Source organism: Tiliqua scincoides, chromosome 8 (assembly GCF_035046505.1).
Source record: "Tiliqua scincoides isolate rTilSci1 chromosome 8, rTilSci1.hap2, whole genome shotgun sequence".
NCBI lineage: Eukaryota > Metazoa > Chordata > Lepidosauria > Squamata > Scincidae > Tiliqua > Tiliqua scincoides.
Genome location: NC_089828.1, coordinates 45,512,651 through 45,736,520, shown reverse-complemented (window position 1 = coordinate 45,736,520; position 223,870 = coordinate 45,512,651). Strand labels below are relative to the sequence as shown.

Here is a 223,870-nt window from a genome sequence, read left to right as displayed (position 1 = left end):
CACCCCCTTAGCTACACCACTGGCTCTGAGGCTGCAATCCTATGCATGCTTACCTGGGAGTTAGCCCCATTGACTATAATGGGACTTACTTCTGAGTAGACATTCATAGGATTGGGCTCCAGGACACCTGGGTTATTTTTCCAGTTTTTTTCCAGAAAGGGAGAGAGAGGAGATGTGGATTTGGGAAGGCAAAGTAGATGGCCTGAGCAGATATCTCTTCCTGGAAAGGCACTCTGTGCATGCTCAAGCACACCCTTGTCGCTGACATTCCATGCTTTTCCCCGGGCTGCATTCTGTCACTAAAAAATAAGATCAAGGCAGGGGCATAGCTAGAGGGGGTGTAAAGGGTATGTTTTGCAGGGAGGCCTCACCACGGCTTGCAAAGCACCCTTCTCCATCCCCTTCCAGCCATTCCAGCTAAACCCAGCATTTGCCTCCATTTTGCTCCTCCCACCTGGAATGGCTCCAAAGGAGATGGTGAGAGGCCCCTTGTGCACCATGGTGAGACTCCCTGCAGACCTTACTGCTTTGCACCCCTTCTAGCTTTGCCACTGGATCAAGTGGAGCTGGGCCTTGACTTAGACTCTTGGCACAAGCCTTGCATGTCTCCAGAAATAAGGCTCATTGTGTTAAATGTACTTCACTTCTGGGCGAGTGTGCAAGATAGATTGCAACTCGCATCCTCCTGCAAACCCAAGAACTGCCTGACCTCATCAGGCTAAAGTCGCACTTTCCTTTACCAGCAGTGCCCAACTGGATGATAGTCAGCAGGACAGGGAGAAAATGGTCATCTCTTGCTGCTTGTTCCAAACATTCAGCACAAGATAGACTACCCTGGAATGTGGAGGCTTTATTTAGCTAACAAAATGATGAGCTTTAAAGCTTTTCATCCTAGGAAGCTGCCTTCTGCTGAATCTGCTCATCTTGCCCAGTAGTGACTACACCACCTGGCAGCAGCTGCCTGGAGTTTCAGGCAGAGAAGGGTCTTTCCCAGGCCTGGGGATGCTGCCAGGGACTGAACTGGGGACCTTCTGCGCACAAAGCTGGCACTTCTGTACTGTGTTTCTGCCCCATCTCCCCAGGAGACTCCAACTCGAGACCTTGAGCATACCAGCCAAGGTCACCAGCCAGCAGCTCTGCATTTCATATAGTGAATTAATTGTGTGTCACATGAAGAGATGCTTTCTTTTGTCACTCTTGAACCCACTGCCAATAAACCTCCGCAGTTTCTAATATTACAAGAGGGGGAGGGAAACATCCGCATAGCATTCATGATTGCAGAAATCTCTATGACAGTCCCTTCCTTTGGTTGTTGCTGGGGGTTTGAGACCCCAAAGCTCCAACACATTAGTCATGCTTCAGCAGGAAGGTGCTCCAGTTCCTTGATAATTTTGATTGCTCTTTCTGTGCCTTCTACATGGTTTCTTTCAGAGATGGGCCAACCGCAACTGTGCACAATGTTTCATATGTGGCCACGCCATAGATTTGCATGACACTAGGAGCCATGTTGTTTTCAATCTCTTCCCCTTTCCTAACATCCTGCTTTCTCAGATCTCATGTCCAGATTTTCCCCTGCTGCTGTTATGTAGCTGGAGACCAAACATTCACTTGAATAGTACAGGCAGGCTTGCCCATCTATGAAACCAATGGACAGGGTTTCCTCACAGCGTTGAGCAAGGATGTCAAACATAAGGCCCAGGGGCTAGATGCTGCCCATGGGAGCTTTTTATCCGGCCCTCAGGCTCTCAGCTGCAGAGCTATGCTGAGGTGTTACCAGTGGTGTTGCTAGGGGGTGCGGGGGTTGCGGGCCACTCCGGGTGACATGCACGGGGGTGACGCGCACTGGGGGGGTGGCACGCTAAAATTGCAGTGGTTAGGAGTAACCCCATCATATTATATACTGTTGGATGTGGAATTTTGAGCAGAATGCAATGCAAAAATCCAGAGTGAAATATCCCCTTTCTATCAAACGTTATGGCCAAAAAACCAGAGAACAAAAAATGCATGGATCCCTATGGAAAGTGAAAGTGAGCCATATCACACATTTACTCACGCATAGGCAAACTTGCCTTAGTCAGTCGGAAAGGGCAGGCTGAGAGGGCTCCAACAACACCAGAATGGTCCTGATCCAATGAATGCAGCCCCCAAAAAACACCTGAGAAGGAAGTCCCTCCCTTCAAGCAGATGAATGTATTGAGCCCTATGGAAAGTGAAACTGAGCCTCATGGTCACATTTACTCGCAAGTAAGCAAACGTACCTTGGCTGGTGTGGAAGATCAGGTGAAGGAGAGTGCAAGGCTACCAGAATGGTCCTGATGCTATGCACCTGGAGCTAAACAAATGCTCCAGAAGGCAGCTTCCCCCCCCTAAAAAGGATCAGGAACAGAGACTTCAGCTGATAATGGAAACCTTTTTGAGACTTGTAAAGCCGGGTGGATCCTGACAGTAATCTCAAGTCTCAAAAAGGTTTCCATTATCAGCTGAAGAAGTTAAACAGAAGTTCTTAAATTGAACTGGGCACTGGGTAGGGCTGAAAACCTTACTGGTTTTGGAGGGGGAGTGTTATTGCAGGCAGGCAACAGAAGAAATTCACTTGGTGGAACAGGGCTGGCTTCTGCTTATTTATTTGTTTTACTTTAATTATCTATACTTATTTATTTTAATTTGCCTGATGATGTCACTTCCACCATGACATCACTTCTGGTGGGTCTTGGACAGATTGTCATTCTAAAAAGTGGGTTTCAGTGCTAAAAGTTTGATTGCTGCAATAAAGTGTTAGTAAGTTGACACCCTGGGGGTGTGTGTGTGTGTGTGACACCACTAGTGACCAAAATAAAATCATAATTTGGAAGTATAATACCATCATGTTATATATCAATCAATGCGTAATTTCATGCAGAATGTGTTCTATCTTTGTTCTATCGAAAGGTACAGCCAAAAAACCAGTGGGGGTGGAATGATGGTACATCACCACGCCCACCACCTGGGGTATTGCCCCGCCCACTGCATGGGGGTGACGCACTGGCATCCTGCACCTGGTGACGCGAACCCTAGTGACGCCACTGGGTGTTACTGCTGAAAGGGCAGCCCACTTGAAAATTGAGCTCTCCCATATCTTGAATATGATCAAGATATGTATATTTTTCTCTTCTGTCGTTTGCAGCTAATGAGTTCCCAAGTGAGAAAAAGTGCTTATTTTTGGTCATGACCTGTTTCATGACATCACTTCCTGCTTAATGACATCACTTTCAGCCCTCAGCAGGCATCGTGAATGCTATTCAGCCCTCTGTATGAAATGAGTTTGACACCCCTGGCGTAGAGTGCCTGTCTCTGCCCGCCCACCTCCACTGTTGCTCCTCCTCCTTCCTGGATTCAGAAAGGAAGAAGAAAGCAGAAAAGGAAGTGTGGAGGAATGGAGAGTGGTGGGCTGGAGAATCCCAGTGGGTCAGTGTCGCAAACTTAGGGGGGTTTGGGGTGCTCAGAGTTCTTGCTTCTCGAACCCTAAAGCCCTCAAGGCCCCTCTGCTCAGTAGTACTGCCACCACCCTGTATGTGCCAGTGCCTCAGTCCAGGGACACTGAGACCCTCTAGGCTTAATTCTATCCCTTGCAGGCACTGAGCACTTTCTTCAATTAAAGCTTCAGTCCTCAAGTTACTAGACCTCAATGAGCACTTGGTAGCTTGCTGACCTGCTAGGCAGGATTCTGAACCTTTGTCCCCAACAGACAATGAAACAACTTAGTAAAAGATATTTTAGTTTATTAAGTACATAAGGTTACATAAGGTTACAGTAAGGCAGCAAATGCTAGAGGCATAAACATCTAGGAAACATATCAGCAATAAAATAATAAAGCTAGCTGGCTATCTCTATTAGTCCCTATCTCTCACCTGGGTCAGTTACTCTTGTAGATCTTTTAGCTGCAGGGCTACCTATGAGGCCAGGTGCCCATGGTGGACAATGGAGCTCACCGCATACAGGATGTTACACCCAAAACCTCTGTCCAAGAAGGAACACCCCCACACCCCCTGGGCACTCATTCTTATACTTCTTATGCTAATAGTACTGAGGTGACTTCATACTATTTAGACTGTTCAATCAGAAACTTTTGAGGACAGAACCTTCTTAAAGTTGACCTGGTTGCTAGCCCCTCATAGTTCTTTATCCCTCCCAACTGGAGAGCCACAGCTGCATTCCATCACGCTTGATCAGGCGCCACTCTGTCTACTAAGGTGCTAAACATTCCAATGGGTTGTAATTCTTGTTGTCTGTCCTTTCTGGCCAGCAAAGGAGAGACAACAATCTTTTTATTTATTTACTCACATTCTTGCAGCTAGGAACTGCTAGCAACTTCTCAGTGACACTGTCTTAGTGTGGTTCAGGCTTCTACTGCCAACCTAGGCCTAACATGTACATATTCATGACAGTCAACCCTGAGCACAATCCTATGTATGTTTACTGAGAAGTGAGTCCCATAGTGTTCAGTGGAGCTTTTTCTGGAGCAAGTGGTACAAGAACATAAGAATGTAAGATCAGGCCATAGGCCCATCTAGTCAGCTTCCTATATCTCACAGTGGCTCACCAAATGCCTCAGGGAGCACACAATACAACTTTTCCTTCAGAACCCTATGCATGTCTACATAGAAGTAAGTCCCATTGAATTCAATGGGACTTGCTCCCAAGTATGTGCATATAGGATTACAGTCTGAGGGTGCAATCCTAACTCCTTATGTCAGTATTTTCCACCACTGGCATAACGGTGCCAATGGGACGTGTGCTGCATCCTGCAGTTCGGTGTCACTCACAGAGGCCTCCTCAAAGTAAGGGAATGTTTGTTCCATTACCTCAGAGCTGCATTGCCGGAAAGCACTGACATAAGGGGTTAGGATAGCACCCTGAGTTTATTATTACTGCCTGAGGCTATAATCCTATTCATGCTTTCCTGGGGGTAAGTCCCACTGACTATAATGGGACTTACTTTTGAGTAGACATGCATAGGATTGGGCTCTAAGAGAACTGAAAACTTTGATTTGCTTTGAAGGAGGCACTGGTTTCAGTATATTTTTATCCTACAACACCCTGATATCTTTCTGATGAAGGGCATTATTTACATTTGTGCCCAAGATTCTGACAGCTGAGGCAGCAAGCCAAATGCTGTCCCCCTTACCAGATGACTTGCCAGCCTCTGGTCCTCCCACTCTCCAATGTTCTAGTTCAGCACTTTCCTCCCTTTTGCACATCTTTCGTCTCTGTCCCCTTCTGCCTTTCCAATCTAGGAAGTGGAAAGAGGAGGAGCAGCAGCAATGGAGGCAAGCAGAGATGGACTCTACCAGTCTCCTGCCTGAGGCAACTGTTTCAGTTGACCTCATGGATGGGCCGGCCCCGCATCTGTGAAATAAAAATAAATGAACTTCCCTGGTTCTGCCGCACAGATTTTTGTCCTCAAGTCGAACAGATTGTGCAGGTTTTGGAAATGATGCAGAATGTCTGAGGGCACAGGCCTAACCCTTAATGTCAGTGCTTTCCAGCACTGACATAAGGGCAATGCAGCTCTGAGGTAAGGAAACAAACATTCCCTTACTTTGAGGAGGCTTCTGTGAGTGACACCCAACTGCAGGATGCAGCACATGTCCCATTGGCGCCACTATGCTAGTGCTGGAAAGCACTGACATAAGGGGTTAGGATTGCGCCCTCATTTGTTTACCAGAAGAAGTGGCATCACTAGGGGGTGCAGACTACACCAGGTGACACTCTTGGGGGTGATAGTGACACCACTAGTGGCAAAAATTGTGAAAACCTTGGTATTTATGAATAATACCATCATGTTATATTTGATTTATCTGAAAAATTTATATCCTGCCTTTCCCATGCTGAAGCAAACGGCCAACACGACTTACAAAGCTCTGTAATAAATGTACAATGCAACATAACAAGGAGGAAAAGCATTATGACAAGGCACTAAAACATTAATTTTATCAGTTAAACACTATGTTGTTGGCAACCTTCAGTCTCAAAAGACTATGATATCACACTCTGAATGGTGGTTCTGGAACCGCGTCTAGTGTGGCCGAAAAGGCCAATTCTGTCTCCCTGGCTATGGGCCTTCCTTCTTTGCCTCTTTGCCTCAGACTGTTGGGCAAGTGTCTCTTCAAACTGGGAAAGGCCATGCCGCACAGCCTGCCTCCAAGCGGGCCGCTCAGAGGCCAGGGTTTCCCACCTGTTGAGGTCCACTCCTAAGGCCTTCAGATCCCTCTTGCAGATGTCCTTGTATCGCAGCTGTGGTCTACCTGTAGGGCGCTTTCCTTGCACGAGTTCTCCATAGAGGAGATCCTTTGGGATCCGGCCATCATCCATTCTCACGACATGACCGAGCCAACGCAGGCGTCTCTGTTTCAGCAGTGCATACATGCTAGGGATTCCAGCACGTTCCAGGACTGTGTTGTTTGGAATTTTGTCCTGCCAGGAGAATGCGTCGGAGGCAGCGCATGTGGAAAGCGTTCAGTTTCCTCTCCTGTTGTGAGCGAAGAGTCCATGACTCGCTGCAGTACAGAAGTGTACTCAGGACGCAAGCTCTGTAAACCTGGATCTTGGTATGTTCCATCAGCTTCTTGTTGGACCAGACTCTCTTTGTGCGTTAAACACTAAACATTAATACAGTGGTGCCTCGCAAGACGAATGCCTCGTGCAACGAAAAACTCGCAAGACGAAAGCGTTTGCGATTTTTTTGGTGACTCGCAAGACAAATTTTTCTATGGCCGTGCTTCGCAAGACAAATTTTTTTGCATATTTTTTGTTTGTTTGTTTTGGTTTGTTTTAAATCGCACAACCGTTAATACCCAGGATGCATTGTGCATGTTTAAAAAGTTGAAGTTTTGTGCTTGAAATTTTTGAAATCCTCTGTACAGTATGTATGCCTTTAAAGAGCACTTAATAAACACTTTGTAAACCAAATTTGACTTTGTTCTGACTTTTTTTGCCCATAGGAACGCATTAATTAAATTTCAATGCATTCCTATGGGAAACCGCGCTTCGCAAGACGAAATTTTCACAATACGAAACGACTTGTGGAACGAATTAATTTCGTCTTGTGAGGCACCACTGTATATATAATTGAATAGGTAATGTAATGCAGAATGCGATGAAACAAACCACATTGAATTGTCTGAATTATCTGTATTCTATCAAAAGTTGTGGCCAATTAACCAGAAAAAGAAAACACAAATGCCCTATGTAACAAAAAGTGGATTTCTATAACTCAAAACCGACCGGTGAGACTGATTGTTCCAAGAGCCAATGAGGTGTTGTTATGACACAGCAGGGAACCAATAAGGTGTTCCTATGAGTCAGCTCTCATTTCCATGTAACAGAGATAACCTATTTCTGCCCAGCCCACAGGTGTACACATTTTACCCCTGTTGCGTATATGCAACACTGGGCAGAAATGGCTTAATATTAGAACTCTTATTCATTGTGTGAGTGTCATCAAGTTTGCCACTGTTTTTTTGTCGGTTACTGATTTGTTGGGTGACCTGTACTGTTATATATTGAAATAAATAAAGTTAATGAGGGTTACACCAACCCTAGTAATGCCACTGCATTTAGGTTGTGCATTTAATATTGTATTTTATTCTGTATGGTCTGGTATGTGAGGAGGTCATCATGGGGGTGACACAATGAATTCTCGCACCGAGTGATGCAAACCTAGTGACGCCTCTGATGACCAGAGGTAAATATCAGACAAATGTTCCATATGTGTCACAAACAGTGGTTCCTGTTTCAAATTATCTTCAGCTCTGGCCCTCTTCAGAAATTATAAAGCATGAGCAGTGTCCACATGATGAGAGAAAAGCATGAGTGGCTAACAAGCCCCACTTCCTGCACCAACAGGCTCCCCAAGCCTGGCTCCTTCTCCTGTGGAAGCTCCCCTTTGAAGAAGGAACAGGGGTGTGAAGTCGCCAGCACCTCCTCTGTAACTAGGGAGGAGCCTAACAGATAGTCATGCACCCCTTGTGGTGTAGCACATGGCACAGGTGCCCCTCAGGCTGCACCCTAGTTACCCCTCTGACCAGGGGTGACCAGGCCAGCAGCTCTTTATGTGGTACAATTCAATGGTTCTGGCAAGGAACTTGAGCCTAGAGAGGGCTTATGCTCTTTGGACAGCCTCATATTCAATTGCTTTCTCCTGCTAAGAGGACACTACTTTAAAAATCCCGCACGGGCCTTCTCTGAGGATTCAGCAGGCATTGCCCAAACTGCTTTCCTGTCCATCGTCTGAGCAATAAGGCCTAGCTTAGCAACTTGCTTTTCAAACTGAGATTCTCCGAGGCTGACGTTTGCACACACAATACCAAATTCCACTTGTGCGCAATGTAATCAGAGAATGCACAAAGCCCTTGCTGTGGAGCGTGGGAGGAGCAGACACACATGGAAAGGACTGGGGGTGAAAGGGAGAGTTGTGAACTCCATCTGCCTCCTGATCAATCCCACTGCAGGACTCTCAAAAAGCTCACCCTGTCCCAATTCCCTGCCTTTCTTGGAGGCCCAATCCTATCCATCCTGTCCCTGATGGCATCCACCCTAGAGTTATTAAGGAATTGAAGTTGCTGATCTCTTGACTAAAATATGCAACTTGTCCCTCAAAACGGCCACGGTGCCAGAAGATTGGAGGATAGCAAATGTCACGCCTACCTTTAAAAAGGGAAAGAGAGGGGACCTGGGAAACTATAAGCCGGTCAGCCTAACGTCTATACTGGGTAAGATGGTGGAATGCCTCATCAAAGATAGAATCTCAAAACACATAGACGAACAGGCCTTGCTGAGGGAGAAGCAGCATGGCTTCTGTAAGGGTAAGTCTTGCCTCACAAACCTTTAAAAAGGTCAACAGGCATGTGGATACGGGAGAACCCGTAGACATTATATATCTGGACTTTCAGAAGGCGTTCGACACAGTCCCTCACCAAAGGCTACTGAAAAAACTCCACAGTCAGGCAGGTAGAGGGCAAGTCCTCTCATGGATTGAGAACTGGTTGAAGACCAGGAAACAGAGAGTGGGTGTCAATGGGCAATTTTCACAATGGAGAGAGGTGAAAAGCAGTGTGCCACAAGAATCTGTACTGGGACCGGTGCTTTTCTACCTCTTCATAAATGACCTGGAGACAGGGTTGAGCAGTGAGGTGGCTAAGTTTGCAGACGACACCAAACTTTTCCGAATGGTAAAGACCATAAGTGATTGTGAGAAGCTCCGGAAGGATCTCTCCAGACTGGCAGAATGGGCAGCAAAATGGCAGATGTGCTTCAATGTCAGTAAGTGTAAGGTCATGCACATTGGGGCAAAAAATCAAAACTTTACATATAGGCTGATGGGTTATGAGCTGTCTGTGACAGAACAGGAGAGAGATCTTGGGGTGGTGGTGGACAGGTCGATGAAAGTGTCGACCCAGTGTGTGGTGGCAGTGAAGAAGGCCAATTCTATGCTTGGGATCATTAGAAAAGGTATTGAGAACAAAACGGCTAATATTATAATGCCATTGTACAAATCGATGGTAAGGGCACACCCGGAGTATTGTGTCCAGTTCTGGTCACCACATCTCAAAAAAGTCATACTGTACTAGAAATGGAAAAGGTGCAAAAGAGAGCGACTAATATGATTACTGAGCTGGGGCACCTTCCTTATGAGGAAAAGCTACAGCGTTTGGGACTCTTCAGCCTAGAAAAGAGGCGCCTGAGGGGGAACATGATTGAGACATACAAAATTATGCAGGGGATGGACAGAGTGGATAGAGAGATGCTCTTTACACTCTCACAAAACACCAGAACCAGGGGACATCCACAAAAATTGAGTGTTGGGAGAGTTAGAACAGACAAAAGAAAATATTTCTTTACTCAGCATGTGGTTGGTCTGTGGAACTCCTTGTCACAGGATGTGGTGATGGCGTCTGGCCTGGACGCCTTTAAAAGGGGATTGGACACGTTTCTGGAGGAAAAATCCATTATGGGGTACAAGCCATGATGTGTATGCGCAACCTCCTGATTTTAGAAATGGGCTATGTCAGAATGCCAGATGCAAGGGAGGGCACCAGGATGAGGTCTCTTGTTATCTGGTGTGCTCCTTGGGGCATTTTGTGGGCCGCTGTGAGATACAGGAAGCTGGACTAGATGGGCCTATGGCCTGATCCAGTGGGGCTGTTCTTATGTATGTTAACTTTTCAGTACCAAAGCAGCTGCAATGCAGTCCCAAAATGTTCCCTTATCTTGAAGATGCCTCCCTGACTGCCCCTGCCGCCCCGCAAAATGCAGTGCATACACCATTAGTATGGCTGCGTTGGCACTGGAAAGTTGGACAGGATTGGGCCCTAAATATAGTTCAGAAGAGAACAGTTGATGTTTCCGAAAGATAAGAGATGCGAAGTCAATAAAGCAGTATTTTATTAAATCAAGCCATTTAATTTGCTATAGAAGTTTGCAGGCATTCAGGTTTCAGTGAATTCTCAATCAGGCAGACAAAGATTTATCTGAAAAGCTCCAAGAAACTCTTCCCGGTGTACATATTCTGGAGTGTTTCATTACCATAATAATAATAATAATAATAATAATAATAATAATAATAATAATAATAGATTTTGCATTGTTTTTGATGATGAGATTTCACACTTTAGCTTTCCTAGAATGTTCACCATGGTCTCAGAGACCAACCCCTGGCCTCTCGCCCTGTGGCTTTCTCATCCTTCACCCTGCAACTGTTGTGTATCTTGGACCCCCACCCCCATCTCATCCCAGCTGTGCTCTGATCCTGGAAAAATGGCCTGCAAATTTTTTCCTTCTTTCCGGAGATGATCAGCTTGCTGGCCTGCATGACTAAGCATGCTGACTACAGCTATTCTCTGATGACCTGGACAGGAGTTCAGAATGGAGAGAGGTGGGGACAGCTTATCCTAAAATGGGTGAGAAGGACAACCACAGTTCCCCTCTGAATGTATAACCTACAAGTTATATTGCCTGCTCCAGCAGATCCTAATTTGGGAGCCTTTGCTTCAAAGCTTCAGGTATTTATAACTGACCTGATAGCAGCCCAGAAAATTTGGGGGTGGGGGTGGGGTGAAGAAGGTGGGGGTGGGGGGAAGTTGGTCCATCCTGGAGAGCTGAAACATGCCTTGCCTCTGACACAGGTGTGCCTAGGAGTAGTCTCACCCAGGCTTGTCTACCCCAGTGGTGATCATTTTACTGGCTGGTTGGAGAAACTGAGTAATAAAGGCACATCACTTCAGAGGAAGGTGATTTTCTGTATGGAAATGATACGGGGGAAAACTTAAACTGCCCCCCCTGCCAAACTTCCAGGTGAGATCAGGTCACCTGCAGTTAATTTTTACAGATGAAAGTACTGCTTCTCATCTACTTCTGCACTACTTAAGCTGTCTTCTAACAAAGGGTTTAATGTCATGTTGTTTGGCTCTAAAAATTGGCTCTTAGGTTTAGATCAGGGGTGCTCACACATTTTTGGCTCGAGAGCTACTTTGAAACCCAGCAAGGCCCGGAGATCTACCAGAGTTTTTTTTACAATGTTCGCACCATCATAACATATAACATTTATGTGTACAATGTATGTTGGTGTACCTTGAGCCCCACTGAGTATAACAGGACTTACTCCTGAGTAGACATGCCTAGGATTAGGCTGTGAGGCTGCACTCCTAGCCACACTTACCTGGGAGTAAGCCCCATTGAGTACAATGGGCCTTACTCCCGGCGTTTCCTCCCAGAGGCACCTGAAGGGGGGGGGGTCGGCACTCCGCGATCTACTCATTTTGCCTCGCGATCTACCTGTAGATCGCAATCCACCTATTGAGCACCCCTGGTTTAGATGTATGACGCTACCTTATACCAAGTTTGTCCACTGAGATCAGGAGCACCTCCCCAGGTCACAGCAGTTCTCCATTGTATCAAGGAGTCATTTCCCAGCCCTACCTGTAGGTGCCAAGGATTGAATCTAGGACTTCCTGTATGCCAAGCAGGGGCTCCACTGCTTTGCTACAACCCATTCCCCCAAAAATAAAATAGGGTCTCCAAGATAAGCAGATTGAGCACTACAACCCGCTGGTGTACCCTGAGTAGTTAATGGCTGCCATCCATTCCTATGGATGACCATTCCTATGGATCACCATTCTTTGGTGATGGAACTGTAGCTCAATAATAGGATACACATGCCGCATTGAAAATGTTCCGGGTTCAGTTCCTGGTAAGATCTATAGAGAGGGCTAGGAAAGACCCTTCTGTTGTTGAAACCTTGGAGATACATTTTCCATCTTTGTAGATGGTGCTGAGCTAGATAGCCCAATGGGATCCGATTCAGTGGAAATCAACTGTCTCACATACAGAATCAGGTTGGGGGGGGGGAGAAGCAATCTGTTTCCAGCAGGTGCCCCCTAAAAATGTGTCATTTATTCCTTTGTTGTGTTTAGAAGTCATGCATGAGCAGTGTAGGTGTATGGAAATGAGTGTGCATGTGTGTAGCAGAGGAAGTGCTAACAAAGTGACAGATCTGGGATAAGCCCAAGCAAAGAAGGGCAAGGATGAAATGGATACTCCTCAACTCCCTGCCCCCAGCTGGAATGGTCCTGTTGGCCAGCTTGGGCTCTGAAGAAACTCCATGTTTACATCTTTTGTCTTCCACAAGCTCAGCCATGGACCAGACACAAAGCCTCTCTTGGTTAGCATTTGTGCTCTGCCAAAACACAATTTTACCCTTAGGCAATTGTTTGCACATCAGTCCCAAAGGAAACCAAATATTTCTTACTGAAACCATGCACATTGGTTTGGTGTAGGGCAGTGGGTCTCAAAATTTTCTGCCCCACAACCCACCTTCAGCACAGAGCTCAGCAACCTGGAAGTGTTGGTGGGCATCATTCCACAACGCACCAGAAACAGGGTGTTTGTTTGAAAGATTTATACCCCGCCTTTCCCATGCCAAAGTAAATGCCCTTTGTGGCTTACAAAGCTTCATGAAAAGAGTACAATGTATCACAAAAATAAGTTTAAAATAGCCATTAAAACAGAGCATTAAAACATTAATATTAACATTAAACACTAAAACAAAAACATTTCAAACAAGGCAAGAAAAAGCAGAACCCAGAACATATCATTGAATGATGGGAGGAGCAAATTAGTCTGGGGAAGCAGTCAAGCCTCAGCACTGTTCCACAGAGGGCAAACATCCATCCATCAGCCAAATGCCAGACAAAACAGGCATGATTTGAGCCCTCGCTGAAAAGACATGAGGGAGGAAATAGTTCTTAAATCTCCTGGAAGGGAATTCCGTAACTGTGGTGCCACTACAGAGAAGGTTCGCCCCCGAGCTCACTTGGGATAGAGATGGCACTTGAAGACGAGTCCCTTCAGATGACCTAAGAGGGCACTTGTGGGTTGCGACCCATAGTTTGAAAATTGCTGGTATGGGGGTTGGCCTGCATGATATGGTGACCCTCCAAACTGGATACAACCCTGCCCAGCCTGCCTGGGATGGCAGAAAACAAGGTGGTGGAGGTGGAATTATAAGGCCAGCCCTTCCTAGAGCATCACTCTCCTCCACACTTCCTCTTCCACTCCAAACCAAGTATGGGCTGAGGCCAGCTTTTGAGCTTCACCAACATCTCCAGGACAAGGCAGAATAGGAAGGGACCAGCACAAGTTATTGAAAAGCAGCAAATAGATCAGAATTTGCTGCCTCAGATGGACATTGCGTCACATGGCAAAATGATGTTTTCAGTCATCTTTGCCAAGCCAATTTGTTCTGTGTATGTAGGAAAGACAGAAAGGCCTTTGGGCACTGAAATAACTGTTAAATCATAGTGATAGATAGCATCATTTAGCCTAGGGCTACCCAAATACTCTTGAACTGAAGCTGAAAGATGGCTGGGCAGTGACTTGGCTCTAAAAGAAGTGGGGCTGGAGCTCACGCAACCCTCTCTGGCTTGGATGCCTGTCCTTCTAGCCTCCAGTATGTGGGTGTGTCTATACCAGTTGGAGGGTGGTCTGACTAGTATGGTGAAGGGGAAAGCACATTACTCAAGCTCAATGGCATTCTTTCCCCTCTTCAGGGTGAGCTGTCTAGGAGGCCAATTGAGGCAGTCACTTTAGGTTGGTGATTGGCAACCTTCAGTCTCGAAAGACTATGGTATAAGCCTACAGCACCAAGTATTCCCAGGCGGTCTCCCATCCAAGTACTAACCAGGCCTGAACCTGCTTAGCTTCCAAGATTGGCAAAGGCTTCCACTGCCAGGCCTTTTCTTCATCCCATTCCATGGATGCAAAAAGGAAGACAGGAAAGGAGTGGAAGAGGAAGTGTGAAGGAAAGTGATGGACTAAGGAATCAGGGGCACTCTAGTCCAGTCGTCTTCAACCTTTTTAGGGCCATGACCCAGACAGAAAGAGACACACCACCAATCCCTCTCCCTTTCAGGACCCAATCTGCCCAGCCCCTGCCCCCGCACAAGCTGTTTCCCTCTTGGAAGGTAGCAGCTTGAGCATGGCCAGCCTTAGGAGCTAAGGGGCAAGACAACAAGGGGAGGCTGTGCAGAATTATATCAAGAACTCAGTTTTGATAAGGCTGTGCCACTATTGGATTGGATCAAAGCCCCTCTCCCACAACAGGCTTTGAACGGTTGCCATGAGTCCCCAAATCAGACTTGGGGTCGCAACCCACAGGTTGAAGAACACTGCTCTACTCTACTACTCTCTTCTCCTCCACACGTCTCCTTTCACCCTGCTAGCCCCTCTTCCTTTCCAACATCTGGGATTGGGAGGAGGGGTGGTGCAGGACCTTGGGTGGTCTTCCCCCTCTTGTTTGAGTTGTTCAGGGTTGTGGTAGTAAAATAGATGCTGATCCTGGTTGTGTTGGGCACCCCCCCATGCCCTGACCCCTGACTTACCCTGGAGCAGGCACCCAATGCCCAGGGTGGGGAGGCTTCCCTGCCCTTGAGGGGGGCAAAGGAGGGTGGCTCACCCCAGCCAGACAGGGGAGGCTGACAAGGCAAACAGGTAATGCTGAAGGAAACAAGCCAGGAACAGGAAAAGCCTTTTCTGCCCCACCTGGAGGCAGGGGAGGGGCCAAAGGGCTTGCTCCATAAAACAGGGAAGCCAGGAATGAGAGGCAGGGTTTGGCAGCCCTGCTAGGGAGGAAGACAAGGGTACTAGAACCTCCTCCTCCAGCCAATCTGAGGCCTCCCTGGGGCTGGAACAAGCCTGCTCCAGGCCCCTCCAGGAGTGGGACCCTACAGGTTGTAACAAAAGATCCACCCTGAATGGAAAAAAGAAGGAAGAGAAGTGAAAAGGGATGAGCCTGAGGTTCACAAATGCATTATTACTGCAACATCAAATGATGTACCTGTGTGAAAGGGCCACCACAGACTGAACAGTACAGAATCCACCTTATAAGCAGTACTTCTTGGTGAGGTCTGTTCACAAGTTCAGCAGCCAGTTCACACATATATCACTTGATTTTTCTACATTTGATCGCAGGCACCTCCCGAACCTGTGCGCTGAGTTGTAAAGTGGTGGGAGAGAACCAGTCTGCGATGGTCCTGCTCCATCATGGGCCTGTTCACACGTGCTGTTCATCATCAGTGGAGGGCACAATCATCACAAATGAGCCCTATGAAATGGACATGAATGAATCCACAATACATAGAAGTCATCGGATGCATGTGCATGTGTGGACCTGCCCCACGATCAGAGGGAATGAAGGAAGGTGGGGAGAGCTGCAGACAGGCCAGGGAAAGGGAGGAAGTGAGCGGATGGCTGGGGAGTGCGCCTGAGTGGGAACTAGGGAAGGAAGGCTGCAATCCTATCCACACTTTCTTGGGAGTAAGTCCCATTGACTATAATGGGACTTCTGAGTAGACATGCATACTGGGTTGTAATCCTATCCACACTTTCTTTGGAGTAAGCCCCGTTGACTGTCATGGGACTTCTCAGCAGAAAGGCATTCATTCATTCATTTAATCATGTTTTTTAAGTTATACTTCTGTATCTTTATGCCAATAATGAATGAATGAATGAATGAATGAATGAGTAGAAAGCCATAGGACTGGGCTCTGAGGCTGCAATCCTATCCAGACTGTCCTGGGAGTAAGCCCCATTGACTGTTCTGAGACTTACTTCTGAGTAGACATGCATAGGATCGGGCTCTTAGGCTGCCACCCTATCCACACTTACCTGGGAGTAAGCCCCGTTGACTGTCATGGCACTTACTTCTGAGTAGACATGCACAGGCTTCCCAATTGTTCTGGTTTCCAGCCTGGGGGGACTACAAATCCCATAGTGCCCTGGCTTACTCCCCCCACCCCAAGGCGGGCGAGGCAGGAGCCCCCTCCTCTGCTCTCCAGCTGCGGGGTGGGGTGGGGATCGCCCACTCCCCCCGCCCAGGCTGCCATCCCGCCTCCTCCCGTGCGCCCTGGGAGCAGAGCGCACGGCTGGCTGGCTGGCTGGCTCGCCTCCGCCTTCCCCCTTCCTCCTCCTCCTCCCCCGGCAGGCCCGCATCGCCGGCGATCCCCTCCCTGGCTGCCTTCTGCCCTGCCTCCCGCCCGGCCCGGAGGCGCACATGCGGCTGCAGCCCCCCCGACGGCCTCCCCCGCCCGGTGCCAAAAGGATGCTGGCCGCCTCCTCCTGTGCCAGGAAAGGCGCCGAGGCCAAGTACCCGCTGCACAGGCTGGTCTGGCACAACCAGCCCCGCGAGCTGGAGAGGGAGCTCGGCTCCAAGCAGGTGGGTCGCGGTGGGGGGGGGGGCCTCCCAGCCGGACAATGGAGCGGGGCCGGGCGGGGCTGATGCAATCGGAGCATCCCTGCCAAGGCGCCTCCATCGGCGGGGCTTCCCCGCTCCAAGCCCTCTGCAGGCAACAGCCACCTGGCTGGCGCCACCCAAGGAGGGCTGGGGAGCGGCAGGGATCTGGGGCAGGGCGGGGGGGGGGCTCTGATGAGGAGATCCACTCCTAATAGGGAGATGGGAAAGTCTGGGGGGGCTTCATCCCAAGGCAAGCACAGGCTGTGGGGAGTTCCACTGTGTTTGGGGGCTGGTGGGGGGACGGGAAGGGAGGGGTTCCCCTTGGGCTGCAAGAAGGGGTTGCTATGCCCCCCACTTGGGGTTGGATCTGCTTTGGGGTCCCCATAAGGGTGCTCTTCCCCAGGACCCAAGAGGCTTGCAGGAGGTTCCCCCCCAATTTCCATTGCATGGCTACCTTGGAGGACTTGGTGTGTTGGGGCGCACATGATGTGGGCTCTAGTACAGGGAAGCAGGCTCTGCTACAGGGGGACGGCGGCATCGACTTTGTGGGTTCAGCGGCTGCTAAGGAACGGAGGACGCTTTTGCTTTCTTGGCACTGGAAGCTCTCCTTCCAGGGTTTGGCATCGGAAGCCGGAGCCCTTGCGTTGGTTTGGCACAACCACAGGTTCACACCACACATGCATCCTCTTTGGCCGCAAGCAGGGTGGGAATGAGAGCTGAGCCACAACATTGAGCCTTAACAATGTGGAAGCAAAATGAGTGCGCTTGAGCATCTGCAGAGTGTCCTTTATTCCCATTGCTGCATCACCCCAAGAAGTTCCAGTGCTTTGGGGGTTAGGATAACGTCTTTCAGTCCCAAAGTAGAAAGTGCAGGGTGCATTGGCATTTCATTTTCAGAACTAAGCACAGTGTGAGAGCTCACAGAATCGCTGACCGCCACTATGCAGGGACTTACCTGGGCCCACAACTCATATCTTTAATGCAACTCAAACTTCAGGAAAGATGCCTGGGTTTTCATCCAGGATTTGTTGACGCTTTCTTTCATTTGATGGTATTTTTATTATTAATTGCTTTTAATTACATGCTTTCTTCTACCCTACACTTGTTTGGGTCGACTTGGGGATTTACCACCTCTAATTTGCTCAGGGGTCTGGCCATCACTCTACTGCCACTGGGCACTTTGAGAGTTAGTGTAACATAAGGGCAAAAAGACTGCAGGGAGCCCCCAGTTCAAATCCCACCTCGGATAAGAACTCATGTACAGCACAATCCTGTTCATGCCTACTCAGAACTAAGTCCCATTGTAGTCAATGGGGCTTACTCCCAGGTAAGTGTGGATAGGATTGCACCCTTAGGCAAGCCCCTGATCCTCAATTACAGCCTCCCCATCTGCAGTATGAAGTTACATTCCACGCTAACAACAGGATCGGGTATGGAAGGCCCTTTGAACACTTGAAAACCCTATACAGATCAGAGTATTGTCAGTGCACACTGTCTGTTTGCTGTGGCTGCAGATGCCTCAGTCCTATGCGTTTTCAGATGTACCCTGCCTTGGGAGAAAAGCAGCAGCTCATGGGCTAGGGCACCCTTGTTGCTGCAACAAGAAAGCAGTGGTGGGTGCAACTCATAATGGGAGAGGAGGGGAAGTGCCTGAGGCTTGGTGGTTCTAATGTGGAATGGGATGAAGCTAGTATGCTCTCGGGGATTTGCCTTAAGAGAAAAGGCGCTGCAAACTTCCTAGAGTAGACCGTCCTCATGCCTGGAATCCTGTTAATGTCTGCCGAGAAACCATGGTGGACAACACAATGGTGGTGGATAAGTCTATCAATGGCTTTTGGATTTAATAGCAAAAATGGAACTTCCTAATTTATATTCATCTAAACAAGGAAGTTTCACCTCTGGAGACCATATTCAGAGGGTGACAGCCTTAATGCTCTGCTGATGAACTTCCCAGAGTGTTCTGGCTGATGTTGAAAATGAAATACTGGACAGGTGGACCTTTGGTGTGGATCCAGAAAGACCATTCTTATATTCTCATAGAGAATAGGTCTGCTGGCAGCTATGGTGGCCAAGGATGGAACCTCCATATTCAGAGACAGCATATCTCTTGACATTAGATACAGACAACAGAGATAGGCTATTGCCTCTGGAAGCTTATAAGCAGGGCAATGAAGGCATGTGGCTGGCCACTGGTGGACACAGGTTGCTGGACCTTGGTCAGATAAAGAAAAATCCCATCCCATCCCCACATTTACAGACAAGTGGTGTTGCTTTTATCCAGTTGGGTTAAAAATGCATGCGTTTAAGAAAAATATTTCAGATATTTTGAGATAGTTTCCAGAAAATTCAGTCTTCAAGTCCCAAGCAGGCAGAGGCATAGCTAAGGTGGGGCGGGGGGGGTACAGCCTCCAGTACCATGCCTTGAGGGGGTGTCAAGCCAGGGGTAACTTTTTGTTTTGCACCCCCCTTCATGGGCATTTGGAGTGGTTGTGCACCACTCTGAGTGACCAGCAGCTTTTTCCCACGCTTTTTCCTTTAAAAAGCAGAGGGAAATGAAAAAAGCAGTTGGCCGCTCAGAGCAGCTCACAACTGTCTCACAACAGAGCAGCTCACAACAAGCAGTCCATGAGGGGAGTGCAGGAGAGGGTATGGTAAGTGACAAGAAGGTACTGTGAGGCCTCCTTGCCACCGCAGTACCTTCTCCTGCACACCCCCCCTTGTGGGCTCTCTGAGGGGTTGCAAGCTGCTCTGAGCTACTGATTTTGCCCTCTTCTTTGTACTTTATGAGAAAAACAACTAAACAAACCATCAGCGCACAACCATGCAACCAGTGTGCCATAACCCAGAGATAATTGGCCGTGACATCATCATGTCAACAGAATTACTTTCTAGGTCGGGCCCTTCCAGTAGTGGAGCTCCCTAGCCCCACACCCTAGGGCAAAGGTCTGCAATGGCACCCCCCTGCGCAAATCCACCCCCCCCCCTCCACTCACTTGAGGCTCACGGAGCCTTGCACAACCTGAACCCGTGTCGGGGAACCCTCTCTAAGGTTCCCCGATGCTGTAAATTTTGCTTCTGGAAGACCAGAAGCACAGTTTCTGACCCCTTTGGGAGCCTCAGAAAGGCCTCTGTGGGGTCCTAGAGGCTCACGGCTGGGGCATTTCTGGGGGTGATTGTGCAAGTCACTGCCCTGGTGCCAGAGGGGCCAACTATGCCACAGCAAGCAGGCACAGTTTGGATGGAGGGAACCTGGTTTGGCTCTGAAAGGTGGGGGGGGGGGGCTTGTTTTCAGTCCAAATCGACACCTGACCAACTCACTTTGTTTGCAAAATGTCTTGCTTCCTTATTCTGGGTGGGATGTATTTGACCTAGCTGTGTGTGTTTATGTGTATTTTTCCCTGTCTTAGTGCCTATCACACCTGCCTTCCTTGCAGTGAGGAGCCCTGCGGGTTGGCTTGTGATTTGCATGTAAACAGGGCAGATCATGCGTGAGCTTCCGGGGTTCTGATATTTACCAAGGGGAGGGTAGCCAGGATGTGTGTGTGTGTGTGTGTGTGTGTGTGTGTGTGTGTGTGTGGGGAGAGAGAGCTTGTGCTAACATCTTGACTCCACTTTTTGATTTCAAAGAGGCCCAGATTGCAGCTATGACTAAACCGTGTTGTTGTCCTGGATGAAACCAAGAGAAGCTTCATTGTGTTCATAATTTAGGGCACAATCCTAACCTGCACTGGAACAGGCAGGCCAACTGTGTTATATTCAGGCCTGCGTTATATCCAGCACGAGTTGGGTGCAGGCTGGTGCACAACTGGAGTAAGGGGATTTCCTATGGGCTACTCAGGTCTGTGCCTGCAATTTTGTGAATGCAAATCTGAGCGGCCTGACTAACACTACTTGGGCCAGTGACAGGGGTTGGGATCTGGCCTGCACCTTCACGTCCGGTTCCACCCACCTCTTGGGCCCAATCCATTCCCTGGGCTCCCCTTGCCAGAAATGCCCTTCCGTGCGGCTGCCCTCTCCCACCCCCTGCTGGCACAAACCTACCTCCTCCAGGCGTGGGGACGGTTTCTGGAGGCTATCCTCCCAAGATGGCTGGGAGCCAGTACAAGGGACTTGGGTCAGCTCCGGGGGGGGGGGGGGCGTTGTTAGGATTGCTCTGTTAGCAGATATATCACATTGTGTCCCATCTTTGAAATGGACTTAAAAGAAACCCAACATTGGATAAGGCTGGAAAAATCCAAACCACCTATGGCAGGGGTCAGGGAACTTTTTTACCTCTTACCCCCCAAAAAATTTATAAACGCAGACGTTACCCCCTTGATTTGCATACAACAGAATCCCCCATACAGAGGTGTAGCTGCCCCAGTATAGGTAGCCAGTAGCCAAGTGATGCCTCAGTATAGGTAGTCAGTAGCCAGATGACCCCCCAGTATAGGTAGTCAGTAGCCAGATGACCCCCCAGTATAGGTAGTTAGTAGCCCGGTGATCCCCCCAGTATAGGTAGTCAGTAGCCAGATGACCCCCCAGTATAGGTAGTTAGTAGCCCGGTGATCCCCCCAGTATAGGTAGCCCAACGATGCCCCCAATAAAAATAAATAAACAATACTCACCTTACCTCGATCCCACGTCGGTTGGCGCGGCTTTTCTTCTTCCTCCCGCTCTGTCCGCTCGGCGGGAGACACTGACGGCCCGGCGCTGTGTGATGACATCATCACTACAGCGCCGGGCAGCTCCAGTCTCCCGCACAGAGTGGAGAGAGCGGGCGGCTGCGATACACGCAGGCTGTGGATACAGCCTGAGTGTATCGCCTGCTCCCTTCCGCTCACCGCATCTGAAGGTGAGCGGAAGGGAGCAGGGCAGCGGGCGGTGTGCACACAGCGCACCAGCCCGCTGCTGGCCCCCTGGAGCGGGTGGAGAGCGGGTGCGCTGACTCCCTCCGCTACCTCCTCATTACCCCCAGATTTTCACTTTTACCCCATTTGGGGTAATTTACCCCTGTTCCCCGACCACTGACCTATGGCCAGGGCATCAAAACATTTTATGTCGGTCACTAAAATGTGAAATGTTTCTTGAGCTATTTTTCAGTCCTGTGGAGAGAAAGAAATCAATCTAAGACGTTTTCCATTGAATAGTTAACATCTTGACATCCCAGGAAAATCGCTTTGCTTGATCTGACCAAGGTTCACCTTCATCCTGGTTCCCACAGCGATGAGCAGGATGCCGCTAGGGTGCTTGCAAGCAGAACAGGAAGGCAGTAGTCTTTCTGCGATTTCCCCAGAGCTAAACTGCCCCTGGACATGGAGGCTCTATTTCACTGCCATAACCAATCACAATTTTGTCTAATCCTTTTAATAAAAAAAAATCTCAGTACTATATCCTGTGAATTTTCTACATTGAAATTGCATTGCTTGCAGCCTCTTATTTCGTCTGTCCTTAACTTAATGTCAACTTTATTGGATGCCCTCCCTGTACATTCTAGTATTATGAGAAGATCCCAAATCTATGGGAGCGGAGGGTAGCCAGTTACTCAGTGCTGGGGAAAAGGGGGAATATATTCTGCACATGTTCAAAGGCTCATCATTACATCACATGATTCATAACTGTTTAAACTGTGGTTCCTTTGGTTTTTTTAGTTTAGTTTTTTTTTAATTTTTGCCCCATAAGGTTTGCCTCAAATGCTTGCAATTTCCCTGGGAAGTTTATATTAAACATTCAGCAGAGACTGGATCCGATTTGCACTCTGGTTTTTAAGACGAGCTTTTCAGTGTATTTACTGAAGTTTCTGCATTATTATTTTTAACTCTTGTGTATGCGTACTTTGTTATTTTAAGCCCAGTGTCAGTGGTGAGGCAATAGATGATTTCTGATTTGCATAAATGCAAATGAGCCAAAGCATGCACTTTAAGCAAGAATGTTTCTGAGCTGTCTGACTTCTGCTTTCTCTGGGACTGTTCTCCAGACAGTGGCCTGGATCTAGAAGTGTGTTTTACCATGCAAAACGGCGCACATGTAAACATACTCCCCAGATGGCCTGGCTCCATAATGGGCACCCTCTGGCTGTCAGAACTTATTTCAGTAGCATTATGTTGAAGAGCTATGTATAGCAGGGGTGTCAAACAAAAGGCCTGTGGGTTCTTTATTCTGCTCCTGTGATAATTGGGCTCTCCTAGCACCACTGCTTCTGCCAAGGCTCTGGGAAGGAGAGATGGAAGGAGGTCTCTGAAGTCAAGGAACACTGCAGTGGAAGGAACAGACCAGCAGCAAGGCATTGGAAGAGCCCAGTTATCATGTGGGCCACCCTTTCAGAAGCATTACTTCTACTAAGATGTCACTTCTCAAAGCATCTCTCTGCTGCTGAGCTATAAAGTGATGCCTCAGCTGAGGTGGCACTGCTGAAAGGGTAGTCTGCATAAGTACTCTCCATCCATGTGCAAGTCATAAGTATAAGCCATAGGATAGGAAGCCCCTGCCCTGAGGGCTTACAATATACATAGTCACAAGAGAAACATTAGTCAAAAAGGAAGGAAATGAAGGCATGAGTAAGTTGAAGAACATGTGATTGTTTATGATACCGATACTTAAGGTACTGACACAGATACTTTTAAGGTACTCTCCTGTACCTTGAACATATGATCAAGATTTGCATATTTTCTCTTTTGTCATTTGTAGTTAATGAGTTCCTATGTGAGAATAGAGTGCTTATTTCTGGTCATCATCTGCTTAATGACATGACTTCCTGCTTAATGATGTGACTTCCTGTCATTAGCAGGCACTATACATGATATCTGACCCATTGTCTGAAACAAATTTGACACCCCTGATGTATAGTTACCCAATGTTAAGCATAGAGAGGTATTTCCTCTATTGTGAAATACCTCTATTTCTTACAACTGTTTTTCTTTCCTGTGTATCTCTCCTGTATCTTTGTACCACACCTTGATTAACATTTCATAGTGCCACCCAGGAGGCAGACAAAAGTGCCCTGGGGGCCAGATGCTGCCAACCAGGTTAAGCTACCAATTGTACTTAAGAGAAAATGTTGCTTTTAGCCTGAAAATACAGAGAAAGTCTTCTGTCTTGTCTCCCTGAGGAGCCCTTGCTCATCTGAAACTCTGTGGTCTGTTTCAAAGCAGGTTTCCAACTGCTGAACCCTTTTTATATGTGAAGTGAGGTGGGCGTTTTGCTGGAGAAGTGCAATGATCTCCAATCACACTCCCCTGAAGCCTTTAGATTCCCTCCCTGTTGCCATCTGGTCATGGGGGGGGTGGCTTTAAGAAACCACTCATCCACTCATCTGTCTCAACCCAAGTAAAGGCAATTCTTGAATTGTGAGGAAAATAAGTAGGAGGTCCTTAATGACATGCATGTGGCTAACTACTTTTGTGTGTGTGTGTGTGTGTGTGTGTGTGTGTCATCCTCCTGGTAGCCAAGGGGTTGAAATAGTTATTGTTATGCCATCTATGTACCTGGCACTTTGCATAGAATGATAGGTCCCTGCCCTGAGGGGCTTTCAATATACATAGTCCCAAGAGAAACAATAGTCTAAAAGAAAGGAAATGGAGGCAGGAGTAAGCTGAGGAAGAACATGTGATTGTTTTCAATACAGATGCTTAAAGTTAGTTACAGTAAAGTAACAAAATGTAAGGGGGGCAGCCCCCCCCCCCCCGCTGTAATTTGAGCATGGGATGGGGGAGGTGGATGGGCCTGAGGCCTCACCCTTGAACCAACAATCTAGCAGAGGGTATAATTCTGAGCACCCATCTGTCTTCACTGAGTGGGTTCTGGGAACCTCAGAAAAAAATATTTAGGCCATCCAGTCCACCCCCTGAAAAGACAGCCGCTCCAGAAGGGGAAAGCCACATGTGCCTCACCCAGAGGCACTAATCTTGCCTTCAGAGTGAAGAGCTATGGATAAGAGCATGTTTAGTGTAGTGCAGTCCTGCCCCTGAAGCTGCCTGAGACGGGAGGGCCATCCACCTCCATCTGCCCACCCACCTTCACCACTCCTCCTCTTCCCAGTTCCTGGATTCAAGAAGGAATAGGGGAATGGAATGGAAGAGGAAGTGCAGAGGAAAAGAGAGTGGTGGGCAAGATCATCTAAGCACCCACACTTCTGCTCTGTTTCCATCTTTTCAAATCCAGGGAGAAGTGGAGAAGCGGTGGCAGTTGTCGCACCCCTGAGTAAAAGAGGGCAGCATTTGATGTGCCACCTCAGGTGCCAGGAGGTCTTTTGCCTGCCTTAGGCTGCAATCTTATCCACTCTTATCTGGGAGTAAGTGCCACTGACTACAGTGGGACATACCTATGAGTAGACATGCATAGGATCATACTTTTAGTGTTGTGACTAAGCATTTGAGCCACAGGCTGGGGGAGTTGTCAGTTCAGCCACCAAAGTCCAGGCTGCTATTTTCTCTGCTTCACCGTCCACCACCCCCATCTTCGGTCCAGAGAGGATGAGGCTGGCCTGCCTCCTGTGATCATTGTCAAGATTACTGAGATCATGTACATCAAATTCTTTGAACTGTCAGCTGTGGTCTATCAGTGCCAAGTATGATTATTCTGACAAGCCAGTGAGACAAGCCATGTGCCCAGGAGGGTCTGACTAGTTCCAACATGAATGTTTTCAGACACCAGGCTTGGCTTTTCAGAGAGGCCTTTCTTGTAACATCGGTGGTTTTATTTTATGGTGTTTTCTCCTTTTGATCAACTGTTGCCGTATAACAGCCATCCTGCCTGCCCATTTCCCCCCCCCCGATTCTGTGACTATGCGCCTGCCCCCCCCCTCAGAATACCCATGTTCCCACTGTCTTCCTGGGTTCAGACTGATCGGGGCTTTAGGCTTGTTGATGATGTGATGGTTTCCACTGTGTAATTATTATTATTATCATCATCAGTATTTATATACCGCTTTTCAACAGAAAATGATGCTCTTTGTTATTTTGATCACATAGGCCAACACACGTTTTGCTGTCTTAGACCTATTCCCAGGTATAGTTGTGATGCTGATTCCAAAAATGGCATCCGTTTTGCCCTATCACATCTAGTTTCAGATATATGGCATAGCCTTATTAGTGAACGGTTCAAGCAGCTTCCTTATAAGGAAGCTTACGCCATGGCTTCCTCACAAGGAAGCTGTTCGAATAATTCACTTACAAGGCTAGGCCTTATCTCTAGAACTAGGAGTAATAGGGCAAAACGGATGACATTTTTGGAATCAGCGCCCCAAATTTCTATAAAACTACCATAAATTTAGAAAAAAAAATTTGGGGGCCTTGAGATTCTCAGGTCTGTATTATCTGACGTATTTTCATTGTTAATTGTGTTTTGGGGGGCAGAAATCGTAAGCCGTGTCACTTTCTTCCGAAGAAGGGCAGGACATGAATTTTTTTTTTTTTTACAATCAATCCTAAATAAAGCATTGAGAAGGAAGGGCAAATGTTCAGACAGAGCTGGGCTAGTCTCGTGGGGGGGGGGGGAGGAATTACTTTCTGATTCCTGATAGATAAGGGTTCAGTTCTGACCCCTCTGTCCTAAGGGATCACTTCAGCATTGGTCCCATTTCCAGGGCTGACTCCAGATGTGAAGGGATGCTTGGCATGATGCCTTCTGGTGGGCCATCCTGGTCTGGGTGCTTCTTATACATTTTGGAGAGGGGGCTTAACCTGGACTTTTCTTTTGCTGCGGTGGCAGTAGCAAGATTGAGATGGCCATGCTCCCCTCTCTTTATTATTATTGTCATTGCTCACACAGTTATTAACTGGTTTGTTTTATTCAAACATCGTCTTTCCCAAGGACCTGGGATGTTTGACGCTTGCCATATTTTTGATGTTTTATCATCGCAAAATATAAACTGTTCCCAGTAAAGCTGCTTTTTTGCAGTTGGTCGATGGTAATTTCTGTGTCCCCTATAACGTTAAGGTGCTCTTCAGCCTGTTCTGGAGTTGCACCAAAGGGCTCCAATCACCACTGGGATTACTTTCTTTTTCCATGACTTTTCAATTTCTAAGTCCTTGTATTTAGTTACTTTTTCCGACTCTGCTGTCACCTGCTATTGCTATATCATTGATTTTGACTTGTTTTTCTTTCTTATTGACTACAGTTATATCTGGTACTTTTTCTTACTTTTCTATTATTGTTGTTGTTATGGCTGTTACGGTCTACTGCTGTAATATCACTGTCATGGAAGCTAAAAGATAAACAGCCTAGTTCTTCTGAGGGAGTCCTGAAGCCCAGTGACAGTGGTGAGCTCTACCAGAGTGCTGGACCCAAGGATGTTGCATGGGAATCTGGATTTGCTCATCATGAAGAATACATATTGAAAATTACAAGACATGCCTTCCGCATTTCACTTCCCCTGGCCTAACAGCTGTTCCAAGCTCTGGCACCACCTGACTCCCCCAGTCGCTGTGGGAAGATCAGTTGTTTTTCTTTAATTATAAACCTTTTCATTAAAGCAATTAAAGAGAGAGGGAGAGAGTAACTCTGTCTGTTGAGTTTTAATTAACACTCCCAGCTCTGTGTACAAAATGAAATTTTGCATCATATTGATGTTTGCTTCTAGAGTTGTACCAGGGCTGTTTTGTAGTGGGGGACAGGCACTCTGTTTATGCTCAGAAGCACTCTCTTGTATTGCTGCCTTCCAAAGCCTCAGACTGAACCCCAGCAGTGACACTTGATCCTTGGATATAGCTTGATCTCAGGCTAAACTTTGCAAGAGAACGAAGCAGCATCTTTTAGGTGTCATGAACTATTCGTCTGAAGGAACTATTGCCCCATTTGACCAGGGAGAGATCCTTCCCAGCCTCAGTTAAGGATATCTGTGAGCACGGGAGACAACTTGTCCACCAAAATCTCTCCATCATCCAGAATCCTTTCCCTAAATAGTAGCCTTTCCCAGTGTCACTGTGTTTTATTGCCAGTCAAGGAATGAAGTGTGCTAAAAGTAAGTCTGACGGGGGGGATTTGGTATGCAAAGCTCAGCATTTGTCATTAATATTGGGAAATAACAGATGGGGGAATATAGATATTTTATTTATATTACCATTCTACGTAATGTCATCAGCATTGGGGCAAGCAGGTCAAGAAGGAAAATTACTTGAGCAGTTACACTTTAAAAGTTAAATAGACCCACAAGCGGGGACGGCTCATCCATGAGGCCCTGAGGTGCACTTTGTGTGCTTTTGTCCGCCCATCTATCTTTGCCACCTCCTCCCACTTTCTTGATTCCACAAGGAAGAGCATAACAGAGCAGAAGAGGGAGGAGAGGACAATGATGGACTAAAGCAGGGGTGTCCAAAGTTTTTGGCAGGAGGGCCACATCATCTCTCTGACACTGGAAGGGAAAGAAAGGCCAGGGAAAGAAAGAATTAATTTACATTTAAAATTTGAATAAATTTACATAAGTTTACATAAATGAATATATTAAAGATGAACTTATATGAATGAATGAAGGTCTTGCAATAGCTCAAGGCCTATAAAAGGCCTTGCACAAAGCAAGGCTGGCCTTTCCTTGCTGCCACTACTGCATCACAGACATGAAACAGCAAGTAGTGGAGGAAGCCCTCATCCCACAACTCACGCAAAAAAGTCAAACAGTTGCCTTCACGCTGAGATCAGTTGTGTCGGGCCAGTGAGGGCTGCAACAGATCTCCGGAGGGCCAGAGGCTCATTGGAGACTGGGGGCTCCCTGAGGGCCGCATTGAGAGTCCTCGAGGGCCACATGTGGCCCCAGGGCCGGGGTTTGGGCACCCCTGGACTAAAGTGATGCTCTAGCCCACCCCTCTTCTCTACACTTCTGCTTGGTTCCCCTTTTCCCTTTCAAATCTATGGAATAGCAGTATTAGGGCCCAGTCCTAAACAACTTTCCAGAATCAGTGCAGCCACCATGCAGCCCCGAGGTAAGGAACAAATGTTCCCATATCTTGAGGAGGCCTCTGGGACTGCCCCCTCAGCACAGAATGCAGCACATGTCCCATTCGCATAGTTGCCCCGGCACTGAGAAATTGGATAGGATTGGGCCCTTAGCCTCCACTTGTGTGCTGCTGGTATCAGGAGACTGCATTTGGTGCAACCAGATACCATATGGGTGGCATTTAGTGTGCTGCCTGAAGCACTGGGAGGTCTTGGGCTGAAACTGCACATCAAGTACTTTTGACTTCACCAGATATTCTTATTTTGTAATAAACTAAGGACCAACTGAGATGCAACCAGAGCAGCGACGTTTGTTTGTACCAACAACATTTGTTTGTACGTTTGTTTGTCTGCCCTGTTGGCATAATAAAGCTGGACAATGGGTGTGTGGGTGACATGAGCTAAACCATTCCCCTCTCTTCTGCCTTTCCTCCCCATGCTCCATGCGCTTTTCTCACAGTCTGTCTCACTTTTGGTGTTGGATCCAGACTGGGAAAAAAGAGCTTACAGTGATAGGGCTTGGAGGAAATAAATTGAGCGAGACGGTTCAGCTCCTTTCACCTTTGTGTGCCTTTTGATGTTAAAATTAGACAGTGTTTTTATTTTTATTTTCAGACAAATTAAAGACACACAATTGAAAATGAACATTTTCATTTGCTACAGAACACCTCTGTGGCATACAGGAATGCCACAGAGGTATGCATAAACAAACATGGCTTCCCGTTAAGTGACTTGGTTGTGGTGATGATGTGGCAGTGAGATGTCCTAAGTAATATTGTGGTGGTGCAGGCAGGAGGGGCTCAGATTGCCATTGGCTGAGCTGTGTGGACCCTACAGAGGGGCAGGGCAGGCAGAAGGACCATGGGAAAAGGTGGGTAAAGGAAGGCCAAGGCCAAGGGTAGCTGGAGGATCTTAGGACTGGTGGTCCAAAGGAATAAATGCCAAAACTGGATTCTGAGCAAAGGATTTTGGGAGAAGGCAAATGGGCAGTGAGGAGAGGTCCACCTGGCCAAGAGCTTGTAGGGCTTGGGAAGGCCAAAGTTCACACACACTGATCTGTAGTAACAAGGCAAATCTTAACATCTGGTTTTTAGTTTATGCATATGTGTGGCTGTCTTTTCTACTTAGTTATATCTAAAAGAAACGGTTTGAAACTTACCTATTGGTGGAACGTTCTGCACCTTTCAAAGAGGTAAACAAACTGTTCCCAGGGCTGCATGGGGAAGTGCTGTTCTCTGTTCAAAAAAAAATTGGTTCATTTAATTAACTTACCTCTAGAGAGGAACAAATGGAGCATAATGTTTATAACACTCATTTGCTCCAGCAGTCCAGAGACAGTCTCTGTCGTCTGATACTGTTGCAAGGCTGAAGAGAGCAACTCAGAATGGCTCGGTACTCAAGGGTGAAGGTTCACAGACTTTTATTTGAATTGTATACAATTGGCCCACGGGACTCATGTCACAAAGCATGGAGCCCCGTCTGAATGCTGGTCCTTAACCTTTATACTTCTCACAGCCCTTTGTCCTCAATTCTAGGCTTCTCATTCGCTGAAGATTTGACATCATAGATGGGGCTAACTTTTAATAGGCTAGAGATAACCTTAGAGACACCTCATAGGTGAGTTTCAAGTTACATGTTTCCAAAAAAGGTGAAATTAAACAATTAAACTTATTGAATTACAAAGTTTTCAAGAACCAGCAGGGGGTGCTATAATATCATTTTATCCAGTACTGACCCTTACTTGCATCCATCAATCCAATTAGGGACTTCCTTGACAGGTCTCCGTACCATCCTCATTAGAGAGATGACACAATGCACTTCAACTCTCTCTCTGCATGCCTTTCTCCTATGCTAATGTCAACATAGAAACACATGTGAAGGCTTCCTGCAATGTTAAAGCTTTTGTCTGTTCTTAAGACTTTTCTAAAATCAAGCAGCAAAGGTTGCTTAAGACTTACTTCTAATGACTACTATGTCCCCATATATGTTGGTTTATAGGGCACTTTAGGGCAAAGACTATTTTACCTACATGTGTCTTTTCCTTTGAAAGCATGGAAGAATAACAATTTAAAACTATAAACGAACACAGGCAGACTGTCCTTGCTAAGACTGCCAAGTTGGGGCCTATCTGCTAGCAATTAAATTAAAATTAAATTAAAATTACCTAGCAATTTTCTCTATTTGCATTTCAAGGTGTTTACGCCTAAGCAGCTCTGTGAGAATACAATTTTTCCTTTAAATTAAGTCAAACAGCCTCTTCTATTCTGTGTTTTTTCTATAATTTTGCAGTATGGCTTTTGCTTTTACTCAAATGCTGTGTCATCCTGGTCATCCTGCCTGCCACCTTCCATTAATACCAGCCTCTGATAAATAATTGTTTCTGTTTTGCCTTTTAGGGGGAGAAATTTTGGAGGAACCATTGTAGCAATTTTGTTAGTGCACACTACTGTATCCTCTGATTCCTTTCCTGCCCACTAGAACTGCATAATTATTCATCCATCCATGGATTTTTACCCTGCCCTTTAACATCCAAAGAGGCTCCCATGGCAGCTTGTGCTACATTGAAAATAATAATACAATAACATGTAAAAATACAGAGAAATAAATTTCAGTCAACCTAACTAAAAGCCAATAAAAGAGACTGATAAGGAGAGCAGAGAAAAAATTTAATGACAGTGATATTTAATTAAACACAAACAAAAAAGTTTTTGTTAAGGCACTGAGAAGTTGCCAATGAGGGAGTGCAATAGGCTTCCATGGGAGGGCAGTTCCAGAGCTGGGGGCTATGACTGAGAAGGCCCTGTCACATGCCTTCCACTGAGCCAGGCCGTTTGTCCATCAGGCTCAGTAGTGTCTACTCAGGTTGGGCCCTCCAATGCTTCCAGTCAGAGACTGTTTCCTAGCCCAGTGATCTGAGGTCCTTCTTAACAGGAGATACCAGAAATAAAATCTGGGGCTTTCTGTGCGCATCGTACCACTGATCTATGATAAGGTATGGTATGGTTACCGCTGAAGTGAAATGTACCTGTCCCTGACAAGCCAAGGGCTCTTTAATCCCCCCTCTTCCAGTCTAAACTGCAACAGAAGCTTTGGCAGAACCTTCGCTGTAGGGATCTGGTACTTGAGCTCAACAGTGCACAGCACTTAAGGCAGTGTGCCAAATATCATGCACCTTACCCAGGGGTGTGCCAGCCTCCACTGCTGCTGCCTGCTCCCTGAATTCAAAAAGGAAGAAGGAAATGAAGAGGAAGTATCTCTTTTGCCTTTTCTAATCCAGAGAGTGAGAGAAGGAGCAACAATGCAGACTGATGAATGCATCTGTTTGAGGCGACCACATCAGACAGATGAATGAATTTGCCTGAGGCGACCACCTCAGTTGGCTTCCTGGATGGCCCTGACCTTGATCCTCAGTACTCACCAGGTCTTGCCAATGTTTTGATGTATGCAAGAAGGAGTGGCTGAATTAGACTGGCCTCCATCCTCCAGGCCTCACCTAGGTGTTGCTGAGATACTTAAGGGAAGAGCCCTCAGAGAGCCAGTGTTCACACCCTGGGGAAGAAGGGGCTAAAAAACCTTGTTGCCTACTGTGGAAGAAAGGAGCCAGGGAACAAAATAGGGTGCCAGTGTACTTATGTATATTTATTACAACTATTTATATCCCACCTTTCAGCCCACGGAAGCAACTTTCTCCAGCCAATGGATTGGCAGGGAGCACGCCGTGCTGTCCGACTCCACCATTTCTCCTGCTGCCTGTCAGTATTGCTGGGAGGTCTTGGGCCACCCTTGCCCAAGGTGGTTTGCAACAGCAAAGCGATAAAAAAGAAATAAAGTGGCAGTAAATCAAAACAAAGAATGGTGGTCCTTGAGTTCAACCCTAAATGTGAGCATTTTATTGCTTTATACCACTGAAAAGGGTAATTCTGGTAAGTGGGAAGGGGGAAAGGGTATCCTTTTCCTTCTTCTTGAAACATAGAGCAGGGAGGAGGGATTTCTTTCAAGTTCACAGCATGCATCCCTCCAACCCTGATCCCACGTCCCTCCATGATATTTATTAAGAACCATTTGAGCTGAACAATTCCAACCCCCATCTCTCCTCATGCCTCCATCTCCCCCCCCCCCCAATGCTTTTTTAGCAACCTATTAACACTGGCTCAAGAGCTGTCAAGATTCTACAGAAGCTGACAAAACCTTAACAAAATTATTTTTGTTTGCATACTTATGTACTTCTGTGCACTTAGGGAGTCCCCCAAATACGCAGAAATGGCTATTTTATTTTTAGGTCACTCTGTTATCCTTCCAAACTGTTAGGCACTCAGCCACTTGAGTTTCCCATTAAAAGGGATGATTTCTACCACAAGTCAAAATACCACATACCTAAAATTAACTTAAAAATGTAAATCACTTTGAGTTTCTTTCTGAAGCAGGGAAGTGCAGGGTTTGCTCTGTGACTATTTGAGAAAATAAATTTTGTTCCTCCCCTCACTGTATAATGAGAGCATCTGGTTCTGGCATGGGCCAAGTCTAGGCTGGGTGAACTGATCAGTGCAAGTCGAGACAGGACAGGCCTCCTGGCAGCAAGGGAACGGGACAAGATAGCTTTCTGATCTCTTTAATCTAAATATTTTATATGGCTCCAAGGCAGGAAGGAGTTAGGAGGACACTCCAGGTCTGTCTCTCCATGGCACTCTCTATCCCGGTGATTTTCAATGATGTCATAGCACATGGACACACTAACCTTTATGGCCTTTGCCTTTTGTGATGTTACTTCCTGCTTCTGGGAGACTCTTTCCGGTTCCATGTCTCTGTTTTTAGGGTAACAAATTGTCCCTCTTCCTTCATCGGCTGTGCAATTTATCACTACAATTTGTCAGACAATTTGCTACTACAGATAGTTGCCCTAGAAACAGAGATGTGGAACTTGAAAAAGTTTTTCAGTTCATTTCAACCACTGTGTTCCAAACTCTCATGGTACACCAGTGTGTTGGGGCACATCAATTAAAAATCACTTCTGTATCCCGTGGCCCTGGCATAGCATTAAATGGCTCTCTTCCTCACTTCCCACAGGTGGATCTTGAACAACTGGACCCACGAGGCCGGACCCCCTTGCACCTAGCCACCACACTGGGACACCTGGAGTGTGCCCGGATTCTGCTGAGGCACGGTGCTGACGTGGCCAAGGAAAACCGGAGCGGGTGGACAGGTCTGTCCCATTTGGGCAATAATGTGTTTGGTTCTCATTCCGTTTTGTAAGCCACCTTGGTGGTGGTTGTAATTCTGGAAAGGTGGGATGTAAATCTTTTCAATAAATGAATGAAGATATTATTAAGGGACATGAGGTCTGCCTTCCCCCCCTCATGGCTGTAGTGGGCATTGCTTGCTGCCCATTTCCCCACTGGAGCCAGCCTACCTTGTACCCATCCCAGATCTAAATTGCACCCCTGAAATTTGCTCTCCCTCCAACAGTACTGCAGGAGGCGGTCAGCACCCGTGACCTGGAACTTGTCCAACTGGTTTTGCGTTATCGTGACTACCAGCGGGCCATCAAACGCCTAGCTGGCATCCCCATTCTGTTGGAGAAACTGCACAAGGTAATGTGTATGTGCAAGAAACCACCCCCACATGCATCCCTTCATGGGATACCTACAAACAAAGCAAGTGTGTTTTTCTTTGCCCCCCCCCCCATCTGCACAGCAAGGGAGCCTGAGGGGCAGCACTTGCTGGTGACTCATGTATATGAAAGTTGCTTCCCCCCTTATTTTGCCAAGTTTGGGCATCATTAAGGAGTGAATGAGTGGGGCAGGGAAGATGAGATTAAACCAGCTTTACCTAAATTAAGTTTTGAGGGCTGGGATTCATCTAGCAAAGATATGAGCCCTGGAGGGGAAGCTAAAGCAGTACAGGGATGTGCAGTGCAGGGGCGGTAGGTGAGGCAGAACTGGCCGTCGTTGTCCATGGAGAAGCACCGCAGCTGCCCCACCTGCTTACACCCAAAGGGGCTCTTCTTATACCTGAGAAAGTTCTCCTTACACCCACTTTCTCAGGTGTAAGGAGAGCCACCTCAGGGGTAAGCAGGCGAGGTGGCTATGGTGCTTTTCCACGGACTATGGTGGAGCGGTTCTGCCACGCCTGCCGCCCCCACACCACGCGTCCCTGAAGAAGTGTGTCACTCAGGATAATTTCAGGCTGTCATCCAAATGGACACAGGGCTAACCCATCAATGAGCCAGACTGTGGTGGTCACCTTGGACAGCAACCTGGGGGAGGCTTACCTGCTTCTGTGCCACTCCTCCTCTACCCGTTTCCTGGATTCAAAAAGGAAGAGGGGTACCTTTTCCACACAGTAGAAGTGTGGAGAGGAGGGCTAGGCTGGGGTATCTCCTTGATCTCCATTCTGTTTCTTTTTGAATTCAGGGAACAGGGGAGCAGTGGGGGTGGGAGACAAGCTGGTGCATCACCAGATATAGCAGAGCAGAATTAGGTGTGACAAAGTCCTGCATTGGAAGGGGGGGCCATTTGGCGCACTACCTCATGTGCCAGAAGGTCTTGGACCAGTCGTACATGCACATTATATTCCCCCCCTTCCTCTGGCAGGGCTCCTTTGCTTCTAATAACTACAAAATAGACTAAAATTCAACAGGTAAGGCTTTTCCCAGCATGGCAGTACAGTGATGAGTTTTTTTTAATTCTTTCTGCCTGCCATGTTAAGGGAAGTTTGGCAGCCAAAAAGCAAACCAAAATAATACGGTTAGGTTTTTAAGTTCTTTGATTTTTATGCACCTTTAATTAACTGTTTCAATGTAGCAATAGTCAGAATTGGACATAATGTGCATAAGGTTTCCAGCTGTCCGGATAAATGGACATGACTGCTCGTGTGCCTTTGACGGCAGCTTGATCTTAGGAAAGAGCAGGTGATGCTTGTACAGCAAAAGCATTTTTTACCAATTAACATCTGCAAATCAAATTGCTCTTAAAGGCGCAGGAATAGGAGGAGTCGAAATAAGTTGGCAACCCTAGTTATTTACTGAAGTAAAGGGTCCAATTCTCCCCCTTCGCAACTGAGCATCGGATTCAGGCTGTGGTATCATTTAGGTTAATCCCTCTGTCCTTACTCCAGTTTTAAGAAAAACCCTTATGTCTAGGATGGGGCAACAGGCAAGGCCCAGTTCAAAAGTAGGACGCAGGCATCCAGCTCTCCTTTGACCTCTGGCTTCTGTTCTCTTTGCCCCAGGCTCAAGATTTCTATGTGGAGATGAAATGGGAATTCACTAGTTGGGGTATGTTTGCATGCAAATAACGCAACTTTGCGTTACGTGTTCGTTAGGGGCTGGGGTTGTAGGCTCTATTTCCGGAGGCACCCCATTGTGAAGTGGGTGGGTTTCTCTTTTACCCTTCTGTGCGCTGATTAATGCTAGAGAGAAAGTTTAGTAACAGATTATAATTTCTAAAAACAGGACAGCAGTCAATATTGATTCTTAGCCCCTTTAGCCCTTTTTGTCTTTGTCTCTATAGCCCGACATGCTAGCATCTAGAGCAGTGAATTTCAGTTTTTTTCTTTTCATGGCACACTGACCTCTCTGGTTTGCTCTGTGGTCCTCACCTCTTGTGATGTCACTTCTGGCTTCTGGGAGACTCTTCTGGGTTCCAGAGAGGCAGATGAATCATTATTACAGACAGTTGCCCTGAAAACAGAGCCACAGAATCCAGAAGAGTTTTTCAACAATTTTCAACCACTGTGCTCAAAACTCCCGCAGCACACCTGCGGATCTCTCATGGCACACCAGTTGAAATAAATCTATTTATATCCTACCATACTTGTTCTTGGATTGTTAGAAACTACAGTCATTGAGACTCTGCCACCCTGTCCAGTTTTTCTCTTCCATACCCTCTTTGTTTGTTGGTGTTTTTTTCCCCTTTGCCCAACATCCAGTCTGAAGAGGAGTTCTGGAGAAATTGAAAGCTTGCTGATTTTTGTGTGAGTTTTAAAGTTATTTGAACTGTTAAAAATCCTGATTAAGTGTTGCTTCTGATTCTGTAAGTGTGGATTAATGATTATCTTTTTATTGGACGTGGCTGGCCATAGTCTCTAGCTGGAGGGGGGGTGAGAAACTATTAGTTCTCCCCTCCCTACACCTGAGATTCCATCCATCCATTCATCTTATAACCCACCCCTAAAATGAAGCCCCTGGTTGTTTAATATCAGATTTCACTGTGAGTCAAGATCCAGTCCAACAGTGTTGTGTTCAATGTCTTTCTGGTGAACCCTGGACTAATTACAGCAGTGGTTCTCAAACCGGTGGGTTGCAACCCACCAGCTCGTGTAATGCTCCCCTGGTCCCTTTAAGGGGTAAGGGGGGGGGCGAGGACAGCAACGCGATCCCAATGATCGTGTCACTAAAGGGGGTGAAAGGGGTGTGCTTTTACTTACTGCAGGCTGCAGGAGTTGCAGGGAGCCCTGCGCAGCCCTCTGTAGGGCTCCCCTAGGCTTGGAACGTTGAAAAGAAGAGTTTGCAAAACACTCCCTAGTTGTGTTTGCAAACAGGAGGTGCTTTGCAAACGCTTCTTTTCAGTGTTCCAAGCCTCGGGGAGCCCTGCGGAGGGCTGTGCAGGATTCCCTGCAACTCACGTAGCCTGCAGCATGCCTGTCGTACACCCCTTTCACCCCCGTTAGTGACGCGATCCTGAGCATCGTTTCACTGCCCTTGCCCCCGCAAAGACTTATCTCAGGAGTAAAACTCCTGAAAAGTTTGAAAACCACTGAATTAGAGGGTGTCTCTGAACATCTACAGAGTGCTTTCTCTTCTTAGGGTTTCTAGTTGCTATGGTTGATGGTTTACAGGCCATCATTAAGCCCTGGTATGGCTCTTTTTAGAAATTATTGGCAGCTGATTTGTTTGGATATCCTTGTTAGCAGCTGACTGTTTTGGGGGGACTACTTGTAGGGAGGTTGAGGGTCCAAAGTTTTTAGCAAACAGTCCCCGGTGCCGGCAATCCCTTTTCTCTCCCTCCTCTATCAACAGCAGTGGGGCCCGTTCATCACCCCGTTCTCTAAACATCATTTCAGTAAACTCTTCCCCATTCCACTCCTGCCACCTCACATCATCAGCGGCAGTGCCCAAAAGGAGATGGGAGGTGCTCTTCTCTGCAGGAAGAGAGTCCCGTCATGTCACACTGCCTCTCTTTCTCTTTGTTTCTTTGGCAGTCCCCCTGGTCTCCAAAATCTGTCCTAGCGATACCTACAAGGTGTGGAAGTGTGGCCAGAATTTGAGGGTGGACACGACACTGCTGGGCTTTGACCATATGACGTGGCAGCGTGGAAACCGCAGTTTCATCTTCAGGGGACAAGGTTGGTTGGATGTGCTCCCAGTGGTGGACCCCCTTCCAGCTGAGGTTGCAGCGGGGGATTTTTCTGCGTTCTTTTCTCATACCTGCCTCTCTCCAATTGGATCTTGATCCACAGCTGCGATTCACTAAAGAAAAATGTCACATACAGGTGGGCATGTTCATAAACATTCCAGAACCCCCCACGGATACTGAATCTGCAGACACTGGGGTCTGATTTTTAAATGGCTTTAAGCACACAAAAAGCACCAAAATAAAGTTTCTGGGGTGAGGCTAGGAGGAGAAAGGAACCTCTGTATGACCTGGAAGTGAGTCTTTCAGCTCTAAAAATAGCTGTAGAGGGTTGGAAACGGCACGGTTTGGCCACGAAATGGTATGAAACCCAATTTTGGTGTTTTTTCTGTTTGTTTAAAGCCATTTAAAAGCGGGCCCCCGTATCCGCTGGCATCCAAGGACGGTGTCTGCTGGCGTCCATGGATACTAGGGTCCAACAGTATAGCTTGGCTGTCAGGACCCACAAATAGTGAAACTTGGATTGGCAGCCACATTTTCATGTTTGTGGAGAAATGATGAAGATAGCCCTCATGGGTGCCATAGAAGAAAACCAGTATCAAGTGACAGGTGTCAGTGTAATTCTGGGTTGGATTGCTTGGCAGACCCTGTGGTTCTGTCAAATGGCAGAGCATGAAAAAAGTGCAGCTTTAAGTTTTCTGATAATTTAGTTTTTTGTTTTTTAAAAGACAAGTTTCAACCTGGCAGTGGGCTAGTGCTGAGGTGTTCAATCTGTGCCTCCCTAGGGAGGCGTGGCTAGCCTCCAGGGGCGTCACCTGGCATCTCGGGGAGAGAGGCTGCTCTGCTGTGCTGCACGTGCTGCCTGCTGACTTGCTGCTTTTCTGCAGCTGTGAACAAGGTGGGTGGGGCAGCATGAGGCTGGGAGGGCGTGTGAAACATGGTGGGGAAGGTGGGAGAGAAGCCTGGCTGGGCAGGCAGGCAGAGGTGCCGCATCTCATCATGGAGCTCTCTCCATGTGCAACCTCACCCCAAGGACTACATTTCCCAGTGTGCCCCTCGCCCTGGGCATCCTGGGATTAGTCAAGGCTGGAGGAGAGAAGAGTGTGGAGGTGCTGCATCTCATCAGCACTGGGCGCGCTCCTGGCAGGCTTTAAAGTAAGTACAGGCAGTGCCGCACTTTCCTCTGCTTGGGAAGGAAGGAACCAGCCTGCTCCTAGTGGAGGGGTGTCCAAGTGCCCCAGCCTGCATCCCTCTGTCTTGCCTGGGGGAAACAGGGGTGGCATCTGCATGTTGGGTGTGTGTGTGTGAGCAGCCCCCATCTACTTTGGGGTGAGTTGTAATCTTGCTGGGTGTGGCTGCAAGCCTTTCCTCACTTTCCTGGGAGTAAGCCCCATTGACTCAAATGGGGCTTACTTCTGAGTAGACCTAGGCTTGGGGTCTGTGTCAGCTTAACCAAGGATCTTCACCTTTCTCTTTTTCTTCCCCCTTCAAAAAAGAAAAAAAACCCACTCTTGATGACTTTGTTTCCAAAAATTGATTAAAAATAAAAATCACTATTCCTTTTTAGCCATTCCCCCTTTTCCTCCTTTTGGGCGGGCGGGGGGGGGGGTACTCTGTTGCCTGCTATTGTAAGACAAAAGGCACAATCCTAACTAGGTCTACTCAGAAGTAAGTCCTATTGTGTTCAATGGGATTTACTCCCAGGAAAGTGGGGTTAGGATTCCACCCAAACAGTCTCTAGGTCTCAGTTTGCAGCAGTTTGCAATTAGCAGATACACACAAATCAAAGTCTTCCCCTCCCCCAGCAAATTCATCACTTCCCCCTCCCTTTCCAAAACCCTCCAGGTGTGCTGCTAACAAACTCAGGGCACAATCCTAACCAGGTCTACTCAGAAATAAGTCCTATTTTGTTCAGTGGGGCTTACTCTCAGGTAAGTGTGGTAAGGATTGCAGCTTCAGAGTGCTGGCAGGCTTTGTTTCTAGTGTATAATTATAACACCTTCACCCCCATTTTGGGGGTGACTGAGGTGAGGTGTTGTAATGGGGAGCCATGGCCAATGGCTACAAGGGTCAGGGGAGGCGCGAGCCGGAAAAGTTCGAGAACCACTGGGATAGTGTATACTGAACAGAGAAGGCACCCCACAGATGCAGATACACAAATATATCACTCACCTACACACATTTTGCTTTCTTAAAAGTCAGAGCTATTCATGAGTATATCTGGGGCGCTGAATCCAAAAATGGCATCTTTTTTGCCGGATTGGCTCTACTTTTGGGTGTATGGCGTAGTCACTACATATGCTAATTCAAGCAGCTTCCTCTTGAGGAAGCCATGGTGTTGGCTTCCTCACGAGGAAGCTGCTTAAATCGGCATATATGGTGGCTATGCAATACCCCCCAAACTAGAACAAATTGGGCAAAACTGATGCCATTCTTGGATTCAGCACCCCAAAAATATTTTAAATTCGTTCAAATATTCTTGGTAACTAAGAAAAGGTCTTTTGTAGACCTGTGTCTTAAATCACAGACAAGAACTTCAGGTAACGTGTATTAAATGTTTTATAACGGGAGTTTTGCCTCCCACAGAGGCATTCAGGTGGCTTACAACAATTTTGTGAAATTGTTTTCATTCCAAGGAGAATCAAAATTTATGGATGTGGGAAGAAGGAGAGCTTTACCCCTAAGAAAGCAGACCCAGTAAAGATTAGGCTAAGGAGTCTGGGAAACGGAGGACAGCTGGGATGGGTAGGCTGTAGCACATTGGAGTTTACAGATGACTGTCACTCAATTAGAAGGCCTCTTTGCAGTGTCTACATTGCAAACTTCATACTTTCTTTGAAACTGGCTTAATGTCCCTGGGTGTCCCTGGGTTAGAAATCTGGGAATGATGGAATTGATGAAAAGTCTTTGTTAGGGATGGTTGGAACAATAGTTCCTTGGATGGGAGCCAAACAGTGAAATGAGTTTTAATGAGTTGGGCAGCCATCATTTGTCTATAGTTAGGAGGGGTAATAAATAGCCTACAGGCTGGCCAATGGATTGAGGCTCCTGCTGTTTTCTGATCCTGCTGTAGAAGTGATCCTAGCCCCAGATGTGATTTGGGGGTGATGGTGTGGCTTTGGCAAGCAACATTGTCTGGTTACACCTGCTCAGAGGCTACTCTTTTCCTCTCCCCATTCAGATACCAGTGCAGTTGTGATGGAGATTGACCATGACCGGCGAGTGGTTTACTCGGAGACACTTGCTCTGGCCACCCATGACCGAGAGGGTCTTCTGGCTGCAGTGCAACCCACAGAAGAGCAGGTCATGGGGCGCCTCACAGCTCCGGTGGTCACCACGCAGCTGGACACACGCAACATTGCATTTGAGAGGTGTGTGTGGCGGGGTCCATGAAGATCACATCACATTCCAGGAGGCAGAGAGTGGCAGTTGGTGGTGATGTTGAAAGGGGAATTTGTCACAGCAGTTTCTTCTCCAGGAGGCATTCTCGGTACTTAAGTATGTGCTTAAGATTGCAGAATCTTTTGAGGCAATAACTTTAAGAGTGTTCAGACATTACACTGAGACATAAGAACAGCCCAGCTGGCTTGGGTCCAAGGCCCACCTATTCCTGCATCCTGGTCCTCACAACCAGAGAAGCCCACAATCAAGAGGTGAAAGTGCGCTTCTCTCTCACCATTGCACCCCTTCAGCTGGTATTCAGAGGCACTCTTGCCTCTGGAGGTAGCATACAGCCATCAGGACTAACAGACTTGCTTCTATAAATTAGTCTAATCATTGGTCCATCCATCTGGGACAGCCCAACTGGGGGCCCAATCCTAACCAATTTTCCAGCACCAGTGCAGCCCCAAGGTAAGGCAACAAATGTTCCCATTCCTTAAGGAGGCCTCTGTGACTGCCTCCCCACCACAGGATGCAGTGCATGCCCCATTGGCACAGCTGCACTAGCACTGGAAAATTGGATAGGATTGGGCCTTAAGTCTGCTACCCTTGATCCACTGGTGCTTCCGCCTCTGTGGTGTAGACACAAGTGCAAACACACACACACCCCAAAAGAAAAAGCCCCTTACCTCCTCACTTCACTCATTCCTCATGCAGTTCTTTTCCAAAAATAGGCAGTGTGGGACTTCCTGTTTTAATTATAGGAACTGCATGAGGAAGGGGCAAAGTGAGTGGATAAAGAAGTGGATTCCTGCTGTCTGCGTAATTCCCCCCCCCCCCCCGCAAGTGTGGGCAGGCAGTAGTCTGCATACTTATCCACTCACCTCACTTCTTCCTTGCGCGGTCCCTCCAAACAGAACAGGAAGTCCTGCGCTTCCTGTTCTGAAAAAGAACCGCCTGAAGAAGGAGCAAGGTGAAGAAGCAGATCGAAGTGACTCTGTCTGCAGCAATCTGGAAGGAGGTGGCTGCGTTGGGCAGAACCCTGAATCTGCCACGCCTCACTGCCACTCACTGCTTGATGCGCACCATGTCATCACCATGTCATCAAGGGTGGCTTCAGGGATGGGCTGGTCCTGCATCCAGCTCTCAAGGGACTGGCAGCTGTACTCCAGGGTTCAGACAGAGATCTTTTGCAGCCCTACCCACAGATGCCAGGGATTGAACCTGGGACCTTCTGCTTACTATGAGCTATGGCCCCAGTATAGCTACTGAGATATGGCCCCATCTCAGTAAAAACCTCATTGAAAAATGGGGTTTCTGTTCAGCCTGCCAGTGTAAACCACTTGAGGTCAATGAGAAAGGTGGTGTATAAATACTGTAATAAACAAATAAATAAATTGTTATGAATGGGAAATAAGGTAGGATGGGAAATAAGGGTAATAGGGGTATTGAGTGAACAATGCTTAAGAGGTAAGAAAAAGGAATTTGTTCCAGGTACAGAAGGGGATAGGAAGCCAGCGGAGAGACTGGAGGAGGTATCATGGACTGAACTAAGAGATGAATGATTTTGGCAGTAGAGTTTTGGTAGAGGGAAGAGATGCAGTAGGGGAAGACCAGACAGGAGAGAGTGGTGTTAAATCAAGGCCAGAGATCTTAATATTTGAACAGTGTTTCCAACTCTGCTGATCCTCTTCAGGCCAGCTGAGCTCAAGGTGGGTTGTCAGGTTCTCAAGTGCAGGAATCTCCAGTCAAGGAGTGATATTCCATCCCACCGTGATTCTGTTTCTTGTATATTCTGCTCTGGAGAAGGGCACTGCCCTGTCAGTATCCACTTTGCATCAAGCACTCTCCCCATTTCTTCTTTAAACATGCTGCTTACATTCAGGGATTGCGAAGTTATAACATTATGATGCTGCGTTTTAAAGTCACACTGTCATTTTGCAGGAACAAGACGGGTATCTTGGGCTGGAGGAGTGAGAAGACCGAGATGGTGAATGGGTATGAGGCCAAGGTGAGGGCACCAGGGTAGGGCTCCTGCAAAGGAAGAGGAATGGAGGGAGTAGAAAAGGGAGGGGATGCTGTTGGGGCAGGGAACTGGAGAGCCTTAACACTGAGGACTAGAAGGTTTAAGTGGATGTGGAGACTGGGGAGTTGGGAAATTATGCTTTCCCAGGGAAGGGAGTCTTTGCAGGACACAGGGCAGCAACCTGTGATGTCTCCCTCCCATCTCCAGGTTTATGGGGCTTCCAATGTAGAACTTATCACTCGGACGCGGACAGACCACCTCTCAGAGCAGCACAAAGGCAAGAGCAAAGGTACTTCTCTGCCCCTCTACTTGCCCACTCCCTAGGCAGAAGGGAAAATCCCTCCATCCCTCCCATATTGTGTCTTCAAATCCTGCAAGCTGTGGATGAAGCTGGTGGAAAAACATGGAGATGATAAAACACTGAAATTGTGGCTTTTTGGCAATTAAAAGATTTTTAGGGAATTTGTCTCCAGCATTTTAAGTGACCCTCACTAGTGACGTGTACCTAAATTGCCAAAATGTCAGTACCACTGTCCTCTTGAGATAGTGAAGGCGTTGCATAAGTACTCACAACTTGATAAACAAAAGTGTCCTTGTGAGACAGACAGGCCGCCTTTGATTTTTGCCTTTTCTTTCATTCCACATTACAGGCACATGCCAGAATTCAAAAATAGCTTCCGAGACTAAATGAGCAGGCCCTTAACTCCCAGCCTCACTGATCACAGTTGGACCTCGCTTGTTTCAATTGGCCCTCACAGCAGTTCATCAATTAGAGCCATATTTTGTGACGATGATGTGCAGGCATATAGTATATGTGTGACCAGGAAAACTGGTAGCTGAAAGCAGCACATGCACAAGATTGATGATGACCTTCTCTCTGACATAAAGCTATTTGTGCTATACCCTGGGTGCACTGAATTCCTAGGGAAATCGCTGTCAATGCTATGAACGCTGCCTAGCATGCACAAAAGAGTCTGCTTCCATCATGCTCATGTTCTGACTCATGCCAGAAGCCTCCTTTGCACTCCTCTGTCTCTTGCAGGCGGGAGAACTCCACTACAGTCATTCCTGGGCATTGCGGAACAACACGTGGGCCCCAACAACGGAGTGAGTAATAATTGGGGCAATAGATAAGTCTGTTTCAAGGGGTGGGGTACAAGGACAGAAAGGTCTGGTGTGTGACTTGAAGGTACACGATGCCCCAGAAGGAGCCAGGATGGTGTAGTGGTTCAGGACCTTGGGCCAATCACTATTTCTCAGCTTCACAACTTGGGGTTGTTGTGAAGACAAAAGGAGGGGAGGAATTGTGTACACCACTCTGAGCTCCTTGGAGGAAGGGCTGTATAAAAATATAAAAAAGTAAATAAAATATCTTTTGTCTGTCTCTCACTTAGCCATTGTTAAATGGCAGCCCAAATCTGCCACCTAATCTTGCCTCCTAGTAGGGTCACCGTGGTACAAGTCCCCTTGGGCCTGTACTACTCTTTCACTGGTGACGGGACTCTGAACCTGAGCGCTGCCAACAAAAGAAAATCCTTTAGGAAATATTGATTCATTGCATTTATAACCCACTTCCCTTCCTACCTTTCTCCAGCAAACTTGTACACAAGGCAGCAAATATAACAGAACTTATAGCTGCATAAGATGTAAATATTAAATAAGAAGATCTATTAACCAGTCATGCAATCTCAAACAGCAGTTTTGACGCAACTAGCACAGGAAAGTAGATCTCTAAAAAAGCGCAGGGGGTCAGGGTGTTTTCACGGCCTTCTTAAAGATGGGCAGTGATGGAGAGTGACTCACCTGCTTGAGGAGGGTGTTCACTGATCTGGACACCAGCACTGAGAAGGCCTCTCCTTTCTTATGTCCCTCTGTTGACCCAAGGAACAGGAAAGAGGGCCTCTGGAGTAGACGGGATTTCTTGGGCAGGCTCATATAGAAGGAACTTACTTCCGCAAGACCTGGCTCCACTTCCCACTCCCACCTCCGGTAAACGCTTCGTTCAAGGTGACTTGGAAGGCATGCTGCCATTCACAGAGACCCAGCCCTGAAGTTCTCTCTACTGCTTACAGGCACTTATCACGCAGACGCTGAGCCACACCAACCCCACAGCCATCACACCGGAGGAGTACTTCAACCCCAGTTTTGAGCTGGGAAGTCGCGACATGGGGAGGCCGGTTGAACTCACCACCAAGACCCAGAAGTAAGTTTGGGGTGGGACGCACGTTGTCAGGGAGCAGTGCCACCTCCAGAGGGGGCAGCACTAGCTCACTGTCTGCTCTTCTTTTGGTAGATTCAAAGCCAAGTTGTGGTTGTGTGAAGACCACCCGCTGTCCCTGGCAGAGCAAGTAGCGCCCATCATTGACCTGATGGCCATCAGCAACGCACTCTTTGCCAAACTGCGGGATTTCATCACGCTGCGTCTGCCCCCTGGCTTCCCTGTCAAGATTGGTGAGGAGCCTGGCGTGGCCTCCCTATGTAGTGTGTTCTTGTGCCAGCGTATTCTCATGTCAGTTTTTGTACCCATTCCTTACATTTTCACTGCAAATGTGAACCATTTTAAAAAACCCTCATGGCTTACTCCTCAAAGGATTAATATCCTTTAGATACCCCTAAGTCTTCCAGCTCCAGTAATACTTTAGACCAGCATATGTGCAGTGGGTCATGACCTGATGCTGCTGTAGCACCACAGAGCATTTACTGGGAGCCTCTGGAGGCTGCTTGCTGGTTGTGCTGGGCTTGCGATTCACTCCATTGGCTTCCACGGGCCCCAGAATTCCACGATGAAGCAGCCGGAAGCAACTTCTGATTTATGGTTGCAACTTGCAGTTTGCTTCTGCTACTTCTGGTTACTTCCACAAGGCAATCTGGGGCCCACATAGGCCAATGGAGTGGATCATGGGCCCAGTGTAACCCATAATGTTGTGACCCACCATGGAGGATGAGGTGGGTCATGACTGTTCCACGTTTGAGAGTCACTGCTTTAAGCAGATCTGTCGTTTACACTTTTATAGCAGCTTAGCTGGTTTTATTAGCAGCTTATTTGTCGTGGTTCCTCCTACCCCAGAGAATTTTGGAAATTTCCCGTTGTTGAGGTGCTTACACTTGTCTGTTAGAGGGATGCCCGACCTTCTGCCTTGCAAATTACTGTTCCCAAAGTTCCCCAGGAAGAGAGAACTGCTGTCAAATCTGAATGTAGATATGCCCTTAGTTGGAAATGTTGAAAGTTAAACCAGTTATGAAATGAATTCAAGCCAGCAGCCATTGTCATTCAGCTGCTGGCCCTGCATCCACCCTCCTTGTTCTTTGAGGGAGGGGCAGGCCTGTGACCCCAAGAGCTCTGTTAAGTCTCCCTTCATGGCCCTGCACTTCTCTCTCTCTCTTCTGCCTCCAGAAATCCCCATCTTCCACATCCTCAATGCTCGCATCACCTTTGGGAACCTCAATGGCTGTGATGAACCAGTTGTCTCTCTCCGTGGCACTGGGAGCCCTGGCAGTGACACCCCTTTGCCTGGCAGCGACCGCTCCAGCATCAGCAGTTCGAGCTCGCTTGGTACAGGGGGAAATTGCAGGGGGGGGGGAAATGGGGGTGGTGGAGGAGGAGGGAGGCAATCTGTGGTACAGAAATAAGATTACAGCTGCGGAGAACCTCAGATGTAGAAAGGCAAAGAGAAGTAGAACTGAACAGGGAGTTCCCACTGGTGTGTCAGTTATTTTGGTTTTTCAAATGTGGATAGAGGCGTTTGGTTAAAAGTTAATTCAGTGGGGCCTCCTTATCTGCAGGGATTTGGTTCCAGACCCCGCAACCCCGTGGATAAGGAATTACATGGATGCTGGGGTCCGCTCCTGAAGTTCACACAGTTACTTATTTGGGGCCTCTGGAGGCCTCTCCTGGGTTGCACTGGGCTGGCAACACACTCTGTTGGTCTCCGGGGTCCCCAGAATGGCCCGCAGAACCTTCCGGAAGCTATTTCCGGTCAAACTGGAAGTCCTCTCGGAAAACCAGAGATAGTTTCTGTGGGCTGTTCTGAGGCCTGCAAAGACTGATAGAGTGGGTCACCAGCCCTTCAGGATTCTGGAGGCTCCAGGTAAGTAATTGTGGGGAGCTTCCAGAGGCACCCATGTAGACCCTCTGTACCCACGGATGGTTAAATCTGCTGGAACAGGACCCATAGGTGCAGAGGTTACACTGTAATTCAGCCTTCAAGATACCTGATGCATCCAAAGACCAAATATTGAAGATAATACAACTGAGGGTAACATAAATGTAAGCATGTTGCTGGATCAGACCAGAGTCCACCTGCATCCTGTTTCCAGTAGAGCCAACCAAATGCCCCCAGGAAGCCCAGTCAGTGGGGCACTGAAGTGATGGGCCTTCCCCTCTTGTTTACCCCCAGCTTTGGCTCTGGAAAAGATGACAGCCTCTCCACAGGGGGGCTATGAGCTCATCCCGCCCTTTCGTACAGCCTTTTAAACTTTGTGTGATCACTGCCCCTTGTGATTGTGGATTATACTGTTGATAATTATATTGAAAGAAGGGTCAGCACTTTTCAGCAATATGTATCTATTTTTTAAAACAGAAAATATTTTCAGATAAGTGAAAACCATGAATTTATTATTGTCATTATTTAAAAATATAAAGGTGTTTACTAAATGCTCTTTTCTGGCAGAACTGGTATTAATCGTGTCAAATACAAATTTTGGAGAAGTGGGATAGAAAGATCAGGGTGTGGGATTTAGCTGGTAGTTGTTGCCACAACACATCACTGCTGGGATAGGTATGGGGAGTAAGAGTGGTCTGCACCTGTGAGGGTACGAGGTGGGCATTTTGCTCCCTTTTGCCATAGGTGATGGGGTGCCTATGGTTCCCTCCCTGTAGGCTCGTGCCGGTGCTTTGAGATGGACCCTTCCTTGTTTGAGGCCCCGCGAGGCTACAGCGTGGTTGGGAGCCATCCGGACCCCTTGCGTGAGGATGACGACGACCTCCTCCAGTTTGCCATCCAGCAGAGCTTGCTGGAAGCAGGGAGTGAATACGATCAGGTGAGCACAGACCTCTCTGTCCAAACCCTTTGCCCAAAGCCTGGAGCTTCTCTGTAGTTGTGAAGTACATGCTTTAAGAACATAAGAACATAAGAACAGCCCCACTGGATCAGGCCATAGGCCCATCTAGTCCAGCTTCCTGTATCTCACAGCGGCCCACCAAATGCCCCAGGGAGCACACCAGATAACAAGAGACCTCATCCTGGTGCCCTCCCCTACATCTGGCATTCTGACTTAACCCATTCCTAAAATCAGGAGGTTGCGCATACCCATCATGGCTTGTACCCCATAATGGATTTTTCCTCCAGAAACTCGTCCAATCCCCTTTTAAAGGCATCTAGGCTAGATGCCAGCACCACATCCTGTGGCAAGGAGTTCCACAGACCAACCACACGCTGAGTAAAGAAATATTTTCTTTTGTCTGTCCTAACCCGCCCAACACTCAATTTTAGTGGATGTCCCCTGGTTCTGGTATTATGTGAGAGTGTAAAGAGCATCTCCCTATCCACTCTGTCCATCCCCTGCATAATTTTGTATGTCTCAATCATGTCCCCCCTCAAGCGTCTCTTTTCTAGGCTGAAGAGGCCCAAACACCGTAGCCTTTCCTCATAAGGAAGGTGCCCCAGCCCCGTAATCATCTTAGTCGCTCTCTTTTGCACCTTTTCCATTTCCACTATGTCTTTTTTGAGATGCGGCGACCAGAACTGGACACAATACTCCAGGTGTGGCCTTACCATAGATTTGTACAACGGCAGTATAATACTAACCGTTTTGTTCTCAATACCCTTCCTAATGATCCCAAGCATAGAATTGGCCTTCTTCACTGCTGCCGCACATTGGGTCGACACTTTCATCGACCTGTCCACCACCACCCCAAGATCTCTCTCCTGATCTGTCACAGACAGCTCAGAACCCATCAGCCTATATCTAAAGTTTTGATTTTTTGCCCCAATGTGCATGACTTTACACTTACCGACATTGAAGCGCATCTGCCATTTTGCTGCCCATTCTGCCAGTCTGGAGAGATCCTTCTGGAGCTCCTCACAATCACTTCTGGTCTTTACCACTCGGAAAAGTTTGGTGTCGTCTGCAAACTTAGCCACTTCACTGCTCAACCCTGTCTCCAGGTCATTTATGAAGAGGTTGAAAAGCACCGGTCCCAGGACAGATCCTTGGGGCACACCGCTTTTCACCTCTCTCCATTGTGAAAATTGCCCATTGACACCCACTCTCTGCTTCCTGGCCTCCAACCAGTTCTCAATCCACGAGAGGACCTGTCCTCTAATTCCCTGACTGTGGAGTTTTTTCAGTAGCCTTTGGTGAGGGACCGTGTCAAACGCCTTCTGAAAGTCCAGATTTATAATGTCCACGGGTTCTCCTGCATCCACATGCCTGTTGACCTTTTCAAAGAATTCTATAAGGTTCGTGAGGCAAGACTTACCCTTACAGAAGCCATGCTGACTCTCCCTCAGCAAGGCCTGTTTGTCTATGTGTTTTGAGATCCTATCTTTGATGAGGCATTCCACCATCTTACCCGGTATAGATGTTAGGCTGACCGGCCTATAGTTTCCCGGGTCCCCCCTCTTTCCCTTTTTAAAAATAGGCGTGACATTTGCTATCCTCCAATCTTCTGGTACCGTGGCCGTTTTCAGGGACAAGTTGCATACCTTAGTCAAGAGATCTGCAACTTCATTCTTCAATTCCTTAATAACCCTTGGGTGTATGCCATCAGGGCCCGGTGACTTATTGATCTTTAATTTATCAATGAGGTCTGAAACATCTTCTCTTTTAACCTCTATCTGACTTAACTCCTCGGTTAGGAGGGGCCGTTCGGGCAGCGGTATCTGCCCGAGGTCTTCTGCCGTGAAGACAGATGCAAAGAACTCATTTAATTTCTCTGCCATCTCTAAGTCTCCTTTTATCTCCCCTTTCCCTCCCTCACCATCCAGAGGGCCAACCGCTTCTCTGGCGGGTTTCCTGCTTCTAACATATTTGAAGAAGCTTTTATTATTCCCCTTAATGTTGCTGGCCATGCATTCCTCATAGTCTCGCTTGGCCTCCCCTATCACCTTCTTACATTTCTTTGTATACAGGAGGTGCCAGATTCAATCCCTGGCATCTCTAGTTAACAGGATCTCAGCACAGAAGACTGAGGATGGCTTGTCTCTGACTGGGTCCCCTGAGAGTCTCTTCCAGTCCAAGGAGGCAATACCAAACTAGAGGGACTAATAGACTGACTTAGTATAAAATAGCTTAATATGTTCACCCACCTGCCTTTGTAACACAATCCATAGTAGACTTCAAGCCCAGAGACTGCACCTTGCAAAAGCTGCTTGCAGTAAAACAACCAGCCAACAGCCACGTTCAGAGAAAGCCAAAACTGGGAGCTTTCATCTGATGTATCTGTTGGGGCAGGAAACCACCTAGGTCTAAGGCTGTTGCATTGTATCACAACCATGGATTCCTCCTCAGGAATCAGTATTCAGTGGCTTGGAAGCATCAGGAGGGCGTGTAAATATTCTTACCTCCAAACTCATCTTTCCCATCCACTTCAGGTTACCATTTGGGAAGCCCTGACCAACAGCAAACCAGGCACCCACCCCATGTCCCAGGAGGGATGTAAAGTCGACAGGTGAGTACAGAATTGTTCAGATTAGAACCTGTGGGGTCTGGGCAGCCAGAGCCATCTGTGCTGGGTGCTCAGTCAAGGGCACTGCCAGCAGCGAGGGAGAAGCGTCCATGATGGAGACTGAGAGCCATGCTCAGGAATGCAAAGAGGAGCCCAATCAGCCTCAGATGTGACCAAGGAAGGGGTTAAACCACCCAGCTTTTTCCTCCTGCCTTCTCCTCCCAGGGATCACAGGCAGCCACCCTCACAGGGCAGGGTTTACTAAGCTCCTCATCAGCTGCTGGGGAACTTTTATACATAAACACCTCTGGTCTCCACTCTTCCCCTTCCTGCCTTTGCCCTGGTGTAAGTGTTACTCCTTTCACAGGCCCTGATCCTGAAGGGAACCTCCTCTCCCTGCCTGGTTGTCCCATCAGGTCTGCTGGCAGGTTGCTGAGGCTCAGGCCACATGCCCACATGCCCACATTGTTGGCCCGTTAGCTGGCAGGAGTGAGGCTGTCTGTGGCCCAGGTGCCTTGCAGCAAGCCTGGAGGTGGTTGCTGCGTTGGCACATATTGCATTAGCCAGCTGCGCTCACCTTAACAGGTCCAGCAGCAACTGTGGTGCTGTTTCAGGGGGGACACTGTGCCTGAGCCCCTGGTGATGGGCCCATTCAGGCTGTGGCAAAGACCACCAACTGTCAAGGTGGGGTGAGGACCACCCTGGACAGAACCCATATTTGTTTTCAAGCAAGGACCAATAAGGGGACCTGAACAGGCTCCTGTGGTTTCAGGTGTGTCACAACTTGCTCTAATGCTGGTCATGTAAGACAGTGGTGCTCCTTTTCCTAGAAACTCTAGAGCAGTGGTACTCAAACTTTTCCGGCCAGTGGCTCCCTTGACCCCCCTCCCGTGGCTGTTGGCCATGACTCCCCATCATGTTCCTGAGGGTTGGAAGTGACATCATTAAACTGGAAGTGGCCAGAAATATTAACTATATTAATATTAATCATATTAATCATATCATTATTAACTGCAGATCTTAAAAATATATTATTAATACACAGCAATATGCATGCTTTAGAAATGATCAGCTGTTGATCACAGTTGGAGACAGGATGCTGGAGTAGGTAGATTTTGTCTGGTCCAGGAAGGCTTATTTTTTTTAACTTTGTAAGCATACCACTAGAATTGTTTTATCAAATGAACTTTGTGAGCAACCAGTCTGACCAACATTACACACACACACACACACACACCTGTGGACCCCAATCCAACTAGTCATTTCTCCCATTCTCCTTGGATAGGATTGAACCCTTTATTAATTTAACGAAATTAAATTTTTCCAGCAGCTGGTGGGGAAAACAAAAATATATCAGAGCGGATAAGGGTTTGGTTAGGAAGCTGATTTGTCTCCTATACTAGGAGATGCACAACTCAAGCCTACGCATGTCTACTCAGAAGTAAGTCGCATTAGAGTCAATGGGGCTTACTCCCAGGAAAGTGTGGGTAGGATTGGGCTAGCAATCACTTCAGCAATGGCTGATAAGTATTCCCTTCAAATAGCAAGATTCATCACTTTAAAAATACAGCCTTTCCTCTTCAGTCAAACAACAAGATTAATAAATCACTTTAAAAACAGTACCCTTTTTCTGCTCCTGGCCAAGTAAAGTGTATGCTTCTCTCTCCCCCCCCCCCCTTTGCCAACTTCATGGAAACAACTTTAAGACCCCTGGTGACTGGTAAAATAGGAAGCATTTTATTTGGGGAGGGGGAGGAAACTCGGAAGGTTTGGAAAGGGGGGAGTGGAAGAGGGAGGGAATTGAAAAGAGAGATTTCACTTTGATGAGAAGCGATCCCAGGCTGGGAACTAGGAACCAACCAGACAAGGATCAGCGAGGGTTTAGGACTGCAAGCTGAGCATGCTCGGTACTTGCCAGATGGGGGTTGGAGTCGAAGAGCTTTGGAAACAACATGCAGCAAACACAGAAGGTGGCAGCCTCTGAGTGGAGGGAGAAGAGGGCGGGGCGGCGGCAGCCACTCTCGCAGCTGAGCAACTCCCATTTCTTCTGCTCTACAAAAAAGCACAGACAACGGGCAGAAGACAGGCTCGTGTTCTGCCTCGGGGTGTGACTATATTGCTGCGAGAGGACATCCTGCGCCTTCCCTTTGAGTTCCTGGTGCCTCCCTAAGGAGCCACGCCTCACAGTTTGAATGACACTGCTCTAGAGGCTGGGAGGTGGAGGGCCGTTATGCATGTCATGTGAAATGCGCCTTTGTGGAGGAATTCATGGGCAGTCATTGCACTGATCAAACATACCTGTTTCTCAGATTACCTGGCATTTGCAAACGGTTACTTGCAAAACTCAAGCAAGTGAACTCATTCAGCTAACTGTATTTAGCTCTCCTTGGTACAATCCTTGAGTAGGCCCGGCCCTACTTAAGAAAACAGCTGTCAGACCACAGCAACTGCTCACACTCGCCTCTCTGCTCTGCCCCCTTCTCAGGACCCCCCAACACACACCACCACAGCCTGCAACCCCTCAGCAGCCGACACCCACTGCAGGTAGGAGAACCAGCCCAGTGCTGCCCAGCTACGCCGAACAACTTCGCCTGGCCATGGAGCTCTCGGCAAAGGAGCAGGAGGAGGCCGTAAGGCGTTCCCGCCAGGAAAAAGAGGAATTTGAACGGATCCTACGTCTCTCACTCACTGAACAATAGCAGACCTGCACTGTGGGGGGGGCACTACTGCACAAGCCCTTGGCCAGCCTTTAGGAGGCGTCAGAACTAACAGACCATGCCTCCCCTCCCTGAATCAGCCATGCTCAGAGCTAATGCACAAAAGCCAGAGGGCAGAGTGACTGATGGGCAGTAACCCACTGCAGGGCTGGAGCAGTGCCACAATTGGGGGGGGGGGGCTCTTTCCAGATCCTGACGGGAAGGTAGCACTCGGTCCTGGGTCATCTGCCAGCCTGTTGCACAGAACATGGGCCTCAATAGGGAAACTGGGAGGGGAGGGAGGGAAGAGAAGAGGTATGGGAGACATTAAACACAAGCTATCTCCCCAACGCTGAGCCATTTAATTTCCCCCCCCTCTGGTATCAGGGGGTCAGGTAAGTCTGGAGCGACTTAGGGGGAACCCAGGGCGGAAGCCTCAAGCCACCCTCCTCTTCCCTATCTCTATGAAAGCTTTGAGACTCTCCGGGTGTCTCGGTCTCATCCTGCACCTGCTTGTGCCAGCCGCAGGGCTCCATCTTGATCGTGCAATACAGCTGAAATGATCCCAGGGGGGCTGACTTTGCACCTGCACTGCCAGGCAACTGCAGGAGGAGCACAGAATGCAGCAGAATTAAACCTTCCAAGCATCTCTGAACCAAATGTGACCCAATACAGGCCTAGGGCTGACTCATTAATGAGGTGGGCACCTCAAGTGGCAGATTGACAGAGGGCACCTACTTTCAGTGCCACTCTTCCTTCCAGTTCATGAACAGGAAAAGGAAAAAGGGAATGGGGAGGAAGAGGAAGTGTAGAGGAAAGCAGAGTGATGGACTAGTACATTGCTTCCCAAATTTTTCAACACCGGGATCTACTTTTTAAAACTACAATCTGTCACAACCCACATAGCTTTACTAGACAAAAAAAAATCAATCTTGTGATGATCATTATTATTAATAATTGGGATCCTGTGCTCCAAAGGTTGCTAGAGACCTTACATATAGTACTGTACGTGTGTGTAGAAATTTGCTAGACTCTCCCTAGAAATGGAGTTCAAGGACTGTTCCCCCAACCCTTTACAGTCATTCCAGGGTACCCAGAAAGCTGGAGAGCAAGATGTCCAGTTAAGGACTTGCAGGCCAGACAAAAGGCTGAAACTGGGGCCACATGTGATCTACAGCGCACCAATTAGTAGAGCAAATAGGAAAATGTGACATTTTAATTTGCAGGGGTGTCTGAAGATTGCCTTATTCCACAGATTAGCATTCTAGCCACAAGTGCAATCTCTCAATCCAGATTGCCCGCTGTGTAATTTTCTTCTGCAAACTGGACAAAGGTGTTTGCAAATTTAAAAAAAAAAAAAATTCAGAAACTTCGCGACCCACCCACAATTGGCTCTGACCCACAGTGTGGGAAGCACCAGTCTAGTGCATGTGCTCCACCCTTCCTCTTCTGTTGCATTTCTTTCCTCTTTGCATCCAGGGAGCAGGAGGTAGTGGCAGGCTTGGCAGGATGCCACATGTAAGGTCAAGGATGGCATTTGGCATCTTGCCTCATTTGGAGGCAACTAAGGGCACAATCCTAACCCCTTATGTCAGTGCTTTCCAACACTGACAAAAGGGCAATGCAGCTCTAAGGTAAGAGAACAAACATTCCCTTACTTTAAGGAGGCCTTTGTGAGTGACACCCAACTGCAGGATGCAGCACATGTCCCATTGGCACCGCTATGCCAGTGCTGGAAAGCACTGACATAAGGGGTTAGGATTGCACCCTAAGAGGCTGGCTGTAGTGAGATCTGAGACTAGGATCTCACACTTGGGTATTTTATTTTGTTTTATGAATTAACAAGCCCTGCCACTGCTTGGAAGGTTAGAGAAGTGGTGCTGTGGGAACTTTAGTCTTTCCTCCTTTTGCTCTTCTCAATCTGAATCGCTCTCACACACAAAGTTGCTATGTACAAATGTGTGTGTGTGTGATTTAACATTCTTTTTGTGTTGGCACCTGTCTATTTTGCCCACCTGGCTTTAGATGGAAAGAAAGGTAAGGCAGGAAGGGGTTAAACTGCCTCCTGGGCAAACCACTTCCCTGATCATCTGAGCAGCAGTGTGTGTGTGTGGTGGGGGGCTTCTTTAAAGAAAAGCAATTGTAGGGAGGTTCTGGTGTTGGGGCTTGTGTGTCACATGTGGTTTAATCCTCAGCTTAAACTGCTCTGAAACTGTATCAAGTTTCTAGCCCTGTGACTGTAGAGAGATTCTTGGAAGCATGTGGGCAATGCCAGCTGAAATCTTAGAAGTCAGAACTGTAGCTGGAATAACAACCGCTGGGGTGGGGGGCAGGGAGGGAGGCAGGGCTTTAGTGCTGTACGCAAACCCCTTGCCTCTGCCCTCCACGACTAGGAGGAGTAGAATGATGCCAGGCCATCAAAAACAGTTGTATAATGTGTACGGCTTGAGACCAACTTTGTTAGTTTTTTGCACAGCATTTTGGGTTACTGTTGAATGTTTGTAGTGCAGAGAGAATACACAGCCCTGATTGCTCCTCAGACACCTACTAACCAGCCTCCCTTATTCCCTATTGGAGTAGGCTTCCCCCCTCCAACTTTTCAGTGCATGCTTGCAGTGGGTGACACGGGGATAACTCATCTGCACCAGCTCATATCACTACGGAATCAGGAGCTGGCTGTGATTCCCTGCTAACTAACCTGTAGGATGTGTTGTGGGTCAGTAGCACCAGTTAGCGTGGATGCCCTGCCCCACCTGCTCCTGTAGCACCAAGTGCACTTACACACCCAGATAGGTCCCTGCTTGCCCTCCTATCTGCCAAGTTTGCCCTGATAGCAATGATACTGTTTGCCTACTTCTGGCCTGGGGCTTTCACACTTCAGGGAGCCTATCGCCAACTAAGTGCCAGCCCAGGAGAGCAGGTGGGTGAGCCCTCCAGCATAGGGCAAGTGGGTACAGCAAGGGTGCCTTACCTTGGCATCTCAGGGCCAGAATTACTTCCATCAACATGCCCAAGCACCTGGTGTTGGGGGGGGGAAGTGTTGGCATCCCAGCCCTGTGGCCCCCCTCTTTGCCTGATGTCCAGTTCATACAGATGCTCCCCAGGTTCTTGGGCACTGCTGCTCCAACCCACGTCTCCCTTTCTGTTTCGAAAGCACAAACCTTCAGCCATGGGCCCTGGTCTGCCTTCAGCAGGAGATGGGGGGGAAAGGGAGTGGTGCTGAAAGTGATAGGGATACACTCTGGTTCTGATTCCACACACACACACCCTTGTGGTCACCGCCCTACTTTCAGCACCCTCTTCCTCTTGCAGTCCCTGCAGTCATCACAACCCCATTGTTCAATGGTGCTAACCTCCAAAACTCCCTCTTATCCTAAACCTCTGCCAGACTGCATGGCAGAGGGGGGGTTGCTGCCCTTGTTCCTCTCTCTAATTCCCAGATTCCTCCACACCCACCAGAAAGGGCACATTCTCTAGCACCGTTACTTTTCGCTGGGGGTGAGGATGGGTAGCTGGCACACAACCAGAACAGCCTGAGTGTCAGTGAGTGGGGTAGGGGGAATGGAGGGCTTTCCCCCTAAAAACAAAACAAAAAACCCCACATGCATCATGGGAAGGCCATTGGGTGGGGAGGACTGATGACGACCAGCCGGCTCAGGTGTGTGACAGCGACACCAATAAAAAAACCTCTTGAACCTTTGCTTGTCTCTTGCCTTCCAATGTCTTTCAACATGTCAGGTCATCATCACATATGTGTGAACCAGCCTATACTTCTGGATAAGAGTGCGGGGTCCTAATCCACGTTTGTGGAGTTGGGCCCATTTACTTATCATGGAGCCCTGTGCATTTCTACACAAAAGGAAGGCATCAATCCTTTACACACCTGGGAGTAACTCCATTGACGTCAATGGGCGTGCATTTGAGTTGACATGCATGGGTTGGACATGAGGAAGAATTTTCTAACTGTCTGGCTCGGTCTGCCACACGCCATTGTGGGCACTTCCTTAGTAGAGGTTTTCAAAGCAAAGGCTGGGTGGCCATCTGTCCGGGGTGCTGTAGTTGCCTGCATTGAGTGGGGGGGGGGGGAGTTGCCTAAATGACCTCAAAGGCACTTTCCAACTCGCATTCTGTGGCTCCTCTTTCTAGATTTGAAAAAGAAGAAGGGAAATTGAGTAAGGAAGGGTTGTCTTTTTTGAATGCAGGAAGCAGAAAAAAGGATTCATGCCCAATGATGTGCTACTGGTAGCATAGCTACAGGGGGGCATGGTAAGTATTGCAAGAATGCAACAAGAATGGCTCTGACAGCAAGTGGGAGGGGGTGCTTACATGACGCACTGCGGCACCTGCAAATACCTACTGTGCTGCCCCCCTGTAGCTATGCTGCTGTGTGCCACCGATAACAGATGGAGGGAAGCCCCAGCGTTCAGCACACCGTCCCAGGCACTGGGAGGTTTCAAGCTAGCCCTGCCCTGCCCTGAATTCACAAGATAGACTGACGCCAATCAATAGGAATGATCAAATATGAGCCTTTGACGTATGTGCTGGCTTAACATTCATCACTGTTCAGAAGAAGATGGAGGGAGACAGAGACTGATAAGCAATTTTAAATGCACATATATTTAATCAGCAAATGCAAATGAACTATGGCCCTGCTTCCTTCCCCAGCACATGGCAAACCTTTGCAATGCGAGCGGTGGGGGGCACCCCACTTGCACACACGCCCAGGAATCCTCACTCCTTGGCCCTTTGTTGCAAACCTGGGCAATATTTCATGTCCAGCCTCCTGAGGGAGAGAGAACTGCTAGTCCTCTTCCCCTAAACAGGCAGGAGACAGATTACCCCCTGCATATATGAGGGCAGTACGTGGGGTACGTACCACCCTACAAGCTACAGGGGAGAGAAGCAGCCACTTGGCAATGGATGTGGCTCCAGCCAGACATTCACAAGGCATCCCATTCATATCCTTCCTTCAGCCACCTCTGCTCCTCTGACCCCTGGCCAACAAGTCCCCGCCTGCAGGGCCTGACTCCCACGCCCACTTCCTTGTCCCCTCCCCACTCAACCTTCAGCAGCATCTGAATTCAACAGACATCTAATCCTACAGAGAACATCCCAGCCCTTCCTTTCCCTGCACCCCCAAACTCACACAAACACACGCCTCTAAACTCTTGTCCCATTCTGGGGAGGAGGAGTGGGCTAGAGAGAGTCAGCAGCCCAAATTTCCTCCCCCCCCCCATACATAGAAAGATGAATGTCAGGAGAGGCTGGAGCATGACCTCTCTGACCCCACTTGGACTCCCCCCAGGCAGGTGTCCAAGTGATGGCCTGCTCCCTCTTTCCCCATCAAGGCCCAGCCTGTGATGCCAAGCCCAAGGCAGCCCAAGAGCAAGGGGGGAGACCATTCCAAGCAAGGGTGGGGGGGTCTGGGCAGAGAAACTATCCCTGATGCTGAAGAGCCATTTCCAGCAGGGGCCCTTATAAATATCCACTGAGTCGTGGGAGAGAAAGCAGCTGATAGGCTTCCCAAGGAAGATGCTGGCTGAGGCAGAATCCAGGGTGCCAGAGGAGGCCGTGCTGGGTGCAGCTGGAGGACTCTAGTCCGTTCCATTGGTGAACTGGCACAGTTTGTTTTCCAGATCAGAGATGCGCTGCTCGTGAGCCTGCACAGTTTGTCGCAAGGCCCGGATCTCCTCCAGAAGTTCCTCTAGGGCAGAGCGCTGCAAAAGGGGTGAGATGGTTAGAGACTGGTTCTGCATGCCTTGTTCAAGCAGTAGTCTCAAAATCTCAACTCTCATTTCTTGCGTGTGTGTATATGTGTGTATAGTTGTTGTTTTTAAGTTTCTAACTCCCTGCGGTAGCAAGACATTTGCAAAACATTTTTCCTGCCTCTCCCCATCACCATCATCCTATCCTGGCCAAGCATTTGGTGGGCCACTGTGAGAGCCAGGGTGGTGCAGTGGTTTGGGAGGTGGACTTAGACCTGGAAGATCCACGTTCGAATCCCCCCTCAGCCATGAAGCTTCCTGGGTGACCTTGGGCCAGTCACTTTCTCTCTGCCTCACCTACCTCACAGGGTTGTTGTGAGGATAAAAGGAGGGGAGCAGCTGTGTACACCACCCTGAGCTCTTTGAAGGAAGGGCGGTATAAAAATGTGAAAAATAAAATAAATAAATACAGGAAGCTAAACTAGATGGGCCTTTGGCCTGATCCAGCGGGGCTCTCCTTATGTTTCTATCCTTTCCCCCTACCATCTTCTTGGGCTAATACACATTTCAAACTATTTAAAAGTCCATCCTGGAGGATCATACAATGATGAACAAAGGTACAGCCCCAGGCTTAATCAGGAATCCAGGTCTTCTTATCACAGAAAGTAGCTTTTCATACTAATGGCATAGCTAGAGGGGGTGCAAAGCACTAAATTTTGTAGGCATCTGAATGTGTCATGCCAGCAGCCCCTCCCCTTCAGAACCATTCTGGGCAGTTGGAGCAAAAGGAAGGATATGCCTCTGTTTTGCTCCCTCCACCCAGAATGGCTCCGAAGGGGAGGGAGAGGGTGAGGGGCTGCTGGCATTCAGGTGCCTGCAATACTTAGCTTTGCATCCCCCTCTAGCTACGCCACTGTTTCAGACTGCCCAAGGCAACCCACCTCCAGGAAGGCCTCCTCTTGCCAAGAGAGTTTAAAAGAATTTTGGAGGATATTCTAAAGCAGATGAGAATATTTATATTTGAGTCAGATGAGTCAGTTTATATTTAACTAATTCAATGTTGTTGTTTTTTCAATATTACTAATTAGAGAATACTGCTGGGTTTTTATTTTAGAAGATTCAAGTGCTGCAATAGTTTCCTTTTGTATGTTGATACTCAAGTCTCATTAACTGGTTTTAGGTTTGTTGTTTTTTTTTAAAACAAACCTCATCCTCAAAATCAATTTTCAGAAAGAAGATCTGCAACTTTGCAGTCAAGTACAGTATTTGAAATTCAGAAATCCTGCCGGATTTCAATATTGTACAGAGTTTCTTTGCTTCCAAGATGGGTCTGGCCAAGCACACAGTGACAAGACTACAAGGTGTGATACCCAGGGCAATGTAACCCCCTTCCCCCACGCCACTACTCCTTCCAAAATCATCAATACCTCCCATTTTAACCCAAGTACTTTAGAGTTAACTGAACAGCACTAAAGTGCCTTCATGGTCATTCTGAGGTTATTGCTTTAACTGCTACCAAATGCAGCTATAGTCTTAACTCTGCTCTAGCATGCACTCTAGGCACGAGTGCCTCGTTTCCTGCATAGCACTAACAAATAACAGAAGCCCAGCCTTCCATCAAGCTCATTCTCCCCCTCCACCCAATATCACATCCCTTGGCTCAAAGGAGTGAACTCAAACTCACAGAAAAGTTGGCCTCACAAGTGGATTGGCTCCGCCGCGGACCCGTGGGGGGCTTGCAGTCTAGGATATTTTTTTTGGTGACTTTGAGTTCCCGGTTCTTGACAGGGACGTAACCGTCACGCAGCGAGATCAGGATGGGCTCGGCGTCCTTCCCTGACAACCATTCCTCAGCCTCTAGTGCTGGTTCAGGACCCGGTGTGTCGGGATACAGGTCATCTTGGAAGAGGTCCGACTGCCAGGGTATGGGAAGAAGAGGGGGAAGAGAAGGCCCATGAGTCAAGGGTGAATTGTTCGTCTGACACCTGCTGGTTCCAGACAAGAAACTGAGTTGCCCCTGGAGAGTACCAGTCCCAGTCCATTGAAAGGTGTAGCTCAGATCCTGAGTAGCGGGGCTGGGAAAGATGCTTCTCTGCCCGAGACAATGAATGAAGAGTAGACAATGCTGGATGAGATGGATCTATGGCCTGCCTCAGTAGGGAGCGGGTTGGTGAGCTCCTCTGTCCTGATTTCCTAGGCCAATATTAATTCACCTACTTTTTCAGAAGCATTCTGGGTGTGGTGACTGAGGTTAATAAGAGAAAATAGGAATGATTCCCAGTCTTTTAATTCCTTCTAAGCAGGAAAACCACAGTGGAACAGCTACAAGGGGGATGGGCAGAAGGGAGGCTGGTGGGTCATTAGCTTCTTTCTGGGGGACTACCTAGAACAGGGATTCTTGCAAAGACTTTGGTCTGTTCCAGCAAGGCACCTCCTGTTCTTAAGACAGTGGGCATCCTTGGGTTCATTTAACACCCATCAGGTTTTACTAAGCAGGGAAAATGTAGATCACCCTCAGTCTACAGACACCTGAAGAATAAGAGAGAAATCACAGCTCTGTGCGAATGCAATGCCCCAATAGTGATGTAGCTAGAGGGGGTGCAAAGGACTAAAGTTTTGCAGGGAGCCTCACCACAGCATGCAAACAGTCCCTCCCCCTCCCCTTTGGAGCCATTCCTGGTGGGGGAGCAAAATGGAGGCATTCACCTTCATTTTGCTCCCCTTACCTGGAATGGCTCCAAAGGGGGGGTGGCTGCCTGCATGCCGCAGCGAGTGTCCCTGCAAAACTTAGTCCTTTGCACCCCCTCTAGCTATGCCACTGGCCCAAAAACGGTACAGAGGAGCAAACTACAATAGCGTTAGCTGAACATCACAAAAGTGCCTTGAGAAGGCTTTTTTTTGCAATTGCCTTAGCAGCCAGCAGGTGGTGCTCTTGTTTTGTCCGCTTCTATCACAACTAGCAGCCCCATGTCCTTTCCACAGAGCCATGGCCCAAGCCCAACTCACCTTTCGTGGCACTGTCATCACGATGGGCTCACATTTGCGCTCGTGCAGCTTGTAAAACCTGGTTTGGGGGCAGGGGAGAGAGAAGGAAGGGGTGCGTGAGGTTGGGTTACGGAACAACCATGGCCACCTACCCATGATCAGGGCCTTCAACCTTCATTACAGGGACTTTCCCTTGCTCTGGATGGCCTCCTCTGAAAGACAAGCTTTGCCTCTGATCCAAGGCTTTCTAGATATCGCACAGAGATGTGCCCCTATTAGTAAGGACCAGGGACCCTGTCTGCCATGCTCTGGTACCTTAATCCTTGCACCAGAAGAGAAATTTTTAATTGTCCTGAACCTGTTACCTGCTGCTCTTGAAAGCCAACAAATCTGGTTGGAGAGAGGGACTGCAGACTATCTAGGAGTCCCAGGCTGTGACCTGTTGGCTCAGTAACGCCACTCATGTAGGAATGTAGTAGGCATCCTCCTTGGAGGGAATGGCGTATCTAGGGCATGGCACACCTGGGCACGTGCCCTGAGAACCACTTGAAGGGAGCACCAAGTGCTGATGTGAGTGCCCACAAGTTCCAGCCGCTTTGTGACTCAGGAAGCAACTGGAGAACCTAGAAGTAACATCGCAACGATGTCATGACATTGCGTGACATCACAATGTTGCTGCTCCAAGTGGCACATCCCCTGGGTACGCCATTGCTTGGAGCGCAGGTTATTCCTCTGCACTGCTGCAACAAGTGGACTGAGAGAGAAAATTGCAACTGATGTGTAGAAAAGGAAGGCTCACCAGCCCCCTGCAAGGGTTCACCAGCAGACTACAAAGCCAGAGCAGTAAATCAGGCAGAGATGCAGCAGGCACCCTCCTCTAAGGAATGGTCCTTTGGACTCACAAAATGCTTTAATTTTTTCATTAACTTATTTCTCATGGCACACAGAAGTGGGAGAAAACTGGCGGGTTGCTTTTTTTTTTTTTGCATATTTCAGTGCTTTCTAAAGTTAGAAATCCAGAAAGCGGTGATGTGTTTTTATTCAAAATTTACACTATAATTATAAACGATAATCGATTTAAAAAGTGTACTAGATAGGGATGGGTGGTATAGTGCCAGCAGATGCAACCACAGTAATTACTCATGCACCCGCACCCCCCCCCCCATTAAATAGTAAATAAAAACCAAATAAGATGGTTTTATTTTTCACAGATTTTTGGATATTTTTGTTTGTTTTACAAAAATAAAGTGCAGAAAGCAGTGTTATGTGCTTTTGTTTTGTTATCACTGCTCCCCATCACTGATGGGGAATTTCTAGTCCACTTGGTGTAAGGACTGGTGGTCTGGAGGCAGTGAGGCCACCAAGAAGCCAAGTAGACCATTAGCAGCTCAGCCTGCACTGTCAGATGTTCAAACTGGGGAGTCAGAACAGAGTCAATTGCTTTGTAGGGCCAGCCAGCTGGGACTGCATTGATTTCTCCAGTCACCTGACCTGGGCTGAAAGCTGCAATCCCACCCTCCAGGAACTTCCAGTGTGTCGCTGCTGAGATCAGGTGAGAAGTTCTGTCTGCACATATTCACAATGGCACATGGAGTCAGGTGCCTAGGCCAGAGACCCTGATTCCAGACCCCAGAGCTTAATCTTGGGGTCCATTCACTTGCAACCCAGCCACCCTCTCCCTGCTATCATTCAAGCTCTACCTGGCAATTTCGCATTTGCTGACATCCAGTCCTCTCTTGGGCATGCAACCCATGCCTCGTTGGGGTTCTTTACTGCTATAGGTGCTCAGGTAATGGACGTAGGGGGCTTCATCTGTAATCTCAAAGTACCGGATGCTGCTGTCCCCCTGCACAGAAACACAAAAGGATGGTGGTTATGTATGTGGGGGAGGGGGAAGCACAGTACTGCAAAGCCATTGACACCCCAGTTATCTTTCACCTTGACTACTATAACCTCCTCACTGGTCTTCCATTGGCCCATCTTTTATCTTTCACCTCTATCCAACTGTCTCCCCCTAAAGTTATTGATCTCATCACACAGACTACATCGCAACAATGCTGAGGCCCCACTGCTGGGTACCTACTCATACAGGGCCCAGCATTTTTCTGGATATCAGTAGTGAAGTTCCCCACACACTCCACAGGAGAATAATCCAAACACTGGCTGCGTCTCTTCTAAGGCTGAGCACAATTCCACATCCACAGTGATTCCTGCTCCTCTCCAGACACGCTGCCAGGAAGATCAATCAAAAATTGCAATCACATTTTCTCTCGATGGCAAGCTGGGGCAAAGGTCCCATTTCATCCCTCTCATAGTTTCTCGGCAAACCCAACATGTGCCTTCACCCAAACTGCAGATCCGAGGCCACCACAAGTCTTTCTCCAGCATATTCAACCAGATAAGCAGAGCCAATCCATGGGCTTCTTTTCAGTCCAGCATCCCAGGCATTTGGGGAGGACACAATCCTGACCAGTGGCAGGAAGATTTCAGACTCTTCTGCTACACCTCTCAGAACTCACAGGCTTCTGGCTTACTTCATGCTGGAGCCTGCTCCTGGGGTATGGCCAGCTGTATGGTTCTGATCCTAGCCACACATGAGAGGGTCTGGCAGGGAGGGGTCTGTTCCTCACTCCCATTCTTCAGCCTACAACTTCTTCTCCTTCTGTCTCATGCACTTCCAGCTTCTTCTCTTGAATTTTCTTTTTGAGGGGTGCACATAAAGTCCCAAAGTCTATAAGGTGGCCATTCCTCCCCCTTCTCTGCACGCTGGCCCACTTTCAGTTTGGTGCAGGCTGCACTTTCTCCAGCTCAAATTCCTACAGGTCCTTTCCCCCTGCATCTTTACCCTTTTCTGGAGCTGTTCCTCCAGTTTTTCACCCTCCGTGCTGCTGGAGGGCCCCCAGAGAAAAAAGATCTCTTCGTCCTTTGCTATGGAACAGACTGTGGTCCAGGCCCATCAGCTGCACATCCGTCACATGGACCTCCTTGGCCATCCTCAATGGAGTGCTCTACAGTGAGGCTTCTGCGTCAAGTTTGACCCCCCCCCCAATTGGGGCTTTCACCTCCTTAAGTTGAAAGTTCAGGCTCTGCATGAGCTGCAAAGGGTCCCAGTGTTTGCTTTGGGACAGCTCTGAAGAATGTCCCCTCTCCAGATGCCCATTGAATCTGCAAGCAGTTGTGCTGTCATCTCCTCTACCTCGGTTCAGGCACACCAGGGCAGTTTCTCTCCAAGGAAACCCTGCCCCACTTCTCCCATCAGTGTGGCATGTTCCTCGTTTTCTCAAGGTGTGAGAAGGGGCAGTGCTACAGGGTTTGTTTCCTCTGAGTGAGACAGCACACAAGGCCTACCTGGCAATTTGCCTTTGCTAATGCCTTTGCTTTATTTATACATTTGCAAGTATGTATCATGTAGACATATATTATTTACAAGCTGCTAAGTGGGGGCTAAGAGGCACTCTTGTAGGCAGAAGAACCCCAAGAGATCAGTGTGCATAGTTCTCCCAGACTCTCAGAGAGAGAGAGAGAGAGAGAGAGAGAGAGAGAGAGAGAGAGAGAGAGAGAGAGAGAGAGAGAGAGAGGTGGGCTCAGCAGAAGGGGTGTCACCCTTTCTCCACTATCAGGAGACCATCTCCTAACCAGTCCTTTCCAGTGATGAAACATCTTGGACTCCTGACCAGCAATTTGCCTAACAAAGGGTCAGGAAAGGGCTGTAGCTCAGAGGTACAGCCCATGCTTTATATACAGAAGGTCTCAGATTCAATCCCTGGCAGCATCTCCAGGTAGGACTGGAAAAGACCTTTCTCTGTCTGAAGCTCTAGAGAGGTGCTCAATCAGGGGAAGACTTTCCCGAGAGAATGCCTGCTGCCCTCCTCCCCCTTTACCTTGCCACACAGGTAGACTATGCTGGAATCGGGATCATAGAAGGGTAGAAGAACTCCGTTGCTTGTGTCCATCTCTTGGAGAGCAATGGGTTCCTCAAAGTTTTTCTGCAGGGACAAGGAAGGAAGGGTTCAGGACATGGTTGGCAAAAGTGGGCTGGGCACAAGCTTGACATAGTAACCACACATCCCCAAACTTCAGAGAGGCTGGCATCTTTCACTGCAAGGTGGAGGAGTCTCTCCCAGCCTATGGGCATGAGATTGCTCAGTCAGGGATGTTAGCCACACTCCCTCTGTAACATCAATCCCAGTTAGGAGGTATCCCAATAGCCATCTAGTCTTGATTCCTTCAGCATGAACCCGATTCCTTCAGCTAAAAAGGCACCCAATCTTCTCTCACCATCATACATTCTCACACCCTTCAGCATCTTCTGCTCTGATCTGTACCTCTTTTCAAAATGTTTTTGATGCTCAATCCCTGAAGAGGTGAAGCAATGGCAAAAGTGCCTTTGAGCTTATAACAAGGGCTGCTTCTCAATGCAGTTGGGACTGCAGCACCCTTCTAGGCAGGCTTTGGCTTATGCTTCATTTAGGGGGGATAGCACCCACTGCCACAACCTGCCCACTCTGGCAACAGGGTAGTGAGGAAAGGAGTGGGACAAGAGGACTAGACTGGAAGCCAGTCTTGTTTTTTTAAGGGAACTTCTCTTGGAAAAACAGCCCTCTCCCCTTCACCACTGTTTGTAGCCTCTGACATTCCATTTGTTCATAGCTCATATATCCCACATGCTTTTTTTACACTGCCCACCCCTGTTTTGCACTCTCAGAACCACAGGACTCCCAGCATGCACTGTGGACTCCACCACAATCCTCCCTCTGCATGCAAATCCACTGCACTCCAGGACTCGGGAACCTAGCGTCCTCTGAAGAAGAGGGCTATAGAAGTCCAGTTGTCTCTCTGTGAAGGGCATTGTGGCCAGTTGGTCTTGTTGCAATGCACTCTGGGGGATGTAATTCTCATGCCATCCCACCTGCCCTGCTGAGTCTCGTTCTCTGAAGGACTACATCTCCCACTGAACACCACAACGGCAACTGGCAAAGCACTAACATTGTCAAGAAGATAATAATAATAATAATACAGGTATTTATATACCGTCTTTCTTGGTCATCAGATTTCTCCTCAGACTTTAATTCAAGGCGGTTTTACATAGGCAGGCTGTTTAAATCCCCATAGGGATTTTTACAATTAAAGAAAGGTTCTATTTTTCAAGAACCACACAACATTTCAGATGGAACTTTTGCGGTCTGTATCACTTTCTGGCCTCCTCCCACACAGGCTGACAAGCAGCTCCTTCCAAAGAGCAGGTGAATAACTCGGCTCAGCTTGTCAGCTGCTTCAAGGTCTCGCCATTCATGGTGCCGGTAGCCTCGAACTGGCAACCTTCAGATGTTATCTTCAGGCAAGTGGAGGCTCAACCCTCTAGACCAGACCTCCTGCCCGACTTGGAGATGCGACTTGGAGGTGGGAACTTTTCCTAGCCTTGCCTTCCACATTTCACCTACTCAGATATCAGGCCCTTGGGAGGGGTTGTCAAATCATTTCCTTCCTCTTTTGTTAATCTTTTGGGCAAGATCCAGTGATATCACAGCAGGCCCTGGAAGGAATGGGAGATTTCACAGTATCTTCATGACAAAGGCAAAATCTTGTTCCTTCCCTTGTCTATGCACGTTTGCATTCCCATGTGTGTGCAAATCCCTTTCCTCAACTAGCTTGCCTTGGCATGTGGTGTGCACGTGTATGCACACCTCTTTCAATGGCTGATGTTTGTGGCTGCAAGGCCATTGAACTTCAGCCCCCAAGGAGCTGCCAGCCTTGGGAAGAACGCCCAGGTTCCCAGGGCAAGAGGGGAGGAGAGGGAGGGGGTCCGGGGACACTTCACTCCATGCAGCCTGACTACCGGATCCCAAAGGCCCAGCTCCCTCTGGCTCATGCGAGTGAAGCCTGTGGTGAAGATGAGTCCCTCGCGAGTGAAGACGGCCCGCATGGGCCTCATCCCTTCATGGGGTGCAAACCTTTCCTGAGGAGCAGGGGGGAAAAAAAGAGTTAAGCGTGTAGAGAGAACAGAAGGAAGAGAGGAGGAGGAGCAAGATGAGGAGGAGGGTCATTTCTCACTGGGCAGATTTGGATAGTATTCCCCCCACTGGCCCCTCATGATGACAGATGTGTATGCTCAGGCTGTGTGCACATCCTGTCCCCTCCCCTTATTTCATGTTATTTTCTCTAAAGGGGAGGGGGGTGATTTGGAGCTGAAATTTAGCCCAGTCTTTTTCCCCTGGTCGCCTGTGGTGACCAAGCAGGAAACATTGTATAAACTGGAACAGAGTTGCTTCTTTCATGTGTGGACATGCCATACAAAAAAAGATACGTTTCTTTGGGGTCATCACCTTTTGTGGACCTGTTGGCAAGCCTGGTTGGTTGGCAATTAGGATCTCTCCCCAGACAACAGAAGTGATTTTTGGCACTTTGCATTGGAGACTGGGGATGTAAGTTCCAAGGTGGGCAGGCATGTTCCTCCTACTCTCTTCCACTCTTCCTCCCTTCTCATGTGGATACAAAGGTCTGGACAGCTCACACACAAATGTACCCCACATTTCCTTCTCCCACCCAGCTCCCCACCAGCAAGGTCTTGAGTCATACCAAGTCCCAAAGTGCCAGCTGCCGCTCACTCATCTTGCTAAAACCAGTGGTGAAGACTTTGCCATCAGCCATAAAGATGGCCCGGACGGGGCGGGCACCTTCGTGCGGCTTGACTTTCTCCTGACAGCAGTGGCCAGCAGTTAACAGGTTAAGACCAAACAGAAACACACACAGGCAATGGTTAGTACAGGTCAGTCACAAGGCTGCACAACACCACCTTGGAGAGGGAAGGAGAAGGACAAGTGCCTTCCCACTAGCCTGGAAGGCACATCCACACAACAGGCTCAACACTGAAACTGAGGTCTTATCTGCCCAGGCTGTCCCTAAAAGGGGGGGGGGATCACTTCCCCAGGTGCACTCCTTTGTGCTCATGAAAAGGACGCCAAACACACATGAACAGAACTGGGCTTAAGAGGGAGGATGCTTTGTGTCTACACATTAACCAATTGTTGCCTGGACAAAAACTGAGCAAAATTGTCTATACTGGGACAATTGCGACAAAATTGTCTATATTGGGACAATTCTTTCTAAGTTCATTTGATAGAATTTCAGTTTTGGAAGAATTGCAGGTGCCTCTCAAATTCCTGGACTTTTACATCTGTAACCCAGGTAGGTGTGAAAGATGAATTTAATCTTAGGGAAGATAGTGACCGCTGAAATTTTATCTATTACGGGATGTTTGGATCCAGTCCTCTACAGAACTTCATTCAGTGGTTGAAGAGTCACTTAACTCCAGTGTTAAGACACCAGTGTTCCTTGAGAGAACCAGAAAAGAAATCAAATCTAGAAATATAAAAATTTTATAACTGTTGAACTTGAATCTGAAGACTGAGCTTTAAAAAAAGGTGGCAACAGACTGTAGACTGGCCACACCCACATTTTACAAACTCAAATTGGAATCCTCACCTCTTTCATAGTTTGGGCCCTTGAGTTGCTTAGTCAATGGCACTTTCCACATCTTGGATACTTGAAATGGGTAAGCCAAATCAACAGTTTTCTAATCTCTGTGAAAAAACACAACTGATAAAATGTGATTTTCAGGACTGGTGCAAAACCAAGTAGTGGCCTGAGACAGCACACCAGATACTACCCCCTCCTTACCGGGTGGACAACCAGCCACCACTCCCTGCTTCCTGGATTTGAAAAGAGGGGAACGGAACAGAAGAGGAAGTGAGGAGGAGAGGCGAGTGATGGGCTAGAGCACCCTGACCATCCAAGCTTCCCACTCTTCCCATTCCCACTTCTTCCATTCTGTTCTCCTCTTCCTTTCCACATCCAGGGAGGAGAGGTGGAAGTGGACAGACAGAGGCAGACCAACCTTGCCATCTAAATGATTACCTCAGTTGGTTTCATGTACAGGGTCAACTAACAATTTTTTTAAATTACTTCGTAAATTTGTAGAACACAGTTTTGGTTGACTAAAAACACATTGTAATGCTTAGACACAAAGCTGAAGGTGAGGAGCGGTTCCATCGGCATATTACATTTTCTTCACCTTTAAATTCACTCTCCCTTCTAACCCAAATTTAATCCATGTTACAGTTCACTGTACATCATGAGAATACCACAGGAAGGAATGGGGCACCTGGGAGCATGGCACCCAGGATAAGAAGAGAGGGCACCAGGAGAGAGGGCATCCCCAGCTATAGGCACTGAGGCTACAATCCTATTCAGACGTTCCTGGGAGTAAGTTCAGTGAAACACAGTGGGGGTTACTTCTGCGCAGACGTGCACCAGATTGTACTGTAAGGCATGGGTCTGGCTCAGATTCATACCTGAGATCTCAAAGGGTGCAAGCACCAAATATGTAACCTTTGGTAACATGCACCTTGGCAGGAAGGAACAAATTTGGCAAAGGGATAGTCAGAAGCAAAGCTTCCCCTGGAGGAGCAATGGTGCAATTGTGGTCAGTGGTGTCACTAGGAGGGTGTGAACTGCACCGAAGGGGGGCGACCCCACTACTCACCAAAATTTTTAGTATCTTGGTATTTTTGAATAATACCATCATGCTATATATCATTCGATGCGTAATTTCATGCAAAATGCGATAAAACAATCCACCTGAAATATCTCTATTCTATCAATTGTTATAGCCAAAAAGACGAGCAGAGCAGGGCGATGGTGCATGACTACGCCAACTGCCCAGGGCGTTGCCACACCCACTGCATAGGAGGAGGTTTGATGTGCTGGCCTTCCACACAGGGTGAAAAAAAAACCCTAGTGATGCCACTGGTTGTAGTACAGGTGTTTTCAAAACAGCCCCACCATTCTTAAAATGTAACGCCTGGCTTCAGCCACATCTCTGCCTGAAGGGCACCAGACTAAAGGTCACTGAAGGCAGGTTCGTTAGCACCCTTCTGACACCCTGTTACAGTGACAATGACAGCAGTTCCAGCAAAGTTTCTCAGGCCCCAAACCCACCAAGGCACACCCTTGACATACGTAGAAAAAGATTATTATTCAAGAATTTATTATTCCTTTTTATCCATGCATATTATTACGCATTGATAAAATTGGCAAGGCACCAAAATAAGTTACCTACTACAGATAAGTGGGTGGAAATAATGTAACATGGAAAAAACAGAGCCACTGAGCATGTGTAGAATGCTCCCCCCCCCCGCCATGGTCACCAGCAGGGAGTATCCACTACCAGCTCTTGCACAACTGAAAGTAGGAACTCCAATGTAAAGGGTCTGCAGGATCCAGGTACATCTGTGCAAGCTTCAAATTGGCCAGATGGTGGAAAGAATAAAAATGGGGGGGGCGAGCCTGCTCATGCATGCAGGGCCATGTGCACATCAGCCATGTGCAGCAATTACTCACTGCTACAACAAGATGCTGCCGGGGGTCAATGATGCGCAAGTGTTTGTCTTTGCACGTAGTAACGAATAGGCTGCCGTTGCGGTTCCAACAGACGTTATAGATGAGGTCAGTGTGCAGGTCATCCAAGGTCAGGAGTGCCTCCCCAGTGCCCACATTCCAGAGGATGATCATGTTGTCACCTCCTGGTGGAGTAAGCAGAACTCAGAAAGGACCAAAGGAGACTTCAGCAGGCCAGTCTACCTGGCGTAGAAGACAGAGGGTGCAATCCTAACCAACTTTCCAGCACTGAGGTAAAGGCGATGCAACTTCAAGGTAAGGAAACAAACATTACCCCACCTTGAGGAGGCCCCTGTGACTGCCCCTCAACTGCAGGATGCAACATGTGCCCCACTGGCACAGCTATGCCAATGCTGGGAAGTTGGTTAGGACTGCACCCAGAAGGACCATTTCCCAGAAGCACCTCTGGACTTCTCCCCGACAGGCGAAGCAAACAGCCCAAGAATTCTACCATGCAACACTCAAAGCTACATTTTGAAGCGGCACAATCCCAGCAGGGCTGTACCATGATTTTTGACTTGCCAGGTTCATCCTAAAGTGAATATTCCAGAAAGTCAATTGCTCAAAATTGCAGAAGCCCCTGATGGCCCAAAGAAAGGGTGGGAGAGAAGCAGCATAAAGGAGACTGGGGGGGGGGTAGAATTTGTCAGACTGGCCTGTCTTTTCCATGCAGGCTTAGTGGAAGAATGAATCTGCAAGTCTTACCTGCACTAAGGAGGATGTTGCGTGCTGTGGGATGCCAGGTAATGATGCCCACACGCTTGGAATGCCCTTCTAATATCACGATAGGCTCAGTCAGGTTGCGCATTGGGACGTAGTCTGGAATCTGCCAGACCTGGTGGGACAGAGAGGCAGTGATCCCAACAGAGAAGGCAAGAGCATCCCAGCAGGAGTTGAGGGCTGCACAGCTCAAGATCAGAGGACTGCCTCTCCGATAGAACCAAGACTCAACTAATTTGGTTGCCGCTTCCCCCAAAGCTCCATCTTCTGGATCCTGTTTATGCCCTTCCCCCAAAACCACCAGAATTCCACAAGAAGGAAACCTCAATCCATTGACTGGATAGTATCATATGCACATCTTATGACCACACATTCATAATGCAAGTTTTCAGACACTATCAGGGCAAATAATGAGAAGTTTTCCAAGACGTCAATGAGAACTACAGCCTAAGCCTATCCAGGCCTGGACTGCAAGGTAGTTGGACATGACAGTGGATGTGACTTCCAACCTCGACAAAGGGTTGCCTACGGCACATGCAGTGAGTCATCAGTGGCCACTCTGCATGCACTGCTGCGAGAAGCAACTCTGTCACTGGATCTTGCTGCACCCACTGGAGCTGGTAAACCAGCAGTGGGGGTTGGGAGTGGACGGGGTGGGGGGAGGAATGGATGGATTGGGGGATTTAACTGAGTTGGGAAGAGGAACCGGGGTGGGGAGGAGGAGGGAGGGAGGGGTGGATCCAGCAGCAGTGACACATGCTGGATCCTAAACCCCTCCCCCCAGTCCAATGTGTCCCGCTCCTTTCCTCTCCTTGGACATACACCACCAAAGTGGCAGCATATGACTGAGAAGACAGGGAGCTTCAGGGCTTACTGGGAAGAAAAAATAATTTTGGGGGGTTGCCTCCTCACCATTGAATGCAGCTCGCAGTCATGTAGCCACGGGTGAGGGGGGGCGTATTAAGTACTGCAGGTGCCGCAACGCACCATGTAAGCGACCCCTCCCACTCAGAGCTATTCTGGGCAACAACAGTAACGGCATGTTGCAGTGCTTACTGCATCGCCCCCTTGTAGCTACACCACTGGCAGCACACACCTTTTTGGTGAGGCTGCATTGGCATGGCTGGCAGGGGACAGGATCAGGCCCTTAGAAACCGAAGATGCTGCTCCTGGAAATCCTGGGTCTCTTGCACATGCTCAAAAGGGGACTACAACAGACACTCCCCTTCTAGCAACAGCACAGAATCAACTATTCTTAGGTGGTGAGGCCTCGGGTAGAGCTATTCTTAGCCCAAAGTGCCGCATCATTACACCGGGAGGTAGCAGCCAGCCTGAGCACCGAACAGCTTGGCTATAAACAGACCCAGTGGCCTTTTCCAGGGATTTCACGGGGACGGAGGTGGAATCTGAACTTGGAATGGTTGCCCCAAGTTTTGGGGTAGCTGGGCCCCATCACAAATGAAGACTAATACTACCCCTCTCCAGTTTTCCTTATCTCTCCCACAAGGAAAAGGAGTAGCACTTAAAAAAAAAATTGTGAATATTTGAGAGAAGAGATTTAGGAATACAGTATTCGAATGAGGGCCAGGTCCCCACAGCCCGAGCCTCACTCTTCTTGGTTGTGGTCCCCCACCAATAAAATCACTTCTTGCACTTGTAAGCCCCCCACAATGCTGCACCCTTCATTTATATCTCCTTCCATATACGTTATCTCATTCCAACACTTGCATTTCAGAAGCCAATCAGGCAATATGTGCATGCACCCTCCCCCCTCTAAAAGAGATAAACTTCCAAAGCCCAGGTCTCTTCCCACCCCCACCCCACCCCACCCACATATTAATTTTGCTCCACTCCCTTGGTGGCCCCACCTACCATAATTGTTGTGTCCTCAGAGGCACTGGCAATGACATTGTCGTTATGGGGACACCAGTCAATGTCCAGCACAGGGGCCGTATGCCCAGTCACCAAGGGAAAGTTCTTGTCCACGCGTCCTGTCTGTAAACACACAAATTCTTGCTAATAAGAGTCTGCCCTGCTTCTGCTCTGTCACTTACAAAGCAAGACAGGCAAACAGGCTTTTCTGGGTCTCATATCTAGGATGCCATCCCTGAGGCATCGAGCTCATTCAGAAAGGGAGGTCAGGTCATGGAAAGTTTTTAACACATTTATATTCCAACCAGAGAACCATGAGAAGCTATACATCTGGTATGCATACATAATGTGTGACAGGCCAAACCATGAGGTCCTGAGGCGGTTGGCCTCAGGCGGTGGACTGGAAAGGGGGACTCCTGGTTGCTCAGCTGTCTCCCCTGTTCTCCTCCTGCTTCCTGGATTTCAAGAGTAAGGGAGAAAAGAGGTGAAAAGAGGATGAGTGGAGACAGGGCAGATGATAGGCTAGAGCAGGTGTGTCAAACATAAGGCCTGCAGGCCATATGCAGCTCCCAGAAGCTCTTTAACTGGCCATCAGGTTCTCCCAGAACCATCATTGATTGCCCCCAACTGCTAAGCTGTGCTGAGATGTCACTGCTGAAAGGGTTTCCCACCCATGATAATTGGGCTCTCCCATATCTTGAAAATATGAGCAAGATTTGCATATTTTCCCTTATCTCATTGGCAGCAGAGGCTGTGAAATCACCCAGCTGGCTGCCGAGCGCATGCTTGTTCTCCAACTGCTTCCTGAGGTTGATGTGCAGTTGATGTGCAACTGCACTGATGACATCATGATGCTGGGTAGCATCATGACATCAGGTGTTGCCCTTAGTGCCAGAAGCCCTGGGTATGCCATTGATTGGCAGCTAATGAGTTCCTAAGTGGAAAACGGCTTGTTTTCTGGCCATCATCTGCTTAATGTCATCACTTCCTGCTTAATGACATCATTTCTGGTCCTCAGCAGGCATCATGAAAGCTATTCAGCCTGCTGTATGAACCAAATTTGACCCCCTGGGCTTGAGCATCGAAGACTGTATACTCTCCTTCATACTCTTCCTCTGCTCCTTTCTCCTCTTCATTTTCAAAGCAGGGGAGAAGGAGAAAGAGGGGAGAGGTGGCTGATATGTGGCCAGAGAAGGGGGAAGAGGGCATTTGACACACAGCATCTGAGGGCATTTGACACACACTGGGAGAATTGGATTGGCTCTGCCAAAGAACACGACTTTTCGGCAGTTGCCCGACACTGTGAAACTTCCATTGGTGGAAGGTATATGTGGCTCCTCTCCTCCTTCAAGCTCCACATGAAGGTCTGGCTCCTTCAAAAGGAAATAAAAATTGTGTGATCTGTTTACTGGTTCTGTTTACTGGCTGATGGGCACCAGAATTAAGGCTGGTTTTCTGTTAAATGAGAGTTTGGTTTTTACTGCTTGCAGTTGCTTTAATTAATTGCTGAGTTTTTAAATTGTATTTCTGGTTTTGCTTCTTTTTTAATAGAAGCTGCTCTGTGTTGCCATATGGCAAAAAGGAAGGTATAATGTTGAGATAAAATTCCAAACGCAGTGGCCTTTCCACTAGCGTTGGCATCAGCGGCAGCTTCTGAACCCTGATTAGTGGGACCAGAATAATGCCAGCATGAGAAAGTCAGAATGCCTGGGTCCTGGTTGGATGACCTTGAGCCATCCGCATCTCATAGGGGTTAATGCAGCCCTTTCAGTAAACAGCCCAGCTGGAAACTTGAGCCATGGAAAAAGTGACCCCTCCAACTTCCTACCATCATTTTAATTGTTCCCGAGATGAGTCACTCAGTATTGTGAGCAGAGCTGTCTTGGTCCAGCCAACTGCTCCAATCTGTCTAGCTGCTGTAGTACGCCCAGCAGTGGGCAACTTGGCGCAGAAGGTGGGAGGGGATTTGGGCACGGACCGTTTGGAGGTTGGTGCCTGACATAGGGCACAATCCTAACCAGGTCTACTCAGAAGTAAGTCCTATTTTGTTCAATGGGGCTTACTCTCAGGAAAGTGTGGTCAGGATTGCAGCAAGAGTGGCAGATGAATATGGACCACCAGGCACTCGAAAGGAAAAAGTGGAAGGGGATGGAGCCAATGGGGTGCAAGAATAAAGGGCTGACCAGAAAAGATGCAGCTGAAACAGTAACTAACTATTTGAGTAGCTCTCAGTCCCTCAATAATGATGAGGAGGAAGATGATTATAAAAAATAAACAAATTAGAAAAAAGTAGTAATTGGGGTTCTATAGCACCCCAACAGCCTTGGGTCCAAAGGTGGGTCAGCATCTACAGTAAGTTTTTGGCTCACCTAGTACCTGTAAGTAATTCACAGGTGATTTAAAAGTGGAAGGGATTTTAGAGGACTAAGCAACAAATCCAACAGTATCTCAATTAATCAGAGAGAAAAGCCGATGCAAAATTAAGTTCAGTAAGTATAAAACAAAACAAAACATTATGTCAGGGGTGGCCAACCTTTCAACTTCAGGGCTCCTGTAACTTTAACAATTGTGTGAATTTCAGCAGGTGCAGCTTGTAGTCTATGAAATGAGAAGCTGTACCTGCTGAAATTTCCTCCTCTAAACAATTGTTAAAGGCCCAGGAGCCCTAAAGTTGACAGTTGAACCCCTGCTCTACATATAGGATAGAAGAGCCAAATGGAGGAATACAGCACCAGGGATGACATGGCTTGACTGGAAGGCTATAAAAAAGGAAGGTTTGAGAAATAAAGGGCGCAATCCTAACCCCTTATATCAGTACTTTCCAGCACTGGCCTAGTGGTGCCAATGGGACGTGTGCTGCACCCTGCAGTTGGGTGGCACTCACGGAGGCCTCCTCAAAGTAAGGGAATGTTTGTTCCCTTACCTCAGCTGCATTGCCCTTATGTCAGTGCTGGAAAGTACTGACATAAAGGGTTAGGATTGCGCTCAAGGTGGATCACAGAGCAGACTCAACAGCATGTCAGGCTGATGATATTTGGGCAAGGGTTAAACAGTACAGCATAATCTTTCCAGCACTTGGGAAGCAACAGTCAGCAGTTTATATACTCTGCACTCACATAAACAAAAGAAATCAAACAATATGATTAAAGTAACCAAAATGCAGTAACCTAAAAACTAAAGTAACTAAAAAGTACCAAAATGCTGAACTCCGGCACTACCGTTAATGATGCCAATGGAACCGAATGAGGTGACATATATACCCTTCGGCACACCATGCAAATAATGACTTGGGCTATCTCTATGCTACAAATCTGGATCAATTTGTGTACCACTTTATGTGTCAAGGTTCCCCCAAAGAATCCAGAGACTTTGATGGTGCTGAGCATCCTCTTTTCGAAAACCTAAACCTCCACCAATACAATTCCCAAGGTTCCTTGAGGAAGAGGATTGACCATTAAACACATGGCACTACCTGCAGCAAACTGGCCCACCTACATCCTGTGCTATCTACTCTGACCGGTAAGCAGCTTTCCAAGGTCTCAAGAAGAGAGAGCTTTCCCAGCCCTTTGAAAAAGAACTGCCTGTGTGCAAACCAGGTGGTTCCACCAGTGAGTGACATCCCCTCGGCATAGCCTGTTGAGTAGAGATTCCCTCCCACAACTGGGCAAGTTTGATCGGCTGAAAAGGTGAATTAAAGTAACGAACAACATTGGAATATGTTGATGTTTATTTAGGGAGATGTCCAAAAGGAAAGGGGCAGCAAGTGCTCACATCATCCCCCACAGACAAGACCAGTCATCCCACTTCAGGATGAAGTTTAAACAAACAGATTGGATTTACACAGCAATGTGGAAACACTCACACCCACTCCCCGCTATGCGCAGAACAATCCCTGAAAAACAAGCTGACTCAGAGAAACAGAGGTCATTTCCTGACTGGATTCTGGCTTGTTTCAGTGCCAAAGAGCCATTCCTGGAAACCTGGGCCTGCCTTAGGTTACTTAGAGGTTACTTAGAGGAGGCAGCCAAGCCGCAGCATAAGCATAACCCCAGCTTCTAAACCACGGGCCAGCCACCTCACAGGCGTGTAGGAGGGCAAGGGACTGACCTTCTCCTTCTCTCTGCATCTGAGCTTGCAGATGGTCCCCTACTGCCACTTCTCATACTTGTAAAATGCCTGTCATTATGGCAGCATGAATGCCCCGAGCCTGGCTGAGCTCCTCATGTCAGGCTGACATAGGCAGCAATTGGGGGGGGATGCCCTACACCCCAGACCTGTTTGCCACCTGCCCAGCTGCTCCACCCGGCCTCCCCATTCTCCTCTTGCACAGTCAGAGAGCACTTGAGAGAAGGCTCCCCTCCTTGTCCAGCTCCACAGGCTCCATTCTATGTGTGTGAACACATGAATATGCACACAAAGGGAGAATCTGTATATTGTAAGGACACCTGGAGGTTGCAGTGTCTCCCTTTGCACAAGCACACTGCACTCATCACTGTTCAATTCCTGGCAGTGGGACCCATGCCATCCATGACCAGGGGTGGGAAACAGGTTTGGACTGACTGGCAATACAGTCTCATCCACAGGAGTGAATGGAAAGCATTCCATTTAGACAGGAGAAAGTAAAGAAGGGTGCAGGTGGGGATACAAGAGGGGATGGTCACAGTACAGTGGCAGAGCATCCACTGTGCACAGAGAAGGTCCAAGGTTCAATCCTCAGCAGGATCTCCAGGTAAGTCTAGGAAAGGCTCTTCTCTGTCTGAAACTCCAGAGTGGGAATGTTGACCATATCATACCAGGCCATATCAGTTAACAATGACCATATCCAGCTAGATGGACTAAGAGCCCCACTCAACAGAAGACAGCTTAATATATTTTATATAAGTTTATATGTTCAAGCCTGTTGATAATCTGTTCAGAACAGCTAATCTTTAGCTACACAATCCTCATCTTACCCCATCAGTGATAGGACCACTGCATCCTAGACAACTTTGTCCCAGTCAAAAAGCATCCCATTTTGAATATTTGTGCCATTCTTTTTGCATCCCAGACATCTGCGTGCCAATATATGTATATTTATATTGGATGTACTTTTTTATTTTTAAAACACAAAGGTAGGGTTCAGGTTAGAATGAGAAGCTTAGGATATATAACATGGGGTTTACTGCCCAGTTATGGTGGTATGCAAATAACCAGGATGCAAAACAAACAAACAAATCCAGACACAAATGTCAAGGGATGCCAATGATTAGGACACATTAGACAAGGACACAATCCTCCAGGACCCAAATACCCTAGTACCGTCTTGGTCATTTGAGGGTATGACAGAAAGTTGGAACCTGCTAAATGACAACCATCCAGATAGAAATTATGTGAGATTAATTAACACGGTGTCAAAGCTTTCTGCCTAATGGCAGAGAGTTCTACCACTTTGCGGTACCCTGTCCTGGGCCACAATTGTCCCTTTGCTCATTTGGATCCTGCTGTGTGTCAGTTTTAGCATATCCACGCTTGTCTCAAGGTTATGCACAAGAACCAAACGACAGAGCAAAAGTTGAAGCACTAGATCAACAATTTTCAACTGGTGTTGTGAAAGGTTTGCTGGTGTGCCATGGGAGTTTGGAGCTCAGTGATTGAATATCACAAAAAAAAAAAACTCTTCTGGGTTTTGCAGCTCTGTTTTAAGAGCAACTGTCTGTAGTAATGAATTGTGTGTTACTCTTCCTCTGCTGGCAGGCAGGCAATTTGTTACTATAAACCAGCCATTTTCAACCACTGCGCCGTGGCACACCAGGGTCCCCAGGTGTGCTGCGGGAGTTTGGTGGAGGGTAATTTATTATTAGGACCATTGGGGGATATGAACCCCCCACCAACAGCATGGTGTGCTTTGTCAATTGCCAAAAACTGATGGTGTGCCTTGACAATTTTAGTACCTTGTCAGTGTGCCATGAGACGAAAAAGGTTGAAAATCACTGCTATAGACAGTTGCTGTAAAAACACAGCCACCGAACTTGGAAGAGTCTCCTGGAAGTGACATCACAAGAGGCAAAGACCACAGAGAAGACCATAGAGGTCAGTGTGCCATAAGAAGAAAAATGAAAATTGCTACACTCAGTTAACAACTTCAATGGATGAATTGAAGGGGACCACTTTCAACTGGTGTGGCTGATCATTAAAACACACACACACACACACACACACACACACACACACAAACTCCCTTTCTCAGCATGTGTGCATGCAAAGCTATTTTGGTCCTTGTGTGTCACTATAAAAAGGGTTAGAAAACATAAAACAGCAGCATTGTCTTCTAACAAAGAGCAATAGGTAACATCATACACCATTTTCAGTATCTCAGTAGGCACCTGTAAATGTAGGCTTGATGATCTGCACATTTCTTTAGTATTTATTGATCAATCAGTTCACTGGCAAAAAAAAGTGGTGAACGATCAATCGCAAGTTCTTTAACTAACAGTCTGAAGGTCATCTTTTAACCAACTCAGGACCCAATCCTACCCAACTTTCCAGTGCTGATGCAGCCATACCAATGGGACATGCGCCGCATCCTGCTGTGGGGGGCAGTCACGGAGGCCTCCTCAAGGTAAGGGAACATTTGTTCCCTTACCTTGGGGCTGCACTGTGGCTGCACCAGCGCTATGAAGTTGGACAGGATTGGGCCCTCAGACTTTTAAAGGCTTCAGACTCATCTGGAAAGAATGCCTTTCTTATAATGGGGAGGGGGATGCTGTATGCATACACAGGGCCAAGCCACTTTCCCCTTGCTTTCACCTGCGTCCTCTTCTCAGCTCTATGGGGACACAATGGTGTTGATGTCTTCCCCTTTCCCCAAGCAAAAGACAGCCCCATACGCCCCCCACCCAGCAGATGCCCTGAGGCTGGGGCAGCACACATGGAAAGAGGCCTACTGGTTGCTATGGAGACAGTGGGACCTCTCTCCCCTTCCATAAACACAAAGGCCTAGTTGAGAAGAAAATTGTCCCCCAGGACAGGGAGACTGGCAGATGGCTACTCCTCATCAGCTACACACAAGACCCCGCAGAGGCAGCTGGGACTCACGACCTTGTTCTGCCTCAGTAGAGGGGGAGGATTTAAAAGCAGCATGAGAAGGTTTGGGTGCAGAATTGCCTGATAATATTAGCGGTTCCAAAGAATGGCCCCAAGAACAGGAGGCGGGAAGGTCCCCGCTCCTGAAAGAAACTGTGCCACCCTGCGATTAGCTGAATGAGCAATCAGCACACAGACAAACTCTCTTGCGCCTGTAATTGTCAGCCAAAAGGAGAATTTGGGCAAGTGCTGCTTTTCTGGAAGACTGCAGCACTGTGGAGGGAGAACGCAGGCTTGTGTGACTCCTTTTTGAAGTATAGCACTTAGCATGATGTTGGCAGTATACACCGTATATGTGAAATGCTCCAAATGTAAGAACATAAGAACATACGAAGAGCCCCGCTGGATCAGGCCAAAGGCCCATCTAGTCCATTCCTGTCTCTCACAGTGGCCCACCAAATGCTTCAGGGAACTCACGTACTAGCGTGAGACTTAGTCCCAAGCCGCATTTGGACTGTACCACCCCAGATGGTGGTTCAAGGCTCACACGACTGCTTTAAAACATTCCAAGTAACAAAAAAGCTAGCCGTAAGAGAGAAGGGATTTTGAGCAGCCTCTTCCCTGACATGCTAATTTTCTATATGAGGGGAATTTTGAATGGAGGAATGTTCAGTCACATGAGCCACAGCCTACTGCCTGAAGTGGAACATCGTCATAAATTTAAGACAGCTGATATGGCGCAAGGGCTAAGAGTGAGTCAGGAAATCCTTGGCTTAAGCCTCCCTCGGCCACACATTCATTAGGCAGCCTTAGGGCAAACTAAATCTCTCTCTGCCACACAGCCCAATCCTGAGCTGCCCGATATGCAAGGCTGCAGTGGTGTCGAAATGATTGTCCTATGGCCGTTGGGGCAGTTGCGGGTGGCTCCTGACACCTCCTCAGGGGAAGGGGACATTTGTTAGGACTACTTGACTCTGCACCAGCTAAACAGTTAACTCTGTGCTGGTCCCGCCCACTTCTGCCCTGCTCCATGCCCCTGCCATGACTTCCCCACCTTTCCCTCACCCCGGAATGCCTCCCCCCATGCACCTCTCTGTTGCCTAGTGCTTCACATAGAGCACCAGGTGGTGGCCAACCGGCCTCTGACTGGTGCCAGCCCAGCATGGGCTCCGGCACTGGGCTAGCATTGACTGCCACAAGTGTGCTTTACAGCATGTTTGCGACAGTGCACGCCAGCTCACGTCAAATAGGATTGGGGCCTCAGCCCTCCCATCCACATGATGGAGGAATTCTACTGGCCTACCTGACAGACCTGTTGTACAGAGTTAATGAATGCAAAAGAGTTTTCACACCTTAAATCCACCATACAACTATTATGGTTGTTACTGCTGCCAAAACTACCACCACCACCACCCGGGTGTTCCTCACTCTGTGCACCGTCTCCCAGGTGTGAGAGAAGAAGGTGCCTGAGCAAAACGTGACCTACCTTGCCTAGAGGCAGTACCATAAAGGCACCCCCTCCACCTGACTCCACGATGATGGCCACAAACTTGGGGTTGACGGCACAGAAGGAGCTGTCCCATGTCACCCTGGAGACACGGATGTCTTCATACATCTGGTCGGCCTTGACCGGCTGCCCAAAAACATGGCGGAACTTGCTCTGGCGCACCACCCTTCGGCTCATGATTGAGAAATTCTTTTTTGCAGGTGGGAGAAAGAAAGCAAGAGGGATCAGTGAGGGACATGGGGCACACTAGGATGGTTAGAAATTCTGCCTGTTAGCAGAATTAAGACGTTATATTCACACACACACACACACACACACACACACAGTTATTACCTTTGTATTTCTCTGCACCACCAAGCCCTACACAGCATCCGAAAAAGACAAATTTTGTGGCCTAACTCAGTTATGCAAGTGAAACTAATGTCTTGCCAGCAGTTGGTATAGGCAAGTGGATCCAATTCCTCTGTCTTTCCCCACTAAAACATTTTTAGATGATGTAAGCTCCTTGGGGCTGTGGCCTGGGTTGTAGATTTATCTTTCCAGAATCATGTACATTGGAAACCCAAGTACAAATGGCAGCAGCATTTAAAAGCACTAGAGCCGACAAGCCACAGCTCAATGCAAAATCTTCCAAAACACTTAACAAAAGAAAGAATCAAGGCTGATTCACGCACCCAGGTACCGTGTGGGACAGGAGATATGTGACACTTCTGTGATGTGCATTCAATGCACACACTGCATGGTGGTGGCCTCCGACTAGTGCCGGCCCAGCGTGGGCTCCAGCACTGGGCCAGCACTGACTGCCCCAAGCGTGCTCCACAGCATGTTAGATATATGACACATAGATATATATGTTCATACTCACTCCTTCTCCCCTACATCGATTCAACACTCTTTTGTTTACAATACATTTACCTGCTGCCAACACCACATTGCAGGGTGCCCTAGGGCAAAGCCTCTTGCACTGCACCCCACATTGTGCACCCACCCACCCTTGATAGTGCGACTACTGCCACCAATAGAGGGTTCAGTGGTCAGCCTGGCCAGATGAGCCCCCGGATGAGTATGGGTCCTTTGACCAGTGACCCTTGAAGACACTGAGCTACCCCAATGTCTTGCTATGAACACAGACAGTCAAATCCTCACATGAGATACATCCAAAACCTGATTTGCCTATAATGTAGCAGCCTATTTAAAACTATCTCAGTCATCCCTGCAAGTAAACCTGTGAGGTTGGGGTCAGTATTATTACTCCCATATTGCAGGTAGGAGGGTTCAGGCTGAGAAAGAGTGGCTTCCCTGTGGTGAGTCCGAGGCTGCTAGCATTCTAATCAGGGGCTTCCCAGTTCATGTTTTGAGCCACTGTGTTGCGCATGTACATGTTGGCAAATATCCTTAATACAGGAGTTCTACTGATTCAGAGAACATGAGAATTATACGGTTGGACTGGACATGAGGCCCATCTGGTCCTACAATCTATTTGCAACAGTGACCAAACAAATTAACTTTTTATTAGAAAATGTTTCAGTTTCATGAACAGAAAAACAACTGGATAGCAAATATAAGATCCCAGGACACGGCTACTTACAGTGAGAGAGTACTATCAGTCACAAACACAGAGCATTCAAGTCTGGTATGTAGGTCCATTCCTGGGAAGCAGAATATGAGGAAGATGGCTTTGTTCCCACCATCTAGCACTAAGGTATACTGCAGTTTTACATGGAGGTTCCATTAATGGTTACTAGCCATTGATAGGCCAAACTTCCACTTACTTAATCTCCTGTTAAAGCCATCTGGTCTACTGGCCATTATCACATTTTGAGGCACAGAATGCCATAAATTAACAAGAAGTACTTCCATTGGTGCAACCTGAATCTACAGCCTAATCAATTTAACCGGATGCACCGAGTTCTAGTGCGGGGGGGGGGGAAATCTCTCGCTCTCTTTCCCTGCTCAGCACTTCAAGTTTGGTTTGCTGACACAAAGACCACCTCCTGACGACATGACCCGTCCAAGGGCCCAATCCTACCCAACTTTTCAGTGCCAGTGCAACTGCAATGCAGCCCTGAGGCAAGGGAACAAATGTTCCCTTACTTTGTGGAGGCCTCTGCAACCACCCACCCACCATAGGTTATAGTGCACACCCCACTGGCACTGCCACACCAGGGTTGCAAAGTTGGACAGGATTTGGCCCCTAGTTCCTTATGCTGGAGAGTGCACACTCAGATATAGACAAACCCAAATACCCCCCTCCCACACAAACACCCTTGCAGGGTCATGCAGGGAAGAGATTAGCACACACACCCCCTAGTTGCACTCACTCATACCTAGAAACCTTTAACACGAATATGCACCCCAGCCCTAGGCTCATGCAAAGAAACCACACACACGCATTCACCTGCTCGTGTGAACGCACCCTTTGTGTGCCAAGAACCCCCGCCGGGTTGGCGATGCTACTCTGGGGGATCGACCCCCCCAAGCCTTCCCCTTCTTAGTTGCCGGGGGGGGGGAATTCTCAATGGGCCCGAGGAAGAGGAGGGCTCTAACTCCTCCCTTGCTGTGCGGCGGCGGCTATAGAAGGCGAGGCGAGGCGATGCAACCAGAGGTCACTTTCCTAATATAGCCACCTTCTGCAGCGGCTGCGGGGGAGGGAATCTGGAGGGGGGGCAGAGGAGAGGAGAGGAGAGGCTGGGTGGTGGGCAAGGCGCGCTCAGGGAGATCCCTCCTCCAGGTTGCAGCCACTGCGGGGGCCACCGGGTGTCCCCAGCTCTCCAAGGGCGCAGGGGGAGGCAAGTGGGGGCCCTGCCTTACCTATTCCCCGCAGCTCGGTGGTGCGGGGCCCCGATCGCCGGCCTCCAGCCTCTGCCCGCTCCCTGCGCCCAGCCTGCTGCTGTCTCTCCGGGCAGGCGCCTCGTGCTGCGTCCGGCTGGCTGGCTGGCTGGCACGCAGCGCCTGGCGCAGGGGCCCCTCTGCGGCTGGAGCAGCTGCTGCCGCCGCACCACCATCTCTCCAGCCCTCCCAGCAAGGGAGGGGGCAGCAGCTGCAAGGGGGGGTCACCACCCCTCCCCAGAAAGGGGAGGCCCCCCTCTCGCCGCCCAGGGAAGTGCCCTGGCAGAGGGGAGGAAGGAAAAGAGACCTCCCTCCCTCACTGCAACTCCGTAGGACGTCGCAAGAGCCCTGCTGTGGCGCCAGCGCCAAAGGCTCCTCTAGAATGCTCTTGACCCAGAGTGCCATTGGTCTGTGGAATTCCTTGCCACAGGATGTGGTGCTGGCGTCTGGCCTAGAAGCCTTTAAAAGGGGGATCGGACAGATTTCTGGAGGAAAACTCCAGCCCAGGTTACAAGTCGTAATGGGGTATGTACAGTCTGAGATTAGCTGATCACTTACCATCATATGGACTTTTGCTGTCATCCAGTTGGGCTGTGGATGGCAGTTTTATTGCCTACCCCAGACTGGCAAGGGAGGGACAGTGTGTTCAGGAGGTTTCACATTTTAAAAACTGATCACTTGTGTTTAATAAAGTGGCCCAAGTTAAACCCAAACTGCAGTCTGGTGTCCTCACTGAGGGGGCGCAAGGGTAAATTGAATGCCAGATGCAGGGGAGTGGCAGTGAGATGCAAGTATCATCTGGTGGGCTTCATGAGACATCTGGTGGGCCACTGTGAGATACAGGAAGCTGGACTAGCTGGGCCATAGACCTGATCCAGCAGGGTTCTTCTTATGTTCAGTCCCCAAACCAGGCAGCATACGAAGGCCATTGCTCTCCTTCCGTTGTTTGTTCCCAGCTCCAAGGATAGACGTTCTGAGCATGGAGGTTCCATTGAGAGATCATACCAAATTCCCAGGGATTGGAGCCCTGGGCACACAGACCAAACTGAAACCATCAAACCACATGGTATTGGGTAGGAAATCTGTACACACCCACCCACTACTCACTTGGGCGCTGCTCATTTGCATTTTTCCCCAATTAAATGTATGCACAGGTCAAATAGACCCCATCTGCCAGCACCAAAGATTATTGCAGGCAGGCAGCCAACCAGGCAGGGACGAAGGGCAGGTGGTGGGCTAAGACTCTCGCCAGTGACAAAAGAGAGTTTTAAATGCACAGGATCGCCTTCCTGTGCTCAAACACCAGTGTGACTTTGGGTGAAACTGAGAGTGTTTGTGAAGCTACTTGACACCAAGTCCATTAGTGACCCAGTGGTTCTCAAACTTTTTAGCACTGGGACCCACTTTTTAAAATGACACTCTATAGGCACCATGGAGCTTTATGGGACTTTTAAAAAAAGGTGATTTAGAAAGTGATTTTTATTTTATTTTATTTTTCATTCATTCATTCATATATTTGGAAGTAAGCAAAAACAAAGCTCAATCCATTTCTTGTAATGAAGCAGCCCGAATGAATAATCTCAAGCTTGAGGGCCTTACTTAGGTGACTCAGCCTTCACCTGTCATTGACTGGACTTGGAAAAAAACACATCAGAAAAAATACACTCAAACATTTATCTCCCTACACAGTACTTACACGAACTTGCAACTGCAGGAGCTCAGCTCCAGTAGCTATCTGATTTTTAAATAGCCTCAGGGCTTGAGACAATTAGTTATCTGATCTTTTCATCACCCAAGTTTTCATTGGAGGCTCAGCGGGACCCACCAGAAATGGGGTCATGACCCATCAAGTGGGTCCCAACCCACAGTTTGAGAAACACTGTGTTAATGCATCTGGACCAGCACTGCTGCCTGACTGGCAGCAGCATTTCAAGGCGAAGGCCTTCCCCTGCCCTGATATCTTGCGTTCCTTCCATTGAAGCTGCCAGGAATCAAACCTGCAGCTTTTCGTGTGCAAAACAGATGCTCCAGAATTTAGTAATGTCTCCATCCTTTGACCCTGGTCAGCAGACAGAGATATCATAAATTCCCAAGGAGCATCTTTTCATGGGTAGAGTGTTGGGCTTGGGGGGGGGGGGTTTTGGTGGAAGGATACCTCTTGCATTCTCTCTCAACCTAACTCACCCTACCCTACAGGTCTGTTGCATTAAACACATGAGAGATGGATGTGAGCCCTGCTAGCTCAGAGCAAAGACTCATAAATCCAGTAGCCAACCTGACACTTCTGGAAAGCCCACAAGCCGCAGATGAAGACAAAGACCTTCTTGTGCCATTGCTCCCCTGCAACCAGTCAGTATAGAGACGCATACTGCCTCTGAGAGACAAAATTTCCAAAATTGGTCAAAATTTTAGAAACCTTTTGGAAAATTTGTACTTATGAATAACATCATCATGTTATATGTCATTAGAAAAGTAATTTCATGCAGAGTGTAATGAAACATAGCACACTGAATTAGCTGAATTCTATCAAAAGTTATGGCCCATTACCTGGAAAAAAACACAACTGCCTTATGTAACAAAAAGTGGATTTGCTTAACTCAGAACTGACCAATGAGACTGATTGTTCCAAAAGCCAATGTATTGTTATAACACAGCAGGGTCCCAATAGGTGTTAATATGAGTCAGATTTCTATATATCAGAAGTTATACTATAATTCTTATTCAGTTGAGTAATTCAATATGGTCAGCCTTGCGCCTAATGTACCAGCCTTGAAACCTTTTCTCCATGGAGGATGAGGAAAAATTGGCTAATGTACCCAGGGCTGGCACATTAGGCGGAAGACTGTCCATATTGAGTGGCAAGTCGTAGAGGAGTGACAAACTGCTGAGAGATGTCTCCTATCCCACTAACCTGTACCTACCTACTGCCCCTCTAGCCCAGGGGTGTCAAAGGCCCGGGGACCAGATGCAGCCCGTGGAAGCTTTTTATCCTGCCCTCAGGCTCTCAGTTGCTGAACAGTGCTTACAGTGCTGTAATGGCAGCCCATGTGAAATTGGACTCTCCCATAACTTGAAATATAATCAAGATTTGTGTATTTTATCTTCTGTCATTTGCAGCTAAAGAGTACCTAAGTGAGCAAAAGTGTTTATTTTTGGTTATGACCTATTTAATGACATCACTTCCTGCCTAATGACATCACCTCCGGCCCTCAGCAGGTATAATGAATGCTATTTGGCCCTTGATATGAAATGAATTTGACACCCCTGCTCTAGCTTATCATCCACCTAGCCCCTCCTATCAGCTCTTCAGTTCTCTTCCTGCTTGCACTCCTCAGGGAGGACCAGGACAGTGGCAGTTAACCTCTTCCTCTAGCACCACTGGAAAAAGGAGGGGGGAAAAATCTGTTGCTAATACAGCTTCCTTGCCTGCCCCACTGCTTTCTTGAGCAGCCGGGTGGGCAAAGTGGCTGCAGTGGTTTTGTGGGGTGAGGGATGCATAGCAGCCAGGGTTAGAGGCAGTAGCTGTGCTCAAGCTGTCCCTGATTGTTCTCATACTAACAGATGTAAGGGGAGGCAGGCAAGGGATGTCTAAAAGCCAGTCTAGAAGCTGGTCTAGAAACCAGCTTCTTTTAAATTACCTTCAGGAGTTTATCAGATTTCTCTGGTGCAATCTAGAAGTCATATGAGCTCCTTGAATGCTGCACTGTTCAGCATCAAGTGGGCTTTGTGGTCCAATTAAGGCTCTGTTGGGGCTCTGCTATTATTTCCCCCATCTCATCCTATCTGCTACAATTTAAGAAACCCAATTCTTGCAGGTCTTCCCCTTTCCAAAATTACAGCAAGGCAAGTGAGGTTATCTCTACATAGCCCAACATCCTTTTTCCACCAAGCTAGGCAACTTCTGGGCAGCCCACAAGCAGATCACAAAAGCACAGGCCATCTTCACTATTTGTTTGTAGTATTTGATATTCAGAGGAGGACTGCTGCTGATTATAGAGGTGCCATTTACTGTATAGCTCATGATGGAAGGCCTGTCAACATCTACTTGGTCAAACACCACCCCTTGTTAAGCTTTGAGTTCTGACACCTCTTCAGGGGCAAAAGGGAGCAGGTAAGTCAGATAGAGTTTATGCAGGCCACGGATGTGGTGAAAACCTTGATTTTGACCTTCTTATTATGTCCACAGCCCAGTCTGCTTTTCTTTCATTCTTCCTGGTCTTCAGTGGTGGCACCAAAACTACTGTCCCAGCTTAAATCTAATTTCAGAAGGAAAAGGGTGTTGATTATGTCCACATAAGACAGGGGAAATTTTTTCTTTTTAAAAGGTATGCAGACCTACAAAGGAGTCTTACCACATAACTCCAAAGAAAGCTGTATTCCTTAGTTCTAAGGGCACAAGGAGACAGATTGATACTATTTTTCTCTCATTCTGAAAAACAATCTGTACATGCTAGGTGGAAGAGATGGGGACAAGGCCAAGTGCACCTGACATTGTTGTTTTCTCCTGCCACCACTGCAATCCCCATGCTCCCATTCAACTGTGTTTACACATTTTTCACTTTGAACTTCCAAGCCTGATGAGATGAGATGACATGATGAGATGGCACTCCTTCCACTGTTAAGTTCAGCAAAGCTAACCAAAGAAGGCACCCACAAGCCCTGGCCTGCCCCCTTGTGGATGCAAGGTATAGCGCTTGGGATGAAACACAAACCAAGTTGTTTGCATAGTCTTTGTGATGGAGTCTGGCTCGAAGGGCACAAGGCAGCAGATGCCTTCCCTGACAGGTCATCACAGCGATGGTTTGCAAACTGAAAAGGGAGAGTTGAGCTTCAGCAAACTTCTGTAGACAGCCTTTGGGGAAAAGCATCTGTTGTGCATGCATGTGATCCCATATTCAATCCCCGGCAGCATCTCCAGGTAGGGCTGGGAAAAGACCTGTCTGAAACACTAGGAAGCTGCTATCAGTCATTGTAGTACGAGCTAGATGGAGCCATAGCCCAACTCGGATATGGTAGCTTCATGTGTTCATCTAAAGAAAGAGGCATGTGCCATTCTGTCCTAAGTGGTTCACCTACTTTCTATCTCCAGTTTCAAAAGCGGAGCATAATTTTGAGGGCTGGACAGACCCATGACTTACTCCCCAGGCTTCTCTCCCCATGTACAAGAAACTACCAGAGCCCTGTTGCTTCTCCTTTCTAGATCAATCCTCACTCACCCTTTTTGCCTGGCCAAAAGAGGTACTGGAGTCCAGTCCTCCTCAAGCATCCCAGCACCTAGTAGCCAGATATCTGACTCCATTGCTGCCCTTTGTGCATGCTTAGAGGCATTCAATGCCACCTTTGAGAGCTGAGCTTATTCTGATGGGGCTTCAAGATGATTCTTGAAGAAGAATCAAGTTCAAGCTAAAGACCCACTCCTGTTGCAAGTGCTGAAAAGAGAGGAGAGATTCCACTCTGGATGCAACAGATCATGCCTAGCATTTAAAAATTGCTGTTTGGAGTGTTCGTAACACTTCACATACTATGAACAAGTTACTTCTGGGCTCTTTCTGTGCCACTAATGAACACTCTAAGCCAGCGGTTCTCAAAACGTTTTAGCACCAGGACCCACTTTTTAGAACTCCTTTAGACAATGTGTTGGGATCCACTGGAAATGATGGCATTATCCTGGAAGTGATATCATGCTCATTAGTGATGTCATCAGTTTAGGCTTCAGACCTAAGACACAATCAGCTGAAGGCTGAACACTTTGTGCTGTTATTTTGCACAGTTCAGAATTCAAATATTCCAGTTCGGAAGTCAAAGCAACAGACTTGAATCCACATAGCCCTCCCCCCTTTCCAAGCATCCCATCCTCACACCTAATCAGGGCAAGGTCCCATGCCTCTCTCCTACTGAGAGCCCAACTGCCCAGCAGTTCTGTACCCTGTATTTTCAGTGGCAGCTGAGCTAGGTGCTATGCAACCCACCTGAAACTGTCTCATGACCCACCTAGTAGGTCCTAACCCAGTCTGAGAAACACTGCTCTAGGATAAACACAGGACAAGATAACTTAGTACCTAAGATTGTAAGAATAGCATTTTTACTGTTTCCTGCTATTTCAGTTCTATGAGTAAAAAAAATCTAGATTGTTCAAGCCTTTTTTCCAGTAGCACCCCCCCGACTGAGCCCTTACAACTTTTTCAGTGCGCCAAACATGCACCCTCTCCAACCCATGCCCAATTCAGACAGATGCACTTGATTCTCAAAATAAAAATTTATTCATCCGGTAACAAGAACATTGAATCCACACCAGTCAGGTGTGGAGGTTCACATTTAAAAACAGCCGAGCGTCATGTCGGTCAAAGTCTATGGTACAAGCCACTGTAGGAGGGTGAGAGCAAAAAGGTCAAGGCAGGAAGGATATGTCAAAAAATAAAAATGCCTCCCTCTCCCCCCTCTTCAAGATCTACAGCCCTCCACAATGTCCTTGGAGGGCTCCAGATTCTGCTGACACACACAACCCCAACCCTGCAGGAATGGGCCATGGGAAGAAGAGACAGACAGAGGCCAAGACCACTTGCCACAGTGCTTTCCCCAACTCCAGATGAAAACTGAGTTCCAAAAGTGTGAAGATACCCCTGAACTGAGGCCCCAAAAGGCACCATGAGCTGAATCAGTGCCAAAAACAAACTTTGTTGCAAAGTCGAAGTCATTCTACTGAGCAGGTGTCCATGATGGGCCACACCCCACAAGATCCAAATGAATGCCTCCAAAAGGACACTTTGACCTGCATTCAGAACCAAAAGCTGTTGAGCTCCCCCATCTCTTAGAGAGCTTGGTGGGAATTTAGACTAATCCAAACTCTTGTCCCAAGTGCAGGAGGCATCCAGGGTAGGGGGAAAAAAAATCTAGCACGTTATCCCTCCATAGTTGGCTTCCTGGCCATTCAATGTCAATTAGGAAGTAAATAAGAGGGCAATTCTCTGCTGTTATTGGAATGGGAGTTTCACACAATTTGGCTCTGGACAAGCAGGGGAGAAAGTGGCATCCCATAGTTATCAGTGATTGGAGGGGACATCAACCAAAGTTGGGGACCAAAAAGAGAACATACCATCAAGCACAGACTGATTGGCACAGGCATCAAGGAGGCTCACGCTAACCAGAACATAAATTAAAAATAATAAAAAAAAACACACCCATCCTCCTGGTTGGGAAAAAAAAATGAAGTTGACCACTTGTTAACTGTGCGGCTTTGATTGAGAAATGCTCCTAAAAGAAGGCAGGTTTTACACAGTACACGGACACCAAAGGTGGTGGTGGGGAGAAGGATATTGTTGAGTGCAGCACAATGCATAGTCACAAGAACACAACTATATGATAACAATCATATACCATTTTGCACATATGCACGGTTGGCCAAGGGCCTTGTCTTCCTCTCATTCACACACCCAGCTACCTTTGTGCAAGGCTCAACACAGGTTTACAGTACAAACAAAAATCAAAGGGGAAAAAATGGGGAAAGAAGCTGAGATGTTTGCACACTTTTGACATCCATAAGGCAGAAGTGAAGCACGTCCTTATTTGACCAAGAAGTCTTGCCAGAGAACACTCACTCTGTACACGGAGGAGAAAAAATGCCCATTGGAATACTAGTGACACTTTTAAACAGTGGTCCGGTTTTCATAAATATACATATATGAGAAATCGAACCCTGGCAGCAGCCAGAAGGTCTCCAGTTCTGGATTTCGGAGGCTCAGACATTTGGAAAATGCTTGCAGGGACATTGTGGGGGGTGGGTCTGCGCCAGCGTCTGTTACTGAGTGCAAATGTGAATGCCAATCTGTCACTAAAAAGTAATGAGGTCTGGGGTTCAATTTAAAAGGACAGAGGAAGATAATGATCTCCCTCCACCCCCCCCAAAAAAAACCCACCCCCCAAAACAAACCCAAGACTCTGACAGAGATGAGCTAGAAGGCACAGATTTTGCGTCCAAATATATCTCTGTAATGACCCTGGATCCCGAATGATGGATGGCAAAATGTTTATGAGCTTTGAACCTTTAACCTGGATTTGGGGATACTCAAAGCCCCCTCTGCAAAAAAAAAAAGATGCAAAGTGCAATTCTCTGGATTACTCTTCTTTCAGGGGTGGCTGCAGGGCAAAGCAGGCAGCTACCCATTCAACATTTGAAATTTGCCAGGACCGTATCAGTGAAGCCTGAGCCTGCAACCATGCAGAGAAAAAGGTACCACTAGAGCTCCCTCTGCATCATTCAGACAGAAATGCACCAAAGACAGAGCAACTCTGTGCTACAAGAGCAATGCTCAAGGGCTAGTAAAGAGCCAGAACCCCAAAATCACAGAGAACCAATTAAAAACTTGCCTTGTCCGACAGAGGGAGGGCTTCCTCTAGATTCAGTGGTCATTGTTCCTCAAGAAGAAAATGAGAAATGCACTTTCAAGCATTAAGAGGCCTGAAAGGCTCTAATCACAAAGAAAGCATGCCCATTTTCATGTCAATAGGATCAGGGGTGGGGGCTTGACTGAGTCAACTGAAAGAAGAGTCTTTCCAAGGGGGTCAACTGCGCAAAGCACCAAGGCATCCATTCCCATCCACTGCATATGTCTTTGCTAACCCCACTAGGTATGCAGGAGAAGATGGATCATCAAGATGAACACCTGCTCAGAAACTGCTTCTAACAAAGGGATATGGGTGGTAAAGTCATGGTCTCACATTTCATCACTTCCCATCAAAAGACTGCTGGACCCCACAGCTAAAACCCTGCTCCCTCCACATATACCCTTGGCAACGGGGGGTGACAGGTAGGATCATTCTGGGAGCCAGATTTGGCCCTGAGATGAATAGTTGCGGACCCCTATGCAAGAGGGGAATTTCAAACCACCTGAGGCCAATATGATACATGCGCAGCATATTAAAAAAATAATTGTGGGGGGGGGGGTGCAAGCTTCCCTTCCCCAAAGAAAGCCACCTGATGAATTGTCTCCTGCTCCTTCCAAAGTAGCACAGGCAAAGCTAAAACCAATATTTACACATCTGTTTTTGCAAATCTATGCTCACAATATTGTCAGTGAGTGCTTTGCTACCTTGGTGAGGCTCCTATTCATCCACTGAATCCTGGATTGTGGAGTAGAAGAAGAGATAAAATGGCAGATTCTTTTAACCAGTGGAAAGCAGATTTTAAATTTGTTTCATGGATGCATAAGTAAGAGGCCACCTGAGGTGTGGAAGACTGGCTGTATTCCTCTATCAAACCACAGAAGGTCAGGTGTGGTCCTTTGGACTCCAGTCAAGAAGAAGTAGAAAGTCCCCAGAGCACAACAAAACTCAGATCAACTGAAAGTGTTATGGAGGACTTCAAAGACCCTGATCTCCAGAAAAAAAGCATTAACACATCAAGATGTGTGAACACGTAGCTCTAAGAGCTACATATATCCTTTCTTAATGCTGTAGGTCAATGTGAAGGAAATGGAAACTCACACAACCCCCAGACATTTCAAAGAAAAAAATGAACATGCATACATTTGGCACAAGCTGGCAAGCGGCCTCACCCAACACGGCAGACAAGCACCAGGGAGCGGAAGAAGAACGAAATCTACTCCAGTATTTGTGCGCAGATTACACGAGTAACGATGGAAAGCGACATGAAGAGGAATCAACTTTCCAGCTCACCAAAAAATGCCAAATCACCCCTTTCCCCTAAAAAAGGAAACAAGCCATTTAGAACAAAATAAAGTTATCGACATAAGCATTTTTGTTTATGTACACCGCATAAGAGGAAGAATGACTGGGATGGGGTTGGAAAATGGTATGAAGTATCCAGGGGATGGAGGAGAGGGCAAAGATATATATATATATATATAAACAAGTCAGCCTCTGGATTGTAATACACAGAAATGAGGAGTGGAGAGGAGGAGCCCAGGTAACTGGGGGGGGGGAAGGAAGAGACAACTGGGTGCACCTGTGGTTTGCTGAGTCAAGAAAGGAAACCAATGATATGGCCATATTTCTGAAAGGCCCACAGCTTTATTCAAGTAATGAAAGGGTTAAACCCTAAGAGGAAATTTGTTTTAAGAGAACACCCCCCTCCTAATGTCTCTCTTCCTTTCTCTTTGCTTCCCCGTTCTAAATTGCCATTTTTACCCTCTGTTAGAGAGGACTCCATGATTTTGGCAGCCCCCAAAGAGGTGGGTTTCCCAGAGCACAAGTCATTTGAATTTCAGAGAAGCCCGTGTATCAATGCCATGCAGAAGAGGCAACAATCACTCTTCAGGTTCTATATCTGCCTGCACCATTAGTTGTTTAATCACTCTGATCTTGTCCTGTTTAATCACTCTGATCTTATCACCGTCTTGTCCACTGATGGGGCAGAGTCTTAGAATTTATTGGAGGAGTTTTGTGGCTGCCCAAAGGAGCCAGAATTCTGACCCACCTGAGAAAAAGACTTAGAAACACCTATGTCCAAGTGAAGTTGGTACTCACACTCTCCAGGGAGATTTTGCTACTTATTTCAAAAAGCCCCATTTTGCTATAGGGATGGAGAGAATTTGGCACCACATGTCTGATTTCCACTACAGTACTGCTGATAGGCACATTTAAGGACAGGGGAGGGAAGAGAGAGAATTCTGCAGCCCCCTATGGACATCCACCCGAGTGCAGATGGAACAAGGCATCAGTTGAGCTGGTCATGCTGCAAAACAGCTGTTCGGGATCGGTTTATCTAGGCTCATCAGTCAGCAAGGAGCAAGAGCTTTTCTTTTTTAAAAAGACATGTACAGATTTCAATGAGAACCGATGGTGAACCAAATGGACAATAAACCAGCCCAAAGCCCACATAGCCCAATGACGAATTCGAACAAGGATTCCTTTAGCTCATGTCCTTGATTATGTGAATCCAACCGTTTGGTGCTTCCCCCCTTCTTGTCTCCCAAGTTCTAGTTTGCCTCTTAAGAGTTTGGCTCAAGGGAAAAACTGCTCTAGCTGAATAACAAATAGGAATTTAGATTGATCTTTTGCTCTCTCTCTCTCTCTCTCTCTTTTTTAAAGGGGGTGTGTGTTCTTTTAAAACAAAGCAAAAAAATAGTTGAGGTTTATTAGAGTTAAAAAATATTTTTTTTAATATGAAAATAACCCAAGGAAAAAAACCCCACGATCTTGCAGTCACTCACACAGGGGACTGGGTAACCAAGAAACCAGCCACCTCAAAACCTACATGCAATAGGAACAGTAAAAATGACAAACATATAAAATTAACTGATAAAGTGCATGTTTCAATATATATTACATCTGCCCCATTCGAAGACCACAACAAGGGGATTTGCAAAACAAGTCAAATTTCCAGGAGGGGGAGGGGAGGGGATTTGCGCGCACTGAAAATCACATGGTATTGTACAGTGGATTGGTTGTTCGTTTCCTCTCATTTGCTTTTTTCAGTCTCCTCGGCGGTCGAGTTCTACCGTGTTGGTACCTGGGGACCACAGCCAGCCACTGGGCCAGGGGGGGCATGGCCAAACCCGGCAGCTCTGCTGCTTGGGCACTAGTCAATTTTGCTTCTGAAAGTGGCTGGGTCGGACCGAACTCTTTGGCGTACTGCGCCGGAGGCCTCTCCACCGGTTTGCTCAGAGCGATGCATTCCATCATCTTGAACTGCTCCACGAAATGCACGGTGGGCTGGGGAGCCTGGAGGGCGGGTGACGTGCTGGCGGCACAGGCCGCTGCCACCGGGTCTTGCAAGTGGTGCTCCAAAGTGGTTTGATGTTCCTTCTGACCAAGAGGGGCCTGAAACGATTCCAGAGAGGCCAGGTTTGTGCTGGAAGAGAGAGTGTCCCGACTGGGCAGGTCGTCCTTCGACAAGTCCAGGCAACCAAGCTTGGCTAAGGATGCAGACCGTTTCATGTGGGAAGGCGGGGTGAGGCCTGCTTGCCGGATCCGGGCCTCCATCTCTTTTGTACGCTCTTTCACCAAGCCAGCACTGCCACTCAAGTCTTTGATGCTGTTGCTGCTGGAGCTGTGTGCAAGCCCACAGCACAGAGATGAGGCAGGGCTGGCAGCAACCTCCAAAACCCCAATGGCATTTGTGTCTAACTTAGTGGGCAAGTTGTACTCCTCGGGGGTCCAGTATGTCAGGGTGCCCTCACTGCTCCTGCGCGGGGTGCTTCCCCTCTCCTCAAAAGCAAACTGTCCATTTCCAGCATAGCCCCCAGCAGGGGTTGGCTCGGGATCTGTGCTTGTGCTGTCCTGAGTGACCCCCTTCAAGCCAACAAAGTGCTGGTGATCCAAGCTTGGAAGGGATGAAGATCCCACCTGGCCGACAAACAGAGAGGCGCTTGTGCTTGTCAGCAACCCTTCAGCCTCTTCTTCAGGACTGCCCAGGCAGAAGACGGCTTTCTTAAAGTCTCCATGCTCCAGGACTGAAGGCCTCAACAATGGCAATGTTCCTACCAGGTTGAAAGGAGTTTCAGGGCACAAAGAAGTGTTGCAGTTCTCATCCACCACCGGAGGGGGTGCTACTGCTCCCAATTTAGTTTTCTCCAACACCTCTAGTGACTGACTTCTCTCTGCTGCTGTGACCTCTGCCCCAGAGAAGTTGGGCAACCTGACCGTAGGGGTGTACTCAATTATCTCAATTCTCTTCGGTAAGAGGCAAGGAGCAGAGATCTTCTCGTGACTTTCCAGGGAAACTACTGTCCTATGCTCTTTGGCCAACCCTGCCAATTCCACGCTAGCTTCCGCCAATGATACATCTTGTAGGCTGTTCAGCAGATCAGCAGGCTGTTCAGAACCAGCCCCAGTCCCTGCACTCCCAACTTTCAAAGCCTCCTTCTCTTTAGAGAGCTGGGCCAGCTCAGGAGCTGGTTCTTCATTCTTGCCCTTCATGCAGAAATCAGCTGGCATGGATTCATTCTTGGAGTTCTTGCGGATGGGCAGCATGGCATTGGGGGGAGCGTGCTGTAGCTCCTGCTCCTGCCGTAGGCGCTCCTCAAACTCCAGGGTGGCCCGCCGCACGGAACCTGGACACCATTTTGGCCCAGGGTTCAGACGAGTTTCTGGTGGGCCTTCTGCCAGATCACCGCTTTCTTCCACATCTAGTTTACTAGAAGGCATCTGTGGGACCAAAGCACTTTCAAAGTCCAGTTTCAAAGGCTCCCTGCTCATCTCCTTTGAGACCAAGCCAACCCCTTCTCCTTGCTCGGCTTTCCCAGACTTTTCCCAAGTCCAGCCAGGCTCTGTGGGCAGGTCGTGGACCGTGTTCCTCTTAGGAGTCGAAACCGGATTATTCAAACTGTCCACTTTCATCTGGCCCTGCCCCACTCCCTGGTGGATCGATTCTATTTCCGTGACTATCTCTTTCACAGAGATGCCGTTTTCCGAATGGGATCGTGTCAGGCCACCTGAGCGGTTTGGTTCAGAGGGCTTAAGAGAAAAAAAACAAACACCAGCAGTTATTATAAAGAAAAAGCTTCCAACTGCAAGACAGCAAGCCCTCCTTCCATCAGCCTGGCTAGGGCCAGCAGCCATCAAGAACTGCCTCCTGCAGAAACCACCCAAGCCCTCCTCAGACTGTTTCCTGGTTAGGTGAAGCCATTTTTCTATTTTATTTTTATACCACCCTTCCTCCAAGGAGCTCGGGGTGGCGTACAGAGTTCTTCCCCTTCCTTTGTCCACACAACAACCCTGTGAGGTAGGGAAGGCTGAGAAATAGTGACTGCGCCCAATGTCACTCAGGAAACTTCAAGGATTTGGACCTTCCAGGTCTAAAGTCCAACCCCCAAGCCACAACACCATCCTGGCTTCACTTCAGAACTAAGGCAGGCCATTTCTGACCGCAGAGAGGTGGTGTCCGGAGGCTTGGGAGGATGGAAAGGACAGGACTCCTGAAGTGAAGCAGCTTCTCACCCTGGCTTTTCATGACCTTCTCTGTCCTTCCTAATGAATCTTCTTCACTGCCTTTAGACTATATGCCTGCGGGCAGCACCTGCATCATTTCTCATTTTTGCACAGCACCTCACAATTTCAGGCACAGCATTAGACAGCCTGAACTCTGGAGTTTTTGACAGAGGAAGGTTCACACTCAGTGGCGTTCCTGTGGGTCCCTGCGACTGAGGAAACCCCCAGAATCCCGCCCCCACACCCCGTTTCGCCCCCCTTCTCCGCTCCCCCCGCGCACTTGACCTGGAAGTAATTGCGGTGACATCATCGTCACCACAATTACTTCTGCACAGCTGCCTCCTCCGTTCCCCCTTTGAAAATAAGGGGGAACGGAGGAGGCACCCAAGGCTCCCACGGAGCCTTCTGCACCGTGGGGGTCTCCATAGCAGTGGACTGGGGCTGCTCCCAGCGGCCCCAGACCGCTGCAGTGGAGACTTCCGCGCAGCTTGTAAGCTGCGTGGAAGGCTCTGTGGGGGGTGGGAAGCAGTGCATGTCTCCTCTGAAGTTGGAGGGGGAGCACGCCGCTTCCGCTCCGCCCTTGTGGGACGCCTTCAGAGGCGGAGCAGGGCGACCCGGCCAGGAAGTGGCGCGCGTCCCCTCCAAAGTCGGAGGGGGTGCACACCGCTTCTGCTCCACCCCAAGGGACGCCCTCAGAGGCGGAGCAGGGGTGCCCAGGAGCGCTCCTGGGAGGCAGCCGGATGCCGCCTCCCAGGCAGCATCTCGGCACCAGCTGGACCACCCCCCCTCCCCTCTTATAGGAGGAGACGAGATGGGTGCCCTAGAGTGTAAGTGCCTCTCTAGGGTGCCTGTCTCCTATCCTCTTATAAAACAGGAGAGGAGGGGCGGCTCAGTCGGCGCCCAGGCGCTGATGGAGAGGCAGCAAGCTGCCTCTCCGCAGCGCTCCTGGGCGCTCCTCCTGGCGGGGCGGGGTAAGGCTCCAAAGCACCCCTGGAGGGTCGGCGCCAAGGGCATTTGCTCCGCTTGCCCCCCTGGGTACGCCAGTGTTCACACTATCATGTCCACTGGAGCCAAGATGCAAAGTGGCTGTTCTCTTATATCCAGCAGGGGAAGAGCAACTGACCCTAGTTAATCCTCCTAGGACAGCCATTTTCTAGCAGCTGTATCCTGGTGTAGTGCCTGTTATGCATTGTTTTTATAGACCAAGAGTCTTTCCAGGACAGAGAACCATTTCTAAAATAATTTTGCAATGCAAACCTCTGTGATTTTTTTGTTTTGTTTTGTTAAAAAGCAGGCAAATGAATGTTCTTAACAATCTGCCCATAATTCCTTTCTACCTTCGAGGACCAGGATAACAGAAACCCTTTGTGTCAGAATGAAAAACTTATCCGGAACTGCAAGGAAAGAGTTTACTATTCCATCACGACTTGAGCTTGATCAAACCAAAGTCCAGCCTGTGGTCCCAGGAAGCTCAGGAGCCAGGAAATGAAACAGGCAGACATGCCTACGAGCTGGGATTCAGGGATTTACTGCCTCCGCACATTTAGAGGTTATGAAAACAACAGAAAGCCTTGTAGAACCTCACATTTATTTCAGCCTATGTTTTCGTGGACTGCAGTGCACTTTGTGCTGAAAGCTTATGCTGAAATAAATTGCTGCACCTTTAAAAGATGCTGAAAGAATCTCTGTCAATTTTGCTGCAAAAGGCTAATAGCTATTTAGTTAGTCTGGAAGTAGCTGGAAGCTGAGTAATAGCTGGAAATAGCTATTCTGAGTAACTGCTATCTGTATATACACATCTTTCCTTCCATTAATCTCTCTCTAATCCTTTTCATAAAGCAACTTTTTTGTAAAGTGGCCTCCATCACAACCCAGGATAGTGAAGTCAAGAAGCTGACAGTGCAACATCCCCCTCACTCCTGCAATGTCCCCTGGTGCTACATTTTTCCTCCCCAGCCACTTCTCCAGTATTCACCCAACTCTCTCTTTCCAAACACAGAGAGCCCTATGGTAATAGGGAGGGCACCAGGATGCAGGTCTCGTGTTGTCTTGTGTGCTCCCTGGGGCATTTGGTGGGCCACTGTGAGATACAGGAAGCTGGACTAGATGGGCCTTTTGCCTGATCCAGCTGGGCTGTTCTTATGTTCTTAGCTCCAGTTTACAAAATACAGAACAAAGTTCCCCCTTTCCACCTTTTGTACCTTCAGCTGCTCCTCCTCCACAGAAGATTCCTCCTCTACTTGTGGGGAGTTCCCTGTGGAACTGCTTTGCTGGGCATCTTCTGTCAGTTCAGAGGGCAGCAACTCCAGCGCTGATACCCTGGAGAGCCCATTTCTCCCGCCTCCCTGGTCCTCCGTCCTGGAATGAGAGCAAGCCCGAGACCTGCTCTCCTGGGACAGCTCCACAAACTTCTCCAAGGCACTGAAGAAGTCAATTCGGTCAGTGCTAAAGTCTGTGTTCTCCGACTCGGACACAAACGTTAGGCTCGGAGAATTGTGGTCTGACAACTTGGGAATGTCTTGTAAGCACGACTCCAATTCTTCCATAGGTACCAAATGGACATTCCCATCATCTTGCTTAAGGACATCTTTTTCCAAATCTTCTACTGTCAAGTCTGGAAACTCAGTGGCCACTTCCAATGCCTCTTCCTGCTGCAGTAAGGCATCAGAAACGGCGCAGTTATCCAAAGGAAATTTTGAATCGTCTAAACAGCACCCAGAGGAGCACCCATTGATGTTATTCAAGTTCAGCTTGTCCTCCATCTGCTCAGTATTAAAGTCTCTCGAAGTAATCTCCAGCTGGATCATCCTTTCTTTGTTGCACAAGTTCTCAGCAGCACTGGTGCCTGAATGGTACAGAGGCTCCACAAGCGAGCTGGCGGTGACTCCTGCAGACACTGGCAGGTGGTGGCTGTTTGAGGTCTTGTTCTCCGAGATCTGGTCGGCTGAGGTGGTGATCTCCTTTCTGCTGACCTCCATCCCGGACTTGCCGATGGGTTCGTGATGGTCTGAGAGATCGCTGTCTGAGTGCGACCGCCACAGCTTGTTATGCCGTTGTTTACTGAAGGGAAGAGGAAAAAACAGAGAATTAACATGGTTGAAACAAAGCTCAAACCCAAAATATGATAAGCAAACAAACAAACAAAAAAAATAGGGAGCACCAGGGAAGGGGCCATTGCAGGCAAGTGATTCAAGGACAGAATTTGCCTCTCAGTCAGCTCTCTGCTACCAGTCTGGTTAAAAAACTAATCAAAATCCCATATCAAGACAAGCTGAATTCCTGAACTCGCATAAGTTACGCACATTTATCTGCCATTGCTTGTTTTGCATCCTTTACTTGGCTGGATGAAAAATAAATTCTTCTGGGGATGGTGCAAAGCCTGCCCTCCATCCCTTCAAGAGACTAGAATCACAAAGGGGCAACTTTCTCTCATATAGTTACATGGTTGCCACATTTGAGAGTGTCCAAGGAAGAGCCAAAGCTGCAGGCTCTGTTCAAAATGGATCCCATAAGAGTGCAAGGTAAAGTGCAAAATTTGGAACAGGAAGCCTCCCTCGGATACCACTCATGGCAATGGTCTTGCTGTTCACAGGTGGGCAAAGAAGAAGAGAACAAGGACTGGGGAAAAAAATCTTCATGGGCCCTTAGTTGCTGAGCAATAAGAAAGAGAACAAAATATTGATCATGTTCTGGCATTTGGCGAGGATCACAAGAAGAGGAAAAACAGTGAGTGGCACAATCCCATCTGAGCAATGCTGGCGTCCTAAAAATAGCACGTTGCTGGAGGTGGGGTGCAGAAGAGGAAGGGTTGCTTTCACCACTGGAAGAGACTTTGTGACCATGATGCCCGAGTCACACGCTTTTGTCTCCTGTCAGCTGCTGCTGTTCCCTCTCAGCCACCTGTTTCCAGAGTCACCTCAATGTCTTCTGGGAGGCAGAGGACACTTCTCCGAAGCAGTTCATACCTGATGAAAGCATGCCACACAGCCATGTTGTTGTTGTTGCTGCTGCTGCTGTTGAGAAGTTTGTGCCTGGCTGGTTAAATGCTTTCCCTGCCTTTCCTCCAGCTACACTTCCAAGCTCCTGTCCCTAGAGGGAGTGCAGACTCTGTTAAGAACTTGCTGCCAGCAAGTGTAGAAAGGAAGCCAGCTTCTTCTACTCCTTTTTGTGATCCTGCCCAGCAGATGAAATGGAAGGGAGCCCTCTTGATGAAAAACAAAAACAAGGAACAAACGGGCCTCTAATAAAAAGATGATCTATAAAATCAGGGCTGGCCCAGATGTTAGTCAGGGCTGCACTCTTTCTAGGAATGTCAAGGAAACAGGGCAGAAGATCCAGGATCATTCACAGTGTTGAAGAAGATGGAACACAACTCTCTGAGTAAGCTCTGAGCCAGAGCTGATACACTGGCTTACATGTGCAATTAACTTCCAATGCAACCCAAAGAGCTTAGCTGGTGTAGGAAGGAGCCTAGATCTCCCAAGAACAAAACAAAACAAAAAGGAGTCTTGTGGCACTTTAAAGCCTTGATAGATTTATTGTAGACTAAGTGCATGAACTTTGATGGACTCAGGCTGCAATCCTAACTTCACTTTCCTGGGAGTAAGTCCCACTGAACACAATAGGACTTACTTCTGAGTAGACCTGTTTAAGATTGTGCCCTCAGTCAATGTATGATGTGGGCTCTAGTCCCCACAAAAAGCTTATGCCACAATAAACCTATTTCAGCAAACACTAACAGGAGTCCCGGGCACCTTAAAGACTCAAGCAGCTACCTCTCTGAAAAGCTGTTGCCGTGGAAGTAACACTAAAGCCCACAGCAGCTGACAGGATGTAGCCCAACCTTATGAAGGTGTTATGCAAAAAGCTAATCTGTTTTGAAGGTTGAGAGAACTCTGTGTCAAAAATATTTTACATCCTGCAACACATCAAATCCTGAAAACTGCATACTTTGTGAAAGCTCATCAAATCTGAAGGCTGTCCAATTTATGTATAATTCATTCTACTTCTGCTGGTCACAGGGAAAGGGATGAGAGCTACTGAAGAGACACTGAAACGCTATTCGCTGGAGTCCCTGCTCTGCAGGCCCCTTGACTTCTAAGAATTCCCGAGGCATGGTCCACAAGCTATAACCCTAAAGGGCAAGAGCTAAACGGACTCATTTAAAATATAGAAACTGAGGTTCTTGGGAATTCCACAATTGATGTCACATTTTGCAGTGCAACCCGGCTATTGTAGGGAGCCTCTGAAGCTACATGGATCTCCAGGGAAGCCTACAGCCAGCACAGGAGAGAGAGAAAGAGCTTGAATAAGAAGCCACAACTGAGCAGCAGTAGAATCTTGCAGTCTGGGAGAGATAAGGCTGAGTGATGCACTCCCAGTAGTCAGTGCTGGAACGCTGCCCACCCCAATCTCTGCCAGTTCATTCTCCACGCCCTCACCCAACTTTTAAGTTGTAACCAGATAGTCCACAAACATCGCCCTTATTATGCAGCTAGTGAGCTCTGAAACCCGAGCGCCAATCATATGATTGTGAATCAGCGTCTTATCTGCCTGGGACAGGTAGAGCCACTAAACATGGCTACGGGGCAGGAGACTTGCAAGTTTAGATAAACCACACAAGAAGGAAAGGGATGGACCCAGGGTGTGCAGAAACTGACATTAGCAACTGCTTCCCCTCTTATTTCAATCCACAACTCCCTCCCCCTCTTTTTATAAAACCAGGAACCTCTTAAGAAAGGTGTAGCACTTAGCCACTGGCAGGCAAGCAGAAGAACATTTTTTGTCAGAATGCCATTCTTCCCAAGTCTGCTGCCCCTGTCACGTCCTATGAAAGGGACGGCCCTGGTGTGATCATTAATCCCCCTACCGAAGGTTCCTCAGCACAATGGGAGTTTGAAGATGGGGGACTGTAGCGATGGTTCAGGGGCAAGATTTGAACTGAGACTTCATGGTTTAATCTCCTGCTACCATGCTACTCTCACCCTCTTAGATCACTGCCATTGAAAGGAAGTCAGGATCAGTAAGTCTAAAATGGGGTAAAATTTTTGTATCTGTGTTTATTTGGTAGGGGTGGCAGAGTTACCCTCCTTGGTAGGGGTTGCAGACTAAGGCAAGTTGCTTCCTGTTAGCCTCAGTCTGCCAATCAGGGGCAAGGTAGGGAAGGGCAAGATGGCACTGGTCAACTTTGAGATAAGTATGTACAGTTGTACAGAGATAAATAAGGACACCTGAAATGAGCTCCAGAAATGCTGAGTTCTTTTCTTGACAAGACTTTGCTGTGGATTAAGGAGGCTAAATGCTCAGATCTCCTCCAGGTGTGCCTACAACCCTCGTTTTGCTGTCTATCCCAAGTGCGCGCGCACACACACACGCACACACACAAAGAGAAAGAGAACATGGCATCCAAGCTCAAGTCACCTGGGAACCATGCGCAGCCAACCTGGATTCCAGGCCAGAGGCCTTTGGCAGGACACACAGTCACTTTTTCCCTCTCCAGAAGTCATATGGGGACACATATATGTGAAACAGTTGTTTGGGGGGGGGGGAGAGAGAAGGAAAAACACCCTGTAATATTGAGACATCTTTTCCTAATCAGATGATGGCGTCTCACATTACAAAACAACCAGTTTTGCATAAGAAGGGAACAGGAGAAGGGAAGAGGGGGAACATGTGTGGAATCTACAGCTCCCCCCCCCCCCTCAGCAAAGCCAAAAAGTGAAATCGCTTCTGGAACAGACCTCTGGAGATGCAGAAACAGCACATGTTATGAGCTCTGCATGCCAGTTGGCTTGCAAACAGTTTGCAAAGTTAAATAGCCCTCTGTGGACTCTAAAACTGCTTCTCAATCACTGCTTTAATAGTCATAAGGGCTAGAAACTTAAAAAATTAAAAACCCCAAAGTAGAAATTCTCAGGAAGTTGAATTCTGACACCATATTCAACCGCAGGCAAGTTTTTCTGTTCTTGCACAGAACACGTATAGTGTTGATCAGAGGGAGTTGGTGCTTGTCAGCCATCAAGTGTCTGAACCTCAATGCACCCCCTCCCTAGAGAATCTGCTTTGCACAAAACACAGATCTATGGTTTGAGAATTAACTCTTAGATCTGAAGAGTGTATGGCCTCAGGGACATGCACTTCTTTCCTCCAACCTCACTTTCCTCTCTCAAAACAATTTGTCCTCTTTGCTTCCATTCCTAGCATTAACCATGCTTTCACATTGCATCTGCACTGACGCAAACCATAATTCATGTAAAACCATAAACCACAGAAGTCATCATTTGAGAACTAGGTTTGCAATTCAGATTCACCAGGAATTACGGAAGAGCTTCATGTAAGAATTATTCTCTTCCCCCAAGAATGAAAGAGGAGTGATCCAAATCAGAAGTGGTAGTTCTGGCTAGTATTTTCCCATAAAACATAGTGAGCTTCTGGAAATCATTAACACAAGATGTACAATGACTATTAGTTCAGAGTGCTTTGGGAAGAAAATTCATGGACTATCAAGAAGTTAAGAAAGTTAAATAGAACCTCCATGTTCAATATACAGGTGTAGCCTATTTATCTGCATTAGTTCCGTTCCATGACTCGGTGCGATTAACAAAAAACTCGTTGTGCTAAATTCCACAGAGTTATGCAAATACTGCAGCCTGACACTTCTGGATGGAAGGAAACTAAGGCAGCTGTTATCAATTCCCTCCCTTCTGCTCCGTACTCAGCCCTCCCCGCTGCCCGGCTTCTTTCACATGGGATGCTGATCTTTTAAGAGTTCAGCCCTATGCGTTTCTACTCAGAAGTAAGCCCCATTGTTCCTTGCAAGGGGAACCTCTTCCAGGGCTATTTCTCTGCCTGGTCGAGGCGGAGCTTTTTGCAGTGTTTTGGGCTGCCTGGAAAAGGAGCTAGACACCAGTGCAGGGCAAAGGAGGCAAAGGTGTGTGTGACTTTCAGTACCCCCACCCCATTCGCATTGAGACAAATCCGCAGATAAAAAATCCGTGGATAAATAGGCTGCAAATGTACCTTTAAATATTCTTCTAGTATATTTGGGGGACAGGGAGAAGTGATGGCCATTGCTGTAGTAACTTGCTTATAGAGTGCCTAGAGGCAACTGTTTAGCTCCAACACTGGACCAGAAGGACCCTTTTCGTCTGCTCTACCTCACCTGGCCAGAAGGATCCCCTGGTATTCCTCTAGCTGCCGCATGAAGCTGGGGTTGGGCTTGGTGACTGTGCGGCGCTCCTTCACGTAGTCATAGGCCCGGTCCAGGTTCCAGCCATACTCCTTCATGGCATATGCAATCACTGTGGAGGCTGACCGGCTGACTCCCATCTTGCAGTGGACCAGACACTTAGAACCATTCTTCCTGCAAAAAAGTATGAAGGGAACAGAGAGGGTGAATGAAAGGAAACTGAACATATTCCTTGGTCAAGGGCCTTCCTCTTCCAACATTTTGGGGAGGCAGAGCATGGGGAAGATGGGACTTGAACTCACACGCCTGTTGTGAAGTCACTTTGGATCAATGAAGAGAAAGGCACAACACAGAATTTTTAGAATTAAATAATAAAAAAATTTACTATGTCAAGCCCACTGTGCCACTTTGGAAGGTACTAAAGGTTTTTGAATGGGCAAAGCAGGATTTGTATCCATGGTATCATGGTCAAAATCTGAAGGCCCGTTACCGTCACCAAAGCACCCCAGCAGCAGGGAATGGTACAGGGCTGCATGTTCCCCTATGGCAGGAATCAAACCCAGAAGTCCATTGGCTTCATTCCAGGTGACAGCATCAATGTTTAACCCTCATGCGCGTAGCGTCTTCTGTTGCTGTTTCTGGCAAAAACTTGCTTTAGAAAAGCTTTCAGGGCCCGATCCAGACCTTTGCATGCCGGCCCACCTCCGGCGTGCACTGTTGCAAACATGCTGTAAGGCACATTTGCAAGCCTTGCCATGGGCCCAGCGCTGGAGCTAGCCCAGTGCAAGCCTGAACCGGGCCAGCTCCGGTACTGGGCCTGTGGTCTGCTGCCCAGTACTTCATGCGAAGCACCAGGCGGCAGAGAGGTAAGATGGGGCGGGGGAAGAAAGCATTCTGGGGTAGGAAAAGGAAGCTGGGTGGGGGGTTGGACTGGTGGAGATTAGCTCTGCCAGATCAGGAGCGCTGTGTTGGGCCACAGGGCCTGGGACTCCTTGATTCTGTGTTGGCTAAAGAGCCGTTGCAGAATTGAGTAGCCCCATTGTGGGGCTTCTTCCCTTACTCAGGGGGGGAGAGACAAACATCCCCTTCTCCTAAGGTGCCACTGGTTCATTTTGACACTGCGGCAGCCCCTCAGGCTGTGCGCCTCAGTGTGCCAGGCAGCTCAGGATTGGGCTGTCAGTCTCTTCAAGCCAGTGCAGACATAACAATGGTTTCTCAGAACCACAGTTGTGAGACTAGAAGAGAGAGAGAGCAACATAGAGCTCAGTAGTAGAACTCAGGTTGCCTGCAGAAGGCCCCAGGTTTAATCTCTTGTAACATCCCCAGGTAGTGCTGAAGAAGACCCTTCCCTGCCTGAAACCCTGAGAATGTGCCCACCAGTCAGTGGACAACAGAGTTCCATGGGACCAATGACACAGGGTAAGGCCACTTTGCACATTCACAGGATGGCTGCTCACTTCAAGCGGGGATGACCAGGACACCTATGTTAAACACTGTGAAGGCTATAATACTGGCATAAGGATTCTTAAAACAGCAAGCAGGGACCCCAGATCAGCTCTGTGCATGCAAGTAATTTCGCTTTTTTAAAAGAAAAAGATTTACTTTGCTTTAGAGATGAATTTGTACGTATCATTCCAATAAGCCAGCAGATCCGTCGCCTCTTCGTCATAAACACGGATGTTGTGATATTCAAAAACCCCGGGGAAGAAGTTATCAATCTCTCGGGTGACATTCAAAATATACCGCACCCTGTGTAGAAAGAGTGGAGATAACAGTATTGATGAAGAGGAGGAAGAGCCCCATCACACACATTCTGGAGCTGGCAGGAAGAAGGTGAAGACATAGATAAGGGAAAAGTCTCCACCTCATGATTCTGAATCAGTACAAGGGTACATATTTGGGATCAAATGAATTAACTTTAAATACGTTTTAACCACTAACAAAAAGTTAGATAAATGGAGGTAAGGGAGTAGGTGCTTTCCCCCTCCCCCAGCCCTTTAAAATATGCTTCTGGGTATAGAGGTGATCCTAATCTGCCTGAATTGGAGGAGTTCATAACTCAACCTCATAACTGTGTTCATAACTTGAACACAGGATCAGGTATATCTCAACACCCTTTAACACAACTGATGGCTTATTTTTGCACCCCCCCCCCCGCATGCTTGGGGAGGGGGGATTCTACACACTCATCCTTCTAATTGATCAGTTTCTAAATGGAACATGATGCGCTGTTTATGAGTTGCTCAGGGAAGAAAGAGAATACCAAAGATGAACCTTGACTTGACTTGACCCAGCAAAAGCAGCCAGTACGGTCATGTTCAGTTGTTCCTATTTACTGCAGGAAGATAAAGACCCTGTGGTTCCTTTTCAGAGGAGGGAAGGGCAGGGTGAACATGTTTGTTCAGAGGCCTGTAAACCCCCCCGGCAATACTGAATGTCCACTCCAACCACTCAGATTTTCTTAGTTTTGCTAGTCTGTTGTTCCAGTCTTCCAAGCTGTTTCCTGTATCCACCACAGTAGCTTAGCAAAAATCAGAGGGTAGGACAATTCTTTTTCCTGAGCAAGCTTAAGAAATGAGGATGGCAGTTTAATGGCTGCTGTCCTTATTCTTTGCTCTTTAGTGGGGTGGAGAAAAGAAGGGGAGGCAAGAGTTGAGCTTTTGTGCTGGGGCTTACCCTCGGTTCTGCAGGTCTTCCAAATTGGAGGCATTCCATTCTGAACCCTGTACAGAGGGGAAGAGACAGAAGGAGATATACATCAAAGAACAGGGTTGGTTGTACAAGTAGTGAACAGCGTGCGGGGGGGGGCACAGAATGTGCTACTACACAAGCAGAATTCAACACTCCTAGTTTGAAGTTGTTAGGAAAAGTTCCAAATGAGAATAGCTCCAAAAGAGATTCAGAAATAAACACATTGTTCTGGAGCTCATCATGCTTTCTTGCAATGGTGCAGTCTACTTCAGGGGAGGGAGAGATGAGACCAGCGTGTATTCATCCAGTGAGCAAGGAAACACCTTCTTCAGGTGATCTCTTCTCCCCTCCCTCCTTCTTCCACAAAGTGCTTCAGTAGGACCTCGCTAGGCCTCAAAAGCCTACCTGGTCATAAAGCTGCCTCTGAGTTGGAATTGGGGACTAAAAAACTAAAGTGGTGGCACCCAAGCCCCACACACAGCAGCACACCAGAAAAAGGGAGAAACCCATTTCCTGCCCTCTTCAGCAACCCAAGCACCAGGATCAATGCTTAAATACCAGCAGAAGTGAGATGGTGTAGCTCTTTTTGTAAACCCCCCCCCCCACCAATGCTTAAAAAAAAGAAAAATGAATGGTGGTCTAGGTCTTGATAACAAAAACATACACATCTGGCAATGAGAGAGAAACACATATAAAGTCTTATTTGTGTAGTGCTTTCAAGCATTCAAAGTGCTTCACGGGTATTATCTTGCTGTAATCCTTTCAACTACTACTCCACAAGACAAGTATCACCAGTTCCATATTACAGCCGGGGAAGTAAGGCTCAGGGGCCAGCCTAAGATCAAGTAACAAATTCACAACAGAGGCGAGATTCGAACCCAATTCATAGCCTCAAACTCTCAACTGCTCCTCTATGCAACATGACCCCCTTGATTCTATGGAGTAGCAGGGCTTAAAGCTGAATCGTCTTCCCATGTAAGGCTGCCAGCAGTGATAGGGTGTGCCTCCAGGGATGGGAAAAAACAGCAGAGAGAGAAAGAGTTGCTGATTCATCAGCAGGGGTGGTGCCGTGAGATGGGCCCTGGCACCAGGCGAGTCAAACATTTCAGGAGTGCGCTGTTTACACTGTTCGACAGGAGAGGAGGATCCATCAGGTTCCTTTTGTTAGAGCTCACGGTTTCCACAGAAGCTTTGCCATTTGTGCTACAGGAAGCAAAATCCCACCTGCCAAACTTACATAAGCCCCCTTTCCTGTGTTTGTTCTAGCTTTCCTGGTCTTTTGTTCCCACTGTCTCCTCCCAGAAGAGAGGCAGAACGCTCCAGTGACCTTAGAAATCCAGGCCCCAGCATAGCCAGAAGGTAGGCACATTCAGGAATAGGGAGAGTATCTGCCTTCCAGGGATTTGAGACAAATGGACATGTCATGTCACGGCTGCATCACATACAGTGGGGCCTTGGTATCCACTGGTGTTCCGTTCTGGAACCCCTTGCAGATACTTGGATCCTAGTTGTGAACAAAAGAGTACAGAAATGGTGATGCATTCTGGGGGAAACATAGGAGTAGCTAGGAACCTCCATGTGAGCTGGAAGTGGGCCTTTCAGCCGTAAAAATAGCACCGGGGGGGGGGGTGTTTGAAAATGTCATGGTTCTGCTGCACAATGATAGGTGCCCCAATTTTTGTGCCTTTTTATTGTTTAAATGCTCCAGTATCTGTTGGCAGCTGTGGTAAGTCAAATCCATGGATGCCAGATCCACAAATCCATCTGTGCATCCCTTGCCGGCCTAGCTTCCCTCTTCATCATCTTCCATAATTATTACCAACTTTTAGACTGTAAGCTCTCCTGGGCAGAAATCTGTCCTTTAGTGCTTCAAAAGCAAAAGTGTTACATACACAGTTAGAGCTCTCTTAGAAAGGAAAAAAGAGCCAGTTCCCAAAATTCTGTTGTACTCAAAGGTGACTAAGGAGCAGAATCCAGAATGGGGAGTTTGTAGATGAAGAGCTTAGGCTATGTAGCTTAATACTTGGTTCTGTGAAAAGCAACAGGGGTTTGAGTTTGAGTTGAATTACTGAAAGGGTTTAATACTGACTTGTGCCCTGTAAAACTAAGTCCCAGGCAGCAGGAGGAAGCATGCATGCACAACCCTCATCCAGGGCCTGTTTGGAGGGGGAAGGGATGTCCTGAACACTTTAGGCAGAAAGAGCTACCTTGCAGTTTGCCACCATCCACATCCAAACTTGAAGGGTTACAGGCAGAGTGATTATTGATACTGCTACTACCATGGGTGTATTAAACTCACCCTTTCATCAGTGAAACCATTCATTCCATAGGCTTTACTTGCCACATTTTCATAGAGTGAGCAACGGCATAAGCACGAAATGGGCTAAAATCTTGACTTCTAGGAGTACCCACTGGCTAAGCTGCTGTGATGTCACAGAATGCTTGTAAGCCTTCCAATCACTCAGGAGGGATGTGTCAGCAACAGAATGCTGGTAGATGTTACAACTTTTGAAAGATCTGATTGGCTGGGAAGACGACAAGGGCCTAGTGACTGCAGGCTGTATGCATAAAAGAGAGACCAGGAAAATCTAAAGGCAGGGAAGCTGAGAAGGATGGCTGAAAAAGGAGCCGGGGAGCATAGTAGATTGCTGCTTCTGCTCAGCCCTGCCATTAGATAAACTAGTTTTTCTTGGACCACTGAGAGATATTAGAGGACCATGCAAGCTTTGAGTTGCACAGAACTCTTCATGTGTTCTTCAAGGTGGTCAGAGAAAAGCAGAGAAGTTCATAATAAGCACCAGACGATGAGCCACCATCACACCCTCAGCTCGGGGAGCACATCCTCACCACATGCAAGATGCTTACCAGAAAGACATGGTCAAAGATCTGGGTGGGGCTGTCCATCTGACCCAAGATAACGATCATCTCATTGTCGATGAATTCTTTAAACTCCCGCAAATTACATGCCATCTGCATCTCCAGCTCGGTTCGGATCTTAGGGTGGGAGGACAGAAGCTGTGTTAAGAACCCGGCACTATTTCTTTAAACCCTCTTTTGTGTTATTTACTGTCCCTTTCCCTTCCTCCCACCTCCTCAAAGTTCAGCAAAATTATCTTTAAAGTTTATCAACTGCTCAGGGCAAGGTACAATCTCTCAGTAACAAAACTTGAAAGAAACTATGCCAACAAGACAAAAATTAAAAAGCAGCTAAAGAAGCTATCTTACAAACGAAGAAAGACTCTTGAGTCATCTAGCTCCGACCATCTGTCTACATTGACTGGTAGTGGCAACCCAGGCTTCCAGGTAGAGATTCTTTCCCAGCACGGGTGAACAAGTCTTCTGCCTGTGCCTGAATCCCAACAGTGAGGAAGCCTGAGGAGCCACTTCTTCCAGCAACAGCTAACAGCATGAAGCCCACGGATTCAAAGCAAGGCAAATCCAACAGAACTCAACCAATAGGAAGATGTTTACACAAGCAATGGTTTTCCTCAAGCACAGGCCAGGCCCAGAAAAGGTGACCGTCAAAGGCCAACTGGAGAACAGCATTTTTAGCCAACTGGAGAACAACATTTTTGGCCACTTTGGAGCCAGCTTGGAAGAAGAAAGAGTGGTACACCTGGAAGTGCCTAGTGAATGAGGAGAGAGCTCCTGGTCTTCCTGGTGTCTCCTCCTGGGCTGTGTTTAAACTGAAAGATGCCAAGTTGCAAAAGTCTACTTGGAAAGAGCAGTCTCCTGCATTGAGATCCCTTCCTGAAGCAAGGCAGGGGGTGACTGGGAAGGGGGACAGCAACTAGGTTCCACATACAGCAGCAAACATAGGAGGAAATAAAGCTGGCTTCCTACTTCGCAGCAACCCAAGTACCAGGGGCAATGCTTTACACATCCGTGGGTAGTATGGATTTCTGCACCACTGGCCATTACCTACAACGGGGCTTGATGGCATGCACTGAGCCAGCCACCCTCCTTTTGCTCACCTCCTTGGATGTGATGTTCTCCAAATCCTTCTGCATCATAATTTCCCTCAACTTGGTCTTTATTAAACGCTCTGTACGCTCCCGTTCCGTTGGGCTGGGGAAAAAGGGAGGAAAAACGGTTTATAATGCCTGCAACGGTTGCACCCATTTGCTGTGACAATCTAACAACTAACAATCCAAGTACTTCCACCTATCTGGGAAAGGGCAACCAGGGTGAGAAGAGACAACTTTTTATTCCCTAAGTGAAAAGCCTATGTGGTGGGGGCACGGGGAGAGATCCTTGGCCCCTCCATTATTTCCAAGCTTCACACCATTCCATTCATGGAATCGGATCTCCAGGAAATCCTGAAGAACATTTAAGTCCTACCTTCTGAACCTGTAGGGATTCATAAGTGTAGAAATTTGGGAGTTTGGGGTACACATACAAATCAATCACAGAACCCACTCCAGATTCTCTGGCTCCTGGGCCACTTTTGCCAACATAGGTGGCTGCTTCCCACCTCCATCGCCCCATCCGACCTCCTCCTAGCTTTCTTAGAAAGCTAACAGTTTTCATGCCTCTTTATATGGCATGCCCAACACACAGCGAGCATCCACGAGTACATTCCAGCAGCCTCTGGCCTTATCACTGGCTATAAAAATAGCTGGAGCTAATCAACAAGGACGGTGGCACTCTGAACGGCTGCTGTAAAAGCACCCTGGGGGCCTGCAAGCTCAGGTTTCTGCAGAAGGCAGCCCACATACATGCTCCATTGTTCTGTGCAAACTGTCCAGATGGATCAGACCAAAGAGGGTCCCTCTAGGCCAATTTCTACTTCTGACAACAGTCAGGCTGATGCCTCTGGAAAATCTGCAAGCAGGCCACAAAGGCACGAGCAACCTGAGTGGCTCAAGACCAGGCTACCTGAAGGACTGCCGTGGGCTGTCATGGATGCTGCTGCCACCACAAGTCTGGCTGATGGTGACACCAGAGAGGGCATATTCCAGCCTGGTGCCCTTTGGGTGGAACTTACTCCTTGCTGGTAGAGATCATGTTGGCTCCATCTCTGCCAGTATTAAGGAGGCAGCTGAAAACTTATTTACATAAGCATTTGGGGTCTTGCTTTAGTTCTGTTGCTTTGGTCTGCTTATGTTTTTGTGCTACCATTTGGGGGGGGGGAGAATTATGTGCCATGCCAATCTCAAGTCTGTTCTATTGCTTTTAAAATGTGTTGTAAGCCGTCCTGAATGCCTCTTACTGGGGGTGAAAGCCAGGGTATAGATTTTTAAGTAAACAGACAGCCCTCTCCTGTTTCCCCCTGCACTGACTAACCAGGAGCAGACTAATTCTATGTGCGGAAGTTGGGATTTTGCTATCAGGGCTAACAGCTGCTGACAGACATATCCTCTCTGAGGATTGCAAGAGTAGCTTTGGAGATCCATCTACTCCAGCATCCTCATTGCAATAGCAGCCAGCCAGATGCTACTAGGATGCTCAGAAGCAGGGCATGACGGGAACGGCCTTCCCCTGCCAGCTTCTGATTCCTACCTCCATGAATTGGTTTAATCTTTCAAAAGGTCCCCCAAGCAAGGCCAATACTGACCAAACAGAAGAGAAAAACATCCAGCTAAGATACTTGTAGACAAAAATAACTGACAAGTGGACTGCAGTGCTGCTCACAGGAAGAAAAAAAACCCAGAAAACAGAGCTCCAAATACAAAGCCTTATAATAAAAAATGTGGAAATTTGCCAGCACAAACACAGTTTCATTGTTCTGCCTGCCTCCAAGTTACTGAAGGAGGACTGGAGCATAGCAGGCTCCCCTTATCTAACTTTTTGCCCAAATCCAAAAAGTTGCTTTGTTCAGACTTGTCGTCTGACCAGAAAGACCAGACCAAATCAAAACCCTGCACTGCTTTGGCAGGTTTGAGAAATGTACCCACAACACAGATTATCAAGATCCAGCATACAGAAGAGTGAATGAATGACAAAGATTAAAGAGGGGTATTTCTGAATGTTTGGGCCAAAGGACAATCCTCACAAAACATCCTCTGTTGCTGCTGAAGGCCCATCCTGGAGCGTAGGATGAACTGGCACCATCCCGGTTTACTTACACATCTGTGAAAAGGGCAGGGGAATCTGGCCGGTGGGATTGGACATCTTGCATAGCATTCCACTCATTGACAGAGGACTGGTCCGAGTTGATGTGGCTCTCATAGTAACTGACCCAAGTGAGGAAAAGGCTCCCTGGATAGTAGTTGTTGAGCCGAGCCACCTCGCATGCCTTGTGGAGGCTCTGCAGGGCAGACCTGAGGAAGAAGGAGGACACACACATTGTCAGTCATTTCTTATTTCAAACCTTGCAGTGTAAGAACACAGAGAGCCCACAGCTCAGGTTTTGCATACAGAAGATGACAGTCCTAAATCCAGTTCCTCCCATCTCCTGTTAAAAACACATGGGAGGGTCACTGCTGGCTACAACAGACAACAGTAGACTAGATGGTCCAATGATCTGACTTGGGATGAAAGCAGCTTCATGTGCTCAAGAGCAGCCCTCCTAGAGAAGAAAGGTCTAATACATCCAGCACTCTCTTTTCAACAGCAGTCAGCCAGGTGCCTCCAAAAGCTTCCAAGCAGGGCATAAAGATGCCAGCCCACCCTTGCTTGTCTCCAACATCTAGTTCTCAGAGCAAACTGCCTCTGAGTATGAGCCATGATCAATGGATCTCTCCTCCATTTGTCAACCCTCCCTTTTGACAGCCATCTAACTTAGCAGCCATCACTACACACTTCAAGGGTTAATTAGGAGCAGAACACCACGTCACGTATAGTAAGTGTGTAGCTTTACTCTGGGAGTTCTGTTTCTTCCCAATTCAAACAGCAGCTGCTGTGGAGTATAGGGGAGACAGTGGATAGGGGCTGCTGTGCAGGGGTGAGGGCAGGCAACCCTTTCCCTGTGTCACTGTCCTGATTAAAAAACACCAACATACCTCTCTCCACACCACTGCTATGAGACTTGAATAACATTGCTAGGTTGGGCAACTCTTGCCTTTATAGCTTCCATTCTCACTGGAGGCAAAGCAGCTATCGCTCCTCCTGCCCCAGTCCTAGCTTCTCCCTCCTATAAGCTAGGCCAGGGCAAAAGGAACTGCAACTGCTTTTTCTCCTGTAGCTATAAAGACAGGAGTTGGCCTCTGGCTGCCTCACCTGGCAACTCTAGACTTGGGAGGTAAAATGCCACTGGCATCAAATGATGAGCAACGTTTAAATGCAAAGAGTAATTGGGTCCTGTGTCTTGTGCGAAAAGCATTTCCTACTTTTTGGCAGTCCTGAAATTCCTACCAATCAGCTTAAGTGACACTTCCCCCTTCCCACAAACAATTTTAATTTTATGAGACAGTGAATGTGTCTCTTAGGGAAGCTAATGCGGTTATTACTGTCATTTGATTGAGCAAGCCCTACTAAACTTCTAGGAAGTATCTCTTTCTTCAGCACCCCCCAGAGTTCTCCAGAGCGCTAGAGTTTGAAAACACAACACCACCCATCAACATGCAATCTCCAATCTCAAGTTGTGGCAAGCTCTGGCCCCTGAATGTTCTCAACCTTTCTGTGGAAATGGTGCTCTCAAAACACTGCCCTCAACCTGGTCAACTGACATGTTTAATTTCATCAGGGAAGGTGCCTTCTTAAAATGATTTTAAGCATGTTCTAAGGGAGCTCTACTTTGAACTGGAGGTCTAACTATGACTGTCACCAAAGGAATCTTGGTTTAAAAAAAACCCATGCATTTCAAACCCGATGGGTGACACAGTTAGGAAGAGCAAGAGTATCCTGAGTCACCAAATCTGTAAAGGAAAAACCCTCCTGAGAACTGCCCTACAAGGAAAGGAAATATGCAGCTGGCCAAGGAGACAGGCTTTAAGTGTTCACACATGAAAAGTACATTACTAGTGCTGCCTGCTCTCCACATTCCAGAGCAAGCCTCTGATTAACACCAGCCTGGATAGCTTAGGTAGCAGAAGGCTGCACAGTAGGAAGAAGTCACTAGGGGCCCATCAACTAACTCCAGCCCAACAGACTTCCCATTTGACATCCCCCCCCATAGGCTCCTTCCCATGAACTATCCCCTTTCTCTGGCATTCCAGACACTTTCTCCCATATAAACCAAGATATAATTAAAGGTCTCATTGAACCCCTCCTCCCCACTGAGAACCAAAGAGTGGCAGAAATTTCTCATTATGGTCATAACAACCTATAATAATCTGCATTACTGACCACTGTGCATCAGCCACAACTGTGGTGCAAGATGCTGACGGAGCCTCTGCTGCTGTTCACACTGGGGAAGGACTGGGTGGGGGACAGGTTTAAGAGCCCTTTGCTGGCATTTCACAATGAGCAACTGAGGTCACCCAACAAGTGGAGGTCTCCTCCAGAATCTCTGTTACTGTCCACAAGGAAAAGGGCTACAGAGCCTTTTGCTTGTGCCTCTTGTTACATGAGGATGAGTCAGTGGGCCAAGCTAGTACTACTGGCTCTTTGGGTCAAAATAAGTGGTCTCCGAGTATACAAAGTTGCCTTATACTGCATCAACCACTATTGGTCCAGGTTTCTCAGTAATGTCTGTAGTAACTGGCAGCAATTCTCCTAAATTTTAGCTGTGATATTTCTCAGCCATGCCTGGAGAAGATGCAGGGGACCAAACCTGGGACCTCCAGTTCACAGAAGCAACTTTACATTTACTTCAGGGTTGCTTCCGCAAATTCCAGTCACTTCTGCAAGGCATTCTGGGGTCTGCAGAGGCCAATGGAGTGGGTTGCAGGCCTGGCACAACCCAAAAGTGGCCTCCAGGGGCTCCCAGAAAAGCTTTGCAGTGGAGCACGGGGCCTCAACCCATTCACATCGGGTCACAACCCAGTTTGGGAAACACTGCAGTAATCTCTTTCAGTTTTGTAATTAGACATTTCATTTCTGAGTTATAGCAATGAGGAACAGAGACTGAACTAAAGAGCAACAATGCCTAAAAAGGGGACCAGGACTTGATCTCCAGATTAAATTAATTGAGCAGCTTCATGATCGCCCAGACTGAACTTGCCTCCTGTGAAAAACGGAAGGTGGAACATCACTCAAAAGCTATTAGCCAGAATAGCTAAAGGAAACTTTCACGTGCTGAAACAGTACAGCTGTGAATGGCAGATGCAAGGGGGTGGCTGCCCCACCAGACAGCCGGGCTAGGTGCTGTTGGAGATGGAGTCCTGGACTAGATGGACCCACTTTGGTCTAGTTTGATGGGGTCTTCTTTGTAAGCTGCAGGGAAACAGAAATGTCAGAAACAGAAGTTGCCTTACCACATGGCCTGCACAGACACTGGCTTGAAGATGTGTACCCTGTTATCAGTTGAGACGCTGAAGCCCCTGAGAGGAAAAAGTAGAGATGACACACAGTAAAGAGGAGACTGGAACGAACAGTTGGCCAGGAAAGTGCCAATCAAGAGCCAGGTGTGATTCCTGCAAGATCCGGTGAGAAATTCAGCATTTACTTTGATTCTCCAGGAACCTTAGTAACACCCCTGACTTGGCCTACCACAGTGATGTGGGGATAGACTGTCCCCCTTCCCTCAAACCCAGAAATGAGGAAAAAGAAGAAAGGGAAATTGGAAATGCAGTCAGGGAAGAGGAGACACCTGTCTTTTCTAAAGGATCCCAGTCTCAGAGCAATTCAATTGACACTTCCCATTTCAAATTTAAAAACCTCCTCCCTGCCCATACCATGATCCTGTCACTCATGTGATGGGTTTTAATTTTAGGAGTGCTGACTGCTCCAGTCTTGGGTCCTTGGGGCACAAGAACAGGAAGCACAGAGGCAACGTCTACAGAAATCAAACACCAGAGGCTACTTATAAAATAGCTCTTACCCATCACCATCCAGGTGAATTAGGGCGTCGCTCCAGAGTGGTAGAACCAGACCCATCGTGCAAATACTACTGCAAAGACAAGAGATGGAAAAATTTAACATTTTTAATCATTCTGTTTTTTGGGATGGGATTTCACTGCAAAAGCCAAAGAGGCTGCTCAATACAGAATCTACCTCTCCACCCCTTGCCAGGTTGAAGTCTGGTGAGTTTCTGGCAGCAGTTAACCCTCAACAGGTGTTCTAATCACTCCTGGTCAGCTACTAGTGTTAAACGTGGACTACAGTGTGCAGCTGATGGAAAATATGGGGCCCTGGCCTCAGAACAGATTACCAGCAGGGCTGTGTGCAAGAGCCACAACTTTTCTTGTCTCTGAGCTGCCAAGCTAGTAACCCGCCAGGGCTGGGTTTTGACTCTGGAGGTTCTAAACATGACCCTCTCCGAGCCTTCCACAACGCTCTCTCCCCTTTAGGGCAACAAACATTGTCTGACCTCACAGATCAGATGCAAGCAGGTACAGAATGGAAGATTTTGCATCTGGATTTTTTCTTTATGTTTTCACTTGCCCTGGTATACTGTATTCCCTCTAGGGAAGATTTGCCTGCCATTGTTCAGTTAGGAATTTTTCATTTATCAAAGCTTCTAGTTACTTATTCACACAGGTAAGGTGGTCAACCTGGGGTCTGGGCTGTACCACTTTAGACTGAGCTCACCAGACTGAATCATCATCATCCCTGCATATAGAAAACTAGCACGTCAGGGACAATAACTTTTCCTCAGCAAGTTTTCTTCACATACAAGCATCCAATCACGTGAGTACTTCCCTGAAATCTGACTGGCTCAGACAAGCCATAGGCTGTGTGAACATGGCCACAGATGATGCCTTGCTATTTATACAAATTTTGTAAGCTTATATGCTTCTCTCCCCCAGAACAAACAGTGCCTTTTGTGCATATTTTAATTTTAATTTACTACACTGACATTCTGCCTTTTCCTCCATACTGGAACTCAAGAGATTACATGGCGTTTCCTGGGTGGCTCCTCATCGAGGCATTGATCAGATCTCGATGCTGCTTAGCTTTGGCAAGGTGGATAGCCTCTCCTATTCAGGCAGCTCAAGTTGGAGATTGAGCTTGTTGCTTTTTCAGAGAATTAAGGATGATCTGACCACCATTCAGGCTATGTATGCTCAACCCCACTCTTGCCTCTGGTGAAACAGGTTTTGTAAGTTTACCATCTCCAAACTCTGCAAACTCTACTTTGGCCAGGGGCAAAGACCAAAGTATTACTCATGCACACACCTCAGAAAGCAAAGCCTCTTTCAAATCGCTCTCAACACTCTTGAAAACCACCATCTGCCTCCAAGTCTTACAGGGCAAGACCTGTTTAGATTCAGCACGTTTTCTGGCTTGCTAATGTTTGTATTTCCTTTATTGCTTATTGTTTCAATGGTTGGTTGGAATGGTTTGTTTCTGCACACCAGTAGGGGCATCTTGTCAAAAAGGAGCCGTGCAAAAAAAAAAAAAAAAAGGCCCTACAGAGAGAGTTGCATGACAGACAAGGACTGAGACCGTACAGTCTGCAGACAGACTCAATCTCCGTCTCCCAGACAGTTGCTGACATGAGCGTACAGGAGGGAGACTCTGCTCCAAGCTGTTAGTGCAGAGCAAATGAGATGAGCTCATGGAAAAGAAAAAGGGCACCTCTGAAAGGCCTCCCAAGGGGTTGGAGATATTTTTAGGGATGCTCTCTACCCACTGCTTCTATCAAAGCTCCCACCAACAAGGCTAATTTAAGTTTGTAATAAGTGGCCACAGGGGAAGGGGATTCAGCATTCAAGCCAGTGACAACCCGAGTAACTCACAGAAAGCCAAGCAAGGTGAATCCTCCCCCGCAATGCACCACCAGCCTGAACCAGAATGAGGCTAAGCTAAAGAGTTAAAAATTTTCAAGAACATTGGATGAGCAATCAAAGAGAAATCATTTTAGCTCAACCCCATTGCACATCTGGTTCTGCTACACTCTCAATGATGCCTCATCAGGAGTGCAACAGGGCCCAACAGTATCCTCACCGTGCTCCTCTACCAGCCTTCCCTGCCTCTTCATCAAGCTTACCTAGGCAAGATGTTACAAAAGTGTAAGCCTTGGGGCTCAAGGCTTGGCTGCTACTGCAAACACACAGACTGCAGCTCTTCAGATGTTGCTGTAGAAGTACAGCTGCTGCTGATAAGTTTTAAGACCGAGGCCTTTGCAGTCATGAGTACTCCCCACAATTGCTCCTCATATGAACACAGAATCTGTATTTTTCTGGGCATACAGGGAACATGGAACTTTTGTAGGGGGAGGGGCAATGAAAGAAGAGAAATTTGCACAGCAAAACCTGCTGAAACCATGCTTGCCATTTCAACCCCCTTTCCAGACTAAAAATCAACCAAGAGATGCTCAGCACACCACCTTTGTAAGAAGATGCAAGCAAACTCCCTTTGGGTATCTAAAGAGGTCTTCTTCCACAGAGCAATTGGAGATAGCAAAAGAACGGCACAGAAGTGAGTGCTCGCTCTTGCCTCTACAGGACCAAAGGGTAGGATTATATGTTCTTCTGGATTTCCTGGAGATCTGATTCCATCAATGGAGCAGTGCAAAGCCTCATATAAATATTTTCAAGGTTACACAGTAATGCCACGGCCAGGGATCTCTAGGGCGGTCTCTTAGGATTTCTGAACAAGTAGAAATCCAGTCCCTGCTTTGCTGGGAAAACTTCAGTGACAGAATAGGTGGCTTCCCCAGGGGCCTCTTAATGCCTTATAAGGCATTAAAAATGTCACTTCTGGTTTTTGATTAAAAAAAAAACCAGAAGTAGCTTTTTCAGTATTTTTCCATCATTCTGAGGCCAGCAGTAGCCGCAGGCGGTCACGGGCGGCCTCTGCAGGACTCAGAAGATTCTCCAGAGGTGAGGGGAGCCCAGTTCCCCTCACCTCCGGAGGGGGTGCAGGAGGGTGGGCAGACCTGAACTGCGGATACCTGAAACTGCAGATATGGAACCCGTGGATACGGGGGGGGGGCCGCTGTACTTTCATTTGTCTCACCTGAATCCAGTGTAAAGCAGTTTCAGCAGGCAACATAGTATCATATTTTCACAGTAGTATGGCAGAAATTTTCTCCCCCTCCATGTGCTCAGCATTTTAAAACTTGATGTAAAAATGACCATTGCATCTCCCTCTCCCTTAATGATGAAAGGGAAAGTTCTGCAACATCTTGGTCCTTTCTAGCAGTATAGTTTTGAGATGGGTCAATCAGGACTGAACAAGACACACACTCTTGTCAACATCAAGGTACCTGTCGTTGGAAGAGAAATCCATTCCTAGGACAATGCTTTCCTCTGTGTCTTGTCGACCGTTGGTTGAGACCACCACCATGTACCGCATGCGATTCTGGTATGTACTTTCCAGTCTTACAGCCTGGAAGAAAAATAAATTGTTCCATCACATGTGTGCATAATACACACATCATGTTCTAGGGTTGCCACCTATACAACTGACAGTGCCTGTAACAGCTTTAGGACAGGCAGAAAATGTGGTATAATGGGTTAGAATGTCCACCTAGGACTGGTAAGACATGGGTTCAAATCCCCACTTTGTCAAAAAGCCTGCTGGAGGATCTTGGACTCATCACCATTTCTCAGCTCAACCTATCTCATAAAGCTATAGTAAGGATAAAGAGGAGGGAGGAAGATACATCTAAAGATACGTACAACTCCCTGAGCTCCTTGAACGGTAGAACAGGATCTACCAGCAACTTTATTTAAAAACATTTATCTCCAACCTCTCCTATCCAGAGGGCACCAAAGGTAGTGTCACAAACAAACAAACAAACAAACAAACAAACAAACAAACAAACAAACAAACAAACAAACAAACAAACAAACAAACAAACAAACAAACAAAGCTTTCCCCATCGCTGCAACTCCATGCTGGGGGACTGTAGGGTAATGGTGTTTCTTGAACAGCAACAGGCCAATCACATGTGGTAAAGTCAGACCATCAGGGGCTTTCAGATCAGGCTTCCTTTCTGATCTGAGCAATCACAGACACAGATCTGCCACACTTTGCCAATGTACTTCATCCCACACAGCCTCACCTCGGTCCCAAGACCCTGCAGGAGCCATGCTTAATAATGTAGAGGAGGTACTGCGCCCACAAACTCCATAAGCCAAATCATAGGGCATGCTCAGCTATAAGCCAAGGGGCTCACAAGGCTAGCAGGTAGCAAAGAGTGCGCCATCTTAAACAAAAGCAAAGGGCAGCAATTCTACAACAAGACTGGCAGTACTTTGCAATGTGCCAGAACGAGACAAATTTAAGATTTGCACATGTTGCATACATGTACTGTATTCTGTTTCTACCAAATGGAAGGGAGGAGTTAGAAACCACACAGCCACCGAGTCACAAGCATTCCTTCCCACACCCTAACTCAAAGATTCTCAAAGCATTGCCCATGCGCTTTAAACCTCTTGGCAAACAGATGGTTGGAAATATGACTTAAAAGGCCTAAAAACATCACTTCCGGTTTCCCGGGGAAACCAGAAGTGGTCATGTCCTTTCAGCCGAAATATCCGTTCTGAAGACTGCAGAGGCCATGGGTGGATGCACGCAGCCTCTGAGAAAGCCCTCTGGAGGTGACCAGAGCGCAGCTCCAGTCACTTTTGGACGGCTCAGATTGAGCTAGACCCATGGATGACTAATCCGCGGATAGGGAGGCCCCACCTGTATAAAGAAATGTCAATTAATTAGGAAAATAAAATTCGAGTAAAACAAGCCCAGTTGTTGTCAGGTGTTACTGAATGCTGGTGTGTCACCCAAAACATTGTGGAATGTCACCTTTGACATGCATGTCATAGGTTTGCCACCACTGCTCTAAAGTCTCAGGGTACTGAACCTGGCATTCTAAAGCTCCATCCTGCAGAACAGATCAGGTAAAGAAATCCTAGAACTCCTGTGCTGACTCTCTTAACACAGGACCTCTTTCCAGTCTTTCCAAACAAGAGTAGCTTCAGCCAGCAAGAGAGGTAACTTGTCTTTCTCCGAGTGGAGTACCTAGATATAGGCTCCATGAGTGCCAAAGAGAATCCCTTCATCCCTCAAGGCGAAGCTTGATTTCTTTACCCAGCACGTAATTACTTTGTAGAACTCCTTGCCACAGGATGTGATGATGGCACCTGGCCTAGATGCCTTTAAAAAGGAGTTGTACAGATTTATGGAGAAAAAATACATCATTGGTTACAAGCCATGATGGGTATATCCAACCTCTGGTTCTAGAAGTAGGTTATGTCTGAATGCCAGGTGCAACGGAGTATAAGATACAGGTCTCTTGTTGTCTTATTTGCAACCTCAGGCATCTGGCAGGCCACTGTGAGATACAGGAAGCTGGACTAGACAAACTTTTGGCCTGATATAGCAGGGATCTTCTTATGTTCTTAGAGAATAACTGCTGCCTTGTCCCCTTAGCAAAAAACAAAAAATGGGGGGGGGGCAGCCTAAAGGGCAGGAAGCCAGACCGACTGAAAAGGGAGCAGACAGTAAACGGAAGCTTGATTTCTGCTCCGTTTCCAGCCCTACAGATCAAAACTAGTCAGGGAGGTTCCGCAAGCAGCTCCCAGAGTCTCTTGTTTGAGCTGACTCAACATTTAAAAAAAACTAGACTATATATGCCAGGCCCCGCTGGCCCCCCCATTGCCAACTGGGCAAGATATGTACCAGCGCTGACGCAGCATGTCAGGAAGTCTTCGTCACAGAGCACAACCTGCTTACAAGAAGCCAAGAGGAACTTGGCCTGCGTGGCCTGAACATGGCCCTCTGGGGAAGAGGCCACAGAATGTCACAGCATAGTAAGAAGCTGCTGGGGCACAGGCAGGCCACCGGGACAAGGAGGGCACACCACTGGCAAATGCTCACTTCACTCTACTTTTTTGCAATGCTCTTGGCTGTGCTCTTCGCAGTTATTTTAAAAAATGTATCCAGAAAGCTAATTACAGATGAACTGGGGCGGCGTGGCAGACAGGGCATCTGGCAAACTGAGCTTTTTGCCTGGAGCGGCCAAACCCCTCCCAGGAACCACTTCCATTAACAGTCACGCTCCATCAGTAACAGTTTCCTGAGCAGAGAGCCCTTCTGGGGCACAAGACTGAGCGCCCTCTGTAGGCTCAATTGGAAAATGGAATTTTAAAGCCTGAATGAATCATGACCATTGAGTTTCTGATTTGGGGGGAGGGGTATAATTTATTCTGCTTCTGACAGCCATGGGAGGGGGGGGGGCGAGAAGGAACTCCACAATCAGAGTTCTGATTATTTGGCAAACACAATGGTCAGAAACTTGAAGGAAAAAATCCACAAAAATTCTCAGAAAGCAGAATCATGCACCCTACACATCATTCTGCAACTTTTCTCCTGCAGAATTCCGGCTAACACACAGCCCAGGCTATGATATGGTATGCCTCTGATGCCGAAGGAGACATTAATTATTTATCTTTCCTTTCTAAGTTGCAGTTGTTTATGCAACAGCAGATAAGAATGTGAAAAAGGAAACAGCACTCTTTTTTTCTGATTTATCCCATGTGAATGCAGTGCCAAGTTGACTCAGATACTTTTCCTGCTGCAAACAGAGTTCTTCCCCAAGTCAAAGCTCTGAAAAGTGACAATGGAAGCACAATATTTCAAAGTTCATTCTTAATCAAGCTTTGCCCTCTAGAAACTCAGGGCAGCAGGCATGTGGTATCTTCCCTTAGAAGCCTCAAAACAACTTATGAGGTAGGTAAGACTGAAAGAGTTTACCCAACAAAGCTACATGGCTGAGTCCAGATTTGAATCTGGGTTCCCCTCGTCATTTAAGGCCTATGCTGTAGCCCAGTGACTTTCAGCCACTGCACTGTGGCACACTGGTGTGCTGCAGGAGTTTTCAGGAGGGTCATATATTAGTAGGGCCATTGCGGGATGTGAGCCCCTGGCCAAGCAGTGCAGTCTGCCTTATCAATTTGTCAAAAAAAAGATGATATGCCTTGACAATTCTGGCACCTTCTCAGTGTGCCAAGAGATGAAAAAGGTTGAAAATCGCTGCTCTAGCCACTCTAACACACTGATAAAAAACATTTTCAGATTTATCCCAATGTATATCTGATAACCTATTTGCACATGCACATTTAAAAAATAATTAAAATTGGTTAGTGACAAAGGAAGAGAAGAAACTGAAGAGAGACCTAGGGAAGAGATTAAAAAAAGCAGACACACAAGGCATTGGAAAGAGTGAGACAACAGGAAGTGACAGACTAAAAGAACTGCAACTGAAATTGCTCTTTATTTCTGTCTTCAGTTCCCTTCCCCTCCTCTGTTGCCTCCCTTGTGTCGATTCACAGATTGTAAGCCCCTCAGGAGAGGGATCTGTGCTCACACATCATAAAGCAACATGCACACGGATGATGCTATATCATCAACATCATCAAGCAGCAGCATGTGCGAACCAGTCTAAGACAGATCTCTGCTTGCCCACCTGCCTGTAGGCACCAAGCTTGACACAGCTGACAAAACACTCTCCTCCCTTTGGCCCAGCTGCTTATAGCCTTGTACTGCAAGGTCCCTAACAGAAGAGAACTAGGGGAATTTCTTGCTTCTATGGAAGCCTAGAACAGGAAATGCAGACCTCTCTCACGCAGATACTCCTAGCTCTCCAGAGTTCTGTCTGGCAGCAAGTGGATTAATGTAATCTAATTTGCTTTGCTAAATGAATTTGGGTAGCAGTAATTAACAGGGTGGTTTAGACATAAGATCGCCACTGAACAAGCCAGAGTTGAAAGGTCAGTCTGGCCTCAAGTTGCTGAAACAGGATTTGATGAATGGTGTGAGGATGGGACCACATTTCGAGGAATGGGCCAGCCGTATTAACTGGGTCCTTTCATGGAACCATTTTTATAAACCAGATTCCAGAGAGGTGGCTTCACGACCCAGGTGTTCCGAAAGGTAGGCCTCTCAATGGGGGCTCAAAAGTTGTTGTGATATAGGACTCAACACTCCCACCCCTGAGCTTTGTCATCTTTTTATTTTTGCAGATCAACACCAGCTGCTCTTCTGAAATTCATCTGAGAAACTGCATTTCCCTGGGGTGTACTTTTAGAAACCAAGATACACAATACGCTAAACTGCTTCCAATTATCATTGGTCATGAATAAGCTTTGTTTTGTCCAAGAGCCTACCTTGGGGTTTCATTATGACTTCATCCACCCCGTGCTACTTTGGTGCCATCTAAATTTATAGGGGGCTGGCTGTGGTGGTGTGGTTATGTCCCACATTTGTAGGGGATGCAGTGACACAGTATAAAACCTAGGATAGTGGCTGCTGTGCTAATGCTTGGCAAGGTACAAATCCGCTCTAAGATACATTTGGGAAGATGACTCAAGTCAGTGGTTCCCAAACTGTGAGCCGTGGCTCCCTGGGGAGTCACAGAAACAAGCCAGGGGAGCCATGGAATCCTCATGAAAAACCTGCCGCCCTACACAATGTATAGGATTGTAGCCCTAAAGGGCCAATAGTCCAATAGGTCAAGGGAGCCACCAATCAAAAACGTTTGGGAACCACTGACTCAAGTCATTTGGGTCTCTTGATCCATGGGGAGGGGGGTGTTTGCTATGTAATAGTTTTACTTCCTCTTTCTTCTTCCTTTATGAAGAAATGAAGCTACCTTGCACCGAGAAATCATTCATCCATTCAGTTTGGTATTGTTGCCTGCTATGCAAGATTCCTTTAAATGGCAGGTGCTAGATTTTGATCCACGGACTTCTGCATGCAAAGTAGGTGCTTCAGCTCAGCCAAGTATAAGAGAGGGTTTTTTTGGCAAACTGAACCCGAACCAGAATCTAAAATAGAGATAACAGCCCAATTTTAACCCGTGCTGGAACAGGCAGGCCAGTTGGCCTGTGCTGTAGCCAATGCGGGGTTGGGACCGCCTGCGGGGCAACTCGGGGCAAGCGGCATTAATTCCCTTTACCCCAAGTAATGCTGTAGGGGCCCCAATGGGATTACCTGGATCTATGCAGCAAGGTAGGTGAGAACTGGCTGCAGGCTGCTGGCACAGGGGTCTGGGGAGGGTGTTCCAGGGGTGTCCTGGGGTGGAGGAAGGGTGGGCAGTTGTGAGCAGCCTGGGCGGGGGTGGAGCCATTATCCAGCACTTAGGCAGCCCCTCAGGATTGAGTATCGGATTTTGGCTCCACCCCTGTCTGGGCTGCCCACAGACCGCCCACCCGCCCTTTCTCCACCCCGACACCTCTGGAACACCCTCCCTAGACCCCTGCGCAAGTGCTCACCTACCTTGCCACGAGCACAGGGATCCCAAAGTCGGCCTCCCAACTCACTAGGCGGCACGAAAGTGCCTTATGGTACTTTTGGGACACCCAGAGGCTGGCGCAAGGGACTTGTGCAGGCCTAGGGCGCAGTTAGGATTGCGCCCTTGGTTGTCTTAGAATAAAACAGCAACAAAAAAAGTGGCAACCGATTCAAAAATCAAGCACTCAGCTTGCAATTGTATGATTAATGATCTTCCTGTGTTTTATCTTGTAGGTAATTTGCTTGCAAGCCCCTTTGAAGCATTCAGAAATAGAAAATTAACACAAATTAAATGCAATACTTTTCCTCAAGTTGGTCAGCATTACATTCATTTTATAGAGATCCACTGCAGTGTGATCTTTGGCATTAATCAGCATTAAATGGATCAAAACTATTTCAAGATGTCTGAACTGGAAACAAAATATATCAAGAAGCCTGAACCAGAACTGAACCCAAGTTACTGGGCTTCTCTCTTGAAAACTGCTGCTCTGAAGTTCCAAGCTATTCCTTCTGCTTACTCAGCATCTCTTCCAAGCAACAAGTTTTCACCCAACTCAATGAAACTCAGCTCTGGTGTCTGGTCACCACACCACACAATATTTATTTTCTCTTTAGAAAAGCACATTGGACAGGTTCAAAGTCTAGCGACTGCACTTACTATCCTGAGCTGGAAAGCCAAGACAAAATGTAATTATAGCAGTGCCACAGTTATCTGCCTGCTACTGGGGTTATTTCTAAGCTGGCTCCAATCTCATTCAAATGTTACAGTTTTTCCAGTCATTTCCTGCAGTCATTTCCTCTGAAGGAGCTCATGCCAAGATTTCAAAGGCCTATGATAATTAGAGCAGCCCTTAGAAAAATAAAAATTCTGCACTAAATTATTCCAAATTCTTCTCGCACCAAGGAAAACTGAATTTGAAAATTCCTATCAGTTACAGAAATGTGCATCCGTTTTGCATCACTAATTCTGCTTCTGTGACCCACAGAGCTCTGCATGTTGCTGAAGCCTCCTCTTCTCTGACTACGGTACTGAAATGTGTGTCACCATCATTGCTGGCGACATACACACACATACACACATGCTGGCGACATACACACACTCAATATACTTTCAAGCCTATCCTTGAGGGCTGGAAACTTGGTTTTTTAAAAGCTGAAACTGTCAACAGGCTGAATTCTTTGCCCTCTACCAATTTTGTCACTTGGATAGTGTAGTCAAAGCCCTATATATGTGACTGCATATGCCAACTTGAATTCCATTTCTCAGTCCATGCTACCAGAGCATGACAGCAATGGCTGTTATATATGGAGGTTGTGACCACTCCGTGAGCAACACTGGTTCCCAAAGCCATTTCTTAACTCTCTTAGAACACACTCAAACATGCAAATGACATACTCTCTCTCTTTTGGGGAAGGAGAGTCCAATAATCCAAGGAAGAATTGTACTGTTTGGGCATAGTAAACTTAACTTTGCGTTGACTGCCACTTCTACTGAAGTTAAACTGCAGGGACTTCAATGTGTTGGCACCTCAGGTCAGAATTCCCTTTGCCAAGAGACATGTCTGCCTCTCTCAGTCTGCAATCCTGTTTGGACAAGCTTTACATATACACACATATATGCATTTGCTCCTGTGGTGCTTAGTTGCTGGGCTCATTTTAATGTAATTGACTGCTTTTAAACACTGATTGTTTTCCTCCACTTTGTTTTTTGGGCTGTGAGCCATTGGGGGTATCATGTTGTGACTCAAAGTGGTATATAAAGTGCCTGTAAATAAATATGTCAACAAACAAATATTCTTCTATAGTGAAATAGCTCTGAATATCGGTTGACTTTGGGCCAGCATGTATGACAGGGAATGATCAAACAGGGGCCCCTGAATGATCTCAGTGCTCTAAATATAACACTGCTATACAAAGAGACTCCGTGGTCTTGACCCACAGCACCCCTCATCCTGCCTTTAAAAGTGCCAATTTATCAAATTAACCCAAAATAACAGCCCACAGAAACATAGAGTGCAGCAGTGATGCTGCAGAACAATGATTTGCTGATTTGTTGGGAGCCTTCGGCAATGCTGAAGCCTTCGGCAATGCTCTTACTATGTGATCCTGCTAGAGCCTGGCAGGGGAACAGCAGAACAGAACCATTGTGGATCCAGGTAAGAATTACCTGGCTTCAGGATTTGGGGGGTTTCTTCTATCGCTGAGAAAGAAACTATTCCCAGCAAAGGGCAGAATACAGAGTGTGCATCCAAGAAACACCTGCCATGTAATTTGCACAAGGTTTTTGCACAATTGCCTGACCATTGAAACAGCAATATGTGAGATAAATAAGTTACAATACTGGACTAAGAAAATCCAAATGCTGCCATGTGCATGATCTGCACATTTGCACCTATTTTACATTCTTTTGGCCTAATGCTCCAGACATGGTAAGGAGCTATGTAGGGCACTGTGCTCTTGCCCCTTGAGCATGGGACTCTTATTCAGTCACTGCTTCCAACATTTAAACAAGACGTGTCCAGATACTCTCAAGTCTATCTTTGCAGACTTAAGGACTGGGTTTGCTTTTATAAAAAGGAAAGCTGAGATACTGAGTACTTTCAAAGGACTTATGGCACATATACATAACCCACAAATACAGTACCCAGACAGACCAAAAACACACTACAAGAAGGACAGAAAGAAAGGGAAGAGAGGGAAGAGGAGCCAGAAGTACACCGCTACAAGAAGGGATGCTGGAACACATCAGAGTTGTCTCAGAGGTTCAGACATTAAGTGTGGCAGGACTTACCAGCCTGATGTTGTCTTCTGGACGGAGGAGCATAAACATGGCTTGCAGGTGCTGCTGGAGATCCCCTGGAGCACAAAAAGGAAGGAAGGGTGAAGAAACAGAACAGATAGTCCTCACTCTCCCCAACCTGCCCCAAGCTCCAGAATATGTTAGGCTTATCTCTCCTAACCACCATTTAACTTTCCAGGCTCATGGAAAGTGACATTACATTATGGTGAGAGGACATGGAAACGGAGGTACTAGTTGGCATTTGCTTGGCCGGCTTGGCCAGCAAAACTGCATTCTGGAAGGTAAGCAGCACTGGGAACTAAAAAGCCAGCCAGTTCAGGATCCTTCCAGGCCTTGACAGGTCCCATTCTGGTTCCACCTGTACTACTCAGCAGCAATATTTCTGTTATCAAACAGCAGCCACCTCTAAATAGAAAGCTATCCAGAAACACTGAAAATAAATCCTGCTAAGATAAAAGGCTGGGTTCTTAGGTCCCTCTTGGGGGTTCTAAAAACAGGAGTAGGATAATTACAAGCCACCTAATGTGGGCACTTCGTTAAAGTTCTAACTGGGCTAGGGAGGATGTATTACCTGCATGTTTGTTGCGCCGGTGGTTGATCCTGGGAGTTGAAGAACCATTTCCACGTGGCAGGAAGAGTGCAGCACCCTTTACCGTGAGAAAGCTTTCGCTGATGCTGCAGTGGGAAGGGTGGGAGACAGAGAGAGAGAGAGACAGACAGACAGAATGAATTGTTGCTCAGAGAACAGGAAGGGAAAATAAAAGGGGCAGGGAAGGTCTTGGATTATCACCTCCTTTCATCCTGCCCAAGGAAAACAAAGTTGGAACCAAACATCACTTTCACTGGCAAACTGAAATCTTGTTTATCTGAAAGACCTACCATTCTTCCAACCACTGAGTGACCTCAACTATCACTGTAAGGAGAATGTGAACCTGCAGGGGGGCTCACACACTCTCTTCCCCCATGCTTTACTACAATTATGGTTCTAGCATGCAGACGACTGCTAAAAGTTACCCAGAATTGCCTCAAACTCTTTGCAAACCCATTTTAAGTCACATTTTTTAAACCCGAATTAGCTTTGATGAAGATGTAGTGCAAAACTAAAGTAACTGCACACAATGGAAGAGGGCAGGTGTGTGGGTGTGTCTGTCGGTCTGGTCAGTTATGACAAAAATCATGATTTGGAAGTTAAAAATGCACCACCTGAATTGATTTTCTATCTGTCCCTTCCATATAATTTTACAAGCCCCCATTTGTTGTCCCCCCTGCCCACATCCATCTTATTTGCCATCTAATAAGTCCTTTAGCCTTTCCTCCTGGGAAAGGCAATTCAACCTACTCATCATTCATTCCCATTTTCTGCACCTTTTCAGTTGCATTCTCCTAATTTTGCAGGCCCATTGTAAGACAGCAGCTATTAACCATTTATGACTGAGATAAACTTAAGCATAGGAAGGGGTGGGGAGGGAGGAAAGAAGACGAGGCCATTTGCAGACACAGTGTGTTTCTTTCACACTTTTCTCTGAGAAATGCTTTGAGTCGAGGGCACAGCACCCACTGATGGAAGAGTGATGAGGATGAGGATTTTTTTTGCTAAGAGGAGAGCAGCATGAAGTTCTGCAACAGCCTGCCTTTTGGAAACAAGTCTTAAGGGGGAAACAAAAAACAAAACCAAACAAAAAACCCACACAACTTTTTAGGTGGCTGGCTTCTCAAATACAGATTTTTTTTAAAAAAAAAAGACATCTGCAATCTGTTGCGAAATTTATCACAGCTGTCCTATCTGTGGTTAGAATGAGAGGCCCACACCATAGCGTAAAAGGCACACATACAGTTTTAAATGATTTTTCAAAGGGTAAACCAGAAACCACAGCGCTAAGTGATCCAGACACACCCCATGCACTGCCAGAAGGCCCCCTCCGCTCCACGCTTTAAAAACACAAACTCTGCTTGCCAGCATTTGTGCACTCAGGAGACCGACAACATCTTTTACTTCCCTTCTCATGTTCAATGAACCAGAGAAGTTTGTTTTGCTCTCTCTTGCTCTCAGTGCATGGTTTAGTTAAAGAAAAGGAAGTTTTAATTAAAGCATCCAGTCGCTCCTGAGAAAACTACACAAGCGTATTTTAAAAACAAAATTTAAGAAAAAAGTCATGGAGTAGGTCAAAATCCAAACCCTTTCATGGACTGAGCAGATGCCAAGAAGCCACAATTCGGAACCCTTTTTATAAGCAAGGAGGAGGTACTGAATTTAAAAATACACAATTATAGCAAACAGAGGAATTATTAGGACATGGAACAGAAAAACAAAAATGTCAAGTATCAATGCCCTGGAAGATCTATTCATCTGTCATGGCTAACTATTGCTGATAGACCCCATCTTCCTCTATTAATTTGAAGAAACGCACCACCATATCAGGTCAATCAGAAAAAATAATCAAAGGAGACAGAGACATAAAAAAATAAACAAAGGTGACCTGTGAAGGCCTGCTGGAAGAGTATAGTTTTTAATGTCTACTGACACAAGGACAGAGGGAGAGAGTAATATCTCCTGTAGCAAACAGTTTCCCAGGGTGGAAGCCACCAAAGAGAAGACCATCTCATGCCTCCAGCCAAGCTTCTGATGACACTTGAATGCATAGGAGTTCCTCTGATGACCTTAGGGGACAGAAAGTCTCATATGGAGGAAGGCCACACACAGACCCCCTCCCTGGTCCTAAGCCATTTAGGGTTTCAAAGGCAAGAACCGGCACCCTGAATTGCACCCAGAGCACTGCAAGTTTGAGGGAAAGCTGTGGGCATTAGAGACATATAAATATGTTTTAAAAATTAACCTAGTTTTAAATGAAATTGAGTTCAATGCAAAGAATCATGTTTAAATTTACAAATCCATTAAAACTGAATCCATATCCCTCTGCAAAAACACATTGAACAGAAACCAGCTTGACTATGTTGTAAAAGGTAAAAGACCACAGGAGAAAAAAAAATTCTGATTTCTAAAATATTTATGCCCAGTTTTTTCAGTACAAAAGGCCCTGAAAGCAGCTTACAATAAGAACATAAGATATGGAACCAGTAACAAAAACAGGAAAAAAATCCAGCTACCATTACCTGGACAACACAGCTGAAAAGGGCTAAGCATTGCTGTTATCATCAAAATATTTAAATAGCGCCTCCATGAGCGAAAAGCCAGATCCCTGCCCTGAAGGCTCGTAGTGCAGAAGAGGAATAAGGGAGGGGAGCAGAAAAAAACTGGAGAGTGTGCGCTTGTTTCTCCTGCAGGCTGATTTAGACTTTAGTTACAGTTTGAGTGCATTATTGTTGCAAACAATCACTATTGATTACTTTCTCCATCCCAACAGCAAACACTGGCCAGCCCAATCCTTATCAGCCTTTGCTTCTGAAAAGGTTCCAGGCCTGAAACCCACAAGCCAGCATACCCACCTACGTGATCAGACAACAGCTCTCCTCTTCAAGCAAGATCTTGATTAACATCCTTGCATATCTACATATGTATATCTACATCCTTGCATATCTACACTATCTACTGAGAGTCTCTTGAAATCCATTCACAACCATAGTTTGGGAAATCTGCTCCCAGTTGTAGGATAAAGGCTATTTTGCAAACATACACACCCTGTTAGCAACCGGTATGCACACTGGTTCAGGGAAATATTTATATTAGAACAGCGGTTCCCAAGCTGGAGGGTCATGATCCAGCGGAACCGGAAATGAGTTATTCCACCTTAAGGGGAATGGTCAAGGAATGGGTCCCCATGCACCCGGGGGCATCCTGCAGTCTTCTGGAGGGTCTTGGTGGCTTGTAGCCATTTCTGCAACTCTCCAAATGGCTGCAAATGAGCTCCAATCTGCTATTGGAGCTCATTTCTGGTTTGCATGATTGGGAAATATTTATATTAGAAAGTGGGGATTTGATTTTAAAATTTCTCTCAGCTAATTTTGCAGTCAGGCCTGGATCCTGGGTGCACAGGCATCTTCCAACCCACAGCATCATTCTGGTGCATAAGCACTCAGTTTCCAAGCCTCTAAACAGTGCAATGCTATGCATGTCCACTCAGAAGTCAGTCCCACTGAGTTCAATTGGGCTTACTCCCACATAAGCATCTATAAGATTGCAGCTTAAATTTAGCTTTGGTCCCAGGCCACCACACACCTCCAGCTATTTTAGAAGTCTCCAGCCATCCTCCCTAGCTGCCACTAATGCCAGCAATTTCCTCCTCAAGCATAATACAGTACTGGATGCAGCATCTCTCAAGCCCTCCAAACCCATGCCTTCTGTGAGCTCTTCAATTTAACCTCTTGGCACTCATCCCAACCAAAACAAAGTGTAAGCATCCACTTATATTTATCTTGTGTTACCCTGGCCTCCCTTCTTTCTCCTACACTGTCATAGTCTAAATTGTATCCTCCTTTGGGCAGAGATTTGTCTTTGTTGTGTTCATTACTCAGTACAGTGCCACATGCACACATAAAAAACCACACACACACACACACACACACACACACACACACACACACACACACAAATTAGAAGCTGCTGCCCTTTCCAGCTTAACTTAAAAGTGGAAGCTTTTCTAATCAGAAAGTATTCAAAAAACTGATTGCCAGATGCAGGGGAGGGTACCGGGACACAGTTTGTGTCTGTTGTCTTGGGTGCTCCTTGGGGCATTTGGTGGGCCACTGAGAGATACAGGAAGTTGGACTAGATGGGCCTTTGGCCTGATCCAGCGGGGCTCTTCTTATGTTCTTATGGCTCTAAAAATATGAAGCAGGCTCCTTCTGAAATGCTAAATGCTGTTTGCTGTTGGGTTGTTCTTAAGAATGTGGAAAAACAGATCATTCAAGTACAAGGGGAAAAAAATCCAGGAAGGTCAAATAAATCTGAAGAGAACAAGAAAGAAAAGCAGCAATTGTATTAACACAGAAACCCGAGGCAGTAAAACAGGGTGGAAGGTTTGACTCTGAACGGCTTACAAGCGGAGCTGCAAGATCATGGCCCATGCACTCAACTTGCCTAGAGGTGTGTCAAGAGGTATACACCTTTGCTCCAGCTATGCAAATCTGAGCACTTACGTGCCTCTGCCTTGAACCAGCCCTTCCTTGAAGATAAACTCTGAGTTAACATCAACACTTTGTGATTATTTTAAGAGTAAAGCAGCATGTGCGTTTGCCACAAGTCCATAAACACAGAACATGGTGCTGGTGACAAAATTCAGCCTCCCTATCTTTTCTGTTTTAAGTTGCTAGTACTTGTGAATGAGAAACTTGGTAATGACTGGTAAGTTGCGGCCAGTGCTTCTAGTCCTCAGGAGGGGAGCCTAAGCCCCTAACTGCCTTGCCCTGCGCATGCTCCTATCTCAAGACAGAACAGATTAATTACACAAATGGTTAATTCCAGGGTGACGGGCAGGCGGGGAAGAAAAATCTGCTTGATTTGCACAACCTTCGCAAGCCACAGAATTCAGCTTTTCTCAGCAGCAGACATGGTTCTGTGCATACGTCAAAGATGGCCCAGGCCTCAAGGAGATGATGTGGGGCAAGGATCACCAAAAGGACACTGGAGAGCAAATCGAAAACAGAATGCCTCAACAGCAAGCTCGAACAGCAAGAAGTGGGAAGTGAAGACTTCCGAGAGAGGAAGCCCAGTGCTCGCTTCCCGTCATTTCTGCAACTCGAGCCCTGCCAAGCGTGGGAAATTTGCACCGGCTCACAGCTGCTTGACGTAAACATCTGCCTGACCACAGATGCTTCACAGAACGGTAGTGATGTCTTGCAGGCGCTGCCTTCGCTCAGGACTGCACAAAGCATGGATAGCAGTGCAGCCTTGGTCTCTCTGCACAAGCATCTCTGCCTAGGCTGGTGCTGGCTTTCGTGCAGCATATACCCAGGTAGCCAGCATAAACCTAGGCAGAGAGACCCAGGCTGCATTTCTATACATGCTTACATGGGAGCAGGTCCCATTCAACCAATTAATTTTATTTCCGAGTAGTCTGGTGTAGAACTGAGCTGTAAGACAAGCTCTAGGTCATATGCAATGCACATGTGCATTTTTTTTTTTAACATGCAAGCACACTCCAAAAAAACATAATTCAAACAAACTGCTGACAGATTCCCTTGGGAGTGAAGAGGGGAAATGGTACCTTTAGGAAGAAACCCCAAGAATCCTTACTTTTTTGAAAGAGACACGGAATTTTAATCATGAGGGCAGGGAAGGTAAAGCATCCCAGGTCTCTGGGGACAGGCAGGTGGTAGACATTCAGATCATAGACCAGGACTTCCAATATTTTCACAGCTCTCTCTAAGACCTTGTAAAATTTTTCAAGTTCTTCCTCTAAAATGACAGCAACGCTGATTCCATTGCTTCACATCAAATGAGACCACTGGTTTATCCAGTCCAGTGCTGTCTACCTTGAGTGATGGTGACTCTTCAAGATCTCAGAGAGAGACAATTCAGCCCTGCTACCTGCGACCTTTTCAAGTGAAGGCAGAATAAAGACTAAACTTGGCACCTCTTCCATAAAGCAGGAAGAAAAGTGCAGTATCCCTATATGGCAAGCAGGAACAGGGAAGGGAGTTCAGGCAGAGTGAATACTGTCTTGTCTATGCTCATGATTAAGGTGAGCTCCACTTGCAGCTCATTCTCTAATTGCACCAACACTCCCAGTGCAAGATCCTCATTATCTGAAAAAAATTTTTTAGCCCTAGATAAAAGTATGCTAGAATCAAAGTTTCTTTTACCCTCAGTTCCAAATGGGGAAGAACTGTAGCACACTGGTAGAAAACATGATATGCAAGTAGAAAGGCCCAGGTAACTTGTGGCCTTGATGTTGGGCCAGGAGAGATCCCTGCACAAGACACTGGAAAGCAGCTGCCAGTCGGTGTAGCCCACTTTGTGCTGGATGGATCAAGTGTCTGACTCAGTAGAAAGTAGCTTCCTATGTTTATGTCTGGACAATTCCCGAACTTGGTATAAAACAACTTCATATAAAACACTACCCACAAGTGCTATCTGAATCTTGCATCTTAGGAATATGAGAACTTATCTTGCTGGATCAGACTCAAGGACCATGATACTGCCTTGAAGGGGTACACAAGCAGGGCATGAAGGAGGTCACCTGATGTTTACCTCCTGCATTTGGTACTAAGATGTGGACACCACCAAGTCTTATGACAGACTGTTCCATATTGATTACATGGTATGAAAAACACTACTTTTATCAAGTAGTGTCCCAAGTGTTTATCAAGTACAAGCAAGTCCCAAGCTTGACAGCATGTCTTCCCTAACCTCAATCTCCTCTCCTTCCATCCCCAGGCATGGACTTTGCAGTTCGAACAATTCCCATATCAGTGGCATGGGAGGGCAAGTGGTTTGAACAGACTGAGAATGGAAGATCAAGGATGATCTCATGAGTGCTCCCAAGGCCCAGGCACAGACACACCCTAAAAATGAAGGTGGGCACTCTCTGGAAGGTGTTTAATGGTCTCTCTTTCAACAGAAGGCTTCTTGAAACAAGAGACTGTTGGCAAAAAAAAGAGGTTATTCTTTATTGCCAGCTTGGGCACACCTAGGTACTCGTGGGCATTACAATAGGAAATCTGTAAACATACAAAAAATAGACAAAGCTGGTTATGCAACAACTTTCTGTTACCTGGATGAATCTAAACCTGCTTTCAGACCTGCGGTGAAAAGGCACAAAAGAGAACTGCAGTTATTTCTCAGAGGACACGCCAAAGCTTAGCCTAGATAAAAGAACGTTTCCCAAGATACCCTGTGTTTTTCTTGAACAGTAACTGGAGGCACATTTTACTTTTATGCCAGGAAAGACTTATTTCTGGAATGCAGAAGAAAAGAGCCCTTGAATTACACCCCCTGAAAGAAGCCCATTGCCCATGTTTCTGGATAAGCCACCAATTTGATGCACTTCAGGAACAATAACTCACACAGAGATAATGGGCAATCTTCACTGAGGATGGTTCATTTTGTTGCATGCCTACTCTGGAAGACTTCAACTGCTCCTGATGCAGACGCAACAGAATTACTCGCTCCAATCAAGGTTGTTTGAGAGGAAGGCAGAGCAATGACTCATGCAGAGATGCAGCAGACTCTGTGAATGGATGCCTACATCCACGTGATCCTCCAGTTACTCATTTAATTCTTGTGGTACACAGTTTTTTCATGCCAGACAGTTGGGAAGCAGAACTGGGCCCACGTACAGTGTATGGGGAAAATCCAGATTATTCACACACACCCCTGTAAAGAACTGTGAATAGAGGTGTGTGCAAATGGTATTATTTTACTCAGAAGTAAGCCCATTGTGTTCAGTAAGATTTAGGCTATAATCCTGTCATACGCACAGAAACAAACAGCTCTAACTAAGAAGCTTGGGGTAGGGGACTCAGGTCAGTCATACTGACTCAGACTAGTACACAGTGGGGAGAGTTGGTACACAGTAGCAGATAGACCAGGGAGACCAGATTCAATTTTCCATTCAACCAAGAGGCTCACTGAGTAATCTTGGGTCACTTGTTCTCCCTCAGTTTAATCACATCCCACAGCTGATTGTGATGAGGATCCTTAAACTCTGCTATCCCATCTGCCACAAGGTCTCTTATTCTCAGGCTGCCTACAATTCATCTTCTCCCATTGTCTCTGCTACCTAACACCTAGGTAGATTGCAGGATCAACCACAATCAACAGTAAAACTAAAATCACACTAGAGAAAATAATTTCACAAAACTTACAAGGCTCCAAAAAGTTTGCATCAGCCTGCTCACTTTCCTGTATTAGTCTGTTGTGACTCAACAAAAAAGACAGGGGGAAAGACAATTCTTAAAATTTGCAGAAGCTTCCTGGTCTGGTTGCCTTTTTTACCTAGCTGCCATGAGTAGGCCAATAGCTCTGAAAATGAAAATTAAGCCAGGCAGGCAGGCAGGCATTAGTTGCTCTTGTGGATTTGGATATGCAAGGTTACAATGGAGGCCCAATTTCACCTTCCAGCTGGGTTCTCAACCAAATTTAAAAATGAGTCCCTCAGAAGGCAACTTGCTACATTCCAGCCATTCAGAAGTGCACAGAAATACCTGAAGAGTGGCTAAAAGGAGAAGTGGTTAACGTCACTTGTAAAAACGCCTTTGGTCAAGCAATGCTCTCTCTCTCTCTCTCTCTCTCTCACACACACACACACACACACACACTACTCTTAATATTACTGTAACATGGAGTCAAGGGGGTCAGGGCACTGTCCCTCGCCATATTAGTCAAGAAGCCCAGGACTAGCTATATTTAGGTGTAGCATGTCAGTGGGAAGAGATCTAGGAAGACAGGCTCTCTCAAATTAGAAGGGGTGGGGGGAAACCCAGAGTCAGCGCACAGTTCAACATCACAATTCCAGCCAACCTGTTGCCAGATTGGATTCCCTCCCCAAAGAGAAACAGCTGCTCTTTCGATGGGCTGCAATGTGTAATCCCAGGCAGCAAGTGGACACAGGTAGAGGCAGATTAAGAGAGGTATACAGAGCCCCGGGACATTAAGCACCTTTGTTCCACCACAAGCCATATTGCTTTGGAAGCCTCCACCCTTTGCATTAATATATGGAGTTTTTAACCTCCAGAAAAATGTGTGCATTTACAAGCTCCAATACCAAGGAAAAAATTAATATGATTATAAACATAGAAGGCAGTGCCTTAGACTCTCGGTCTAGCTAGCTCAATACTGGCTACACCAAATGGCAGCAGCTCTCCAGGGTTTCAGAAAGAAAAGCGTCTTCCCCAACCTGACTTGGTAATGCTGCTGAGAATTGAACCCGGGATCTTCTACATAGAAAGCAGGTGCTCTACCAATGAGTTACAGAACCTCCCTGTAATTATGAGAAGAGTTTAATAATGCAGGTGGGAACACATAAAGAAATCGCTTCCCTTGGAGTCTTGCCAAAATGTGAGCTTGGGCACCTTCTACGAAGTTCTTTATTCAAACTTTTGATGGGCTAGAGAAGGATAATTAACATTGTTAACTGCCCTGAGTCCACTGATTACAAAGAAATTTATTTCAATTACTCTTTCAATTTTGCCCAATTTTAAAAATTAGATCAATTAAGAAAATAATAGGTTTTTTTTCTGGTAGTCATGGGAAAGGCAGAGAGCAGACAGAGAGTGCAGGGCACTAAAGTCATCACCAGAAATTCTGCTGAGTAACATGCAAGATTCTTAGATTTCAATGGGTGATGCCACTATCACCTAACCAATCTGAGCTGACCCCTGATGTGAATAAACGCTGTGATTCCCATGCAGCAGTCACAAAATACTGCCAAAGATTTGAGCTTCTGGCTCATAGATTTGGCTTCTGGGACACCATCAAAGATATAAGCAGGTTTTCTAAGAAACACCAGTCTAGTTGCCTGTGGTAAGTAAGGGGCCAAGGACAGAAACTTTTGCAAATAGGACAGTATTGTATTTGGTTCTCTCTCATTCTTTCTGTTCATTGATTTGCACAAATTGCTAACAGATGAATGGATGGGCAAGCAGACAACTTGTATTTATATGGGCTTATTTGCAAATCTGTGGGTGGAAAATGGCTGCATGTATGACTTTATGGCAGGGTGAAGACATAATAAGCACACAACAGCCCAATGGGCTATCTGAACAGTAATTTCTGCTCACAGCGCATTGTTTGCAAGGCAGATGCACAGAGCGCATGCTCGTTCCCTAAGAGATTTCCATTTGGAAACTTCAAGGCTTGTTGAGCACTACGGCAATGTCTGCTGTAACCAAGCTACCCGCACGGTCGCCCCTTGCAGTTGCCATGGAGGGCACTCCAGTCAAACAAAAAATGTGAAGAGCCAGCAGCAGCCTCTCGGCAAAGGGAAATGTATTCTAGACACCAGCGGTTCTCCTTTTTATTTTGGAAAAAAGCTCCAAACGGCTAGAAGACTTGCATTTCAGGGAGGTCACAACCATCAATCGTTTGTATAGCACCTTTAATGAGCAAAGTTCTTCATGAGGTTTATGGCGTTTGCTCTCTGAACAAACTTTGAAATGGGGCTTTAGGTTCCATTCTGCTACAGATGGGGCCGAGCAATGGCCGCCCAGTGCATCTCTGGTCACCTCTGGATGAACGGAGGTCATCCAGGCCTAAGCCCAGCTGTTGGAGATATAGCTGCCAGTGAAGGACACTAGGGGTATATATATACAGGCTATGAACCTGTATTGTGTGTAAACCAGTAGCTGTCATAGGTTCCTTTGCGAAGGGGTTCTGTCTTGGACATCTCAAGCCCCACTCAAAGTTCTTAGGATGCCTTATGGAGAAAGAATGAGTGTTAAACCAGCTTATGTGTGCAGTGTAGCTATGCCCTAAGCTGGGAAAACACTCTTCAAAGGTAGGCATGCAAATAGCCACAAGACTGCTCAGTTCAAGACGGGTCCACTGTTAGGAGTGGGTAACACTGGACTTATGAGGACCCACAACCTGGTATGGGTCCCACCACTGACTCTGTGTTCACCAAGTAGTAGTAAGAAGGAAGATCTCCCTACACTTCTGCCACCAAGGTGTAGCACTCTTGATATTATCAAAACCTACAAATAGGTAGTCCTCAAGATGTCCATGTTCCTATGAAAGCAAAGCAGCTGCTTACAAAATGTGTAATTAGCTTATGTAATTCACTGCCACAAGATATAGAGGTGGCATCCAACTTATGAAAGAGGATAGAACAATCAACGATAGAGGCCATACACATCCAAGATGCTCCTAGGGGTGAGAAAATGGGGCTAACAGGAGGAGAAGGCTGTTGCTGGCATGCTTGTGGGCTTTCAGGGGGTGCTTCCACCAACTACTGTGGGTACTAAGCCGGCTTTCTGGACTTGGTGAGCTTCAGGTCTGATCCAGCAGGGTTACTGTTATAGTGTTATGAAAGGAAAACACATTTGCTGCAGCACTTGAAAGCCAAGATGGTCATCTGAATAGGTCATGTCCAAACAGTCATCAAAATAGGAGTGGAAGCAGGGATAGCCAGCAAGCAAGCAGGGCCTTTGTCACATATCTAGAGAAATAAAACACCTGGGCTTTATTAAACTTGGAGTGAATGCAGGTGGCACAAATGCCACCAAGGAGAGAGCTTTGGGACCAACACATTTTTTTTTCTGGGGCACCACCCACCCATTAGCCTGCAATAGTTGAGCTGCATCTTCTGAAAATACTTCTAAAGCTCTCCAAAATCTCAAGCCGCCTCCTGCAAAGAGACATCTGATACCAAGATTTAATAGAATCGGTGCTTGAAATGAAAATTCCTTTTCTTCACCACTGGCTCCCCGGACAGGGATCGACTTACCAGGAGCACTTTATTCCTAGAATAAATTTCCATCAGTCATTCAACACAAGCCATTTTCAACAAAAGCAGACCAACAACAGGGATGTGGAGTGCTATTGCCACTGTGTTTCAAGACTCGTTAAACAAGGGCAGATGCTCAGAGCAGGACTTGGTGGAGAAGAGGCTCTTACAAGAAGCAGCCAAGAGCTTGGATGCAAGTTGCATCCAGTCCACCTGAGAGGCTGACCTATCATGCATGGATTTACCCATTCCTAGCTGCCACTATGACAGTGGTTCCCAGACTGCAAGCTGTGGCTGCCTGGGGAGTCGTGGAAACCAGCTAGGGGAGCCGCTGAATCCTTGCAAAAAACCCACTGCCCTAAACAATGTATAGGATTGTAGCCTTAATGGGGAGCCATGGCCAATGGCCCAGTAGGTCAAGGGAGTCGCCAGTCAAAAAGTTTGGGAACCACTGCTTTATGCCCACATCACCCCTAATGCTTAGTTTTGTTGACATAAAAGAATGGAAGATCCTCTTTCACAGGCTAATCTTTTTGCTCCCTAGGAACCTAACAGCCATCATCAAGATCTACCCAACTCAGCATTCTGTTTCCCATGGTGGACAGCAGAAGCCCCTCACAAGCAAGGCATGAAGGACGAAGAACCTTCCCGTTTATCCCAAGCATCTTGAATTTGGAGATTGGCTACCTCTGGACACAGAAGCTGCAGTTAGCTATCCTGGCTAACAGAGGTTGATAAATAGATTCCCACAAACATGGCCAATTCTTTTTCAAAGCCACTATGCTACTAGTGACCAGAGCTATCCCCGGCTCCTTCATAGTTCCCAGGGTTTCTTGGTTAGGAGCCACAGCAATTAAGCCATTGTGAAACTCATTTAAATTTGCAATGCAAATGTGCCCCCAGATATGCCCTTAGAAACACTTCCACTATGGTTCTGCATTCAAACCCCCATACAGAGTTTTGAAAAATCCACATATTCACCTAGCACCTAAAATGACATTTTAGATAAGGGCAAATGTACCATTTTATTCTGGCAGGATGTTTCTAACTCAGCATTTTTTTTTTTCTTTAGAAAAGCTAAGTCAAGACAAAGGCAACATCTTAGTAAGAGAACATGCTGTCAAGAAGTTTATGGGGTGGTGGAGAGAGAGGCATCAAGTCCCAACTTCCAGGGTTTGTTTTCCAAGACCACACTCCACCAAAGCAGGGTTTTGCTAAGGGCAGCTTGCTTGATTTTTACAGGAAGAGTAGGGAAAAATAACAGGAAAAGTGAACCGTTAATTTTGACCACTGCAAGAATGAAGCGCCAGCTTAGATCAATACTCCACTTAAGGCAGTCTCTGCCTGGGCCCAAGCTGACTAAGAGGAGCCTGCCTTCCCCTGCTTCCGGAGATGGACTATTACTGCTGCAAAGTGTTCAGCTAAGCATATTCTTCATTTATAGCATTTTTAAAAACTAAGCCCAGTATGCTTACGGACAAGTCTTTGGATGACTTCTCAGTTATTCTAGCCGCTGATACAGCACCAACAAAGCAAGTCTGTGAAGGCTGCCCGCCTGCCCTCCTGCTAGCTGACCAACTTTTCGGCAGCCCCTAGTTTCCTGGACTTGGAGCAGAAGAGGGACAAGGCAAGCAGAGAGCGCACAGGTGGCCCCAGCAAAACAGGGATTTGAACTCAAGCAAGTCCAGCACTGTATTTGCAACAGGATGTCCAATGTGCCTACATTAATCAACCTGCAAGGCACAAGCAGTTTGGGACAAAGGATCCTGGAAGCCAAATTTGGGCACCTTATCGCCATAACACCACAAAGGCTAATGCTTCTGAACAAAAGGAGCAAATCCAACTCTTTCGTTCTTTCTATATATAGAAGTACTCAAGGTGGCTAACAAATAAAATATGAAATATTCCTTCATGTGTACGCTATGAGGCCTTAGAAAAGGACACTAGCCAAGTATTTGTGCCCGGGATAGAACACAGTTGCACCGGTCTCCTTTAAGGAAAGAGAAAAAGGCTTTTGCCATCTCTTTCGGGCAGCCCAGTCCAAGCTACTATAAACACTGTCAGATCTTTAAGCAATAACTAAAAATTGAGCAGCCCACTGCAGTGCGAACTGCACAGTAATGGGGGACTGCCACAAACCAGAGTAAAGACTAGCAGTTGCAGAATGAGAAGCTAACAAAACAAAATTCCACCATTTGACCCTCTGCCATTACACTCTCCCTTAGATTTCCTGACCAGCTTTTACACTCTGGCACTTGCGGAGGCCTGCACAGCAGCATACCTCTACCCAAGGCACACACTTCTAAGTAACCTCCCACTACATTTGGGTTATCCCTAGTCAAGGCAGGACTGGGATTTTCATATTTCTGCTTTGCATGGGTTGCACTTCCACCTCCAGGAAGGGACAAGCAGAGTGACCCCACACCCAGCACAGTGTTGGCTCCCATCTCGCCTCATTAGGCAAAACATGCAGGGAGAACACACTCCCAGTGCACCCACACACACTGCTGCTATTGTAGGTTTGCTTTCTGGGGTTTTCTGCCTGCTTCCGCCCAGCAGAAAACAGGCAGCCATCCCCACCCTCTGCCAGCAAAAAGCAAACAACTGGATTTCACACACACATTGATCAATCACCTTAAGGGAGTTTAGTTTCTATTTTCATAAAGCTCACCAGGGGAGAGAGAGATTAGCTGAAGCACAGCAGACTTGTAGCTCTCTAAACTCATCTCAGTTTAACAGCCCTGGGTCAAGGTCGAAACTCTGATCTGGCAAGGACAAAAGGAGTCCTAAGTGCTAGCCTAACCTATCAGTTGTCTTACACCTCTGAAGTTTACTGCAGAGCAATCTATTTACAAGGAGCGTCACATCCAAATCCACAGAGAAGTCAACCCAGAGTGAAAAAGCCATCCACATGAATCCACCTTGGCCAGGTCAGTTTACAATATGGACATGGGCAAGTGCAGGCACACCCTTTAACACCATCTGGTTGCATGGATCACTCATTCCCCACCAAATCACTTGGGCTGTGCGATGAGGTTTAAAAGGAGGTTGGGAAGCAGGATGAAGAAGGTGGGTGTTGGGAAGCAGCAGCCAAGTGACAGGGTCTCCTAGACTCCCACTTTGGATCATGGTTACTTGAAAGCCCTTGGGCAGAACTGGTTGCAGGCCAGAGTAGAGGACACATAAATCCATACACACGCACTATGCACCCCATTTTCCCCCTCCAATGGCTTTTCATGCAGATCTGGTCATTCTCCTCTTTCCCTAGTCCCAGCATCAGAAATTGCCATTCTGCAGGCAGAACCGAGGCATTAGGTTCCGCCAGGCACTAGAAATCAGTGATGTCACTAGAGGATTATGACATCATCTGGCAAACACTTCTCAGGCTCCAGGTACTAGTGCCTATCCCTTGTGGAATGCACTATCTAGAGCAGTGATTTTCAACCAGTGTGCTGTAGCACACTGGTTTGCTACGAATGATCCACAGATGTGCTGCAGGAGTTTGGGGGAGGGTCATTTATTAGTAGGGCCATTGGGAGACGTGAGCCCCCCACTGGCAGTGTGGTCTGCCTTAATTGTCAAAAGACTGATGTTAGCACCTTATCAGGGTGCCGTGAGATGAAAAGGGTTGAAAATCACTAATCTAGAGCAGTGTTTCTCAAACTGTGGGTCGGGATCCACTAGGTGGGTTACGAGCCAATTTCAGGTGGGTCCCCATTCATTTCAATTTTTTATTTTTCATATATTAGACTTGATGCTACGGCATTTGGGGAAACGTTACAGACCTGTACTAAAGACCTATACTTTTAACAAGCTACTATGTATAGTCTTTTAACAATGACAGTAAATGGGACTTACTCCTGGGTGATTGCAGGTAGGAATGTAGCCTAGGATTGTTAAAAAATTTCCTGCCTGATGATGTCACTTCCGGTCATGACATCATTTCCGGTGGGCCCTGACATATTCTCATTCTAAAAAATGGGTCCCGCTGCTAAATGTGTGAGAACCACTGATCTAGAGAAATGAAAAACCACAGCAACATGTTGCCTGGCAAGGGAAATGGACTGCAGAGAGAACTGTATATGTGCCTTTAAGGTACCTGGGTTGCTTCATAGGTGTTTACACAGGACTTGGGGACATTCTGAAGCGACTTGGAAACCATGTCAAATCCCATAAATGCAGGATGACAGACCAGAAAGTTGCAAGAAACAATCAAGAGTAGGCCATATACCAATGATTGTCACAGAATCATAGGATGTTAGGGTTGGAACTTATATTAGAGGTCATCTAGACCAACCCCCTATTCAGTACAGGTGCCTATAGCCATCCAGACTCTGCATGAAAACCTCCAATGAGGGAGAGGCCACAACTGCATAAGGCAGACTGTTCAAAGTGCGGGACATCTTGAACAGCTAAGAAATTTTTCCTCATGTCTAGCCTAAATCTACTTTCCTACAGTTTCAGGGACGTTTGTGGTAGAGGAATTGACACACATAAAAATTGCTGAGACAGGAAAAGGCAGCTGACTCTGTAAGCCTGTTTTCCACGTGAGAAGGAGAAAGATCCAAAAAGTCTCATATTACAATGATTAGGTCAAATGATCATTGCTGGAAAATATAATTTGGTGAGGGGGTTGATAAGTTATTAGATCTTCCCTTTAAGTACCTTTTGTTTACAAATCTTCAGTCCCCAGGGTTCAATGGGGAGAACAAATAACAATTAAACTGATTAGTATGATAGTTAAATGCCTTTCCCTACATTTAACTCCTCTGGAAATGGCACTTCTCTCAAAATACTTAATTTTGCTGCAGGAATGCAATGAAGTACAATCACTTGGGTTACAGTGCAGGTCACAACCCACCACTGGCGTAGCCCCTTTTTCCTTCCAGAAGATCAGGGAGAATCTGTGATTCCAAGGATCTTCTCTGTTCTTCTCTCACATAGCCTGCTTATATCCTAAAAACAAGCCCGCTTTGAATGGCTGGACTAGAACTCAGATATGCACAAAGAATGCAAAAATCCACTGCTGAGCAAACAGGAGTCAGGCTATGTTGTGGCAACAGCAGGAAGGCAACATAAGTGAGGCAAGTTCAGAGCCAAGGTTGGCCTGCAAGCTCCAACTGGAGTGAAAGCAGCACAGGTGGAGGCCAAGAATAGAAAGACGATTTTTACATAAGAAGGGCAGGAGCAGCAGCCTTAAGCCTGGGTGTGCAGTTACAGTGGTCAAGTGCTGTCTTGTAACAGGCAGGGAAGATTTCAAACTCATTCAGATGGAGCCAGTAGCCAAAAGTCTCAAGGAACAAAGATTCGACAGAAATTTGTATGGAAGTGCACACAATTCCCACAGCAGCTTCTTTCAGAACGCCAAAAACCTTAGAGTTAAGTCCACTTAGAAACAGTCAGATTAGGAAAAAACACACACACACAACCAAGTTTCTAGCCCATGTGACTGCCAAGAAACATTTGACAACAGTGCAAGTTCAGAAGTACCCAGTGGGATACATAGGAACGGAGGAAGAGTACAGGCCACTGGACAAAGATTCCAGTTAAAATCAGTAGATCACCACAATTTTGGTTATCATGGCAGGGGGACTGGCATCCTTTGATGAAGGTTATAAGCAAACTTTGGTCTCACACAGTAGGGACGCTCTGGTCACCTGTGCTTACTGCAGTTTAATCAGGTGCTTTCCTCTCCTGCTCCAGAGGAGGACAGGGAAGCATGGGGGGCAGCTTTATAGAGACATTAACAACTGAGGCTTGACAACCAAAGCCAGAGCACAGTATACTAGGTAAAAAACTGTCCACCTGCCTACAAACCGTTTCTTTCCCCTCCCTACAAGCCATTGGCTGGGCTGCTGTGAAGGCACAGAATGTTCACAAACACTTTATTGCTGAGGAAGCATTGAATCACCAAGTGTTGAAAGCTCAGCCAGGCAACTGTGAGCCAAGAGGAAGATGATTTGGGTGGGAGGAGCCTCACACAAGGCCTAGAGGCAGGAGGGGCTGTTTGCTGTAAGGCAGGGAATGGAGGGGGGAATCCAGGGCTAAAAGAAGTTCAGCACTACAGGTCGGATAAACAGGAGCACAGAAGCTAGAAAGGTTGAGTTCCGCAGATTACTTCAAAACCATCAGCCAAATCTACAACTGCAGGTCTTTAGAAACATGGCATCACTAATTTGAGTTTCCAAATTAAGTTGTTTCAAGACATTCAGGGTAAGCTTATTGCTTATGCTGGTCTTGAACCAGCAGCCTTGAGAGAAAACAGTATGCATGCTACTGCTTCCCTGTGCCATGTCCTCTGCTCGGGAACGCAGAGATGCTCGGGTCTTGATGGGGCATATTTCCCTCTCGGGGGGGGGGAGATTTTGCAGCACACCTTTGTGTAATTTTTAGTGGGCAGACTCTCTGAAGGATAGTAAAACAGGAAATGGGGGGATGCAGAAGAAGCAAGAGCTAGAAATAGAAAATTCCCAGATTAATGATTGACAGAGTGCTGGTTGCTCAATGTGCTTAACATCATTATGATGAGGTAATGAGAAAAAGCATCAAGGAGAGTAACCAATGAGCAACTCTAGAAGGCCCAACACCGTCTCTCTTTCAAACAGTGAGGGTGTCCTGCCAGCTGGGAAGGGCAGGAAGTGATAGCACAATCAGGCTCCTACCATGGGCAAGGAGAGGGAGAAAAAGAAGAGACAAAGGTCAGAGAAGGGGAAGAAAAAGAACCAGACAGGGTGGCACAAACAGGCAGGATGGAGAGATATAGGCTTAACTCATTCAGAAATAATCCTCAGCAGCTGAGAAGCACATCTCACCCTGGAATAGCTACCAGTTGTAAATTGAAAGTACAGACCTAGTGCCATTACTCAAGGAGAGATGCAGCAGAACAAATTTCTAAGGATAGGCAATTCTGCTGTGTCTGCATTAGAATCTAAATCAGCCCCAAGTCAGAGATGTGGCAGAATTATCCATCCTTAGATTAGGAGGCTGCCAGAGCAGCAACTCATGTAGGGATGCAGTGGGCAGCTTTCCCCCATAGGTGTGTACTTTGGGCATACAGGGTTGTTGAAATATTAATGTATTTCTTGTGGAACACAAAGCAATCTTACCAGATTGTCCCAACCTATAGTCTGAGAATTACTACTGTTTAATACTGCAAGGCTCAAGCACATGCAACTCTTTCAAAATCACAGCTGCATCCCTCACAAATTTTGCAAGCCCTGAGTCTTTCAAACAAACTGCTCTCCTGTTGTCAAGTTCTGCCCCCTCATCATGAGAGCTAGAAACTTTTCTCCCCCTAGCCGAGAAGGTTGTCAGGCACACAACCTGTGGGTTGTACACTGCCCACCCTGGCCAAAGATCAATCCAGCTGCAAAAAAGAACAAGAGTCTTCTGTGGCTGCTGCCTACAGAAACATAACTGTAACTGGAAAGCTATGCTGGCATGTTCATCCACCCTTAGATGTTTGCAGCCTGTCTGCCTTCTAATAAGCTCAATCGCTACTTTTCTTTTTGGTTTTCTTACTTTGACAGTGTTTATTCCTCATAATTCAAAAAGTCAAAATATACAACACTGCAAACGACAACCACCTGAAACAAGTTTCAGTTAACTTCAGTGAAAGCCAGGGTGGTGCAGTGGTTCAGAAGTTGAACTCGGACCTGAAAGATCCAGATTCAAATCCCTGCTCAACCATGAAGCTCCCTGAATGACCTTGAACTCTATGAACTATCTCTCAGCCTAACCTACTTCACAGGGTTGTTGTGAGGACAAAAGAGAGGAAGGAACTTTGTGCACTCCCCTGAGTTCCTTGGAGGAAGGATAATACAAAATTGTGAAAAATAAAATAAACTTCCTTTGCTCAGTGCCTATCGCTCCTCTTCTGCTCTAACCCCACACGAGTCAAGCAAAGGGGAAAAAAAAAAGATGCAACAAAAAAGTCTTAAAATTCAATCTCCAAGCAAGCTAGGGAGGAGTGACATTTACAATGTCTGGAGTCTTGGCTCCCATAAAAACCATCATCTTGGGTCAGACGAAAAGTTCAGCATTGTCTTCCAACAGCAGCTATCCAATCACTTTTGAGAGGTTGACAAGCAGTACATGATGGTCCGAGTCCTCCACCACAGCCTGCCCACCAGCAACCAGTATTCAGAAGTACACTGTTTCTGAATATGGAGGCTCCATATATGTCAAGATGTGATCCAAATCCAGAAAGGATGGACTTTCTTAAAGAGTTTATATTTTGTGACAAAGGACCTATCCAGAAAAAAAAAATACATATGAGGAAATTGACCAGGAAACATCCCTCCCAACAAATTAAGGGGAAACAAAAATGACTGGGCACTTTTTGCTCCTGAAATTCCTTTCCAGGTAGAAAACAAATCTAATGCACAGTTGAAAACTTTGCGTCTTGTAACAGAAATGGATTAACAGAACAACCGGTAAGTAAATCAAAGTACACACTGTGTACTTGAAACTTAAGAGGAGATTTTTAATTTTGATAAAAAGGTTCTACCTGTTCAGGAGTAAATGCTGGTGCAACATTTTGCTTGCATATCCACCCCCCCCTCCCAGACAGCAAACATACATTGTATGACTTAAGCCTTGTCCAGAAGTTGCTGTTGTCACAGCTAACCTAATGCCACTGAGCTGGGGGGGGGGAACCAAAGGAAAGAGTTACCAACTAGAACAGAAATTTCATGCAATGGTCTCTCTCAGGCGTGTTGTGCAGGCTGATTCTTATCAATGACTTGCGGCCTAGTGAGCAACAGCACAGAGTGGAGCATCAGTGTGGTCAAGAGAATGGGCACTTTCAAGAGGCCCAGGCATAACATCCGAAGGACTGATCCACATGTTACACAGCAGACAATAAAGGTATACACCAGCATCTGCAACACAATCAAGTGTAAAGGGGAAGTGTGGATCATATAGTTGACATAATCCAGGAAGTCCCCAATCAGCCATAGCTCCCTTGCACACACACACCCTAGCTTTAAATATGCACACCTCCACTTCACGTTCTGTTTACTACCATCATAGCTACTAGCTATTGATAAGAGGAAAAACTTAAGAAGAGCCCTGCCAGATCAGGACAAAAGCAAATAATATCAGGCATTCTGTCTCTAAGAGCAGCCAGCTGCCTCTGAGAAGCTCACAAGCTGGATGCTAAGGTGATGGATGGCCTTCTCCAGCATCTATCATATACTTCCTGGCAAACAAGAAGGTTCCATTTTGCTAGCAAGCATCAGTAAACATGCAGCAAATCCATTTGCTGTACAAAGTGTAAATGGCCTGAAAAAGCGTACCTCTGGAAGGGCCCTTAATTTCACTTCCATGGACAGGAAAGCTGAGGCCAACACATTTCAGAAGCAACCCTATGAACAACAGACGCAGACAACCGTGGTGATTAGAAACCCAAAAGGAGAAGGCCCAGACAAGCAAGCCAAAGGGGATCTGGAGCTATCTGCGGAAATAACCACAGGTTTCTGACTCAGCCAAGCTTGCTAAGCATTAATCTTTTATGGTGGTAGTAAAACGTAACATGCCAAATGGAAGCTCTGAATGTTTGCACAGTCTGATGCCAACCAAGTTGTCCTTTCTTTTGAGGAGCGTGGGTTTTCAGCTGGCACAATGTTCATCCAGAATGCTCCAATTCCTACTTAATGCAATAATTTTCTTGCAAGAGAAGACCAAGGTGAGCTCAACAAGCCCAGTGTTCTGTCTCCAGTGGAGTCAAGCCAGATGCTTCTCAGCAGCTCATAAGTAGAACAGGAAAAGGGATGGCCCTCCTCACTACCTTCTACTTCCTCCAAAATGCCATGTGTGAGGGGGCAACATGCACAGTCCTCTAAATGCCCTGAATCACCACTGAATATTGCATAAGATTCTGGGAAGCATTCTAAGACATACACCCAGTTTGCAGAGGAACCTAGCTGTAAACCAGTGTCTCACTGTCATCCTGTGTGAACTCACACAGGAACAGGAAAAGCTGAATTTTGCTAACTGTCTCCTGGAGAAGTTTGCCTGTAGTACAGCTCTTTTTCTCTGAGAGATGCCAGGGGCCTTGGTATCATTAGAAAAGCCACAGTCTATAGGAAGGCAATGTGTGGCAGAACCTCCTCCTCCCCTAAACTGCAAAATCTTCACCCAGACTTTGCATTAACTGACTTTTTTCACCAAATGCTTCTTTAATCATTTGTGAATATAATTCTCTGGTGTTATTTTGAATCCCCAAAGGATGAGAAGTATAACCCCCTTTAATTTAGAAAGCATGTTAGCAAGTTCATGGAGTCTGAAAGTCATTGAAGGTACAAATCTGCAAGAAAGGTGTTTGATTTTGCAAAGCAAAATAAGAAAAATGTCATTCTCAAATGCTTTTTTGGCAGCTGCCATGAGAACCAATTTGACTTAAAAACAGACTAGAAATTTAAGAGACCTTTTTGCAAAGGCAGAAATATTTAGTGGAAGAGGAAAACACACAACTCTCTCTTTAAAAAAGGGAAGCAAAATCAAAATAACTTTACAACACACAAAACCAGAAACCTTCCATTGTCTCACGCTTCTGCTGCCACAACATCCACAGCAAGAGAGCCTCAGCAAGATACAAATGCAAGAAAATGAGCCAGTCTGCTAATCGCTTGTTTATGAACTGTGGAGAATGCAGCAAAACCACCTCTGATAACCACAGTTATCTTCCATTTCCAGAGAAGGAAAGGCTGGTCCCACACCCTGCTTCTACGCAGGGGATCTGCACTCTCTGTACCTTTGCTATCAGGATTTTCCAATGCCCCTAAAGCAGGAACACTCAGCAGCTCACTCCCAGCCGACAAGTTCTGGCTAAGTGCATGGTGCAGCCACTGGTTCTTGTAGCAGCAAGACTCAGAGATCACATAACTTACTTCACGGGGCAAAGCAAGCTCAGCCCTTTTGTGCCTAAAAAAAAGTGACTTGCGAGTGAGGAAGACATGGTACAGGCTAGCTCATGAGGAAGCTGCTTGAACCATTGACTAATGAGGCTATACTGCATCTCCAAAACTAGACGTGATAGGGCAAAACGGATGCCATTTTTGGAATCGGCACCCCAAGTTTACGAAGGAATTGGTGTAACATTTAAGGAAGCAAAATGTGTGTTGGCCTGTGTAATCTATCATATTTATTATAATGCCCCCTTGTTTCTGGTTCCATCACATTTTGTCCTCATTCAAATTTCTCTCGCAACCATGAGAGCCAGATCAGAGAGATGGGTCTCACAGCACGCCACTGAAGTCGGGTTCAGAGGTATCCAGATTCATAGCCACTTAAGCTACCTGGCTACCTAAACTTGTCAATGGTTTGTAGTTTTGAAGTTGCACAGCAACAGTTTATGAAGAACTAGTACATAAGAACATTAAAAGCAGACCAAGGATTAATCTAGTCTAGCATTTGGTTTAAACCAGATGCCACTGAAAACCCCAGGAGCAGTGCATGGAGGTCATGGCTGGAGCACCTTCCTTGCACAGAAGGGCTACATTGTTCAGGGTTTTTAGCTGGGGAAAAAGGCAATTAAGGGGAGGGAACATGACTGAGGCTTATGGAATTATGCATAGTGTGTGTGGGGGGGAAGAACTTTTCTCCCTCTCTCACAATATTAGAACCAGAGGTTGAAAGATTGTCGGGAGATTTAGGACAGACAAAAGGAGGTGCATCTTAGCAGAATGCATAAATACGCTGGAGAATTTATGGCCATAAGATGCGGTGATGGTGCCTAGCTTGGTTGACTTCAAAAGGGGATTAGTCAAATTCATGGAGGACAAGTCTTTCAGTCACAATGGGTATGGGCTTCCTCAGAGTTCACTGGTAATATACTGCTGAACATCAGTTGCAGAGGAGCGACAACAGAAAAGACGTGTGCCTTTCTCTTCTGCTTGTGTGCTTCCCAGAGGCATCCGATGGACCTTTGTGGGATGCTGGACTAGATGGGCTTTGGTCAGATCCAGCAGGACTTTTCTTATGGTCATGAAAGTTCTGCTTAGCTGGTGTGGTCAATAGCTGTGAAAAAGATCCATCCATGCATGAATTTGTGCAACCCTTGTTTAAAGTCACCTAGCCTAGTGACCATAATTGCCACCTCTGGGTGCAATGAATTCCACATGTTCACTGTGCAAAGAAGTAGCTTGTTCTCTCTTTCCTGAACTTACTGTTGATTTCTTTCATAGGGTGATCCAGAGTTCTAGTGCTATCATGGGTGAGGTGGGGGGAAACATCTATTGGGGGGGGGAAAACAGTAACTGCTGCTCACAAATCTTACAGGTTTCTTGGCATCACATTCAGTCCACCATATTTTTGATTGGCTGCTTGCTGGTGTCTCTTTTTTTAGATTGTGCCCTTGGGGTCAAGGAACCTTTTTCATTTATTTTGCTATGTAAACTGCTTTGTAAACGTTTTTAGCTGTCAAGCAGAATAATAATAATAATATCCTCCTCCACACATACACACACAAATCCCGAACAAGCTGTTCTGCTTGTGGGCTGGCTGCTGCTGAAGACCAAGTAAAGGACTAAGACTGCAATCCTAAATACACATACCTGGGAGTAAGTTCGAATGAACTCAATGAGACCTACTTCTGAGTAGACAGCAATAGGATTGCACTGTAAATGGACCTTTGACCTGATCTGGTCAGGTAGCTCTTGCGTACCTGTACAAAGAATTCCTTTGGCAAAAGTTAGTGGCAACTTTTCAGCCTAGACTAGAAGCACAGTGACCAATTAATAATAAGCCATTCAGGTCAAGGACACAACACTTGGAAAGGACTTATTAAAACCTACTATGCTAAGTAACGGTGGTTCTAGAGTCAGGCTGAATACACAAGACAAAACCTCATACCTCTTTTGTGCATGGATACTGCAACAAGTTCAAAAGGGAACACCAACCCAGTCACGGGACATGTGGAGGATGGCTGCTTCCTGGGGCTCCAACATACTTCTCTGCCTAGCTCCATGTAAAGATACCCTTTTGGGCTACATGGATGTTCATCTTGAATTAAGTCCCACTGAATCTAGCAGAACTTATTGTCCTTGAAGAGACAAAAAGGTGGGATATATATTCCCCCAATAAGCAAAGCAAACATGCAAAGAACTATCCTGGGCTGCTAATCTCTTACCCTGGGATACCATCCTGATTTGATTCATGCTCTGATGCGTGGATTAAATTGCATTTACTTCATATTTTTAATTGTTTTTAACTTCTGTCTGAAAGCCACTCTTGGAAGTTTTATTCAGAATGAAGTCAGGAGTATTGAAATGTTTTATTTAATACAAACAAACCATGCTTGGGCAAGTTGATCTCTCTCAGCCTAACCCATTTCACAGGGCTGTGCATGCTGTTGTGAATTCCTGAGAAGAATGGGGAGATATAAACACAATTAATCAACTGTCTCTAAACTAGTGATGAATTCTTGGATTTTCCTACTGTTAACAAAGGCTAAACCTCTTGGGCATCTCCAGTTTGGACCCAAACTTTTAACTCAGCATTGCAATTAAGTCCACCAAAGTTTAGCCCACAACATTTTTCACATGCCACATACCTGTACTTATTTGTAATAAATATTTATGGTTTGAAATTCTCAAAAACTTAACTGTCCAATCACCTAGAGGGGATTCCTCTTACCACAGATAACCAGCCTTGTACATGCTCTGCTTAACCAGTCGTGCCCTTTCAAAGTGCTGGATTCTCATCATGGACTCCCTGCATTTACCTCCTGCTGAGTCCAAGAGTGTCTAGAGCCAGGATAGGCCCAAGGTCTCCTGGCACCTCAGGCAGCATACCAAATGCCACCTCCAGTAGTAGGTCACTTGCTGCCTCTGCTGCTGCTTGTCCACCCCCCACTCTCCAAATTTGAAAACAAAGAGGGCAACAGAACAGAGGAACTGTGGCAGAGTAGTCACAGACACTCTAGTCCCCCACTCTCCTCTACCTACACTTCCTCTTGTTAGTGGTGTAGCTAGGGAGTGTGGGCAGCACCAGGTGATGCGCACAGGGATGGTGGTGACATCACTACTGGCCAAAAAATTTTAAATCTTGGTATTTTTGAATAATACCATCATGTCATTCAATGCATAATTTCATGTAGAACACAATAAAACAAACCATACTGAAATCTCTATTCTATCAAAGGTTATAGGCAAAAGACCAGCAAGGGTGGGGATGCATCACCATGCCCACCAGGGTACTGCCCCACCCACTGCATGGGAGGTCCATCAAACGGGTGACATGGTGGCCTCCTGCACTGCATGACACAAACCCTAATGATGCCACTGCCTCATCCACTCTGTTTCAATCTAGCTTTTCAAATCCAGGAAATGGGAGTGGGGGGAGAGGTGGTCAGACAGGGGCAGCCTCCCTTGCTGATCCAAAGTGAACACAGGCTAGTGCAGCCCTCTGCTACTCTCACCAAAGTCAGCACTAAAGACTTGCCACTCTTTCAAAACATGTCCAGATATTGCTGGGGTGCTTAATTAGTGTTTGTGTGTCCATCATTCCCCCAGATACTCCCTCAGCAAAGTATATGGATTCACAGCCTATTCTGTGCCCTTGCCTACTAAGTTAGTGGGCCTGATCTCCAAAATTAGAGCCCCTGGGTCACAATCTTTGAAGGCCTCTGACCTTCTCAATCAGCCAGCTGTTGAAGGGTGCAGCACAGGCACTTAACCATCTGGATCCTACTCAGCAGAATACCTGGTACATCATTTAATCAAGTCCTGCAGTGGCCAATTTTATTTTTGGAAAGATGCAGGAGCCTTTAGCAGCTTTAGCACAACAGGCAAAAATGCAACACATGCTGCTTTTTCCTGGAATGCAAAGTATCTATTGAACTTCTATGTTTCCTGCAAAAGACATGTGGCATAGGGAAGAGGTGGATGATACACAGTTCTAAAAATTCAGATGGCTGTATAGTGGTAGCATTTCACCTTAGTGTTTATCAGTAAAATTTAAGCATTTGATTTTTAAACACAAATACTACATTTTACTCTATGCCTGCATGGGACAACTGGAGGCCAGAAGTGAGAACAAACCAGGAAGATCCATTCCAAAATGTTGTTGGTTCTTGAAAGAGAGAACCTCTATGATTGTAAAAATCCTCTTGAGGGATTTAGAAACGCCTGCCTATGTATGCCTTGAATAAAGTCAGAGGTGTAATCCGATGACCAGAAAGGTGGTATATAAATACCTAGTTATTATTATTATTATTTTAAACTATGGCTACTCTCAGCAAGGGTTCCCACCATCCACCCTGCAACTTCATCAAGGGTTTATTCGCCACCAGCAAAACCAGAAATGCAGCCATTTATCTACTGGTAGCTAAGGACAAATTAAACGCCTGCCCCTGAAACAACAAAGAATGTTTCAGGAAAAGTAGCAAAGTCAGACCAGAGACTACCATTCCGCAGAAGGCCAAGCTGGCACTGACCCCTTCTTGAATATCCTGAGCTTACTTGAATATTTTGCCAACTGAATTCTGGCAGCAGGCGACAGCAGAAAGGGCAGACAGGCAGGCAAAGGGTACAAGGGGTGAATAGGAGTCAATGCAGTTACACTTACTTGGTACACGGAGGAATCGCCTCCGTTTTGCTCCCCCCGCCCGGAATGACTTCGCAGGGGAGGGATCCCTTGCGCGCCCGGGGGAGGCTCCCTGCAAAACATGGTGCTTTGCCCCCCTCTAGCTACGCCACTGGAGGCAGCAGGCAGAAGGGAGAGGCGGCGACCCGCCTCTTCCCTCTCCCGAAACGCCGGAGTTCTCTCTCCCTTCGCCTCCTCTGACTCCTTCCTTCACCTGAGCTGACTCCTTGGGCAGGCAGGAGCGGGGGGGGGGGAGAACCTGGACTCCACGCGGTTCCCCAGCTGCCCTCCCCGGCGCTGCCACTGGGGATGGAGGCAGGAGGACCCCGGAGAGGGGATCGGCGAGGGGAAGAGCCCCCCCAGGCCAGGGGGCCGCGCCAGGGGCAGATCCTCGGAGAGCGGCGCCTAAGCCCCGTGCGTAAAACTTCCCACCCGGGCACTCACAGCTGGTTGATGGCGTTCTGCGAGATGACCGCGTTGTCGGAGAAGTAGGGGATCATCTCGGGGGGCCGGCGGCGGCGGGGGGGCCAGCGGCGGCAGCAGCAGCAGCCACCCCCGCCTTCTTGTCCCCGACGGAGCCCGCGTAGGGTCATGGGGGGCTGCCGCCTGCGCGCCGCATGGCCAGGGCACAAGGGAACCGGGACACAGGCGAGGAGGGGTGGCGAGCAGAGTAGCGCGGCAGCGGGCGGGCGGCAGCGGCCGGCCGAACTGCTCTTCCTGCGGCGGCCCGACGCCTTCTGCGCCTCCAGCGCCCTCCCCGTGGCCGGCCGGGCGCCGCGCAGTGCAGTGCGCAAGAGCGAGCCTGCCCAGCCTCGCTGCCTTTGGGCCGGCCGGCAGGAGGGGAGGAGGATGCCCCCTGGTTCCATGCCGCCGCCACGCCGCCCAGAGCCCGCCCTCTCCATCCCCTCCGGGCCGCCCCTTTCGCCCCTCCCCCCGGGCTGGCCCGCCACACACGAGCCCTCTTCAAAGGGGCCCCGAGTCCCAGCACCGCCTCCCAAAGGGAACCTCCGCTGGGGGACAGGGAGGGAGAGAGGGAGCAGCAGGGCAAGAGCAGCGCTGTAGGACTGCAAACCTAGCCACACTTTCCTGGGAGTAAGCCCCCTTGACTTTAATGGAAGTTACTTCTGAGTAGGCAGGCATAGAATTGGGCTATAACTCTACCCACAAGGTGTGTGTTGGGGGCAACTGATTTCCTGGGAGCTTCACCCCATTGCAATGTTAGGAAAGAAAGGGCTGGAAAGTTAAACTGGCATCCTGGAACTGGAGTAAAAGAGCCCAGGTGGTGGAAGAGCTTTGGCTCCACTCTTACACACACTTAACTGGGGTGCAAGCCTCATTGAGGGCCCAATCCTATCCAACTTTTCAGCACCGGTGCAGCCACAATGCAGCCCCAAGGCAAGGGAACAAATGTTCCCATACCTTGAGGAGGCCTCTATGACTGCCTGCCATCACCACAGAATGGAGTGCACGCCGCACTGGCACGGCTGCATCGGCACTGGAAAATTGGATAGGATGAGCCCTGAAACATCCGGTGAAGCAGAGGTGTAACTAAAAGTCCTAGTGCCCAGAGCAGTGAGGTATTCTGGGATATCATTGCCCTGGCGCCCCAGGGTTTCTGGTTATGCCTCTGCTTTGCCATATGTTTCAGGGCCCAATCCTATCAAATTTTCCAGTGCCAATGCACTTCTGGGTTCTCGCTGGAGGAGGTGGTGCTGGTGGCTTCACACCCCCTCTGTATGGGCAGCCTCCACAGGAGAAGGTAGGGGGGCACAAAGCTGCCAGCACCTCCTCCTGGGAGAACCCAGCAGTGACTGTCTTGCACATTGCACCCCCACCCAGTGCAGTGCCCAGGGTAGGTACCCCTCAGGCTCTACCCTAGTTACACCTCTGCACTGTAAAAGCTTGAGCTACAAATGAAGGCAGCCCTGCTTTAAATTTGGTATTTGCCCCCAACTCACTAGGCAGTTGCAACTCACCCTCTCAGTCCTATTTCTAAAACACGGGGAGGATTATTGTTACATACAAGGTTGTTGTATGGATTACAATAATACCTATGAAGCATTCTGAACACTATACAAATGCAACATAATTATGCCAGTGTCATACAACCTTTATGTGCAGGCACATTTGAAATTGTGATTGGATTTGAGATTTGACATTGTGATCCAATCACAATCACAGATTTTGAAATTGTGATCCAGATTGAGATTAGATCATCAGCATCATGATTAGATCATGCAGTGCTGATGATCTAATCTCAGCAAGGATACCTTTGCGCTGGAAAAGGATAAGGAGAGAGCAAGAGCAGGAGCATCTTCTCTGCCTTTCCTCTAAGTACGTACATTTGAGCATTTCCAGTTTCAAAAAAAAAGGTTGCCTAGTAATGACTGTGACCCAAGAGAGGTTTACACTTTATTTAAAGGCAGAAGGACTACCCCTCTTGCAAGCTGGGGTCCCCCAAATTGATTAGCAGTAGGATTATGGCAATACTTCTGGTGTTAATGTCACACAATACACTGAATTTATGGAATTCACTGTCACAAAATATAAAGGCAGTCATCAATTTAGATAGCATTTAATAAGGGGCAGGGATATATTCAGTAAACACGTATTTTTATTACAAAACACTGAACAACATTTTCTTTTCTAAAGGGAGAGAGGTTATATACTCCTTACTACGCTTCCATACTTCCCCTAGGCTGGGTCTTATTCATTCCATACTACACATTACCTACCCATTAGGCAGGATTTGAGCCCTGGAGTAATGTTTGACTGCAGAAGTTAAGCATTACTCTTGCTTCACACAAGATCTTGTTTGGATAGCCTTCCTTACAGGCTTGGTTAAAAAAAAGGGGGGGGAAGATGGTGAAAGGAATCCATCTCCTCCTTTTTCATGCAAGAGGTTGAAATCTCCCTTTTTAAAAATAAAGGAACAAACCAACCTACAGGTATTGTATTTATATTAAACCTATGGTAACTTGCCTATCAATTTTGTTAAATGCCTCTTTAAATCTGCACTCCTAGCTTTGAGAAAATCCAGAAATTATGTATTTCCCATTTGTATAAATAAGACCCAAATGCTAATATATGACAGCTGGTTCAGCTGTCTTTGGAATTGGCCAGAGCTGAATATAGGGAGCCACTTTCTATGAGTTAGAGCTTTGGTCCAGTCTGTATTTTATACTGTATTTAATGAGACTTTTCAACCTCCATATGGATCTCCACTCACTATCTACTAGCACCTGAAATGGCACACCTGGGAGATTTTTGGACATTTTCCCTATTAACAGAAAGGGAATACCCACAAGGCAGGCAGTTTGCCCATCAGAAGTTTGTATGACCCCCCCCCCCCCCACAAGTACATGGCTTCCATCTTTAGAGAAAGAATAGGCTTTGGGTAATGTATGTTTGGTAATGTAATTGGTAAGGTTTGGTTTTGTATCCATCTGGGTAAAAAAAAAGTTGTTATAGCTACTCCATAACAAAATAAAAACAATCTCACCATGCTGCTATCTGTTAATGAAGTCTCTCCTAAGCTTATAATAGAAGCCCTGAAAAGATGGCACTCTATTAAGTTGTCATCTGCAACAATATATCTTAATTTATCCAGCCAGCATCATAAAAGGCAAAACTTTATTAAGAGGCAACCCCCAAAATTGCAGCAATTAATTATTGCAGAATTGCTCACTTGAGATTTGTAAGGTTCCATATTCGGATGCAGCACCTCCAGTTAAAAGGACCTCCTGTAGCAAGCCTAGGAAAGATCTCTCCGTGCCCAGGTCTTTGGAGAGCTACCCAGTGTGGAAGAAAAAGCCTGACTGCTTATTTTTCTCTGTGTCATAAGCTCAGGCTTCCATGTTGAGAGTTAGGAACTATGAGCTGCAGTAGATGACCTCAGAAGGATCTGCTGTTGGGGGGTTAAGACTTGGACAAGGGACTGGCAGCCCAATCCTATGCATTTCTACTCAGAAGTGAGTCTCATTATAGTCAATGGGGCTTACTTGCAAGTATGTGTGGATAGGCTTGCAGCCCAAGTAACCTTTTAGTATTAATTGATACACCTTGTCTTTTGATGCTATTTAGCTGTCTATCCAGATGTCATTTATTCTTCTTCCCCATTTTGTTGCCATTACCAGTAACTTTTATTACCTTCCCATCCTCATTTATGTCCAATTTATGTCCTCTGTTGCTTTTACCTTTTGGTGTGCCTTTTGTACGCAAGCTATGCTAATTAGATCTGTGTGCAAATAAGTTCCTATTAACCATTCTAAATGATTTTGTTTATAAGAGGCCCTATACTTCTAATTGATCTTACCCTAGACCCTATAAAAATCACATTGTGCATGTAGTTCGTTAGACTTCCCACCCACATGGGGACACTGTCCAAGAGTGCTTTTGATAAACAGATCAACTTTCTTCTACAGCAGCTATAAGACCACTGTGGGCTAGATGCACCTGTAATGTTACAGAAACCTCAGTAACCCATCTCCAATTCAGTTTCATTGTCTCTATGTGACACTGGTCTCTTTGCAGCTCTGCTTCCTTGGCTTGCAAGTAGAACTTCTGAGTCCATCCCAAAGCATTTTGACATCTTATCTTTTGGTCTGAATGAGAACTATATGTGACCCTAGCCCTCCCTCCATTTGATATTGCAGCAATTGCTTTGGTTCCTTAGTAAATACAGATAGTTTTAGAAACTGAAGAATATTTCCACTTTACATCCCAGGTTGACAGGATGTGGTTCTCTGTGTTCGCTTTATCTTCAGGTCTGCCTGCATATATTACATACATTAGCTAAAAGCCTCATCAATGTGAATATTTACACATTGCTTTTCAATAAAAATATTCCCAAAGTAGTTTACATAGCAAATGGAATGAGATGGTTTCCTGTCCATCTGCCAATCTAAAAAAGAGTCCCAATCTAAAAAAGGCAAGCAAGACACCTACACATGCACACACTTGCACACAAATGAGAAAAAAGTATTGCTCGGATGAACAAGGGCAACTGCATTTGCCCCAGCTAAGCATGAACAAGAACCACCACTTTGAAACGTGCTTCTGCCCCATTAAGATTAGGGGATACCTTACCTCATGGTAATGTTCTATTTAAGAACAATGGGGACAATGATGGGCATGTTTAGGCCCCACTGCACCATGTCTCCTAGTGTGATGCTTTTCTATTCCCCCTAAGAACTCAATTACAACTTTCACCAATATATGTAAAACTCAAGGTGTACATTTGGAATGGGGACTCAACTTCCCCTAGTGACCCCCAGCCTTTGAGCAATGGCAGTCGTCACCTGACCTGGCTTCTGTTCTATGGTCATGGCTAGAGTCCTCTGGGTAACAGGAAATAAGCTTTTGTTTCCATTTTGAAGCATTAGTGAAGATTCCCCATAAACTCTCTTATATTTGCTTAGTAGCCAAGGCGTGTTGGTTAAGCAAGACCCAGAGAGAGAGAGCCAGATAATATAATCTTAATGTATGTGACTGGATCTGAAATGCTGCCTTCATAAATTATAGGCAATTTTATTGATATCCAGGGTGCTATGGGCTTTAAAGGTATATATTACAGCACTTTAGCCAAACTACATCTTATTACTACTGTTTTGGTAACAGGGTGCATCTAAAAATGGGCAAAGGTGCACCCATTTCCCATACTGAAGTTGGTATCAGGGCTGGTAGAACTGGTGAGGGCTCAGGGACTTCAGAAAGGCCAATCCCAGAGATCACTTGCCTATGTGCCTATATCCTTTGAACAGAAGTAGGACAGCCCCATTGTCACTTCCCCTCATCTCATTTGCTAAGGAAAGCCTGATCACAAACCTGGGGTGGGGGTGGGAGAGTCTATCTGGTTAGCAAGGCCCCTAAAATCTCTAGCCAGCCCTGACCTATAGCCATAACTAGAGAAGAGGGTTTCTAAATCAGTGGAAGGAAACATGGCAGTGAAAGAGGCGGTTTCCCTGCAGAGGCAGCTCAAGCAATTGGGGTCCCTTTCCGCCAAAGCAAGATGTGTTTAACTCAGGCCCCTGGAGGCCTGGGTGTAGCTTCCTGGAGACAAGCAGGGTCCAAGTGGCTTAGAAATGTCAGCAGATGTCTTGTGTTGATAAAGGGAAGCAGAAGCGAATGCAAATGAGCAGTGATAAGGAAGTTACTGAGAAGTAGGCTTTCCACCACCTCTTCTCAGGAATTGGCCTGGTACTAGACTTTGCTTACAAACTCCAGAGCATTCTTCCTTGGAGAGGAGGAAAGTCCCTTAAATCAAGACCATGGTTCCACTACCCCTATCTTAAAGCTGCAAGGTATCATGTGCAGAATTTGGTCTCCACTGAGAATTTTTCTACCACCAAGAAAAATTGTCTTAACATTTCCTTTCATCCTCTGCTGGTCACTTGCATCATAAAATTGAAAATGAACTAGAGTTCTGTAGTGCAGTAGTTGAGAACACAAGTTGTGAGCCAGGGAGGACCCACAATTCCAATTCCAAACTCAGGATTGTAGCCTCAAAGTAAGCCACTTATTCACCCTTAGCCCCATGTCTCATCTGGAATACTACTGACCAACATGTCCAGGCTCATAATAAAGGGACAGAGAAAAGATAGGTGAAGTGCTCTGAACATTTTAGAAGTGCTGCTGTTAAGAAGCAGAGAGGTCATGCAGTGTAATACCCGGAGCCTCTGGCTTGAAAATAAGAAGGCTCCAGTTCAAATGGCAGCTCCTAACTGCGGGGCTGTAGCCAGGTCAAGTAAGCAGCCCATCCCACTTGGTGAAAGGGAGTTTCTATTGTGAAGTCTGTGATAGCCAAAAGGTTCCATAATTAGCAGCTCACAGCTGGCTTCTTGTAAGTTACCCTCATTTCCTCACCCTCCCCTTAGTCTTCCCATGTTAATCATGACACACAACAGATATCTAGCACTTCTTTGTGTGCAAAGCACTTCAAGTGCATTATTTTGATTTAGTCCTTACAACTCTGGAAGGGAAGCAAGTATTATTAGCCCCCTTTTGCAGCTGGGGGTGGTGGCATGTCTAAGGCCGCCAGAGGAAGTTCTGATCCACAGCTCAGCCTGTTAGCTACACCAGCTCACAGTGGTTCTGCTGCACAGTTCCTGAAACATTAAAATGCATTCCAGTTTTATTAAACAGGCAATCTGGCCCTCCCAAGGGAAAAAATGACAGGCTTCTGAGTTTTCCACCAGCACAAGGGGGGAAAAAAAAAAGAAAGAAAGAAAAGGTTTCATTCAGATTTACAGAACAAGCTCTCAACTATGCAAAAAAATTAAAAGAATTTTTAAAGATCCCTCAGCAATTCTTTGCTTGGGCTTATCTTCCCAGCCCACCCACCCCCTCCAAGAGGAAGTCTCAGGACAGAGGTCTTCACATCAGCAGCAGCCAGTCGTTTCCCATGGCAAGGAAGCATTTAAAATATTCCAAAATTGTTATCTCTCTCGTACACTGAAGTCAGTCTCAGCCCAATGCTCAGTCATCTCACACCAAAGAGAAAAAATGCACATCAGCTTTCCCCCCTCCTGCAGCATCAAGATTTGCCATTTTGTGAAAAGGCACCAAGAAAGATGCCCGTTCTGAACTCCTGGAACAGGGTGAACTCAGAAATGGGGATAAACTTACACACATATGTAGGCCTACAAGACACACTTGCCAAAACATCCAGTGCGGTAGTGATGGAAAGATTTTATTTCTTTATTTGATTTAAAACATTTATATCCCACCTTTCCAAAAGCTCATGGCGGCTTACAATACCTGATAGATAAAATACAGCATAGGGCTCAAAAAATTTAAACATTTAAAATCTAAAACACAATTTAAAAGCTAAACTGGCACAACAAATGGTAGAACAAATCTACAGTATAACCCATAGATTTAATTCTAATTCTTGAGATAGCCTCCTGTGCCTCACCCGATGTCCAACACCCAGAGCAGCGATTTTCAACCAGTGGGCTGCGAATGGTCCACGGGTGTGCCATGGCAGTTTAGGGAAGGGTCATTTATTAACAGAGCTATTGAGGGATGTGAGCCCACCACTGGCTGTGTTGTATACCTCATCAGTGGTCAAAAACCGATGGTGTGCCCTGAAAATTGGAGTGCCTTGTTAGCATGCCGTGAGATGGAAAAGGTTGAAAATGGCTGACCTAGAGAGTGGCTGTTTCCCTTTCCCAGTTCTCCATGCACCAGGATAAGAGTTGTCTCACTTTACAACGTGCTTTGGAAAATTAGATAGACTTGTGTGTGGGGTCTCTCACCAGTTGTGACCAGTCCCAAACCGTAGCACAAAAGTGACAGGCAAAATTCTACCGCAGGATGGCAGGGGACAATGGCACTCAAACACAACCAAAACAAGTGGACACACATACAGAGGGCATGCAAATGTGCACAGCACTTACCTCCTGGGCTGGAACCGGCACTCGTCTTCCGCGCTGTCCGCCTCCTGTGTACACAAGGGGGGGGAAGAGAGAAGAAGATAAAGAAGTTAAGGAGCTTGTCAGACAGCAAACACACTAGAAGTATGGCTGGTCCCAAATATTTGGCAGAAAATGCAAATAACGCCTGTCTGCCTGCCCCACGCCAACCTAGATAGCCAATCATTTCCCCACACCCTTAGCAGAGCCCAAAGGCAGCTGACCCATGCAGGACTGGCCCCAGCTGAAGAGTTTCATCTGCTTGATGTCAAGATCAGAGTTCCATGCAGGTCTTGAGGCTTGCAAGATTGCCCCTATGGAGCTCAGAACTCTCCCCCTCTCAAGCATCTAATGCAGGGGTGCCCAAACCCCGGCCCTGGGGCCACCTGCGGCCCTCAAGGCCTCTCAATGCGGCCCTCAGGGAGCTCCCAGTCTCCAATGAGTCTCTGGCCCTCAGGAGATTTGTTGGAGCCCACACTGGCCAGATGCAACTGCTCTCAGCGTGAGGGCAACTGTTTGACCTCTCGCGTGAGCTGTGGGATGAAGGCTCCCTCCACTGCTTACTGTTTCACATCTGTGATGCAGTAGCGGCAGAAAAGGAAAGACCAGCCTTGCTTTGTGCAAGGCTTTTTATAGGCCTTGAGCTATTGCAAGACCTTCATTCATTCATATAAGTTCATCTTTAACATATTCATTTATGTAAACGTATGTAAATTTATTCAAATTTGAAATGTAAATTAATTCTTTTTTCCGGCCCCCGACACAGTGTCAGAGAGATGATGTGGCCCTCCTGCCAAAAACTTTGGACACCCCTGCTCTAATGTACCACTGCTTTTTTCCTTTCGCCTTTTTCAACTTAAAGTTCTCTCTCAGTGAACTCACTCACATGCCTAAATCAATTCTCTAGATCAATGTTCTTCAGCCTGTGGGCTGTGACCCCAATAGGGTCATGAAGCTTCATGGGGGGGGGGGGGTTGTGGCAACCTTTCAAAGCCTGTGTAAGAGAGCTTGGATCCAATCTGCCTTATTTGAACTGAGTTTTTGATAATCCTGCACAGCCTCTTCCCACTGACTTCCTCCAAAGCTCCTAAGAGCAGCCCTATTCAGACTGCTATCTCACAGAGTTGTTGTGAAAACACAAGAGGTAGGGGGAAACAGGGCGGGCAGCAACAGGGGTAGGGGTAAGCAGATTGGGTCACAGGAGAGGGCTGGATCTGCAGTGGGCCCAGTCCCATACTTTATTGAGGTTGTGGCACACACAAAAATTACCTGAAATTGCAAAGTTTTATGCCACCAAAAGAGTGACTACCAAAAGAGTAAGGAAAAATTAGGAGGTGCTCTGTTGGGGAACACAGAAAAAGAAGGAAGGAATAAGAAACAGCAAGAGGAAACCTGGTGAGAGCAGAAACCATCGCACTGAAACATCTTCAGCGCAGAAAATTAAATGAGACACATTTCTGAATGGGGATGTGGAATTTTGTCTGCACTCCAGAGTGAGCTAAATTTCATAATGAAGTTAGAACGCATTCCGCCTCAGAGAGTTTTTAAATAGACAGAGGCACAGGCTGGGGGTGGGGGGTGGAGAAGCATACACAGAAGCTTTATCTGTGAAACAGCAGAAAGTGAATTAAGCATATGTGGTTGGCGTGAGAGCCAAGAAGCTTTTCTGGGAGTTGATCAAAGCCACAGGGGCTCTGAAGCTGGCAAGGAAACATCTCAGAGGAGACAGGGCAAAAGTTCATCACAAGCTAATGCTGGGAAAGGAGGCCGCATCCTTGGGCTGAGGATCTGAGCATACACAGAGGAGGCTTACTAGATCAAACCTTAAGTAAATATTATAACAAATACAATATTTGTGCATTAACATGTTGATGCATGTTGGATCTATCATGCACCATGAGGTGGAAAAAAATGAAAGACTGAACTCAAAAACTACCCACCAACAGAATACAACTACTGCATGTCTATAGGACTCGGGTCATCCAGCCTTGCCTCAGCTCCACTGGGGGATGTGTTTTGTATCCTTCCTTCCTGGATTGGGCATACCTGGATCACCCAGTCATTCCTGATACAGAGCAGCAGCACAATTAGCCAGTCTCGAAGGAGGCCATCTGTTGCCACTCTGTGTGAGTCATTGCTCTAGGCTTGCCTTCTTCCATCAGGAGGCACACTCAGAACTGTGACTTATGAAGAAGCACAGGTGGAACTCCTCTGAGGACAGTAAGTATAAAAAGTCAATATTTGGGGAGAAAAGAGAAGCTTTACAATTTAGCAAATAGTGTCTTGCCTAGCTGCATCCAAGGAGAAAGATTTCCTATACCACATAAAACCACCATTAGCCACCACTCATTCATCTCCACAACAATCCTATGATTGTTAAGTTGCAATAAGTATTGATATTTCCATTTTACAGATTAGAAAACAAAAAGGTGAGAGAAACTCTCACCTGGTCACGTATGGCAAGTAAAACCATCCCAGGGGTCCAAGCAAAGAAACTTTTTTAGAGTGGGAAGGAAGCTTTTTCCAGTGGGGCACATGTGAGCAGACAGGCCATTAACTTCCAAAAGCCAAGGCTATTCAGAGAGTGACTTGCAGAAGAGGCATTTGGACACAGATTTGTGGGGCTCTCAGAGCAGTTTGCAACACAAGATAAAAAATAATGCAAAACAATCAAATCCATAACAGGCCTCTGAAGAATACAAAAGTAAACGGTGGCAGGAATTAAAACAGTTTGGATTATTGTGGCTGTCCAATTTCTCCCACCAGTTTTTATGCTGCTCTTTTATGGCACTTTGCCTGTGGTTATGCAATTACTGTTTTTATGACTTTGTATTGTATTTTTAAACTGATTGCATTGCAAGCCACTTCAAACAGATTATGGAAAGTTGGGTATAATTACCCATTACAGTTTAAGACCCAACTCATGCGCTCTTCGAGATAAAAAGGTTCTCACCTGCCACCTAGAGACCAAAAGAGAGAATGCCAGGTGAAGCTCCTAGGCAGAGGAGCACCAGTATAGGGACACTCCTGGACGATTTAGATCAGTGGTGTCAAACATAGACAGCAGCTTTTTATCCGGCCCTCAGGCTCTCAGCTGCTAAACAGTGCTAAGGTATAACTGCTGTAAGGGCAGCCCATGTGAAATTGGACTCCAGAAGTGATTGTGAGGAGCTCCAGAAGGATCTCTCCAGACTGGCAGAATGGGCAGCAAAATGGCAGATGCGCTTCAATGTCAGTAAGTGTAAAGTCATGCACATTGGGGCAAAAAATCAAAACTTTAGATATAGGCTGATGGGTTCTGAGCTGTCTGTGACAGATCAGGAGAGAGATCTTGGGGTGGTGGTGGACAGGTCGATGAACGTGTCGACCCAATGTGCGGCAGTGGTGAAGAAGGCCAATTCTATGCTTGGGATCATTAGGAAGGGTATTGAGAACAAAACAGCTAGTATTATAATGCCATTGTACAAATCTATGGTAAGGCCACACCTGGAGTATTGTGTCCAGTTCTGATCGCCGCATCTCAATAAAGACATAGTGGAAATGGAAAAGGTGCAAAAGAGAGCGACTAAGATTATTACGGGGCTGGGGCACCTTCCTTATGAGGAAAGGCTACAGCGTTTGGGCCTCTTCAGCCTAGAAAAGAGACGCTTGAGGGGGGACATGATTGAGACATACAAAATTATGCAGGGGATGGACAGAGTGGATAGGGAGATGCTCTTTACACTCTCACATAATACCAGAACCAGGGGACATCCACTAAAATTGAGTGTTGGGCGGGTTAGGACAGACAAAAGAAAATATTTCTTTACTCAACGTGTGGTCGGTCTGTGGAACTCCTTGCCACAGGATGTGGTGCTGGCGTCTAGCCTAGACGCCTTTAAAAGGGGATTGGACAAGTTTCTGGAGGAAAAATCCATTATGGGGTACAAGCCATGATGTGTATGCGCAACCTCCTGATTTTAGAAATGGGTTATGTCAGAATGCCAGATGCAAGGGAGGGCACCAGGATGAGGTCTCTTGTTATCTGGTGTGCTCCCTGGGGCATTTGGTGGGCCGCTGTGAGATACAGGAAGCTGGACTAGATGGCCTATGGCCTGATCCAGTGGGGCTGTTCTTATGTTCTTATTATGTTCTTAACTTGAAATATAATCATGATTTGCGTATTTTATCTTCTGTCATTTGCAGTTAATGAGTTCCTTGTGTGTGTGTGTGTGCGCGCGCGTGTGTGTGCAAAGTTTATTTATTTATTACAGATACAGGTAAGGAAAATGGGTTAAACATAGGGCTGGGACTACATAGGTTACACATGAGGATATTGGCCATAGATTACAACATGTCTTAATCAAAAAAAGAAATCAACAATGACTGAAAAGAAAAATAGTCATTGATACAAAAATTTCATATTTGTCATTATACTAATTATTGATTTAACTAAACAACCAATATTGTTTAACTAAAATTATTTATCCAGTCAAAAAAAGGCTTCAGTTTTTGCACATACAATATTCTTGCTGCTATACTGATATGTACAATAAAATGTTCCTTATATTGGTCTTCAGTTTCTGATATCACATTTAAGAGGAATATTTCCGGTTTGAATGGTACTACAATCCAATATCTCTTGTAACAAAATATATCATTTTCCAATATTTCTTTACTTTCCACATATCCACCACATATAATAAAGAATTCCCTCAATCTCTTTGCATATCTAACAGTTATTTGATGACCCAGGTGCTTTGCTACTTCCCATTTTGACCCATTTTTGCTACTTCCTCTGGAATTTAATATCATCTATAAAACAATTTATATAAATTCTCTTTAGAACATACCACTTTAATTATCTTAATACCACTTTAAATATCTTAACAATTGTGTTCCAACTTTGTTTTCATTTACATCTGCTTTGATTTGACATAATTAATGGAATACCCCTCACTTCTGAGGAGAATTCAATCCATTAATATCTACAAAAAAATTTCCACTTGTTATTCAGCCATTTTCACTTCCTGTCTTAGTATTTTCTTTGTCTTGTTGATATTTTCTTTCTTGCTCCTCCCACTGCTCCTCCCACTCCTTCTTCTTCCTCTTAACTCTCTTATACATTTCTTGATCCCTCTCTTTTCTTCTTCCGTTTTCTCCATTTTATTCTTTTTGAATTTAATCCAAAGATTCTTCTTCTTGAAAGGATGCGCGCTCTCTTTCTCTGAGAGTTCCCTCTTTTTTCTTCCTGAAAATTCTGAGTTCTAATAATAAATGCTGCTTTTTCCACCTCCTGTCTCATTACAAAAATCTCCAATTCTTTAGTTTCATCTGACATTTGGTCCATTCTTTTTTCCATCCCCTCCATACTTTTCTTAGTTTGTCTGTTTGTCAGGGAGGAGTTTATTTGCCTCATTTGTTCAGATAGTTTTCCAACCTCTTGCTTCATTTCACTTCTGAATTCTCGCAACATATCCATTAATGAGGTCTGGCTTTTGCTAACATCCTTTAAATTTTTTGATGTCATTCTTATCAGTATCAAATCAAGCCGATATAACTCTGGCTATAAAAAAGAAAAACAAAATGGTCCACCAATTAAAGAATCAACCAAGTCTCATTACCTTGCTTCACCTTCTTGTAAGGCTAATTCCCAAATTTTATATCTAAAAGGAATAAGTCAACAATCCACTTCAAGTCAATATCAGTGTCCAAACATTCCAAATCAAGTAAGAATACCTTTAATTGTTCAGGCCTGAGTCAAGCTTTTGCGGCAAAAACGAAAGTGAAAGTTATTCCGTCCTTTAAAGGTTAATTGTTAATTTCTTTTCCATGCATACCATTCCAACAGGGTGATCCTTTATCTTCTCTTATTACTTTTCTTCCAATCATCCTTGTTACAAAAAGAAAAAAAACTGTTCCAGCAGGGCCTTCTTTAAATTCACATTCGCTCTTTTTCCCCTCTGGGTGGCTGTAAGCCAATGTAAATAATCTTAAAGTTGACTTTCACTCCTTCCAACCTCTTGATTGCAATTCTTTTTATAGCCTTTTAATGAACTGGTTACTCACAGTTAAAGGCTTGTTCACTTTCATGTTTTATCTAGGCCATGGGGGGGGAGTCCTCAGCTGTCAGAATCATCTCCGAAGATGGCGTCCGGGATACAATGTGATTCAGCACAGAGCAATTGGGGAAAATATCTCTGAAACCGCCATCTCTAGAGACTGCCCCGTTCAAACTCTCAGCCTTCATTCCTTCTTCCTGGCAACGAAGAGTACCTCATTGTTGAGGTTCTTGGAAAACACATCTATTTAGCAGTTGCCCCCGGAGCCCTCCAAGGTTCCCTGCTACTTCACTAAGTTTTAACTCCGCCCCCTGCAGCTAATGAGTTCCTAAGTGAGAAAAAGTGTTTATTTTTGGTTATGACCTATTTAATGACATCACTTCCTGCCTAATGACATCACCTCCAGTCCTCAGCAGGTATAATGAATGCTATTTGGCCCTTGATATGAAATGAGTTTGACACCCCTGATTTAGATCTTATTGACAATTTGTTGAATTTCAGATGTTGGGGCGCCCACACTGGTAGCATCTCCAGATACAGCTGGGAAAGATCCATCTCCATCCGAAACCTCAGGGAGCTGCTGCAAGTCAGTGTGCAAAACACTAAGCAGGGTCAGCTAATAGTCTTGACCCAGGTGAAAGCCACTTCCTGCACTCATAGGTACAAATGATCTCAATGCTCAGAGCATGTGGGAGAAAAGAGAGCATTTCCTCTTTCAGAGAAGCAGGACCTAGACTGTGTAGGGTTTCAAGAATTCAAACCCAGTACCAAGTTGGGTCCAGCAACAGTGGTAACCAATGAAGGGCTTTTCCGAATGGTGTGATGCAGTCCCGGCAGGCTACATTTGTTTATGTTCCAGCCGCTCGTCTAGCCACTAACACTCCCTGGTTCATAGTGTGCATTTTCCAATTTCTCCCAAAAGGCCAAGACACAGCCAGGCCCATCTGTTTTTCCTCCCCAAGCAGAAAGTAGGAAAAACACATATCCCAGATAGGAAAAAATTCATGAACAAAAGTAGGACAGCTCACATCAAGGCAGCTCATGCTTGGCAGGGCAAATGTCTTTCCCTCCTCAGGACGCCAAGCCCCCGCTACCGAAATGAAGTGTTGGAATGTTCTGCCAACTGAGTGCATGCCCAGCAGCTCAAAGCATTCTGGGTCATGGTAGAGGCCAAAGAGGTGAAGCAGCTTCCCTCTATTAGGTCAATTTGGCCTTGCAGTAAGGAGGAGAGGTCATTACATATCTCATCCACTTATATCATTGCTCTCCCATCTTTTGCAAAGGCAAAGCACACCTTCCGTTCTTTATTATATACAGGTGCAGCCTATTTATCCACTGATTTTTTATCTGAGGATTTGGGGAATCCGCAGGAATGGGGTGGGGAACCAAAAGTCTCACACACCTTTGCCTCCTTTGCCCTGTGCTGGCATCTCACTCCATTTTCAGGCAGCCCAAAACATTGCAAAAAGGCTCTGCCTCGCCCAGGCAGGAAAATAGCCCTGGAGCCCTAGAAGAGGTTCCTCTTGCAAAGGAACAATAACACTCCTGGAGCCCCTGAGCCAGCAAAGAGGCTGAAGAGGGGAAGGGGGGCCCAAAAATCTCTGTAGCCAGAACACGTGCAGCAAGGTGGAGCACTCTCTCTCTCTCTCTTTCAATCTCTCTCAGGGGCAGGTGTGGTAGCAACAGAGAGGATTGCTTTAAAAAACCCAGGGAGTGTTTGCCAAATTTCCCCTCCCATTGAGATGGTACAGGCAATCACTGACACAAGCAACCCCCCCCCCCCCCGTGCAGGCTATCACCGACACAAGCAAGCCTTCCCACCAAGCAAAGCATGAGATATACACACCTTCCTGGGAGTAAGCCCCATTGACTGGAATGAGGCTTACTTCTGAGTAGAAACGCATAGGGCTGGACTCTTAAAAGATCAGCAACCCAACTGTGAAAGAAGCCAGGCAGCTGGCAACGGGGAGGGCTGATACAGAGCAGAGGGAAGGGGATTGATAACAGCTGCCTTAAGTTTCCTTCCATCCGGAAGTGTCACGCTGCAGCATATTTGCGTAACTCTATGGAATTTAGCACAACGCGTTTTTTGTTAATCGTGCCGAGTTACGGAATGGAACTAACGCGGATAAATAGGCTCCACCTGTATATCCATTTTTCTCCCCACCTCCCATCATTTTTCTCCTTCCCTTTTTATTCTTCTCAAACTTAAGAAAAAAAAGTGATGCCAACACAGCAAACCCGCCTTAGGTCAGGATAAAACTGACTCAACTCTTGTGGGTTCCAACCTACCAGTTTAAAAACCAATGACTTGCATAAACACAAGAGTGAGCCAGCCCAATTCCCTATGACAAGGAGGGATTCATGACATGTGCAAGGTTCCCTCCTTCCACAACCAAACATCCCATCTGTAGTTGGGATAGCTCCCAAGCAGCTTCAAAACTATGCTGCAGATGCCTGTATTTGGAGTTTCCCTTCTTTCTGGGCCATCCTGTGCCTCTCCTAGTGGCATACCTAGAGACCCTGGTACCCAGGGCAGTTACGTCACTTTCTCCTAGAGGAGGAGGAGGAGATGCCACTCGTGTCAGCTGATTCATAATCTGGCTGCCACCCCCATTCCTTCTCCTGAGGCGGCTCCCCCTTGAAGGGGGCGCCACTGAGCAGAAGGAATGGGGCAGTCAGATTGCAAAGTTGTCAGATGTAAGGCAGCAGCTTCGGGATCAGGCTGCCCCCTGTTCCTTCTGCTCAATGGCACCCCCTTCAATGAGAGCCCAGGGCACACACTAGATATACCACTGAGTTCTCTCAAATGAAAGGATGACCAGTCAGCACATTTGCCTTCAATATGATCAAATCTGTGATTAGGGCTCATAAGGGAGTCTGTTTCATGGAGCTTGCACTGGAGGAAGAATGGCTCCCCAGTGGATTGTCTTACCTTAAGGAGGGGCAGAAGGGGGCACGAGAGAGAAAATGCAGCTTGCCTTTTTATCTCAGGCTCCAGATCATCCCTGACTTTACTGCTTTTTTCACTGTAATTTATATTTTGATTGAAGCCACTCCATGTTGATGACACCACATTACACCCCCCCCATCAACCTCTCTTGGTGATTTCATAGGAGTCAGTTATATATCAGAATAGACAAGATGGAACCTTGTGATACTTCATAGGTCCTCTTATGAAGGGGTTGAGCAGCAGGACCCAGTTACCTTCTGGAACCTACCCAAAAGAAAAAAAGTGGAGCACCATAAAATGGTACTTTCTCTAACCAGAGGCATCGCTAAAGTGGGTGGCACCTGGTATGGCTCTTACCTGCATGAGCTCAGCATTCTGGAAGTTCAGCAGCAGCATAATGAAATAATCATGTCACCCTTGACCTTCTGAGCTATTACATTGCTTTAAATGTGAAAACCCTGCCACTGGACCCACCTCCATTTGGCCATTTTCGGCCCACTCTGGGCCCAGATGCTTCATGTTCTTGCCAGCAAGCAGTGAAAACACAATAGTCAGTCAGAGCACAAAGTAGCTGGACCCAGTGCAGGCTGAAGATCACTGAATGGAGGCTCAGTGTGGTGTCACTCCTCCTGAGGGTGACACCCAGTGCAGCCCACACCAACCGTGTCCCCCTGCTGATGCCACCGCCTCCAGCCCACCCTGCCAAGAGGTCCAGAAGGATACCATAGTTATAGAAATGATATCTAAAGCTAGTGAGAGGTCCAGCAGAACCACCTGGAATGCACTCCCCTGTCTAGCATAAGATGTTGTTTAGGTTATTTCAGTTCTGTAGTAGAGCTCAAAAGCCAAACTGGAGAGGAATAATCAGTGTCATCCAGAAAAACCTGGAACTGTCAACACACCCTGCTCTATCATCTTGCTCAAAGTGGCAGATCTGACACTGAGCGTCAATGCTAGCTAGCCCGCTCTCAAGTAGGCATGTACTACCCCAAAAGCCAGCCTCCCTCTAGTTGCTTTAAGCAGGCCTAAGAGGACATCTCTTGCCAAGTATGGTGGATGTGGTTTGCCCAAAATCATCTGATGAGAGGACCTTGAGCCCAGACCACCCTTCTCAGTCATTCAAACTATGTGAATTGCGTCACTGTCGGTTTGGAACTTGCAAGCAGTGACAGGAGCTAGCAGCCAAGTGTGTTGGTAGAACTTCGCAACAATCCCCTCCAAACCTTTCAGCAACAGAAACAGGCACCCGGGAGAGGCTGATAATCAAAACAAAAACGATGAAGGCAGCTGGGGAGTATGTACGGCATCTTAATAATCCTGGCTCCACCAGCTCTCAGAGTGCAGGTGTGGCCTGGACAGAGCCCCAGCAAATGCCACAGGAGAGGGCACAAAAATTTTTTAAACATTCCAGTATTCTATTTTCCCATGGAGGCTAGAATTCAAATCTTTAGAAAGTGACCAAAGGTCAAGAGAAATGGTCTTTTGTAGATTTTAGGCTGGCTTCTAATGGCAAGGCCCCAACAGACATGGGTTTGTTTGAAGTCCAACGCCCCCCACCCCAAAAGTCTTGCTTTATTTTCCATTTAAAACTGTTGATTTACAGTCCCAAGCCCAAAGAGATGGAGTAGACTAGCAAGTGAAATGGGCAAGTTCCTTCCACGTAGAAAGAAGATACCTAGGGAGAATTTAGAGCTTTCTATGCTCTTGGTCTCTACTCTGTCCATTCTTATCTCCCTGCTTATGCAGTCTCTCTATTGTCTCCCTGCTCTTAAAAAAAAAGCATTTGTAGAGTGCTTGAGTGTGCAAAAAACTTTGATGAATTAACTTGATATACCATGAAACCTTGGTTTAAGAGATTAATGGGGAAGGGGTGTACATTAATGTCAACACTCCATTAAATCCAAACACATGGTAGTCAGTGGAGACATGCACAGAAAAATGAATATGACTAGTTTAATGAAGCAGGAAACATCTATTGTTTCCAGAGTATGTTAAATCAAGGTTCACTGTAATCCTAATAATCCTTCTAGGAAAGTACATACCCATCTATTCCAGATTGGAAAAACCAAGGTCAAGGTATTTAGGTTTACCTAAGGCTATCTAGTGCATTCAGAGCCAGTGACACTTGAACTGGGGATTCCCAGTTTGCAGCTCAATGAGCCATAATTCCAGCCATTTTTCTCTGCTGCCCCTTTAGACTTGTAAAAGCTTTCAAAGACAGTCATATGGTGCTACTCCCCTCTCCTTTCCCCCTTTATCCCTGCTCAAATCCCACCTTGTCTGTGAAGCCATGGGGGCAGATGTACACTTGTAATCTTCATTCCCAACAGCCACAAGGTCTAAGTGAGGCATAGCTACATTTGCTCATGTGCATCCTTTTCCTCCTTTCCTGCTGTACAGGGTCTTCTCATTGGTAGATGTCAATCAAAAGAACCCAAGAGGCTTTGCAAATGAAGGGGTGGGGTCACCCAGGGTATAGAGCAGGTTGAGCCCATACCCCAAAGGGATTCCTAAGCTCACTGCTTTACTTCCACCCAAATGGAGAAGATAGGCTGCATTTAGGTATGATGTTGCAGTGAGAACAAAGTCTGCCCTCCACTCTTAACACTGGATGGCCCAATACTTACTGATCTCTGCAAGGAGGACTGGAACACTCCTACATGAACATCACACCCTACAGAAGTCCTTGCCACAGACAAGACCCACCTTCACCTGTTCAGACTAGTTGCAGGATGCCCATTAAAGCATCAGTTGCAATCCAGCCTCATTAAAGGTTACCTTGCAGTGTAAGAGTGACCCCCAAGGTAACCATTTTCACACATGCTCCTCATTTCGTCTCTCCTGCTCAGAGAATGACCAATACTCCACCTGCAATTTTGAAACCGGGCCACTAGAGGGAGGCAGAGACGAGTAGTCAGGTCAGGCTGACCTGTTAAGCAAGCATAGCCCTGAAAGCCTCTCTTGGTTTGGGGTCAGCTCTAGCAGCCAAGCAAAGGAGGTAAAACGACAGTTGCACTTGCATCCAGTTTGCCCTCCTTTTTTCCAATTCAGTTTGGAGGGTCCAGGTTAAAACAGATGCCCTCCTTAAAAAAAAAACACACCAAGAGACCAGAGTGGTCTTTGGCTATCCAGTGCCAAATGACGGCTATCCAGTTTCCAATGACGGCTATGCGCATTTCAGCTGCATGAAGAAAAAAGGGGGATCAGCTCCCAAAAGAACAGATACAAACCTCTGAACGCCTAAAAAAATTCTAGAAAGCTGGAGTAATCTATACAAGACACCCCCATATTCCCCCCCCCAATGATCTCTTGGGAGAAAAGCAGGCACTGCTGTCTGACTACCCAACTGCTTCGAAAGTATCAGTTCAGGGTCCCTCCTGCTGTAAGAAGATCCTCTTCAAAAAGCTGTGTTCGGATCAAACCCACGCTCTCCACACCCCCAAGCGCCAGAAACAACACAGATGACACTCAAAGAAAATAAGGGTGGGCTGAGAAAGGACTTAAAAGAAATAACAGAAAGACAATATAGTAGTAACAGGCTCTTTGAACAGAGCCAAGAGTAAAACCACAAAACGCTGGTTTCTGAAAAGCCTCAGAACGACCGGAAACCTTCACGAGATCCCTGCCTCTGGAATCAACAAGATTTGAATCGGACTACAATCCTGAGTTTAACCACAACCACAGAGGCTGCAAAAAGGGCAGCCAAGGGACCAAATCATGAGAGAGTCCCCAGCTGGGCCATGGGGAGTCACAGGAAGCTGTCAAGAGTTCACCCAAGGGTCTTCAGACTGTGTTAGTGAAGCCACAGCTAGCTTGGAGTTTTAAAAACGGAATGCTGTTTTGGAAGCTTCTCACTGGGTCTACCTGGAACCAGGGCTCAAAAATGAAAGCTACTTCAGTTTGCAGTGTGGGTGGAGATCCCCTTCACCAGCCACATTGGGAACAAAGCAAGGGTTCCAAGCTTAACACTCTCTATGGCCCCTCTCATTTAACATGGCACACAAAGGTATTTGTGTTCCCCTTCCAGCTAGTCATACTTTGCTGTATTTTTGACCATTTTAACTTAATGTTTTATATCAAGGATGGCTTTGCATCCAAGCAGTAATGCAGTTCATGCATCATTAGGCTTGTCTTTTGTGGATCATAAGCCTGCTGGCAGGGCTCTCTCTCTTTGTTAAATAGCTTGCACCAAACCTAGCGACTTTATGGGCTTAATATTCCTATACACAATCCATCCTTTGTCACAGCTTTGCTAACCTTCCCCCCTGCCCAAACCATGACACACTTTTGTCACCCTATACAGGCCACAAGTGTCTTAAGATTAAGCCGACAGCTGGCAGCCGACCCACTGACCACCAGCATGATAGAGACCCCTCCCAGTTACACTGTTGCACCAGAAATTAGCATATTTGGGTCAGCAATGCAAGCCTCTGGCAGTTGCAGATCGGGAACAAAGATGACTACCCTTCAAAAGGAGCCATCTTTACCGAGCAGAGGGGCTGCATGAGGTGTTTGACACAGTGAGAGAGTCCCACTGATAGATTAAGGCTCAGAGCTTGGAAATCGCAGACAAAACTTTTCTGATCTTAAAAGCAAAACTAACATATCATATACAGGCTGCTAGTTTATTTTGGGAACCAGAAACCTATTTAACAAAGATTTGTAGCACTTCAAAGACAAATCAACCTTTTCCAACCTAATCATTTCAGCATACGCAAAAATACATTGATCCGTCTTTAAATGCCCATAAGTCTGTTTTTGCTACAATTGACTACCATGACTATACCACTGCTTATTGACGAGTTCCTTCATGTGCAGGAATGAATATAAAATCCCAGTATTGTCAATTACAAATTAACACAATTTAAACTGAGATGCCAACATTAGTAAAAAGATGGCACCACAAATTAAAATTCAAAATGCAGATACATCCCTTAGAACCAGATAAAATGAAGAACATACATGTACTTTTAACTTACACAAACGTATTTTGACAGTGGAAAATTTTAAAGGCTTCTTCAATCTCAAGACACACAGAGATTCAAGACCATTGGCATACACTGCGATACTTCCAAGAGCAGAAGGGATAGTTGCTAAGGGGCAGTTTCCTGCTGAGCAGAGAATACTGGAGATCTGCCCTGTGTTTGTAATAGCTGACCATTTACAATTAAACAGGTGGGACAAAGAGAGCAAACATCCAAGCAAACATTCAAGATGATGTTGGTCTTCAAAGTGGCAAAGGTCCACTCAAAGTAAACAGCATAAATTAACACCACACCACCCCCCAAGGCTCCTCCTTCCACTCAGATGCAAAAAATATGCAAACTTCATCTCTAGCTATGTTCCACTAGCCAAATTCCAGGCCCCTGTCAAGCAATTGTGATGCATTTCATAGCTAGTAGACACCAGCCTTTAGAAGCCACCTTTAACCAGTAGCATACTTAGGGAGGGCTCCTGAAAGCCAAGGGTAGACCTGGCCTCTACCTTGAGATTCTACCACCCCCACCCCCACCCCAGTGGAGATCAGGGTTACCACCTGCTTAGTGGTGTATTTGACACTCAGGCTGGGTAACCCCTCCCTTGGTATACTACTGTATTTAACTATTAGACCCCTTAGGGAAACATCTTTAGTAATTAGCTAAACCAGCCTGCACAAAAGATCACTGCCTCACTAGAGGGCTGCATCATCATTTTTAAGGGCATAATTTGGAAGAGGAACTGAAAAGTGCCCGATTCCATCAGAGCATGGGGGTAGGGGGGGACAACACCAACACTCTCACGTTCTTTCCCCCAGATAAGGGTATTATACTTCTAGTGGAATAAAAAAAACCAGACATGCCGGTGTGAAAAGACTTTATCATCAACCTGCCACATTTTCTTCCAATGGTTAAATCTGGCTTGATCTAACTCTGTATTTCTAATGGCGTAATTAAAGGCAGTAAATTGTTACCTAGGACTGCTGGATTAACAAAGAGGCAGGTATCCAAGCAACAGCAGTCTACCGAATTGCCTAGAATATGTTGCAGACCCTAGCTGAGACATTATGTATTTCAAGGAGCGAGAGAGAGGTGTCAGGTGAGCCAACTGTTTTGGCTGAACAGGGAGCCTAAGTGTGAACAAGGAATGGGTGATGCAGCCATACAGCTTGGCAACTGATTTTATTTGGCACATCAGACCACTCAAACCCTAACCCATCCCACAGGCACCAATAGCCACATGGCACTCACACACATGAAAAAGGCAAGCCGACAAGAGACAGATGCAACAAGCTACCCAAAGATTTTGCCATATCCTTCGCATATTGCATAACGCGAACTCTGCTTAACTTTTATTAGGCCTAACCACAGTTCGCCACTTTAAGTGGGGATGGAAGCAACTGAGCTGGCAGCACATGGGGTGGTAATATTTAACAATTAAATTTGTGTCCTCCAATCTGCTATCAATGCCAGAGGGAAGTTTCCAAACTGGTCCATCCCGCTAGACCGCCCAGGGTAGCAAACAGCCACTTTCCCGCTCCTGCTTGTCTTTGAACCATCTGTTCTTCTCCCCACACCCACTCGTTCACCCCCACCCCGACAGACTGACCATTAAAACCCAAGTTGGCAGAACTTATGTCTCCTTAGTAACGGATCTCTGTTGCGTTGTCCCCTCAATCCTGTAATCTACATGGGATTTGGATTCTTTACCACTGGAATAGCATTTGACGACATCAGGGGTGGCAGAGGGGATGAGAACACACGCTGAAGGGGAGGGGGCAGGATGAGTCCCACTGAAAGCAGATGTTGCTGTTATATCACCAAGCTACTGCCAGTGTGCAACTCCCCATCTCGAAAGAACGAAGGGAGAGTGCTTGGACAAGGACTTTTAAAAAAGCAGGATATTGCTCTCTTTTTCCAATTGATTTCCCATTATCATTTTTGGCTTGACATCTTATCTACTTTCCAAGTTTCCTTCATCTGAGCCCTGAAGGAAAGTAAGCCTGCCATACCATGCCTCCTTAAAGGTGGGTGGTAAATCCTTGGCATGGAATACATGCCAGCTACAAGGTGTTCTGCACCTTGGAGTCTTCTTACAGAGTGCGGGAGGGCAGACATTGCATAAACTCACTCACTTGAACTAGGCAGCGGCTGGGCCACAAAGCAACTAGAAGATACACTACAAGAACAGCCTTCTTGAAGATCCATCTATTTTAGAATTGTGCTTCCAATCGAGACCACCTAGATGAGTCAAGGAAACCTCTGGGTCCAACTATCTGCCCTGGCTGCTCAACTGGATAAACAATCACAGGTGATTCGAGGAAGAGCAACTGTCCCCATTCATCCCAGTATAGCTCTTTCAATAGCTATTTGCTGGTTTGTTTGCTGCATCTTTTTAGGTTGAGAGCCCTCTGGGACATGTGGTTCCATTTAGCTACCAGGCCTAACCACCTCTAGGAATGTGTCACATCCTTTAAGAAAAACAGAGACACTGCCACATCTTGTGGCAGTGAATTATGCACTCATTTATGAGTTGTGTGAAGTACTTTTTATCTGCCTAAACGGAGCTTCTGAAGTGAGACTCTGTGCGCACACAAATGTGTACACAGTGTCATCTTGATGAGTGCACAAATTCCACTTTTAAAACCCCGGCAACAGAGATTGGTTTCTCCGCTGTCAAGCCTTTAATCAGCCTCTGCAGGCTGCCTCTGGTTTCTTAATCGGTAAGTAGTTCCACTTTCTCCTCATGGTTAATCCAGTTAAAAGCCTCCTTAGAACTACACACACACAGGAATGCCCACAGAGACATCAACCAGATACAGGTGGAGCCTATTTATCCACGTTAGTTCCGTTCCATGGCGCGATTAACAAAAACGCGTTGTGCTAAATTCCATAGAGTTACGCAAATACACTGCAGCCTGATGCTTCCAGATAGAAGGAAACTAAGGCAGCTGTTATCAATCCCCTCCCCTCTGCACTCAGCCCTCCCTGTTGCCAGCTGCCCGACTTCTTTCACAGTGGGGATGCTGATCTTTTAAGAGTCCAGCCCTATGCGTCTCTACTCAGAAGTAAGCCCTATTCCAGTCAATGGGGCTTACTCCCAGGAAAGTGTGGAGAGAATTGTAGTTAAATTTCATGCTTTGCTTGGTGGGAAGGCTTGCTTGTGTCCGTGATAGCCCGCAAAAGGGGGGGGGTTGCTTGTGTCAGTGATTTCCTGCACCACCTTGATGGGAGGGGAAATTTGGCAAACACTCCCTGAGTTTTTTAAAGCAATCCCCTCTGTTGCTACCACACCTGCCCCTGAGTGAGAGTGAATGAGTAAGAGAGAGAGAGTGCTCCACCTTGCTGCACCTGTTCTGGCTACAAGGATTTTCGGGGCCCCCTTCCCCTCTTCAGCCTCTTTGCTGGCTCAGGGGCTCCAGGAGTGTTATTGTTCCTTGCAAGGGGAACGTCTTCCAGGGCTATTTCCCTTCCTGGGCGAGGCAGAGCATTTTTGAGGTGTTTTGGGCTGCCTGGAAATGGAGTGAGACGCCAGTGCAGGACAAAGGAGGCAAAGGTGTGTATGACTTTTGGTTCCCCCACCCCATTCACGCTGAGACAAATCCACAGATAAGAATCCGTGGCTGCAGCTGTACTGGTTAATATCCATGATCTGTATGCGTATTCCACTGTCTTTGACCTTCCTGGCACTTTGCTCTTGACTACATATGAACATCACTGGACTGCTGCCCTCCACAGCTGGCCCTGCATCAAACCAGTGGTGTACCAAGGTCATTGGGCACCCAAGGCCCCTACATATTTGGCACCCTCCCCACATTATTTTCAGTAATAGTCATGATATGGAATAATAATAATGGTCAGAGAAGAAGCACAGTGAACATTTCCTTTTATTGCACTTTGTATAAATATACATTAACTTCGTAAGTTATATATAAATATACAAATATATAATAACTTACAAAATTATACCAATAAATATGCTTTTCTTGCGGGTGCTAACCAAATCACAGCTGCAACCAGACTCACCCCCACCATCATCTTGGGGTGGCCTCTCGAATGCACCCCCGCAGCCTGGCGCCCAGGGCCACCGCCACCCTGGCCACCCTCTTCATAACACCACTGCATCTAACCCAAGGATTTTCCAACTGGTCTTCAGAAGAACTATGGTGGCTCTCAGTACACCTCACTCACATCAGCACTTTTCACTCTGCCCCTTTCTGCATTAGCTGATCCTGGAACAGAATGAACAAGGGAACCAGGATGACCCCAAAGACTGTGGTCATTCTTTGGTACTTCTGCCACCTCACTACTTCCCAGATAGCCTTCATTCGTCCATCTCGTCCACTACTCTCTTCTCTGTCAGTGTCTCTCCACAGGCAGGCAGGGCTTTCTTAGGCTTTATTACCTTTTATCCAGAAATGCCAAGAATGAAACTTGAAACCTTCTGCATACAAAACATGTATTCTGCCCTCATCCATCTGTCTTCACTGTTCCTTTTCTGTCCAAGTGGGTGCATTTGAGGAATCACAGCTTGAGAAAAATCAGTCACAGTTGGAAAAAACACATTGAACTGCAACAAAAACAACGCTGTCCAGGAGTGGGCCCAATAGAATGTGTTCTGCCAAGTGCTTGTCTTAAACCTGGTCAAGGAACTAGTACCAAGGAAGCAGGCTGCCAAGTCAGCATTATGGGTAGGGCTGGTAACATCCTGTGCCAAGATGTTACGCTAACAAGTCACATTATGCAAATCGACACTCAATTATGCACACTGCAATTCTTTCCAATTATGCACAATTTGAACATGGTTAAGTCTTGAAGCAGCCAAGAGGACTGTGCGTGTCTGTTGGGAAGAGGCCTCATTCAACAATTCTCTTCCATACAAAAGATCATTAATATGATGGTGTAGGCGGGCAGGTCAAATCCTGATCCATCAAGTCAGACACTAGTTGTGTACCCCAACATGAACACAACCTGGAATGCTGCCCGATACCACCTCGGGCCTGCCGCCTCTGCACAACTTCAAAAAAAGAAAGTGGCAGCCACTTACTGTGCTCCTTGCACAGTGACTTCTATTGCAAAAGTGCAGGACTTCAGGTTTGATTTAAAGAAACTGCATGAACAAAAGAACTCCTTCATTCGCACTGTCCTTGTAAATAGAACCAGAAGCCCTGCACTTTCATGTTTGAAGAAACCATGTCTGGAGCAAGGTAAGGAGGTAAGAGAGTCACTTTCTGCTTGCTTTTAGTAGGTGGAAAGCCAATCAGTGCAGGTGGCATCTGTATCTAGAGGGAGGCACCCAAAATCTACCACCCTCTCCCTCCACATCACCTCACCGTCCAGGGATGGGCTGCCCCTGCTCCACACTGATAGAGAGAAGCTCTCCAGGGTTTGAGGCAAAGAAGGATCTTTCCCAGCCTTTCTATCAAGACATGCTGCCAGTGACTGAACCTGAGCCTCTCTGCAAGCAAAACAGGTAATTTTCCACTGAGCTGGGACACCCCCCACCAATGCTAGAGATAAACAGGAAAGGCCTTCACCTTTACGCTCCCCTTGGAAGGCACCAAGGGAGGGCACCAGGATGTAGGTCTCTTGTTGTCTTGTGTGCTCCCTCGGGCATTTGGTGAGCCACTGTGAGATACTCGAAGCTGGACTAGATGGGCCTATGGCCCGATCCAGTGGGGCTCTTCTTATGTTCTTATGAAGCATCCAGAAGTGTCAGGCTGGTGTGCTATTGCAAAAAGAATCCTAGACTAGACTCTTTGCACCAATGCAACTGGACAGTTTCCTTTTTCTTTCTTACTTGGCAATGAACCTCAAAACACTGCTTCGTGTGCCAACATAGAAGACACCAGCCCTCATTTTCTTTAGAGAAAGCATGAGAAACAAAAAAGAATGCACTACTAGCCACATGAGAGCTGAAAGTCTGGGTGAGTCTGAACAAGTTGTGGTTCATGGATGTCTGAAATTAGGAAGATCAGTCTTGAAGAAAGCAGACAAGAGACAACCACACAGTGCATTCTTTAACACTCCTTCTGTATAGGCACCAGCAGAAGCATTCAAACCCCCTCCTCCAAGAAGTCCTTCTAGCCAATCCTTCTCACAGCAGCAACACTGAACTCTGACTTCCTGAGTCAAATAATAATTCATGAAGTCAAGCGTCAGACAACAGTCAGTTACTCTCATGAAGCAACATGAACAACACACAGGATGTGTCCACACTGCTTGGACACAGAAGAGGAAGGTGGGGGTCCTTTTTTAGAGGAATGTGCACATTTTCAAAAAAGCCTTTGAAATCCATACGGCAACGGCAACTCCCTCCCCAGATTCGATTTCAATTTGCCTCTCCCATGTCAGGAATAATTCAGATTGGTGAGGGGAAGTGGGTGGAGAATTGCCCTACCACAACACTGGAGCAACTTCCAAAACATCTTTGCTTTAAACAGATTGAGAAAAAGCACACAATATGAAAAACCATGAATTAAGCACAGCTATCTACTGCTTTTCAGAACAAAAGTTCTCAAAGTGGTTTACACTGTAAAGGAAAAGGAGGCAACACCCTCTTCCCCCACGTGGCTCCCAATCTATCTGAAAAGACAGTCATAAGAGAGACTATAGCAAACAGCCACTGGAAAGGACCCTATCCTGAGATGAATATAGCCAGTTGCTCTCCCCCTGCTAAACATGACAAACCACCTCTTTCACCCCAGCTAACTAGGCAATCATAGAACAGTTTACAGAAGGCAAGTGTGAGGTGGAGAATCCCAAAATAAGGTATGGCATTGCAAAGGTTAGAAGAGAACACATCTTTCCAGAATGATATGCAGACAACTGTATGTCTTGGAACACCAGGTGCATATTGACATAAGGCAGTGGTTTTCAAACTGGAGTGTCGCAACACCCCTGGCCTCTGTCCCCATAAGGGGCAGGGATGAGGCAGCGACGGAATCCCCAGGATCGTGTTGCTAACGGTGCAGGGCTCCCCAGGTTTCTAAAAGTGAACGTGGAGCGATTGCGCTCCACTTCCGGTTTTGCGGTAGTGGAACGTGATCACTCCACTTTCACTTTTGATGACCCGGGGAGCTCTGCAGATGCTCATGCAGGGTTCCCACACCCCAGGACAGCTGCTGCAGGGACTGGTGAGTGCATCCCACCCAATGGCATACAGAATGGCTACCAATGCCCTGTGAAACTATCAGAGAGGAACAGTCCTTCAGAGGCTTGTGGCGGTTTATCCACAAAGTCTAAATTCCACAATGGCCAGTATCATTAGGTGGTAGTTGGCCGCGTCTATTTCTTTCAGTTACGGGAGAGCTTTGACTTAGCTGCCCTCAAACAGCAGGTGATAAAGTCTTAGTCACAAAGTCTTAGAAGCTCAGCTATTACACAATCACTACAGTCAGAGGAGACCATGCACATCTCCCAATCTCTTTTCAAAGGCTCTTTAGATTAAAAAGTGATCATCTAGTCCCACCCACCCCCATTAGCTGCGCTACTGCAATGACATGGAATGTTCAGGCAGTTTAATCGCTCAGGGAGAAAACTGTCAACAACTGAAGACTGATACAGTACAGTTGGCATGAAGGAACAGAAATGCCAGTTTGCGCAAGGATGTGAGCCTTTGCACATGGCCTAGGGACAGAAAAGGGCTGTGGCAGGTGGAGTGGAGAGATAGCACAACAGAATGGGTGGTTGAAGGGAGGAGCCAATAGACTGGAGCATACTAAGCAGAGCCGGGAAGGGTAGCAATAGGAAACTTACTAACATAAGGCCTGGGGGTAGAAGGGGTTGCATGCTGTGGACCAGGAAGAAGACTTCAAATACCTGAGATGCTGATGCAGGCCAGGAAGGGGAATCATATCACAGAAATCAGAATCCCACCACTTTGCACAGTGCAACTGCCTGCTCATGGCTAACCTTGTTCAGCTCTAGATGGAGCAACCTCTTCCTCCTCCTCCTATGTAGAAGACATATTCTGTAAAGGAGTTTAATAAGGGGGCTGAGATGTGCAGAAAACCCTGCCTTCAGGCAGCAAAGCTGGCAAACTGTAAAGAACCAAGAAGTCCAATACAAAGCAGATCTTGTTTGGGGTCCAATGCAAGACCCACCATTTATTATGGAGGTGTCTTAAGAAGGCTGCTCTTTAGTACAAGGTGGGTACACAATCTATGATGTAAAATCCCATAGACTTTTAGAAATCAGGATTTAAAATTTTAGAAGTTGCACTTCAGCTTTAAGGTTTTGTTTTAAACTGGAATTCCTAACCAAAAATTCCCATTCTAGATGGAGGAAGAAGGGTAATTCTGCATACTTCAAGACTGCCCCCCCCCAACACACACACCAGAAGGTAGGGGCAGCTTGCAATTATCTTCTTCTAACAAGGAAAAGCAAGAACACCAGCCAAAAAAAACCTCTCTAAAGAGCCAGTGAAAGTCAATGTGGCTAAACTGCACAGGAAAAGTCTGACAAGACACACATAACCACATACAACTAGCAACAGGAACAGATAACACAATAAATGGCTGAATGCTCCAATCCTCAGGAAACCTCATCCACCACTCCCAAAGGCAGCTGAAGTCGCAGAAGGACAAGTTGATAAGATCTGGAAAGAAAAGTAGTAAGTAGAACACCCCCCCTCTTCCCCCTGCAAGAACAGGAATTTATTACAAGAATTTCCCATTTTCTCTGGCAGACAGGGGCGTTCTTCATCCAGCTGGATGCAGAAAGACAGTTTAACACAGGGCAGATTTCCAGGAGTGGTCTGTCTCCAACCACTCAGAATCCTCTGCAAAACCCACCTGCCAAAGGCTGTCTCAAATGAGAAAGACAAGTTGAGATAATAGTGTTCAGTAAATGCATGAAGTATTGCTCAAGCCCCCCACCCCACCCCCAGATTGCACCCATGGGAGATTGTCCCAGAAGGACACTGACATCGCTGCCCCTCAAGAGACTGGGCTGCGGTCCTACAAAGGGTGTTTAACCAAAGGCTCTGTAAGCCCAATCAAGATGCCTGCCCAATTGCAAAAGTTGGGTCAGCTTTGAAATCTTTTGCCCCACAGACCATTCTTGGAAGGATATTCGGTTTCTGGAAGTTGCTGTTCTGCCCTGAAAGAAAATTGGGGTGGGGGGGGGGAGGAAGGATTGCAAGGCTCACTTCTTGCCCAATTGCTGCTAGCTTTTCTCCTGGAGATCAACCAAGCTGAGATAGAAAGATGCAAGATTCTTGTGACCTGTGAAATAATCAACCTTCAGCATTAAGGCCAGATCCAGCTGGAGGACTACTTTGCCCTTGTTATTATTATTTTTTTAAAGCATAGTAGTCAGGGTTGCAAGAGAGCCCCCAGCTCAGAAGCTCATCTAGCAGATGTGATAGCTACTAAAAATATCTGGAGGGATAACTACTTCAAGGACACTTTGACCATAGGTTCAAACAGCAGCCCACCAAGTACTCAGTTAAGCTCCAGTTAGGAAGATGTTACATCATTGGTGCATCCAAGAGCATTAAAAATGGACGTGTGGGTTTGAGGAACAATCATCTGCAGCTTTAGTATGCTAGAGTCAGGACGCTTGAAGAATGCATCCTGAAGGAATTCCAGAATGACCTCAAAGAATGACTCCATTGCAAAGTTGCAGGTGCAGTGTTGGGTTCCAAAACTGCATGACCTCCAGACCGCCAAAGAAGGCCAAAGAAGACCTCCAGAGGCCAAAGAAGTTCTGAAAACATTTCAAAGAACTCTGCAGATCACTGTCTTCTAATCTAGGCCATCTTGGAGTGATTAGCTCAGAACTCTTCCTTTTTTCAGGGAAATTGAGAGAAAAGATCCCCTGGCCAGACTTCCATGTACGCGTAGTTCCTAAACTTTGCTTGGAAAATTAAGAAAGGTAGTTTTACTGTCTGCAGCTCTAACCAGTTGTGGCTACTTCTGGATTTTGCATCAAGTACCTGTGCCTCCTGGTCCAACACATTAGTCCCAGCCAAAACATGAAGCCTACATCTGTAGTGAGCTTCATTCTAATCAACACCAAAACATGTATCCATCTAGCTAAGCCAGCTACTCGTACAAGTCCAGTGCTGATTTCAGGACCCAGAGAATTGCCAAAATGAGAATTGTCATCCTTGTTCAACATGCAATTTGTCCCTGGAAGTTAAGAAATATACATACTCCGTTGCTATATATAAAAATTGGAACCCCTCCACAATGTGGGGAAATGGATTTTGAAAAATTATCAAGCAACCTACAACGCAAATCTCAAACTTTTTTGTCTCCGTTTCTGCTCTGTTTTAAGTTTAACATACATTTATATTCCACGTCTCTCAGCGTCAGTATATATCTCATTCAGCCACTAGAGGTGCTGAATATAACGGAATGTAATGGAATAATTTATTTCCATTACATTGGGCACCTCTAATGGTTGAATGCTGTATATACCCAGAAGGGTGTCTTTTGAGTTATTTTAGCCCTGAGAGACTGGGCAACCTTGGGGACCAGAAAAATCCTCCTGAGGGCCAGATTTGGTCTCCCAGTCTGGAGACCCCTGTTGTAGACAGACAATCCTCCTTGGTGTTCTCCCTTGGCCCTGTACACAGCCCATCCCTCCGACTCATTTCAAAAGCTGTGTCTGACTTGCCATTAAATCAGGGATGGGGGGGGAAGGAGTCCTCATGACCACCTCCAACCACACAGCCCCATCCTGGTTATCCTGCAAGTCCTGCAGTCTTCAGCCCAACCATGTCCTGTGCTGTGGGTCCTCCTCCTCCTGCCTGCATACCTGGCCACTGGGGCTTAAGTTGTGTTACTTCTGAGTGGCTCCTGCCTTTGTAAAGAACCAACTGTAGGAGGAAGCTCCCTTTGCCAGTCACCATAGAACACAACAGTGAATGTAATATTTTATTATGGCTTGATACTGGGGATTGGGCAGTGACTGCTCCTCACTCCATATGTCTTCCACTGATCTGTCTGGGCAACCTTTTATTCTTATTGTACAACTCATAACCACAACTGGCTCAGTCAGCACTTACGGTAATAATTTGTGTTAACAGTTCCTTGTAATAATATTTATGATTCTATCAAACACCACAGAATATGTTTTTTATAGTTAAAGCAATTGGTAGGCACTTTTATCTAGGAAATATCTAAACAAAGAAAACACTTTGATCCAAAGTCAATGATTTACATTGGCTGCAATTGCCTGGTGGTTCAAATCATGATTTAAAGCCTGCCCTACTGCTATTTTTTTTAGTGAACATTTCTCAGCCAATAAACTGTCACTGGGTTCAAAATAAAGCATGAGAGAGGCAGAGGACCACGAATGGCCACAAGCCAAGTAGGTCGGGAAATACAATCGTGCTCTCAGCGCTGGGTGTTCCTCGGAGTCAGCTGCCAGAAAATGGGAGCAAGCAGCTGGTGCATGTATTGGGTGAAATAATTCTTGCATTGGCCCATGACCATCTCTGGGCTGGTTCCGAAGTTAATGTTTTCCAGACACGGAAGCGATTCCTAGAAATGGAGGCATACACAACACACATACACAAGGCAAATGGGTCAGGGGTGGAAATTGCTTGCAGTCCAAGCATGCCCACCCACCTCTCTACAATTCAGAGCAGTCACAGATTCTCCCCCCCCCCCCAAAGCTCAATGGCCTTACTTTGAGTTTTGTGCCTATCGTTTAAGGCACTTCCTGTCCTGTCCGCTGCAACACAGACAGCAACACAGCAATCACCAACAAGTCTGCACAGGCAGTGCAGGGAGGGGCCGTGCCTTGCTTACCTCCTGAATTCAGACAAAGGAAGTGAGCAAAGGGGGTGGGATGACATAATCTCTGCTGCCTTTTAAGAAACCAGCCTCAATCCTTCAGGTCTTCTCAGTTCAGATGGATCACCCTCATTGGGGTGTCACTTCACGTGTATGACAGAAACATCAGAAAGACACTTGTAGAGAAAGCCAGTTTTGCCCTCCTTAATTGTCAGGCCAGTTACAATAACAATAAAAAAGGATTCTGTAGCTTGCATACATTATGCAAATCACTCCATACACCTGCTTACTCCACCTAATTTACTGTGCTTTGACTAGTCAAGAGGAGAGGCAAACACATCGGGCAAACAGGATATTAAAACTCTACCTCAATGGTTCCCATAGTGTACATTGTGGCACCATGGGGTGCCATGGCACACTCAAATGGGCACAGCAGAATGGCCCTGGTGGCCCCTCCTACTGGCTCTCCCAGGTGCCGCCATCTTGGCTCGCATAAGATTTTGCACAATCCAAGATGGTGGTGTCTGGCTGAGCTGGGAAGAGACTGTGGGGTCTCTGTGACCCTGGTAATTACAGGAAACACTACTCTGCTCCCTGACTCTAGAAAGCCCTGTTCAGCACCACACATACACCTCCTTCCCCCAGCACAGCCTACCTGCTTGGAAGCTTTGCCCCATGCAGGGATAAAACCCACCTGCAAGGCAAGGTGGGTTGAGATAGTACAGCAATCCTTGAAGGTTACCTGCAAATTTTGTTGCCAGGCATGGATATAACCCAGTATCTTAGCAGGATGGGCATTTTAAAAACACCATATCAAACACAATAATTTCAAGTCAGACAGTGTTTCAGAACATGTACTTTATTTCTTGGAGAACACCAACCAGTTGAGATCAAGGGACTTGACCTAGGCCACAGTGTTTTACTGCTACAATTGCTGTAGTGAATCACTCTTTGAGGGAGGTACAGCTGGTTGCTTTACAGCATCATTAATTCCCAGTACAAATAAGCAACAGAAAGACACAGACACTTGTACAATGCATGCAGCCAATCTCTTCATTACAAAAGTATAGACCTGCTGAAGAGAAGGAATGTCTTTTCTAGGGTCATTAATAATCTAGGAAATTAATAATAATTTCTAATTGGTCATTAATAATAATAATAATAATAATAATAATAATAATAATAATAATAATAATAATAATAATAATAATGGTATTGATATACCGCCTTTTTTGGTCGTCAGATTTCTCCTCAGACTTTAATTCAAGGCGGTTTACATAGGCAGGCTATACTAAATCCCAATAGGGATTTTTACAATTGAAGAAGCTTCTATCTTTCAAGAACCACAACATTTCAGGTGGATCTTTTATGATCTGGTATCACATTCTGGCCTCCATTTTCCTCCCACACAGGCTGATAGCGGCCAAAGAGCAGGTGGAATAACTCGGCTAGGCTTGTTGAGTAAACATTGGTAAACATTGTTAGTCCTTAAAGCTTCTCATCACATTAAGCCTCGTAAGCATATGTTTCAAACCAGAATTCAGTTACTGCCACTGCTCCCCCCCCCCCAAAAAAAATTGAGTTACTTGCCTCTGGCCAGAACATGGTACAATACCACCACCCCTCATTAACCAGACTGCTGCCCCGATGAAGGCAAATGCATGTGTGCTCTCCCCACTGAAATGAAGATATTTGCCCCATCAAGGATTCAACACACTATCAGCCCCAGATCTTTCAAAACTGCAGGAGTTTGCCTTGCAATGTCCGCACTGAGCGGGGAAATGGACTCCTCCTGTTCCCTTTGGGATCATCCACATGTACCAAGAGAGCCAGGATAGTGTAATGCAGGGGTGCTCACACTTTTTTGGCTCAAGAGCTACTTTGAAACCCAGCAAGGCCCGGAGATCTACCAGAGTTTTTTTACAATGTTCACGCCATCATAACATATAACATTTATGTGTACAATGTATGTTGGTGTACCTTGCATAACCGCATGAGCCAATATTGCACAATACAACATAATTAACTATAAACATTTTTTGTAATTACTTGAGTTTACTTTGATGACTTGCACTGAAGTGAATCAGCCAAGGATGCATAGTCCAGACGCCAGCCTCAAGCACACTTCCAAATGTTCATCAGTCATGGTGGAGCGGTACTTGGACTTAATGATCTTCATGTAGGAAAAGGCTGACTCACAGAAATAAGTGGAGCCCTTCCTGCCTCAGGTGCTCTTATATCCCTGAGGGCCCTATTGCCTTCAAGTGGCTGCAGCTGTGCAGCACACCCTGCTGGATGCCCAGGCCTTACCCTTAAAGGGGCCACTGCTGACACCACATCTACCTCCTCACCAGATCTTCCTCGATTCCAATACAAGTGGGGGGGGGGGCAGATCTCTATACAGACCAGTGCAAAAACAGGGGAAAGGTGTGGGGAAGATCTCTATATAGACATCACAGCAAGACCAGTGCAAAACCCTTTGCACACAGAACCAACAGATGGAAGTTGGGGGGGGGGCAGATCTCCATACATACCAGTGCAAAAACAGGGGAAAGGTAAGATTCAACGGGGCTCACTCCCAGTAGATTCAACGGGGCTCACTCCCAGGGATGCGTGGATGGGAGAGAAGCCTGCCAGCAGCTCCTCTCCAGGTCTACTCACAAGTCAGTCCCAGTAGAGTCAACGGGGCTCACTCCCAGGGATGCGTGGATGGGAGAGAAGCCTGCCAGCAGCTCCTCTCCAGGTCTACTCACGAGTCAGCCCCAGTAGAGTCAACGGGGCTCACTCCCAGGGATGCGTGTACAGGAGCTCACTCCCAGGGAGCGTCACTCCCAGGATGGGGCTCACTCCCAGGGATGCATGGACGGGAGAGAAGCCTGCGATCGACTCATTTTGCCTCACAATCGACCGGTGGATCGCGATCGACGTACTGAGCACCCCTGGTGTAATGGTTCTGAGGTTGGTGCTGGAAGATCCAGATTTAAAACTCCACTTAGCCACAAAGCTTCCTGGGTGACCTTGAGTCAATCACACACACTCTATCTCTCTCTCCTACTTCACAGGGTTGTTGTGAAGACAAAAGGGAGGAAAGGAACCAGGTACACCACGCTGAACTCATTGGAGGAAGAGTGGTGTTTTTAAAAAAGAGTGAAAAAGAAGCATTTTGCTCCTGCTCCCATCTTCAGCACTGAGCAGCAGTCATTTGTAAAGGTAGGTGCAATTCTGCCTCCTCCTCTCAACCATTTTCCTATTTCACCAGGCCTTCTCCCATTGCTAACCTTCCTCTTTCCAGAGGCACACAACTTGGCTGTGGCACAGGACACCCCCCTTCCCCACAAACCCTTTACTTTTAGAAACAATTTGAGACAATGTAGCATGTGCTCCCTTAGAGACAGCAGACAAAGCGGGCTTTTGTCGTCTGCTGCTCCCAGCTGGGCCGAGGCCACGGTGTTATCAGTGACGTTTTAAAGCAGCTGAACAAAGTTCTTATGTGATGAGACACAATTCAGACACTGCGGCACGCAAGGAGCCAAAGGCAGGATTTGTAGCTGGACACCAGCTCACGGAACAGGATATTGAAGAACGCTAAGAGAAAGGCCCTTTCCTTAATTAAGAAGGGGGTGGATGGGCTATTGGAACTAAATCATCATAACTGTCTAGGGTAGGTCCCAAAATTTCTACCGTAAGGGGACCCTCTTCATACTGTCTCATTTGCCTTGGAACCCCATGATCTGCAGAGGAGACCAAGTCTGGGATACTCTCTTGGGCACACCCCCTGTTCACACACAGGGCACTGGCCACACCTGTTGGGCATGTGAAACATGTGCATGCCCTGGAACAGGGTGGGAAGGAGGGTAGACTGGGATTTACTGGCAAATCTGGGTGATCTGTAGTAGCTCAGCAAGAGTTTCCAACTCCCAGCAAGTAACAACTGCAAGTAAAAAATTCTCTGCCATGATTTGTCTTGTGCCTCATTGCTCAAGTCTCAGCCTCTGTGTTCCTCACCTGTAAAATATTAGTATCAATTTGGGGCCAGCATCTGTTAGCATTTTGTGTCAGAAACCCTGATCTGCAGTAAAGACATATTGGTACTTGTACATGCAGGTTATCCCAGTGTGAGGTTCATGGGGCTTAGCAGGTAACTGGTTCTAACCCAAAGTCACCATTTTGCTTCTGGCTGTGGTCAGTTAACGTGAAGCCTGCCCACCCCCTGAACTAGAACACACCACCACTCTTCAGTGGCAAGATTTCAGAAGGGAAAATAATGGTAGGCGAGCAGTCTTCCAGAGAAGTTTGCCCCCCATGGCTAATCACATTGTGGAACCCTAAAGAAGCTTGCAGGAATCTCAGGGCTGCCTAGAACACAGTCTGAAGATCCAGTGCATTAATGATTCTTTCCATAGCTTCTCTCTCTTCTTCACATGCAATAATAGTGAACACAAAGTTAGGAGGACTGTGAACCCTGCCACATCTCCAAAACTGAGCCCAGGACTTGCTGAGAGTTGCCACCTTCTCTGAGTTTTATCCTCTCAGCCAGAACTGGAGGAAGTAAAGCCAGAAGGAAATCCAGCTGTTGCTCTTGCTGTTTGTCTACCTGTATTTGCACTAAGGCATCACAGGGGGCAAGGGCTGCATAGTAGTACAGTCACCACCATCATCTCACCCTTGACTATGGCAGCACACAGCATCCAAGGAACCACTGCCACCTTGCATGCAGAAGACAAGATGACATAGTATCCAAGACCATATCTGGAGAGGCAAAAAAGCAATCCCTTCCCAAAGATGCTCTGCAAGTGCTCATTGGCATGTTGTCTTTGGGGAGAGAGTCCACTTTGCTTGGCAGAAAGGAATGCTGCAGAAGTTCAGAGGTCCTCAATATCAGGTCAAGATGGCAGAAGGTGGCACTAAAGCAGGGACCAAGAAAGAGGAAAAGCTCTATAGTGCATAAGGCATCCGCTTAACAACTAAAAGATGCTGGGCAGAAGATAATAACCAGGGGCAATGTAGAAAACATGGCCACCATCACAAGCACCTTCATAACACTGCAGCAAATATGCATTTTCTGTAGCATCCTGATAAAGTTTATTAGTTGAAATCACTTTGGGCAGAATAAACTGGGGTTGTTCTGCACTAGAGCTTTTCCTCCTCCCGTCAGGCCTAGGGATCAAAACTTTTATAAATAGCCTATCATCAGCTGCTCCATCACAATGCCTGCACACTTCTCGCAGAGCCTGACATTCCCATAATGCTTTGCTACATTAGCAACTGTGAATTCTGAGGGACTATTGTCAGTCCCAGCTCTGTCTCTTCACTGCAAAGAAATCCAACCCAATGCAAAGTTAGCCACCCTCCCTGCTTCTTTCACTGTTGGCCTCCACAGACCTCTACCACCTGCCCACTGCTGATCAACTCTTTTCCAAGACTGCTGCATATTAGCAGTTGATTAGCAAAATACTATGCTCTTTAGTGCAAGGAAACATGGAGCATTCTGGGGAAGTTGCCTGATGTTCTGCCCCAGCCAGCACAATCAGCAAAAAGAATGAACCAGTGACAGTGAAGATAGGAAACAAATATTAAGGTCTGTATGTAGTCACTCATCTGTGGCAAGCAAGGAGTGCTTGATGGACAAAGCAGGAAATTTATTGAATATATGAACAAATAAAGCTGTCTTATACAGAGTCAGACCATTGGTCCATCAGTATTGCCCTTTCTGAGTATTGGCTTTCCTGAGTTCAGACATGACTTTTTTCCTGCCCTACCCAGAGATGCTGCCAGGGATTGAACCTAGACCTTCTGCGTGCAAAACATGGGCTGTACCACTGAGCTATGCGCCTTTCCCCAATTAGTCACTGTTACTAATTTGGAGACATTCCGAGTACTTTTAGGCAGCTAAAGAGAACATAATAAGAACATAAGAACAGCCCCATCTAGTCCAGCTTCCTGTATCTCACAGTGGCCCACCAAATGCCCCAGGGAGCACACAAGACGAGAGACCTGCACCCTGGTGCCCTCCCTTGCATCTGGCATTCTGAATCCCATTTCTAAAATCAGGAGGTTGCACATACAAATCATGGCTTGTAACCCGTGATGGACTTTTCCTCCAGAAATTTGTCCAATCCCTTTAAAGGCATCTAGGCCAGATGCAAAAACTGCTTTCCGGTTTTTCTGTCCACAAGTTTCAATGCAGAAAAAACTGTGGGCTAATAATTCTTGTGGATGCAATTGCAAGGGTGATAGGACCCCTTCATCGTTGCTAGATAATTTCCTCGACTCCATCAGATGTGTCCTTTATAGTCTGGAAAGCCAAAGAGCATTTCTTTCTGCAGTGCAAGAAGGGAGATGCAAGTCTGTCTTGCTGCTGAGCTTTCAACAGCTTTTGTCATTGTGCTTTTTTTGCTGGAACTATCTCCAATACCCAAGCCATGAGTTTGAAATAAAAGTCTCCAGGTGGAACTCCAATTACCTCCTCTGTTTGGGGAAAAATGTGCAGACTCAAAAGTCACAAAGGCACCTTGCAAACAACAGCAGCATAGCTTAGTGCCGTAAAACCGTATGACATCGACAACTTGCCAAGAGTTTGAATACATGTGATTATAAACCCACACAATCCAATTTGTATAACAGTTTCAAGTCTACAAATAGCTTCACATGTATTATCTTGTTGCAATTGTTACAACAGCCCTGCAAGGTATTATTCTCCCCATATGCTAGATATGGGGGGGACTGGACTTGAAAGGCCTGACTTGCCCAAGGCCACCTAGTGTGTTCATGACTGAGGAAAGATCTGAACCAGGAGAGTCCCAATTCACGGTTCAGCCTTTTAGCCATTATGCTACACCAGTTCTCATTGCATCAACCAAGCTGAGCTCAAAATGAAAAATGCACATAGAAATGCATGATCACAGAGCATTGCTGATGATCAAACACAAGCAATACAAAACCTCTCAGGACAAGAGCTGTTAGACAAGATATTCCTATTTGCGATAGAAAATGTCAACCAAAAACCATGTCTCTAGACTGCTAGGCTTACCATCTCTTCAGGTCATGACAAGGTAGACTTGCATTGTTTTACCCAGTTATTTTATTTTTAAAAAATTTCTACCTTGCCTTTCCCATCCTTAGGCAGCATACAAAAAATAAGACAGAACAGATCAAAGCAAAACAAGACAAAATCCACAACTGAAAAACCTGACTACATATTCCCACTCCACTGCTGCTGCAGCCATCACTCCAACAGGCAAACAAAAAAGCCAGGTATCCTGAAAGAGTGTAGAGTAGGGGACCAACCAGGCATCAACAGGGAGGACATTCCATGAAGCCAACACCTTTACTGAAAAGGCTCTCCTCCTGGTGGATGTCCAGAGCTGCCAGGTGTTTTATATTTCTATGGACAATTTTTTCCCTTTCAAAAGATTTACTATTGCATAAAATTAATGAATAGATGCCACTGCAAATACATTGGGCAAGCCTGGTAGTTTCAAAGTTGTAATTAATGTTTCTCAGGTGATTCTCACACATTCCAGGGGATAGAGTACACACGTTTTATTGATTTGTAAACAGGAGAAGGTAAAATAAAACCAAATGTACATAGTCAAAAATCAAGTTATGAATTCAACTGATTAGTCTTGATTTGCACCACACAGCCAAAGACATTCTCATTTCATCTCAAACTGCAAAGAAAAGTCAAACAAAAACTGCGACTAATTTGTGTTTCACTTTCAACATACAGAGTAGAGGCTCTTTTCCTGAAGCTGGAAATGTTTGCAGATAATAAATTATTACTATTTTGGTGGTTTTGGTTACTTTGAATGCCTAATCAGGAAAAAACTACAATGTGGCATCAAAATCAGGAAGGAAATTGTAAATGTAAATATTGCAACAGCTTTGAATCTGTTTGCATGTTAAAATTTAAAACACACGACTAATTTTTTTTCTAGTGTAATATTTTATTTCATATAATTGTGGCCTTTTGGGAACACAGTTAACACAGGACACTTGCGAAGTTTTGTTTACTCAAATGTGCTAAACCACTTTGGACTATCTAGAAAATTTCGAACTCAAAATGTTCTGGAAAACCCACTTGGCTGGCATGCCTCCAAGGACAACCACAGCAAGGTCTAACCATCAGAGCGCATAAGAGTGGTTCTTATAGTAGCCAGATCCTGAGGCAGGGACTTCAAAAGTGTTTCATACAGCTGGCTAAACAGCATTCAAGGTGCTGGCTATGGCCCAGAAATGATGTCATTGAGCAGGTGATGACCAGAAATAGTATTTTTTCTTATTTAGGAACTCATTTGCAGCAAATGACACAAGAGAAAATATGCAAATCTTGATCATATTTGCAAGATTTGGAAGAGCCCAATCATCATGTGGACTGCTTTTTCAGCAGTGCTGCTTCTACAAGGCGTCTTTTTGAAGCTCAGGAGCTGAGAAGTGATCTGCAAAGTGATGCCTCAGGAGAAGCTGCACTGCTGAAAGGGTGGCGCATGTGATCATTAAACTCTCCCAGTGCCTTGACAGCTTCACCCTGTCACACTCCTCTTGGTCTGCCTCTTCCCCCTTACTGTTCCTTGTCTTGGCCTCCTGCCACCTCTCCCTCTCAGTGCTTCTGCAGAAGTGCTGCTGTTGAAAGGGTAGCCCACATGATAACTGAGAAACAACTCATCCTTTCAGCAGCGATGCTTCTACTGATGCATCAAGTCACAGCTCTGCAGCAGATGATGGTGCACGGAGAGTTCAGTTATCCAGCCCCCATGACAAAGAGATTCTGCACTCCAAATACAGCCTGCAGGCCTTATGTTTGACACCCCCATCCTTAAGCGTTTCAGGTTGTAAAGGTCATAATCAGCACCTTGAACTGAGCTCTGGCAACCTGGTAACTTGGTAACTTCCTTAGTGTTAGCCAATAACAGTAGCATTTTCCAAGCATCTGAACTCAGCACAAAGCATAGCCACAGGCATGTCATAAGGCAAGCAGAGGAAGGATCCAAGATGAGATTCAACTGTAGGTAATGTGCACAGCTTCATCCCCACAGCAGCTCCATCCCAAACATTATCTAATCTAAGGAATAGTTTTACCACAAGAATCTCAAATAGAGGAGCTATCATATTACCATCCCTGATTTCCAAAACGTGCAAGCCAATTAACCTCCAGAGCAGCACAAACCTCATTGTCAAGGTAAGTACAGGTTAAAACAGAACTCTCAACAGCTATCTAGCTCTATACGGAAGCCATCTCATAGAATACTTGTCTGTGGTCTCTGTTCCAAAACACTGCTGCCTTTGATTTACTATAGTTTACACCCAACTGTTCCTGTTGGCAACAAACACTGAACTGTCTCGACCATTATCTCTCACTTAGATCAGACTAAAACGAGTCTTAGTCCTGTCACCTAAACAAGCACCTGCATATGGCAGACAAGCTGCTAAAACAGACACAAGGACAACCTAAGGGAACCAGGACTCACATATGCCACAATTCTGTGGAAGAGCAAACAAATAGAGAATTCGGTAGAAGGTGCACAATTCTGTTTCCTGAGGACATGAGCTTTCGTTTTTTCAAATTCTAAAAATGCATACTTTTGGCTTTGTGGCTGTAGATGTCTGCTCAACAGGAACTGCCCTTGTGCTAACACTTCAGAAGTCAGAGTGCTGCTAAATAAGGTTTTCAATATTTTGGGTTGTGTTCCCTATAATTTGCCCTTCCTAGCAGAATCAGAATCATGCAAGAAAATTATGAATTTATTTATTTTTTTAATTTACACAGGTCACAGTTTCCTAGTAGTAGGCTGGCAAATTCCCATCACCACCTCCTCGTGGTGCTAGCTGGGAACAAAGATCGACTTCAATCGGACCAACGGTGAGGGCGGTCAGCTACAGATGGTGCAACACATTGGCTGACCAAAATTCTTTTGGTCGCATCAGCAAGCAATGCCAAAACAACATCTGATACGAAAGCTAGGGTGTACTCTGAAGGCAACGCGCACTGTCCTCACCCAAATGGCATGAGACTTGACATGGAAGACGCCCTGGACTGTGCCAAATGGCGTGCGGCTTGCAGAACAGCAGACCCCGCACCAACATGGGAAAATCGCTAGGATTAAGACGACAGTTTCCTACTATAGATTTTTTTAAAAATTGCTATTACTTTTAATAAATATTGGGCCCAAATGCAGGCATTCAAGCACCAGAAAAATTAATACTGCAACTATAGCAGTTTGTTTCTCCTCCATAGTTGATGTCCTAGTGGTTGATGTCCTAATGGGACTGAAAAAAAGATGCTCCCCTGTTCATGTGCCATGTGCGAGCCATTAGTCATCGGCTCAAGTCAAAACATACTCCACCCTGCAGGAAATTAAAAAAGAGAAAAGAATGCGCATGCACACACCCTTTTGGCAAGCACATTCGGTGTTACCGAAGTTGAACCTTTGGGAGTCTCTCTGCATTCTCAAGAGCAGTCACGAATACCAGCCAGAAGCCACAGAGTCAGAAAGAAGCAGACCGAACATATCCGGTTTCACTGAACGCTTTAAAGACCACATCCTTTGCCGCTTTCATGCAATGCAAAACACAAGCAAACGTCCCAAAAACAAGGCAGGAAACACCCAGCCGTGTTTTTAATTCCTTGCATAAATTTAGAGAAGCAAAACCCTTTGCTTTGTTCTTCAGTGCAACAGCACCAATGCTAAACTTGCACTCTTTAACGTTGTATGAACTGTGTCGCTGCTACAGTACGTCATACAGAACAGCACTTTATGGAGTTCTCTGAAGCCAAATACAGGTAGGTTCCTGTAACCAAAGAGCTTACAATCTCAATTCAACAGAGGGGAGAGAGAGACAAATTACAGGAGATGTGTATAACCACTTACACATACTCAGGTGTCACTTTGGCTGCAGAATCTCCAAAGGCTTCATAGAAATGGGAGGGGATGGGAGAAGACCGAGCTGGATTTGAATGGCTGCACAACAATTGTGTTGCAGGAGGGAGTTCTGGGTAAAAGGGACAGTAAGGAAGAAGTCACAGAGCCACTGAAGAGATTGTTACTGTCGTTCTCTCACCAACTACAAATATTAAGGCACTTCCCAGCTCAGCCTCAAAAAACAAAGGAGCCCAAAGTCTGAATTCCAAAATCCAAGTCCCTGGTTTAAGTTTAGTGAAAAAGAGGCCACAGCTCAGTGGCAGAGCACCTGCTTTCCATGCAGAAGGTTCCAGGTTCAATCCCTTTGCAGCATCTCCAGGTTGGACTGGGGGAAACCCTGCTTGAAACCCCAGAGAACAGCTGACCATCAGCACAGATAGCACTGACTCAGTAGAAAGCGGCAGCATCTTGTGTTTCTCCAGAAAACACACACTCACCTCAAGCCATGTGTGGCAAACCATCATCTCAGCCCTGCATCAGTAATGCAGGGATAAAGATGCCTGCCTGCTTAATAGAGTTTCTGCATGGCTCACAAGAATAACATATATGAAGTGCTCTATATGCCTAAGGCTCTTTGCAATGTAAAATCATTTAAGACCCCTTTTCTTCCATGCTGGAACTTAAGGCAGCACAAATGGAGGATTCCGGGGAGTCCCAATCCAGGCACTGACCTAGACATAGATACTCTTTAGCTTCAGCACAGTGGCTCTTATGCGCTAAAAAGAAATGCCAGACACACACACAAAGAAAAGTCAGGGAGGGGAGGAAGGTGCCAGGTCATTCATAAAGGCTTATGATGAAGTCATGCAGCTGAATTACAATAGCCAGAACTTGGAGAAACTGAAAGAGAAAGGCCAAACAGCAGGTGAGCGAGATAACATGGCCTAGCTCTCCCAGCCCCAGTAATTGGGAGGAATAGCTGCTGACACAGGCCTTTTGGGGAAAGGAGAAGATAATGTACCTGTACAATATAAATGGCAGAGAAGAGTCAAAGGGGCCCAAGATGAGGAGCAATTCCCTACAAAACCATTCCTGGCCACCAAGTTGAGACATGGTGGGAGCAAACAGCTGGTAACTCTTCTGCTGCAACCAGGCACACAGACTGAATACACAGCAAACACAATCCATCAATATAAAAAAACTAAAGGAACTGCTTGTGAGGACTATTTGTGCCCTGGTCCCAAGTAGTACCCTATCTCAGTAGGGCAGTGTTATTCAAACTGTGCGGTGCGGCTCTTTAGGGAGGCGCGAGGAACTCAAAGGGGAGGCGTGGGATGTCCTCTCACAGCGATACAGTCACATCCCTGAGTAGAATATGAGCCTGTCTTCTGCACTTTTTTTTAAAGCAGAAGAAACCGGAGTTACTCCCTCAGAGTGACTGCGAGAGTGGCTGCTGCCGCCCCACCCTCTTCTCCCTCCACTCCAAGGCTGCTCCTTCTGTGTTGTTTCCAAAGCTCTTTGACTGCAACCCACATCTGGCAAGTGCTGAGCATGCTCAGCTTGCAGTCCTTAACCCTCACTGATCCTTGCCTGGTTGGTTCCTAGTTCCCAGCGTGGGATCACTTCTCATCAAAGTGAAATCTCTCTTTTCAACCCCCTCCCTCTTCCACTCCCCCCTTTCAATCTCCATACCTTCCCGCTTTCCTCCCCCTCCCCAAATAAAACGCTTCCTATTTTACCAGTCACCAGGGGTCTTAGTTTCCATGCAGTTGGCAAAGGGGGGAGGGAAGAGAGAGAAGCACACACTTTACTTGGCCAGGAGCAGAAAAAGGGTACTGTTTTTAAAGTGATTTATTAATCTTGTTGTTTGACTGAAGAGGAAAGGCTGTATTTTTAAAGTGATGAATCTTGCTATTTGAAGGGAATACTTATCAGCCATTGATGAAGTGATTGCCAGCCCAATCCTATCCACACTTTCCTGGGAGTAAGCCCCATTGACTCTAATGGGACTTACTTCTGAGCAGACATGCATAGGCTTGAGCTGGGCATCTCCTAGTATAGCAGAAAAATCAGCTTCCTAACCAAACCCTTATCAGCTCTGATATTTTCATGGTCTATTTTTGTTTTCCCCGCTAGCAGCTGGAAAAATTTAATTTCATTAAATTAATAAAGGGTTCAACCATATCCAAGGAGAATGGGAGAAATGACTAGTTGGATTGGGGTCCACAGGAGTGGGTGGGTGTAATGTTGGTCAGACTGGTTGCTCACAAAGTTCATTTGATAAAACAATTCTAGTGGTATGCTTACAAAGTTTTAAAAAATGAGTTCTGGACCAGACAAAATCTACCTACTCCAGCATCCTGTCTCCAACAGTGATCAGCAGCTGATCATTTCTAAAGTATGTATATTGCTGTATGTTAATAATATATTTTTAAGATCTGCATTTAATTAATGATATGATTAATATAATTAATATTGATATAGTTAATATATATTTAATATTTAATATTATAATAAATATAATATTATATTTAATATAATTAATATTTCTGGCAACTTCCTGTTTAATGATGTCACTTCCAGCCCTCAGGAACATGCTGGGGAGTCATGGCCACTAGCCACGGTGGTCAAGGGAGCCATTGGCCGGAAAAGTTTGAGTACCACTACAGTAGGGTAATCGGTACAAACAAATTACCCTATTTGTTTACTGGGTTACAAACAAACAGAACAGACAAGTGACTTGGGCCTACCTCTCACTGTGGTTGTTCAACTTATGTATCAGCTGTATCATGTTAGACAGTTACTGCAGGAACATGCAACTAAATACTCCCTCTGGCTTTCTCCCCAACTTGCTAGCTTTCCATATGTAGGATTTGTCTGTTTCAAAACAGAAGATCACACAATCTTTTCACCTGCTAACTGAAGTGGTACAGGCCAGAAACTGGTCACCCACCTCAATGAAAAGCAGGCATTCAAGGGTAGGCTGCCCCATCCAGCAGTTTATTTGAACAGCTAGAGAAATGCCCATCCCAATGACTAAGTATGTGGGCCTGCATATTGTAGAGACATTGGGACTTGCCGTTCCCCACTGATACTGTTCATTCCCCAAAGGAATGAATGACAGCCTTTAATTTATATAAAAGAAAATAGATATACTTGGCACAGTTGCTAAGAATTAAAGTTTTAAAAAAAATGTCTAAAAATCTTAAATATAGTACAAACACATTAAATCCTATGCTTATCCCTTAAAACTCAACTCGTGTCTCTCTGTCACATACACTGAACTAAAGCCAGCTTGTCTATGCTATTTAAATACTATGGGAAAATGTTTGGTTTCTAAGGAAAGCATTATACATATATTACAGTTCATATTATATTCAGTATTTAACACAATCCACCAAACAGCATGACTGAGGAAGAAATGTTGCTTGCCCCAACAACTGCTGCCTTCGCTTCAGGAAAATTCCAGGCCCACAATCCACACTCTGTATTGGACTGTGGCCGTTGACAATGTACTTGCAAGTGAACACAGAGCCAAGTAGAGATCCATTGGTTTCCCAAGTGCCTCCCCTGTTTGTAGCTGTCATGCAAAAAACAGGCTCTAGCCCTGCATGACTGAAGGTTTTGGATTATGCCATACTGAGTAGTGAACAGATAAGCTTTAATTGTTATAGCAACCAGTTCTCACACACAGACACACAAACACACACTTATTCAGGAAATGCAAGAATTACAAAATGGGAAACTTGATGTAAATCAATCTTTTGATTCTGGCAATATAAGCCGATCCACCCAGTTGCCTAGAAGCAACACTAGGATGAGGCAGCGTCTGGGATGAAAGGACAGCTTGCCTCAACAGCACCTGAGGTGACACAAATCTATACAACTGACCAAGGTTCCCTTGGAGTGAAAAGAACCCCAGCACTTTGGCCCATAGAGTTTACTGGGAAATTCTAGATAGCCTGTGACCAGGGTCTATCTGGAACAGGCTCCTAAACAAACCTACCCATGACCCTCGCTCCTCTACAAAGGTCCTTGGTGATTCTCCACTGCCCAAAGTGTGGCAGGTGTCCATAAGAGCCTTCTCAGTGATGGCCCCTAAACTATGAATGGCCTCCCAATAGAGGCACTCTGGTCCCTTCCCTGCCTGCCTTCAGGAGGACAGTGAAGAAACTGTGACTTAGTTAAACTTTTCAGAATTCTCTGGAATGTGTTTTATCCTGCTGCGTTTTTCTTTATATGTCAAGTTTTTTTAAATCAACGCATGCAATTTTATTTGAATGTAACCTGACTTGAGTACAATTCTGTGTAGAAAGGCAGAATATTCATTAATAAAGCAATCTAACAAAATGGGAGTCCAGGGGGAAAAGCCACTCTTCTTCACCCATGTATTCTCAGCCCCTTGTTCTGATTTTTGGTATGCTAGAATGTGACTCGATAGCAGTTGATGAAATGACCCCAGGACAGCCTTGTTCACCTGTGTCATCCAGCCAAGTGTGTCAAGGAATCTTTTACAGCAGGTGTAGACAGGTGGTAAAAAGTCACCCATATGGGCTCAGACCATTGTGCACTTAACAGCACAAGAGAGAGAATGAATGAATGAATGAATTAGCAAGCATGTTGTGAATTGGCAGTTTAATATAGATTTATAGGCCTATAAAAATGCTATTGTGGTGACAACATCACTCTTGGTTGAAAGTATAAGCACGGGAAAGAGTGCATACAACTCCAGGAAGACACAAAGCTAGCCAAACCTTTGGAGCGCGCCTTGTCCCAAGTGTGCCATGCCTACACCGCTTGTGAAAGCATAATTGTGAACATCTCATTTTCATTGGACAGTGCAAGACAAACTCCAGCAGCTGCCAAATCTGAACAGTTGCACTAATGTTATCCAGATCCTCAGCACATTTTATGTTTGGCAGAAATTTAAACCTGGTTTTTCCAGGGTTATGCTCTCTGGAGTTGCTCCTCCCCCACCTTCACTGTCAAGATATTTTGCTTGACACCAGGCATCTCTCCTGCATTTGTGGGATTTGGCTGACAACTGATCAGAAACCACCAAGTGCACTCAAGTTCATACAAAGTTGTCTCCCTCTGAAATCACCTTCAACTTTGAACATTTCTGTCCTCATGCACTTTCCTCTGATCTACAGAATGCATTCATGGAACACAAGTGCTAGATAAACATTTTAAAGTGCTTCTCGGCAAGCCTTAGCCATATGAAGATGGGGTAACACTACGCTTGAGTGGCTTGCCTAAGGCTACTTAAGTTTGTGGCAAATGCACTATTTGAACCACTATGTCCAACTTCCTGGTTCATACTCTTGTTGGCATCCTACAGTCTCGGAAGACTATGATATCGCACTCTGAAAAGTGGTTCTGGAACAGAGTGTCCTCTCCAGTGTGCGAAGCCTGGGTAAAGTAGATATGGAGGATAGACTGTTACCCATGCAGCAGATCCCCTCTCTCCACATCGCTGAAATGGTCCTTATGCCACTATGCTTCACCAGCTACCTTGCCGGCTATGCAGAACAACTGGCCAAAAGTCACCCAAGTGAACTTCATGGCTGAACAGGGTTACAAGCATAGGCATCCCCTGTATAAAGCTTATCATTTCGTTTCCAACTAGAGTCATTGGTAACAGATTCCCCTAAATTCCAGCTGCAAAAAAGTTACAACAGCTTTTCCCACAATGGATACCTTTACAAGTGGGTGGGCCATGTGTATAGCTGGTTTCAGAATTTGGGGGAACAGAAGCTTGGACTGACTTTCGGGGGTCCTTCATGCCAGAAGGAACAGCAGTCAGCCCTTTAGCAATCTCAGGACCCCAGCAAACACCCAAACTCACCACCCACTGCAGCAAGACAGAGACTAACACAGGCGGGCCTTTGGATTGCCTTCTCCTATGACTGGCAAGAAAGCAGACTGTGGCATTTTAATCTTCAGTGCTTTAAGCTTCCTAATTTGGGGGGCAGTGGGGGGGGGGAGAACGACAGAACGTGCATTTTCCTACAAGAAAATCAGCCATCTCTTTCCTTTCTGGGTCAGCCGCCTTCTCTGCCCTCGGGAAACAATAAGGTCTCTTATTGGAGTAAGCAAATAAACTACAGAAGAGGAAATCAAAGACCAGGACCCCACCCAGAAGCATCCTCCCTCTCTAAAGAGAAAAAAGCATTCCAAATAAAAATAAAGATCAGGCGCAATCATTTCCACAAATAGGAACAAGGAAGGAGAGCTGGCCTGCCTGCCTACCATTGTCCCCTCCATGGAGTTCTACTGCTTGACAGCAATGACGTTAACAGTAGCCAGCTACAAACTGGCATCTTAAACCTAAACTCTCCTATTTTTCTTATTTACATCCCATTCTCCCTCAAGGTAATTTTATAATTAGCATATAAAATAAGTAAAAGATGTGTTTCCATTGCAGGAAAATTCGCTATAAAGTACCAGGGGGAACCAAAAGGAAAGACACTGATTTGTAAACATTTAGACCTCATTCACACAGTGTTCACAAATCTTCACAAGAGTGTCAAGATGTGCTCCCAACACCCCAACTGCAAAGCAAGTCTGAAAATGAGACCTCAACCTCTATGCCAACATCTGAGAAAGGAAATCTGCCTCATGATAATAGCTAGTACTTGGCACAGTGCAAGCCAGAGAACAAATGGAATAGAAGTAAGGGTGTCTAACACAAGGTCCATGAGCTGGATATGGCCTTCAAAAGCTCTTTATCTGGCCTGTGTGATAGTAGGGCTCTCCCAGCACCACCTGCTGAAGGGGCAGCCCACACTGCTGAAAGGGCAGCCCACATGATTTAGGCTCTCCCAGCACCACCCTTTCAGCATTGCAACTTCTGCCAAGGTGCTGGCAGGAAGAGACTGAAGGAGGCCTCAGAAGACAAGGAACAGTACAGAGGCAGACCAAGACAGGTGAGAAAGGGAAAAGCTGCAGATGCCCTGGGAGAACCCAGCTATCATGCAGGCTGCCCTTTCATGCTTCTGCATGATGAGGGATGACTTTGCAGAGCACCTCTCAGATGCTGAGCTGCAAAGACACACCTTGGCAGAAAGGGCATTTCTTAAAAGGGTGACCCATGTGATCACTGGGCTCTCCCAAACCTTGAAATATCAAGATTTGCATATTTTCTCTTCTGTCATTTGCAACTAATGAGTGCTTACTTCTGGGCATTGTCTGCCTACTGACATCACTTCCTGTTTAATGGCATCACTTCTGGCCCTCAGCAGGCATCATAAATGCCTGCTGTGTGGAATGTGTTTGAGAGCCCTGGGATAGGATACTGGGCTACAAGCAACCCAAACTGGCCTTGAATTGGAGGCAGGATGGGAGGATTTGTAGCAACCACCAGGAACCTAGGCTTGACAAATGTGACAACTCAGGCATGCACGGGACTTCTTTCCTTCCCCTTCAGCAATCCTTTCGTTAGAAGAAAGAAGGCATTTCAGTGGCAGCCAGAAATGTGTCTATAATAATTTGAATAATTTTTCCGTGATTGTTTTTAGCATGTAAAATCCCCTAAGAATCAAGAATGAAGCAAAGACTAGAGTTTAGAAATTAACTATTTCTCAAAGGTTCAGTCCCTCAGGGGCACCTAGCAAACTGAAAATGTAATTAGATATTCCGCGACAACCACCTGTTGAACTAAATTTTTAGAATGTGTTGCTATAGTAATTGCTCCCTTTCCTGGGCACTCCTAAGAAGTAGAGTCTTAGCTTTTAAAAAACAACAATGCAGGAACAGGGCTACAGAAATCTTTCCTTAGATGTCAACACTGTAAAGGGCTGAAAAGAGGCCTATTTCCCAAGAATTATAATAATATTTCTAGGCAGAAGGGACATGAGTATTCTATGATCCTACAGTCACACCACAAAAAGCAAAGAAATAGGTACTGGGCATCTTCCTCACTTTCCACTTGCTGCAACAAAATTGTTTCTAGTCCTTATGACTGCAAAAGTGTACCTGGAAGTATGGGAACAATGTCTGAAACGGAGAGAAGAGGGCTAAGCCTCTAACTACAAAGGATGGAAAGTAGACCCATGTGTTTACACCAGATCTGCCTCCCTCTTATGCAGCATTAGGGCAGAATGTCCAATTTTATCAGCAAATGAGAGCCCACAGTCAACGATGCTATTATCCTTCTCCATACCTTACTTCTCCATAATCTCTGCCCAATGCTCTTGCAACTGATTGCCAGTACTAAAGAACCAGGCTAGGAAAAGGGTTCCTGAAAGAAAGTTCTACACTCCTCACCCAAACACCCCTTTGCAGTTAAATAGGACACACACATACTCTGCATTTTATACACAATTAAGCCAGGGTTGCTGCCAATCTGTGTTAATTGAGTCTGCTTAGGACCTCTAGAGATCAGGGTATGGGGCTTCAGCATCACCTGGAGCTCTTGGCCGCTTACCATAATGAAAAGTAGAATTTGACAAGTTGCATCTAGATGTATTCATCTGTATAATTCACACAGGTGGCAGAATTCAACTTTTTTTTGGAGAACATTGATTGTTTTTATTGCAAAGCATACACAAATACAGTTGCTTTGGATCACATTCCTTCAGCTGCCACAGTCTGGAAGGAGACAGTAGGCTTTAAGAATGCTCCGTGTAGAGCAGGTTCATACTGCCACCAACAAAGCTGAACACAAACATGCATTGTGGGGGCCTAACAGGGGCTCAATACATTCCCAACCCATTTTTGCTGCTCCTGCCTTGCCAAAGCAGGTGCATTGTCAAGCATCTAGCTGGGGGCTGCTTTCAGCATTAGAGGTTGCAAGCTATGTGGGCCTGTATGAGGCATTTAAACACCCCCAAACCATCTTTGTATGTTTAGCATTTTCCACTCCAAGACAGACTGCCTCTGTCATTTCCCAGGATGAGGCCCTAGGAGCAGCAACTGGCTGTCAGGTTCCTCCAACAGTAATTGCAACAGCCAAACTTGACATTTGTATAGTGCAACGATCTCCAAACTGGAGGTCGGGGACCCACTAGTGGACTGTGAAACTGACAAGGCAGATTAGGCTATGTGCATCAAGGTTTAAACAACCTGCTACTTGGGGAGAAGGGGGGAGAAGCACTGCTGCCCAATCACCATTATAGCCACAGAGGATTAAGTGGCTGGTAAACTTTTTTTTCAGATGGGTCCCAATGCTGAAAGTTTGGGAACTATGGTACTTTTGAATGTTCAAGATAACATGTGAAGTGCTTTGAAGTAACTGTTACACCCACCCTGCATGATAACTTAGTATTATCCCCAAACTGCAGCTGCGGAGCTGAGGCTGAGAGGGAGCTGTTTGCCTTGGGCCACAAAGCGAGGTCTATGGCATAAGCGAAATTAAAACCAGGAAAGCCACAGTTCACAGGTCAGTCTCTTGGTCACTATGCTACACCAGCACTCTTAGTAAACACAGCTGCACCCAAGTGATTTGGGGTCCCCCATGAGGCTCCCAAGTGGATTTTGCTTACCCTGTTTTACAGCATTTCTAAGGTGTAAACCAAATTCAGCAGCTGGATTTCTCATTCTGAGGATTTGTGCTGGCTGGGCTGACTTAGCAGATAGCAAAGTTAGACAGCAATGTACTGTATAACACTTGCAGAAAACAATATCAGAGGTGATAAACTGAGCACATCAGTATTTCTAGTAGAGCAGCTGAAGTAGAATTAAGAGGCCCTGCTAATAAAAATCATCACCTCAAGGAAGGGTCTGAGGTATTTAATAACATGCTTAAAGCTGGCATCTCTCAAATGGTACCAAGAGTTAATTGCTTTGGAAGATTTTAAAACAATCTTAAGAGCTGGTATACTGCAGCAGTTAAGACACTGAGCTGTGAGCCACAAGTTCTCAATTCAAATCTCACCTCAATCATGAACTCCAGTAGGGAGCCTTACGCAAGCCATTCTACTGTCAGCATCAGTGCCCGTAACTGCACTAACAGGACTGTAGCACAAATCTACCTTCCAAGGTTAAGGATTACCCAGAGAATTTATGTAAAACATCTTCCAACACTTAAGATATACAATAGTCATTTTATTATTTTAAAGGAGGTGACAAGTGCTACAAAAGGGGAAAAATGAGAAAAGGACAAAACTGTTTTTTGAATAGAACATAATTATAGAGAGATGGACAGCTAGAAAGACACCTAGTCCAACCCTATCCCCAAATCACAGCACACCACAAACTAAGAGGGGAGATTCTGCTCAAAGTTTCTCAGGTAGCAATATCTCCAGGTGACTCAAGCCAAATTAAAATCAGCAGGAAAAGAACACACACTACTGTATTAACAAACGCCAGCTGGATCCTTTCAATAGCATCACATCACACAGCAGCAGCATTTAGAAGTTAGCCCAGGATGCCCATTCTTTATCAACACCTTGTCAGCATCTGGTCCTAGATTTTAAATGCCTCCAACGCAGACATTGCAAACAGACATGCACGAAAAGGGACTCTTGAGCCTGGACAGAATCAACTTCACTTAAAGTCTGTTTAATGAGATGGCACAATGATTTCAAAACTCCAGAGCTTTCATTTGTGGAGGCCTATTTTCAAACTTGAGTGGTGAAAAGTGTCTGGCTTTGCAATGTTTTTGCAATTGCCCATGGCCTAACTTAGGAGCAGTGGCCTACAGCTTAAAAATTACAGGATCTGTCACCTTTTACAAAGGGTGCAGGAGGTCTGGTCTAGAGGGTAGAGCCTCCATTTGCCTGAAGATAACACCCACAAGGTCGCCACTGGCACCGTGCGACCTTGAAGCAGCTGACAAGCTGAGCGGAGTTATTCCATCTGCTCTGAGTGTGGGAGGATGGAGGCCAGAATGTGAAACCAGATCAGAAAGAAACATCTGAGTGCTGTGGTTCTTGGAAGATAGAACCTTCTTTCAATTGTAAAAATCCCTACGGGGATTTAAATAGCCTGCCTATGTAAACTGCCTTAAATAAAGACCAAGAAAGGCGGTATATAAATACAGTGGTGCCTCGCAAGATGAAATTAATTTGTTCCGCAAGTCATTTCGTATTGCGAAAATTTCGTCTTGCGAAGCGCGGTTTCCCATAGAAATGCATTGAAATTTAATTAATGCGTACCTATGGGCAAAAAAAGTCAGAACAAAGTCAAATTTGGTTTACAAAGTGTTTATTAAGTGCTCTTTAAAGGCATACATACTGTACAGAGGATTTCAAAAATTTCAAGCACAAAACTTCAACTTTTTAATTTTAAAAATTTGTCTTGCGAAGCACAGCCATAGAAAATATTCGTCTTGCAAAGCACGGCATAGAAAAATTCGTCTTGCGAGTTACCAGAAAAAAATCGCAAAAACGCTTTCGTCGTGCGAGTTTTTCGGTGTGCGAGGCATTCGTCTTGCGAGGCACCACTGTACCTGTATTATTATTATTAAATATTTTTTGATTGCAATCCTATACACAAGCCATTTTCAACCACTGTGCCATGGCACACTGGTATGCCGCGAGTGGTTCACAGGTGTGCCACAGGAATTTGGGGGAAAGGTCATTTATTAATAGGGCCAATGGGAAATGTGAGCCCCCACTGGCAGCATGGTGTGCCTTGACAATTGTCAAAAACCTGGTGGTGTGCCTTGACCATTTTAGTGCCTTGTCAGTGTGCCCTGAGACGAAAAAGGTTGAAAATCACTGCTATACACCCTTATTTGGAAGTAAGCTCAACTCTGCAATGCAAACATGACTAGAATCCCATATACCCTTCCAAAGTTCAAGGCCTTCCAAGTGGGCCCAGCTCAAAATCCACAATGACATTTTTGAAACAGAGGGATGACTATGAGGTACCAGACCCAGTGGTAGCCCCCCTCAGTGTGGAACTCAATTCTTAAGGATGTTGGGCTCACTCCTGATGATGCAAGTTTTAGGAAGCTGATGGAGCCCTCATAGGCAAGTGCTTTACAAAGATGCTTTGAAGTAGCAATTCAGTTTGTTTATTGTAATGTTTTTGTATAGATTTGTCTCATCTTACTCAGAAGCTGCCTGAGGAACCACAAGGTGACAAAAGTTAAACAGTCCCATAACAGTATTCCCTCTTAGCAGCAGGCTTCTGACTGCAATTCAAAGTAACAAGAACAGTGACCACAAAATGTGACCAAAACATGAGCACCTTCAGATTCACAGCCTATGCGAGGCATACTCTTCCTTCTCTTCTTTGGAACATTGCTTTTCAACAGAGTCACAAAACCAGACTTCACACAATGCACCTCAAAGGTCACAGAAGAGCCACAGGATCAAGATAGGGGGGTATCAAAGTTTTTCTGAAAAAAAACCCTTCCCTTCTAAAATGGCAAGATGTCATCCCCACACCAGAAAAGGGGCTCATCAACATCCATGTTTTGCCCCTAGGGCTGACATGGCGCTTTGGGAAGCCAGATGGCACCCTGTGGGGGATGGATTCAGCTACTGGTTGCTTACCCCACAATACATTGTTAAAAAAAGACCACAAAATGCAAAACCATCCAAAATTAATACAGTAATAGTCATTTTTCAAAAACCAAAAGCCTGTGGAGTCCTCTGCCAATCATTTTGTTTTGTGTGGTACTGGGCATGGAAAACTCCACTGTTAGGAAGCGACACAGAAATGGCAATGTATTATAAAAAGGAATGATTATGGGGCCACACAGAAATGGAGGCGCAGGGGAGAGAATATCAACAACTGCTGTGGATAAGTCTCACAGAAAGACAGGCTGTGATCCTTCCCCCCTCCTCCCCTGGTTTTTGACACATTACGAAACAGAAAAAAAAAAGCTATCAGCGGCCACAGAGACAAATCACATTTATATGCTCACCCATACTAGAACCACAGGCTGATAACGGGTTAAAAAACAAAAATGGAAAAAGTGTGTGCCAAAATCAAGATGATAATAAATGTGTGCCAAAATAATAAAAATGTGTGCCAAACAGCTGTCCCATTACATACATTTCTACACACACACAAATGAACCAATAGAAGATTGGGAGTAAATCAATGCAACATAATAAATCTCATCTACAAATAACATTTGTGCAAGAAAATGAGCAAGCACCATCTATAATTAAAACATACCTTTGCATAAAAAATATGAATTTAGAAATAATGACAGGCAGAAAACTGGAAAAGGTCATTTACACACACACACACACCCCTCAATCCTTTTTAAGACATGCACACAAACACACACACACACACGTACATGTATACACACACATTTTATAGATACACACACAAAAAGACCTCAATCCTTTCTTAAGACACACAAACATATACACACACATGTATATACACATTTTATATTTATATACACACAAAAAGACCTAAATTCTTTCTTAAGACACACACACATATACAAAAACATACATACATATACACACACACAAAAAGACCTCAATCCTTTTTAAGACACACACATACATATACATGTACATGAATACACACACATTGTATACACACACCTCAATCCTTTCTTAAGACACACACACACATACACACATTTTATATACACACACACACAGACAAAATGACCTCAATCCTTTTTTAAGACACAAATACACACACACACATATACATAGGCATCTACATATGCCTATATGTGTGTGTATACACACGCATATGCATACATATACATATATATATAGGCACATACATATATAACACATTATATACATGTGTTACACACACACAGAACCTGGGGTCAAGCAACACACCACCCCTTGTCATGATACTGGGGCTGGGAGGCTCCTAGGAAGAGGAAGGATGGAATGAATGGGCTGCTGCAGCTATCACTGCAGGCCTGGGAAAGGCAGGAGGACGGAAGGGGGAGGGGGACAAAATACAGGGGAGAGAGAGAAGTGGGGGGGCCCGGCAGCGAGGCGCGCGCATGCGCAGAGGCGCGGGCCGGACCCCGTGTGGAGCGTCCGCGCGCTTTCCCCTCGCGCTGAGACACTCACCGAGGCGCAGGGGCTGGAGGTGGCGCTGGGGGTAGGCGAGCGCTGGACCGTCACCAGAGCCATCGGGGCGCGGCGGGGCCTCCCCGGCCGGCCTGCCGGGGACCTTTACTCCATGGCGGTGTCAGGGACGAGACGGAAGGGAAGGGGGAAAGGGTGGCGGCTGAGGCGGCCGCGAGGGGAGGGGGGAGGGCGTCAACGGCAGCAGCTCCTCACCCACCAACGGTCTCTCGCTGACTGAGGCGCGGCGGGGCTGGACCGGCCGGGCACAATGAGGCGCCAGCGCGCATGCGCCACCTGTCACAGGGAGACCCCGCCCACGTGCTCCGAGCGGCCGCGCCCCAAGGCTGCTTAACCCTTGCGTGGCCGCACTGCACCTCTGCTCTTGTCCCTAGGTCTTTGTCGGTGGCGTAGCTGGTGGGGAGGGAGGAGCGCTCAGTCTGGTGTGGGGCAAGCGACCCCTCCCTTCGGAGCCATTCCCGGCGGTGGGGAGCAAAACGGAGCGTACGACTGAGCGCTCCTCCCCCCCTCCAGCTACGCCACTGGTCTTTGTTCCAGAATTCTGCATACAGACAGACAGATAGACAGGGCTCAGTTATCGTTGCTTTAGACTCTGCACAGCAGGTAGAAATTCAACAGGTATATCCAGAGTTCTCCCAGATCAAAGCCTATAAGAACATAAAAGAGCCCCTCTGGATCAAGCCAAAGGCCCATCTGGTCCAGCTTCCTGCATCTCACAGTGCCCCCCCCCCCGCCACCTAGGCCGCAGTGAGCACCCAAGACAGCAAGAGACCTGCATCCCAGTGCCCTCCCTAGCACCTGGCATTCTGAGGTCGCCCACTTCTAAAGCCAGCAGGTTGCACAGACCCATCGTGGCTTGCAACCCAGGATGGACTTTTCCTCCAGAAATCTGTCCTCTGAAAGGCATCCAAGCCAAATTCTTTTGCAAGGAGTTCCACAGACTAACCACACGCTGGGCAAAGAAATATTTTCTTTTGTCCGTCTGAACTCTCCCAACACTCAGTTTTAGTGAATGTCCCCTTGTTCTGGTGTCATGTGAGAGGGAAAAGAACATCCCCCTTATCCACTTTATCCATCCCCTGCATAATTTTGTATGTCTCCATCATGTCCCCCCTCAGCACCTTTTTTCTAGACTGAAATGCCCCAAACACTGTAGCCTTTCCTCATAAGGAAGGTGCCCCAGCCCAGTAATCATTTTGGTTGCTCTCTTCTGCACCTTTTCCATCTCCACTATATCCTTTTTGAGATGTGTCGACCAGAACTGGATGCAATACTCCAGGTGTGGCCTATCAAGTCCAGCATCCTGTTTCCCACAGTGACCAATACTTCTGAGAAGTGTAGAAGCAGGACATGCAGGGAAATGGCCTTCGCCTGCTGCTGCTTCCCAGCAATTGGTATTCAGAGGCATACTGCTGGCTCCATACAACCATGGATAGTATTATGTCCTATTAATTTGTCTAATTAAGGCCCAAATCCTAACCAACTTTCCAGTAGTGACACACCTGTGCCCATGCAGCATGTGCTGTGTTCTGCAGTTGGAGGGCAGTCAGGGAGGTCTCCTTAAGGTAAGGTAGGGCTGCACCTGGCATTTAGCCAAATTCGTCCCTCCTGTGACCAAAACACTTCATTCCAGAGCACCAGTACCAAGATTGGGATGACACAATGCTCTGGTACATTACATCTATGGTGCAATGCCCCAGCAGGCATTGAGACTGGATTTCCCCAAAATGCAATGGGCTATAGTGCTGCGTTGTCCCGATCTTGGGATTAGCAGTTGCGCAGTACTCTGGAACACAAAGTGCCGGCCACACCAGGGAACACATTCCCGGAACTTTGCATACCGCTGTTCATGTTTGGAACTTTGCATACCACTGGGGTAAAGCTGCATTGCCCTTACCTCAGAGCTGGAAAGCTGGTTAGGATTGCGCCATAAGTGACAAATTGTCACTTTTAAGTGATCCTAAGAATGTAATTGCCACTCTTGTGGCAGTGAATGCCATACATCAATTATGTGCCATACATTAATTCCTTTTGCCCATTTGGAAAGGTGAAGCTTCCATCCTTCCCTACTTATTCCTGTTACGTATTACGATTGCTGTGCCCAGCTCCATCAATGTACATAAGCCATCAATACACCTCAATGCCAAGGAACTCCATGCCTGTTGAGTTTCTGACTTTTCTGTAGTCAAAGGCAATACTCAACACAAGCCTACCAGGAAATCACACTTCATGACCAGAAAACAGAACCTTGAACTTAAGCTAGGTGGGTTGGCAGGCTCCTGTACACAAAATTAAGACTATTTTCCAGTGGCAACTTTTCCCACGTAGTGATGTAGAAAAGAGCCCTATGTGAGACATTTTTTCCCCATGCCGTGTTCAGGAGCTCTTTCCAGATCAGAATACGGTAACCCCAAACTCTTTTACTACTGTAATTGTGACCAACAATCTTGATATATTGCCAGTATTGTGTTAGGTGCTGTATAAAACAGGTGTGATTATAGCCCGTATCCAGCAGGCTTACAATCTGCATTAGTAGAGCAACCATGTACACAGTGAAAATGGAATAAGTTTGCCATTTTGTCCTGCTGGCAGAGCTCTTGCATCTTGAACACCTGTGCTACAGAAAAGGGTTGGGTTGGTTCTCCCAGCCCCCCAGTCTGTTTCTGAGCAGCCTCACAGATTCAGCCAGGGACATTTTTTTTTGGTAGAGAAATGAGGAGGAAAGCTTTACTTGCTCAATTTCTGTGTGTGAGGTTGCATTGAAGACACAGGAGCTTTGCTGGTAAACAGATGGCAATCCTCCTCTGTGGAGGGGGCAAAGATCAGAGGACCAGCAATCAGGGTTTTCCCCCTTTTTACTGATACACAGCCCAATCCTAGGCGTGTCTACTCAGAAGCAAGTCTTATTAGAATCAATGGGGCTAACTCACAGGAAAGTATGGATAGGATTGGGCTGTAAGGTCTTTCTGAGATGGAGGTGACAGCTTCACCTACTGAATTTTGTGCCAGGCTGAAGTGGGTGGGTGCAGGATGAAAGGGGGGGGGAAAGCTATTTATTTTGTTCATTTAGCTAGCAACCATACCAGCAATGGTGGGGGTACTAGGAATCATTAAGGGCTCACAGAAAAATCATTTAGTCCAATGTACTACTGTATTTCCCACAATGGTCAGCCAGGTACTTCTGAGAAGCTCACAAGTAGGACAGTAGGGCAAGAGTCCTATCTTGATATATGCCCCCCCCCCCCTGCAGCCAGTGGAGTTCTCTGGACATGGAGGTTCAATTTAGGTATTATAGCTAATGGCCATGATAGGCCTCTGCCCCTCTATGAGTTCATACCCCAGGACCACAGTCAGTTCCTTGCTAAATTCTGCATGGCTCAGCTATCACTGCTTTTGCAGTTACAATAACGAAGAATTCTTTGGCCTCCTAGTGGAGAAATGCAAGAGCAACAACTTAACCAAGTGAAGTTGGCATAAAAGCTGCTCTCAGCAAGTGGAAATCTTGACCATTTGAAAACAAAACAATAACAATCCTTAGGGAGACTTTTTTGCATGATCAGATACTGAGAGGAGAAACAAAGAAACACACATAGAACTGTGGACCTCCTTCCTTTAGGAGCATGTTATTGTCTCAAAACACAAGACTCATGGAGAGGCAGGAAATTATTCTCATGCCATCAGCAGAACCTTTTCCTCTCTGCTCAACATATGCCACAATGTCCCAGCTGGACTTGGCAATTTTTGAGGGGCCCCTGCTTCTGTGCCTTTAACTCCATCTTGAGCTGCAGGTAGTAGGAGGTGATCATCCTCATCTCCATGCTGTGAAATGCTTCATCCACCTGATTTCAGCAGTTCCTGCTGGTGTTGAAACCACAGGAGTAGGCATGCACTTTTTTCTGATCAGTTGTTTACCCTACATGAGAACTAAAGTGAGGGAACTTTTCTCAGCACTTACCTCCCTTGCTGAGGTGTAACTAGAGGGCGGTGCAAAGCACTAAGTTTTGTAGGGAGCCTCACTGGAGTATGCAAGCAGACCCGACCCTCCCCTTCTGAGCCATTGGGGGGGATTTTGCTCCCTACAAAAGATCACAATCCTAACCAACTTCCCAGCTCTGAGGTAAGGGAACAAATATTGCCTTACCTTGAGGAGGCCTCCGTGACTGCCCCCTAGCTGTAGGTTGCAGCACATGCCCCACTGGTATAGCTATGCCAGTGCTGGAAAGTTGGTTAGGATTGCACCCTTAGTGCT

At 46.6% G+C, this 223,870-nt stretch overlaps 3 protein-coding genes across 6 annotated transcripts; 1 reads left to right on the top strand and 2 right to left on the bottom strand.

The window, feature by feature from the left end:
* The first annotated feature begins 16,633 nt into the window (after positions 1-16,633).
* Positions 16,634-53,958, top strand: ANKRD13B (ankyrin repeat domain 13B). Its single transcript, XM_066635897.1, has 16 exons — positions 16,634-16,747; positions 33,737-33,872; positions 34,136-34,260; positions 35,900-35,945; positions 37,871-38,014; positions 41,204-41,393; positions 43,348-43,414; positions 43,637-43,718; positions 44,472-44,536; positions 45,502-45,632; positions 45,723-45,880; positions 46,824-46,982; positions 48,309-48,469; positions 51,025-51,101; positions 51,515-51,526; positions 53,584-53,958. Exons 1-16 carry the CDS (start codon positions 16,634-16,636, stop codon positions 53,795-53,797), a joined length of 1,881 nt encoding a protein of 626 aa, XP_066491994.1. The 3' UTR covers positions 53,798-53,958.
* A 4,434-nt stretch (positions 53,959-58,392) lies between these two features.
* Positions 58,393-86,275, bottom strand: CORO6 (coronin 6). Of its 3 annotated transcripts, none has more exons than XM_066636578.1 (11): positions 85,913-86,275; positions 83,081-83,290; positions 74,533-74,655; positions 72,646-72,775; positions 71,884-72,065; positions 68,321-68,440; positions 66,366-66,470; positions 64,185-64,330; positions 62,506-62,563; positions 61,184-61,414; positions 58,393-59,511 (listed from the first exon to the last, which is right to left on the bottom strand). In XM_066636578.1, the coding sequence occupies exons 2-11, from the start codon at positions 83,276-83,278 to the stop codon at positions 59,389-59,391; spliced, it is 1,416 nt and encodes a 471-aa protein (XP_066492675.1). In that variant the 5' UTR covers positions 83,279-83,290; positions 85,913-86,275; the 3' UTR covers positions 58,393-59,388. The 3 variants fall into 3 exon arrangements, with proteins under 3 accessions (XP_066492675.1, XP_066492674.1, XP_066492676.1); XM_066636577.1 differs by lacking the exon at positions 85,913-86,275 and adding an exon at positions 85,500-85,679; XM_066636579.1 differs by lacking the exon at positions 85,913-86,275 and adding an exon at positions 85,518-85,679.
* Positions 86,276-92,171: 5,896 nt separating this feature from the next.
* SSH2 (slingshot protein phosphatase 2) lies at positions 92,172-219,790 on the bottom strand. Of its 2 annotated transcripts, XM_066635129.1 has the most exons (15): positions 219,604-219,790; positions 169,052-169,095; positions 133,295-133,398; positions 132,715-132,779; positions 123,895-124,016; positions 120,562-120,630; positions 119,996-120,061; positions 116,765-116,959; positions 114,671-114,764; positions 113,562-113,690; positions 110,682-110,728; positions 109,608-109,754; positions 107,979-108,179; positions 102,019-102,877; positions 92,172-99,343 (listed from the first exon to the last, which is right to left on the bottom strand). In XM_066635129.1, the coding sequence occupies exons 1-15, from the start codon at positions 219,664-219,666 to the stop codon at positions 97,307-97,309; spliced, it is 4,242 nt and encodes a 1,413-aa protein (XP_066491226.1). In that variant the 5' UTR covers positions 219,667-219,790; the 3' UTR covers positions 92,172-97,306. The 2 variants fall into 2 exon arrangements, with proteins under 2 accessions (XP_066491226.1, XP_066491225.1); XM_066635128.1 differs by lacking the exons at positions 169,052-169,095; positions 219,604-219,790 and adding an exon at positions 161,097-161,457.
* Positions 219,791-223,870: the final 4,080 nt, after the last annotated feature.

What these genes read in the sequence shown, in the direction of transcription:
- CORO6 (XM_066636578.1), bottom strand. Translation starts at nt 83,278, where the DNA reads ATGAGCCGAAGGGTGGTGCGCCAGAGCAAGTTCCGCCATGTTTTTGGG. An exon ending in AGCTGGGCCTTTGGGATCCG is followed by an intron (nt 66,471 to 68,320) that starts GTAGTCAGGCTG and finishes TTGTCCCTGCAG; the next exon opens with AAAAACTTTGAGGAACCCAT. An exon ending in CTTGTGAGGCCAACTTTTCT is followed by an intron (nt 59,512 to 61,183) that starts GTGAGTTTGAGT and finishes CCCCTTTTGCAG; the next exon opens with CGCTCTGCCCTAGAGGAACT.
- SSH2 (XM_066635128.1), bottom strand. Translation starts at nt 161,245, where the DNA reads ATGACCCTACGCGGGCTCCGTCGGGGACAAGAAGGCGGGGGTGGCTGC. An exon ending in GAAGACCTGCAGAACCGAGG is followed by an intron (nt 109,755 to 110,681) that starts GTAAGCCCCAGC and finishes CTTTCTACACAG; the next exon opens with GGTGCGGTATATTTTGAATG. An exon ending in AAATTCATCTCTAAAGCAAA is followed by an intron (nt 108,180 to 109,607) that starts GTAAATCTTTTT and finishes ACTTTTTTGCAG; the next exon opens with GAAGAATGGTTCTAAGTGTC.
- ANKRD13B (XM_066635897.1), top strand. Translation starts at nt 16,634, where the DNA reads ATGCTGGCCGCCTCCTCCTGTGCCAGGAAAGGCGCCGAGGCCAAGTAC. An exon ending in GGGAGCTCGGCTCCAAGCAG is followed by an intron (nt 16,748 to 33,736) that starts GTGGGTCGCGGT and finishes CACTTCCCACAG; the next exon opens with GTGGATCTTGAACAACTGGA. An exon ending in TGAATGGGTATGAGGCCAAG is followed by an intron (nt 43,415 to 43,636) that starts GTGAGGGCACCA and finishes TCCCATCTCCAG; the next exon opens with GTTTATGGGGCTTCCAATGT.